The sequence below is a fragment of the Loxodonta africana genome, chromosome X, assembly GCF_030014295.1.
Source record: "Loxodonta africana isolate mLoxAfr1 chromosome X, mLoxAfr1.hap2, whole genome shotgun sequence".
Taxonomy (NCBI): Eukaryota; Metazoa; Chordata; class Mammalia; order Proboscidea; family Elephantidae; genus Loxodonta; species Loxodonta africana.
The window spans coordinates 92,915,409-93,203,766 of record NC_087369.1 but is presented as its reverse complement, the minus strand read 5'-3'; the positions used below and the strand labels follow the sequence as shown (position 1 = coordinate 93,203,766).

Genomic DNA, 288,358 nt, shown 5'->3' with positions numbered 1-288,358 from the left:
ATAACTCAAATCAGAAATGAGATAGGTGATACCAGAACAGACCCACCTGAAATTAAAAGAATCTCAAGAGAATACTAGGACAGCCTGATGGCATAGTGGTTAAGTGCTACGGCTGCTAACTAAAAGGCCAGCACTTTAAATCTACCAGGTGCTCCGTGGAAACTCTATGGGGCAGTTCTACTCTGTCCTATAGGGTCACTATTTGTCGTTGTTGTTGTTTTTCTAAGAGAATACTATGAAAAATTGTACTCCAGCAAATTTTAAAAACCTAGGGGAAATGGACAAATTTCAAAAAACACACTCTCTACCTAAATTAACATAAACCGAAGTAGAACAAATAAACAAAACTATAACAAAAGAAGAGATTGAAAAGGTAACTTAAAACCCACCCCCCCAAAAAAAAACCCTGGCCCTGACAGCTTCTCTGGAGAATTCTACCAAACGTTCAGAGAAGAGTTAACACCACTACTACTAAAGGTATTTCAGAGGATAGAAGAGGATGGAATACTCCCAAACTCATTTTATGAAGCCAGCATAACCCTGATACCAAAACCAGGTAAAGACACCACAAAAAATGAAAATTACAGACCAATATCCCCCATGAACATAGATGCAAAAAACCTCAACAAAACTCTAGCCAATAGAATTCAACAACATATCACAAAAATAATTCACCATGATCAACTGTGACTCATACCAGACATGCAGAGATGGTTCAACATTAGAAAAACAATCAATGTAATCCATTACATAAATAAAACAAAAGATAAGAACCACACGATCTAATCAATTGATGCAGAAAAGGCATTTGACAAAGTCCAACATCCATTCATGATAAAAACTCTCAGCAAAATAGGAATAGAAGGAAAATTCCTCACCATAATAAAGGGCATTTATCCAATGCCAACAGCCAAAGTCACCCTAGATGGAGAGAGTCTGAAAGCATTCCTCTTGAGAACAGGAACCAGACAAAGATGCCCTTTATCACCACTCTTATTCAACATTGTGCTGTAGGTCCTAGCCAGATCAATTAGGCAAGAAAAGGAAATAAAAGGCATCCAGATTGGTAAGGAAGAAGTAAAAGTATACCTATCTGCAGATGATATGATCTTATACACAGAAAACCCTGAAGAATCCACAAGGAAACTACTGGAACTAATAGAAGTTTTCAGCAAAGTATCAGGATACAAGATAAACATACAAAAAATCAGTTGGATTTCTCTACACCAACAAAGAGAACCTCAAAGAGGAAGTTGTCAAATCAATACCATTTACAATGGCTGTCAAGAAGATAAAATACTTAGCATTAAATCCAACCAGAGATGTAAAATATCTATACAAAGAAAACTACAAGACACTACTGCAAGAAAACAAAAGAGACCTACATAAGTGAAAAAACATACCTTGCTCATGGATAGGAAGGTTCGACACTGTGAAAATGTCAATTCTATCCAAATGGATCTACCCATAGAATGAAATTCTAATCCAAATTACAACAACATTTTTTAATGAGACGGAGAAACAAATCATCAACTTATTATGGAATGGGAAGAGGCCTCACATAAGTAAAGCATAACTGAGGGAGGAGAATTATACCTGATTTCAGAATTATACCACCAGGGTAGTGGAAACTGCCTGGTACTGAGACATCAGATACATAGACCAGTGGAACAGAATTGAGAATCCAGATGTATATTCAATCCACCTGTGAGCAGCTAATATTTGACAAAGGCCCAAAGTCCATTAAATGGGGAAAGGACAGTCTCTCTAACAAAGGGTGCTGACATAACTGTATACCCATCTGCAAAAAAATGAAACAAGACCCATACCTCACACCATGCACTGAAATTAACTCAAAATGGATCAAAGACCTAAATATAAAATCTAAAATGGTAAAGATCATTGAAGAAAAAATAGAGGCAACATTAGGGGCCATAAAACATGGCATAAACAGAATATAAAACATAACTAACAATGCACAAACACCAGAAGAGAAAGTAGATAACCAGAAGCTCCTAAAAATCAAACACTTATTCTCATCAAAAGACTTCACCAAAAGAATAAAAAGACAACCTACAGACTGAGAAAAAAATGTTTGGCTATGACATATCTGATCAGGGCCTAAACTCTAAAATGTACAAGATCCTGCAAAATCTCAACAACAAAAAGGCAAATAACCCAATTAAAAAATGGGCAAAGGAGATGAACAGACACTTCATCAAGGAAGACATTCAGGCAGCTAACAGATACATGAGGAAATGCTCATGATCATTAACCATTAGAAAAATGCAAATCAAAACCACAATGAGATATCATCTCCCCCCAACAAGGCAAGCATTAATCCAAAATACACAAAATAATAAATGTTGGAGAGGTTGTGGAGAGACGGGAACATTTATACACTGCTGGTGGGAATGTAAAATTGTACAACCATTTTGGAAATCAATTTGGCACTTCCTTAAAAAACTAGAAATAGAAGTACCACACCATCCAGTAATCCTACTCCTTGGAATATATCCTAGAGAAATAAGAGTCATCACACAAATATATACATGCACACCCATGTTCACCGCAACACTGTTCACAATAGTGAAAAGATGGAAACAACTTAGGTGTCCATTAACAGATGAATGGTTAAACAAATTATGGTATATTCACACAATGGAATACTACGCAATGATAAAGAACAATGATGAATTCGAGAAACTTCTTACAACATGGATGAATCTGGAAGGTATTATGCTGAGTGAAATCAGTCAGCTTCAAAAGAACAAATATTGTATTAGACCCCTATTATAAGAACTCAAGAAAAGGTTTAAAAACAGAAGAAAACATTCTTTGATGGTTACGAGGTGGGGAGGGAGAAAGGGGAATTCACTAACTAGAGAGTAGACAAGAATTATCTTAAGTGAAAGGAAGGACAACACACAATATAAGGGAAGTCAGCACAACTGGCCCAAAGCAAAACCCAGGAAGTTTCCTGAACACAACCAAACACTTCCAGGGACAGAGTAACAGGGGTGGGGTTCTTGGAACCATAGTTTTGGGGCACATCTAGGTCAATTGGCATAACAAGTGTATTAAGAAAATGTTCTGCATCCCACTTTGGATAGTGACATCTGGGGTCTTAAAAGCTTGCTAGTGGCTATCTAAGATACATCAAATTGTTCCATCCCACTTGGAGGGGAGGAGAACGAAGAATACCAAAGACACAAGGAAAATATTAGCCCAAAGGACTAAACAACCAAAGGAACCAGAGACTCCACCAGCCTGAGACTGGCAGAACTAGATGGTGCCCGGCTACCACCAATGACTGCCCTGACAGGGAACACAACAGAAAGTCTGGGACAGAGCAGGAAAAAAATGTAGAACAGAAATCCAATTCACAATAAAAAGACCAGAGTTCATGGTCTCACAGAGACTGGAGGAACCCGCAAAACTATGGTCCCTGGACTCTGTTAACCCAAACCTAAAACCAATCTCGAAGCCAACTCTTCAGACAAAGATTAGACAGGACTACGATTTTTATGAAACATAAATAATACTCGTGAAGAGTCTATGTCTTAGTTCAAGTAGATACATGAGACTAAATGGGCAGCTCCTTTTCGTAGGCAAGATGAGAAGGCAGAAAGGGATAGGAGCTGGCTGAATGGACACAGGAAACTTGGGGTGGAAAGGGAGAGTGTGCTGTCACATTATAGGGATTGCAACTAGGGTCACATAACAACGTGTGAACAAATTTTTGTATAAGAAATTAACTTCAGCTGTAAACTTTCACCTAAAGCACAATAAAAAAAAAATCAAAAACAGAATTTTGAGAGCAGCAAACGAGATAGGAGTCGTCACGTACAAGCAATCCACAAAAAGATTAACATCTATTTTTTATGAGAAATTATGGATGGCAGAAGAGGATGTGGAACGAAGAATATCATTGCTGATGTCAGATGTATCTTGGCTGAAAGCAGAGAATACCAGAAAGATATTTGCCTGTGTTTTATTGACTATGCAAAGGCATTTGACTGTGAGGAGCAAACCAAATTACGGATAACATTGAATAATGGAAATTCCAGAACACTTCATTGTGCTATGAGTCAGAATTGACTAGATGGCAACGGGTTTTTGGTTTTTTATAGATTATTTATTTTTATTGTGCTTTAGGTGAAAGTTTACAGCTCAAATTAATTTCTGATTCAAAAATTTATACACATACAGTTTTGTGACATTAGTTGCAATCCCCACAATGTGACAGCACACTCCCCGTTTCCATCCCAGATTCCCTGTGTCCATTCAACCAGTTCCTGTCCCTTCCTGCCTTCTTATACTGTTTTTGAACAGAAGCTGCCCATTTAGTCTCATATATCTGATTGAACTAAGAAGCACATTCTTCACATGTATTATTTTTTGTTTTATAGTCTGGTTTAATCCTTCTGAGAAGAGAGGGCTTCGGGAATGGTTTTAGTTCTGAGTTAACAGAGCATCAGGCCATAGTTACATGGGTTCCTCCAGCCTCTGTCAGACCACTAACTCTGGTCTCTTTTTTGTGAATTTGATTTCTATTCTACATTTTTCTCCTGCTCTGTCCAGGACTCCCTGTTGTGTTCCCTGTTAGGGCAGTCACTGGTGGTAGCCAGGCACCATCTAGTTCTTCCAGCCTCAGGCTGGTGGAATCTCTGGTTCCTTTGGGTGGTTAGTCCTTTGGGCTAATATTTTCCTCTTGCCTTTGGTTTTCTTCATTCTCCTTTACTCCAAGTGGGATGGGACCAATTGATGTATCTTAGATGGCCGCTAGCAAGCTTTTAATACCCCAGACACCAGTCACCAAAGTGGGATGCAGAACATTTTCTTAATAAACTTTGTTATGCCATCTGACGAAGATGTCACCTGAGACTATGTTCCCCAGGCCCCAGCCCCAGCTACTCTGTCCCTGAAAGTGTTTGGATGTGTCCAGGAAACTTCTTTGCTTTTGCTTTGGTCCATTTGTGCTGACTTTCCCTGTATTATGTGTTGTTCTTCCCTTCACCTGAAGTTGATACTTGTCTACTATCTAGTTAGTGATTTCCCCTCTCGCCTTCCTCCCCAATCTTGTAACCATCAAAGAATGCTTTTTTCTGTGTTTAAACCTTTTCTTGAGTCCTTATAATAGTGGTTTCATACAATATTTTTCCTTTTGTGACTGACTTATTTCATTTAGCTTAATGCCCTCCAGATTCATCCATATTGTGAGATGTTTTGAAAATTCATCATTGTTCTTTATCATTGCATAGTATTCCATTGTGTGTATGTACCATGATTTTTTTTATCCATTCATTTGTTGATAGACATTTAGGTTCTTTCTATCTTTCTGCTATTGAGAACAGTGCTGCAATGAACATGGGTGTGCGTATATCTATTTCTGTGATGGCTCTTATTTCTCTCAGGTATATTCCTAGGAGTGGGATTGCTGGATCGTATGGTATTTCTATTTCTAGCTTTTTAAGGAAGCACCAAATTGTTTTCCAAAGTGGTTGTGCCATTTTACATTCCCACCAGCAGTGCATAAGGTTCGGATCTCTCCATAATCTCTCCAACATTTGTTATTTTGTGTTTTGGATTATTACCAACCTTGTTGAGGGTGAGATAGTATCTTACTGTAGTTTCGATTTGCATTTCTCTGATGGCTAATGATCGTGAGCATTTCCTCATGTGTTTATCAGCCACCTGAATGTCTTCTTTGGTTAAGTGCCTGTTCATATCCTTTGCCCATTTTTTAATTGGATTATTTGTCTTTTTGTTGTTGAGGTATTGCAGAAATTGTAGATTTTAGAGATTAGATACTTATCAGATATGTCATAGCCAAAATTTTTTTTCCAGTCTGCATGTAGGTTCTCTACTAAGATATTAATTTTAATCCCCAGGATAACCACTAATAAAATAACTCCAATTTTTTTTCAAAAATCGATACAAAGTTACAGCAATCAAGACCATGTTGCACTGACAGATTTCTACCACACGCCTGATGTTCATACACTAGGGAAGAGCATCAGAGAAAAGCAGAGTCTGATTCTAGGTATGTTTTCTGAGAAGGAAATCTGAAGGCAGAATCTGTGAGAAATTGGAAAACTTGTGTCATTTTTCACAGTTAGAATCCTGGGAGACAGTAGCTTCCCGTAGTCCCCTGTAACAACAATATATTACCAGGGGTGGAGGGAAATTCTTATGGCCCAGAGTGACACAGGGGCAGTTCCATTTTCTCATACCACCAAGAAAGATGTTGAAGGACAGAAAGAGAGAAAGAATCCTCAAGGCCTGTGATTTTGATTTTGAGAAGCAGAAAGGGAATGGAGGTTGGGAATAAGTGTGGACAGTGCAAATAAGCCAAGCCCAATGCTGTCGAGTCGATTCCGACTCACAGCAACCCTATAGGACAGAGTAGAACTGCCCCCATAGAGTTTCCAAGGAGTGCCTGGTGGATTCGAACTGCCGACCCTTTGGTTAGCAGCCGTAGCACTTAACCACTACACCACCAGGGTTTCCAGTGCAAATAAAAGGTATAAATAACTGAAGCCATCTCAACAGGTGCTAACATAAAGGGGAAACATTAGCCAAGAACAGAGATTTGCACAATTAATGACTGTTGATATGGACAGGCACTAATGACCAAGTGCCTCCCCTAGATGCCATGATACTGTATCATATTAAATCATAGCAGCTAGAACCGTAAACGCAACCCAGGGGGAAGAGGACATGGTGATAAAGTCTTGAATAGAATGAATCGAATCTCAAAATAACTGAGAAAATCTAAAAGTGTCTTGAGCTCACTTAGAATTGACTAACAGAAAGCTTCTTCCACTAGGTGGAAACAAAACTCAAGGTTGAAATGAAATTTGCTTATAGAAAAATAGTGACTTTTTGGAAAACTCAAATAATGGCTTCTGAAAGCCATACTTGCTGCATAAAGTGTGTTAATATGATATGATAAAGCAAATGGGAAAGCTTTATTAAACTTACATGTATAATCAAACACTAATAATATATTTCCCTTCCGTGAATAATCTTTCTGCTCCTGCATGAAAATTGTATTTCCGGATAACAGAATTCAGAGTTTGATAGGACTTCAGAAAACAGCTGGTACCATGCACTCTCCTTAATTGTAAATAGCCCCTCCTTGAACATCTCCAGTGACAGAGAAATTCATACTCCACAGTAAACCTTATTAAATTTTGGACCATTCTAATTATAGGTATGAATTTTTTAGTGATCCAAAATCTATCTCTAATGCCTACAAACTGGTCTTAATTCTGGTTTCATTCATTTATTTATTCATTCAGTAAATACATGAGATGCCATGCTAGAGATTGAAGTTGAATCAGGGAACAAGACAGGCATAAATAGTGGGTAGGAGAGACGTTAAATATGGATCAAGCACTCTGACCTTTACCTGGCTTCTATGAAGCCAGTGGTTTATAAGTTACCTATTGCCATCGAGTCAATTCTGACTCCTAGCGGTCCTACAGCACAGAGTAGAACTGCCTCATAGTGTTTCCAAGGAGTGGCTGGTGGATTTGAACTGCCAACCATTTGGCTAGCAGCCAAGCTTTTAACCAAGTTAGGAGGAAGTAAATGTTACAAATCACTTTCCACAAGGAGTACCTATTTGGCAAGATAGTTATTAAAATAATGGCTCATGGAATCTAAGATGGAGGGGAAGGAATGTGAAAATAGGAGCTATTTATTAGATAGGAGAAAGTCAGAAGTATCAACAGACTAGTAGAAGTTAAAGAACAGTTATAGTGGGAGTGGCTGAACAAGCCATCTCGCAAGGTAGGAGACTGTGGTCCAAAAGTTGGATGCTTGGCAGGGACAAGGGATTAGAGCATTTTCTGATGATGACAAGGACCAAACGTGTCCATGAGAATGGATGGCTGAGGTAGAATAGCTACTGGACAAAAATTAGCCAAGGAACTAAAAAGCCAGGATATTGAATTAACTGTGCATGTGGCTATGAAAGTCACTCTGGATGATGGCAACGCTTTTGGTGGGAAGAAAGACTTTGGATTTTGTGTCATAGTCTTCTGTGACAGAAAAGAAGTAGCCAGGAGTCAGGAGAGAGTGGTATAGAAGAATAGCATGTGCTCAAAGGAGCAGGGGATTTTTGTAAGATAATGGGGACTACTGGGCTGGAACAAGAATTGAGGAACAAGTGAGGAATCAAAACTACCACAGGACCTGAAGAAGCAATGTTCTCAAGGGAGAGCCCAGACTCAGTTAAGACAAGGAAGTGACTGGGACATTTCCAGAAGAAGCTTAATATATGGGTCAACTTGCAAATTATGGATAGGAATTCCTGAGGGTAGAGTGGAAAAACATTGCATGAAAAGAAGCACTGAGATCAAAAGCAAGGAAATACAGAACAATATGAGTTTGATGATACCTTAGAAATCTGAATATCAAAGTAGGATCTGCACAACAGGGAAGGGAGGGGAGCACATTTACACAACACAATCCATTAAGGCCTGGGGAAGATATTAGTGCTCCTATTTATATTATTGATATTTGTTCTAATTTTAAAATGAGTTTGAAAACTTACCGCCATAGGGAATATCTGACTAGGCCTTATACTTTAAGTTCTGAATGATAAAAATAGAGCTCAGAGGCACAGAAAGTTACTCTGGACAGTCTCAGCAAGGAGTGTGGGCATTGAGCTTAATGTCAAAAATTCTGGTTTCCAAGTTTGGGATGATTGTAAGTTCAGCAATGGCAAAATGGTAGCTGCATAATCCATGGCTTGAGCCACGTACATCTACTGTCCTCCTATGCAATAGAATCCAGTAAGAAAAGAAAGCATTTTATTCGTTTTAAGAAATCTGGTATAGAAAATGGTGATTTATGATACATGTTCCAGACTTCTGGCTTCTTCTCAAACATATGAAGAGTTTGGAATTCATCACTTTCATTCTCGCCAGAAAAAAAAAGCTGAACAAACTGAAAATGAACAATTCTTCTTAGATCTGTCAGAGAATTGAGGACACAGGGCAAACTAAGACCCTGAAAACTGGGAAGACAAGTGAATAAAGACAACCAGAGCTTATTGTGAGAAGAAGCCACTGGAACAAGGAACTGGGAGAAAAACACATAGTAATTGACAAAGTTCTAGAGGCTGAGTGTGAATTAACTTGAAAGTTAAAATCTCTTGGGGGAAAGGTAACACCAAATGAAGGAGAAGTGTTCACAACTTGAAGAAGATAAGTAACGTCACTTAAAAGTACACAAGAAAAAAGAACCTGTTGGTGATTGCTATGGCATATATAATTTTTTTTTAATTAATTTTTATTAAGCTTCAAGTGAACATTTACCATTCCAATCAGTCTGTCACATGTAGGTTAACATACGTCTAACTCCCTTCTCCCACTTGCTCTCCCCCTATTGAGTCAGCCCTTTCAGTCTCTCCTTTCGTGCCAATTTTGCCATCTTCCCTCTCTCTCTATCTTCCCATCCCCCCTCCAGTCAAGAGTTGCCAACACACTCTCCCGTGTCCACCTGATTTAGTTAGCTCTCTCTTCATCGGCATCTCTCTCCCCTCCACTGACCAGTCCTTTTCATGCCTGATGATTTGTCTTCGGGGATGGTTCCTGTCCTGGGCCATCAGAAGTTCTGGGGAGCATTGTCTCTGGGATTCCTCTAGTCGCAGTCATACCATTAGGTATGGTCTTTTCGTGAGAATTTGGGGTCTGTATCCCATTGGCCTCCTGCTCCCTCAGGAGTTGTCTGTTGTGCTCCCTGACAGGGCAGACATCGATTGTGGCCGGGCACCAACTAGTTCTTCTGGTCTCAGGATAATGTAGGTCTCTGGTTCATGTGGCCCTTTCTGTCTCTTGGGATCTTAGTTGTCGTGTGACCTTGGTGTTCTTCCTTTGCCTTTGCTCCGGGTGGGTTGAGACCGATTGATGTATCTTAGATGGCCGCTTGTTGGCATTTAGGACCCCAGGCGCCACATTTCAACGTGGGATGCAGAATGTTTTCATAATAGAATTATTTTGCCCATTGACTTAGAAGTCCCCTCAAACCAAGTTCCCCAGACCCCAGCCCCTGCTCCGCTGACCTTTGAAGCTTTCATTTTATCCCGGAAACCTCTTTGCTTTTAGTCCAGTCCAATTAGGCTGACCTTCCTTGTATTGAGTGTTGTCTTTCCCTTCACCCAAAGCAGTTCTTATCTACAGATTGATCAATAAAAAGCCCTCTCCCTCCCTCCCTCCCTCCCTCCTTTGTAACCACAAAAGTATGTGTTCTTCTCCGTTTTTTCTATTTCTCAAGATCTTATAATAGTGGTCTTATACAATATTTGTCCTTTTGCAACTGACTCATTTCGCTCAGCATAATGCCTTCCAGATTCCTCCATGTTATGAAATGTTTCAGAGATTCATCACTGTTCTTTATCGATGCGTAGTATTCCATTGTGTGAATATACCACAATTTATTTAACCATTCATCCGTTGACGGACATCTTGGTTGCTTCCAGCTTTTTGCTATTGTAAACAGAGCTGCAATAAACATGGGTGTGCATATATCTGTTTGTGTGAAGGCTCTTGTATCTCTAGGGTATATTCCGAGGAGTAGGATTTCTGGGTTGTATGGTAGTTCTATTTCTAACTGTTTAAGATAACGCCAGATGGATTTCCAAAGTGGTTGTACCATTTTACAATCCCACCAGCAGTGTATGAGAGTTCCAAACTCTCCGCAGCCTCTCCAACATTTATTCTTTTGTGTTTTTTGGATTAATGCCAGTCTAGTTGGTGTCAGATGGAATCTCATCGTAGTTTTAATTTGCATTTCTCTAATGGCTAATGATCGGGAGCATTTTCTCATGTATCCGTTGGCTGCCTGAATATCTTCTTTAGTGAAATGTGTGTTCATATCCTTTGCCCACTTCTTGATTGGGTTGTTTGTCTTTTTGTGGTTGAGTTTTGACAGAATCATGTAGATTTTAGAGATCAGGTGCTGGTCTGAGATGTCATAGCTGAATATTCTTTCCCAGTCTGTAGGTGGTCTTTTTACTCTTTTGGTGAAGTCTTTAGATGAGCATAGGTGTTTGATTTTTAGGAGCTCCCAGTTATCTGGTTTCTCTTCATCATTTTTGGTAATGTTTTGTATTCTGTTTATGCCCTGTATTAGGGCTCCTAGGGTTGATCCTATTTTTTCTTCCATGATCTTTATTGTTTTAGTCTTTATGTTTAGGTCTTTGATCCACTTGGAGTTAGTTTTTGTGCATGGTGTGAGGTATGGGTCCTGTTTCATTCTTTTGCAAATGGATATCCAGTTATGCCAGCACCATTTGTTAAAAAGACTATCATTTCCCCAATTGACTGACACTGGTCCTTTGTCAAATATCAGCTGCCCGTACGTGGATGGATTTATATCTGGGTTCTCAATTCTGTTCCATTGCTCTATGTGCCTGTTGTTGTACCAGTACGAGGCTGTTTTGACTACTGTGGCTGTATAATAGGTTCTAAAAATCAGGGAGAGTGAGGCCTCCCACTTTCTTCTTCTTTTTCAGTAATGCTTTGCTTATCCGGGGCTTCTTTCCCTTCCATATGAAAGTAGTGATTTGTTTCTCTATCCCCTTAAAATGTGACATTGGTATTTGGATTGGAAGTGCGTTATACGTATAGATGGCTTTTGGTAGAATAGACATTTTTACTATGTTAAATCTTCCTATCCATGAGCAGGGTATGTTTTTCCACTTAAGTATGTCCTTTTGAATTTCTTGTAGCAGAGTTTTATAGTTTTCTTTGTATAGGTCTTTTACATCCTTGGTAAGATTTATTCCTAAGTATTTTATCTTCTTGGGGGCTACTGTGAATGGTATTGATTTGGTTATTTCCTCTTCGGTGTTCTTTTTGTTGATGTAGAGGAATCCAAGTGATTTTTGTATGTTTATTTTATAACCTGAGACTCTGCCAAACTCTTCTATTAGTTTCAGTAGTTTTCTGGAGGATTCCTTAGGGTTTTCCATGTATACGATCATGTCATCTGCAAATAGTGATAGGTTTACTTCCTCCTTACCAATCTGGATACCCTTTATTTCTTTGTCTAGCCTAATTGCCCTGGCTAGGACTTCAAGTACGATGTAGAATAAGAGCGGTGATAAAGGGCATCCTTGTCTGGTTCCCGTTCTCAAGGGAAATGCTTTCAGGTTCTCTCCATTTAGAGTGATATTGGCTGTTGGCTTTGCATAAAAAAAAAAAAATTGTTGGCTTTGCATAGATGCCCTTTATTATGTTGAGGAATTTTCCTTCAATTCCTATTTTGGTAAGAGTTTTTATCATAAATAGGTGTTGAACTTTGTCAAATGCCTTTTCTGCATCTATTGATAAGATCATGTGGTTTTTATCTTTTGTTTTATTTATGTGATGGATTACATTAATGGTTTTTCTGATATTAAACCAGCCTTGCATACCTGGTATAAATCCCACTTGATCCGGGTGAATTATTTTTTTGATGTGTTCTTGGATTCTATTGGCTAGAATTTTGTTGAGGATTTTTGCATCTATGTTCATGAGGGATATAGGTCTAAAATTTTCTTTTTTTGTAATGTCTTTACCTGGTTTTGGTATCAGGGAGATGGTAGTTTCATAGAATGAGTTGGGTAGTATTCCGTCTTTTTCTATGCTTTGAAATAGCTTCAACAGTAATGGTGTTAAGTCTTCTCTGAAGGTTTGGTAGAACTCTGCAGTGAAGCCGTCTGGGCCAGGACTTTTTTTTGTTGGAAGTTTTTTCATTACCGTTTCAATCTCTTTTTTTGTTATGGGTCTATTTAGTTGTTCTACTTCTGAATGTGTTAGTTTAGGTAGGTAGTAATTGTCCAAGAATTCATCCATTTCTTCTAGGTTTTCAAATTTGTTAGAGTACAATTTTACATAGTAATCTGAAATGATTCTTTTAATTTCATTTGGTTCTGTTGTGATGTGGTCCTTCTCGTTTCTTATTCGGGTTATTTGTTTCCTTTCCTGTTTTTCTTTAGTCAGTCTAGCCAATGGTTTATCAATTTTGTTAATTTTTTCAAAGAACCAGCTTTTGGCTTTGTTAATTCTTTCAATTGTTTTTCTGTTCTCTAATTCATTTAGTTCATTTAGTTCAGCTCTAATTTTTATTATTTGTTTTCTTCTGGTGCCTGATGGGTTCTTTTGTTGCTCACTTTCTATTTGTTCAAGTTGTCGGGACAGTTCTCTGATTTTGGCTCTTTCTTCTTTTTGTATGTGTGCATTTATCGATATAAATTGGCCTCTGAGCACTGCTTTTGCTGTGTCCCGGAGGTTTTGATAGGAAGTATTTTCATTCTCGTTGCTTTCTAAGAATTTCCTTATTCCCTCCTTGATGTCTTCTATAACCCAGTCTTTTTTCGGGAGGGTATTGTTCATTTTCCAAGTATTTGATTTCTTTTCCCTAGTTTTTCTGTTATTGATTTCTAGCTTCATTGCCTTGTGGTCTGAGAAGATGCTTTGTAATATTTCGATGTTTTGGATTCTGCAAAGATTTGTTTTATGACCTAATATGTGGTCTATTCTAGAGAATGTTCCATGTGCGCTAGAAAAAAAAGTATACTTTGCAGCAGTTGGGTGGAGAGTTCTGTATAAGTCAATGAGGTCAAGTTGGTTGATTGTTGTAAGTAGGTCTTCCGTGTCTCTATTGAGCTTCTTACTGAATGTCCTGTCCTTCTCCGAAAGTGGTGTGTTGAAGTCTCCTACTATAAATGTGGAGGTGTCTATCTCACTTTTCAATTCTGTTAAAATTTGATTTATGTATCTTGCAGCCCTGTCATTGGGTGCGTAAATATTTAATATGGTTATGTCTTCCTGATCAATTGTCCCTTTTATCATTATATAGTGTCCTTCTTTATCCTTTGTGGCGGATTTAAGTCTAAAGTCTATTTTGTCAGAAATTAATATTGCTACTCCTCTTCTTTTTTGCTTATTGTTTGCTTGATATATTTTTTTCCATCCTTTGAGTTTTAGTTTGTTTGTGTCTCTAAGTCTAAGGTGTGTCTCTTGTAGACAGCATATAGATGGATCGTGTTTCTTTATCCAGTCTGTGACTCTCTGTCTCTTTACTGGTGCATTTAGTCCATTTACATTCAGCATAATTATAGATAAATAAGTTTTTAGTGCTGTCATTTTGATGCCTTTTCATGTGTGTTGTTGACCATTTCATTTTTCCACATGCTTTTTTGTGCTTAGACGTTTTTCTTAGTAGATTGTGAGATCCTCATTTTCATAATGTTTAACTGTGTTTTTGTTGAGTCGTTACATTTTTCTTGGCTTTTTTCTTGAGTTATGGAATTGATATTCCTTTTTGTGGTTACCTTATTATTTACCCCTATTTTTCTAAGTAGAAACCTAACTTGTATCGTTCTATATTGCCTTGTATCACTCTCCATATGGCAGTTCAATGCCTCCTATATTTAGTCCCTCTTTTTGATTATTGTGATCATTTATCTATTGATTTCCATGATTTCCTGTTATGTGTATTATTTTGTTTATTTATTTATGTTTTAGAATTAGTCTTAATTTGTTTGTTTTTGTGCTTTCCCTATTTGAGTTGCGTTGATATCAGGACGTTCTGTTTTGTGACATTGTATTGTGCTGGTACCTGATATTATTGGTCATCAGGCCAAACAATCTCCTTTAGCATTTCTTGCAGTCTTGGTTTAGTTTTTGCAAATTCTCTAAACTCGTGTTTATCTGTATATATCTTAATTTCTCCTTCATATTTCAGAGAGAGTTTTGCTGGATATATGATCCTTGGTTGGCAGTTTTTCTCGTTCAGTGCTCTGTATACTTCGTCCCATTCCCTTCTTGCCTGCATGGTTTCTGCTGAGTAGTCTGAACTTATTCTTGTTGATTCTCCCTTGAAGGAAACTTTTCTTTTCTCGCTGGCTGCTTTTAAAATTTTCTGTTTGTCTTTGGTTTTGGCAAGTTTGATGATAATATGTCTTGGTGTTTTTCTTTTTGGATCAATCTTAAATGGGGTTCGATGAGCATCTTGGATAGATATCCTTTCGTCTTTCATGATGTCAAGGAAGTTTTGTGTCAGGAGTTCTTCAACTATTTTCTCTGTGTTTTCTGTCCCCCCTCCCTGTTCTGGGACTCCAATCACATGCAAGTTATCCTTCTTGATAGAGTCCCACATGATTCTTAGGGTTTCTTCATTTTTTTAAATTCTTTTATCTGATTTTTTTTCAGCTATGTTGGTGTTGATTCCCTGGTCCTCCAGATGTCCCAGTCTACATTCTAATTGCTCGAGTCTGCTCCTCTGACTTTCTATTGCATTGTCAAATTCTGTAATTTTATTGTTAATCTTTTGGATTTCTACATGCTGTCTCTCTATGGATTCTTTCAACTTATTAATTTTTCCACTATGTTCTTGAATAATCTTTTTGAGTTCTTCAACAGTTTTTTCAGTGTGTTCCTTGGCTTTTTCTGCATTTATCCTAATTTCATTTGTGATATCTTTAAGCATTCTGTAAATTAGTTTTTTATATTCTGTATCTGATAATTCCAGGATTGTATCTTCATTTGGGAAAGAATTTGATTCTTTTGTTTGGGGGGTTGTAGAAGCTGTCATGGTCTGTTTCTTTATGTGGTTTGATATGGACTGCTGTCTCCGAGCCATCACTGGGAAACTAGATTTTCCAGGTAATCAGCTAAAAAAATGCAGTCAGATCCCTATCTGAATTCTCCCTCTGGCTCCGGGTATTCGGATGTTAATAGAGCCGCCTGGGGAGGGTGGGGGAGGGATCAGAGAGCTAGGAGTGTAGCACCACAGAATATAGAGCTGATCACCACGTTCACGCTCCGCCCCCGTCCGCCAAAATCCGGGCGGGACGGCTCCCCGGTTGGGACGCTACTCTCCCCGCTCCGAGACCAGTCACTTCCTCCCGGGGACTTCTCCCTCCGGTACGCGGCACCGCTCTCGCAAACTGGGTGGGCATCTCCCACACGAATGGGTGGGCCCGCCCCCAGGGTCTATTCAGGAGAATATAATTGGACCCCACGCTCACGCCCTGCCCGCTTTCACCAAAATCCCAGCAGGACGCCTCCCCGGCTGGGATGCTACTCTCCCCGCTCTAAGACCTGTCACTTCCTCCCGGGGACTTCTCCCTCCGATGCGTCGCGCCACACGCGCGAACTGGGTGGGCATCCCCCCGCACGAACGTGTTGGCCCCGCCCCGGGGTCGCTTTAGGGAAATATAGCTGACGCCCCCCCGCTCGCGCCCTGCCCACTTCCCGCCAAACTCCCAGTGGGACGGCTCCCCGGCTGGGACGCTGCTCTCCCCGCTCCAAGATCAGTCACTGCCTCCCGGGTGCTTCTCCCTCCGGCTGTGCCGCTACGCCGCCCACGCCAACCAGCTAGACTCTCTCCTGGGATGGGTTTGGGGGGTAGGGCTGGGCCCCTTGTCTGTGCCGTCTGCCCCCCTGGGCTCTGCCCCAGATCTGGCTCCTAAGGTCACCTGCCCGGTACGCTGGCTCCTAGTTCTAAAAACGGTTGCTGTCTGACCGTATTTGTTCGTTTTCCGTCTCTAAGTCTGTGCTTGTTGTTCAGAGTTCGTAGATTGTTATGTATGTGATCGATTCACTTGTTTTTCCGAGTCTTTGTTGCAAGAGGGGTCCGCGGTAGCGTCCACCTAGTCCGCCATCTTGGCCCCGCCTCCGTCATATATAATTTTGAAACAACAGCAAAAGCAACCAAAAATACATATGCAGGTATATGTGTATGTAGTCATATATGCATATAGGTATGTATTATGTGTTTATGCATTGTGTATGCATATGTATATGCATCTATGTGACTGTATACTCATATATTCATATATATCATAAAGCACTTAGGGAGTACAGTTACGGATACTTCTTAGACACAATCAAACACCTCGTGGGATTGGATTTCTGGACGTGAAGGATCATGGTCATAGTCTCATGGGACATCTCAGTCAATTAGCATAATGTATTTCATAAAGTTATGTTCTACATTCTAGTATGATGAGCAGTGCCTGGGGTCTTAAAAGCTTGCAAGCAACCATCAAAGATACAACTATTGGTTTCTACTCCTCCTGAAAAAAAAAGAGAAAGAAGATAACCAAAGACTCAAGAAACTAGTCTACAGGACAAATAGTTTACATCAACCATTCCCTCCCTTATCCTGAGACAAGAAGAACTAGATGACTCCCTTCTCCCACTACCATCCATTCTAATCAGGGCCAAAATAGATGGACCTTGATAGAATGAAAGGAAAATTGTGGAACAGAACCTCAAATTCCTAAAAAAAAAAAAAAAAAAAGATCTACTGTACTACTTCAGACTAGAGAATTACCTGAGGTTATTGCCCTGAGATATTTTTCAAGTCTTGAACTGAAGCTAACCCCTGAAGTCACTTTGTAGCTAAATAACAAATTGGCTCAAAAAACAAAGAATATTACTGTGCTCCTTTAAAACAAAGAAGAAAATGCAAGGTGACAGGGAAACTAGATTAATGGAAGCAAAACAACCAAAACGGAAATAATTACAATGTCCATGCATTTTGTAAAGTGTAATCAACGTCACTGAACAACTTGTAGAAATTGATGAATGGGAACCTAAACTTCTGTGTAAATCTTCACCAAAAACAGTAAAATATTATTAGAAAAAAAATTCCTGGGGTACAGACTTAGGGGGCAAATTATTTTTGTGAGTTTTACCACCAGGAGTCCCACCGGGTTTTCAAAAATCCCCTTATGCTTTCAGAAGGAGAAGGGAAAAAGTAACCATTTTGAAATACATCCAAGTAAAAAGAAACCATTTTGAAATATGCCCAGAGCATTCTGTTTCTGTATGTTCTCAAGAGAAACTACCTTACCAGAGCATAACTGACATGGGGAAAAGGAAATACTCAACTCCACCACTCTCTAATATTCCTTTCTCACCTAAAGGGGGGAAAAAAAGCAGAAAAACAGGTCAAAGCCCAGGGACATAGGCTCACTATAACACTAGACCTAATCACAGGATTATAGAATACTTCCTTTACTCCCAAACCTTACCACCACATCAATATGGCTTCTGTATTATAACAGAGGATTACAGCTGAAAGAACTGCAAGCCTTAGACTCTATTTAAGAATTTTCTAGGGAAACCCAAAGACAACATGGGAGACAAAAACAAGGACACTAGATAAAACTGAAGCTTCAGACACCTACAGCTATAGCAAACAATAAGCACAGTGTAATTCTTAGATAAATTTTCACACTACAGGACTATTTCCCTCAGTTCCTATTACCCAATACATTATGGCTGGTTTTTAACAAAACATTGCAAGGCATGCTAAAAGGCAATACAAAACACAGTCTGAAGAGACAAAGCAAGCAACAGTACAAGACTCAGCTATGGCAATGATTTTGGAATTATCACACTGGTAATTTAAAATAATTATGATAAATATGCTAAGGAATCTAATGGAAAAATTGAGCAACATGTAAGACAGGTAATGTCAACAGAGAGATGGAAGTTCTAAGAAAGAATCAAAAGGAAATACTACAAATTGAAAACATTGTAGCAGAAATGAAGAATGGTTTCAGTGGGCTCATTCATAGACTGAACATGACTAAGGAATCAGTGATCTCGAAGATACGACAATAGAAACTTTCCAAACTAAAATACAAAGTGAAAAAAAGAATGAAATAAAGGAATATAATATCCAAGAAATGTGGGACAATAAGAAAAAGGTGTAACATATATGTAGTGGGAATACCAGAAAGAGAAGAGAGAAAGAAGGGGCGGAAAGAATATCTGAAGAAATAATGGATGAAAACATCCCAAATTTGATGAAAAGGACAAATTTACATTTCTAAGAAGCTCAACAAATTCCAAGTGGGATGAACTGAGATACACACTAAGAAACATTATAATCAAACTGTTGAAATCCAAAGACAAACAGAAAATCTTGAAATCATCAAGAGAGAAGCAAATTGTCACAGACAAGTAATCCTCAATAAGATTAAATGCTGATTTCTCCTCAGAAACCACGGAGGCCAGAAAGCAGTATAATCACATATTTAAAGTGCTAAAGGAAAAAAAATCAACCAAGAATTCTATATATGACAAAACTGTCCTTCAGAAATGAGGGAGAGAGTCCAACATTCCCACATAACAAGAACTGAAGGAGTTCATTATCACTAGACTTCCCTTACAAATATACTAAAGGGAGTCCTTCTGGTTGAAAGGAAAGAACACTAGACAGTGATTTGAAGTTGTATGAAAAAATAAAGTAAAGGTAATTTCATAGGAAAATATAAAAGCAAGTACTGTATTTTGACTTGTAACTCTACTTTTTATGAGCTATATAATTTAAAAGGAGCCCTAGCGGCACAGTGGTTAAGAATTTGACTGCTAACCAAAAGGTCAGCAGTTCGAATCTACCAGCCACTACTAGGAAACCCTATGGGGCGGTTGTACTCTGTCCTATGGGATCACTGTAAGTAGGAATCGACTTGATGGAAATTGGTATATAATTTAAAAAACAAATGTATAAGGGTAACTACAAATTTAAGTTATTGGGCACACAATGTGTAAACATTTAACCTGTTACAAGAACAACATAAAGGGGGCAGAACTTTATAGGAAAAGGTTTGCATGCTATTGAAGTGAAGTTGATATCAATTCAAACTAGATTGTTATAATAAATTTAGAATCTTAAATGTAATCCCCATGGTAACCATAAAGAAAATACATTTTTAAATATATGCAAAAGGAAATGAGAAAGGAATAAAAAAAATGATTCGCTACAAAAAATCAACTAAACACAAAAGAAGGCAATAACGGAGGGAATGAGGGACTAAAAAGGTACAAAACATACAGAAAACAATTGACAAAATGGCAGAAGTAAGCCTTTCCTTATCAGCAATTACGATAAATTTAAATGTTTTAAACTCTCAAATCAAAAGGCAGAGACTGGCACGGTGGATTGAGCGCGCACACACACACACACAAATAATAACATGCTGCAACCATACACTGTCTAAAAAGGACTTAATTTATATACAAACATACAAAGAGATTGAAAATGAAAGGATGGGCAAGCATTTCATGCACATAGTAACCAAAACAGATCTATGGTAACTATATTAATGTCATTTGAAATAGACTTTAAGTCAAAACTGTTACAAAAGATAAAGAAGTTCATTATAGAATGATAAAAGAGTCGATTTGTCAAAAAATATAGCAATTATAAATATATAGACACCAAACAGCAGAGATCTAAAATATATGAAGCAAACATTAACAGAATTGAAAGGATAAATATACAGTTCTACTATAATAGTTGGAGCCTGCAAAACACCAATTTCAGTAGCTGATAGAACATCTAAACAGAAGATCAATAAGGAAATAGAGGACTTAAGCAATACTATAAACCAACCAGACTTAACAGACATGTATAGAACACCCCAACCAACAGGAGCAGAATACACACTCTTCTCCAGTGCACATAAATCATTCTCCAGGATAGAATGCATGTTGGGTCACAAAACAAGTCTCAATAACTTTTAAAAGATTGAAATTATATCTTCTCCAACCACAATAGAATGAAACTAGAAATCAATAACAGAAGGACACTGGAAATTTCACAACTATAGGAAATTACCAACGCGTTATTAAGGAACAAATGGGTGGGTCAAAGAAGAAATCAAAAGGAACATTAGAAAATACTTAGACAAGTGAAAATGAAAGCATAACATACCAAAAGTTATGGGATGCAGTGAAAGCAGCGCTCACAGAAAAAAATTGTAGCTATAGATGCCTACATTAAATAAGAAGAAAGACCTCAAATCAATAACCTAACTTTATATGTTGAGAAATTAGAAAAAGAGGAGAAAACTTAATTCAAAGCTAGCAGATGGAAGGAAATAATAAAAATTAGAATGGAGATAAAATAGAGAATAGAAAAACTACAGAGAGCATCAATAAAACCAAAAGTTGGTTCTCTGAAAGGAAATAAAATCAACAAACATTTAACTAGTCTGTTGTTATTGTTGTTAGTTGCCTTTGAGTCTAATTCCAACTCATGGCAACCCCATGTGCACAGAGTAAAACTGCTCCATAGGATTTTCAAGGGCGTAACTTTTTAGAAGCAGATCACCAGGGCTATCTTCCAAGGCTCCTCTGAGTGGGTTTGAACCACCAACCTTTGCACTGGTAGTTGAGTGAACACTTAATGGTTTGTACCACCCAGAGACTCCGATTAGTCATTTAAAAAAAAAAAAACAACCTGTTTCCATCCAGTCGATTCCGACTCATAGCGACCCTATAGAACAGAGTAGAACTGTCCCATAGAGTTTCCAAGGAGCGCCTAGTGGATTCCAACTGCTGACCTTTTGGTTAACAGCCATAGCACTTAACCTCTACGCCACCGGGGTTTCCATTAGTCATTCCCGTTACCCGTTGCAGTTGAGTTGATTCCAACTCATAGCAACCCTACAGTTAGGGTAATGCGCATCAAAACCACAGTGAGATACCACTTCACCTCCACTAGGATGGCTATGAGGAAAAAAAACTGAAAATAACAAGTTTTGGTGACTATGTGGAGAAATTACAATCTTTGTGTATCGCTGGTGGGAATCTAAAGTGGTGCAGTCATTGGGGAAAACAGTTCGGCGGTTCCTCAAAAACTTAAACATAGAATTACCGTATAACCTAGCAATTCCACTCCTCAATAACTATTCAAAAAATTGAAGGAGGGACTCAGATGGATGTTGTTGTTGTTGTTGTTAGGTGCCATCCAGTGAGTTCCAACTCATTGTGACTCTATGTACAACAGAACGAAGCACTGCCAGGTCCTGCACCATCCTCACAATCCTTGCTATGTTTGAGCCCGTTGTTGCAAGAAAAAAGAATTGTTGCAGCCACTGTGTTAATCCATCTCACTGAGGATCTTCCTCTTTTTTGCTGACCCTTTACCTTACCAATTTTATTTCCTATTCAAAAAAGTGAAGCAGGGACTCAAATGGATACATGTACACAAATTTTCATTACAACATTATTCACATTAGACAAAATGTAGAAAAAACCCAAATGTCCATCAACAGATGAATGGATAAACAAAATATGGTATGTACATACAATGGAATATTATTCAGCCATAAGGGAAAATGAAGTTCTGATACATGATACAGCATGGATGAACCTTGAAAACATTATACTAAGTGCAATAAGTCAGACTCCAAAGGACAAATGTTGTATGATCCCGCTTATATGAAATATCTAAAAAGTAAATATATAGAGGCAAAAGCAGATTTAGTGATTACTAGAGGTTGCTATAAGTCAGAATCAACTTGATGGCAACAGGTTTGGTTTGATTTTACAGGCTCAGAGGAAGGAGGATGGGGAGTTATTATTTAAGGGGTATTGAGTTTCTGTTTGGGGTGATGAAAAAGTTTGGAAATAGACAGTGGTGATAGCTGCACAATGTTGTGAATGCAATTAATGTCACTGAATTCTACATTTTAAAATGATTAAAGTGGCAACATTTGTTACGCATATTTTATTACAATAAAGTTTTTTTTTTAAGTGAAGGAGAAATATAGACTTTCTCAGACTAACAAAAACTGAGGGCATTTGTACCCAGTAGATTTGCCTTGCAAGAAATATTTTTAAAAAAGTTTCTTCCAAGAGAAGGAAAATGATACAGGTCAGAAACACAGGCCTACATAAAGAAAGGAAGAGCGTTAGAGAAGAAGTAAATGAACATAAAATTAAACATTTCACTCTTCTTTTTCTTAATTAATGTAATAGATAACTTCGTTCAAAATTATAATAACAATATGTTAAAGGGTGATTACTGTTTATGGGTAAATGAAATGAACAACAGTGATATTTTAAGGCACAGGAGAGAGGATTGGTAATACTGTTATTAGTTACCTATACTATCTGTGAAGCAGCATAGTTTTATATGAAAGTGTGTTTATGTTAGTTGTAAATGTATATTGCAAACTCTAGGGAAATCATTAAAATATAATATCCATCAACAGATGAATGGATAAATAAAATGTGGCACAGATATGCAATAGATTATTACTCAGCGAGAAAGGGAAATGAAATCCTGAATACATGCTACAACATGGACGGAGCTTGAAACATTACGCTGAATGAAATAAGTTAATCACAAAAGGAAAAATATTGTGTGACCTTAACCCGGTGCTGTCACGTCAATTACAACTAATTGTGACCCTCTGGGACACAGAAAAACAGGCAAATTTATAGAGACCAAAGTTTATTAGTGGTTACCGGGGACAGGTAGGAAAGGGAAAGGGGGAAGATCTTGCTTATGGAGCACAGAGCTTCTGTTTATGATGATGGAAAATTTGCGTTGATTAAAAGTAATGGTTGCACAGGTGATTGGTATAATGGATGTCACTAAGCTGTACACCTGTAAAAAGTTGAATTGGCAAATGTGTGATATATATTTTTACAACAATAATAAAAAAAAGAAGAGTAGCTGCTGAGGCTGATTATGTAAAGCCAAACACCTCATGGGATTTGGTTTCTTGGTTTGGAGGCATAGGGTCATCGTTTCATGGGACATCCCAGTTAATTGGCCTAATATAGTTTTCAGTGCCTCTCTTCTACTTCCTAGTTTGTTGAGTAGTTCCTGGGGTCCTAAAAGCTTGCAAGCAACCATCCAAGGTACAACAATTGGTCTCTATTTATCTGGAACAACAAAAGAAGGAGAGTCAGGAATAAGAGGAAGGAATGGAATGTACGGCTAATTGCCTCCATGAACAGCTACCTCTTTTCCATGAGACCAGAGCTGGATGGTGTCCAGCTACTATTATTAAATATTTTGATCAAAGGTTCTATAAAAGAACCTGATCAAAATGGGGAAATGTGGAAAAAAATTTCAAATTCTCATGGAATCCAGACTTTCTAGAGCTATTGAGGCTGGATGATCTCCAAAACTATTGCCCTAAGATAATCTTTAAACTTTACTCTTAAGACAAAATTATCCCTTGAAGTCTTTTTTAAACCAAACGACAGTTAAGCTTAATTAGTAAAGTCTGCCTCCTCCTTCGCATACCTCTGTTAAAGACTTGTTTTGACCTAGTGTTAATGACTTTGTTCTTTGTTTGATCTGGTGCAAATAACTTTGTTTTATTCTGTCCAAACATGTGTGACTTACAACCCCCCACAGGAAAATCAGGGACCAGGTATCTGATATGTAAATCTTTAGTCTGATAAAGAGTCTGTTGTCACTATCCTGTAATGAACAATCCCTCTGGCCATGCCATCTGCTGACTACAAAGACACTTCTAACCTTGCCGTTAATACCAGAGAGGGAAGAAAAAGAAGGGGAGATAAAATAATAATAATAAATCCAATGCATAGAAAACAATTACAAATATGGTAGATATTAATCCAACTCTATTGGTAATTACTTGAAATGCGAATAGTCTAAATACACCAATTGAAAGACAAAGAGTGACAGAGTTGCAACTAAATGTTGCCTATAAGAAATCCATGTTCCAGAGTAAAAATAAGTAAATAATATTTATAGTAATGATCTGCTATATATTTTTCAACAAGAATGTATTTACTAATTACTAATAGAAAATTACCATTCTTTTGAAATCTACTGACAATTTTTCAGTTAACTCATCTCTGGGATTAGTCAGCACAGCAACTTGATCTAATATCTCCATTTCCAACTTAGTATCTGTCTTCTGGTCTACAGCAAAAAAAAAAAAAAGTACCTTCAAACATGATTTTCCCACTTTTTGAACAGTCATGAGTATTAAGTGAATTATTTCAGGTAAAACATGAATGTTGCCTGGAACACGATAAGAACTCAATAGATGTTACCTTTTATTATTATCATTACTTCAGTTATGGGAAAGGAGACTCACAAATTTAAGAGGGGAGGAGGGAAGGATCACTAGGGATACACTAGGGAAACTGCTAGAGCTGTTACTATGATCGACAATTGTTTGTTCTTTCCACCTATCAACGCTTTCTTTCTCTTTTTCTCCAGACATTTCCTGCAAAAAGAAAACCCTGCCTTGTTCTCAGAAAAACAGCACATATCACCTTCAGTCTTCCATTATCAAAGCCATTAAAATTGGGTAGGTTATTCGTCTCATGTGTTCTAAGTATAGTCAGTGTGCAATGCTCCTTGAGTCATTGAGTCTGAAATTTTATATTCTTTTACATTATATCTAATTAATGCTAAAGATGTAACTAGAAAATGACTTGCTTATTGTGGTCAAGCCTATAAAAGCCTTTTCAGAGGCATTCTGCATATTTATCCTCAGCGTAGAGAATTATAAACGCTCTATAAGGAAGAATTTCTTCATTATTTGATTGATAAATCACTCAAGAACTTTGGTGAACTTTAAAAATAATAATACAACGAAATAATTATTGTCTCAGATGGATAATTTGGACATTCACAGGCTTGAAAACAAGACACTGGAAAATCTTAGCTCCTAATATATTTTTAGTATAATTACTCTATGATGTAGCCCAAACATCAATAAGTAGCATGAATGCTCTCTATATAATATGCTTCATTGATATCTGTGCTCTCTAGACTCAGATGCTAGTACAAATGAACATTCATAATTGAAAAATTAAAGATTAAAGAAACAGCAGCAACCCAAATGACTAAAATGGAGCTCCCAGTGTAAGGCAGTCTGAAAATTGTGGTCATTCTCATTGTAATAAACTGAAATAGACTATATTCAAAGGATGAAAAGTATTAAATAAGCTTACCAATGCCACCTGAATTTCAGCATCACACTGTACTCAACAGATTCTGGTATTTCCCATGAAATATTGTGAGTGTGACCCCAATACCCCCTAACATGTTTTCTCCTTTTTCAAAATGGACAGCTGAGAGCTTAACATAACTAAGGCTGTGATAAACCTATAAGTTGCTCTTCCTCTGCCTGCCTCCTTCACATACCTAAGGACCGAGCCCCTGGGATGGACCCGGGAGGAGAGAAGGTGCACCTCTCCCTGAACTGTGTAGGTCGCTCAACCTGTGGTGGTCCAGAGGTCTGGCAATGGGGTGGAACTCCACGGCAGCGAGCTCCAGACAGAGGGAGAAAGTTTCTGTTGGCCGAGGTAGGTAACGAGTGGTAAATCCTCTGGGAAAGCCACAGGGGTGTCGGTCCTCATAGACTCCCTCCAAAAACGGGTGACTAGGTCCCGTGAGGTTGGACGAGAGACGGGTGAGGTTCCCTGTTGTTAGCGGGTACCCAGGAGGTAAGCTTCTGGCAGAGAGTCCACTAAGAACTGGACTTTTTAGGATGGGATTCCCTAACTAAGAGACGTCTTAATATTTTGCATAATCAAGCGTGGTCTGTAAATGGTTCTGGAGATTTTAGCACTATTATGAAGCTTGACCTGTTCTATACTTGAACTGACAAGTGAGAGGAAAAGCTGTATGTAAAATGTTTTATGACTTTATGGAACGGAAAAAGGGTAAAGCCTCTGTTTTAGCCCCTATTGTGCAGGCAAATGATGCTGACGAGATTAAGAGATGAAGAACTGGAGGATGTTCTCGTTCCCCCACCTCAAAAAATCCCATTCATGACCCCTCCCAAGTGGTAACAAAAGATGAGAATGGGAAGGTGCTGAAAGGGGGGGCGCTGGAGGAGGTGGGACAGATATGGTGTCCCCACCCCGTACTAGCAGTGGGGTACAATTCAGCTCAGTTCCCCCAGGTGAACTTTGCCCACTCCAGGAAGTGCCAGTCCCCCGCTGCAGAAGGGCCACCTCAGATAATGTCAATCCATAATCTCTTCCTGGCGCCTGAACACATTTAAGGTCTTTACCAACAGAGATCAGGTAAAAGAGGCTGAGAAAAAGAAAGGAAAAGACCAGGACATAAAGAAACAGGCCAATCTACTGGCCGCTGCTCTAAGATCTTCTGGAAGAAGATGAGGAGACCAAGGTAAGGAGGGGCCCTGACTAAAAGAAAAACCGAAGTGCATTTTGCAAAGACGAGGGACACTGAAAAAAAAATGAGCGCCCCGAAAAGAAGAATGGAAAAGGGCCAGGCAAGATTGAAAGGGTGGAGAGGCTTTTTCAAGGAATTATGAAAGAGCAGGAGGAGGATAGCCAGTAGACTTTTTGGTTGATACTGGAGCAGCCTTCTCATTACTCACCCAGAAGCCTAAAGGAACTGCCTCCACCAGCAGTACTCAAGTTGTGGGGTGACTGGAAAAGAAGTGACTAGATCTTTTTGCAGCCAATAGACTGAAAATAAGAGAAATTAAACTATCCTGTCAGTTTCTATACAGGCCCAAACGCTAGGTCCCCGTTTTTGAGACGGGATTTCCTAAGTAAAGCGCATGCTGAAATCTCTTTCAATGAAAAAGGCCTGTCCCTCTCTGACAGTACCGCCAGCAAACACCTGGAAAGTGCAAACAGCTCTCTTAGCATTCACCCAACCGGTACTATCCCCAGCGACCATCTCACCTGCAGTTCAAAGAGTGGTTGATGTCATGGCCCCGTGGGTTTGGGCCAGTGGCTGGCTAACACGAGCTTAGACTGTCTTCCCTGTGACTGTGAAGCTGTTACTCAATGTCATGCCTCCTCGGATTAAATAAATTGAGGCTCACCTGGGGCTGCCGGGACTGATCACTGGATACTTAGGGTGAGGACTTTGCAGGAGTGCCGATCCCCATTCAACACTCCCATCCTCCCGGTGAAGAATACATCCACCGGTGAGTACCGTTCTGTTCAAGATTTGCGGGCTGTTAACAAAATTGTGAAGACCTTAGACCCAGTGGTCCTAAATCTACATGCCCTACTATCCGCCCTTCCACCTAACAGTACTCATTTTACTGTTTTGGACTTAAAAGACTCTTTTGTATCCTTTTTTTTTTTTTTTTGGTATTCCATGGAAACCCTGGTGGCATAGTGGTTAAGTGCTACGGCTGTTAACCAAGAGGTCGGCAGTTCGAATCTGCCAGGCTCTCCTTGGAAACTCTATGGGGGCAGTTCTACTGTCCTATAGGGTGGCTATGAGTTGGAATGGACTCCACGGCAGTGGGTTTGGGTTTTTGGGTTTTTTTTTGTATCCCACCAACTGCGGAGAGCCAGGTAATCTTTGCTTTCGAATGGGAAGGGGAAAAAAGAAAGAAAAAGCTGTTAGACTGTGCTACCTCAAGGGTTTGAGAACTCCCCACTAATTTTGGAACAGCACTGGCCTGAGATCTAGAGCGATTACCTCCCTTCGACTGAAGAATATTCCTGCAATATATGGACCTTCTGGTAGGGAACAAGCTTGAGGAAGACTCTTAGAAATACTGTGACTGTCTTAAACTTTTTAGACCCAGTGTCTTTAAGTTACAAGCTAACCTCTATCAGGCTACCCAGGGGGCAGAGAGAGATCCTTTCAAATGGACTCCTGAGTGTCAACGAGCCTTTTGTGATTTAAAGTCCCGGTAAAGGAAAGCCCCAGCCCTGGGGCGGCCAGGTTATCAAAAATCCTTTGATCATATAGATGAAAGAAGAGGAGTAACTGTTGGTGTATTAACCCAGGTGTCGGGACCTTGAAGATGCCCTGTCACCTATTTCTCCAAAAAGATCAAAAAGCTGGCTGATCTGCCCCCGAGTAGTTGCCGCAGCTAACATTATCATTAAAGAGGCTAAAAAATTTACTTTGTGACATGATACTATGGCGTTTGTCCCTCACTCAGTGACTGTATATTGGGACAAAAAATGACATTTGTGGCTCACCTCCAGTTGACTAACACTATGTCAAACCCAGCTTTTAAGAGAAATGAAATTTAACTTTTCTGAAGTGTTCAAAACTAAACACTGGATATTACTTGTGTGTATAGATTCTTTTTCAGGATGGGTAGAGACAGTTCTCTGCCAGACTGAGACGGTTAGAGAGAGGTACAACAGGTTTCAACTGCTTTAAGAATAAAGTGAAAACTCCACACAACACGGAGACCTCCATCTATCAGAAAAGCATGAAAGAATGAATCAGATCATAAAACGTCATCTTAGTAAACTGTGCCCTAGACAAATAGATAGAAGCTCTGCCACTGGTCCTCCTCTGAATCCGTATTGCACCCCGGGGAAAACTTAAAATCAGTCCTTTTGAGATACTTTGTGGGAAATCATATTGTCTCAACCAACTCTCCCCGCAATCCTCCACCCAGCCCCTAATGTAACGATGTCTAAATATTTGCTTTCTCTAATCAAAATTCTTTCCCAGTGACATCGGGCAGTGCAGCCTGGTAACCAGGTGCTTCTCCAAAAGTAAAAGGACCTCTCATTACAGCCTAAGTGGACTGGACCCTTCACCGCACCACTCAGCACCGACACAGTCGTAAAGCTTGCAGAAGTCAAACCCTGGATCCATCATTCCCTCCTCAAGCCCTGCCCGGTCTACAGTGACAAACAGGTGTAGAAAGTTCAACCCATCGATGGCCTGAAGTTAAGACTCTCTAGGGTTAAAAAGCAAAAATATTTTTGCTAACTTAGATGGGACTACTATTAGGGGCCAGAGAGACATTTGCCCAGGAATCTTTGTCCCTGAGATAAACATCCCCCAACCCCTTGTTAGAAGATAAAAATTTTAAGATCTATATCACTAAAAAAAAAGAGAAGTGTTAAACATTACTGATTTCTGTCTGCCCTGTCTGGACAGAGGGTTGCATGCCTAACTCAGCCCTCAAGACCTGTCTCATCAAGGTTTGTACTCTTGTACACAGAGTTAATATTCTGATATTTATAGCTGGGACCTGTTACAAGATTCATGAAAGATTTGATTTTTCTTGACTGACCTCTTGACTGCCAGATTTTACCTGGCTAAAAACCTAATTTATTAGTGAAATTAGATTGGTTATTATAGGTCTCTTAATCTGCTACTGTCTCCAATTTATGCTTATATGTGGGATGACATTCTCTGTCCTGAGTCGAACTATCCAACAGATGGCTCAAACCTGTCACAGGCAGAAGGCCCAATCCTGTTGCCTAAAATACTCTGATCTATAAAGAATAGGTTGAAACTTGGGCTAGGTGTATATGGTCACTCAAGTTTCAAAGGGGGGAATATGTGAACCCAATACCCCCAGGATGTTTTCTCCTTTTTCAAAATGGGCAACTGAGAGCTTAACATAACTAAGGCCATGCTAAACCTATAAGTTATTCTTCCTCTGCCTGCCTCCTTCACATACTTCTGTTAATGATTTTGTGTTGACCAAATGTTAATAACTTTGTTCTTTGTTTTAAACTTATGCAAATAACCTTTTGTTCTGTCCAGACTAGCTGTGGCTTACAACCCCTACAGGAAAATCGGAACCCAGGTATCTGATATGTATAATTTAGCCTAATAAAGAGATGTCTGGCAGTTATTTTTTGTTGCTAAACCAAAAAACCAAACCCAGTGCCATCGATTCCATTCCGACTCATAGCCACCCTATAGGACGGGTAGAACTGCCCCATAGTGGTTCCAAGTAGTGCCTGGGGAATTCAAACTGCGGACCCTTTGGTTAGCAGCCATAGCTCTTAACCACTACACCACCAGTGTTTCCTCTTTAGTCACTAAATATTAGTCACTATCCTGTAATAAATAACTCCTCTCTACCATACCTCCGGCCAAGTAACTACGAAGACACTTCTAACCCTTATAAGATTCCGTATAAGCTCTAATGTTAAATTGCTCTTTGGGATTCCATAGAGACAGCCTGTGTTGCTGCTGGGTCCCCGGGGATGTATACATCTCCTTAACAAACTTTCTCACTTTTTCTGACTTGGAGTATGTTTCATTGGCTCGACTGCTCCAGGGCATGGACCCTAATCAGGTAACATGAGTATGACATATTCTGCAAAGCACAGATGGATGACACAGTATGTGTCTATATCCTTCAATATTGGGACTCCCAATATCTCACCTAGGCCCTCAACCGAATGAAAAAAAAACTAAGCCATCTTGAATTGTTTTCTACTTGTTCAATGTGCTTTAATCTTGTTTTCCTACTGAGATTATAACCATCTCTGGGATGAGGGTACCCTTCTGTATCACATGCTTCCTTTTTCCCCCAGCATAACTCAGTACAGCCACGGCATGCATTTTATCTTTGTTTTTCAGGCGCTATCATCTTTTATCTGGACTACTGAAAAAGTCTCCTGTGTTATGCCTCTGTCCCTTCCCACTCCTGTCCTTGTCAACATAGAAGCTAGAGTGGTCTCCAAAAACAAAACAAACTGAGGGACTTCTGGTTTGTGTAGTGAATTAAATATCTGCATTTGTTTATGCTCCTTCCAGAACCCTACTGAATTAATAGTAAAAGGCTTTTTAAAGCTTAAATCCACAAGAAAAAAAGAAAAGAAGATAAAAGTAACAGTATTTTTGAAGCAGAAAATCAAAAGGACAATGAATTAGCAAATTGGAGACAATTAAATACTGAGCCAACAAAAGAGAAAGGTGAAAAGCAAACTGATTTGCACTGTGGAGCCCCTAAACACTCAGGATTGATAGCACTAAGTGTATCTAAAAGTGCGGGTGAAGGTGATGCTGAAAATAACAGAATTAGTTGCAAATCTGTTTAAGTAGCAATTAGGACCCCCCCACCCCCACCAAATACCGTCCTTCTACCATGCAGACAGGTGACAGTCCTTCCTTCCCATCTTGGCAGAATACTAGGTGAATTTATTCTTTGGAGATAGCAAGAAGTTTTCCAGACAAGAGAATGCTAGAGGATGGCAGGCAAAGTTGAAGGAGGACATGCTAGACTGAAAACAGAGGAATCAAGTGAAAGTTTTTCTACCAAATTAATATAGAGAGCCTCACACTTCTTCCTGCACTTAGATTTCAGAACATTGATAACCAAGCTATACCCTCTAGGCAAAAGATAGGAAGATTCCACCTTGGAGTTCAAACCTGCTCAAAAAGAAAGACCTAAAGATACTGACTGAGGGAGCTCTCCAGTGCAACAGTTCAGATAGATCATCCTGAAATGAAACCCACACTCTTTAAACCAGCCTCTTTTTGTGTCCCATTCTTAACTGTGAAAAGATAACAAAAGATCAATAAATACATAAGGAAAGCCTCTAACATAAAAATCAGAGAACAAGCACACAGGAAAAAAAAAACAAAAAACCTTTGGAGGAAACAGAGACTATGCAGGATAATGAAAAAAATTTAACCTATCGTTAATGTCCTCAAAAAGATAATAGAAGGTATTACATTCATGAAAAAAAGTTCATGGTGCTTTAAATAAGATTTCAAGAATAAAAAAAGATCTTAGAAATTAAAACACGATGGAAGAAACAGAAAAAAAAATCTGACAGAGCTCACAATAGAGGGTCCCAGACAGAGTGGGACAAAAATGTAGAACAAAATTCAAATTCACACACACACACAAAAAGACCAGGCTTGGTGTTCTGACAGAGACTGGAGAAACCCTAAAAGTATGGCCCCTGGACACCCTTTTAATTCAGTACTGAGGTTTGCCCTGCAACCAAAGATTACCCACCCAATGAAACCCAATGCCATCGAGTCGATTCTGACCCATAGCAAAGATTAGACAGGTCTATAGGGCCAACAACAACATGTGGGAGGGATCTGCTTCCTAGTCCAATCACGTATATGAGACTAATGAGCACACCGGCCCAAAAGCAAAGACGAGAAGGCAGGAAAACTGGACAAATGGAAACAGGGAACCTGGAGTGGAAAAGGGGAGAGTGTTGACACCTGGTGGAGTTGGCAACCAATGTCACAAAACAATTTGTATATTAACTGTTTAATGAGAAACTCATTTGCTCTGAAAACTTTCACCTAAATCACAATAAAAAAATATTTCTGTGGAAGAGTTGGAATACAAGCTTAAGAAAATCTCATAAAAATAAAAGGAGAAAACAAAGAAATGAAAAACAGGAACAGTCAGTGCAAAAAACCCAACATCTGAGTAATAGGAGTTCCAGAAATAAAGAATGGAGAAAATGGATTAATTGAATAATCAAATAAATAATACAAAATACCAAAACTGAAGACTATTATGAGTTTCTAGATCAAGACTTTCGATAGCAATGCTGAAAGTTAGAAGATAATGAAACAGTGTCTTTAAAATTATTAGAGGAAAATTATTTTCAAACTAAAATTCTATTCCTGGCCCCATTGTCAGTTAAGAGTGAAGGTAAAGATATCTTCACATATGCAAGTTCTCAAAAAATTTGCCTTGATGCACCCTTTATCAGAAAGATGTTAGAGGAAACAAGTCACCAAATAAGAGAGTAAACCAAGAATGGGGAAGATGCAGGATAGAGACTATTATTCAAATAATAAAATAAATATCCAGGAGTCCATACTGCTACAAATAAATGGTTGAATAAATAAATGGGGAAGAAGCAGCAAATCTTCCTTACAGAAAAGTTCCAATTAAATGTAGAAGGAATGAGGGAAATAGAAAATCATCATTAGAAAAACAGTAATAACTACTCCAGGCAAGATCCAGTAACGAATCCTAAAATTAGTGGGCAAAACTTTAAGGAGAAACAGGATATTTACATAGCTTCAAACTATCTAACCACCTGCAAAAAAAGTTATTACTGTGGTAGTTTGAACACATATCCACAAACTCTTTAATATTCCTCCTCCTGGGAGGGGGAGGTTAATTCCACTCCCCTTGAGTATGGGCTGGACTTAGTGACCCACTTCTAATAAATAGTATATGACACAGGAACTTTAAAGTGAATATATCTGTCAAACACCACCTTAATCCGGAGATTAGTGTTAAAGCATCAGTAATACGTCATGTTGATGTCATATATCCCCTAATATAATATTTTGAGAAGAGCACATGTCTGTGGTATTTTTCAAAAAAAAATCCATAAATTCAGTCTAATGGAAAACATCAAACAAACTAAAATTGAGGGAAATATACAAAATATCTGACCGCTACTCTTCGGAAGTGTCAAGGTCATAAAAGACATGGAAAGATCAAGAAACTATCATATATTGGAGAAGACCAAGGAAACATGGCAACTAAATGCAATATGGATCCTGAATTAGATCCTGGAACAGTAAAAAGGGCAACAGTGGAAAAAAAGAGAGAAGTCTGCATAAAATCTGCAGTTTATTTAATTGATTTAATAGTATTATAACAATGCTAATTTCTTAGCTTTGATAAATGCATCATGGTTATGTAAATGTTAGCATTAAGGGAAGCTGGATGTTCTATCTTTGCAATTTTTCTGTAAAACAAAAATTATTTGACAATTCAAAGTTTAGGGAAAAAACAGAATTGTTCATGGATATAGGTGAAAAGAAAATAAAGTGTGGTCTTGGGCAAGACACCATTTCTGACCATGTTTTCCTATCTATGCACATGCCAGGTTCAAAAATGGGCTGTAAGAAGCGTACTGTTCTACAAACATATAATTTCTCTGTAGACCTCATGAAAATCTTTTCCAGCCCTTTTTGGGATCTTCTTTCACCTAGGGTTCTTCATACTTGCTAGTTCAACAATTGCTCTACATCAGCCAGCTATCAGTTCTTACTATCTGGTCCCTCCAGATCCTTAAATATAAGAAGTAGTGAAATGTATCTTGTCCTCTTTTGTCTGGACAATATTAGCACTACTAAAGAGAGTGTCCCATATATACTTATATATAAACAGCAGTTTTAATTATCTTAAGTGGAAGAAATAATAAAGCAAATACATTTAGCTGCCCATTCAAATAATGGTGGTTAGATTAATTTTTAATAGATTTGCTTTCCTACGTTCTGCACTTGCTGCATTTTTATATCCTTTCTACTTTATGGCCTTTCCTTTACTCACTTGATTATTTCCTCACCACTGCTCAGTCCGTAAAACTAAACCAGTGGGAAAATCATCGCTGAATTTTCCATTAGTCATCTAACGCTGTTACTTCCCTTTGAGAAGTTACAAAAATAAGTAAGTCTATAAAATATATGGTGTATCAACCCATATTCTTAATGAATCTGAGGGTCGGTGTGAGAAATGATAAATTACTCCCGGTGATTGTCTGACAGCTGACCTCTCTGAGTGGAGTACAACAGAAGCAGCTACGCCAAGAAACGGAAGGAGGATTAAGAAGCAACGATAAGACTTCACCCACTATATGAGAGCATACATGCCACTTCTGACATTAGTATCACAGTTTAGAAGTTCCTACAGACACTGGTGATGATAAGATTTTGGTACATACAGTAATAGAGAAGAAACGTGGGCCTGTGAAATCATCGTATTGCTAGCATTAAAAAGTCTGGTACTTTGACAGATTTAAGATGAAAGCAAACTGGAATGGCTGGGAATCAGAAGACCTAGATACCAGTGCCACTTGGTCATTCACTAGCTGCTTGGACAAGTTCTTTTACTCTCTTTGGTCATCAGTTTTTTTTTGTTTTTTGTTTTTCCAACTGTACAGTAATAGTGATGAATTAGATCAATAATTTTCAAACCATTATCAGGAGTTTCACCAAGGGCTGCCTAAATGTAGGGAGGGGGGTAGAATTTTCATTCTCCCTCTTTCGATCAGAACGATGCTCTGATTTTCTGTTTTGCATATTGAGCTACTGCATAAACTTGCGTGTGCGTGTGTGTGCGTGTGCGTGTGAATGAGAGACTTAATTCCCTGGATTTTTTTTAAGGGTGAAAATCTCCAGTCTAGATGATCTCTACGAGATTTTTCATCTATGATGTCCTGGAACTCTACAATACCTAAGGTTAGAAAGCAGAGATCTCCTAAGAGTTCATGAAAAGTACCTCCTTTCTTTTTCCTCTATCAGACCTTCTACCATTGTCATATACTTCTGGAAGCTATCTACCCCCAAACCTCCCTAAGCCTCAAATATTGAGACCGTATCTAAGGAAAAAGCATTAGCTCCTATTTTGTAAAATTGTTATGGCCTCATTGTCTCCACTGACTGACTTTATACCTAAGCAGATTCAGGGATGCCTAGGGCCCAAAATTTCCATTATATGGAGTGGCTGAAGCCCGAACTCCTTTTCCCAGAGAATACAATGTGTTGTTCCACCCTGGGAATTTAGGCTTATAATGCAGACCCTTTTGGAAAAAAAAAACCTGTTGCCGTCAAGTCAATTCTGACTCATAGCAACCCTATAGGACAGAGTAGAACTGCCCCACAGGGTTTCCAAGGAGTTCCTGGTTGATGTGAACTGCCGATCTTTTGGTTAGCAGCTGAACTATTTAACCAACCACTGCACCACCAGGGTTTCCTCCTGGCAGAAGGAACACTAACATATTCATATTCAATTAGAAATGACTCTTATCTTAGAGTGGTTTTTTATTGGAGACGAAAAGAACTAAGTACCTGAAGTCACAGGATGGAAGAAATCTGTTTGCTCATGTTTAAAGTGAGAATAATGAGATCCAAATAAAAATAACAACAATGACACCGGTCATTCATTGAGTATTTAATATGAACCAAGCATTGTACCAGATACTTGATATACACTATCATACTTCATCCTTACGACAACCTTATAAAGCAGGTAAAATATCTATTACCACAGTAGGGCCTCTATTATTTATAACTGATATTATTAAAAGGTCTGGAGTGGGAAGACTAGAGATGCTAGAGATGCTAGGAACAGATTTCACCAATTGCACAGTCCTCATGTCATACTTTTTTGACAGAATAGAGTCACCTCTCTCAAGTGGTGTCTTAAACTCTGCCAATATTACATTCACTTAGAAAAACAAACTACTACAGCTACAGAATTTGCTGCTGAAATATACCACCCCTTCAGTGACTCTTGGAAACCCTGGTGGTGTAGTGAATAAGAGCTACGGCTGCTAACCAAAAGGCCAGTAGTTCAAATCCACCACGGGCTCCTTTGAAATCCTATGGGGCAATTCTACTCTGTCCTATAGGGTCGCTATGAGTTGGAATCCACTCGACAGCAACGGGTTTGGTTTTTTTAATCTTTTTTCAGTGACTCTCAGCACAGAGGTTCTCATTGGCCTCACTACACTTCAATGAAATAGGAGCTATTGTGCATTAATCTTAAAAAGTTTTTGTTTCTCTCATCTAGTGTTTACAATTTTATTTCCCTTCAAGAAATAAATTTCCCTCTCTATAAAAAATATAACTTTAAATCAGAATGTTATAGAGTTTCTCAAGCATTTGGGAAAAATCGGGCAAATCTATTTATTCATATAACATTATCTTAGTGGAACATAAAAGTGGCTTCTCCCAGTAGTAAACACTAGCAGCATGTGCAGACACCCAGCTGTTATTTTACATTCAGGTGTTCCTGTGATCAGAAAGGGCTTATTACAAGTATTAATTAAGTTGGAAAAAAAAGGAAATATTTCCCCTACCCCAATCTTGAACATGGTGATTCATTTATTTGTTATAATTTTTAAGGCCTTATATCTGCATAATCCTTTACAGTTTACTAAGTCTTTCCACTTCCCTCTTAATCCTCATAACAGTACTGTGACATAATTGTAGCAAATGTTGCTACCCTTTTTTTTCTAGATAAGAACATTGAGACTTGGGGAAGCAAAGTGCCTTGTCAGGCAGTTAGTGAGTGGCTGAGTTGGAAATTCACTAAAACCCAAATCTTCTCATTCCAAATCCTTTGTTCTTTCTAGCTATCTCCTCCTACCTGTTTCTCTGAATGCTTTACTCATGCAACAGGATTGAAACAGGGGTGTCACTACACACCTAACAGAAGAAAAGCTCTGCTAGGATATAGAGTTCCTAGGAGAAGAACCTTTCTCCCCAGCTCTCCTTCAGGGTAACTAACCACTGGGTAAGGACACTACAAAATAATATCTTTGATCTTCGGCTCTGTATTTCTTATTCTTTTGTCCTGTTGTTGTGTCCCTCAATTCTCTGCTTCCATATTCTGCCCCACTTTTCCTTCTCCACATTTGATGTTCTCTCTGCTTTGTGTATCACTCTGGAAAAAAGTATAAGGTAGGGTTAAAAAACAAACAAACAAACAAACATTGCTGTCAAGTTAAATTTGAATTTCAGGTAAACAACAAATATTTTTTAAGTATGTCCCAATATATATCCTAAATATTGCATGGGGACATACTTATACTAAAAAAAAAAAAAAGGTTGTTTACCTGAAATTCAAATTTAACTGGTGTCCTGTCTTTTTATTTGCTAAATCTTGTAGCCCTAGGTTAATGGCACAGATTCTGACCTCAGACTGAGTTCATATGAATGTCAACTCTGACTAGCTGTATGACCTTGGGCAAGATTTTTTAACTTCTCTATACTTTTATTTCCTTGTATATTTGCTAATGATATTACCAATAAGGTTGTTGGAAGAATTAAATAGGATAATGTAAGTAAAGCTCTTAGTAGAATGCCTATCATATAATAGATACTAAAAACAGTACAATTACTATTACTGAGTGGCAATGACTAATAATAGGATGCTCCCTATTAGGTACTCAGTCATTTTAACAAGTAACAAAGTTTTAAGTTACATGGCTAAAGCTCTATCACAGAAATTTAGGAAACTTCACATAGACAGGTGGTCTTCTCAGGGCCTGGACCCTTTCTACATTTAAACTTTAAAGTGTGTAACTCCTCAGTGTCTGAAACAGAACTGACTGTTTTGTTATGAAGCACAACGCACTATCAGTAATTTTGGGATCTGATATGATATATAAAGCAGGAATAATATAAAGTAAAATGTTCAGGGTAATCAATGTCCAACACTTCTCTTTAGAGTCTCAGATCACTAATTTGATGGCAACCAATAATTGAGAAGTCAGCCTGCATCTGGATCGTATCGCCGGAAGCAAGTGCCCTTAAGGAACACAAAGAAATAAATATACTGAACAAGGCAAGAGAAAATTAAGGAAAGTGACTAACAGGGCATGAGGTCCAGTTAAAGGTCTGAGCTTCAAGAACAGGTTTTCATGACACAGAAGGAGTGGCAAGATAAAGCAGATTTTTGGAACAGAAATCTTAATACAGAAGTGGATACAAGCAGAAGTGAGAGTCAAAACATTGAACGACTCATATGGACAGCACAGGTAGTATTGGAGTTGGGTTCTAGAGGCCCTTTGTATGTCTGGGGTCATGAAGAAATGTAAGGGTCTAGAGGAAGGGACCAATGTGTTCAGGGTGGTCATAGTGGGAGAGCTTGGACAGGAAAATATTTCAACATGTTTAACTACCAGTACAGCCACACTGGTGAGTATCAGCTAAATATCAGTCCTAGATACAAGATTCAGGCTAGATTATAAACAGCCCAAGCAGGCAGAACTACCAGCATAGTTTATCTCCCGTGCATGCATGTGCCTTTTACGGCCCTAAAGTTGGATTGCGATGATTTATTAACTGCTCTCTGATCCTACATCAGCCAGACTGGAAGCTCAGTAAAACACAGGAACTGCATCAGTTTTGCTAACCATGTATCCCTATCACCTAGTACAGTGTGCGGTAAATATTTGTTTAGTGAATTAACAAAGACTCCAACAGTTTTTCCTAGACCTGAAGGTGTCCTGAGAAAATTTCTAACCAGAGGAAAAAGTGCTCCATGCACTGATTCTGGTCATGATCTGGCTTTGGAGGTCTGCTCCAGGCTCTAGTTGGTCCCCTATCATTAGAATGCTTAGATATCAATTCCTGAGTTTCTCCTAAGGAGAAGCATACTAGAATGTTCTACAATTATATGGCCTGTCCAAAGCATAGGTGAATACTTAAAGGACAGGGACAGAACCATAAAAATCCCTGTGTTCCTGAGTTTTCCTTAAACTTTTATAATTCTACTCAAAGTACACTTAGAAATGGGTCCTGCTTTCAGTCGTAGAGAGGAACAAATTTCAGGAAATTGCCTACCTATTTCAGTCACTCTCATACAAGACCAAGATCTTATGACAAGTTATGTTTCTCATGATAAAATGTCTCTATTCATTTGGGGAAGTAAAAAACAGAACTATATTGCAATTTTGCAAGCTACAAATTTCTCAGCTTTAGTTAAAATAGCAGAACTTTCAAAAAGTAACTGCCCGTAGCAATGATTCAGTATTTTTTTTAATTGAAGTTAATACACCTTAATTTGGTTCTCATAATTTTTATAGAAACATTCTCAAATATAGTCATCTAAAGGCTATTTCTTGAAACAGCAAAAAGTGATGCTGTGCATTCATACTCTAATAAAAACTAAACCAACAAATGGCCTTATAATAAGGCCAATTTTAAACATTTCTACTAGGCTTTGAGGAAAAGAAAACATCATTAGGGATGAAAAGTCCTAAATTGCCTCAAGGCATTTTTCACCAAAAGAACAGTTATATATGCCTATTATATTATATATATAAAAAAAAAAAACTTTTTTTTTTATATATATTATATTAGGCATTTTAACATCATGAAAACATTTTTGCCATCTTTTTTTTCCTTGCCCTTAAATATTATTTTTATGGATTTTCACACATATCATATATAGCTAATTTGCTAATTTTCTGCACACATGACCAGTCACGAAAACATTAAGTCATTTTTAATTTGACTTAATGGTTATTTGTTGATTTAATTCATTGATTTCGTTCCTTCTAGTACTAACTGAAAACAAATGTCCACTTAACTGTGCAATTATTTCACCTACTAATCCTCATCAAGCCACTCCTCCACACCTCATCCAAGCAAATATTATGTATTAAGGCTATATTAGCCACATTTACTACCTAAAAAGGAAAATAAACTCATTGCATTTGAAGATAAATATATACATATAAAAATCAACTCCCTGCTCCCAAAGCAGCCCCACAGAGGGAAATCGCATGTGAAAAATGACCCCTAGAAAGCTATTAACTTTGTTTCTCCACTTCCTAAAACCAGTTTTATAAGACCCAAATATTAAGGTAATATGGAAAAAGCCAGAACATCTGTTACCATCTTTAATGGACTGGCTCAGTGTTATCTCCAGTCGCAAGAGCCTCAGGGAGACTGGCTTCTTTTGGGGACGAATCCATGAGTCAAATTAAGCCTAAAAAATCCTAGGAGTGTAATATAGACTCTTATCTCTTGAATTGCTTTCCATTTGTCAAGGACACTCCTGACAGAAAGTTACCAGAGACAGGATCGAACCCACCCTGGTCCCTCCAATAGGGACCTGAAACCTGAAGATGTGATATACATTGGACTGACCCATGCAGATGGGGGAGCAGCACTGTGCTGGACATCGTTCTTAACCAGCTCAACTTCTTCCTCCCTGCCAAGCAATGCGATGATCATCCCCAACTGCTGAATCGCTAATACTCTCCATTTTCATAGAAGCACAAAACTATTACTTGCAACTCCTGAAAAAGTGGGACATAATGAAATTTGTTATTCCTTTTACATTTCAAATAACATTTTAAAAGAGTATTATTAGTCACATAAGTGATACACATGATGAAAAATGGAATGAAGATTAACTACTTAAGGACAAAATATACTAAATCACAATCTCATATTCCTGTCTTATTCAAAGCGTTGAAGTCAGCAGGTATGAGGTCAAGTTTTAAAAAGGAATCTTAATTCATCACCTTTCCTTATATAAACATTGGATTAAATTATAAAGCCATTTTAACCTTAAGTGAATATCTTTAGATAATAAGGGCTTTGATGACATGAACAAGAAGAACAAATGAAATCTGAGAGTACCATCAAATGTATTTCTAAATTTGATACTAGCTAAATACTTCAGCGTTTTATATAATGCTATGCAGTCATCACATTATTTATGAATATTTCTGCTTCATAAATAATTGATACATATTTATGAAGCAGAAATAGTATACCCAAGAAAACTATTCACAGCAGTAAAGTTGCCCAATGACATTTAATTCACTTTAGAAAAGATAGTTTAGCATCTATATTTTATCATTTTAGTAACTATTGTATTGAAAATGTACAAATTTAACAATCTAAAAGACAACATACAAACAACTGTTTGTCAGTATCCACAAGACACTAAGCCAGTTTTTCCAAAACCCTTACCCATTGTTCAGCATTAAAATTCTGAATGACGGAAGTGAATTGGGAGTGTTATAGGAGAGGATGGTGGGGAAAGAAGTGATGAAGAAAACAGAAAATAAATCTGGAATACTTACTATTAGATCATAGAAATTTGAGGAGGGTAAAATTAAACTAAGAATTGTTATGATCAACAAGAATAAGCTGTGAGAACATGGAGATGCCTTGTTTATAAAATTTAGTCAAGACCAAACAGATCATTGGAGGGAAATACGTGACTACTAATGCACAAATCTTATCAATATATAACACAATCATAACAGAAATTCATACCATTTTATTTTACATGTAAAAGTACATGTCAGTCATTTTATGATTTCCAGGAAAAGTGTGAGCTGCTAACTGTAGGGTCTTATGTCCAAATCTGCAATAAACCATACCATTCTTTTAGCAATGTTTTGTTGATGCATTTCATTTATATTCCAAAATTTCCATAGTATCCTGCTGACTTTTATCCTAAACCAGAATCATGATTAAGGATAATCTGAGAAGTATTCCAAGTTGCCAAGAGAGTCTCTTCATTTCTACATGATGGTTCTATATGCACTTTGTTCACTTTATCTGTATATTTTTCTTCCTCCCATCCCTGAAATAACCCCAGAATAACAAAAAAAAAAAAAAAAGTGATGTAAAAAAGCTGATACGTGTCCCAGGAGAGTTCAAAAACATCAAATTTCAACGCAAATGGCACTGGCTAAGTATCCACTTTTCCTTTAGCCCCTCTCCACATTTTTTAAAAACACTTATATCCAGCTTTTGTTTAAGGTATTCCCTTGGATATGCTCTCACGCCCATTCTTGAAACATAATGAGTTGCCATAGGCTATCCTGATTGTCAGTGTAGAAGATCCTGTATGTTGTAAATAAAAAGAAACTACTTAAGCAAAAGGAGGTCTGATGTAACACAATAAGCCAGAGAAGGTCAGCCCTAACCAAAAATTGGTTCCTACTGTAGATATGACACAAGTTTTCTACTTGTCTGGTTTGAGATTTGTAAATTAGGAGTGCTGAATTCAGAACTGTTTTCATGGGAAACGTTACGTAGATTACATACAGCTAAAGAATGCAGAAGAGTTTCCCGAACTTTCAATGGGTCTATATTCTGCTCTTGAGAGATTTGAAGGCTAATTTGATTTACATTATTCATTAACAAACTGCAAGCCATAAGACTGGTTATAGAGTGGCACCGCGTGAGATTTTCTTCCAAAAATTGTTTGTAGAGTTCATCCACCTTTTTTTCCATATAACTATTAAGCATAGAATTAGAGAGGGGTAACTTATGAGACACCATGCTTTTTTCTCGGATTTCATCCCCATCCGTGAGCTTTGAGGCAGGTTGTTTGTCTAGAGATTCAGTGATAGGAGAACGACCCAATGGTATATCCACCGAAAGTAAAAAAGGACCATTAAAAGCATGGTCATGTGTGTGTTCCACAAAGCAGCCTGAATCATACATGTTTCCCACGTGGTCACCTCCAATTTGTAGGTCAGGATAATTCTGGCAAATACTTGTACACGACCAGGACCGATACAGATCCAATTGTCTTTCATCATTTCCTTCTCTCTTTGGAATAGGCAATGCAACTGACCCATTTCCTGAAAGAAGTACACATTTACATTTCTCTACAGTTTTCTCATCCGCAGATTTTATTGTATTTGTATCATTATGTTTCTCTGTTAAACTTTCTTGCATAACATTTTCTTGATATTCCATTTTAGCAGGGGAAAGTGAATAGTCTTTTTTATCTAAAAGCTGCTTTTTCCATGTTTCCTTTTTATCATTTGAGGTCTTCTTACATGTAAGTGGTTTGCAGAATTTTGTATATTTCTGTTCTTTGTATGAGAGTTCAATTAGGAAGGCTTCTGCTAGCATTTTATTAGACAAAGTTGCTAAACAGAAGAATGCAGTATATTCCTGTAAAATAAAAGAAGTCATGAAGGCAAAGTACATTAAAATGCCAAATAAGGATTTATCTCGTACATGAAACAAAATTTATTTAGAGAAGCAATGTTGATCAAAGGATAAAAGTAGGACCAGAAGTAAGAAGACTCGGTTTCTGGTTCAATGCCACTGTTTTACATCAGGGAATTTATTTAATCATCTCTGGGTCTCAATTTTTCATCAATTAAATGGTAATAACAATGCATCCCTATCTTCTTCACAGAGCTATTGTCCAACCTCGTTACCCTGTTGCTGTTTAGTTGATTCCAATTCATAGCGACCATATAGGACAGAATAGAACTGTCCCAGAGGGTTTCCAAGGAGCAGCTGGTGGATTCGAATTGCTGACCTTTTGGTTAGCAGCTGTAGCTCTTAACCACTGTGCCGCCAGGCTCTGAGCTATTGTCAGGATAAAATTATATGGTATGCATGCAAGTGTTTTAAAAAGCACAAACTTATACAGATGTATAAGGATTTACTTTAAAATTGTTAGTGAAAGTGCCTAACATTTTCTTTATCTTCAAAGGGCCTGCTTAAAATCAAGCCTTTCAAGGAGATGGTTTTAAACAGAAACAATTTTAATTATGCTTCTAATTAATATGTCATTTGAGTCACTCACTGAAAAAATACTATTATCTTAGAATGTATATAAAATATGAACATTTATATACAGTTTGGACTCATACAAACTTTCTGATTTAAACCATAAATGTACCTACTTTTCTCAATAATGAAAATAGAAATAGATTGTCAAATTTACTATCGTCCTTTCTTCTTTTTCTTTTGTTCCTCCCTTCCCTTCTTCCTTCCTTTCTTTGTTTCTTTTGACTTAAATCTTACTTCCCAAAGCACTTATTTTATTTTTTTGCATGGTTCTTTAGAGCAATTTTAAGAATTCCAATTTTATGTATAAACTCAGTGAAGGTGTGAAAGGAAAAACCGCAGACTTGACTCAGACGTAAAATTTTCCTCTTACAGGCCTATAAAAAGATGGCTATATATGTTTACAGACTATTTCTTAAATTCATATTTTAAAGTTTCCTGGAAGAAAATAAAACAATATAAACTAAATATGTAAGAATTTAAACTTACCTTTTTGAAATGTCAAGATGCCCTAAAGGTTCTGTCTCCTGAGATTCCAAGAGTCCCAAAATGAGACAAATCACTTTTGACTCCTTTGTTTCTCAGCTTTTGCTTATGCCTCAGAAATACAGGTTTAACCACACAAAATAGTTCTGCTTTCCATTCATACCCTAAGAATGAATCAAACTAATAGGAAAATGATGTGGGTTGATCACATGTATGGTAGTAATCACATACCAAAAGAGGATCTTGAAAGTGGTTATTCGAGTTTCAAATGACAATGAGCGTGAGAAAATATTAACAGCTAGAGCTTTCTTCGTGCAAGTGAAGGTAGAGACAGGGCTTTAAAAAATTTTAAGTAGAAAAAATTAGTATGGTAACCAGCATTTTTATAACAAAAAGTAATTAGAAATAACCCAATTCACCATCAACAGGAGAGTGGTTAAATGAATTACGGTACATCTATAACACAAAATATTGAACATTTTTAATGATACAATGATAAAAAGCATATATTGAATAACTACTACACTACAGTCATTCTAAACGTTCTACATATATTATTTAACTTAATGCTTCTAACAATACTAGGAAGCAGGGGCTATTATCCCCATTTTATAAGGGAGGAAATAAAGACAGAGAAAAACTGTATACTAACCTTTCCCAAAGTTAGAAAATGGTAGAACTAAGAATTTGCATCAGGCAGTTGGATTCAGAACCCAACTGGATTCAGAATGACACTATATTGCTGTGACCCTAATACTCACCAGCATGTTTTTTCCTTCTCAAAATGGGCAACTGAGAGCTTGACATAACTAAGGCCATGAGGAACCTGTCAGTTCTCCTTCCTCTGCCTGCCTCCTCCTTCCCATGCCTTTGCTAATGACTTTGTTTTGACCTGATGCTAATGACTTTGTTCTTTGATCTGATGCACTGAGAACTCAGAACCCAGATGTCCAACACGTATATATCTTTAGCCTGATAAGGAGATGTCAGGCACGTATCTCTTTACTCTGATAAAGAGTCTCTTGTCACTATCTTGGAATGAATAACTCGTCAGGCCAGTGCCATCTGCAGACTACAAAGACACTTCTAACCCTTGTAAAAATTCAATATAAACTCTAATGTAAAATTGCTTTTGGGGACTCCATAGAGACAGTCGGCCCCCGGTGGTATATACATATCCTAAATGAACTTTCTCACTCTTTCTGACTTGGAGTAGGTTTCATTGGCTCGACTGCTCCAGGGCATGGACCCTAATCGGGCAACATTTCCTCTATGTGTTCTGACAATATATACAGTTTGATTCATCATTTATTGAGTGCTTACCATGTGCTAGATACTGTTCTAAATATTTTAAAAATACGCATTTCATCCTCATATCATCTCTATGAAACTGATGTTATTAGCCCCATTTTACTGATGAGGAAAATGAGGCTCGGAGAAGTTAGATAACGTGCCCAACGTCACGCAGCTGTAAATGGTAGAGTCTAGGTTTGAACCAAGGTAACCTGGCTTAATAGCCTGTGAGCTTAACTTCCCTGCTATAGTGACTTTTTCCCCCCTTTTAGTTGGCTTTACGGACAGGATACAAATCAAACTGTTAATGGTTTCCTCTGCAGGGAAGAATATCAGGAAGTAGGTGAATTTTGACTCCCTCTTGGATTATTTTACAGTGAGCATGTATACATGTATTATTTGCATGATTGAAAAAATTAATTCATGCACATAAAAGGACAAAAAAAAAACACTACCTTCTTCAGAATTCCTTTTCCCAATCTCACAATAATCTTGCTCAGTCTTTAGAATGATTCTAAACCCAAATACAAACTACCTAAGTAGACTGTGAAGCATAAACAAACAAACAAAAAACTCCTACATAATTGATACTTTTGGTCACAATTACCAATGCAGCTTTTTTCTTTACAGCATTTTACCATTTAAAATAATTATCACAACCATCCTATAGAGTGAGCCAAACCTAACTTTGTATTCCACATCAACCAATTACCCTTAGGTTGTCAGAGGTATCCTTTTGTAAAAAATAGTGTATTAATCTAGCTTGGAGCCAAGGGAATTGCACACAGTGAAATGAGGAACTATGTCGCAGTCTCACATCAGAAAGATAATGAAAACAACGGTAAAAATAATTTTCTACCACTGCTACAACAAAAGAAAATAGAGATCTCAAATTTCTCTCAACCTAGAATCCTTCACTGACTAAATCTCATTTTCTTAGACATTTTTACCATCTCCTCTCCTAAATAGCTGTGACTTTCACTACTGTCATGGCCTTTTGTCTTGGATTGCTGCAGCTGCTTGCAATCTTGTCCCTTCCAATCCGCAGGCTCTGCTAGACTGATCTGCCTTTCACACAAACCTGCTAAATCCTTCAATGGCTTTTGATCATCCATGGGATTAATAGTAAGAATTGTTACAACTTATTGAGTGCCTCATAAATGAGAGATAACTCTTAGGCAACTTCTGCACTTAATTAATCATCACAGCAAATCTGCAAGGTTAATTATCCACATTTTTACAAAGCAGCCTCAAAAAGACTAAGAACCAAAATCTAACGTGAAATCTGAGGGCCTCTGTGACTTGCTCTGTTTACTTCCTCAGCCTCATCTATTTCTCCACTTGCTCACAAAGATCCAATTACCATGCTGTTTCATGACTGTACTTTCTTCCTAAAATTTCTTTACTTTCGTAATTTCCTGGAAACTGCACTTCCTTCAGGTTTCAGTTTAGCTCTCACTTCTTCAAGGATGCCTTCCTTGACCCCACTTAGCCTGATTGAGGTTTCTCTAAACGTCATCTTATTAGTAATCACTATGAGTTCCTTGACAGTAAATTCTTTGTCATATTCATCAATGTGTTCTCAAGCATCCTGCAAAGAGTCCAGCACTTATTGTCATCAATAATATTGCTATCATTTACTGAACTACCTAAAAACTACCTACAATATGTAAAAGTATATGTGCCAAATATTTTTACATACTTAGTTCATTTAATCCTCACAATAATGCCATTAATTAAGCATCATCATAATTCTTATAATAATAGATAAACTGACAGGTAGAAAGAAATAATTTGCCCAAGATCCAAAGTTATTAAGTGGTACAGTCATAGAATCCATATTTGTGTAACTCAAAAGCCCATGCTGTGGTTCCTTTGGCCCTTCACTCTCAATTTCTATTCTCCACATTTAGCAAACATGAAAAATCCTGTAAATATTTATTATTGCTATCTTCAACAACTGGAAAGTGTTAAAACACAAAAATAAAGGTTACAATAACAAGGGATGCTGGGGAATTTATTGTAGAAGCAGCAGGCTTTTAAGAGAGAGATCATCTTTCTACACATAGGAAAGAGAGAGGAAGTGTTAGAGGCAAAGACTGGGGCACTAGCTATTCCATATACCAGAAGGCCAACTCCCAGCAGGGGGCTGCCCACAAGGAGTGTCTTCAGAACATGAAGGGGGTGGGGAGGGAGGCCACCCTGCGAAAGAAATGCCTCCTGAGCTAGGAGAAGACATAGCAATAAAGGTTGTTACATGGTGGTCATGTCCCATCCCAGGTAAGTACCAGCACCTTTTGCTCTGTCCCTACAAATGCAGGCAACACAAGTTTTATTTGTTTCTTTTCTATACTCATCAGGTTATTGTGTTTTGGTCATTATTTCCTGCAGGTGTCTCCACCCCTCATAAATGGGCCACTGTTGCCAGCAATGAATCTAGTATTTATCTCCATGTCCAAGTAGGGAGGGGGAGAAGGGGAACCAGGACCTCAGAGACCACTTGCTATTCCTGCAACCCTCTCTTTTCCTCTCCTCCCCGACCTGTCCTGATCCTAGAAGACAGAGAGAAAAGGTCATAGCTGGAATTTAGCACCTAGGAGTCCAGTTCCTCCTCTCAGGCCCTTGGGGGCTCCAGGGTTCAAGTCGCCAGGCCTAAGTTCTCCCTGGAATGGGCGCTTGCCTGTGCCACAGGGGCAGCTGTTTCCCAGCCAATCCTGAGTGCACCATCTGCTAGCCCCTTAGCAAAGGCCATGGGAAAGGGCAGGGCCAGGTGTGGGAGTTTGTGAGCCCCAGCTGAGCCTGAACCCCCCTGAAGTGGTTGACTCTGAGTTACCTCTGCAAAGCAGTCTGGGAGTCGAAACAAGAAGCTCCATTAAAGTCTATTATACTAGTGTGTCAGGATCTAGGGAGGTAAGTGAAAAAAAAGAGGCCTCGGTGGGCAAAAAAGGACCAGAATAAAGAGATTCTTCTGGGGGACTTTAGGACTATTCTAAGACATGGTCATCCTCTTTCTGTCTTTCATTCTTCAACTCAACTCGCTACTCTCCTGGTTGACAGAGGTGGGGGGTACAGGGGAGACTAGAGAAGGTAGTTAATGCCTTCACCCATGTTGTGCTCTAAGAACTGACTGATCTGGAAGGTTCACCTTAACCATCTGAAGGACCTTTGCAGACGTCTCAAATGGAAGAGATAAAAGAAAATGGAGAAGCAATATGCCGGTGAGTGAATAGTCAAAATCTTCAGATAAGACTGGGGCAAACTACTGATTTTTAAGAAGCAGGTGTATTTGCATAGATCAGACATTTGTTGGAAGAATTAAAGCTGGTCCATAAGTAGTTTGATCAAGATATAGGAAGTATTATAGAACACTGCTTTCCAATAGGAATATAATATGAGCCACGTATATAATGTTAAATTTTCTAGTATCTACTTTTTTTAAACCCACGTATTTTTAAAAGAAACAAGTGAGATTAATTTTAATATACTTCATTTGCCAAAATACATCCAAAATGTTATCATTTCAAAATATAGTCAACATATAACATAGAGATATTATACATTGTTTTTATATACTAAGCCTTTAAATCCAGTATGCATTTTTGTGCTTATGCACATTTCATTTTGAACTAGCCACATTTCAAGTGCACAATTGTCACATGTGGTTAGTGGTTATCATATTAGATGGTGAGGTTATAGAAGGACAATTATGTCACTAAGAACTTCTTTCTGCAAAGTTTTTGGAGAAGCACGACAAAAGAAGGATTTGGAATTGATCATAAATGATTGACAAACATTCATCATGCTCCTGCTGTGTGTCAGACACTGTGATAGATGCAGGGAGGAAGGAGATCTGACCTTAACCTAGAAAGAGTTCACTGCTTTTGCATAATATCCAGTCAGGTAGATTAGTGACTTCACCTGGATACTAAGAAACAAACAATAATGATAAGTAGTTTAAAAATAAAAAAACTATGGGCCACTAGACTAGTTTTTTTTTTAGGCGTGATTTATGTTTTTGGATATGGTACAAAAAGAGCCTGTAGAAAGGAATGCTTTGGAATACATAAAGACTGCAATGGATGCAGCAGACTATTCATGCAACTTTCAGTCCATGATTCTCAAACTATAGCATGAAAGTCACCTGGAGGTCAAGAGATATCTAGCCCAACTAGTATAATATAGTTTATGAAGAAAATGTTTTACATCCTACTTTGGTGAGCAGCCTCTGGGGTCTTAAAAGCTTTTGAGCGGCCATCTAAGATACTCCACTTGTCCTGCCTCATCTGGAGCATGGGAGAATGAAGAAAACCATGTACACAAAGGAAAGATCAGCCCAAAGAACTAATGGACCACAACTACCACAGCCTCCACCAGACTGAGTCCAGTACAACCAGATGGTGCCCGGCTACCAACACTGACTGCTCTGACAGGGATCACAATAGAGGGGCCCAGACAGAGCTGGAGAAAAATGTAGAACAAAATTCTAACTCACAAAAAAAGACCAGGCTTACTGGTCTGACAGAGACCGGAGAAACCCCAAAGAGTATGGCCCCTGAACATCCTTTTAACTCACTTCTGAAGTCATTCCTGAGGTTCACCCTTCAGCCAAAGGTTAGACAGGCCCATAAAACAAACAATAATACAGGTCACTCAGCCACTTATAGGAGACTAAATGGGCACACCAGCCCAGGGGCAAGGACAAAAAGGCAGGAGGGGACAGGAAAGCTGGATGAATGTAAATGGGGAACCCAAGATAGAGAAGGGGAGAGTATTGACACTTTGTGGGGTTGGCAACCAATGTCACAAAACAATATGTGTAATAATTGTTTAATGAGAAACTAATTTGTTCTGTAAACCTTCATTTAAAGCACAATCAGAAAAAAAAAAAAAGTCACCCAGCGGGCTTGTTAAAACAGATTCCTGCCCCCACCTCCAGAAACTCTGATTCCATGGGATTTAGGTAAAGCTCGAGAATAAAAACTCTTAGGTAATGATGATGCTACTACGTAGTCTGTGAACCACGCTCAGTGTAGTACTGGTCTAGGCAACTCTTATTTCTCTGAAGAGCTTTCGAAAAACCACTACAAAGATATGACCTAAGTCACATGCACCACATTTTTGCAATTTTAAAAACTAACAAGACTTAAAAAGTAGAAATACTGCATTTTGTAATTTCAGAATTTCTCACCTGCCCATTGGAAATAGGCAGTACTTTCTAAGTATGAATGGATTACATTTTGAAGTATTCAAACAAAAAAACTTGGTACTAAGACAGTAGTCAATAGACAAGCACTTTCACAGAAATCCCACTTTAATAAACTGGGGTTTGCACTTGTCCAGTTGCTTTCACATGTATTTCTCATTCTAACATCAGAGGTTTTATAAAAGTTACAGAAATGCCCAGAGATCGTTACATGAAAAAGTAGAAACCTCAAACTTTACCTAAGATTTACGTTATGAAATAAAATAAAAGTTGCAGGTGTAAAATATATTTAAAAGATACACAACTACTACAGTTTTACTTTAGCAGTAGTGTGTGTTTCAGGGGAGAAAATAATGGGGAAAAATACAATCTATTAACAAATGATACAAATCTAACAGGTTCATATGAAAGGACATAGCAAGAACTGGTCATCTGTATTTGTAAATCGTAATCCCAGGTGTAGCTTTGTTTTAAATTCCAAAGACTTTACCTCTATACTTACACACAGGCCCTGATTTTGATTTGGAACTTGTGGTATGTTTCCTTCAAATTTAAAAATCTAGACTCATGTCTATTTCCTACAGAGAGCTACCATAGACATCAGCATAAATTAGTACAGTAATGAGTTCAAAAGCTTGCCTCAACTATTGGCAGAATGTTCTCACCAATTCATGTGCAGTATGAAATCAATTTGGTAAATGTTATATAACCCATTAAGGATTTTCATCCTCCTTTCATTGCCAGTTTACCTTTATTCTTTATGTTTATATAATACATATGTTTATTATGCATACTTATATATTACATATTATATATGCACACATATATTCCACAAGAAAAATATCAAGCTTTCTCTCCTCAGAGACTTCACACCACTGAAAGCTATTCCTCTTCCATAAAATAATGGACAGGGAAAATGGAAAAAAAAAACATAAAAATGTTGTGACCAGTTGATTAACATCTTTCTTTTCTATATCTCTATCTATCTAAGTGAAACAGGGAAAGTACCAGAATTTTAGACACTTATAAAATAAAGTATGAAATAATAGACAGTTCTGTCAGTTTGAAAGCACTTCCAGAAATAAGGATGAAGGTTTTCACCCTTAAGGCTCAAGCATCTCAGATATTCAGTGGCCGAGAATACTGTGGCCATTTTAATTTTAATTTTATTTTTTACCTTAAGGTCATATACGTGGGGAAATAATATATTTATGAAGTGTGATGGTCAGATTTCCCCATCTATAAAAAAAAATAAAATGATATAATTATGTTCCCGAAGACAAGGCATACTCGTACTTTATTATGAAAAGGTTATTATAAAAGGAAAATATATCATTCTGTTTGTTTGAAGATACTTATGCAGTATTTAGGGGATCCCCGGTGGTGCAGAAGCCCTGGTGGTGCAGTGGTTAAGAGCTACAGCTGCTAACCAAAAGTTCAGCAGTTCTAATCTACCAGGCGCTCCTTGAAAAATCTATGGGCCATTTCTACTCTGTCCAATAGGGTCGCTATGAGTCGGAATCGACTGACGGCAGTGGGTTTGGTTTTTTTTTTTTCGGTTCTAGTGGTGCAGTGGTTAAATGCTCAGCTGCTAACCAAAAGATCGGTGGTTCAAACCCATCAGCTGCTCTTCAGGAGAAAGATGTGGCAGTCTGCTTCCATAAAGATTTACAGCCTTGGAAACCCTATGGGGCAGTTCTACACTGTCCTATAGGGTCACTAAGGGGTGGAATCGACTCAACAGCAGTGGATTTTAGAGTATGCAGTATTTTTCATCATACTTCATAGTATAAAATGTCAGGTACTTTGTGGAAAATTCTCATCTAACTTAACTGGCAGAAGTTTGCAAAGGCCCAGGCAAGATAACTAGCAAACACACCTGGACACTCCAGTTTAATAGCTTCTTAATTAGGAATTATCAGCATTAATATTAATTTTACCTGCTTTTAGGATTTTGAAATGTTTCACAAGGCAAAGGAGAACAAAGAGATTCTGAAATTCCTGAAAATGGAATGAATGAGCACTTACGATACAAGCAATGTTTACTGAGATGGCTCCACATACACTTTCAGATACATTGGTTACTTTTAATTATAACAATAGAACTGTTTCATTAAAGTTAATTGCTACCTAGATTGAGTTGTAATCACTTTAAACAGTCATGCATAAAAATCATTTATTATACTGTGAACGTTTTATAAAGCTGTGTACAAAAACAAAACAAAACATTGTTAAATGTCCATCAACTTCAAACTTTTCTTCGAAGAGTCACCACTGTCTGTTTATTGGAGTAGAATAGATTTTTCATGAAATTTAAATTTGCTTTTAGTTTTCTTTTTTTAAAATGTTTCTCAATACATTTAACAAAGGCTTAAATATTATACCGAGGCTGTTTGTTTTAAAAAATAAAAGAGAAAAGCATATCACTGGGCCCCATTCCAAGTCCTTCTAAATGATAAAGGGGAGGGATAGGATTTTATATTCTTTATAAGCTCCCCGGGTGATTTTTTTGCACACTAAAGTCTGGAAACCAATGCTCCCCCACTCTGCTAACCAAACTTGTTTCTCCTCCTGTGGTTCCTATCTCATTGAATGGTAGCTGCATCTACTCAAAGCCCAACTCAGAAATGAAGGAGTCATTCTTAATATTGCCCACTTCCTCACCTCTATATGCAATTGTTACCAGAGAATGGCCTCGGTTCTTGTCTTCGGTGTAGGAAAGAATTCAAGCACTGAGACAAACAGTGCCAAGCAAGCAGAGGTTTATTAGCAAGCAGAGGGTTAGTAGTAAATGTACACTTGATTAGGAAGCGTCAAGCGGGCTACTCAGGGAGAGAAAGAATCAGAGTGCCCCTTAGTCATTTTCTTAGGGTTTTATACCCTTTGTCTCTTTGTCTGTCTCTATTAACATGTAAAGGCCAGGACAAGACCCCCCTACGAAGACTCTTTCCTTGGCTTAAGGTTTAATTACCAAGTTAGAGATCTTATCAAGGTAGGGACTTTATCAAGTTAAGGACTTTATCAAATCAAAGACCCCTGTAAAGATCATTTCCTTGGCTTAAAGTTTAACTATGTAGGGACCATCTTATTGAGGAATGTCACCACCCCCTTGCCTCTTCCTCTTCCCAAGTGGAAGCTCTCCCTCTCCCCCTTACACAATCTCCAAGCCCTAGATGACCTAGCCTTAATATCTCATCTACCCTCACTTCCCCAGCTCTCCAGCTACTGCGTTTGTTCTTGCCCTCATCACTATCGTCTCTACTACAATACTGCCTATATTACAACATCTTAATTAACTTCCTACTTCCAGTTTTACCACTCTAATATCTGTCCTCTACACTGCTTCTAGACCAGTACTTGTCAACCTTGGCTGAACATTGTAATCACCTGGGGAACTTTAAAAAAAACATAATGTTTGGCCGCACCCTCATTGATTCCACTGTGCAGCTAAGGTTGAGAATGATAGTCTTAAAGGAATCTTTCCAAAAACATAAATTTAATCAAATCTCCAGAGCCTGCAGCAAAAAGTTGCTCACAGTGTGGTGTAGGTAGACGACATTTCTCAGGCTCATCTGGAATGCTTATTAAATACACAGATTGCTGAACTCTCCCTCAAACCTCTAGGGCAGGGCACAGATATTTCAATTTTAAATAAGTAGCTCTAGGTGATTCTCAAATACACTAATTGTGGAGACATGTTGATCTATAGGTTAAAATCTAAACTCCACACCAGGTCCTCTAAATCAGGCTTCTGTAGCCCATTCTTTCCCCACCTCTCTCCCCTTTTAGCCCTACTTACCTGTTTGTACCTTCCTAAATGCATCAGTTTTGCATTCCCTTGCCTTTTTGCACACACTTGTAGGCCTGCATCCTCCTACCATCTGTTTGACAAGTAATTACTGATCTTTCAAGTACAATTCCTCTATGATGCTTTCTGGGACCCCTTCCTCCCTAAGAGAATGAAACTCCCTTTTTGTTCGTTTTGAAGCAAGTAGTACCCACAACCTACATTTATCACAGCATTAATATCATTTTAGAAATATTGCCTCACTTGAAAGTAACAATAGCCAACACTTCTTAAGCACTTACTACGTGCCAGGCATAATTCTAAAATGATTTGTATGACTTAACTTCATTTAATCCTTACAACTCTGTAAGGTAAAAAAAAAAAAAAAAAATTTTTCTGTAAGGTAGATACCATTTATTATCATGTCGACTCTGTGGATGAGAACACTGAGTCACTTAGTAGCAAAGTAATTTGCACAAGATTACACAGCTAATAAGCAACTAAGCCAGGACTCGAATTCATTATATAGAGGAGAAGCAAAAGCTCATTTCTAGTTTGGGGAGAGGATGATCTGAAATGAGAGAAGGCAGCAACAAAGCGAGCCTCTGTAAAAGAAGTCCCACATCCTGATCCCTCTTATGGTCAAAACCCCTGGGAGACTGGGGACTAGAATTGTTAAAAATCCCAGCTAGGTTTAAGGAGACCAGAGAGTATAAAGGATTAATGCCTCTTATTTCCATTGTCTAGCCAGAGAAGTCTGGAAACCACAATTACAGAGTTGCAACAGCTAAGTGAGAGTCTAGGATGATGGGCCCTAGTGCAGCCTTGCAGAGGTGTACTTCATTACAATGAGCGAGACAGCATTCCAAATTTTCTTATGCCCCCATTCCAAGAGAGGCTCAAAAGTGGTTGAGTGTGGACCAGCAGATATAGAGCCTTCAAATTCAGGAAAAGAATGATGAGCAGCCTTGTAAACTTGCTGACCAGTGAGTAAAGGGATATAGGCACATTAGCCACAGTTTATAATCAGTTTCTCCTTTAGAACAGAGACAATACCTACCATGTGCAAATGGATTTTTTTTCCTTTTAACACCTTATTCCTTCAGGGATCAGGCACAGACAAAGAGAACTGAAGTAGACTGCCACACTGTATAATAATACTCCCTTGAAGCTGACAATAGGACTGTTAATCTGGATAGCATGAAGGTCTAATTATTTTGCAGATACAACACCCTGAGAGCTATCCACTAAGAAGGCCTTTGTCTTATCTCCCCTCCTCAACCCCCTACACTAATTGAATGGAGGCTGCCAAAAAGATATGTCCACATCTTAATCCCCAGAACCTGTGAATTTTACTTTATTTTGAAAACAGTTTTCTCAGATGTAATTAAATTAGGAATTTTGAGATGAGATCATCCTGTGTTATCCAAGTGTGCCCTAAATCCAATGACAAATGTCCTCATAATAGTGAAGCAAAGGGAAATTAGTGGGTTATAAAATTTTTTTTATAACCCATTTCCCCAGACCTTTTAACCCATTTCCCCTGACCATTTTTCATTAATTCCTGACACTTTACGAGCCACCACATCTACTGATGTGGGATGAGTTTTTTCAGTATAATATGTTAAAGTTGAGGAAGATACTCTAAGCCTTTAGTGAGGCTCCCTCAATACACCCTTAAAGGAGAAGACAGAGAGGCATTTATCTCCTATTATTTAGGACTTCCTTTCTAAGGTTTAATTGTTCTCTGCACCAGCTCTTGTAACACATCTGTGTTGCTTGTTAAGAAATCTGATAACAGAGGCTGGAGGTTTGTACAGGATTTAAGGGCTATTAACTCCATTATTATACCTAGATTTCCAGTAGCCCCAAATCCTCACTTATTGCATTCTAATGTTCCACTGGATGCTACACACTTTACTGTAATTATTCTTTGTAGTTATTTTTTTTCTGTATTATTGTCCATCCTGAGAGCCAATATTTGTTTGCCTTCACCTGGGAAAATCTACAATTTACCTGGATGGTGGCATAGTGGTTAAGAGTTAGGCTGCTAATCAAAAGGTCAGCAGTTTGAATCTACCAGGAACTCCTTGGAAACCCTATGGGACAGTACTACTCTCTCCTATAGGGTCACTATGAGTTGGAGTCAACTTGACCGCAACAGGTTCAGGTAAAGCCTCAGGGTTTTACTGAATCTCCCAGCTATTTCTTTCAAATTCTCCATGCTGATGTATAACCCTTGCAATTTAAAAAATGAATCTAAATTACTGCAATATGTTGATGATCTACTCATATACTCAGCAAGCCTGCATTGATGACAGCATAAACATACTAAAATATTTACCTACTGCATGGCATAAAGTTTCTAGAAAAAAACTACAATTGGCCCAGCATTCCGTTAAGTATTTAGGTCATTGAATTTCTGCAGAAGGCATTTCTATTGATCCTAAGTAGAAAGAAGCTGTTTTTGCTTTTCTTATCCCCCAAACTAAGAAATAATTATATGAGTTTCTGGGGATTACGACTACTGTAGAACTTGGATTCCTAATTTTTCCTTGTTAGCCCAACCCTTATATAAATATTTGAAAGCTTCCAAACCAGATCCTTTCCAAATTGCACTGAAAGATCAGGAAGCCATAATTAAAAGAAGCTCTAGCAAACACACCTGCACTAGGCTTTCCTAACGATCACCTAGAATTTTCTCTGTTTGTAAACGAAGCCTCTGGAAATGCTTTAGGCATTTTAACCCAGAAGCACGTAGAACATCAGAGGCCAGTAGGCTACTATGCCTGCAGCTTGACCCTGTAGCTAAGGGCTTCCCTCCCTGCCTCAGAGCTGTTGATACCACGGCAAAACAAATCAAAAGCACTCAGATATAAAAAAGTGCTGGGAAATTTTTTAAATGTTTGTGTTCTCCATGCACTATCTGCAATTATTAACTCACCTTTGATTCAACATCATTCCACCAGTTGACTCATTTCCTTTGAAGTTCCCCCCCTGGCAGCACCTAATATTAGACTATATTCTGTGGATTGTTTAAATCCCACCACTCTTCTTCCAGAAATTGACTGTAAGGATTACCCAACTCATGACTGCTTAAATTTAACTGAACAGCCTTTAAATCCCCCAAAAGATTTAAGAGAAACACCTTTGGCTAATCATGATTTAATTTTATTTGTTGATGGCTCCTGTCTTAGTTATCTAGTGCTGTTGAAACAGAAATACCACAAGTGGATGGCTCTAACAAAAAGAGATTTATTCTCTCACAGCCTAGGAGGCTAGAAGACTGAATTCATGGTGTCAGCTCCGGGGGAAGGTTTTCTGTCTTTGTTAACTCTGGGGGAAGGTCTTTGTCATCAATCTTTCCCTGGTCTAGGAGCTTTTCATGGCAGGGATCTCTGGTCCAAAGGACGCTCTGTGCTCCTGGCCCTGTTGTCTTGGTGGTAGGAGGTCACCCCACCTCTCTACTCACTTCTCTCTTTTATATCTCAAAGGAGATTGACTCAGCATACACCCAATCTTGTAGATTGAGTCCTGCCTCATTAACATAACTGCCTCTAATCTTGCCTCAGTAACATCATAAAGGCAGGATTTACAGCACATAAGGAAATCACATCAAATGACAAAATGGTGGACAATCACGCAATACTGGGAATCATGGCCCAGCCACGTTGACATACATTTTGTGGGGAGGTACAATTCAATTCCCAACTGTTCCTACTTGAAACCCTGCTCTTAGTAGCTCTCACTATCAGGCCTGGATCCCATCATAATCTCTACTGAGGTTCCTGAAAGTCAAGCCCTTCCCGAAGCTACTTCAGTCCAACAAGATGAATTAATTGCTCTTAATAAAAAATAATAAAAACTAACCTGTTGTGGTCAAGTTAATTCTGACTCATAGCAACCCTATGGGACAGAGTACAACCCATAGGGTTTCCAAAGAGCAGCTGGTGGGTTTGAACTGCCTACGTTTTGGTTAGCAACCAAGCACTTAACCACTGTGCAATCAGGGCTCTGTTGCTCTTACCAAAAATAAAACCAAAACCTGGTGCCCTTGAGTTGATTCTGACTCATAGCGACCCTATAGGACAGACTAGAACTGCTCCATAGAGTTTCCAAGGAGTGCCTGGTAGATTCGAACTGCCTTTAGCAGCCATAGCTCTTAACCATTATGCAACCAGGGTTTCCAATTGCTCTTATTAGAGCCTGCAAGTTTGCTAAAGGAAAATACATTTACATGGATTCTAAATATACCATCAGAATGACTCATGATTTTAGCATGTTATGGAGACAGAGAGGATTTCTAACCTCTTCTGGAATTGCCTTAAAAAAATGAAACTTTAGTAGCAGAACTTTTAAACACTTTACTACTCCCCTCTGAGATTGCTGTAATAAAAACACAGGCTCATCAACCTAAAGGAGTCCCTCATACTGCAGAGATCAGAAGGAATAACCTTGCTGATAAAGCAGCCAAACAAGCCGCCTCTCAAGTTACTTTATCCCTAAAGGAAACAAAGATTACCCTAATTATCTCATAAATTATTACAATTTTAATGAATTAACTTTAGAAAAATTAACAAAAAACAAAAATAAAAAAAAAACAATTAGCTAAAATTGAAAAACAGAGGAGAACAGAGTGTTCTCAGGATCCCATAACCAAATTATGATTGGGGCCTAATCAGAAAGCTTGTCTTTTCTAAATCATTTCATGTTCCTAAGTTGAAAGCTATCCATTAAGGATCCCATTTAGGATGAGATAAAATGATTGAAAATTTAAAGAAATACTGGTGGCGACAATTTTTTGAGGTGGCCACACATATTGCCTCTCATTGCTCCATTTGTTCTTGCTATAATCCAGGCAAACCTTTAAAGTTTCACCTGGAAGATACCCATTACCTTCAGGACCAGTGCTTGAATGGTAATTAAATTTTATCTAGCTCCCACCTTCACATGGTTACAAATATGTATTTATTAATGGTTTGCAGATTTTCACATTGGGTAGAGGCCTTTCCTAGCTACTGTGCCACTGCAACCTTTGTGGCTGAGGAACTTCTAGAAAACATAAGTCCCACTTGGGAAGCACCAACAATTCTTTGCAGTGACAGGAGAACCTGTTTTACTGGATAAGTAATTAACTTGTAATTAACTAACTCTTGTGCCACTAATTTACAGGGAATTAAAACCTGGATCCACCTATCCCAGATGAAGGAGCTAAAACACCTTCCTGGACTGTTCAACCTACTGAAGGACTTAAGCTAAAATTCAGACACCCCACTGCCAGAAGCAGACAACATCTGAGGCAGACATCTGAGACCCTGGACCAGGCCTGAAAATGCACCTCTTTATTTTTATTTATTTTACCTTTGCTATAGTTTTACTGTATTGGGCTGTATTGGGCAGATATTTATGCTCACCATTTTAAAAGGTTTAATTGTTGGATATGTGGTGCCCTCCCAACTTCAAGTCAGTATGGCCTTCCCTGGCGGATCTCTCCACTACAGGAATCTGATTGGGTTGCTCTTGATCTATGGATACAAGAACCACAACCACGGAGAAATAGTTAATTATTACAGGAAATCACTATCACTAGATTTTACATTGATAATGGTCTCTTTTCAGATCTGAACGAAACTCAGGCCATAACTCAACATTTATTTTACTGAATAAAGCCACTCAAAAAGGGTTAATTAAAGAATCTTCCAAACCCACAATCAGTACTCTTTGTATTGTAGGTCCATATCAACAACTGTTGGATGGATTCATCTGGCTAACCCCCCAAGCAGGGAGACTAAGTCAGACTGCTCCTCTTTGCTGGGAGCAATCTAACCACACCCACATGAATAACCCAGCCCTCCTTGGACTTATATTATGGCTTCCAATGTCTGAATGTGCATCAAATATAACTTTACAAGCTATTGGCTCCTTTTGGTCATACAGAACCAAACTTTGGCCTTAGCTACCACCAGGCTGCATTGGAAGATGCACTCGGGGCCTCAGCTGGACTCAAAGATGTATTTTAACTGAACTCTCTTTACCAGCTAATGCACCCACATTGAGGGCTGGGTGGTCTTGATCAGTATTTCATCGGTTATAGTGGCAGTATTTGCATCTCAAGTAGGACTTGAATGTTATGGCACGTGTAGAAGTATTAACTAAATATGTGCAAATTGCCCTAAATCGCAGTGCCCATGGACTTCAAGAGATCAGTACCAAAATAGCTATAATGAGAAAAGTAGTACTGCAAAAGAGAATGGCCCCAACATCCTAATTGTGGCCCAAGGAGGTAACCATGCCATAGTAAAATCTGATTGCTGTTTCTATATTCCTGACAATAATGCTAATATTACAATCTATGTGAATCATATGCAACATGTAGTATCTCATCTTAATGATCCTGTTCCCTCCTTAAATGAAATTAGGAGTAATTGGTTTTCCTCTTGGGTTGGATGGTGGGAAAAATTGCTACAGTATTTTGCAATCTTTATATTCCTCATCGTTTTTATTATTATAATTGCAAAACGCTGTTTTGGTTTAATTCAATGCATTTTATATAAGAAATGCTGTGTTTCAGATCAATTTAATCTTTCTAATAAAATTATGGTAGTTTGTTCTCAGGAAGAATGTGTCCATAACTAACTGAACTGGCTAGGGCCTCTCACTTAGGCTCTGATTCATTCCTTCCTGATGGAATAGCCCACCTTTACATTTCAAAGAACTTTAATCTGAAGCTAATCTGATCTACAATCAATCATTAATGCCCATATACAATTCCCCTTTTTCTTGATATTTTTAGTTGGCTACTGTGATGGTTAATCTTCTGTGTCAACTTGGGAGGGCCAAGATTCTAGTGGTTTGGCAGTTATGATGCAGTTTGGCAGTTATGTAATGATGTAATCACCTCCATGATGGGATCTGCTATGAGCAGCCAATCAGTTGAAAGGGAGTTTCCTTGGGGGTATGGCCTGCATCCAATATATATGGACTTTCTAGAAAAGCTCACTGCCTTTTGCTCTGCTCTGGATCCTGTATTCATCTCGTCATCATCTGAACTCTGGCTCTTGGGAGTTGAGCCAGCACCTTGCCATCTTACCTTCTGATCTTGGGTTCATCAACCTCCACAGCCCACAAGCTAGCAGCCTGTCATCTGACCTGCCAATCTGGGAGTCATCAGTCCCTGCAGCTATGTGAATCAGGAAAAATCTCCAGCCTGATGCTTGGCCCAGGGACTTGGGACTTTCCAACCTCTACAACCGAATGAGCCATTTCCTTGAAATAAATCTCTCTTTCTCTGTATATATATGTGTGTGTGTGTATATATACATACATGGAAGACTAAAGAAATGATGCCTTTGAATTATGGTATTGGTGAAGAATATTGAATATAACATGTACTGCCAGAAAAATGAACAAATCTGTCTTGGAAGAAGTACAGCCAGAATGCTCATTAGAAGTGAGAATAGAGAGACTACATCTCACATACTTCGGACATGTTGTCAGGAGGGACCAGTCCCTGGAGAAGGACATCATGCCCGGTAGAGGGCCAGTGAAAAAGAGGAAGATCCTCAACGAGATGGAATCCTCATGAAGTTATGCCCAATCTAGATCTCTTTGTGCCTTCAATAAACTCTTTGCTTTAATTTTAAGAGATGCTCCAGTTTGCTCTTTGACAACATAATTCCCAATAGGAGACAGAGGAACTGTGTAGAAATACCCTGAATGAAACAAGGTGAGCAGAACATGAACTGGATCTAAGGAGGGAAAGTATAAGGAGGAGGGTGAGGGCTCCAGGGATATTCCAATCCACAGGGCATGAAGGGAGCCAGGATCCAGAGACAGAACAATTCACCAGTAGTGGTCCCAGATCATTAGGGTGGGTGGTCCACACAGAGTAATAGATCCATAGAGTGTTCAGGAGGTTCCCCACCAGACCAGACTTTGGTAAGCTCTCGCCACTCCTCGCACTTGGTCAGGACCAGGTCCCAATTGCTGGCTGCAGCCAACAGGGAGCACCCAGGCACCCACACCCAGTGACCCTCCTCCCACCCTCCTGGTGATTGGCATCATGGACCCCCACACTTCTGATTCCCTGCCCACTCAGGGACCCTGGTATGAGCCCCCTCTGTCCCCCCAGCAAGCCCCACCCCACCAGCCAATCCCCCATCCACCCAGCAAGTGACAGTGATCACACCACCAGTTGCGCTATATACTCCCCTGCCCGCTGCTCCTCCCACCTGGTGGATGAGAGAGAGTCTCCACGTCCCCAGTCATCCACCACACTCCCCAACCCCCACTCAACCCACCTGGTGAGCAGCAATGAGCACAACCATGTTGTAGGTAACCTACCCCACCTGCCTGCCTATCAGACCCAAAACCTGCTGCTCCACTCACTGAGTAGAAGAAAGTGATATCATGCCCCTGGTCACCCTCCACACTCAGCTGCCCTATGCACAAGGTGAGCTATAGAGATCATGCCTGAGTTGTCAGTCCCCCATCACACTCTTCTGCCCATCACACCCACTTGCCTGCCACCCAGCACATCCAGTGAGCAGCAAATAGTGCTCCCACACTCCTGGTCACCCACCACACTCCCCCACCCACCACCCACCAACCCAGCAAGTGGCAGTGAGCACACCTGCCCTGATGATCACCCATCACAACTCTCTGCCCACTACACCCCCACGCCCACTTCCCAGTCCACCCAGCAAGCAGCAGAGAGCCCTCCCACACCCTGGTTGCCCTCCAAACCCCATCACCCTGCCCAACGGTGAGCAGCAGTGAGCATGCTTACTCCACTGGTCACTGACCACACCCCCTGCCACTCATCCTCAACCTGCTGCCTTTTTCACCAAATAGCAGCAATGAGAGCACCTGCCACACTGGTCACTTGCCAGCTGCCCCACACATCCAGTGAGCATTGCTGGTCTATAACAGAACTACTTGAGAAGGATTTCAGAATACTTATATTTAGGATCCTCAAAGAGCTCAAGGAAAACAGAAAAAAAAACTTAGAAGAATTCAGGAAAACAATCCAAGAACAAAATGACAGACTCAATGGACAATTAGAAACCATGTTGTTGTTGTTAGGTGCCATCGAGTTGGTTCTGACTCATAGCGACCCTATGCACAACAGAACGAAACACTGCCTGATCCTGAGCCATCCTTACAATCATTGTTATGCTTGAGCTCATTGTTCCAACCACTGTGTCAATACACCTCATTGAGGGTCTTCCTCTTTTCCACTGAGCCTGTACTCTGCCAACCATGATTTCCTTCTCCAGGGACTGATCCCTCCTGACAACATGTCCAAAGTATGTAAGATGCAGTCTTGCCATCCTTGCTTCTAAGGAGCATTCTGGTTGTACTTCTTCTATTAGAAACCATACAAAACAACAACTAGACATACAGAAGATTAACAATAAAATATCAGAAATAGATAACTCTATGGAAGGACACAGAAGTAAAATTGAATCAATAGAAGAAAGAATCAGTGAAATAGAGGAAAAACCCCTTGATACTAATTTGTTTGAGGCACAAACAGAAAAAAGAAAAGAATGAAAGAAATTAAGAAAGCCTAAGAGTTCTGTGGGCTGTCATCAAGAGCAATAATTTATGTGTAATTGGAATTCCAGAAAAGGAGCGGAAAAAAGTACAGAGAGAATTTCTGAAGCTATATAGGCTGAAAACTTCCCAAATATCATGAAAGATGAGAAGGTTACCATCCAAGAAGCTCACTTAACCCCATATAGGATAGACCTCCAAAAATTCACCAAGACGTATCATAATAAAACTTTCCAAAAACAAAGAAAAAGAAAGAATTCCTAAAGCAGCTCATGAAAAGCTAAATATCACTTAAAATGGGGCTTCAATAAGACTAAGTGCTAATTTCTCATCAGAAACCATGCAGGCAAGAAAGCAATGGGATGACATATATAAAATCCTGAAGGAAAAGAACTGCCAACCAAGAATCATGTATTCAGAAAAATTGTTTTTCAAAAATGATGGCAAAACTAAAACATTCTCAGATAAGCAGAAACTAAGGCAATATGAAAAAAACAGATGAGATTTGGATAGAGAATCAACAGCATCAGACAACAACCTGAGAAAAAGACACACAACAACATCATTCAGATACCAACCCAGATAAAGGCTTCACAAAAGCAAAATAAAGCTAAAAAACTAACTACAGGAAACCAGAGGAATTAACCTAAAATGACAACAACCTCAAAACGAAAATGGGGAATAAAAGATGTAATTATAGAACTTTTATATGGGGAGGAGGAAACCCTGGTGGCATAGTGGTTAAGTGCTACAGCTGCTAACCAAAGGGTCGGCAGTTTGAATCCTCCAGGCACTCCTTGGAAACTCTGTGGGTCAGTTCTACTCTGTCCTACAGGGTCGCTATGAGTCAGAATTGACTCGACAGCACTGGGTTTGGTTTGGTTTTTATATGGAGAGGAAGTCAAGGCGATTTCAAGATATAACAGACTATTTTAATTTTAAAAGGCTTAAGGTAAGCTTCAGGGAAAACACAAAGAAAAGTAATAAATCTCACCAAAATAAAGAAGAAAACAAAAAAGACTCAGTAAGCATAAAAACAACGATTGATAGGAAAAGAAAATCCCATTCTGATGAGAGTTTTTATCAGGACTGGATGTTAGACTTTATCAAATGCCTTTTCTGCATCAATTGAAATGATCATTTGATTCTTTTCCTTTGTTTTATTTATGTGGTGAATTTCATTAATTGATTTTCTAATGTTGAGCCACAGTTGCATCACTGGCATGAATCCCACCTGATCATGATGTATTATTTTTTTATATGCTGTTTTATTCTGTAGAAACCCTGGTGGTGTAGTGGTTCAGTGCTACGGCTGCTAACCAAGAGGTCAGCATTTCAAATCCTCCAGACGCTCCTTGGAAGCTCTATGGGGCAGTTCTACTCTGTTCTATAGGGTCGCTATGAGTCAGAATTGACTCGATGGCAGTGGGTTTGGTTTGGTGGTTTGATTTTATTCTGTTAGCTAGAATTTTGTTGAGAATTTTTATATCTATATTCATGAGAGATATTGGCCTGTAATTTTCTTTTTATTCTGGTGTCGTGTAGATTTTAGAGATTAGACTCTGATCAGATTTGTTGTAGCCAAAAAATTTTTCCCAGTCTGTAGGTTTTCTTTTTACTCTTTTGGTAAAGTCTTTTGATGAGCAGAAGTGTTTGCTTTTTAGGAGCTCCCAGTTATCTAGTTTCTCCTCTGGTGTTTGTGCATTGTTAGTAATGTTTTCTATACTGTTTATGCCATGTATTAGGGCTCCTAGCATTGTCTCTATTTTTTCTTTCATGATCTTTATCGTTTTAGATTTTATATGTAGGTCTTTGATCCATTTTGAGTTAGATTTTGTGCATGGTGTGAGATATGGGTCTTGTTTCATTTTTTTGCAGATGGATATCCAGTTATGCCAGGACAACTTATTAAAGAGACTGTCTTTTCCCCATTTAATGGACTTTGGGCCTTTTTCAAATATCAGCTGCTCATATGTGGATGAATTTATGTCTGGATTCTCAATTCTGTTCCACTGGTCTATGTGTCTGTTGTACCAGTACCAGGCTGTTTTGACTACCGTGGCAGTATAACAGGTTCTAAAATCAGGTAGTGTGAGGCCTCCCACTTTGTTCTTCTTCAGTAGTGCTTTACTTATCCGGGACCTCTTCCCTTTCCATATGAAGTAGGTGATTGGTTTCTCCATCTCATTAAAAAATGCCATTGGAGTCTGGATCAGGATTGCATTGTATCTGTAGATTGCTTTGGGTAGAATCGACATTTTCACAATGTTGAGTTTCCTATCCATGAGCAAGGTATATTTTTCCACTTACGTAGGTCTCTTTTGTTTTCTTGCAGTAGTGTCTTGTAGTTTTATTTGTATAGGTCTTTGACGTCTCTGGTTAGATTTATTCCAAAGTATTTTAATCTTCTTGGTGGCTATTGTAAATGGCATTGATTTGGTGATTCCTCCTCGAAGTTCTCTTTGTTGGTGTCGAGGAATCCAATTGATTTTTTGTATGTTTATCTTGTATCCTGATACTTTGCTGAAATCTTCTATTAGTTCCAGTAGTTTTCTTGTGGATTCTTTGGGGTTTTCAGCATATAAGATCATATCATCTGCAAATAGAGATACTTTTACTTCTTTCTTACCAATTTGGATGACCTTTATTTATTTTTCTAGCCTCCAGCACAACATTGAATAAGAGTGGTGATAAAGGGCATCCTTCTCTGATTCCCGTTCTTCAGGGGAATGCTTTCAGACTCTCTCCATTTAGGATGATGTTGGCCGTTGGCTTTGTATAAATGCCCTTTATTATGTTGAGAAATTTCCCTTCTATTCCTATTTTGCTGAGAGTTTTTATCATGAATGAGTGTTGGACTTTCTCTAATGCCCTTTCTGCATCAAATGATAAGATCATGTGGTTCTTGCTTTTTGTTTTATTTATGTGATGGATTACATTGATTGTTTTTCTAATGTTGAACCATCCCTGCATACCCGGTATGAATCCCACTTGGTCAAGGTGAATTTTTTTTTTTTTGATACGTGTTGAATTTTATTGGCTAGAATTTTATTGATGTTTGGGTCTATGTTCATGAGGGGTATTGGTCTGTAATTTTCTTTTTTGTGGTGTCTTTACCTGGTTTCGGTATCAAGGTTATGCTGGCTTCATAGAATGAGTTTTGGAATATTCCATCCTTTTTTATGCTCTGAAATACCTTTAGTAGTAGTGGTGTTAACTCTCCTCTAAAGTTTCGTAGAATTTTCCAGCGAAACCATCAGGTTCAGGGCTTTTTTTTTTTTTTAGGAGTTTTTTAATTATCTTTTCAATGCCTTCTTTTCTTATAGGTTTATTTAGTTGTTCTATCTCTATGTTAAGTTTTTGTAGGTAGACTGTTTCTAAAAATTTGTCCATTTCCTCTGGGTTTTCAATGTATTTATTATGGTTATGTCCTCCTGGTGTAAAAAAACCTTTTAATCATTTTATAGTGCCCTTCCTTATCCTTTTTGGTGGATTCTACCATAAAGTCTATTTTGTCAGAGATTAATATTGCCACTCCTGCTCTTTTTTGATTGCTGCTTGCTTGGTATATTTTTTTCTATCCTTTGAGTTTGTTTGTGTCTTTGAGCCTAAGGTGCGTCTCTTGTAGGCAGCATATAGATGGATCGTGTTTTTTTATCCATTCTTCCACTCTCTGTCTCTTAATTGGTGCATTTAGTCCATTTACATTCAATGTAATTATTGACATCTATGAGTTTAGTGCTGTCATTTTAATGTCTTCTTGTGTGTGTTGTTGACGGTTTCTTTGTTTCACTTAATTTTCTGTGCCAAGTGATTTTTCTTTATGTATTTTCTTTTCATCTTTTTCATTGTTGTTGATTTTGTATTTGCTAAGTCTTTATGTTTTTCTTGTTTTTTTTTATTTTGATGTGTAGGATTGTTAGTTTCCTTTGTGGTTACCTTAATATTTACCCCTATTTTTCTAAGTTTAAACCAATCTTTTATTTCTTTATATTGCCTTGACTTCCTCTCCATGTGCAAGATCTCTGAGTCCATTTTTAGTCTTTCTTTTTTGTTTTAATGTTTCGTCTTGTACATATTGACTTCTGTTTCCCTGTTTTCAGTGTTTTAGCTTTGATTTATTTTTGTGTCTTCCCTTTCTGGGTTGATATCTGATTGCTCTGTCCTGTGTTCTAGTCTTGGGTTGTTAGCTCATGTTATTGATTTTCTAACTGGAGGTATTCTGTTAGTATTTCTTGTACTTTTGGTTTGTTTTTTTTACAAATTTCCTAAACTTCTGTTTATCTGGAAATGCCCTAACTTCGCCAAGATATTTGAGAGACAGTTTTAACGTGGTATTAGATGCATGTAGTAGTCTTTTGCCAATTGAGCACCACTTTTCAGTGGTTCTGGAGGCCTGAGTAGACTCTCAACTGCTCAGTCTCTCCCAATGTGGATAACAAGTCCCGAATGCCACTGCTTGCCTCACCACCCACACCAGCCAATCTGGCCTGCAAGGTGTTGGTTCCCACAGGGTCAGGTCAGGCAACTCCTCTCAACTTCTGAACAGTCTCTCCCTCCCCCTGTCACTCAGTCTGATTCTTCAGCTTTGTCTTTGATGTTCAGGGCTCCTAGATTGTCATATATAATTGATTCACTTGTTTTTTCAAGCCTTTGTTGTAAGAGGGACCACAGTAAGTGTCCCACTACTCTGCCATCTTGGCCCCACCTCCAGATTGGAACTCTTGTATGCTGCTGATGTGATCGTAAAATGGTACAACCACAATGGAAAGCGGTATGGTGTTTCCTCAAAAGGCTAGAAATAGAAATGCCATAGGATCCAGCACTCCCACTCTTAGGTATATATCCTAGAGAATAAGAGCAGGGGCATAAATAGACATATGCACACCCATGTTTATTGTAGCATTATTCACTATAGCAAAAAGATGGAAACAACCTAAGTGTCCATCAATGGATGAATGGATAAAAAAATGTGGTGTATACATAAAGTGGAATATTACACATCGATAAAGAATAATGACAAGTCCATGAAACATTTTATAACACAGATAAATCTGGAGGACATTATGCTGAGTGAAATGAGTCAATAATATAAGGACAAATATTATATGTTACCACTTTTATAAAAAGTCAAGAATAGGCTTACTTACAGAAAGCAATGTTCTTTGATGTTCATCAAGGATGGGAGGGGAAGGGAGGGAGAAACACTTTCTAGACAGTAAACACGTGTTAATTCTGGTGCAGAGAAAATCAATACACAATATGGGGGAAGTCAGCACAGCATGACCAAGGTAAATGATGACTCTGAGAGGTATGGAAGAATAAAGGACAACTACAGTGAATGCTTTAACATATACAGTTTTGCAACAACAGTCATAGCAACCAAAAATTTGTGAGTGCTTTCATAGATAGATATGTATGTCTAATAGGCGTAGGAAGGCATATGGGAATACATGTGTGTGCATATATAGGTATAGTTGTGGGCATTTTTATATACCGTATTTGACGCAAATAATGGACACTTTCTACATTTGTTTGCCAACTGCTCCCTCCCCCCATAATGTATTTTCATAAGCGCCACTCTGCCAAATTTTTTACACATTGCTGTAAAAATGTTAGCATAGTACACTTACAAAAATACCTTGCAGGGGGAGGGAGTAGTTGACAAACAAACGTAGAAGGCATGTGTTATTTATGTTAAAATGTGGTATATATTTGTATGTGCTGTATATGCATTCACATGTATAATGTAGCACATAGGGGTCACAGTTAGGAAAATTTCCTAGACATATCCAAACACTTCGTGGGACTAAGTTACTGGGTTTGAAGGCTCAGGACTATAGTATCAGGGGACATCTAGGTCAATTGGCATAACATAGTTCATAGACATAATGTTCTGCATCCTAGTTTGGTGAATAGTGTCTGGTGTCTTAAAAGCTTGCTAGCAAGCATATAAAAAAAATATATAAGGTACAACTATTGTTCTCCTCCTGTCTGGAGCAAAGGAGAGTGAAGGAAAGCAAACATCCAAGGAAGTAATCAGTCTACAGGACTAATGGCTCACACAAACCACAGCCTCCTCTAGCTTGAGACAAGACGAACTAGATGATACCCAGCTACCACTACCGACTGGTCTCACCAGAAATGTAGTAGAAGGTACTGGTTAGAATGGGATAAAAATGTAGGACAAAACTCAAATTCATAAAAAAAAAGTCCAGACTTACTGGACAGATAGAGACTAAAGGAGCTCCTTAGACTATCGCTCTGACACCCTTTTAATCTGGAACAGTTCTGCAAAAGGACAAATCACTCACGGATGTCACCTTTCAGCCAAATAATAGATTGGCCTGTAAAATAAACAATAACACCCATGAGGAACGTACTCCTTAGAACAATCAACTACATGAGACCAAATGGGCAACATTTGCCCAAAAGCAAAGATGAGAAGGCAAGGAAGGACCGGGAAACGAGAGGGATGGAAACAGAAAAGGTAGGGTGGAAATAGGAAGAGTGCTGACACATTGCAGAGATAGCAGCTAATGTCATGGTACAATTTGTGTGTGAACTGTTGAATGGAAAACTAATTTGCTGTGTAAACTTTCACCTAAAACACAATAAAAATGTTCTCTAAAAAATGAAGTTAATATAATAGCATGCTACCAGCATTTTTGAAAAATGAAATAAAACAGTAGAAAATACTACAATATCTGGCACATATTATAAGTACTGCTTCATAAAATTTCCATTTATAAATACATAGAGATAGTAGATATGCATGATTAAGATAGATAAAGGGAAGGTGCACAAAGACAGCACATATACATAAGCTAAAATGGGGTAAAGCAAAGAAGCAATTACCATTAATTTACACGGGAAAAATCTTTTAGCGTTCCTGTTCCCAGATCCAAAAAATAACCTACCGAGTCATACCAAATAACACATAAAACCTGAAAGAACACTAACATATACTAAAAGCAGGAATGATATGATAAATACACAGCCTATATAAAGTGGAAATAATATACGTACAGTGTAGTTTCACTTACCATAATCGGGAACATAGTGAGCATACAGGAAGGCTGAGACGTGTTGGTGGTGATGATCGTAGCCCCAGTAGTTTAGCTATGGTGGCTTGATGCTGAGATGCTGGGTGCAGCTCCCAAGAAAGGAGCTTGGCCACATCACTCTCCCTGTTGTTGTGCTCTGCCTCTTCAACTGCTCGCTGCAAAAAAAAAAAAAAAAAAAAAAAAGACCACTATTTCCACTTTTCGCCTTTTTTCATAAAAGCAAAATTCCTCTTTGAATTTTGTTTGGCTAGCTAAAACAGGTACTAACATAAGTCTTTCATAAAAGCCAAATGGAGTAAAGCAGACTTTCGAAAAGCAGGGGATACCTATATTTATTTTACTTGGTCATAATTTAAAATGCATTTCTTATGGTGGATCATAACTGAAAAAATTTGAAAGCCACTATTCTATTGGGCTAAAATACATGACTCAAACCTAAAGTTAAGGGTCCTTTTGCATTGTTACAGATTGTGTGTGTGCGTGTGCGTGTGTGTGTGTGTGTGTGTGAGTAGCTAAAGAACATGTAAGCATTTGGTGTTCTGCCTCCCTCCCTTCCATGACAGGTATGTATTACTGAGGTTACACTGTATTGCAGGGTAGTTTTGAAAAGTAGAAGCACTGTGTGTAACATGCCCAACATAGAGTAAGTTTCTATAATGGAGACAGTTCAGCAAATAAGTAGCCAGGTATATTTCAGTAGTCTTATCCTACTTCTACAGAGGTCACCTACAGTAGCATTTGCCTGATTGCCAGTATGAAGTCAGCTTATTAAATCAAGTACATTATAAAAATGCTTAGTCCATTGGCATACTTTGGAGGGATAGATGATATATCAGTCTATGAGCCTTTGTGTTTAACAAGGAGATATGGTATCTGAGATGGGAAAATATTTTTTAAATATGGGTTATGTAATCAATAGTTCTTCAGACTCCTACTCCCCCAAATACAAACATATGCACACACACACACACCTACTTGAATCAGAGAAGCTCCACTTTCATCTGTCTTTCACACTGGGCTTCTAAATCAGATTTAGTTTGAAGAGTTCCACTGACTGAGTTTAACCATTACTTAGAGCTCGCTTCATAACCAGGAGTGAGTACTGCAAACAGAAATGCATGTTTTTGTTCTTGGTTTTGAATGTGAATTATGTACTTTAGAATGACTTTCTTGTCACTTCACAAAATTTATCTTTCAAGATGGCCTTAAAAGAGGTATACTGGAAATATTATTGGATTAGGTAAGAAGCCCCAGACTCACATTCTCCCTTGCAAGTTACCAGCTTTGTTTCCTGGGATAAGCCATTTGACTTCTCTGGATCTCAGTTTCCTTGTTGATAAAACGAGGTTGGTTTAGGCCAGATTGAGGTACCATGTAGGTTTTAACTCTTGTGCCAAGTCTGATGAGTTGGCAGGGTTTTCCTAAAACACTGTGTTTAGAAGGATTCTGAGGCTCAATGGAAAAGAGCACTGTGAACCTTTAATAATATCTACCACGGGCAAGGAAGGGGGTAGTGGAAGCATTTGGGCAACTTATTTGTTATGTCTGGATAAATAATGGTAAATACAAAGGATAATATACATACAAAAATACTAGGTTTGTGCTCTCCTCTCCTCCTCTCCTCTCATAGCTTCTTAAAAAGGCATACAACTATATAAAACAATAATTGCAACAGTGTACTAATGCATTTATAACATATATAGACCTAATATGTACAAAAATAATAACAGAGAAAGGAGGAAGATGGAGTATAAAGTTTCTGTATCTCATTGGAATTAAGTTAGTATGAATCCTTGAAAAAGAAATTTAAAGAATCAAAATTCTTTCCAGTTCTAAACAATCTAATGCACTGTTTTTAACAATTAAGGACTATATCAAATAAAATGTAAAGCATATGAATAAATGATAAAGTCCAATAAACTTCTGAGCTAAGAGACTGACAAAATGACTTGGACCACTCACCACAATAGCAGACAACCAAATAATAGCAAAGAAAAATTAATCAAAAGAAAAAATATATTAAAGACTTACCTGCTTCTCCAGCTTCATGTCTGATCTCAGTCACTACCACATTAGTAGTATATGTGTGCTGTCCACACACACTCTATACCCTACCGTACCCATACCCATTGCCAGTGAGTTGATTCTGACTCATAGCGACCCTATAGGACAGAGTAGAACTGCTCCAAAGGGTTTCTAAGGAGTGGCTGGTGGATTTGAACTGCCAACCATTTGGTTAGCTGCCATAGCTCTTAGCTACTGCACCACCAAGGCTGCATTCTATACCCTAAAAAAACCCCAAATTACCCTAGCCAGAGTGAATTATTTGTAGTTCTTTTTTAATGTTCCATGATGTTTCTTGCTTCTAGGCCTGGGCACATGCTGCTCCTGTCTCCTTGATTCTTCCCCTAGGAAACTTTCCTTGACCACCTTCTGCCTCCACTAACATCTAGTGTGATACCTCTCCTAAGTCTTCCTACAGCACTCATTTACTTACCTTAATGTATTAGAACTAGTGATTTGTCCATCATCCCCCACTAAACTATAAGCTTCTTGAATGCAGGGATAATGTCTTGTTCATAGTAGTATTCTCATCCCCTAACACAGTGGCTACTACATAGTATACAATAAAAAATATTGGTTGAATGAATAAATGATTAAAGTAATTATAATTACTGTTATCAGTAGCACTCTAAAAATTTAGACATTATAAAATGTAGAGAATACCATTTTTAAGACTGAGTTCCTTGATGACTGAGAATGTCATTTTCCTGTTTATATTTTCCCAGAGCATAGCATGGTGACATATACATTATAGGGAACAAAAAAATGTACAGTGTAGTTGAAAGGGCTATTCACCTTTAGAACTATCATTTACTAAGGTGTCTGTCACTATAACCAAAAAGACCAAACCAGTTGCCATCGAGTTGATTCCAACTCACTATACCAGGTGCTTAATTTGTGTTTTTCCCCACTTCAAGTTAGTTCTTGTAAATTTAATATCTATACTCTTGCCCAAATGTTCCACTTAATATAATTAGAAATAGTTAAAATCATATGTGATGTGTATATAGTGGTTTTATACAGTCCAGGAAAGGGAAAGGACATGCAATTTTCCATTTCTCCCAAAATCTTTATATGCACAAACCCTTTTGATTGTTTTGTCTGACTTGACCAGTTCAAGCCAGTCCATAAAAAGCTATAAATTCAAAAGCTCATTTCACATTTTTTCCTTGATTGAATTCATAAATTTAGCACAAGAATTAAAATGTTTTGTGAGTGAGAAGACTGCTTGAACACAGACATGCTAAATAATTGAGGTAAAATCTATACTGCCTCTTGTTCCTCCCTCCTACCACCATAGTAAGGTTTTTGTTTTTTTTTTTAATTGTTGGCACATAATTGTCTCAAAATTCATTTTCACAGTGCAGACTTTCTGCTGCCATAGCAACAGCAACATTCAGTAGGACCAATATATAATTTTTTAATTTAAATAAATAAAACAATAGTGTTTGAGTCTCAGAATTTGGCTTTATAGTCAATTTTTCAGAAATGTCTCTACATAATATATGGTCACCTAACGAGGGTCTCAGTCCTTGGATGGCACAAATGGTTTGCTCTCAGCTGCTAACTGAAAGTTTGGTGGTTTGAATCCAACCAGTGACATTGTGGAAGAAAGTTCTGGCTATCTGCTTCCATAGAGATTACAGCCAAGAAAACCCTGTGGAGCTCAGTTCTACTCTGCAACACATGGGGTCACCATGAGTCAGAATCAACTGTACTGCACAAGTTTTTTGTTGCTGTTGTTAAAGAGGGTCTAGGAGTGCAGAAGGGGCAGAAAATGATAGTTCCTTTCAGCCTAACTTTTACAGTTATGTAGTGAGTAAAAAAAGAAACACAGACTTCGGAATTACTCATACTTAGGTAACTGCCATTTCCCAGCTGTGTGACCCTGGGCAAGTTCCATAACTTCAGTTTCTGCACCACAAATATGGGGATAGCAATAACTACTTCTCAGAGCTGTTGTGAAGATCAAATAAAATAATGTAGGTAGAGCCCCTAACAGAGTGCCCAGAGTGAGTTCCCAGCATTTACCATACCTAGCCACAATTAACAACTGAGATTTGGGTGAAGAAAAAAATGTAGAAGTAAAAGATGATCTAAATGCCCTGAAGTCCTTTATGCTTTACTCAAAAGTGCAGGAGTGAAAATAAAGTTGCTTAAAACAAGTGCCCATTGCTTTCCTTTGGCCTCCTCCCCTGCATTATTCTGTTACCCACTGCCATCGAGTCGATTCCGACTCATAGCAACCCTGTAGGACATCTGTTAGTAATACAAATTAATAGCTCAAGTTTTTAAAGAATCCCAGTCAAATGGTTTGGCTGACCAATTTCTGAAATAGAGATCTTTTCTTTTCATTTTGGGATTCAGGTTAACCTTCTCAGTGTATGGTCATTTTAATATGAAATTTAGGAAAATCACCTACTTCTAAGGCTGGACCCACATGTTCATTTGTTGGCACTTTGGGAAATCTATTTTTCCCTATAAATCCCAAGGTATGATATGAAAAAAAAAATTTTTTTATATGATATGGTGGAGGGATTGACTGCATACTATAATTCCATGTACATTCCATGCATGTTAGGGCCAAAGAAAATAATATGTTAGAACTTTTAAATTTGTGGAGAAAATCTGATATGCTTCATTATAAAAGGTAATCATGTTGCACTTTTGGAATGGTGAAGTGACAAGCACTGCAGTCCTTATTCACCACCCCCCAAAACAACTATTTAAGTGGTGAAAATTATTTTAAAAATCATGTAAAATTTCTGAAAACCATCCTATGGGCACACAGGCTGGTGGTGGTAACTCAAATTCACAAGAAGAAATGAAGGTAACCAAAATAGAAAATAAGGTGGCTTATATACACAATGAAACTCTGTATTTGTGCTGTCCTCCCTTCTCAGAGTTTCTTTAAAAGACACAAGATTATATAAACTAATAATTATAGCAATGATGTACTGTTGGGTTTGTAACATATATAGACATAATATGTTTAACGATGATAACACAAAAATAAGGAAGAAAAAATAGAGCTATATAGGAGTAAAGTGTCTGTATCTCACTGGAATAAACTTAGAATGAATATCAAGGTGATTTTGATAAGTTAAGATGCGTATTTTAAACCCTAGGAAACCATGAGAAAATAATTCAAAAATATAATTAAAATATTATTAAAGGAACTAAAATATTACACTAGAAAATATCCCCCAGAAAGGAGCAAAGGGGGAACACAGGAACAAAAAAGACATGAAACGTAGAAAACAAAAAGCAAAATAAAGGTATGTATATTACCATTAAATGTGAATAGATTAAACAATCCAATCCAAAAACAGATTATATCAGGATGGATTAAAACACACACACACACACACACACACACACACAAGCTCCAACTTTATTTTGTCTACAGCAGACACACTTTAAATTCAAAGATAAAAATTGGTTGAAACTGAAAGGATAGAAAGATGTGGTATGCAAATAACAGCCATAAAAGAGCTAGAGTGACTATAAAAAAATAAAAAATAATTTTTTTTTTAGCAGATGAAAATAGGCTTTAAAACAAAAAATGTGGTTAAAGAAAAAGTGAGACATTTTATAATGATTAAATGGTCAATCCATGAGGAATATATAACAATGATAAGTATATATGCACCTAAAAAAAAACCCCCAAAATCCAAACCCATTGATGTCGAGTCAATTCTGACTCACAGTGACCCTACAGGACAGAGTAAAACCACCCCACAGGATTTCTAAGGAGTGGCTGGTGGATTTGAACTGCTGACATTTTGACTAGTAGCCAAGCTTTTTACCATTGTGCCATCAGGGGAGCCCCAAAATAAATGATGTAAAAACTGACAGAATTAAAGAAAGAAGTAGACAACTTAACAATAATAGTGGAAGACTTCAATAGCCTAGTGTCAATAATGGATAGAACAACTAGACAGAAGAAAACAAGAAAGAGAAGACAGAACAACACTTATAAAGTAACTACTCATAAGAGTCATCTATAGAAGATGGAGCCCTACACAAAATAGCACAAGAATACACATTATTCTCAAGTGTGCATGAAATTTTCCCCAAGGTAGACCAAATGTTAAGCCATAATACAGGGCTCAATAAATTTAAAAGGATGAGAGTCATACGATGTATGTTCTCCAATCAAAAGAGAATTAAATTAGAAATTAAGAACAGAAGGAAGTTTGGAAAATTCAAAAATATGTACAAATTAAAAAATCCACTTCTAAATAACGAATGAGTCAGAGAAAAAAATGCAAGGGAAACTATAAACTACCTTGAGATAAATAAAAATGAAAACACACACACCAAACCTTATGGGATACAGCCAAAACAGTGCTTAAAGGGAAATATACAGCTATAAATGCCTATATTTTTAAAAAGAATCCAAAATCAATATATAAACCTTCCACTTTAAGAAACTAAAGAAGTGCAAACTAAACTCAAAGGAAGAAAACAATAAAGATTAATGTAGAAAATAATGAAATAAGGTGTAGAAAAATAGAGAAAATCAACAAAATTAAAAGTTGCTTCTTTGAAAAGATCAACGAAATTCACAAGCATTTAGCTAAACTGACAAAAGAAAAGAGAGAACATTTAAATTATTAAAATCAGGCATGAAAAGGGGACACCGACTATACAGAAATTTTTAAAAAGGATTATAAGACAGCACTATGAACAACTGTGTGTCAAAAAATTAGGTAACCCATATTAAATGTAAAATTCCTAGAAATATCCAAACTACCAAAGCTGACTTAAAAAATAGACCTATAAGAAGTGAAGAGACAGAATTAGTAATTAAAAAAAAAATTCCCACAGAGAAAAGCCTAGCACCAGATGATGAATTTTACAAAACACTGAAAGAAAAGTTAATACCAATCCCTCAAAAAAAAAAAAAAAGAGCAGAAGAGCAAACATGTCACTACTCATTCTGTCATTGTCAGCATCATTCTAATACCAAAGCCAGTCAAAGGCATCACGAGAAAACTACAGACCAATATGCTTTACGAGTATAGATGCAAAAATCTTCAAATGCAAGTAAATCAAATCCAGTAGCATATTAGGAAGATTATATACCATAACCAAATTGAATTTATTCCAGGAATGCAAGGATGATTCAACACAATAAAGTCAAATCAATGTAATGCACCATATTAATAAGTTGAAGAGGGGAAAGACGACCACCTCAATTGGTGCAAGAGAGAATTTGACAAAATCCAATATCTTTCATGATTAAAACCACTCAACAAACTAGGAATAGTTTAAAATAGCATCAAAAAGAATAAATTTAACAAAAGAAGTACAAAATTTGTACTCTGAAAACTAAAAGACTTTCTTAAGAGAAATTAAAGAAGACCTAAATGAAAAGACACACGATGTTCATAGATCAGAAGACTTAATACCGTTAAGATATGAATACTCCCCAAATTGAACTACTGATTCAACAGAATTGCTATCAAAAGATCAGCTTTTTTGCAGAAAGTGATGAGCTGATCCTAAGATTCATATAGAGATTCAAGCGATTCAGAATAGCCAAAACAACCTTGAAAAAAACAAAGTTGGAGGACTCACACTTTGCAATTTCAAAACTGCTGTTGTTGGTGTTGTTGTTAGGTGCTGGTGAGTTTATTCTGACTCATTGCAACCCTATAGAAAAGAGTAGAACTGCCCCATAGGGTTTCCTATGCTGAAATCTTTATGGGAGCAGGTCACCAGATCTTTTCTCCTACAGAGTCACTGGATGGTTTAAACTATCAACTTTTTGGTTAGCAACCAAACACTTAACCATTGCACCATTAAAACCCATTATTAGGGCTCTTTTAAAACATGTTACAAAGCTACTATGACCAAGACAGTGTGATACTGGCATAAGGATAGCTGTAGAGATCAGTGGAATAGTATTGAGAGTCAAAAAATAAATCCTTATATTTATGGTCAACTGAATTTCCACAAGGATGCCAAGACAATTCAATGGGGAAAAGAAGGAACTTTTCAGCAAATGGTGCTGACACAAGATATCCACATGCAAACAAATGAAGTTAGACCCTTAACTCAGACCACATACACAAGCTAATTCAAAATGTGTCACATATTTAAATGTAAGAGCTAAAACTATATAAAACTCTTAGAAGAAAACATAGATATAAATATTTTTTGCCTTGGATTTCTTCAATATGACACCAAAAGCACAAGAAATCAATAGAAAAATGAAACTTCACCAAATTTAAAACATTTTGTTCTTCAAAGGACACCCTCAAGAAAGTGAAAAGACAACTCATGGAATGGGGTAGCATATTTGCAAATCACAAAACAGGGGACATGCATTCAGAACATATAAAGAACCCTTACAGATCAACAATAAAAAGTCAAACAATCCAATTTAAAAAATGGGCGAAGTTGAGGTAATATCATCAAGATGGTAGAGTAAGAAGCTCTATGCTCTGTCCTACAAAGAAACATCAAAAACAAGTAGGGGAGAATTCTGAGAAGGTAGTGATACAAACAGATCATCATTCCAACCCTCCTCCACAAAGACACCAAGAAACGCAAAAAGAAAAGAGTACCCAGCCTTCAGGAACTCTGAATCAAGGAGCAGAGGACAACAGCAGAGAAATGCAAGGGGGCAAGAATCAACGAGTTACATATGGTAGGAAAATTGCTTCTCCCACTGTCCCAGCCCTTTCCCCCTGCCTTGTGGGCCACCAGCTACTGAGAACTGGGGAAGTGTCCCTAGCAAAAGAGCCTGATTCCCTAACTACCACAATCCCTGTCTGTGCACAGAGACAGGACCCCAAGATTCTGCTTTAAATTAACAAGGCAAACCTCCCTGGGGGTCCGTTCAGAGCATGCCAGCACCTCCTCCACCCAGTAACTGTCTGCTGCCAGGCTGCTCCAAATTGCTACAGAAGACCATCTGCAATAGAAAGTGTACTCACAGCCAGCACTCTGCCTGCCTGCCTATGTATTCCATATCTCAGACTCAGAAATCAAGAGAAGAGATCTCCCTGGTGGTCAGTGCTGAAGATTGCTGACTAAGGCTGCTGTGTGCTAGGAAGACGTTACCTTGAGTGAAGCCTGCATCCGCTAGCAGCATACCAGTGGAGTTCTGGTAGTATAAGCCGGACCTCCCTGTGGATCCATACAGAGCATGCCAGCCCCTTTCCTACCCAGTAACTGTCAGCTGCTGGGCTGATATGAACTCCTAAAGAAAGTTCCCTGCATCAGGATTGGAGGAAGACTCATTGACAACCTGTGTTACGCTGATGACACAACCTTGCTTGCTGAAAATGAAGAGGACTTGAAGCATTTACTGACAAAGATCAAAGACTACAGCCTCCAGTATAGATCACACCTCAACATAAAGATAACAAAAATCCTCACAACTGGACCAACAAACAACATCATGATAAACAGAGGAAAGATTGAAGTTGTCGAGGATTTCATTTTACTTGGATCCACAATCAACACCCATGGAAGCAGCAGTCAAAAAATCAAAAGCTGCCTTGCGTTGGCAAATCTGCTGCAAAAGATCTCTTTAAAGTGTTGAAAAGCAAAAATGTCACCTTGAAGACTAAGGTATGCCTAACCCAAGCCATGGTGTTTTCAATTGCCTCATATGCATCTGAAAGCTGGACAATGAATAAGAAAGACTGAAGAAGAACTGATGCCTTTGAATTGTGGTGGTGGCGAAGAGTATTGACTATACCATGGATTGCCAAAAGAACAAACCAATCTGTCTTGAAAGAAGTACAACCATAATGCTCCTTAGAAGCAAGGATGGTGAGACTTCGTCTCTCATACTTTCGACTTGTTATCAGGAGGGATGAGTCTCCAGAGAAGGCCATCATGCTTGGTAAAGTAGAGGGTCAACGAAAAAGAGGAAGACCATCAATATGATGGATTGACACAGTGGCTGCAACAATGGGCTCAAGCATAACAACTATTATGAGGATGGCGCAGGACTGAGCAGTGTTTCATTCTGTTGTACATGGAGTTGCTATGAGCTGGAACTAACTTGACAGCACCTAATGACAAAAACAGAGTAGGAAAAGAAGCCTCAGGCAAAACCTGAGGGCAACACCCAGCTCCACAGGGGACTCACTGGCTGTGGGCTTTCCAACTGAATAGATGCTGCAGAAGGAGGGCAGGGGAGGGAGTGATAGAGACAGAGGACTATGCTTCTTGGTGGACAGATTGATTAGTGCGTGATACCTCACCTAAATGGCAGTGCCTTCTAGTGGACAGAGTGATCTCTGGTTTGTTTAGGAGATATTGAATGTCAAAAACCAAGATTTGAAACTTTGTAATTCTAATTGAATCAGAGAGGGAGAAGGTGCTGTCAAAGAGAGGGAGAGGAACCAGTAAGGAAGGGCTGAAGGTTCTATCTGTCTAAGAGTTTCATGCAGAAATTAGTGCAGGCAAAAACACTAAATACTGGGGAGAACTGAGAATGTTAACACTCTCAAAAATTCCAACACCCAACAAATAATAACAAGACACACAAAGATAAGAGAAGTGATAGATAATCCGAATGAACAAGATGGAAGGAGTGAATTTGGGTCTATAGAAGCCTGAATAATGAACAGCATGGAAGAATGTAATACAACACTTTTAAACATCATCAGAGAACTAGGGGAAAATGCAAAGATCTAAAGGAAATAAGGAAAGCAACTCATGAACAAAAAGAGGATTTAAAAAACACAGAAACCAAACAGAAGCATTAAAACTGAAAGAGATGATATTGAAACGAGAAAAACAATGGAAAGATTTAACAACAGATTTAATCAGGCAGAAGAAAGAATCAATGAATTGGAGGATAAGATAGTCGAAATTATGAAGGCTGAAGAGTAAGAAGAACAGAGGCTAAAGATTGCTAAGCACAGTTTCATGGAATTATGGGATAACATCAAGAGACCTAATATTTGCATCATGGGAATTCCAGGAGACAAGAGAAAGGAAGGTCAGAAATAATATTTGAAGAAATACTAATGGAATATTTCTTGGATTTGGTAAAGGACATGAATCTACAAATCCAAGAAGCTCAAATAACTCCAAGCAGGATAAACCCAGGAAGATCTACACCAAAATGTATCACACTTAGGCTCTCAAAAAGTAAAGATAAAGAGAGAATCCTGAATGCCGTGAGAGAAAAATAAACAGTCACATATAAAGGATCCTCAATAAGATTAAGTGCTTATTTCTAGTCAGAAACATTGAAGGCCAGAATGCAATGGAATGATACATTCGAAGTGATGAAAGAAAAAAACAAAAACTGTCAACCAAGAATACTACAAGCAGCAAAATTGTCCTTCAAGAATGAGAGTAAAATTAAAACATTCCCAAAGAGAAGCTGAAAGAGTTCATATCTACCAGATTGACCCAATAAAAAAAAAAAAAAAACACTAATGGGAGTCCTGCAGATGGGAAAGAAGACACTAGAAAGTAATTCAAAGCCATACATGAAAAGAAAGACCTCTAGTAAAGGTAATTGCATGGACAAGAATAAGGACTAGTAATAAAGTATTCATGCTTGATAACTCTAATTGTTTTGTCCTTCATGCTTTTTAATGACAAATGTATAAAAAGCAAGGTTAAAATTATGTCATAGGATGCATGAAATATGAAGATGTTATCAGTGATAACAACAGCAAAAAGGGAGGAGGTAATGGTATAGATATAGAATTTCTTGTATGTTACTGAAGTTAAGTTGGTATCAACTTACCCTAGGCTGTTATAAAATGCAACGTGTCAAATGTAATATTCTTTGAAACCACTAAGATAATATATTTGAAAACATGCACAAAAGGAAAAGAGAAGGGAACAAAAAAACGGCTCTCTACAATAAACCAACAAAACACAAAAGCAGACAGCATTAAAGGGAAAAGACAATGAAGGCTGAAGATACACAAAAAACAGATAACAATAAGTCCTTTCTTATCCTAACTACAGTGGATGTGAATGAACTAAATTCTCCCGTTGAAAGGTAGAATGACAGAATTGATAAAATCACACAATCCAACTGTATGCTGTTTACAAGAGACACACCTTAGACTCAAGAACACAAATAGGTTGAGAGTGAAAGGATAGAAAAAAATATTCCATGCAAGCAATAATCAAAAGTGTTTAGGTGGCATTCTTAATATCAGACAAAGTAGACTTTAAGACACCATCTGTTAGAAGAGATGAAGATGGAATTTATAGAGTGAAAAAGGGTCAATTCATCAAGATGATTTAACAATCATAAATATATATGCACCCAACATTGGATCACTTAAGTATAAAAAGCAAATATGGATAGAATTGAAGGAAGAAAAAGCAGTACCATAACAGTTTGAAACTTCAACACACCACTCTCAGTATTGGACAGAACATCTAGAAAGAAGATCAAAAAGGAAACAGGACCTGAATGACACTGTAAAACAGCTAGACTTAACAGACATAAATTGAACATTTCACCAAACAGCAGCACAATACGCATGCTACTCCAGTGCCCACGGATCATTCTCTAAGACAGACCGTATGTTAGGTCAAAAAACAAGCCTTGATAAATTTTAAAAGATGAAATCATACAAAGTATTTTCTCTGACCACAATGGAGTGAAGGTTGTTGCTGTTAGTTGCCATCTAGTCTATTCCAGCTCATAGCAACCCTATGTACAACAGAACAAAACACTGCCAGCTCCTGCATCATCCTCACAATCGTTATTATGCTTGAGTCGATTGTTGTAGCCACGGTGTCAATCCATCTTGTTGAGGGTCCTCCTTTTTTTCGCTGACCCTCTGCTTTACCAAGCATGATTTTCTTCTCCAGGGATTGGTCCTTCCCGATAACATGTCCAAAGTATGGAAGATGTAGTCTTGATATCCTTGTTTCTAAGAAGCATTTTGGCTGTTTTTCTTCCAAGACAGATTTGTTTGTTCCTTTGGCAGTTCATTCAATGTTCTTCACCAACACCATAATTCAAAGGAACCAATTCTTCTTCGGTCTTCCCTATTCATTGTCCAGCTTTTTAAGAGGAGATTGAAAACACCATGGCTTGAGTCAGACACATCTAAGTCTTCAAGGTGACATCTTTGCTTTTTAACAGTTTAAAGAGGTCTTTTGCAACAGATTTGCCCAAAGCAATGAGTCTTTTGATTTCTTGACTGCTGCTTCCATGGGTGTTGAATGTGGATCCAAGTAAAATGAAATCCCTGACAACTTCAATCTTTTCTCTGTTTATCATGATGTTGCTTATTGGTCCAGTTGTGAGGATTTTTGTTTTCTTTAGGTTGAGGTGTAATCCATACTGAAAGCTGTAGTCTTTGATCTTCATCAGTAAGTGCTTCAAATCCTCTCCACTTTTAGCAAGAAGTCTGTGTCATCTGCATATTGTAAGTTGTTAATGAGTCTTCTTCCAATCCTTATGCCCCGCTCTTCATATAATCCAGTTTCTCGGATTATTTGCTCAGCATACAGATGGAACAAATATAGTGGAAGGATACAACTCTGATGCACTCATTTCCTGACATTAAACCACACAGTATCCCCTTGTTCGATTCCAACGAATGCCTCTTAATCTATGTACAGGTTCCTCACGAGCACAATTAAGTGTTCTGGGATTCCTATTCTTCACAATGTTATACATAATTTGTTATGATCCACACAGTCGAATGCCTTTGCTTAGTCAATAAAACACAGGTTATCATCTTTCTGGTATTCTCTGCTTTCAGCCAAAATCCATCTGACATCAGCAATGATATACATTGTTCCATGTCCTCTTCTGAATCTGGCTTGAATTTCTGGCAGTTCCCTGTTGATGTACTGCTATTGCCGCTTTTGAATGATCTTCAGCAAAATTTTGTTTGTGGTGATATTAATGATATTGTTTGATAATTTCCACATTGTGTTGGTTCACATTTCTTTGGAATAGGAAAAAATATGAATCTCTTCCTGTTGGTTGGCATGAAGCTGTCTTCCAAATTTCTTGGCGTAGATGAGTAAGCACTTCCAGCGCTGCATCCATTTATTGAAACATCTCAATTGGTATTCTGTTAATTTCTGGACCCTTGTTTTTCACCAATGCCTTCAGTGCAGCTTGGACTTCTTCCTTCAGTACCATTGGTTCCTGATCATATACTAACTCCTGAAATTGCTGAACGTCGACCAATTCTTTTCGGTACTGTGACTCTGTGTATTCCTTCCATCTTCTGATGCTTACTGTGTCGTTTAATATTTTCCACGTAGAATCCTTCACTATTGCAACTCAAGGCTTGAATTTTTTCTTCAGGTCTTTCAGCTTGAGAAACACCAAGCGTGTTCTTCCCTTTTGGTTTTCTAACTTCAGGTCTTGCACATGTCATTATAATACTTTGTCTCTGGCGCCGCCCTTTGAAATCTTCTGTTCAGCTTTTTTTACTTTACCATTTCTTCTGTTTGCTTTAGCTACTTGATGTTCAAGGGCAAGTTTCAGAGTCTCTTCTGACATTCATTTTGGTCTTTTCTTTCTTTCCTTTCTTTTTAACGACCTCTTGCTTTCTTCATGCATGATGTCCTGGATGTCATTTCACAGCTCATCTGGTCTTTGGTCATCAGTGTTCAACACATCAAATCTATACATGAAATGATCTCCAAATTTTTTTTATTCTCAAGTTTGTACCTTGGCTCTCGTGAACTTGTTCAAATTTTCTTCATCTTTGACTTGAACTTGCATAGGAGCAATTGCATAGTCTGTTCTACAGTTGGTCCCTGGCCTTTTTTTGACTGATGATATTGAGCTTTCCCATTGTTTCTTTCCACAGATGTAGTCGATTTGATTCCTGTGTATGCCTTCTGGCAAGGTCTATGTGTACAGTCACTGTTTGTATTGTTTAAAAAAAGTATTTGGAATGAAGAAGTCATTGGTCTTGCAATATTCTATCATGCAATCTCCGGCATCATATCCATCACCAAGGCCATATTTTCCTACAACTGAGCCTTCTTTTTTTTCCAACTTTCATATTGCAATCACCAGTAATTATCAATGCATCCTGGTTGCATGTTTGATCAATTTCAGACTGCAGGAGCTGATAAAAATCTTCAACTTCTTCATCTTTGGCCTTAGTGGTTGGTGCATAAATTTGAATAATAATCATATTAACTAGTCTTTCTTGTAGGTGTATGGATATTATCTGTCACTGACAGAGTTGTACTTCAGGATAGATCTTGAAATGTTCTTTTTAGTGATGAATGCAACATCATTCCTCTTCAAGTTGTCATTCCTGGCATAGTAGACCATATGATTGTCCAATTCGAAATGGTCAATACCAGTCCATTTCACTAATGCCTAGGATATTGATGTTTATGCATTCCATTTCATTTTTGATGATTTCCAATTTTCCTAGATTCATACTTCATACACTCCATGTTCTGATTATTAATGGCTATATGCAGCTCTTTCTTCTCATTTTGAGTAGTGCCATATCAGCAAATGAAGGTCCCGAAAGCTTGACTCCATCCACATCATTAAGGTTGACTCTACTTTGAGGAGGCAGCTCTTCCCCAGTTGTCTTTTGAGTGTCTTCCAACCTGAGGGGTTCATCTTCCATCACTATATCAGACAATGTTCTTCTGCTATTCATAAGGTTTTCATTGGCTAATTCTTTTCAGAAGTAGACTGCCAGGTCCTTCTTTCTAGTCTGTCTTAGTCTGGAAGCTCAGCTGAAACCTGAGTCCCCATGGGTCTGTCAGTTTGTCATACTGTGGGGTCTTGTGTGTTGCTGGGAGCTATGCCATCAGTATTCAAATACCAGCAGGGTCACCTGTAGAGTGAAGGTAGAAACCAACAACAACAACAGCAACAAAATCCTGGAAAATACACAAACATATGGAAATTAAACAACACACTCTGAAACTTCCAATGGGTCAAAGAAAAAATAAAAAGAGAAATAAAAAATTACTTAGAGTCAAAAGAATATGAAAGCACAACATACCAAAACATATGGGATGCAGCACAGACAGTACTCAGAGGGAAACTTATAGCAATAAATTCCTACATTAAAAAAGAAGATCTCAAATCAATAGCCTAACTCTACAGCTTGAGGAACCAGAAAGAGAAGATCAAACTAGACTTAAAGCTACCAGAAGAAAGGAAATAACAAAGATCAGAGCAGAAATAAATGAAATCAAGAACAGAAAAACACTAGAGAATCAACAAAACCAGAAGTTGGTTCTTTAAAAAGATCAATAAAAATCGATAAACCTTCAGCTTGACTAACAAAAAAAAAAAAGATACAAATAAAAAAATGAGAAATGAAAGTAGAGACACTACAACTGACGTTATAGAGATAAAAGGAATTGTGACCAAATACTATGAACAACTGTATGCCAACAAGCTGGATAACCTAGATGAAATGGACAAATTCTTAGAAGCACACAACCCACCTAAACTGATGCAAGAGGAATTAGAAAATCTCAACAGACTCATGACAAATGAAGAGATCAAATCAGTAATCCAAAAAAAAAAAAAAAAAGCTGTAGACCAGATAGCTTCACTGAGAAATTCTACCAAACATTTAGAAAAAATTCGACATCAATCCTGTTTAAGCAAACAGAACCCTGATACCAAAGCAAGACAAAGACATCACAAGAAAACTATGGGCCAATATCTCTTATGAATATAGATGAAAAAATTCTCAGCAAAACACTAGTGGACCAAATCCAACAGCATATTGATAGTCATACATTACACCTACTCTTCACTTATCAACTGTCTCGTTATCTGACATTTGGCACTTACGACAATAGTAAAAAATCTACTATCCAACTCTTTCGCCCATTAAAGACATGTGTCTGACAGTAATGAAAGCAGAGGATGTGATGATCAAGATTATGTTTCATTGTGGCTGGGCCGTGATTCTCAGTGGTTTGGCAGTTATGTAATGATGTAATTTGGCAGTTAAGTAATGATGTAGTAATCTTCCATTATGTGATCTGATGTGGTCATCCTCCATTTTTGCTTATTGGCAATTCTTGTATAATGACCTGGTCTTTGGGACCTAACCATGTCAATAAGTGAGGCCTGGGTGTATGACCAGTTGGTATTTATTACAGGAATGAAAAGAAAATTCAATACTGGAAAATCAAATAATGTAATATGCTACATCAATAGAACAACGAAAAAAAAAAGAAATAGGTGATCATGTCTATGGATGAAGAAAAGGCATATGATAAAATCTAACACCAATTCTTGATGAAAACCCTCAACAAGATTGGAATAGAGGGGAATTTCTTCAATGTGATTAAGGGCATATATGAAAAACCAACGCCAACATTATACTTACTTGAAGAAAGATTGAAAACTTTTCAATTGAAATCAGGAACAAAACAAGAGTGCCCACCCTCATCACTCCTATTCAGTATTTTATAAGTCCTAGACAGAGCAGTAAGACAAGAAAAAGGAATAAAAATTATTCAAATTGGAAAAGAAGTAAAACTATTACTATTTGCAGATGATATGATCCTACACATAGACAATACAAAAGAATCCACAAGAAAGTTTCTAGAGCTAATAGAGGAGTTCAGCAAAGTTGCATGGTACGAGGTCAACAAACAAAAATCAGTTGGGTTTCTATGCTCCAGCAATGAGAAATCTGAAAGGGAAATTAGGGAAATGATTCCATTAACAGCATCTAAGAGAATAAAATACCTAGGAATAAATTTACCCAGGGATGTGAAAGACTTAAACAATGAAAATTATAAAACCCTGCTGAAAGAGATTAAAGAATACTTAAATAAATGGAAAGATGTTTTGTGTTCATGGATTGGAAGACTTAATATTATTAAGATGTCAATAGTACCCAACACAATCTATAGATTCAATGCAATCCTGATCAAAATTCCAACAGCCTTCTTTACAAAAATGTAAAACCCAATCCCCAACTTTATATGGAATGGCAAGAGGCCCCAAAGAGTTAAAGCAATGTTGAAAGAGAAAACAAAGTAGGAGGACTCACACTTCTTGATTTTAAAACATATTATACAGCTATAGTAATCAAAACAGCCTAGTATAAAAATAGACATGTAGACCAACGGGTTTCTGGGTAGGCCAATGGAATAGAACTGAGAGTCCAGAAATAAAACCACACATCTATGGTCAATTCATTTTTGACAAAGGTGCTAAGTCCATTCTATAGGGAAAGAAGAGTGTCTTCAATAAATGGTGTTTTGAAAATTGGATTTCCACCTGCAGAAAAATAAGACATGATCCATGCCTCATACCATACAAAAAGACAAATTCAAAATGAATTAACAATCTTAATGTGAAAACTACAACAATACAATTCTTAGAAAAAATACAAGGACAAGCTGTTGGCCCTACCTTTTAACAATGAATTATTTGATATAATAACAAAAACACAAACAGCAAAAGACAAAATAAATAAATGGGACCTCATAAAAATAAAAACTTTGGTTCTTCAAAAGACTTTACCAAAAAAATGAAGACAAGCTATTGATTGGGAGAATAGCTTCAGAAACCATATATCTGATGAGAATCTAATAACCAATACACATATAAAAGTTCAACAACTTAACAAAAAGACAATAATTCAACAAAAAATGGACAAAATATTTAAATAGACATTTCATTAAAGAGGAAATTCAAACACATGAAAAGATACTCAACGTCATTAGCCTTCAGAGAGATGCAAATCAAAACCACAATGAGGTACCATTTCACTACCACTAGAATGGCTAAGATTAAAAAAAGAAAAAAATATTAAACATTGGCGAGGATATGTGGACATATGAACACTTATCCATTGCTGGTGGGAATTCAAAATGGTACAAAAATTGTGGAATATAGTGTGGTGGTTCCTTGAAAAACTAAAAATGGAACTACCATAGTTCCCAGCAATTCCACTGCTAGAAATATACCCAAGGTACTTGAAATCAGTGATGCGAACAGACATATGTACACCAATGTTTCTTGCAGCACTATTTACAATAGCCAAAAGGTGGAAACAACCTAAATGCCCAACAACAGAAGAATGGATAAACAAAATGTGGTACATACATACAATGGAATACTACTGAGTCAGAAAGAGAAATGAAGTCTTGATACATGTGATACATGCTAAAACATGGATGGAGATTAAAGACATTATGCTGAGTGAAATAAGTCAATAACAATAGGATAGATATTGTCTACCCTCACATGTAAAAAGACAAAAATCTAGTGCCATAGAGTCTATTCTGACTCATAGCGACCCTGTAGGGCAGAGTAGAGCTGCCCCATAGGGTTTCTAAGGGGCAATTGGTGGATTTGAACTGCTGACCTTTTGGTTAGCAACCAAGCTCTTAACCACTGTGCCACCAGGGCCCCCCAAAAAGACAAGAACAGGCAAATGTATAGGGATAAAACTTTATTAGTGGGTTTTACCAGGGGCAGGAGGGAAGAGGAAAGCGGGGATTTATTGCTTATGGAGCACTGAGTTTCTGTTACTAAAAAAAAAAATTATTATTATTTTTTTATACAGTGATGGAAAATTCACATTGCTTAAGGGGAAGTGTTGCATAGCCAATTTATGTACTTGATGTTAATAAGTTTTTACCCCTGTATAAAATTGAAATGTTAAATGTTATGCGATACATATTTTTTCAATAACAAAAGGGAGGGGAGAAGAAACTACTTATTTACAACCAAACACCCCATGGGATTTGGTGTCTTGGTTTGGATTTTTAGGGTCATATTTTCATGAGACATACATCCCATGGCCTAATTATTTTTAATTAGTTAATTTAACCTGCCTAATATCATTTTTAGTGTTTCTGTTCTACCTCCTAATTAATTGAGTATTGTCTGGGGTCTTAAAATCTTGCAAGTGGTTATAAAAACAACAACTGGTCTTTATTCACCAGGAAAAACAGAGGACGAAAGAGAGACAGGAATATGAGGAGGAAATAGAATGCATGCCTAATTGCCTCCATGAACTGCCTCTTTCCCACAAGACTAGAACTGGATGTTGCCCAGCTACCATTACTGAATGTTTTGATTAGGTTCTATAGAATATCTTGATCAAAAGGGAGAAAATTTGGAAAAGAATTTCAAATTGTCATACAATCTAGACATTCTGGAGGCATTAAGGGTAGATGAACCCACAAAATTATTGCACTGAGATAATCTTTAAACCTTAAATCAAAAATATCCTCTGAAGTCTTTAAACCTAATAGTAAAAAATAGTAGTTTAGCTAAATCAGTAAAGAAACTCTACCCTGAGCATTGTGCTCAGTTAAAGAACTCTCTATATGGGATCCAATTGAAAACAACTTTAAAGGTTAGATAGGAAGCTCAGGGGACAGTGAGTTTGTGTCTGGGAGAGGAACAATTCAGAAAAGGAGGGTGAGAATGGTTGCACAATGTGAAGAATGTAATCAATAGTCACAGAATTGTGCATGTCGAAATAGCTGAATTGGTGTATGTTCTGTTGTGCATATTCTCAACAAAAACAACAAAAAATAAAATAATTATTTAAAAAATATCAAACATGCAAAAATAATTAGAAATAACCTTGTCAGTCACAGCAACTAAGGTAGCACTGAATCAAGAAACATGTAATGTCAAGAAAATGGTAGGAAAGTTTTGTGGCTTTTTGTTACTAGATTGTGTCCCTTCCTGTCCCAGTTCTGTAGCCAGTTTGAAGCGGGATCTTGGGCTTCCAGCTTAGGATTCTGGTCCTGGGTTCTGAAAGAAGACCATACCTTAAGCACAAATTACTGAATTTGTCTGTTTGAACCTGTTATATGCCTACCTAAATAGGTAAAACAAAGTGAACACCTCTGTTTTGTTCATCTTGTAGATAGTTAAGGAGCTGCAAGCATATTGAAAGACCTGTATCTACCTGGGGCATGAGAGGACAATTGAGACATGCAATAGAAATCTTACGGCTAAGTCCTAGAAGCCAAGAAGAGATTTTCTTTAGAAATTTGGGGTATTCAGAAGCACCCATGTATGCTAGATAATTTAGAAAGGCACATGTATGGCCAGGGCAAGACGCATGCCCATAAATACCTAAGAAAATCCTAAGCTTTCACCTCAGGTTGATCTCTACACTAATGTAAGCTAAGTGTTGAAGGAGTGCTCCAGCAAAGAGCCATTCTGTGAATACTACAAAAGGTGATTTTTTTCATTTCTCTGCTTGTTTTTATTTTTTCTTTCTTTCTTTTTTCGAACTCCCACAATTAGAGGAAATCTTTGTCAGAACAATTTCTGAATATGAGAGAAAACAACAGAGATTTCAGTGAACACACACATCAGGTAGTTCAGTCAGCAAAAATAGTTTGGAAAAATCACTAAACCTTCATGAAGGAAGGAAGGAAGGAAGGGAGGGGGGAGGGAGGGAGGGGGGAGGGAGGGAGGGGGGAGGGAGGGAGGGAGGGAGGGAGGGAGGAAGGAAGGAAGGAAGGAAGGAAGGAAGGAAGGAAGGAAGGAAGGAAGGAAGGAAGGAAGGAAGGAAGGAAGGAAGATCCAGCAAAAACCAAGGAAGGGGGGAATCTGATTTCCAGAGTCACCACGTTCTAATTAGTCAAATGTTCTATTTTCAACAAAAAATGACAAGGTATACAGACAAACAGAGAAGGATGGCCCATTCAAAGAAACAAAATAAAATGACAGAACCATTCCTGAGAAAGCTAAAATAAAAATATAGAAATTATAAAAAGGAACAAAAGATAAATTCCAGATCTGAAAAGAACAGTAACTGAAATTAAAAAAAAAATTACCAGAGCAGCTTAAAAACAGATTTGAGTTGGCAGAAGAATCAGTGAACTTGAAGATAGGACAATTGAAATGATCTAGTCTGAGAAACAGAAATAAATAAAAATAAACAAAGCCTAAGGAATATGTGGAACACTATCAAGCAGAGCAACATACACTTTGTGAGTCTCAGAAGGAGAAAAGAGAAAGTGTCAGAATATTTGAAGAAATAATAGCTGAAAACTCAAACCTGATGAAAGAAATGAATGCACACATCTAAGAAGCTCCATGAACTACAATGGAATTAACCTAAAATTCATTTATTCCAAGAAACATTATAATCAAGCTGTTGAAAACAAAGACAAAAAGAGAATCCTGAAAGCAGCAAGAGAACAGTGAATCATCACATACAAGAGATCCTCCATAAGATTGAATGCTTGTTTCTCCTCAGGACCTATTATGGCAGAAGGGAGTGGGATGACATAATTCGAGTGCTGAAAGAAAAGAACTACCAACCAAGAAACCAGCAAAATTGTCCTTCAAAAATGACAGCTAAATAAAGATATCCCCACCCCATAAATGGAGCCCTGGTGGCATAATAGTTAAGAGCTATGGCTGCTCATCAAAAAATCAGCAGTTCGAATCTACAAGCCACTCCTTGGAAACCCTATAGAGCAGTTCTACTCTGTCCTATAGGGTCGCTGTGAGTTGGAATCGACTCACGGCACCGAATTTGGTTTTGTTTGGTTTATTCCATAGAAAGTTGAGGGATTCTGTTACAATGAGACCGGCTTTACAAAAAATGCTAAAGAAAGTCCTGTAGGTTGAAAAGACACTAGACAGTAACTCAAAGTTATATGAAGATATAAATATCTCCAGTAAATGTAATTTCATGGGTAACTATAAAGGCCAGTTTTACTATACTTTTGGCTTGTAACTCTACTTGTTCTATCTTACATGATTTAGAAGACAAATAATAAAAAATTATAAATTTACGTTATTGGGCACACAGTGTATAAAGATGTAATTTGTGACAATAACAGAAATGGGTGGGTGGGGCCATATAAGAACATAATTTTTAATGCTATTGAAGTTAAGTTGGCATCAGTTCAAACTAGATTTCTATAAATTTAGGATATTAAGTGTAATCCCCAGGGTAACCATAATGAAAATATCTTTAAAATTTACACAAAAAGATATGAGAAGTTAAAAATGGTTCACTACAGAAAAACAACACAAAAGAAGGAAGTATGGACAAAAATGAGGGGCAAAAAAGGTATAAGACACACAGAAAACAAATAGCAAAATGGCAGAAGTCTCTCCTTATGAGCATTACTACACAAGCAAGAGAATATTATTCACTCGTAAAGAGAAATGAAGTTCTGATACATGCTACAACGTGAATGAACCTTAAAAACATTATGCTAAGTTAAATAAGTCAGACACAAAAGAACAAATATTACATATCACTTATTTGAAGATTTTAGAATAGGTAAATGCATAGAGATAAAAGTAGATCAGTTGTTACCAGGCCTGAGGGGAGGAAGGAATGGGGAATTATTGCTTAACAGATACTGAGTTTATGTTTTAGGTGATCAAGAAACTTTTGGAGGTAGATGAGGGTGGTGGTTGTGGAACAGGCTGCTCAACCATATCTTGAACAGTACCTGCACCATTTTTTCCCTTCCCTAGCCTGCCTCTGTCTCCAAGTATGATTTTGCTGTTAGACCCTCTAAAAGTTAAAAGTTAACCAATGTTTCCCCTAAGAGCTTGGAAAAACAAGTGATATTGGTCTAAGCCAGTCAAACAGGACGATGCTCACCAGAATGGCACCAGTCACCACCTGGGCTGATGGGACAACGGCAGGAAAAGATCAACATATTTGAGACGTGACCACCGAAACCACACAGAAAGAGAATGGACATTCCGCAAGTTCCTAAAACCCATGTCCTCTTTTTCTTAAAAACCCCAGCTGGCCTCCAGACAGTCAAGTTTAGGAGATCATTCCACTCTGTCTCCTATGTATCGATATATATAATAAAGCTCTTGCCACCCACCTCACCCCGTCTCATGAATTGGCTGTTTGCAGCAGGTGGCTCTAACCAGAGAATTTGCTGTTAACAAATTTGGTGGCCTGTATGGGGATCTCTAGCCATTTGAGACACGGTGGCCCCGGGGAGGGCCATGGCCCTGACCTACAGTTCTCCTATCAAGTGGCCACTGGGGACTGTTTGTCCCCAGAGGCTGTTGGCTGGACCCGGGCCTGCTGCAGTGCCACCAGTCCCCAACCACGCCAAAGAGGTGGGTAAAGGCAAGACTTAACCAGGATCCTGAGGTGAGTCGGTGACCCTCTCCCTGTTGTGCTCAGGGCCAGGGGAGATAGGGCAGGCCAGTGTGGTTTCCAGAACTGGACCTGGACCCTTGGTTTCTGAGGTGAGTGGCACCTTAAATGACTGTTCCTGTGAGTAGGATGGAAGCCCTGATGGCGTAGTGGTTAAGTGCTACGGCTGCTAACCAAAGGGTTGGCAGTTCGAATCTGCCAGGTGCTCCTCGGAAACTCTATGGGGCAGTTCTACTCTGTCCTATAGTATTGCTATGAGTCAGAATCGACTTGACGGCACTGGTTTTTTTTTTTTTTTTTTTAGTGAGTAGGATATCAAGGAGGGACTCTTGGTGACTCTAGAGTTTGGGTAGGTGGATGAGTGTACAGTGGCTGTTGTTTTTGTGTCTGGTTGTTGTCTGTCTCTGGTTGGTGCACCCTGGTTCTGGGGAATGGATGTAGGCATCTCTATCTGTTTAGATTGGGAGATTGAAGCCCCTCCGTCTGGTATTGGGGATAGGAGGTATCTGGAGGATTGACGTGGAGATTCAGACATTCCTAGAAATATGTTAGACCTCACTAAGATCATCCTCATTTCCCTTTCTGGCTTGTCTCATCTGAGTGCTCTCTGTTTGTCTGTTCATATTCTGTGTGACCAGGGCTGTCTGGGAAGTTGAGGTGGCCAAGATCACCTCCATTACCTGGCTGGCTGCCTGGGAGGTTGAAACTGCAAGATTATCTCCATCGCCTCTGTCTGGTCATCTTATGTGTAATTTATGTGTGATGCATAGAAATTGGAAACCCTGGTGGTGTAGGGTCGGCAGTTCGAATCCACCAGGCTCTCCTTGGAAACTTTATAGGGCAGCTCTACTCTGTCCTATACGGTCACTATGAGTCAAAATTGACTTGATGGCACTGTGTTTGGTTTTTTTTTTGGCATAGAAATTAATTGGTGAAAAGAAATTCAGGTCAGATTAGAACATACTTATAGAAACTTCTGAAAATTTATTGATTGGGCTGAAGAAAAGAAATGCACCGTTAGAACAGATTTTCAGTCTAGCCTGGGATTTGAATCGCACGACAGAGAACACTCCAGGCAGAGTGTTAAGATTTTAAAAAGAGGTTGTCTCTCAGAGCTGAGAAAACTCTTGGCTACAGCACGAGAGACAAATAAATTCCTATCGGACTAAAAGAAAAAGCTGGTGTTATCAACTACCCATAAAAATAAAAAGCTAGGTTCTTGGGAACAGTTAATTGGGCAAAATGGGAAATCAAGAGAACATACCAAGAGATTCATCCCCAGAGTGCATTATTAAACATTGGCAATTCTTTTCTTATGATCAGTTAAAGAAAAAGAAAACTTCAGAAAAAGGACGTATAGGGTTAAAAATCTCTCGAGGAGTAGAACTGGCCTGCCAAGTTTACTCTAACTGAGATAAGGAAAAAAAAGGTTACAGGCCAAAAATGTCAGGCAGCCTTCCTAACTGCCGCCTTGCAGGCTAAAGGCCACCCCCAAGAAAACAAAGAAAAGGAGACCAAGGCCACAGGTGCCAAGAAGGCCCCACATCCCTTTAGAAAGAGACCAGTGTAGCTGGTGTAAAGAAAAAGGACATTAAAGGTGAGAGTGTAAAAAATACCAAAAAACAACAACAAAAGAATAATTTTGTCTTAAGGTAAAAGTAACAGTTCCAGAACACTAAAAGGGAAAGAAAACAGTCATCTTTTGCCTTCAAAAACATCTAAGTCAACCTAAACATATGGAAATGAATGGAAATGACCTAACCTTGTCTTCTACCATAAGTTAAAAGGTAGGTAGGGTGGGGCAAGTTCAGACCTTCTCAGCCCCCAGTCCCTACTCTCTGGGGTCCTACAGCTCCAGGGAAGCTTTTGAAAGACTCTTTCCAACTAGGTGGAGACCCTTTTAAGACAAAAGAAAAAGAAAAATTCTATTTTACTGTAGTTATCAGAAATTGGGTGGATCTCAATCATTAAAAAAAAAAAAACTGTAAAAAACTTCTCTCTGTTGTAGGAGAACTTTAAGAAGCCAAAGAGAAAAAATGTATATATATATATATATATGTATTTGGGTCTGCTAATGAGTGCGTTCATTTTTGCCATTTAAAGGAATGTATACTATAAGAGATATGCAACAAAGAATGTTTAAGAAATTTATTAAAAAAATTTATTTGATAATGGTCACAAGTTCATCTGACTGAAGTTTAATGGTTTAATTTACGAGATTTTTAAGAGCTTTAATGTTAAATAACATAAAAAAATTGGGTTTCTCGCTGTTAAAATTTTCTTTGATTACTGAGTTGAAGAGTTATTCTGTTTTTTGTGTAATCTGCCTCGAAGACAAAGATTTGGCCTCTCATTAAAATAAGATTCCTGAGTCAGAAACCAGGCCACATGGCTTTAGGAAAAAAAAAAAAAAGCTAAGGTTTTTACTTTAAGATCTTTGGTTAAATAACTTAGTGTTATTTCACGGTAACTTATTATAAACTCCTGACAACCTTGAAACTTCATGGAAAGCCATAAAAAAAATTTATAAAGGAAAAGTGGTAAAAAGGTTTTTTTTAAAACATGTTATAAATTATATGGAAAGTGTCAAAATCAAGAAAAATGCCTGATTCTCATTGGGTTAAGATTTATATGTTAGCATTTTCTCTTGTGTTTTTGCCTACTATTAGACAGCAAATGCATAATATTATGCCACAATTTTATTATTTCTTAATTGCTAACTTGGTCACAACTTTTTTTTTTGAATCTAGCATCATCAAAGCAAATGGTCTGATTAGAGAATTCACATCATTTACCTATGAAATTTTTTTTTAAATTGCTATTCAGATATTTAGAGACTTGATAATCTTGGTATATTCTTAGTATATCTTGACTATATGGTATTATTTCTCAAGATTATTATGTCTCAAGATTACTTTGTGTTATATCTGAAGCTCTTTAAAAAACATGGTAAATGGTTATATTTAGAAATATTTTTATCCTTTAACTGATTTTATTTGACCTTTATGTTATGCTTGTAATTAATTTCTATCAGGTCTTTCACTATTAAGAGTTATGTTTATAAATTAATCATGGCTATTTTGTATATTAAGTTTTGTCATCTGAAGATAAGTTTTTACTTTGCTGATTTTCTGAAACCATATGAACAGAATATCGCAACCAAAAAAGATAGACTATATTGGACTTGCGAAAAGGACTGACTAAACTCAATCAAGATTTCCAGAACTGCTATGCAGAAGTTGATGACTTCCCAGACTGCAGTCAAGCCAGAATCACTTGGAACAGAAGTAAACAAAACAATACTATGGGTTTTATGTGAGATATTGTTGATGTTTTAAAGTCTTTCTTTCTGGAAATAAGAAATGCTTTAAGGTCCTACTTTCCGGATGTAAGAAACCATTTTCCTCTTTTCTCCTAAATTATCTAACTAGTGGGTTTAGATATTTTAACTCTTGAATTAGAAGTTCCGGTTGGTAAACTTAGCAAAGTTGTAAATATTATAATCAGAAAAGTGACTAAAATTTGAGCTATAATTTTACAAATTAAAATAGCATTAGTTTTCCTATTAGTTCTCTCAGAATAGTTTCGTGCCTCAGTAGATAACTGTTACTGTATTTATATTAATGCACACACTGAGGTTTTACAGAATATAGCTGCTGCTGAGGTGAATAAAAAGCAGTTACTGATGCTGCCTATGCATAAACAAACACCTCGTGAGATTTGTTTCCTTGGTTTGAAGACCTTAGTCATGGTTTCATTGGTTATTTCAGACAATTGGCCTAATATTATTGTGTTTCTATTCTACCTCCTGATTTGTGGCATGGTGCCTGGGAATTTAAAAACCAGATAGTGCCCAATTACCATTTATTGAACATTTTTGATCAAAGATTCTATAACAATATCACGATCCAAAGGAGGGAACCATAAAAAGAGTTGTAATTCTCCTGGAATCCAGATTTCTGGCTTTCATGGAGGTTGGGGCAACCCACACAGGCCATCGCCTTTGGGTGTCCCTATGAACCTCAAGCTCTGAGAAAAAACTGATTCCAGAAGCCACTTTGAGTCAAAAAATTGTCCAGATAAACTAGCAAGACCATTTTCCTCTGGGCATTGTGCTTTTTTAAAAAGAATTCAGTCTGTTTTGAAAAACTGACTCCAAAGACCAGTAAATAGAGTTATGTTTAGGGTCAATCAGTAATCAATTTAATCAGTGTTCAAGACAATGTTGTATGAAATACCCGTCTAACGCTTGTAATCAAACTCTCACCTTCCTGCTATACAAAAAATTATGTATCTTAAAGAAATCAGGTTCTCAGAAGAGATCTACCTCATGGCTCAGACTCCATTTTGTCTTAGATTTCACTTCTGCTTCTGAAAAAGTGACCCATGACTGTTAATAGGTAAACCAAAGAGGGGCAGCTTGCCCTTGGGAAGAACACTTAATATGTTTTAGACAGATTAACTGGAGACCTCCAACAGGAGAAGTCCACCCTGTATTATCTTGCTAATCATATATTAATAAAAACTTGTCACATGTAAATTTTTCTATACCACCTGTTTTCTGTAGACAAACTTTGTGTTCTTTTTATATGTTTTTTGTGTGGTAGATTCAACTAATTTAGATGATCCCTTTCCAACTGACAGGAACACTGGTGGCATAGTGGTTAAGTGCTAAAGCTGCTAACCAAAAGGTTGGCAGTTCAAATCCACCAGCCGTTCCTTGGAAACTCTATAGGACAGTTCCACTCTGTCCTATAGGGTCACTATGAGTCAGAATGAACTAGATTGCAATGGGTTTGGTTTGATTTTGGTTTTCCGACAGTGAATTTATGTGAGTAATTTCTTGTTTAGAGGCCTGATGAACACATGGGACAATGCACTTTGAGAACCTCAGGATTACCTCTAGATAGTCATGGTAATGATGCTAGTAAATATTAGAAACTGAATGTTAAATTGTTACCCACTGTAAAACAAGAGTTAGAAAAAAGCCCATTGGTCCAGCACACAGGGTGTGGTTGGTAGATATAATTCCTACTTATGGTATAGTTGAATTGGAGAAATCTTTAAGAAATTTATCAATCACTATGAGACAAATAACAGATGAAATTGCTACTGGGATAGAAACACAACACCCATCTCTGACCCCATTAAGCTGAGGTGACATGAGATAATGAAATAGACTTGAGGTCTTTTTTTTTTTTTTAATAATTTCATTGTGCTTTAAGTGAAAGCTTACAAATTAAGTCAGTCTCTCACACAAAACTTATATACACCTTGCTAAAAACACCTTGCTACCTACTCCCAATTACTCTCCCCCTAATGAGACAGCCCGCTCCCTCCCTCCACTCTCTCTTTTTGTATCCATTTCACCAGCTTCTAACTCCCTCGGCCCTCTCATCTCCCCTCCAGGCAGGAAATACCAACATAGTCAGACTTGAGATTTTTTTATTAGCCCAAGAAAGTATAGTCCGTGGATTTACTTGGTTGGTTCCCGTCAGGAATAAGTACATAAACTAGAATAGTACTTCAAGTTATAGTCCTGATAGTATTAGGCATATTAAAATTTATCATCTATTGTCTTACACATGTAAAACGCAAAAGGAAAAAAAAAGCCTTGGGCTAAAATGTTGATGTACATTGAGTCTGCAGTTGATGAGAACTTTGCTCTTACTTAAGACCCTGGTGAAGAACCAGATAGTATCCAGTGGAAAACCAGCACCATGAGTTTAAAGAGCCTACAGCGGCCGCGATTTCATTGAATAAGGTTTTGACTGGCTAATTCTTTTTAGAAGTAGACTGCCGGGTCCTTCTTCCTAGTCTGTCTTAGTCTGGAAACTCAGCTGAAACCTGTCCTCCATGTGTGACCCTCCTGGTATCTGAATACCGGTGGCATAGCTTCCAGCATCACAGCAACACAGAAGCCCCCACAGTACGATAAACTGACAGATACCTTATGAACAACAGTGGAGCACTGTCAGATATAGTGCCAAAAGATGAGCCCCCCAGGTTAGAAAGCACTCAAAAGACAACTGGGGAAGAGCTGCCTCCTCAAAGTAGAGTTGACCTTAATGACATGGAAGGAGTAAAGCTTTCAGGACCTTCATTTGCTTATGTAGCACAACTCAAAATAAGAAGAAACAGCTACAAACATCCACTAATAATCGGAACCTGGAATGTACACAGTATGAATCTAAGAAAATTGGAAATTATCAAAAATGAAATGGAATGCATAAACATCGATATCTGAGGCATTAGTGAGCTGAAATGGACTGGTATTGGCATTTTGAATCAATCATATAGTCTACTATGCTGGGAATGACAACTTGAAGAGGAATGGTGTTGCATTCATCATCAAAAAGAACATTTCAAGATCTATCCTGAAGTACAACTGTCAGTGATATATCCATATGCCTACAAGGGAGACCAGCTAATACAACTATTATTCAAATTTACGCACCAACCACTAAGGCCAAGGATGAAGAAATTGAAGGTTTTTATCAGCTTCTGCAGTCTGAAATTGATCAAACGTGCAACCAGGATGCGTTGATAATTACTGGTGATTGGAATGCGAAAGTTGGAAACAAAGGATTGATAGAAAATACGGCCTTGGTGATAGAAACAATGCAGGAGATTGAATGATAGACTTTTGCAAGACCAATGACTTCTTAATTGCAAATACCTTTTTTCACCAACAGAAATGGTAACTATAAACCCTGGTGGCATAGTGGTTAAGTGCTACTGCTGCTAGCCAAAAGGTCAGCAGTTCGAATCTGACAGGTGCTCCTTGGAAACTCTATGGGGCAGTTTTACTCTGCTCTATAGGGTCGCTATGAGTCAGAATCGAGTCAACAGCAGCAGGTTTGGTTTTTGGTTTTATACACATGTACCTCAGCAGATGGAACACACAGGAATCAACCTGACTATATCTGTGGACAGAGACAATGGAAAAGCTCAATATCATTAGTCGGAACAAGGCCAGGGGCCGACTGTGGAACAGACCATCAATTGCTCATATGCAAGTCCAAGCTGAAACTGTAGAAAATCAGAGCAAGTCCATGAGAGCCAAAATATGACCTTGATTATATCCCACTTGAATTTAGAGACCCTCTCAAGAAAAGATTTGAAGCGTTGAACACTAATGACAGAAGACCAGATGAGTTGTGGAAGGACATCATACATGAAGAAAGCAAGAGGTCATTGAAAATACAGGAAAGAAAGAAAAGACCAAGATGGATGTCAGAGAAGACTCTGAAACTTGCACTCAAAAGTCAAGCAGCTTAAGCAAAAGAAAAGAATGACGAAGTAAAAGAACTGAAGATTTCAAAGAGCAGCTTGAGAAGACAAAGTATTATAATGACATGCGCAGAGAGCTGGGGATAGAAAACCAAAAGGGGCGAACACGCACGATGTTTCTTAAACCAAAAAAGCTGAAGAGAAAAATTCAAGCCACAAGTTTCAATAGTGAAGGATTCTATGTGGAAAATATTAAACGATGCAGGAAACATCAAAAGAAGATAGAAGGAATATACAGAGTGATTATACAAAAGAATTAGTAGATGTTCAACCATTTCAAGAGGTAGCATATGATCAGGAACCGATGGTACTGAAGGAAGAAGTCCAAGCTGCACTGAAGGCATTGGTGAAAAACAAGGCTCCAGGAATTGACGGAATATCAATTGATATGTTTCAACAAATGGATGTAGTGCTGGAAGTGCTCACTTGTCTATGCCAAGAAATATGGAAGACAGCTTCCTGGCCAACTGACTGGAAGAGATCCATATTTATGCCTATACGCAAGAAAGATGATCCAACTGAATGCAGAAAACATTGAATATCATTAACATCACACCAAGCAAAATTTTGCTGAAGATCATTCAAAAGCAGCTGCAGCAGTATATCGACAGGGAACTGCCAGAAATTCAGGCTGGATTCAGAAGAGGACGTGGAACTGGGGATATCATTGCTGATGTCAGATGCATCCTGGCTGAAAGCAGAGAATACCAGAAAGGTGTTTTATTGATTATGCAAAGGCATTCGGCTGTGTGGGTAGTAACAAATTATGGATAACACTGTGAAGAAGGGGCATCCCAGAACACTTAATTGTGCTCATGAGGAAACTGTACATAGATCAAGAGGCAATTGTTTGGACAGAACAAGGGGATACTGAGTGATTTAAATTCAGGGAAGTTGTGCGTCAGGGTTGTATTCTTTCACCATACCTATTCAATTTGTATGCTGAACAAATAATACCAGAAGCTGGACTATATGATGAAGAACAGGGCATCAGGATTGGAGGAAGACTCATTAACAACCTATGATATGCTGATGACGCCACCTTGCTTGCTGAAAGTGAAGAGGACTTGAAGTACCTACTGATGAAGATCAAAGATTACAGCTTTCGGTATGGATTACACCTCAACCTAAAGAAAACAAAAATCCTCACAACTGGACCAATAAACATTATGATAAGTGGAGACAAGATTGAAGTTGTCAAGGATTTCATTTTACTTGGATCCACAATTGACACCCATGTAAGCAGCAGTCAAGAAATCAAACGACGCACTGCATTGGGCAAATCTGCTGCAAAGGACCTCTTTAAAGTGTTGAAAAGCAAAGATGTCACCCTGAAGACTAAAGTACACCTGACCCAAGTCATGGTATTTTCAGTTGCATCATATGCATGGGAAAGCTGGACAATGAATACGGAAGCCTAAAGAATTGACGCCTTTGAATTGTGGTGTTGGTGAAGAATACTGAATATACCAAAGACTGCCAAAAGAATGAACAAATCTTCCTTGGAAGAAGTACAACTGGAATGCTCCTTAGAAGCAAGGATGGTGAGACTGCGTCTTAGATACTTTGGACGTGTTGTCAGGAGTGATCAGTCCCTGGAGAAGGACATCATGCTTGGTAAAATACAGGGTCATTGGGAAAGAGGAAGACTCTCAACGAGGTGGACTGACACAGTGGCTGCAACAATGGGCTCAAGCATAAAAACGATTTTAAGGATGGCGCAGGACTGGGCAGTGTTTCGTTTTGTTGTGCATAGGGTCGCTATGAGTCAGAATTGCCTTGATGGCTCCTAACAACAACAACACAATGGCTGCCATCTAGGAGCTCAACTAAGTCCAGGTATTGATCATTGATGTGTTATAGCCAATCTCCGATCAAAAGGAGAAAATGATGTAAAAAATAGTATTAGAGTCATTGTTCCCTGTCCTTGAGCATCGAGGATGTGACCCAGTTGGGGCTGGGCTTACAAGGGCTCACAGTGGCTCACAAGGACAAATCGACTGAGCCCTGAGAGAAAGAAAATAGATGGGACAATCTTAGAAATTATCTTCTAGGGAAGAAAAATATCTTTTAGGGAACTTTTCACCTAAAGCCAGTCAGAACACAAAGGACTTTGTACTCTTATCCATTAACATTTAGTGAATAGGAAATTTTGTTAGACCAGTGAAGACCCTCCTGACTGTTGGTTACTGAAACCTGTACCACTGATTATTAATAAAGACAATTCAAAATGTAAGACCACAGTTTCTAGCGAATCTGTGAAAACATAAAGCTTTCAATGGTTTTGCTCATTTTGTATCCAATTTTTTTTAATATTCTTAGGACTTGGACAGAAATGGCTCTAGCTGCATGCTTGTCTGCTTCCCACTTTTGTCTTTTTAAATACATGAACCAGTTGAAAGACTTAGGTGGCTATTCAAGAAACAAAAAAAGACTGGTAAATCAGTATCATAAGTGCTGTAGAAGTATTAAGAATTTTTTTTGCCCTAGCCCTACTATTAATTTTATTTTAACCTTTACTTGCGTTGTTTCTCTTTCTAGACTAGCTTTTGTGTCTTAGAAGAGTTGGTGCCTTCTTCCCGAAGGGTAGGGTCATTTCAAGTGATTCAAAAGTTCCAGCTCCAAATGATGGTTGCTCAGGGATTTCAACTCATCCCCCATCAAAAACAAAGACAACAGCCCAATAAATGACCGATACAGACACAGAGAGATATAACAGTTTAACTCAGACATCACAAGAGTTCCACTCCTCTAACCTTTAGGTCTCTATGCCCCCATCCAGCAGGAAGCAGCTAGAGAGACAGGACGCCCTGTTTCCCAAGGTTGAGAAACCTACAACAAAAAGGCGGGATTGGAACGGGCTACTCAGCCACATCTTGAACAGTACCTGCACCATTTTTTCCCCTTCCCTAGCCTGCCTATGTCTTCAAGTATGATGTTGCTGTTAGACACTCTAAAAGTTAAAAAGTTAACCAATGTTTCCCCTATGACCGTGGAAAAACGAGTGATATCGATATAAGGCTGTCAAATAGGATGATGCTCACCAGGATGGCGCCAGTCACCCCCTGGGCTGATGCGACGACACAAAAAGATCAACATGTTTGAGACATGACCACCAAAACCACACAGAAAGAGAATGGACATTCCACAAGTTCCTAAAACCCTTGCCTACTTTTCCCTATAAAACCCTAGCTGGCCTCCAGTTCCTGGAGACAGGTTTAGGAGGGGATCATTCCCCTCTGTCTCCTAGGTATTGATACATATAATAAAGCTCTTGCCACTCACCTCACCCGTCTCAAGAATTGGCTGTTTGTGGAAGGTGGCTCTAATTCGAGAATTTGCAGGAACAGTTGCACAACACTGAATATAATTAATGTCACTGACTTGTACACTTAAACATCATTAGAGTAGAAAGTTTCATTTTATAGATATTTTACAACAATAAATTTAAAAAAATAGACAAAGGGTTTGAAGAGACTTTACTCCAAAGATACACAAATGACCAATAAGTACTTGAAAAGATGCTCAATGTCTTTAGCCATCTCAGAAATGGAAATCATAACCACAATGAGATACCACTTTATACCCACTAGATGGCTATAGTCAAAAAGATATATAATAACAAATGTTGGCAAGAATGTGGAGAAATTTGAACCCTCATACACTGTTGATGTTTATGAAAAATGGTGCAGCCATTTCGTAAAACAGTTTGGTTGTTCCTCATATTATTAAATGTGGAACTACCACATGACTGAGCGCTTCCACTCCTAGGTTATCTACCCAAGAGAAATGAAAAAAATATGTCCACACAAAAAACCTGTACATAAATGTTCATAACAGTATTATTCCTAATAGCCTAAAAGTGGAAACAACCCAACAACTAATGAATGGATAAACAAAATGTAGTTATATCCATACAACAGAATATTATATGGCAATAAGAAGGAATGAAGTACTGATGCATAAAAAGGAATGAAGTACATGGATGAACCTCAAAAACATTACGCCAAGTGAAAGAATCTAGTCACAAAAGACCACATATTATATGATTCCATTTATATAACATGTTCAGGAAAGGCAAATCCATAGCTATAGAAAATAGATTAGTGGTTGCCTAGGGCTAAGGGATGGAGGGATGGAGAATGACTGCTAACGGGTATGGGGTATATATTTGTTGGGTGGTGAAAATGTTCTAAACTTAGGTGCTGGTAATAGTCACAAAACCCTGACTATAATAAAAATCATGTAATTATGCACATTAATAGGTGAATTTATGGTGTATGAATTTTATTTCAATGAAGATATTTTAAAAAGGCAATCATGCTAAGAATCTAAAATAATATATTACGGTTATACCCTTTAGGTAGGAATTATAAATTTTATTTGCAACACAAAAGAAAGGAATATCTAATAATATTCAGAGGTGGAAGCAGCAGAAGGTTTAAATTAATAAAATGTGAATGTATCTTAATCAGTTTTATTGAATTCTTCAAAAGTAATATCTTTATTTTACATACTAAAGATGAGATAATGGTAATCCCTCTATATTTCTGACATCTACAATTGGGTAGTAAAACCCATGTGAACCATCCTTTTTCTTTTTGCTGAATGAATGGAATAAACTGCAGTGAAACCTGACTACAAAAATTCTCTTTTGACTCTTCCATACAAGTAATTAACAGTCTCGCCTTTAAAATTCTGGTTCCTCTATACTCAGATTCACAAAGAACTATTAACATTTAGCAATACAATCAACAATCACTTTGTATTGTTTGCTGAAAATAGAAATCTTCCTCAAGGCCAAATATTCTTGTTAAAGAAATTATCATCTCTAACAAATAACAATTTAGCAAGTCTGATTTACAAATTGAAACATGCCAAAAGAAATATAACAATTAGCACGCAAATAATCTGAAAGCTCTTTATAAAGCTCACCTTAATATTCAGAATTTCATTTGCTTTTCCTGTATCTACCAGGTACATAGTTCTCAGCTCATAAAATGGAAGACATCAGTTTAGGAAGAAATCAATCCAACCTTTTGTTTAAAAGTCTATAGGTTAATTGTATGGTATTGTCTAACAGATATAAAGGCCCCCCAAAAGTTATCTATTTTTGAAGAATGCTTGCTTTTAACAGCACTTATTTTATACTACAGTAAAGCAAAAATGCCCACCTAGAATATTGCAATTATCATCCTCAGCAGTTAAAGAAGCTCAGGGGAAATTATTGGCCAAAAATTTTTTATAGCATTTTCCAGAATCTATTACAAAAAACCCCATTTCTGCCAGATTTCTCCACAGCATTTTTTTCGATGTACAAATAAATGGAAGTTCTTCATTTGATTCCAGTGTGTACTGCAAAATTCAGAGCTCTAAAAAGAAAACTTAGAAATTCCATGCGAACTGTTTTCTTTGTTTTTTTTTTTTTATTTCTCTGCCCTCAGAAAGATATTACTCATCTAAAACTACTATTAAACACAAAAAACCACATAAATTATGTTTTTAAAAGTACCGAGTTTATTTTAAAGCATTGCATCAGGTTTGAATCTCAGTAAACAAAGTCATGTATTCATTATATGTTGATTTTGGCAGAGCATAGAGCTGTGTACATCAAATGGTATGATAAAGTAATTTAAAGCAAAAGGTGTTTGCTTTTAGTAATAAAGTAACATGGAACTAAAATATATATATATGCATCTGGGTAAGTGATTTAGGCCATAATGATGTTTCTTGTCTTTTTAGGAGTCTTGAGAATTATTGTTTTACAAGTTTCCCCTTTGTTTCCTGATACTTGCACTGACTATTTGCTGGGATAGTCATAGAAAAAATTCTCTCTGTTTAACGTACTCACACAAAATTTGCCTAACCTTAAAAAAAGTCAGATACATGAGAGATAGTAGCAATCATGGTCACAAGTTGCTTTAAATGGGGGGAAACAGGAAGATTTCTTTTAGCAAACAGGGTTCAATTCATCCTTGGAACTCCCTAAGGAATATCAATTTTGAGTAATGAGTGCCAGTCTATTTTATTATAGTTAAATAAAAGTCTGAACGGTTTGCCAGAGGATATCATTTTAAACTTACTTGCCATCTCACCTCCATGACATAGCATATGCATATTTCACTGAGACCAGCAACTTACCAACACGATTCCATCATAGTAAGTAGTTAAGCAAAGGACTTGTCAACTGAATGCATCTATTGCTTTCTTGTGAGAGGACATTTATTTTGATTGCTGAACTATGCAATGAAAGGCTACATATAAAAGCCTGAAAAACCTGTGGTTCAGTACACAGACGTTTCATCTATAAAAGAATGGGAATGTTAAAATTACCATAGAAAAGTACAACTGACACATCATAAACATCACCTGTAACTGTTTTTTAATCACAATTACATCACATCAAAAAGGTACATATTCTTGCTCACTAAAATTAATAAGGCAATTTGAGAAGAAGAGATTCTTTCTCTCCTATAATTCCTCATTGTCTAACAAATTGAGCTACAGATACAGTTAATCTTCAATAATAATACCAAACAAAGGGACGGGTGTTTGCTTTTTAAAATCACTGAAGTACGGCAGACAATACTATTCCATGACATCTACTTAAAATTTTATGTTGATCTCCCATTTTCCTCACATAACATTCACATTTTAATCGTGTATTCATTTTGATTATTTGTATTCAAAACATCAACTAATCTATTATTTTAATATTAAGCCCATTTTTTTGAAGCCAAGATAATTTTCCCATTTTATAAAAGCAATGGAGACTCCTTTTTCAGGAAGTTTAAGTCAGAATGCTCAAGGTTCGTCTTGCTCCTTTTGCTTTGCCTGGGCTTCTGCTTCCTGAAAGGAAAAACAAACAAATCAGGTAAATTTAAATTTCACAAAGCAGCCACCCATGTGTATTTTGGTTAGACCAAATTTGTTTAGCTCGAATTCTAAGAATATTCAAAAACAGAATCTTGGTCATCAGAAACAACTGCTTAAAAAAATTTAATAAAATATTATACAATAGAAATTTCTTCCTAGAAACTGATAAAGGACAGCCTAAGTTATTACTAATGGTTTTAAAACTTTTATAAAAGCAAGTAATTTAAAGTTAGATTTGATATCTTATTTAAAAGCATATTATGCACTACAAGTTTTAAACCAAGGTAGATGGATTTGTTTTTGGTATTAGCTGCCGTAGAGCCTATTCTGATTCATGGTGACCCCATGTGTTACAAAGTAGAACTGCTCCATAAGGCTTTCTTGGCTGTAATCTAGGCTGTAATGGAAGAAGACTTCCAGGCTTCTTCTGTGGTACTGCTGGGTGGGTTTCAGCAGTTGAGCACAAACCATTTGTGCCACCTAGGAACCTTCGCTAGGTGGATATATACTCTTAATTCTGCATAACTTAATTCTGCATACCTTTAAAAAATTACAATATCATTCCCCACGAAAGAATAAAATAAGACTAGCTCTTAACACTCATTTACAACAGTTTAAGACTATTTTAAAGTTATTTTCTGATTTTGTTTCCAGTCCTCAGAGGTCTCAGGATTATTATATCTAACAACTTAGGAGTTATCAATCCTTGATCTCTTTCTCTCTCACCATTTTTCCATAGCACCCTTCTCCTACTTAAATCATCAGCAAGTACTGTCAATTCTTCCTCTAAAATACCCAGAATCTGTTATTTTTTCTCTACCTCCACTGCTACCATCCTAGACCAAGCCACCATCACCTCACACCTGGACTTTTCCCCACTTCCATTCTTACCCCATTTCAACACATTCTCCATGAAACAACCTGAAAAATTATTTTAATAATTTTAAAATAGGTAATACATGCACCTGGTAAACACAGTGTTCAGAAATTAGCTTGAAAAAATCACTAGTCAACTGCAGCCTTCACTAAGTATCAACGGCAAACCCTGAGGAGTAGGAAAATAATTTTTTTTCATCCACAGTACAAGGAAATCTCCTTTGAAGCACTAGTTAAGCATGGGCTATGCAACACAGTACTCAGTGTCCATGCATGATTTGAAGGGCAGTATTTGTGAAAACATTTAAGGAGGTCACCGAGCAGATAAACTATTAGACTTCAATGATTTAAAAAAATGCAATCCCTGGGGGAAGGCAAAGAATCTGAGTTCTACAACTAAAAAAAAAAAAAAAAAAAACTACTACATTATAATTCTCAAATGTCCTAGCTAAGGCAGAAAACCATATGGCATACAAAGAAACATGAAAAGATGGCCCCAGTCGAAAGATCCAAAGGAAGAGACAAAAATAATCCCTAAGAAGGCAGGATAATGGGTTTAGAAGACTTTAAAAGACAATAGTAAATATGCTCAAAGAACTAAAGGAAAATGTGGATACTGAACTAATGGAAAACAGGGAAAAGATACAAGAACAAAACAAGAAATTAAATACAAAGACAGAAACTATAAAAAAAGAACCAAAAGACATACTGGAGCTGAAAAATATAATAACTAAAATAAAAAAAATTCACTAGAGGGACTTGACAGCAGATTTGAGCTGTCCAAAGAATCAGGAAACAATTGAAATTATTGAATTTGAAGGGCAACAAGAGAAAAGGATAAAGAAAACAAGTAAGCATAATGTAATTGTGGGATACCATCAAGCAAACTAATATATGCATCACAGAAATCCCAGAAGGATAAGAGAGAGGATAGAATAAATATTTGAAGAAATAATGGCAGAAAACTTTCCAGATTTGATGAAGGACATCAATCAAAAATCCAAGAAGCTCAATTAATTCCATGTAGGACAAACCCAAAGAGATTCACACCAAGACACATTATAATAAAAATTTCAAAAAAAGAGAGAAAATATAGAAAGCAGCAAGAGAAAGGCAAATGGTGATATGCAAGAGATCCTCATTAAGATTAAGTGCTGATACCTCCTCAGAAACTTTGGGGGCCAGAGAGAAATGGAAAGTCATATTAATAGTGCTGAAAGAAAACTGTCAACAAAGAATTCAATTGTCAGAAAAATTGTCAAAGCAAGGGTGAATTAAGAGACAGACTAAAGCTGAGGGAGTTCTTTATGACCAGACCTACACTACAAGAACTGATAAAAGGGGTTCTTCAGACTGAAAGAAAGAACACTAAACAGCAGCTTTAAGGCACAGAGTAACAGAATGGGTAAAACAAAACAAAACAAAACAGGATCCATCAATATGGTGTTTACAAGAGACACACCTCAGAAACAAAGAAAGAAATTTATTGAAAACCAAAGGATGGAAAAAATATATATCAAGGAAACAGCTATCAAAAAAGAGCAGGAGTGGCAATACTAATCTCAGGTAAAACAGACTGTAAAACAAAATCCACCATGAAAGACAATGAGGGGCACTAAACCCACACTACATAATGATTAAAGGGATGATCCATCATGAAGACATAATCATAATAAATATCTACACACCCAATGACAGGGCTCCAAAACACATAAAATAAACTCTAACAGCACTGAAAAGAGAAATTGACATTTCCACAATAATAGTAGGAGACTTCAACACACCACTCTCGGTAAAGGACAGAACATCTAGAAAGAAACTCAACAAAGATACAGAAGATCTAAAGACCACAATGAGCCAACTTGACATATATAGAACACTCTACCCAACAGCTGCAAAGTACACACTCTTTTCCAGTGCACGTGGAACATTCTCCAGAACAGATCACATCTTAGGCCACAAAGCAATCCTAAACAAAATCCAAAACAATGAAATAATACAAAGTATCTTCTCTGACCATAGCACCATCAAAGTAGAAATTAACAATAGGAAAAGCAATGAAAACGAAATCAGTTACATGGAAACTGAATAACACCCTGCTTAAAAATCACTAGGTAATAGAAGAAATCAGAAATAGAATCAAAATTTCGAGAATCAAACGAGAATGAAAACACATCATAGCAAAACCTTTGGGACACAGCAAAGGCAGTCCTCAGAGGTCAATTTATAAAAATAGATGCACACATCAAAAAAGAAGGAACAAAATCAAAATATTAGCTACACAACTTGAACAAACAGAAAGAGAACAGCAAAAGCAGCCCACAGCCACCAGAAGAAAGAAAATAATAAAGATCAGTGCATTAATAAATGAAATAGAGAGTAGAAAAACAATAGAAAGAACCAATGAAACCAAAAGTTGGTTCTCTGAAAGGATCAACAAAATTGATAAACCACTGGCCACACTGACAAAAAAAAAAAAAAGACACGACGCAAATAACACAATTAAGAAATGAAATGGGGGACATTACAACAGATTCAACTGAAATAAAAAGGATCATAACAGAGTACCATGAAAAACCATACTCCAGCAAAAATGAACACCTAGAGGAAATGGACAAATATTTAAAAACACACTACCTACCCAAACAAACATAAAATGATGTTGAAAATCTGAACAGACCCATAACGAGAAGAGATTGAAAAGGTAATAAAAATAATTCCCAACAAAAAAAACCCTGGCCCCGATGGCTTCACTGGACAATTCTACCAAACATTCAGAGAAGACCTTACACCAATACTACTCAAACTATTTCAGAACATAGAAAAGGAAGCGATATTTCCGAATTCATTCTATGAAGCCAGCATAACCCTGATACCAAGACAGGAAAAGACACCACAAAAAAAGAATATTACAGACTAATATCTCTCATGAAAACAGATGCAAAAATTCTCAACAAAATTCTAGCCAATAGAATTTAGCATCCTATCAGAAAAATAATACACCACAACCAAGTAGGATTCATACCAGGTATGCAAGGATGGTTTAACATTAGAAATCCTATCAACATAATCCACCACATAAATAAAGGGAATGAATTACATGATCATCTCAATTGACACAGAAAAGGCACTCAACAAAGTCTGACACTCATTCCTGATAAAAACTCTCAATAAAATAGGTATAGAGGGAAATTTATCAACATAATAAAGGGCTAAACCAACAGCCAACATCAATCTTAATGGAGAGAGGCCAAAAACATTCCCCTTGAGAACAGGAACAAGACAAAGATGCCCTTTATCACCACTCCTATTTAATATTATGCTGGAATCCTAGCTAGACCAATAAGGCAAGAAAAAGAAATAAAAGGCATCCAAATTGGTAATGAAGAAGTAAAACTATCCCTATTTGTGGATGATATGATACTATGCATAGAAAACCCAAAAGACTCCATGAGAAAACTATTGGAATAGAAAGATTCAGCAGAGTAGCAGGATACAAGACAGACATACAAAAATCAGTTGGATTCCTATACAACAATAAAGAGAACAATGAAAAAGAAATCAGGAAAACAATACCATATTTAACAGCCCCTAAAAAAATAAAATACTTAGGAATAAATCTAACCAGGGATATAAAAGACCTATACAAAGAAGACGACAAAGCACTACTGCAAGAAACCGTAAGAGAACTACATAAATGGAAAAACATACCATGCTCATAGATAGGTAGTCTCAACATTGTGAAAACAACAATTTTACCCAAAGCAATTTACAAATACAGTGCAATGATCAAAATACCAACAACATTCTTTAATGAGATGGAAAAAGTAATCATTAACTTTATATGAAAAGTGAAGGAGCCCCGGATAAGTAAAGCACTACTGAAGAAGAAGAATAAAATAGGAGGACTTGCACTACCTGATGTCAGAACCTACTATACAGCTATGGTAGTCAAAACACCCTGTACTGGTACAAGGACAAATACATTGACCAAAGGAGCAGAATTGAAAAACCTGATGTAGATCCATCCACCTACAGTCACCCGATCTTTGACAAAAGTCCCAAAGTCCATCAAATGGGGAAAAGACAGCCTTTTTTTTTTTTTTTAACAAACAGTGCTAGCAAAACTGGATGTCCATCTGCAAAAAAGTGAAAGAGGGCCCATACCTCACACCGTACACAAAGAATTAATTCAAAGACCTTAATATAAAGCCAAAAGCTATAAAGATCATAGAGGAAAAAATAGGATCAACGCTAGAGGCCCTAATACATGGGACCAACAGGATACAAGCCATAATTAACAACACACAAACTCCAAAAAATAAGCTAGATAACTGGGATCTTCTAAAATTTAAACACTTATGTTCATCAAAAGACTTCACCAAAAGAGTGAAAAGAGAACCTGCAGTCTGGGGAAAAAAATATTGGCTATTACAAATCCGACAAAGTTCTAATCTCTAAAATCTACAGGAAAATCCAACACCTCTACAACAAAACAACAGATAAACCAAATTAAAAATGGGCAAAGGGGGGGGCGGAGCCAAGATGGCGGACTAGGCAGACGCTACCTCGGATCCCTCTTACAACAAAGACACGGAAAAACAAGTGAATCGATCACATACATAACAATCTACGAACCCTGAACAACAAACACAGATTTAGAGATGGAGAACGAACTAATAGGGGGAAGCAGCGATTGTTTCCAGAGCCTGGAGCCAGCGTACCAGTCACGTACGACACAAGCACAGAGAGCTGCTCCACCCCCTTGAACTAACCCCGGGAGGGGGACCAGCCGGTTCCACGGGCGGCGTGGGACGCAGCCGGTAGGAGAAGTCCCTGGGAGGCAGTGACTGGTCTTGGAGCAGAAAAAGCAGCGTCCGAGCTGGGGAACCGTCCCGCAGGGATTTGGACTGGACGCAGGTACGGCATAAACACGGAGAGTTGCTCCACCCCCCTGAACTAACCCCGGGAAGGGGACCAGCCGGGTTGCGCGGGCGGCGTGGGACACAGCCGGTAGGAGAAGTCCCTGGGAGGCAGCGGCTGGTATTGGAGCGGGGAGAACAGCGTCCCAGCCGGGACACTCGGTCACGGCACAAGCACGGGGACCTGCTCCACCCATCTGAACTAACCCCGGGAGGAGGCCCAACTGCTTCTCGGAGGTGGCACGGCCACGTGGCTGGAGGGACAAGAAGTCCCCGGGAGGCAGCGACTGATTTTGGAGTCGAGAGTGCACCGTCCCAGTAGGGGAGCCTCGACGCTGGGCGTGGGGCTGGAAGCAGAGGATCTGACCGTGACTCCGGCGGGCCAGACCCCCCGGGGGCAATCTCCACACAGCCAGCACACATAGGCGACGCGCCCCGCGGGAGTCTCAGATATAATAGTCATTCCAAGCAAGACAAGCAACTCTGGCTATATTCTGAGGTGCTACTCTCCTATCTCTCTGTTCCCTCCCCCACTCTCCCCAGGCGGCTTCATTAACATCTGAATAGCCTGAGCCAGAGGGAGAACTCTGATAGGGATCTGACTGCATTTTTTTTTAGCGGATTTTCTGGAAAAACTAGTTTGCCAGTGATGGCTCGGAGACAACAATCCATATCAAACCACTTAAAGAAGCAGACCATGACAGCTTCTCCAACCCCCCAAACAAAAGAATCAAAATCTTTCCCAAATGAAGATACAATCTTGGAATTATCAGATACAGAATATAAAAAACTAATTTACAGAATGCTTAATGATATCACAAATGAAATTAGGATAACTGCAGAAAAAGCCAAGGAACACACTGATAAAACTGTTGAAGAACTCAAAAAGATTACTCAAGAACATACTGGAAAAATTAATAAGTTGCAAGAATCCATAGAGAGACAACATGTAGAAATCCAAAAGATTAACAATAAAATAACAGAATTAGACAACGCACTAGGAAGTCAGAGGAGCAGACTCGAGCAATTAGAATGCAGACTGGGACATCTGGAGGACCAGGGAATCGACACCAACATAGCTGAAAAAAAATCAGATAAAAGAATTTAAAAAAATGAAGAAACCCTAAGAATTATGTGGGACTCTATCAAGAAGGATAACCTGCGGGTGATTGGAGTCCCAGAACAGGGAGGGGGGACAGAAAACACAGAGAAAATAGTTGAAGAACTCCTGACACAAAACTTCCCTGACATCACGAAAGACGAAAGGATATCTATCCAAGATGCTCATCGAACCCCATTTAAGATTGATCCAAAAAGAAAAACACCAAGACATATTATCATCAAACTCACCAAAACCAAAGATAAACAGAAAATTTTAAAAGCAGCCAGGGAGAAAAGAAAGGTTTCCTTCAAGGGAGAATCAGTAAGAATATGTTCTGACTACTCAGCAGAAACTATGCAGGCAAGAAGGGAATGGGACGACATATACAGAACACTGAAGGAGAAAAACTGCCAGCCTAGGATCACATATCCAGCAAAACTCTCTCTGAAATATGAAGGCGAAATTAAGATATTTACAGACAAACACAAGTTTAGAGAATTTGCAAAAACCAAACCAAAGCTACAAGAAATACTAAAGGATATTGTTTGGTCAGAGAACCAATAATATCAGATATCAGCACAACACAAGGTCACAAAACAGAACGTCCTGATATCAACTCAAATAGGGAAATCACAAAAACAAATTAAGATTAATTAAAAAAAAATACACATAACAGGGAATCATGGAAGTCAATAGGTAAAAGATCACAATAATCAAAAAGAGGGACTAAATACAGGAGGCATTGAACTGCCATATGGAGAGTGATACAAGGCGATATAGAACAATACAAGTTAGGTTTTTACTTAGAAAAATAGGGGTAAACAATAAGGTATTCAAAAAGGTATAACAACTGTATAACTCAAGATAAAAACCAAGAAAAACGTAACGACTCAAATAACATAAAGTCAAGCACTATGAAAATGAGGATCTCACAATTTACTAAGAAAAACGCCTCAGCACAAAAAAGTATGTGGAAAAATGAAATTGTCAACAACACACATAAAAAGGCATCAAAATGACAGCACTAAAAACTTACTTATCTATAATTACCCTGAATGTAAATGGACTAAATGCACCAATAAAGAGACAGAGAGTCTCGGACTGGATAAAGAAACACGATCCATCTATATGCTGCCTACAAGAGACACACCTTAGACTTAGAGACACAAACAAACTAAAACTCAAAGGATGGAAAAAAGTATATCAAGCAAACAATAAGCAAAAAAGAAGAGGAGTAGCAATATTAATTTCTGACAAAATAGACTTTAGACTTAAATCCACCACAAAGGATAAAGAAGGACACTATATAATGATAAAAGGGACAATTGATCAGGAAGACATAACCATATTAAATATTTATGCACCCAATGACAGGGCTGCAAGATACATAAATCAAATTTTAACAGAATTGAAAAGCGAGATAGATACCTCCACAATTATAGTAGAAGACTTCAACACACCACTTTCGGAGAAGGACAGGACATCCAGTAAGAAGCTCAACAGAGACACGGAAGATCTAATTACAACAATCAACCAACTTGACCTCATTGACTTATACAGAACTCTCCACCCAACTGCTGCAAAATATACTTTTTTTTCTAGCGCACATGGAACATTCTCTAGAATAGACCACATATTAGGTCATAAAACAAACCTTTGCAGAGTCCAAAACATCGAAATATTACAAAGCATCTTCTCAGACCACAAGGCAATAAAACTAGAGATCAATAACAGAAAAACTAGGGAAAAGAAATCAAATACTTGGAAAATGAACAACAGCCTTCTGAAAAAAGACTGGGTTATAGAAGACATTAAGGAGGGAATAAGGAAATTCATAGAAAGCAATGAGAATGAAAATACTTCCTATCAAAACCTCTGGGACACAGCAAAAGCAGTGCTCAGAGGCCAATTTATATCAATAAATGCACACATACAAAAAGAAGAAAAAGCCAAAATCAGAGAACTGTCCCTACAACTTGAACAAATAGAAACTGAGCAACAAAAGAATCCATCAGGCACCAGAAGAAAACAAATAATAAAAATTAGAGCTGAACTAAATGAATTAGAGAACAGAAAAACAATTGAAAGAATTTACAAAGCCAAAAGCTGGTTCTTTGAAAAAATTAACAAAATTGATAAACCATTGGCTAGACTGACTAAAGAAATACAGGAAAGGAAACAAATAACCCGAATAAGAAATGAGAAGGACCACATCACAACAGAACCAAATGAAATTAAAAGAATCATTTCAGATTATTATGAAAAATTGTACTCTAACAAATTTGAAAACCTAGAAGAAATGGATGAATTCCTGGAAAAACACTACCTACCTAAACTAACACATTCAGAAGTAGAACAACTAAATAGACCCATAACAAAAAAAGAGATTGAAACGGTAATCAAAAAACTCCCAACAAAAAAAAGCCCTGGCCCGGACGGCTTCACTGCAGAGTTCTACCAAACTTTCAGAGAAGAGTTAACACCACTACTACTAAAGGTATTCCAAAGCATAGAAAATGACGGAATACTACCCAACTCATTCTATGAAGCCACCATCTCCCTGATACCAAAACCAGGAAAAGACATTACAAAAAAAGAAAATTATAGACCTATATCCCTCATGAACATTGATGCAAAAATCCTCAACAAAATTCTAGCCAACAGAATCCAACAACACATCAAAAAAATAATTCACCATGATCAAGTGGGATTTATACCAGGTATGCAAGGCTGGTTTAATATCAGAAAAACCATTAATGTAATCCATCACATAAATAAAACAAAAGACAAAAACCACATGATCTTATCAATTGATGCAGAAAAGGCATTTGACAAAGTCCAACACCCATTTATGATAAAAACTCTTACCAAAATAGGAATTGAAGGAAAATTCCTCAACATAATAAAGGGCATCTATGCAAAGCCAACAGCCAATATCACTCTAAACGGAGAGAACCTGAAAGCATTTCCCTTGAGAACGGGAACCAGACAAGGATGCCCTTTATCACCGCTCTTATTCAACATCGTGTTGAAGTCTTAGCCAGGGCAATTAGGCTAGACAAAGAAATAAAAGGTATCCGGATTGGCAAGGAAGAAGTAAAGTTATCACTATTTGCAGATGACATGATTATATACACAGAAAACCCTAAGGAATCCTCCAGAAAACTACTGAAACTAATAGAAGAGTTTGGCAGAGTCTCAGGTTATAAAATAAACATACAAAAATCACTTGGATTCCTCTACATCAACAAAAAGAACACCGAAGAGGAAATAACCAAATCAATACCATTCACAGTAGCCCCCAAGAAGATAAGATACTTAGGAATAAATCTTACCAAGGATGTAAAAGACCTATACAAAGAAAACTACAAAGCTCTACTACAAGAAATTCAAAAGGACATTCTTAAGTGGAAAAACATACCCTGCTCATGGATAGGAAGACTTAACATAGTAAAAATGTCTATTCTACCAAAAGCCATCTATACATTTAACCCACTTCCGATCCAAATTCCAATGTCATATTTTAAGGGGATAGAGAAACAAATCACCAATTTCATATGGAAGGGAAAGAAGCCCCGGATAAGCAAAGCACTACTGAAAAAGAAGAAGAAAGTGGGAGGCCTCACCTTACCCGACTTCAGAACCTATTATACAGCCACAGTAGTCAAAACAGCCTGGTATTGGTACAACAACAGACACATAGACCAATGGAACAGAATTGAGAACCCAGACATAGATCCATCCACGTATGAGCAGCTGATATTTGACAAAGGACCAGTGTCAATTAACTGGGGAAAAGATAGCCTTTTTAACAAATGGTGCTGGCATAACTGGATATCCATTTGCAAAAAAATGAAGCAGGACCCATACCTCACACCATGCACAAAAACTAACTCCAAGTGGATCAAAGACCTAAACATAAAGACTAAAACAATAAAGATCATGGAAGAAAAAATTGGGACAACCCTAGGAGTCCTAATACAAGGTATAAACAGAATACAAAACATTACCAAAAATGATGAAGAGAAACCCGATAACTGGGAGCTCCTAAAAATCAAACACCTATGCTCATCTAAAGACTTCTCCAAAAGAGTAAAAAGACCACCTACAGACTGGGAAAGAATTTTCAGCTATGACATCTCCGACAAGCGCCTGATCTCTAAAATCTACATGATTCTGTCAAAACTCAACCACAAAAAGACAAACAACCCAATCAAGAAGTGGGCAAAGGATATGAATACACATTTCACTAAAGAAGATATTCAGGCAGCCAACAGATACATGAGAAAATGCTCTCGATCATTAGCCATTAGAGAAATGCAAATTAAAACTACGATGAGATTCCATCTCACAGCAGCAAGGCTGGCATTAATCCAAAAAACACAAAAGAATAAATGTTGGAGAGGCTGCGGAGAGATTGGAACTCTCATACACTGCTGGTGGGAATGTAAAATGGTACAACCACTTTGGAAATCTATCTGGCGTTTTCTTAAACAGTTAGAAATAGAACTACCATACAACCCAGAAATCCCACTCCTAGGAATATACCCTAGAGATACAAGAGCCTTCATACAAACAGATATATGCACACCCATGTTTATTGCAGCTCTGTTTACAATAGCAAAAAGTTGGAAGCAACCAAGGTGTCCATCAACGGATGAATGGGTAAATAAATTGTGGTATATTCACACAATGGAATACTACGCATCGATAAAGAACAGTGACGAATCTCTGAAACATTTCATAACATGGAGGAACCTGGAAGGCATTATGCTGAGCGAAATGAGTCAGAAGCAAAAGGACAAATATTGTATAAGACCACTATTATAAGATCTTGAGTAATAGTAAACCTGAGAAGAACACATACTTTTGTGGTTACGAGGGGGGGAGGGAGAGAGGGTGGGAGAGGGTTTTTTATTGATTAATCAGTAGACAAGAACTGCTTTAGGTGAAGGGAAAGACAACACTCAATACATGGAAGGTCAGCTCAATTGGACTGGACCAAAAGCAAAGAAGTTTCCGGGATAAAATGAATGCTTCAGAGGTCAGCGGCGCAAGCGCGGGGGTCTGGGGAACATGGTTTGCGGGGACTTCTAAGTCAATTGGCAAAATAATTCTATTATGAAATCATTCTGCATCCCACTTTGAAATGTGGCGTCTGGGGTCTTAAATGCTAACAAGCGGCCATCTAAGATGCATCAATTGGTCTCAACCCACCTGGAGCAAAGGACAATGAAGAACACCAAGGCCACACGACAACTAAGAGCCCAAGAGACAGAAAGGGCCACATGAACCAGAGACCTACATCATCCTGAGACCAGAAGAACTAGTTGGTGCCCGGCCACAATCGATGACTGCCCTGACAGGGAGCAGAACAGAGGACCCCTGAGGGAACAGGAGATCAGTGGGATACAGACCCCAAATTCTCATAAAAAGACCAAACTTAATGGTCTGACTGAGACTGGAGGAATCCCGGTGGCCATGCTCCCCAGACCTTCAGTTGACACAGGACAGGAACCATCCCCGAAGACAACTCATCAGAAATGAAAGGGACTGGTCAGCGGGTGGGAGAGAGACGCTGATGAAGAGTGAGCTAATTATATCAGGTGGACACTTGAGATTGTGTTGGCAACTCTTGTCTGGAGGGGGGATGGGAGGATAGAGAGAGAGGGAAGCCGGCAAAACTGTCAAGAAAGGAGAGACTGAAAGGGCTGACTCAAGAGGGGGAGAGCAAGTGGGAGTAGGGAGTGAGATGTATGTAAACTTATATGTGACAGACTGATTGGATTTGTAAACGTTCACTTGAAGCTTAATAAAAGTTATTAAAAAAAAAATGGGCAAAGGAATGAAAAGACACTTCACCAAAGAAGACATTCAAGCAGCCAACTGATACATGTGGAAAAACTCAGGATCACTAGCCATAAAAAAAAAAAGCCATTAGAGAAATGCAAATCAAAACCACAATGAGATACTATCTCACTTCAGCATTATTGGCATGAATCAATAAAACAGATAATAACAAATGAAGAAACTCTGAGAATGGTGTAGGATACAATCAAAAGCAAAAATTTGCAAGTGATAGGAGTTCCAGAACAGGGAGAGAAAACAGAAAACACAGAGAAGATCACTGAAGGTTGAAAAAGGAGTGTTAACATGTCATGGGGTTGTTAACCAATGTCATAAAACAATATGTGTACTGACTGTTAAATGAGAAACTAGTTTGTTCTGTAAACCTTCATCTAAAGTACAATAAAATAGATACACATTAGACCCAAAGACACAAATAGGCTGAAACTGAAAAGATGGAAAAAAAAAATTCCATGCAAATGTTAATCAAAAGAGAGCTGAGTGTAGAGCACTGGAAACAGAATGACCAGAATGCAACTAAAAAGAATATTGACACATCATGAATAATGTAACTAATGTCACTGAACACTCTGTATAGAAATTGTCAAATGGGAACCTAACTTGCTGTGTAAACTTTCACCGAAAACACAGTAAAATATTAAAAAAAAAAAGAGAGAGAGAGAGGGAAAGAGAGCTTGAGAGGTTATAGTCATATTAGACAAAATAGACTTTAAGTCAAAATCTGTTTCAAGAGACAAAGAAGGGCATTATATAATGATAAAAGGATCAATTCATCAGGAAGATATAACAATTATAAACAGATATGGACCCAATAAGACAGCCCAAAATATATGGGACACTGAACAGAACTGAAGGGAGAAATAGGCAGTTCTATTAGTTGGAGACTTTACTACACCCCTTTCACTAGCAGAAAAAACCTCTAGAAAAAATATCAGTAAAGAAATACAGGATTTGAACAACAGACATAACATATAAAATCACTCTACCCTACATCAGAACAATACATGTACTTCTTCAGGAACATGGATCATTCTCCAGAATAGACCACATGATAGGTAACAAAACACATTTCATTAATTTTTTAAAAAATTGAAATCATACAAACTGTCTTCTCCAACCAAACTGGAATAAAACTAAAAATTAATTACAGAAAGAAAGCTGGAAAATACTCAAATATGTAGAAATTAAACAACACACTACTAAACAACCAATGGGTCAAAGACGAAATCATAAGGGAAATTAGAAAATTCTTAGAGGAGAAAGAAAATGAAAGGGTAACACATCAAAATTTATCGGATGAATGGAGACTGCTCAAAAGGAAATTTATTCCTGTAAGTGCCTACGTTAAAAAGGAAGAAAGATCTCAAATCAATAAGCTAACTTTACAACTTGAGGAACTAAAAAGAGAAAAGCAAACTAAGCCCAAAGCTAACAGAAGGAAGGAATATAACAAAGATCAGAGTAGAAATAAATGAAATAGAGAATAGAAAAATAATAGAATCAATGAAGCCAGAAGTTGGTTCTCTGAAATGATCAATGAAATAAAAACCTTTGGCTATAAACCACCAAAAAAAAAAAAAAAACAAAACAAAACAAAACTTTTTTTTTTTTACTAACAAAAAAAAGCAAGAGAGAAGATGCAAATAACTAAAATCAGAAATAAAAAAATAAAAGTTTGGACATTACAACCAACTCTACAGAAATAAAAATTATTATAAAAGAATACTATGAATACACCAACAAATTAGATAACTTAGATGAAATGGAAAAATTCCTAGAAACACTTAAACTACCTAAATTGATTTAAGAAAAAAATAGAAAATATCAACAGATCCATAACAACTGAGGAGATTGAATCAAAAATCTCCCAACAAAAAATGTTCTGGACCAGATGGCTTCAAAAGGGAATTCTAGCAAACATTTAAAGAAGAATTGGCATGAATTCTTCTTAAACTCCTCCAAAAAATAAAAGAGGAGGGCACACTTCCTAATTCACTATATGAGGCCAGCATAACCCTGATACCAAATCCAGACAAAGACACTACAATAAAATTACAGACCAATATTCGTTATGAATATAGATACAAAAAAATCCTTAAAAAAAATCCTAGCATAACAAATTCAATACCATATTAAAAGTATTATACACCATGACCAAATGGTATTTATCCCAGGAATGCAAGGGTGGTTCAACATTAGAAAATCAATGTAATAAAACACATTAATAGAACAAAGGATAAGAACCACATGATCATCTCAATCAATGCAGAAAAGGCATTCGACAAAATCAGTCTTTCATGATTAAAAAAAAAAAAAAGTTTAGCAAGCTAGGAATAGACATGCATTTGTTTAAAAGGGGATTTATGAAGAACTTAAAGCTAACACCACACTCTATGGAGAAAGAGTTTTCTTGTGAGATCTTGCTCTCATCACTGCTATTTGATACTGTGCTGGATGTTTTAGTCAGAGCAATTAGGCAATAAAAAGAAAAAAAAAGAAGCATCCTAATAAAAATCAAGAAGTAAAACTATATTTCTAGAGTACATGATCCTATATATAAAATTTTTAAAAAATCCACAAGAAAGTTACTAGAGCTAATAAATAAATTCAACAAAGTTGCAGGGTACAAGGTCAACACACACACAAAAAGTTAGATTTCTATATACTGGCAATGAGCAATCTGAAAAGGAAATAAGAAATGAATTTCATTTACAATAGCATCTAAAAGAATAAGATACTTAGGAATAAATTAACCAGGGGTTAAAAGTCTTATAAACTAAAAACTATAAAACATTGCTGAAATAAATTAAATAAGTCCTAAATAACTGGAAACTCATTGCGTGTTCATGGATTGGAAGACTTAATATTGTTAAGATGTAAATATTATACAAAGTGACCTACAGATTCAACACATTCCTATCAAAATTCCAGCAGCCTTATTTGCAGAAATGGAAAAGTCTTCTTGCAGAAATCTATATGTAATTGTAAGCAAGGGGCCTCTAACAGCCAAAGCAATCTTGAAAAAAGAACAAAGTAGGAGGATTCACACTTCCTGATAACAAAATCTACTATAAAGCTACAGTAATAAATACAGACTTGTATGGGTATAATAAAGACACAGAGAAAAATGGAATAGAATTGGGAGTCCAACAAATAAACCCATATATCTATGGCCAACTGATTTTTGATAGGGGCGCTAAGATCATCCAATAGTGAAAGAATATTCTTTTCAACAAGTTATTCCGGAACAACTGGATCTCCATTTGTACAAGAATGAAGTTGGATCCATACCTCACACCGCAAATGGTCCCTTGGTATCTGCAGGGTATTGGTTCCAAGACCCACATATGAAAATCTGGGGATGTACAAATCCCTTATATAAAATGGTGTGGTATTATTATTATTTCTTAACGTAGTGCAGGAATGAACAGTGTTTCACTTTAAAGTGGAATAGCGATGGACGGGCCAGGATAGGGCGGACGCATGAGGCGTTGGGTCAAAGTAGGCACTTTTAAGGACAGCAGCATCCAGGCCCTCATGCCACAGCTTGCCCTCCGAGCCAGGGGTCCTTCAGATAGGAGGTCCTGGGTGAATTTGGACATTGGAACACACACCATGCAGACACTGGTAGGCCCTGGGCCTACCCAACTTTGTTCTCTCTTGCCGGACTCGAGACCTCTGCTGCAAACATGCTCTGCTAGGTCCTCGGTCAGGCCAAGAAACACCCGAGTGTACGCTCACAACCCCACTCCTAGTGTCCTCACTTGTCCAAACTGTGTCTCGGGGTGTGGCTGTCTCCGTCCACCTGGGAGCTTTTTCCTTCACAGCCACATACCTTTCCTCCAGTGAGAACCCTGTCTTGCTTGTGTTGCACTCCGTGTTGCCCCCAGGCCCTTGAGCTCTTTTTTCCCCTCCTGAATATTTTCTACCTGCGCTTGGCTGAATCCCCGATGCAGAACCCGTGGAGACGGAGGAGGACTCCATACGAAAATTATCTCAAAATGGATCAAACACCTAAACATAAGAACTAAAACCATTAAACTCTTAGTTTTTCACAATGGATTCTTAGATTTCACACCAAAAGCACAAGTGACAAAAGACAAAATTGATGAACTGGAGTTCGTTAAAATTAAAAACTTTTGTTCATCAAAGGACTTTATCAACAAAGTGATGAGGCAACTTACACAATGGAAACCCTACCCTATAAGCATTTAATACCCAGGATATAAAAAGAACTCCTCCAATTCAACAACAAAAAGACAACCCAATCTAAAAATGGACAAAGAACTTGGATAGATATTTCACCAAAAAAGATATACATATGTCCAATAAGCACATGTAAAGATGCTCAATGTCATTCATTAGTCATTAGGAAAATGCAAATCAAAACCACAATGAGATACCACTTCATATCCACTAGGGTGGCTATTATCAGAAAAACGGAAACTAACAAGTGCTGACAGGTATGTGGAGAAATTGGAACCCTCACACATTTGTAGTGGGAATGTAAAATGGTGCAGCCACTGTGGAAAACAATTTTGCCGTTCCTGAACAAGTTAAACACAGAATTACCATATGAGCTAGTAATTCCACTCCTAGGTATAACCCAAAAGAACTGAAAACAGGGATTCAAACAGATACTTGTTCAACAATGTTCACTGCAGCATTATTCACAATAGCCAAAAGGTGGAAACAACCCAAGTATCCATCAACAGATGAACAGATAAACAAAATGTGAATTAAACATACAGTGGAATATTATTCAACATAAAGAGAAATGTGTTCTGATACATGCTATGGAATGAATGAACCTTGAAACATGCTGAGTTAAGTCAGTCAGATGCAAAAGGACAAATATTGTATGATTCCAATTATAAGAAATATGTAGAATATGCAAATGCATAGAGACTGCAGTTTATTAGTGGTTAATAAAGGTGGGTGGGAAGGGCAAATGGGGTGATATTGCTTAAGGGGTACCGAATTTGTGTTAAGGGCAATGAAAAAAATCGGAAACAGATAATGGTGATGTTTGCACAACATGGTGAATGTAACTAATGTGACTGAATTTTACAAATAAAAATGGCTGAAATGGCAAATGTGTGCTATATATATTTCATCACTATATATATTTTTTTTAATTTGCAAAGAATAATATTTTTAAAAGTATCTTGTGTTGAGGAGGGCATGGGGACAAATAAGCACATCCTTGCATTGTTAATACTTATGTAGTATGATGCCATCTTTGTGAACGACAATTGCCAACACTTATCTAAATCTTAAGTAAAATATACCTTTAGAGCTATTAGTTTCACTTTTAGGAATTTATTCTACAGGTGTACAAGTGTGAAAACACACATGTAAAAGGAAAGTCATTATAACATTTTTTATAATAGCAAACAGTAATAATAACCAGAAAACAACCTACATATTATAACTCATAGGGGAAGTGTTAAAGCAGTGTATATCCAAAAAAGGAATACTAAATTGCCCTTAGAAAAAATGGGGAAATATATGTTGTTGTTGTTGCTGTAATCTGCCACTGAATCATCCCCCAATTCATGCACAATGAATGTTGTGATCCATAGGATTTTCACTGGCTAATTTTCAGAAGTAGATCACCAGGCCTTTCTTCCTAGTCTTCCTTAATCTGGAAGCTCCACCGAAACCTGTTCAGTATCATAGCAATGCACAAGCATCCACTGACAGACAGGGAGTGGTGACTCATAAGGCGCATCAGCTGATAATCAAACCAAGGTCTCTGGCACAGAAGGCAAAAATTCTACCATGGAACCACCGTTGCCCTCAGGAATTTATAAATACTGTTAAGATATACCAAGCAAAAAAAAAAAAGTCAAAAGTCACAACACTTAACAGTATGCATAGTATTATTCTATTTGTGTTAAAAACTTTAATTAAAAATAGAAAAATATATTCACATATATCCTTGTTTTCTTAGGTATGCAATTTCAGTAAACTGTATAAGAAATTGCAAACCCTTTACATTACTGTCCCTTTTTTTTTTACTGTGATAGCATCTATTTTTTTAATTAGTAAAAATAAAATTTTTAACAAGCTAGTGAAGTACAAAAAAAGGATTATTCTGTAAACTGCACCTCATTATTAGATCCAGTAAGAAAAGAGAAGGCTAAACTTAAAATAACTCAACAGCACTCAACTTTTTTTTTTAAATGTCAGCACAAAAGTTCACTCAGTGGATTCGGTATTTTTGTTAGCTCTAGTGCTGGGCATTCAACTTGTCTTCAATGTTTCAGAATTATACATAACATTTTGATTCAGATTTTTATCAATATAGTTCACTTACTGGATGAATTAGTTTGGTTGACACTATTGTTAGACATTTAACTTGTTTCCAAAGTTTTAGGATTATAAATAACATTTTGATTCATATTTTTATCCATGAAGCTTTTTCTATATATAAGATTATGTCTTTAGGCTATAATACCCATAGTGAAATTAATGGGTCAAGGAGTATAAACATTTTTGAAGTTATTGATACATATTTGCCATTCTGGTTTTCAAAATGGAATACCAAAGTCCAGAGTACTTAGAAGAAAACATAGGGCCAATGCTTCAGGACCTAGTTTTTAATGATAGATTCTTATATGTGACACCAAAAGCATGAGCAACAAAAGACAAAATAGATAAATGAGACTTCATCAAAATTAAAAACTTTTGTTCATCAAAGGACTGTATCATAAAAGTGATGACACAACCTACTGGCTGAGAAAAAAATCTGAGGCAACGATATGTCTGATAAGGATTTAATATCCAAAATACTATATATTTACTGCACCCTTCCCCCACAAGGTACCCTCTGAAGAGCCACCATGCTGATCCTCTTCCACAGGTTGCTGCAAAAAAAAAAAAAAAAAAACTAGCATAGCACCCTTACAGAAATACCTTGCAAGAGGGAGGGTGCAGCCAGCAAACAAACACAGGTGTGCATCTTTGTGTAAAAATATGGTATACATACTAAAAAAAAAAAAAAACCTGTAACTCAGTAAAAAACAACCCAATTAAAAAATGGGCAAAGGACTTGAATAGACATTTCACCAAAGAAAAACAAATGGCCAACAACCACATGAAAAGATGCTCAATGTCATTAATCATAAAGTAAATGCAAATCAAAACTACAGTGAGATATAATTCACCCCCACTAAAAATTTAACAAGGCTATGATTTAAAAAAATGGATAAAAAAACATGTTGGTAAGGATGTGGAGAAATTGGAACCCTCATTCATTGCTAGAGAGACTGTAAAGTGGTACAGCTACTGTGGAAAAGTTTGGCAGTTCCTAAAAAAGTTAAACATAGAATTCCCATACAATCCAGCAATTCCATTCCTAGGTGTATATCCAAAGAATTAAAGGCAGGAACACAGATACATCTATACCAGTGTTCACTGCAGCACTATTCACAACAGCTAAAAGGTGGAAACAACTGAAATGTCCATCATCAGATGAATGGAAAAACAAAATGTAGTATATACATATAATGGAGTATTACACTGCCATAAAGAAAAATGAAGTCCTGATACATGCTACAACATGGATGAACCTTGAAAATACTAAGCTGAGCAAAATAAGTCAGTCATAAAAGGAGAAATACTGTATAATCTCACATGAAATAAGCAAATATACAGAAATCGAGGATTATTAGTGGTTACCAGGGGTGGCAGGGAGGGCTAAAGAGGGAGTCATTGTTTAGGGGACAGTGAGCTTCTGTTAAGGGTGATGGAAAAATTTGGAAATGGGTAGTGATGACGGTTGCACAGCATGATGAATGTAATTAATACCACTGAATTGTAGATGTAAAAACATTGAAATAGCCAATGTTTTGTTATATACATACTTAACACAATAAAAAAAAGGGAGTTTACATTACCACCAGTAATATCTGAGTGCACCTGTCTCAGTGCACACTCCTCAGCACTGAGTATCCAAATTTTGTTGTTTCTTTTCTAATTTCAAAGATGAAAACCACATATTTTAATTACATTTTTATCAGTGCATTTTTCCAATATGGGTTAACTGGTTGTATTTCTTATTTTGTATACTACCTCTTCAGTGCTTTCTTGAAGGCTCATTGTCCTCTTCCATTAAAGGGAAAAAAGATCCCTGATAACTGAGCTGACAAATAGAAAATGTACCATTCTCACAATAAAAATGATTACTTTTAGTCTTGGAGAAACCTATTAAATATTAGGATTCCAAATACGCCTCTCACCAATATACTCTTCATCGCCACTGTCACTTCCAGACCTCTTTTTGTCATCCCAATCTACCAGATCCCTCTTGTCCATTCCTTGATAACATCTACTATTCTTTTACTCTATTCTTACTCCCAAGATTAAACAATTATGGAGAACACTCTATAACCAAACTCACAGGCTCCACTACGGGCTCATAAAATCTAAATTCACTCAGGCCCTCAATCTTTCACGACCAGTCTTCCATTCATTATCCCTGACTCTTCAGCCTATTTTCAACAAGGGAATCCTTTCAACTCTCCTCAAGGTTCTAATGTCCCAACTTTGCCCACACTCCTCACACTGAAGATAAGTCACTCTTCCATGTCAGCTTCCCGAACCTTCCCACATATTGTCTCTATTTTTGTGCATTTTCTCCTCAGTCCCTCCTGTCTCAGAAGACTGAGTGCCTCCTTTGCTTTCCAAGACTGAACCTTCCTTGGATCACTTGGGTTTTTTTTGTTTTTCCTGCCAACATGTTTCCTCCATAAAATTTGCTTCATTTCCTAGTCACCCAGGTTATAGGCCCCAGAGATAGCTTTAATCCCTCTCAATTTTTTTACATACACAAGCATCTCATTAGTTGCTAAATCTATCACACGTGATTCTTCTGCGTCACCTAAATCTATCTTTTCCTTTTCAAAGCTGCTATCCCACTTTAGGCCCTCTCGATCTCTTGTCTGAACTATCTCTTCTAGCCTATCTCTAGGTCCTCCTATCTCTAATATCTCATTTCTCCAATGTTCCACCATCCATACAACTGCCAAATTTATTTTCTTAAGACAGATCGAATCACATCCTAAAAGACAGAGATAATCACGTCACTGTCCCTTCCATGGCTTTTGGTTCCTGGAGGATAAAGCTGAAACTACTTAGAGCAGACAGCATTCATTATCTAACCCCAGGCTACCTAGCCAATCTTATCTCCCAATGCCAATACACCCCCTCCTTAACATACCCTATTCTGTAGCCATGCTGCACTACATTCCACTCTCTGAACATATCATCGTGAGCAACTACACCCCAATGCAGTGGTTCCTGTTGTTGCCTCTGCAAAAGATTCCTCGGTTTCACATCCATATTTCGGAATTCCCAACAGCTCAAATAACAGTCCCTCTGTGGAACCTCAATCTCCTTAGTAGGAATTTATGATTCTTTTCTTTGGACTTCCCCAGCACTTTATTCATACCATTCTTACAGAATTTACCATATGAAGTCTTGAGTTATAATTATCTGTACACATATTTGTTGTATAATTATATGTAGACATGTCCCTTGCTAGGTTATAAACACTTTGAACATAGGGATCATGCTTTATTCTCTGTATTCACCCTACCATCAATGTCACGTCAATGCTTGACACTTAATAAATACTTTATGAATGAATCAATGAATAAATGACACCTAATTTTAAATGAAAGGAGAGTCATCAGCCATAAAAAAAAAAAGACTATCCTTTCTTTCATACTTTCTCTAATCTGCACTGAACTGGCTAACTTCACTTGGGTCTTGCTAACTTATTTAAACAAAAACGCCTTACCTAACTTTTCTTAAAACTTAAATTATACAAAGCCTAAAATAAGACATTTTATCCACAGGAAAATAAGTTTGGCAAGGAAACAGAATTTCATAGTGATGCAGACAGAATGCTAGTAATGGTCTCTAGTGAAAGAATGGACAACAACCCAGACTGAAAATTGGAGAAGAAGCTGGAGTATAAAGAATCTATTTAACATAACATCAGTTGCTAAGAAAGAAACATAAAATGTTAGAGCAGGAGACATACATTCTGATTAAGCCAACCTGTACCGAGAAGACCTACTGTGAAAGGCAAAGATATATTTAAAGTCCGTAGCTTTGAGACATTTTATTAGATAAGGAATTTCATTTTTACTCCCTTTTGTTATTTGTTCTCCCCTGGGAACACTGCAGCTTGAAAAATTAATTTGTAGGTGGCAGAGAAAAAAAAGCCCCAAATTTAGCTAGCAATTTAGTGACCAGTTTTGCAACTCAAATGCTCTTAGTTAACTTGAACAGATGACTCTGCATTTGCTCTCACACAAAGACAATAAATGCTGCCAAGGAGATTACCATAAACTGAGATGCTTGCTGTGGACGTAGGACCATTCATGACAGCTGGAATAATGGATTCTTTGAAATTGTTAACCACTTATTTGTGAATGGGCCAATGAGAAATTTGCTGTCTCGGACAGTTTTATGAGGAAAGTCACTCTACCCTACGTCCTGTTCACATACTTTATGCATTTGATTATACACATCTGTCTGCCCAAGTGGAAACCCTGGTGGAGTAGTGGTTACATGTTTGGCTGCTAACCAAAAGGTCAGCAGTTCGAATCCACCAGGTACTCGTTGGAAACCCTATGGGGCAGTTCTACTCTGTCCCATGGGGTCCCTATGAGTCAGAATCGACTCGATGGCAGTGGGTTACAGGTCTGCCCAATTAGGGGTGTAGGGCATGCAGAGTAGGGGCTTTAACTTTTAGCTATGTTCTACTGTATCTGGCTTAATATGACTAATAAATAAAGGTAGAGATAATACTAACTTAAAAACTCTGCAGCAATAAAATAATAACCTATAGACCAGAAAACAAAAATGAAACATACCTTCGAACCAGGTGGTGCTGTCAATCCTAAGAAGGCATACACTGCATTATTTTCTCTTGCTTCAAAAAAGGCATCATAGTCCTTAGTGAAAAGAAGGCAAGAAGAATTAGCAATATGCAACCAACAAAAGAAAAAAGAGAGGGGATTTATTCAAAATGACCTGAATGGTCGATAAGATCAGCTACCCCCTTGGGTCAGACAGGATATCTTCCATTTATGCTTAAATTCTGGAAAGAGCAAAAAAGAGGCAAGGCTTCTGGGATCTCATTTAACAGGGGTTAGAAAGGATGCTGTTCTGTGGAGCAGAAAATGCAGAATGGCTTATTCCATATCACAAACAATTTAAATCTGCCAAGGGCAAGCAGCTTACCCCAACAGTCCAAAGCAGCCAGCTATTTTCCAGTAAGAGACTGCGCATTTCTGGTATGAGGTTGCTGCTCCAGTTCTCCATTATTTCTCTTCCATTATTCATTAAGGTAGAGATTTCCCTAGATCCTAAGTTAGACCAGATATTACCTAGATCTTCCCAAGGCCAGGAGAATAGTGAATGTGAACTTGGGCTGTGTTTGGAGGAAGGGAATGAGATGTTTATAAAATATGATCACAGCAACCAAACCACTAAGAGGTTTTAACTCAAGGATCCAAGATAAGCCTCACACAACTGAATTTGGTTCAGTTTCCCACTGTCATCCTCTGAGCCACTAAACAGTCTCAAAAATAAATAATAGACTTGCCCAAATTTGACTATGACATATAATCAACAGGATCGCTATGAGTCGGAATCGACTCGAACGGCACTGGGTTCTGGGTATATAATCAATACCAAACATACTTACAAAGCACAGCCATTGTCTACACCTATCCTGAATTTGCTTTATTTTAAACATACACAGATAATCTTGGCATTTTGGCTGATTTAAATTTTTTTTTTATTAGAGGTGGAAAGCACTCACAATTTGATGGCTTCTCTAGAGATGGTCTAACCAACAGATCATCAGTTACAGAGTTCTTTTCTAACACCTATAATTCCCAGCGCTTGGAGGATTAGGAGGTATAAAGTATTAATTACCATTTCATGGAAATGTGCTTTAGGTTTTCAAACATACAGCATAAGCTCTTTCAAAGCAAAGACTATATATATATGTATCTTGGACAGCAGAGCCTCAACTACGTAGGTAGGGTTTTTGTTTCAATCACTTTCTGGAAATGAGAACCTAAACCAAAGTTCAGTGGGGTTAATTCGGCCCTCCCCCTTTTTTTTTTTTCCTCTTCGGGGGACTTTTTGCCAATATCTAGAAACATTTTTGGTTGTCACAAGTAGGGGGTGCTACTGCCATCTAGTGGCAGAAGCCAGTGATGCTGCTAACCTCAACAATGCACAACAAAGAAATGTCAGGACAAAGATGTCAGTAACGTCCAGGTTAAGAAACCCTTAATTCTGAGGAACTAGTTTGGTCTGTAAACCTTCATCTAAAGTACAATAAAGAAAAAACTTGAAAAAAAGAAACCCTGAGTTCAATAAAGGAAACAACCTAGAGTACTCATCACAAAGGTTTGAGAAGAGCTGAAAGGAGATTGTGAGGCAACCCAGAGATTAGCAATAGCAGGAAGCTGTTACCACAGCTAGGGCTAAAGGGAAAAGTGGAGAAGGTGGTGTTACACATCCCAGGAGCTGAGGCACCTCGTAGAGCTGGTACCACAAAAAAGATGCAGCCTCTGTCATGGCCAACTCCAGACATAGGGAGATGGCGAATAACTTGGCTTTTCCTGTCCTCCAGTCTTCCAACTAGTGCCTCCCATTGGCCAAACCTCCAGCTGGCAATGGAGACTGGGAAATGTAGTTTGCAGAAGCCAGCCCCTTGCAATACAGAATGGAGCAAAGAAAGGATGAAGAATGGATCTTTGAGTAAACAGAATAATGAACAACACAGTAGTTTCAAAAGTGAAACTAACTAGGAGTTTAGCAGATCTAGGTGGTTTTTTTTAGGTTCATATCCCGGCCCTATCACTTACTAGTTATCAGTTAATCTCTTCTTGGTCTCAATTTCTTCATCGATAAAATGGAAATGACAGGATCTACCTCATGGAATTAGTGTGATGACTAATTAATGGAATACACAGAAAGTGCATTATTACAATGGCTGGCATATAAATTTTCAATGAATGGCTGCTATATACTTTTCTCCCTAAGAGTCTGTACAAGGAAAAATCTTAATTCTTATTGTTATTAAAGCACCCAGCTCAGTGCCTGACACAAAGCAAGCACACAATAGAAGTTAATTTCCTTTTCCATTAACATTTGATTTGTTGAGTCTCACCTCCTTGCCCCTTTATTTCCATCTTCCCATTTCTTAGTGACCGTTAACTTATTTTTGAAACATACTCTAGTTGCCTGCAATATGACTTCCAAGAGAGAAATAAAGCAGGTAAACATACTCATAAATGTACCCTTATAACCCAAAATGCATTTGTTTTCAAAGGTCAAACAACTGAAATTGGAAAAAGCAGAGGTTAAAACAACACGTGCTGGTTTAGATTACACCAGATGACCTCTGAGGCCTCTTCTAGCCCCCTAAGATTCAATAATTTGCAGAAATTTCAAACATACTGGCACTGAGGTTTCATTATCTAAAAGGATAGCCTAAGTCCCCTTTTCTTATCTGCAGAGTACATCTTTGCAAAATGGCCCTGTTTGCAGCAAGAGATTAAATCTGCAGACCCCTCCTCATAACTGACAAATTCACTAGCAGAGAAGATATTTTGGGCCAATAAACTTTCTCGTTTCTGTCATACACCTCCCCCAGATGCACTCAACTGGCACATGAAAGGATCTCCACCAAGAAGTGGCTTTTTTACTCCCATGTTTTTTATAAACATATAGCTAGAAGATCTGGATTTGTGGCTCTAAAACCACTGTTCCTTAGTCATGCTAAACTTGAGGACTTTGCAATGCAAACAATTCTTTACTCAGAATTCCTGTAGCTCTTACCCATGCTTTCTGTACCATTTCATCACATGGTTGTGTCTTCATAACTGCTATGTAATTGCTTCATGTTTGTATGGCTCCTCCCACATCCCACTCCTGACCAGCTCCTCAAGAGAAGAGACTGTATTCTTTACTTGTACCCCCATAGTGCCTAGAATGGCCATAAGCTACAGAAGTTACTTGAATATATAGCAAATGAAGAATGAAGGAAACTTTCCCATGGTGTAAATGATGATTAATCAAGATTATATATTTGAATATTGAATAATAATTAAAAAGAAAAAAAATCAGTTGCCGTGGAGTTGATTCCCACTCATGGTGACCTCATGTGTGTCGGAGTAGAACTGTATTTCATAGGGTTTTCAATGGCTGTGACCTTTCAGAAGTAGATCACTAGGACTTTCTTCTGAGGCACCTTTATGTAGGTTTGAACTTACAACCTTTCGGTTAGTAGCTGAGCCCTTAACCATTTGCATCACTCGGGGACTCCTTGAATATCGAATAAACCAAACCAAACCAAACCTGTTGCTATCCAGTCAATTCTGACTCATGGAAACTCCATGTGTTACAGAGTAGAACTGCTTCATAGGATTTTCTTGGCTGTAATCTTTACAAAGGCGCCCTGGTGGCATAGTGGTTAACGTGCTCCGCTGCTAACCGAAAGCTCACGGTTCAAACCCACCAGCCACTCTGCAGGAGAAGGACGTGGCAGTCTGCAGGACAAAGATGTGGCAATCTGCTCTCGTAAAGATTTACGGCCTTGGAAACCCTGTGGGGTGGTTCTACCCTGTCCTATAGGGTTGCTATGAGGTGGAACTGACTCAACAGCAATGGGTTTTGGTAATTTTCACAAAAGCAATTTGCCAGGCTTTTCTTCCACAGAGTGACTAGGTGAGTTTGAACCTCCAACTTTAGGTTAGCAGCTGATCTCAAACCACTTGGACCACCCAGGCTCCCTGAATAGCCAACTCAAAAATTTACAAAAAAACATTAATACCAAAATAAAATTATTACTACCTTCAAACAGAAAATAATATACTCCTCTTTTTGTTTTTAAGTGATTTTAATCTAAATAACTAAAGCAGCTGACTTATTTTCAGTGGCTTCTTCATGGACATACCAGAAACGAAACAATCATTCTTGTTGGAATTCAGATGAAATGTAAGGAAAACTACATGTTCAACGTCTGTATTTATAAATTTAAACGTAAATATTTTTGTGACTGACGGATTCGTCCTTCTGCCTCCTAGTAGAAAGCAAAATACTCTAGCTGCCTACAATAGACACTGAGGATAAACAAGAGAAATGACTGTATAGAGATTTTGTAGAGGACCTGTGAAGGAGATAGGACAGACTTGAGGCAATCCATTTCAATAAACAAGAATTTATATTGTTAAATTGTTTTCTTACCCCACGGTACTGGCTTTCATTAAAAATCTGAGGCGGCAAGGGGTACCCTGTAGCTGGTCGCCTGTTCTCAGGTACATTTTCTCTCATCCACTTTCGATTCTCTTCATTGACTGCAATGTCTTTTTCTTCAAATCCTATTTTGTTGGCTTCCAAGAAACCAAGCACATCTTGCTGTTTCTTCTTAATCTAGGACCCAAATGACAAGAGACTATCTTGTTGACCAAATAGCTTTGGTAGTTCATAGTTTTCAAATTCAACAAACATCAGTATTTCTTAATTAGCAGAAATGAATTCAGACATAGACAAAAATCTGTGGTTTCACAGAAGATACATGGTTTCCCCCTCTTTATTGTCTTGTTAATGATGTTTTATAAGTCGGTTGAAGAGTTTTCAGCCCACAGATTCTTTTGTTAACTTGACTTTTCCTTTTTTCCATTGAAAATCCCTACATTTAATCATGGGAGTGAGGCTAGCTGATGCATATCAATAGCCTAAAAAAGTGCAGTTAATTCAAAAGTGTGTGCACTGAGCAGCTGTAGTTTCTGATTAACTACAAGCTTCTTTTAGTCTCAGCCTTTGTTGAAAGTCTCCCTAAACAAACAAATTACTTTCTGTCTTAGCAACCATTGTATAGTGAATAGAAGTGAATCTTTCCTTGAAAATCTTACAAGGCCTTAGAGTCATTCTAAGCCTCAATTCTTACTGCTTCAAAGACAAGCTGAAGAAGATACAGGAGCTAAGCCTTCCAGAACACTAAGTTTGGAATACACTTATACCACTCATTAGCCCTTAACATGTGCTGTTAAGAAAGTCTTTTCCATGCATGTCTGTGCTGCTTCTTCAACTAGATTGACAGATAGGGATGGTACACTTATTTTCTCTTCTTATCATACAAAAGAGAGAGCTCTGAAAATAGTAAATTTAATGCTTCTTATTTATGTTTCCCCTCTGATATGCATTTCTTTTAGAACCCAAATTCACACATCTGTGCTAATTTATCCAGACTTAAAACCATTTCTTAACATTTCTGAGCACAAACAAAAAGCACATTTCTTCATGGAGTCACACTAAAAAGACACACGGGGAGAGCAACAACGACAAAAACAAATAAATAAAAAGAAGCAGTCCTGTCAATGCAAATGAAATGCAAAATGAAAAGCTCACATACGGTTAAATACCATCTGGATTTACATATACAAACACATACACACACACATACATACATACATGCACAGAGGTTTTTTTTTTAATTGTGGTAAATATATATATATAACAAAATGTCTGCTGTTTTAACCAAGTTTTAGTATATAATTCAGTGACATTAATTACATTTACCATGTTGTGCTACCATAACCACTATCCACTTCCAAAAGTTTTCCATCACCCCAAACAAAAACTCAGTACCCCTTCAGCAATAACTACCATACCCTCTTCCTCTCAGGCCCTGGTAACCACTAATAAACATTTGTCTCTATGCATTGTCTAATCTAGATATTTCATATAAGTGGTATCAAACAATATTTGTCCTTTTGTGTCTTCATTTTTCTCTCTGACTGAATAATACTCCACTGTATATGTACACCACATTTTGTTTGCTCATTCATCTGTTGATGGACATTTGGGTTGTTTTCACCTTTCAGCTATTGTGAGTAATGTTGCAACGAAATTCGTGTACAGGTATCTGTTTGAGTTCCACAGAGGTTGTACTTTTTATCTTTTAATTTGCTTGTGATTGTGGGTAAATAATCTTCTCTCATCACTTAACCCCAGGGGAAAAAAATTCTAAATTATCCCAATGGAAAATACAATTTCTACAGATGATTTAGATCAGAGTACAGAATCTCCTTCTTTAAAGATCACTTACAATCCTGTAAAATTTGCTATAAGGTAATTATTTTAAGGAAAATCTTATTTCCTCATTAACTTATAAAATCAGAATTTCATACCTAAATAAAACATATACCCACTTTTGAATTTTGAGGAAAATCAATGTTAAAGTCAATAAATAGTCAACAGCAGTATCTAGGAGACTCATAAACTAGGTGGAAGTTTTGATTAAATCATAGCTCTTAATCCCCATGATAGAGTAGAGGGATCCAGTTAGTGTGACGTGTGCCAAGTAACTTGTCGATCATTTGCAAATTTAATAAAAATTTAAGTAGATATGAAGATACACCATTAAAAATGTTACTTTCAGGCACTTGGCAATTTTTGAATGAGAGTGAAGAGATGAAGCCAACATGCTTAAAATTACACATAGCCCTGGGTGAATGTCATTTGTCGTGTTTGTATGACCAAACCAAAGGTGGAGGACCTTTAAGATAGATGGCTTTTTGAGGCCTTTCCCATCCTGAAAACATATTGAATGTTTACTATGCTGAGGACACTGTTCACTGTGTTGAGTTAAAATGGATGCCAGTGCTTTCACTGATATCTTTATTCTCCCTCTATCAGCTCTGGATTACAACTATTTCTCCTGCTCAGAGACTGCCTGAAGAAAAACAAACATGCCTCCTCGAGTATTCTGTATCTCCATAAGGCTGAACAGAATGGTCCATAATCACACTTTATTTCTAGGTCCTGGCATGTCAAATATGAACATTTGTTAGGCTTTGAAGTTGCAAGGAATGTACAAAGTAATCATTTCCCTACTTGACCATATCTATACTTCCAAAGTTTCACACATTGAGTTTATTTCCAGCAAGGGATATTTTATATTTAAAGAACTAATACCTTTCTTTTACGCACATAGCCGTGTGTTCACTACAACACATACTGAGAAGAGGGTATCCAATGCTGCTAATTTCCTATTTCCTTAATAGGACTTAGAAACACACAGGCATGCTGACCAGATGTGACTGAAACCCATACACTGACAGAACAATTAGAAAAGTATCACAAGGCTTCGCTAAGGAATAAAATTTAAATTTCCTACAGGAAAAAATGAGTTTGAAGTTAAGAGGTTATTGACATCCTATTCAGCACACAAATGTATTTGCAAGTGAACAATGGCAGTGCCCAGGAATATAAATCAACCTTTTACAAAGAGTAAACCATACCCTCACCCCCCACAACCCCCACCCAGAGAATACCAAGTCTGGGATTTGAGATTCAAGGTATCCTTCCCTTCAAAGGCACTCAGCAAGGCTATGGAACAATTGTTGCCTAGAGGAAACAGATGCTTTCCTGCAAGCTTCTGCAAGCCTCTTGTTTACCAAGCCAAGGGTCAAGTTTCTTTTAAAGGGAGGAACCTCACATGGGCTCAGAGATGACTGACAAAGTTTTTGCTTTAGAAGGTGTCAGTGTGAATGTTCCTAATACCAAAGGAAGAACAAAGCTTCACTAATGATACTTCAAATAAAAAAACAAGGAGATCTTTTTCATGAAAGGAAGTGCCAACCTACCATAAAACATTTAATCAAGATGGGGTTTTTGCCTTGTTTTATAATCAACCTCTGGTACATTTCCTGAACTGACAACACTGACAGAGGTTCCAACTCTGATGGGCTAAAACCTAAAATGATTGTTAGAAATTGTACTTAATAGTTATTCAATAATGTTTGCTGGATGCCTCTTAAGTGCATAAGAACTTTAATAGATTCTCTAAAACTTTTAAAGAAAATAGCAGAGACTCCCTCCCAAGATTACAATTTAGTGGGAGGGATAAAACATACATAAATAAAAAAAATTAAATTACAACATGGTCTTTAAAAAAGATAAGACAACAGTAAGAGGTGGTTAGGTGAGAGGGGCCAAGTCAATAAAAAAGTCAATGAGTATGAGAGCAACTGAGAAGAGCAAGAACTTATTACTGGTATCAATGCCATTTAGACTAAGCTTAGTAATGATAGCACAAATACTAGATTCTACATCCATCTATACTGCATGCAAACTATAGTTTCAATGAAAAGAAAATGTACTTAGTGAAATTCAACATAAAACTGGCTAGCTGTGAACAGAGCTCACAAAGGTTATAGCATATTTCACTAGAACAATGACGGTAGAATATTACAAAATAAACTTGGAAACATTATAAACAGATCATCACAATCTCTACTACTAAATCTTATACATATGCAATTCTATAAATGAATAACAATTGAGTGGATGTACATTTTTAGACAGGTTATAAATAGTGACATAGCCAAATTCCTCAAGGAGAAATTCAGATATATAGTCTACCCCTAACTGGTTCTATTTCTTTTCAAATACTGCCCTAGGAAGGGCGAACCTCTGCAGTTTAGGAGAATAATTGGCCTGTCTCTTCTGGGCCTGTGCCTTAAGATTTAACAGTAAGGAGAGGAGTGAACAAACAGCATTTAAAGCTGCCTTTTCAGTCTTTTGCTAATCCACTAACAAGATACACCTAAAAAGAAAATCAAATCTGAAATCCCAGTCAGTTTGTTTGGCACCGAACCAGTGCATTGTTGCCACTGTGCAGTCCTTAAGTAACCAGAGGGATTCCTATGCATTCTTAAATGAATACTGCCATGGGGCTTTAAGCCTCAGGCTTCCTTTTGCTCAATCTTTTTTTTTTTTTAATGGGCAAAGAGACACTTGTTTTCTAAAAAGAGACACTTGTTTTCAGCTTGCCTGTTTTGCAATATTTAAAAAAAAATGTTTTGGTCACAATGAGTCACGTAAAACTTGTAATTTATACCTCTTTATCAACAAGCAACAACTCTGGGTTAAGATGACTTAAGAATTTTCTCGTCCCCCTCCCACCTCTACTCCTAGCTCCCTAGAGTTCTTCTGACAGATGTTCTAAGATGTCGAAGCATGAGAGCATAATTTGGAGTTTGCTATTTTAATACTGAAAAAAAAAACTGCTGTTTTTGTTTTCTATTTTAGTTGCACTTCTACCACAGTCATGTCTGCAGAACAATTTCTAAAGAGATGTTAAGGCCAAAGTGGTTTAGAAAATAGGTTCCAGTGGAAAAAGACAAGAAAATAGGTATTTAAAGGTTGTTGTTGCTGTTGTTAGGTGCTGTCAAGTCGATTCCGACTCGTAGTGACCCTAAGTACAACAGAACAAAACTGTACCCAATCCTGCACCATCCTCGCAATTGTTGCTATGCTTGAGTCCGTTGTTGCAGCCACGCTGTCAATCCATATCCTTGAGGGTCTTCCTCTTTTTCATTGACCCTCTTTTTCACCAAGCTGATGTCCTTCTCCAGGGACTGATCCCTTCTGATAGCATGTACAAAGTATGTGAGATAGAGTCACCATCCTCGCTTCTAAGGAGCATTCTGGCTGTACTTCTTCCGAGACAGATTTGTTCATCCTTCTGGCAGTCCATGGTATATTCAATATTCTTCACCAATACCATAATTCGAAGGCATCATTTCTTCGCTCTTCCTTATTCATTGTCCAGCTTTCACACGTATATGAAATGATTGAAAACACCATGGCTTGGGTCAGGCACACCTTAGTCTACAAAGTGACATCTTTGCTTTTTAACACTTTAAAGAGGTCTTTTGCAGCAGATTTGCCCAATGCAATGAGTCCTTTGATTTCTTGACTGCTGCTTCCATGGGCATTAATTGCGGATCCAAGTAAAGTGAAATCCTTGACAATTCCAGCCTTTTCTCTGTTTATCATGATGTTGCTTATTGGTCCAGTTGTGAGGATTTTTGTTTTCTTTATGTTGAAGTGTAATACATACTGAAGGCTGTGGTCTTTGATCTTCATCAGTAAGTGCCTCAAGCCCTCTTCACTTTCAGCAAGCAAGGTTGTGTCATCTGCATATCGTAGGTTGTTAAGGAGTCTTCTTCCATTCCTGATGCCACATTCTTCTTGTATAGTCCAGCTTCTTGTAAGGCAGAATTACTTCAAATGTGTTTTACAGATTTGAATACTGAGACTCAGAGTGCAAAGTTAATGTAAAGTCACAAAGCTACAGGCGATAAACCTAGATCTCCCTAACTCCAAAGCTGAAGTTTTTTCCACTACATTTTCCTGCTCAGCTTCATGATATTTCGGATGGATTTTTTTCTTAAAGAAACTTTGAAAGTTACTCTTGAACACAGAGATGCTAAAGCGAAAGAAGAAATGATGAAGTAAAAGAGCTGAACAGAAGATTTCAAAGGGTGGCTCGAGAAGACGAAGTATTATAATGAAATGTGCGAAGACCTGGAGATAGAAAACCAAAAGGGAAGAACTCGCTCAGCATTTCTCAAGCTGAACGAACTGAAGAAAAAAAATTCAAGCCTCTAGCTGCAGTATTGAAGGATTCCACGGGGAAAATATTAAATAACACAGGAAGCATCAAAAGAAGATGGCAGGAATACACAGTCACTGTACCAAAAGAATTGGTCGCCATTCAACCATTTCAGGAGGCAGCAAATGGTCAAGAACCGACGGTACTGGAGGCAGAGGTCCAAGCTGCACTGAAAGCACAGATGAAAAACCAGGCTTCAGAAATTGATGGAATACCAATTGAGATGTTTCAACAAACGGATGCAGAGCTCACTCATCTATGCCAGGAAATTTGGAAGACAGTTACCTGGCTGACTGACTGCAAGAGATTCATATTTACACATATTCCAAAGAAAGGTGATCAAACAGAATGCGGAAATCTTGCTTCCTCTATCATTCAAATAAGTGTGTAGACAATTTACTCAAACTCCACATCATTATGAACAAAAAGTGACAGAAATATTCAATTCCATTAGTAGGATCCTATGCTGCAAAGGAAGGACAAGTGTTGGACCTCTGCCTAGGTAATGTTTAATCAGTTGTTGTAGAGTTGATACTGACTCATGGTGACCCCATGTGTGTCACAGTAGAACTGTGCTCCATAGGATTCTCAAAGGCTGATTTTTTGGAAGTAGATTGCCAGGACTTTCTTCCAAGGCACCTCTGGGTGGATCTGAATCTGCAACCTTTCAGTTAGCAGCTGAGCACCTTAACTGTTTATATCATCTGGGGACTTTGTACTGCAATAATTGTTCTGTCTTTCTAAGGTTTCTCGTAGAGAAATTTACAGTCTCTGAGCAGTCCTTCAGCCACTTGCTGGGGGTGCTAAAATGCCCATATCTTGTTACTCAAACTCTGTCTTAGTTTCCTATAGCTGCCATAACAAAATAACACAAATTACTACCTACTACCCATTGCCGTCGAGTCGATTCGGACTCATAGCAACCCTATAGGACACAGTAGAACTGTCTCATAGGGTTTCCAAGGAGCAGCTGGTAGATTCAAACTGTTGACCTTTTGGTTACCAGCATGAACTCCTAATGACTGTATCACCAGGGCTCAAACACAAATTAAAAAAAATTTTTTTTTTTTAGGTGGCTTTAAAGAACAAAAATCTGTTGTCTTAAGGCCAGAAGTCTAAATCATGGTGTCAGCTCTAGGAGAAGGTCCTTCTTTGTTCCTTTCAGCTTCTAGTAGCTTCCTGGAATCCTTGGTGCTCCTGGTTTGTAGATGCTTCTACTTTCATTGTCATATCGAATTTCCCCAGCATGTGTGTATGTCTGTGTCTGTGTCTGCCTATTCTGCTCTTTTTATAAGACAGCACTCTAAAGAGTGGACCCAACCAACACTGGTATGACTTCATAAACATAACAGAAACAAAACCTCTTATCGCCAAACAGGATCATATTCAAGGATTAGGATTTGAATATAATTTTTGGGGGAGGAAACAATGCAATCCGTAACAGAGCCTGTGATCTGAGAAGTCACAAGGCTTTATGAATGTGCAGGCATCAGCACAGCAATTTACAACCTACTTACTTTGTAGTGACTATCTTCATTACTACATTGCTTTATGTTGTTGTTGTGTGCCATCGAGTCAATTCTGACTCATAGAGACCCTATATGACAAAGTACAACTGCCCCATAGAGTTTCCTAGGTTGTAATCTTTACGGGAGCCGATTGCCAGGTCTTTTCTCCCTCAGAGCGGCTGGTGGATTCCAACGGCTGAACTTTTGGTTAGCAGCCAAGCTTTTCACCATTGTGCAACCAGCCTTACAGTAACTGATTTATAGTGACTACCTAGTACTGCACTGCTTGCTTTTAAACATCTCTTTATCATCCTCATGTGTAGTTTCTATTGATCTTGATAGCAGCTTAAGAAGTTTATATTGATGTGTGCAGATATAATTTTCTGTTTGATTCTAGAATATGGTTCTTCATCTACATACACTTACTATCATATTGCCCTAAGAAAAGCTGTCCTGTATTGTGGCTGATGCACAACCACATGTAATTGAGTGTTTTTAATACCTCGAGAGCAGGTGTTTTTTTTTCCCCCACAATTCTATATATATATATATATTTAAAATAGTAAAATAGTAAAAAAAAAAATTTTTTTTTAAGCTACCATTAATTGAGAGCTTACTTTCCTTTATTCATTAATTCATTACATATTTATAGAACACTTCCTATGTGTAAGACATGCTTCATATCTGGGCAACATGGTAAGCAAGATAGACAAGGTTCCAGCCACAAGAGAGTTTATAGTCTAGACTAAGACATTTATCATCTCTCAGTGTGGCAGGGAGTGTGATAGGCATATTGCTTCTCTTATATATAATTTTTTGTGGAACAATTCTGGAAGGTAAGTATTATCACTCTCAATTTATAGATGAGGAATTTGAAACTCACAGAGGTTCAAAAACTTATTCACAGTCACACAGACAAAAAGTGGAGGATCTGATACTCAAACCCAAGTCAGTCAGGCGCTGTATTAGTTTTTTATGCAACATAACAAATTATTACAAACCTACTGGCTTAAAAGAACACACATTTCTTTTATCACAGTTTCTAGAGATCAGGAGTCTTGGCACAGCTCAGCTGGGTTCAGTCTCTTACAAGACTGAAATCAAGGTGTTGACCAGGGTTGGGTTCTTATATAGAGGATCCACTAAAGGATCCACTTTGAAGCTCATGTAGTGTTGGCAGAATTCATTTCCTTGAGACTGTACTATTCATGGCAGTTTATTTCTTCATTGCCAGAAATGACTCTAGCTAAGTCGGCCAGCAAGACGGAGTCTTATATAACATAATGTAATCACTAGAGGGACATTCTATCACCTTTGCCTTACTCTATTGGTTAGAAGTCACAGGACCTACCCACACTTAAGGGGAGGAAGACTACACAAGGGAGTGAATATAAGGAGGTCAGGATCGTGGTGGTGGTGGGGCACAGCAGAGTGTGTCTGCCAAAGGTTCCATAGTCTGTAGTCTCTCTACTGTACCATGCTGTCTCTAGCAGGAGCTCAATATATATATGAATTGATTTTTTCAAATATGTTTTAAAATTATGTAAAGCAATATCACATCACTGGTAAATTTTTTGGGAGGAAATTCCCATAATCTCCGGATTCCAGTACAGTTTGATTGGTCCCTTGGGTAAGGTGCTAAGCACTCATTCCTGCTATTTTTAAACACTCATAATAACTGTATTTGAATTCTTGTTTAGAATTTTAAAAATATACTCATTTCTCCTTTTCACAGATGGAATCATAGTGAATATGTAATTCTCCAGACTTCCTTTATCACCCTTTATATCATAAACATTATCATTGTGGTTAAGAGCTAGGCTGCTAACCGAAAGGTCAGCGGTTCCAATCCACCAGTTGCTCCCTGGAAACCCTATAGGGCAGTTCTACTCTGTCCTATAGGGTCACTATGAGTTGGAATCGACTCAATGGCAATGGGTTTGGTGTTTTTTTGTTTCTGTTTTTTATATAATCCTATGGTGGTCAGTTTCATTGTGGTCACAGCATTCTTTCAATTGAATATACCACCGTACTTAGCCAAGTCCAAATGATGAATATTCAGGCAACTTCTAACCCTCCACTGTTTTAAAAGAAAAAAATCCACCAAAATGTTGCATAACTTCTTCAGGACCATAACTTCTACCCTCTTTTGGTTTACTCTACTTAAACTGGGAATCCAGAAATGAAATTACTGGATCAAGGAGTGTGAACATATTCATGGCTCTTGATACACACTATCAAAATGCTTCTGATTTTATTTGACTTTGAATTAACAGCGTTCATAATTGCAATTGCTAAAATTTTTTTTTTTATGATAGTGGTAATAAGCACTCTATGATCATTGGAAAGACAAACAATATCTTGAACTGCTCTTAAACCAGGGGCTTTGGTAGACAGAAGTAGGGGAAACTGTCTTTTCTTCATGGTCATGGGCCAACTCTCTGTGTCTTGTTCTACCCTAGAATTCAAGTGGAGGACACAGATCCCAATCCCCTCAGTAATTCTCCTTAAGTATCGTATGATGCCATTTTTCTGGTCACAGTGTAGGACAGTGCCTGTCCTACTAACGGGAAGAAGCTATTCTCTTCTGTACTGGGGCAGATTAGAATAATTTGTTTTCAAATGCAATATCCTGTTGTTGAATGTGTTCACTCTAGCAACACATTTCACAGTACCCTTTTCTGCAGTGGAAAAAGAAAAGGAAAAAAAGGCAGAGCTTAATGTAACGCACAGTAGGCTGGCTCATATTTGTTATCCAGTTAACACTAATAAGAACAGATTGCTTATAACTTTTTTGTGTGTGATTTAAGTACTGATACTAGTTTGGAGTTGGTGGTTACAGCTTTTTTTTTTCTCCCCCAAGGGTCTGTTGTGAGCTGGAGAATTTAGCTACCATATTTGGTTCTCATATGCCTGCCCTGTGACCTCACATCAGTCTGTTTCAGATTTGTGTGTTTTTGCTTATCCTTATATGGAAAGGCTGCCTGGAGAATCTGTCTGACCGGAATTAGAAGCCCTGTAGCATTCACAGGAACTGTGGCTTTTGGAGATGTGGTTTGTCCAATTAGATTTCCTTACTGTCAGAATTTGTTGCATAGAGAATATGGTAAACTGGAGAATATCTTTGCTGACTATAAAATCACCATCATTTTTATAGCCCTTTATGATCCTTATAAGTAATGAAATTCCCTTGATTCTATTATGATAAAGCTCTCCTAGAGAGGATTGAAATAAGAACAGGAACTCACTATATTGAGATGATAATCTGCCATGGTGATAAGTGATTTGCTGGAGGCTGGAATGAATTTGTTTATTTTTAAATTCTTAGAGCAACCTTAGTCTAAAGATTTTGAAACAGAAGACCCATATACGTTAGACTAGCACTTGTCACAAGTATTTAGTGTTGGTACTTGATTATATATAATCATTAGTGTGATTTGTTTCAAGGAACACTTTTACTTTACGGGCACCTCCAAAGCTTCCAGAACAGCCTAAAACACTTGTTATTTTATTTCCCTCTTAGAACTCATTTTCAGTAGTCACCGATAGTCACAAGTCACTGACACTGTTGTGGCCGCACTTTGGAATATTTATAACTTCACACTTTATTTGTCCAAATATATTAAAACAGTTTCAAATGGCAATATAGCTTTTTTTTTTCCTGTAAAGTCAATGAAATTGATATGAATCATTCATTGCTTCCTCACAGTAACCTTTTCTTAAAGTTCGAAGAGGCTTTTGTTGCTTCTGGCATGGTTCATTGTTTCATTATCACAGGCCCTCAAAGTGGGAAAGGATGGAAGGTATCACCTAGGAAAACCTTCTACCCTGTGTATAAAACTCAGATAATCAACAGTTTTCTTGCTCTTACATTAGGTCAAATGTTGGCGCTAAGAATTATACAAAAGAATTATGAGCCATATCTGCCCTCAAGGGACCTTCCTTAAGTTGATAGTCTAGTCAGCATGAGACGACAAGCATGAGTGTGTCCTATTTTGCTAGTCATTACGCTTAGTGTTTAAACAATGCTTTTTGATCTGACAAATCTTGGGCAAGTGTATGATTTGGAGGAAGTTCCTTAATCCATCTGAGTATTAATTTCCTCATCTGTGAATCTGGAATGAAAATAATAGCAGCTGTCTCATAATATAAGCACATAAAGGGTTTAGCACAGTGCCTGGCGTATAGGACGCACTTAATGAATAATTACTGTATTATACTTTAGAGTGAGATTACATTTGGTGAAATGCAGAGAGGGGCCTGGTACATAAAGAATTCTGTGGCCCATTGCGAACACATCTTAAAATGGGGTCTGTGTCCAATTGTTTCCCTTATTAGTACAGCCCAAATCCATCCACTTCCCTGCAACAGAAAGAGGCCAGACTATATTATTGGATTTATAATTCTATAATTATAATTTATAAGTTCCTTGAGAACATAAACAATAACTTGATTTTGCTTTATTATTTTTACTTGTATCAGGGTAAGGACAACAGCTTTGAGACCCATTGTATATTCAGGAACTACATTCTTGACTGAATGGTACCCTCTAACATCTCTGGCTGCTGCAATGGTTAAGCATTCAGCTGCTAACCAAAAAGTTGCTGGTTCAAGTCCACCCAGAGGTGCCTTAGAAGAAGGGCCTGGCAATCTACTTCTGAAAAATTAGCCATTAAGAACCCTATGGAGCACAGTTCTACTCTGCACACATGGGATGGCCATGAATCAGAACTGACTCAACAGCAACTAGTTTGGTTTTATTATTGCAGTACTGTAAAACTCCAAAAGTAGTGTGCTCAGAAAAAGTGTTGACCAAAGCAAGATATTATAGTTTGACAATGTCCCATATAAAGGTGCCTTCTAATATAACAGTGTCTAATAGAAAGTTGACTGACAGTTAAATATTGCCAAGCAATACATTTCTTTAGTCCTAGAGTCAATTTCCATTAAACAACTCTGCCATATTGTAAAAGTGCCCATTGATTAAACTGCTCTAAGTCTAAAAGAATTACCACTTCCAACTAATAGATAAGCCTGAAATTATAGAAAAAGTTTCAAAGTTAAGTCAATCTGAATCTATACTCACAACCCATTCAAGCACTTAGCTAGTGTTCACTGTAAAAATCAGCCGATATTTGCTTCTGAGAAAGAGGAAGGGCTGAAAATATTGTGAAACAATGAGGAGTAGGGAAATCATTGACAAACCTCTGAAAGTCTCTCAAGTCATTCTAAGTAGAAGACCAATAAAACACACACACGATACGTGCACATTCTCAGAAATGTAATTCCTAATGATTGTATGTTGAAAGAAAATTATTTCCCCACTTTCCTTTACTTTTTCAAAAGGAAAGGAAGCTGTTTTTTCATATGTCCTGCTGTATTTTCAACCCCAGAATTTGCTAGGGTTCAATACAATAAAAATATTTTAATGCATTGGCCTTTTTAAATTCTAAAGTGGTATAATGGTGGCAATAGTAGGAAAGGAAACATAATAGAGAGAAAGATTCAGGAAGTTCTGACCTACTGCAAATGTATCACTCAAGGAGAGAGTGACCCTTTTAACCAAACATCCACCCTAACACCTACCTTAAGCAACACGTTAAGTGCAGGAAAGAATCACAATTCTTTCACGTGCTGATCAAATTCATGGAAATGGCACAAAATGTCCCAATTCAACTTAATTCAATTTAACTTATTTACCCTTAGTAATTATTATTCTATTAAACTCCTGATAGCAACAAATATCAAATCTTCATATACATTATGTAATGGGCAATTTTCACAGAAAATTCTGTCAAATTTTTAGATCACAGGGTCAGTTTTCCAAACAATGAAAGCCTTGTCTAACTAAATATTCTTTCTTAACTTCATATAATGAGACAAATAGTCATGGCTTTTATTTTTTTGCACACTGAACAATTAAACATAGCCATCTAACTGAAAACTAACCCTCAGTTTCACTGTTCATTCAAGGTAAAGGATTTTATGAATGGCTTTACACAAACATATGATGACTACAATTTTTTATTTCTTTCTGGAATTTATAAGAATATTCATAATGAAATTTATATTCTTAAATGCTGCTTAACCACCTAAACTTTGTTTGTATCAATGTTTCTTCACAATTTTCCAGGCTCATTTGGTAGGCAATTCTTGGTCTGGGTACTTTCACACACAGAAAAACTACATGCCTCTGGTTACCCTCTTTAGATTCTTCTGGGGAAATAACTGCTAAGCACATCCAAACGATGGTGGTTCCATATCATAATCTTCACACCTAAAGAGCTTTCCATGACTGCAGAAACACACATACACACACACAACTACTGCCTTTTCAGACTACCTGAGCTGTAGTGATGGGCTATGAGTCAGAATCAGCTAGACGGCAACAAATTTGGGTTTGTTTGTTTGTTTGTTTTATCGTTGGTAATGAAACCCTTGGTGGCACAGTGGTTAAGAGTTTGTCTGCTAACCAGAAGGTCGGCAGTTCGAATCCACCAGTCGCTCCTTGGAAACCCTATTGGGGCAGTTCTACCCTGTCCTGTAGGGTCACTATGAGTCAGAACTGACTCAACGGCAATGGGTTTGGTTTTTTACAGTTGGTAAGGTGATAACATTTCATTACAAAGGAAATTAAACACTTTCCTTTCAAGGAAGCATGACAACTCAGAGAATTCTGTACTCTGGCCAAAACAAATTCATTTGCCATAAGAAAAAGAACCAGTCTGAAGCCCTAGCTGAGCAGTGTGCCCAGATGAACATTCCAGAGAACACTATGAATGGTATGAATGTACTCTCAGACTGAAGCCAACAAAGGATGTTCCAAAATGTCCAGCTGACAACAACTGCCATATATTGCTTAATTAGCTAAATAAGAACAGGATCAAATGGTCCAAGAAGTTAACCAACTAGTAAACAAAGGACACTAAAATAAAAGGGGCTTGGGTTATTTGGTTTTGTGAGTCCATCAGTGAGTTTCTGTGCAATCTGATTGCTACCATAGTTATTTGGGTCATGACTATCAAGAACAACAGCATGTCTAGATTTTATCCTATTTGAAAGTTAAGTTTCAAGGATGCTGGCAGAAAATACAAGACTCCCGGGTCACAGAAATAGCAGCAGCCACAGTATCAGCATTTTCTTACATTTGTTCCCTGATCTTCAGTTCTCACAAGGCAACACAGAGGGCCAGATGACAACTGCACACACAGTGAATTGCATTATAAGATATGAACCCTGAGCTTAGGGAACCAGAATCTTTTATAACAGGCAGTAAGCAAACCTGACATTTGCTCTCGAGGGAGACACTATCTCTGTCTTTCAAGGCTGTGTGCTATACAAATATCTTTGAAAGGATAGTTCAGAACAAAGGCAGTCAGTTTTTCTGCTTACAATATGCGCACAGATGCAAGAGAACTATAGAGAACTGTCTCCAACATCTTCTATCTACAACCTATTTTGGATATTATAGAGCTCCCAGCTCTTGTCCTACAGGTTTCTGAAGGGGGAGCTAATCTGAACATCAAATGTAGTGTTGGGTGATGAAAGCCTGTAATTTCCCCTCCTGGTTGAACAGAAAATTGTGGGAGTTAAGTTGTATAGCAATTCAATTAAAAATAGAATTCATGGATTCTTCAAGAACCCATCAAGCCAGACTGAACTCTTCTACCTCCAGGGATAATAACACATTCTTTCAGCAATTCCTCAAAAGTGGATTGTTCATATGTGAAATCAATCATTGTGACGAATGTTGCATCTTTAACTGCTCTCACTCTAAAATCAAATCTCCACGTATGTGCTAAAAGACAAAAAGTATCATGATCTCATTTTAAAGCCTAGACAAGCTACATGCTTTTTCCTTAAGCATTTTGATCCTAATTTCACGGGATGATTTGCTGAAATCTAATGCTATTCAAGTTTAAAATACTGATTATTTAAAAAAGAAAAATGGGCAGTTATCACTACAGAATCCTTAATATGAAAGCAATGTATGTGAAAGAAGGACTCTAATGTCTGGTGTTACCGCTAAAACATAATGTGAGCAGAATTGCTTTTAACTGTTTTATTAAGAGTAAGTATAAGTTATGTGGAATAAAATTACAGAAATTAAAATACTCATTTTACCTAATGACTTTGAAAAGTGTTCAATATCTTGCTGCAAATGTGGCCAAAACCTGTTCGGGATCGAAGGAGCATTCATAAAGTGAGGCTCAATTAGAGGCCAGTTACCATGGTGAGCCAGTAAGATTACATGTTCTCTTGTGATGATGTGCCCCCATACACAGGGAGAATGAATTATTGAAACTAAGGCATGACTTAGAGATGAGCGATTCCACAACAGATAGCCAAAACCCAAACTCATCGCCATCAAGTAGATTTCAACTCATAGTGACCCTCTAGGACAGAGCAGAACTGCACGACAGTTTCCAGGCTGTAATCTTTATTAAAGCAGACTGCCACATCTTTCTTCCACGGAACAGCTAGTGGATTCTAACCAACGACATTTTGGTTAGCAGTCAAATGCTTAACCACTGAGCCACCAAGGATCCTGCTATACTGTACTTAATTAAAATAGAAATTTTAAAAAGGATTAGGAATTTTTATTTTCTTCAGTCCATGCTTATATGAAATATCCTAGCAATGAAATTCAGCCCCCCTCGAAATCCTGTAGGTTACAACTTTGTTCCACGCCCAGCTTTTAAGTGAACAGAGAAGAGAAAATGCTATTTCTGTTTTAAAAGTTTAACATTTAATAGGACACTAAATTCAGTTTGCCACACTTTCGTAAAATACTTGTGGTAGTTATACATATTTTTAAATGCTTACATCATATGCTAGACATTACACTAAAAAGCAAACCAAACCAAACTCGTTGCCGTCGAGTCGATTCCGACTCATAGCAACCCTGTAGGCAGAGTAGAACTGCCCCATAGAGTTTCCAAGGAGCACCTGATGGATTTGAACTGCCAACCTTTTGATTAGCAGCTATAGCACTTAACCACTACACCACCACACTAGGTGCTCTATATACATTATCTCATTTTAATGGATGAGAAGAGTCCTTGGAGCAGTTAACTCTCTTGTGAAGGAAGACACAGCTAGAAAATGGTGGAACAGAGATTCAAACCCAAGCAGTTTGACTCCAAGTCAAAAACCAAACCCCTTGCCATGGACTCCAGAACCCATAATTTTTACCACTGCTCTATGCAAATGAAGGTTAAGTAGCTAAGTATAGCTGCAGCTAAGGAAATAATGTCAGTAATTTAAAAAACGATTAGGAAACTGTTCATCCTAAGGAATGAAAAGGAAGAGGGAGGCTAACCTTTAGTCAAGCCAATGAAAAGACCTGTAGCTTTAAAACTTATAAAAGGAAAGCTATAGGATGAAAACATAAAATTGCTTTCTTTTAAGATAAGGAAAACTATATTAAAAAAAGATAAGGAAAACTTACTTTGAACAGTTATTCTCATTTTAATACATATTTTTGTCTAATGCATTTTTCTAGCATTCCTTCCTTTTCAAGTCTCAAACTAAAATTAGAAGGGGATTTAAAGTGCTATTGCATAAAATCCACTAAAAAGCAAGTAATAATCATATAGTTTCTCAGATTTTCCAACTTAATTTATGATAATTAAGAGAGCATGATGTTCCTTGCTTCAGAGAAGTCAGGAAATTTTTTTAAATTATGCAGTATTCATTTAAAATCAGTAAGCATTTTTTTTCAAATATCAGAAATGGAGTAGAAGCTGTAAGTTAAAACAGTATTTTTTATTTTCTATTTTCCTAATAGTATGCCATTAATATATTTTCCTTGAGGCTGTACATTCATTTCCTAAATAAACACATAGCTGCTGAACAGTTCAGATAATGATTCTAAACACAATTTTTCATCATTATGATCTGTAGAGTACATCTACATGAAGGTGTGATTAGCAAAGGTCTGGAAATTCTGGTCTTTCTCACCACACCACTACGTGTTTAGTTTGATCAAAAGTTAAGGTTGGGATATTTCTTATAATTACTACATGTGCAGACACAGATGGAATTTATTTGCAACACTGAAGTTCTCTATTCAAAAACAGCTTTAACTATTTTGCCGTTTTCTATCAAGACGTCTGCTATGTTGAAATAATTTTCCAATCTAGCCTAGCAGAGACTAAGGGCCTCACCAACACCTCCCTTGGGGTTGATAATTCATTTCCTTGGAATGGACTGGTCTTGGAAGGAGATGTCCATGGTCTGTTTATCCATAAAAGCATCAGACGACAGAATGAAGCTTTCTGTCAAGCAGAGGAAACTGAGATGCGCCAGGTTAAACATGTTTGAATACATTTGATGCAAGCCTAATCTCAATAAGTCTATAGTACAATTTGAAAAACAACTCATACCTGTTTGTGAACAGTTTTTACTGAGAAAAAGAAAAGCTTAAACTAAAGTATAAATCCTGCAATTTTAATGCACATAAGGCTGCACTTATGAAGAACCAGGATTTGGCTCTGAAAACTTGTATTAGGAAGGAGAAAAAGGAGCAAAGCCAACATGATGTCCTAGGCAGACGCACGGCACCATCCCTCTGCAGCAAAGACACAAAAAACTAAATAAACCAAATACAGGTGTCAATCCTGGAACCCTGAGCATCAGATGAAGGGATAAAGAACTGGATCAAACACTGAATGGAAGAAGAAAGTGACGGAAAACGGAGAACGAGGAGAGATATGGAGTGAAGGTACCCTGCCAACTAACATGGCACTGCATGGCCACCTTGAAATGCAGCCAGCAAAGACCCCAAAAGGGAGTACAGGAAGAAAACCCAACAGGAGACAGAGTACCTAGTAACCTGAGAAACATGCTTTTTTTTTTTAACCCCTGTATGCTACCTCCCCCTCTTCCAGCCGGCCCCCATCATGTCACAATGGCTAGAGAGCCACCGGACCACTATCAAGCAGGTCACCACCCCAGGTACACCCTGCCCCAAACCACTGGATCTCACCATGCCACCATTTTTTTCTTTCTCCCTCTCATCTAGCTCTGTAAGCCACCTCCTCTACCTTCCCAATAGCCCCCAGGTCAGCTCCATCCCCACACACCAGGCCCCACAGCATCGTCATTGTTTTTCTTTCTCCCTCCCACCTAGCACCATATGCCACCTCCCCCACATACTCACAGGCCCCCAGGTGTGCCGCGCCCCGCCCCACCCGCCAGCTCACTGCCAGCTCCCAGTGCATTGCACTTTTCTCTTTCTCTCACTTTTCTAACAACCACCAATCCCTGTATGCCACCTCGTCCACTTCCCACTGGCCCCCAAGATGACACCATGGCTAGAGTGTCCCTGATGCTCCGGCCCACTGCAGCACTGACCTGCATTGTCCCTCCCTCCCCAACCACTCAAACAGCTGCTGAAATACTCCCCATCCAACACTCCCACCCATCTAGTGAGGGACTATGAATGTTCACACACTGTTGGACAAACATCAGGAGGCAAATGGCACCTGCCCAGTCTGCCTTCAGCCACCTCATCAAAACAGTGCACAGCAAAGTGGGCTCACACTGCCTGCTGCTGTCCTCCCCACCCAAATAAGGTGGTGAGAGCTGTGCCCACAGATGGGCAAGCATCAAAGCATGCCTAGCCCACCTGACGTGACATATCAAATAAAAACAAAACAAAAAATCAGAGCAAAACAAATGACCATTAAATCAATAAATAAAGAAAATAATACCTTAAAGTCTCAGAGACAGCAGACAAAATCAAAACACATAAAAAAGCAGGGTAAGATGGCTCCAGCAACTGACCAAAATAAAGAATCAGATAATCTTCCAGTATAAGAAAGCGCAACAGAACTACTTGATGTGGAATTCAAAAACTAATAGTTAGGGCTCTTCAAGAGATTAGAAGAGAGATCATGAAAAACACAGACAAAACCAATGAAATCATAGCCAAAATCAAAGAAAACACAGACAAAACAATAGAAGATTAAGGAACAACAAGAACAAAATGTCAAAATAAATACGCGAAGGCATTCGACTGTGTGGATCATAACAAATTATGGATAACACTGGGAAGAATGGAAATTTCTGAACACTTAATTATGCTCATGCAGAACCTACACAAAGACCAAGAGGCACTCATTCGAACAGCACAAGGGGATACTGCTTAGTTTCAAATCAGGAAAGGTATGAATCAGGGTTGTATCCTTTCACCATACTTATTCAATCTGTATGCTGAGCAAATAATCCGAGAAGCTGGACTATACGAAGAAGAAAGCAACATCAGGAATGGAGGAAGACTCATAAACAACCTGTGATATGCAGATGACACAATTTTGCTTACTGAAAGTAAAGAATACTTGAAGCACTTACTGATGAAGGTCAAAGACCACAGCCTGCAGTATGGATTATACTTCAACATAAAGAAAACGAAATCCTCACAACTAGACCAATAAGCAACATCACAATAAATGGAGAAAAGACTGAAGTTGTCAAGGATTTCATTTTACTTTGGTCCACAATCAACGCCCACAGAAGCAGCAGTCAAGAAATCAAACCACGTATTGCACTGGGCAAATCTGCTACAAAAGACCTCTTTAAAGTGTTGAAAAGTAAAGATGTCACTTTGAGGACTAAAAGGTGCACCTGACCCAGGCCACATTATTTTCAATCGTTTCATATGCATGCGAAAGCTTGACAACGTAAAAGGAAGACCGAAGAAGAATTGATATCTTCGAATTATGGTGTTGGCAAAGATTATTGAACATACCATCGACTGTCAAAGAAGATAACAAGTCTGTCTTGGAAGTACAGCCAGAGTGCTCCTTGGAAGTGAGGATGGCAAGACTTTGTCTTACAAACTTTGGACATGTTACCAAGGGGGACCAGTTCCTGGAGAACGCCATAGTTCTCACTAAAGTAGAAGGTCAGCAAAAAAGAGGAAGACCCTCAATGAGATGGAGTGACACAGCGGCTACAACAATGGGTTCGAACATAGCAATGACTGTGAGAATGGAGCAAGATGTTGTGGTGTTTCATACTGTTGTACACAGGGACACTATGAGTCGGAAAAACCTGATATCACCTAACAACAACAAACAGTAGTTATAGAACTTTCAAATGGAAAAGAAGGCAATATCAAATAAGAAAAAATTTCTTCAAACATAGGAAGATAAGGGTAAATCTTAAGGTAACCACAAGGAAAGTTAACAAACCTACTTATAAAAAGAAAACATGAAGACTCAGTAAACACAAAATCTATAATAATGAAAGAAAAGAAAATACACAAACAAATGGAACTTCACACAGGAAAGTAGGAAGAACAAAGAAAACATCAGTATCACAAAAAAAGCACAATATGACAGCCATAAACTCATACCTATTGTTAATCACGGAAATCCTACTGGCATAGCGGATAAGTGCTACAGCTGCTAACCAAAAGGTCAGCAGTTTGAATCCACCAGGTGTTCCTTGGAAACTCTACAGAGGGCAGTTTTACTCTGTCCTATAGGGTCTCTATGAGTTGGAATCAACTCAACGGCAATGGGTTTGGTTTTTTTTTTTTTGTATATCATTAATCACACTGAATGTAAATGGCTAAAATGTGCCCATAAAGAGAAAGAGAGTGGCAAAATGGATTTAAAAAATGACCCATCAATATGCTGTCTACAAAAGACACACCTCAGACACAAAGACATAAATATATTAAAAATCAAAGGATGGAAAAAATATATCAAGCAAACAGTAACCAAAAATGAGCAGGAGTGACAATACCAATCTCAGGTAAAATAGACTTTAAGGCAATATCTACCACAAAAGACAAGGAATGTCATTATATTATGATTAAAGGGACAATCCACCAAGAAGATATAACCTTAATAAACATCTAGACACCCAAGGACAGGGTTCCAAAATATATAAAACAATCTCTACCAGCACTGAAAAGAAAAATAGATAGTACGACAATAATAGTAGGAGACTTCAACACAGCATTCTTAGTAAAGACAGAATATCTAGAAAGAAACTCAACAAAGATACTGTCTTAGTCATCTAATGCTGCTATAACAGAAATAACCACAAATGAATGGCTTTAACAAAGAGAAATTTATTCTCATAGTCTAGGAGGCTAGGTGTCTAAATTCAGGGTGCCAGCTCCAGGGACAGGGTATCTCTCTGTTGACTCTGGAAGAATGTCCTTGTCATCAATCTTCTCTTGGTCTAGGAGCGTCTCCACGCAGGAATATCAGGTCCAAAGGACATGCTCTGCTCCCAGCACTGCTTTCTTGGTGGTATGATGTCCCTATGTCTCTCTGCTCACTTGCTTCTCTCTTTTATATCTCAAAAGAGATTGACTTAAAACACAATCTAATCTTGTAGATTAAGTCCTGCCTCATTAACATAACTGTCACTAATCCCATCTCACCAACATCATAAAGATAGGATTTAAAATACATAGGAAAATCACATCAGATGACAAAATGGTGGACAACCACACAATACTCAGAATCATGCCCCAGCCAAACCAACACACATACTTTTGGGGGACACGATTGAATCCATGACAGATACAGAAGGTCTAAAGCCCACATCAATCAACTTGACCTCACAGACATATATAGAACACTCCACTCAACAACAGCAAAGTGTACATTCTTTTTCAACACACTTGGAACATTCTCCAGAATAGAGCACATTTTAAGCCGCAAAGAAACCCTCAATAAAGGACAAAACATCCAAATAATACAATGCATTTTCTCTGATCACAAAGACATAAAAGTAGAAATAAATAACAGGAAGAGGAAGGAAAAAAAAGTTAAATATTGGAAACTGAATAATATCTTCCTTGTAAACAACTGGGTAATAGAAGAAAAAAAATCATAGAATCAAATGAGAATGGAAACACATCATACCAAAACCATTGATTGGGACACAGCAAAGACAGCGCTTAGACGTCGATTTGTAGCAATAAATGCACACATCAAAAAAGAAGAATGGGCCAGAATCAGGTCCCTACAACACAAACACATAGAAAGGGAACAGCAAAACAAGCCCACAGGCACCAGAAGAAAAGAAATAATAAAGATTAGAGCAGAAATAAATGAAATAAAGTACAGAAAGAATCAACAAGAAAAAAGTTGTTTCTTTGAAAAAATCAACAAAATTGACAAATTATTGGCTGGACCGAAAAAAGTAAAAGAGGAGAGGAAGCAAATAAATCAAACGAGAGATGAGATGGGGGACGTTACAACATACCCAACTGAAATCAAAAGGAATATAACAGAATACTATGAAAAATTGTACACAATAAATTTGAGAACCTAGAAGAAATGGACAAATTTCTAGAAACATACTACCTACCTAAACCAATGCAAGCTGAGATAGAAAATCTGAACATACCCATAACAGGAGAACAGATCAAAAAGGTAATTAAAAAGAAAAAACAGAAACTCCCACCACAAAAAGCCCTGGTCCAGACGGCTTCACTGAAAAATTCTACCAAACATTCAGAGAAGAGCTCACATCAGTACTACTCAAGCTACTTCAGATTGTAGAAAAGGAATACTCCCAAATTCATTCTATGAAGTAAACTCAGCCCTGATAACAGAGCCAGGCAAAGACACCACAAAAGGAGAAAATTACAGACCAATATTTCTCATGAATATAGATGCAAAAATTATCAACAAAATTCTAGCCAATAGAATCCAGCATCACATCAAAAAAATAGTACACCACGACCAAGCGGGATTCACAGGTATGCAAGGATGGTCCAACTTTAGAAAATCAATCAACGTAATCCACCACATAACTAGAACAAAAGAAAAGAATTACATGATCATCTGAGTCAAAGCAGAAAAGGCAACTGATAAAGTCTAACACCTACTCCTGATAAAAACTCTCAATAAAATAGAAATAGAAGGAAAATTCCTCAACATAATAAGAAAGAAGTAAAATTATCCCTATTCGCAGATAATATGATCCTATACATAAGAACCCCAAAGATTTCACAAGAAAACTACTGGAACGTATAGAAAGATTCAGCAGAGTAGCATGACACAAGATTAAAAAAAAAATCAGTTGGATTCCTATACAACAAAAAAGAGAACACTGGAAAGATAATCAGGAAAACAATACCATTTATAACAGCCCCTAAAAAGATAAAACATTTAGGAATAAATTTAACCAGGGACTTAAAAGACTTATACAAACAAAACTACAAAACACTGTTGCAAGAAACCAAAAGAGACCTACAAAAATGGAAAAACATACCATGCTCATGGATAGGAAGACTCAGCATTGTGAAAATGTCAATTTTACCCAAACCAATCTATAGATGTAATGCAATCCTGTTTCAGAAACCAACAGCATTCTTTAACGAGATGAAAAAACTAATTATCAACTATATATGGAAAGAGGCCCCAGAGAAGTAAAGCATTATTGAAGGAAAAGAACAAAGTAGTAGGCATCACACTACCTGATCTCAGTACCTATTATACAGCCAAGGTAGTAAACACAGCCTGTTACTGGTACAAGGAAAGACACATGGAGCAATGGAACAGAATTGACAACCCAGACATAAACCCATCCACCTATGGTCAGACCTGGTGGCCTAGTGGTTAAGTGCTATGGCTGCTAACCAAAAGACCGGCAGTTCAAATTCACCAGCCGCTCCTTGGAAACCCTGTGGGGCAGTTCTATCCTGTCCTATAGGGTCGCCATGAGTAGGAGTTGACTCGACAGCAATGGGTTTGTTTTTATTTTTGTTTTTTATGGTCAGCTGATCTTTGACAACGGACCAAAGTCCATTAAATGGAGAAAAGACAGTCTTTTTAACAAATGGTCCTGGCAAAACTGGATGTTCTCTGTAAAAAAATGAAACAGGACCAATACATCACAACATACACTAAAACTAACACAAAATGCATCAAAGACCAAAATATAAAACCTGAAGACATAAAGATCATGGAAAAAAAAAATAGGGACAACGTTAGGGGCCATGATACAAGCCATAACTAACAATGTACAAACACCAGAAGAGAAACTAGATAATTGGGAGCTCCTAAAAATTAAACTATGCTCATCAAAAGACTTCACCAAAAGAGTAAAAAGAGAACCTACAGACTGGGAAAAAATTTTTTGGCTACCACATATTCGACAAGGGTCTAATCTCTAAAATGTATGAAATACATCAACACCTCAACAACAAAAAGGCAAATAATCCAATTAAAAAATGGGCAAAGGATAGGAACAGACACTTCACCAAAGAAGACATTCAGGTGGCTAACACACACATGAGGAAATTCTTGCGATCATTAGCCATTAGAGAAATGCAAATCAAAACTACAATGAGATATCATCACACCAACATTACTGGCATGAATTAAAAAAAAAAAAAACAGAAAATAACAAATGTTGGAGAGGTTACGGGGAGACCGGAATGCTTATACGCTGCTGGTGGTAATATAAAATGGTAGAACCACTATAGAAAACAATGTAGTACCTGCTTAAAAAGCTAGAAATAGAAATACCTATAATTCAGCAATCCCACTCCTAGGAATATATTCTAGAGAAATAAGAGTCATCACACAAATAGACATATGCACATCCATGTTCACTGCAGCATTATTCACAACAGCAAAAGATGGAAACAACCTAAGTGCCCATCAACAGATGAATGGATAAACAAATTATGGTACATACACACAACAGAATAATATGCAACAATAAAGAACAATGACAAATCTGCGAAACATCTCAGAACATGGATGAATCTGGAGGGAATTATGGCTCAGTGAAATACGTCAACCACAAAAGGACAAATAATGTATGAGACCACTATTATAAAAATTCAAGTAAAGGTTTACACACAGAAAAAAACAATCTTTGATGGTTAGGAAGGAGGGTAGGAGTGGGAAGGGGAAATCACTAACTAGATAGTAGATAAGTGTTAACTTGTGTGAAGGGAAAAACAACACACAATAGGTAACACACAATATAGGGGAATTCAGCACAACCTGACCAAAGCAAAGTCATAGAAGCTTCCTAGACACATCCAAATACCTTGAGGGACCGAGTTACTAGGGCTGAGGGACAATGGTCTCAGGAGGCATCTAGGTCAATTGGCATAACATAGTTCATAAAGAAAATGTTCTACATCCTACTTTGGTGAGTAGCCTCTGTGGTCTTAAAAGCTTGTGAGCAGCCATCTAAAATGCACTTATTGGTCCCATCCTGTCCGTATCAAAAGAGAATGAAGAAAACCAAAGACACGAGGAAAATCTAAGTCCAAAGGACTAACGGAGCACATGAACCAGTGACTCCAGCAGCCTGAGCCCAGAAGAACTAGAGGGTGCTCTGACAGGGATCACAGTAGAGGATCCCCAACAGAGTGGGAGAAAAATGTAGAACAAAATTCAAATTCACAAAAAAGGACCAGACTTAGTGGTCTGACAGAGACTGAAGGAACCTCCTTGGACACCATGCTAACTCAGAAGTGAAGCCACTCAGAAGTGAAGCCACTCACAAAGTCCACCTTTCAGTCAAAGATCAGACAGACCTATAAAACAAACAATAACACACGTGAGGTACGTGCTTCTTAGTTCCATCAAGTATACAAGACCAATGGGCAACACCTACCCAAAAGCAAAAGCGAGAAGGCAGGATGGAACAGGAAATCTGGGTGAATAGAAAGGGGGAGAGCACTGACACCTTGTGGGGATTCCATCTAAATTTGCGTATAAATTTTTTTAATGAGAAACTAATTTGTGCTGTAAACTTTCACCTAAAGCACAAATTTTTTTTTAAATTAGAGAAAAAAATAGTTGATATTGGTAGAATTTATGTTTATTAGATTACTACATAACAATGAATGCATACTTCAACCAACTATTGTGGATAATTTATTTTAAACAAGAAGATATAGTGGTAAAGGAGGAGGAAAAAGATGAAGAGGATGGAGTACACCACCACTAAAGTTCAGTTATATTAAGGTATTAGGAAGAGAAGTACTCATCTATCATTATGGTTGATACTTTTTCAAGGAAAAAAACAAGTTCCTAACGCTAAGAAAATGGAAACCAGAATGCTGCTTAGTAGATTGAATAAAAAGAAACACAAAAATTAAAATCTTCATTAATTTAAATTTTTTTAATTTATGATTTAATTTACATACAGTAAAATTTACTCTTTTGGTGTACTTTTCTGTGAGTCTTGACAAATGCATGGCCCTTTCAAGACCCAATTATTTTCTCCTTTGAATTATTTGTTGATAGTATGTGTTTTCACTATAGAAGGCATGCCAATTAAAGGACCAATTCACAACTTTTGTTATGAGTTATGGATTTTGTTACCCATTATCTGGGATCACATGTGTCCCAGCAGCCTCTGGACAACATAAATCCTGTTGATATGAGTCAATGATAAATTTTTTTGTGTTTTTTTAAATTTTATTTCTTGAAAATTTGCAAAACATGAAGTAAAACATGAAGGCACCTGGCAATGACTGCACGAAAGCTTTATTCTAGTTTCCTTCTTCTTAGCCTTTTTACTATTTTCCATGAAACTTTCCAAAACATGGTCCAACGCATTCTTCTTTACTACAAAAGCTGTACTTATGGCCCGAATAAAAAAAACAAAGCCAATAAATAAACAAATCCAAGGGATTTTTTTTTATCTCAGGAAAGTTATCACTACAACACATTCTTCATTACTGCAAAAGCAATACTTAGAGGCAAAATAAATAAAGCTAAAGCAATCTGAATCTCAAGAAAATTACCACTATTATATATTCTTCATTATAACAAAAGCAGTTCTAACAGCTAGCAAGCAGAAACAGCTGCCCTGACATACTGCAGAATTGCTCACAGTGATGCATTCCACCTGCTCCACGTGGAGGCAATGATTGGGCCCCAAGATTGAATGCAGGGTAAAAATAACTTATAGAAGTTCCAATCTCTTGAAAAGTATCACTTCAATGCATTATTCCTTATTGGAAAGGCATTATTTACTGTTCAGAGGCTAGAAAAGAAGGGAGCCAGTAACACCTGGAAACAATGAATGGCATGAAGGAGAAAATGGCCACTGAATGAAGACTGGCAATAGTTTATTCTTGTGATAAGTATGTTCTCATGAGAACACAGTAAAAGGGAAACATAGTGAAGACATTTATCTCACAGAAATACAGACAAATGTATCAAAACCTGCCAAAATTTTAAGAAAATTCACACATCCAGAGGCATCACCTAAGACAATGCTCAATCTACAAAAAAATGAGGCTCCCATTCAGGGTTTTTGAGCTTCACGCATTTCAAAAGGCTCCCACCTTGAGACTAAATGTGTTAAAATCAGATTACCCCCTTTTCAAAGAACTCCAGAGGCATAAGAAGTGGGTGAGATATAGTATGTCCCATGGGTCTTGAAAGGGATAGAACTGTGCAACCACCTGCACAATCAAGATACAAAACAGTTTTTTCACTATTCCAAAAAAATTTCCTCATACTACAGCTTTGCATAATTAGCTTTTATGAGAAAAATTTCAGTTTGCAAATGTTCTTCTTAACTACTGTTGCATAGTTACTAGCTGATTTTCTTCAACCCCTTTGTTGAACAAGAGCTTAGCTTTTTCCTAAAAAAAGCATCTGTGTGTTAGGTCAGCAAGTGTTTATTAAGCACTTGCTCTGGGCCCAGCATTGAACTAAATGCTCTGGGGAATACAAGAGAATATAATAAAAATGTTATTGATGAAGCGAGGCCAGAGGCATGTGAAACTTCACAGCAATACAACACATATAATGGAATGCTTGACTGTGAGATTCACGTTATGAAAAGGGGTCTTAATTTAGAGCCTAGGAACCCCCCAAATATGTATGTGTATGTCTTTGGAAAGAGGGTTCAGAGCTTTCAGCAGATTCTCAGGCTGACTATAGCGGAAGATCTGTAGTATTTGCAGGAAGGAAATAAAAATGGAGATAGGGTGGAAATAATTGCTGGTGAATCCTATAATCCAACAGGCAACAGAAATACTTAATCTTTGTTGTTGTTGTTAGTTGCTGTCAAGTCAATTCCAACTCATGGCGAACCCATGTGTGCTGAGTAGAACTGCTCCGAAGGGTTTTCAAGGCTATGACCTTTCAGAAGCTGATTGCCAGGCCTGTATTCTGTGGGTTTGAGGGTTCAAGGGGTAGGTTCAAACCATCTATCTTTCTGCTAGTAGTCGAGGGCATAATCATGTACACCGCCCAGGGACTCCTACTTAACCTTTACACAGCACCTTATGCTTTCACATCCATTGCCTTCATTTGAACCAACAAACAATTGAAGAAGATTCTTAAGTAATAAAACAAGACAACAGAAACAGTGTTTGAGGAAAATTAGTAAGGCAGTAGTATGCAGGGTGAGTTGAAAACAGACTATAGGCAAGAAATTATTGTTTAATCTTAGTCTAAGGGGGGCAAATATCAAGTGGAAGGTGTGAGCTGTAAAAGTGCAGAGGAAGTAGAGAATCTAAATGCATTATGAAAGAAAAATTGATAGGACTTGCCGATACATTGGTTGGGAAAGATTAGGAATTATGATTTATTCAATAATCACTCATTTAAAACAAGTACTTACTGAGCTGAGTCTATTAGATGCCAGGCAGCTGTTCTAGGCATCGGAGATAGAGCAATAAACAAAATAGACAGGGAAGGCCCCTGCCCTCCGTCATCTTATCCTCTAATGAGGAGAAGCAGACGGTAAACAGTAAAACAAATCAATAGGCAAAATAATTTCAGAGATTGATTAACTGATAAGAATTACCTTGTTGGTGGTGTTTGGTGCTTTAGGAGAGGTCAAAAATGGCTTCCAGGGGAAAAGTGCAATGACACTAAATACAGTATGTGCTAATTAATGGACCAGGCATTTAAAGCATCTCATTAATTGAAAGATGATACTGACAATAACATGAAACTCCTGGCAAAAACAGGACTTTAGGAAGGTGAACCTTCTGTATATACATGTGTCGGGGTGCTGGTGTGTGGGTTTATCTAGGAAGGGAAGAATGGTGAATGAAAGGACAGGGGGTAAAGATGAGTTAAGTTTTAAATAAATTGAGTGAGAAGTACTCCGTTTTGAAAGAAATCAACCCATGAATCTGATAGCAGACTACTATCTGAGCAACAACAACAAAAAACTACTTGGACACAACAGAACAAGTAAATTCTATCTTTACAAGTAAAAAAGTTTTAGTCTCTAATAAATATACAATAATTATTCACGGTGAGGAATGAACAATAAACTAATACATTGTGCTTCTCTTGTGCTTTCCACTCTCATGGTTAACTGCTGATATGAGTGTTTTGTCTCTCTAGAGCTCTTATCACACAAAAGCAGGCTTTCTAAACCTAGCTCTTATGAGGAAAAGAAGAACTCCATGAAAAATATATACACACATTCACATACAAGTCTTGTTATCCCTACTAGATGCAGTCTTCTCAAGTGCGGGTGCCACATATGATTTAAGTTAGCATTCCTCTGAATACCAAACAGAATGACTTCTATGTTGTAGATACTCAATAAACATTTTAAAGAAAAGCCCATTCAAGGCAGAAGACCTTATTTAAACTACAATGCATCATTTTGATGGCTCTCCTCTCATGAGAATACTAACCAGATCTATTCTATTAGCACTGCAACCACTGTAAAATGAGTTACTAGCAGTATTTTCATCTTTCAGTTAGAAATTCTAGTTTGGTCCAATTCTAAATAAGAAGAAAATGAATGCAAGAAAAGAAGAATATGTAGACATTCAGACACAAGAACTAAAATAAAAGGCGGCAGGCGTAGGGGTGACATAGGGAAAAATGCTTTCCTAGTAGTATCCAGGAAACCCTGATGGCATAGTGGTAAAGTGCTATGGCTCTTAACCAAGGGGTCGGCAGTTCGAATCCACCAGGCGCTCCTTGGAAACTCTACGGGGCAGTTCTACTCTGTCTTATAAGGTCGCTATGAGTCGGAATCGACTCAATGGCAGTGGGTTTGGTTTGGTTAGGTTAGTAGTATCCAAGTCATGGTGTTTTCAATCACCTCATATGCATGAGAAAGCTGGACAATGAATAAAGAAGACCAAAGAAGAATTGATACCTTTGAATAATGGTGTTGCCAAAGAACATTGAATATACCACGGACTGCCAGAAGAATGAACAAACCTGTCTTGGAAGTATAGCCAGTTCGGTGCAGTAAATACTTAATACATGGTCTTGTGACTCCCACAAAATGACTGGATGGGACGATGCAAATAAGGTGCCTGTGGCTGACCAGCAGGATTGGACAGCCTGCAAATAATGCAAATAAGGTGTATGGAACCCTTGCAGGGGTGGGACTACGTATATAAAGTGTATGGAACCCTTGTAGAGGATTGATCAGTTCTGCCATCCTACTAGGCTTAAAATGAGCCAATCCCAAAGATGTGGACAGGGGACCTCACTGCCATCAAGAAGAAGAGCCTGGAGTGGAGCGTGTCTTTTTGACCCAGGGTCCCTGTGCTGAGAACCTCCTAGACCCAGGAGACAGAGAAAGCTGTAACACTGAAGACAGCGAGAGACGGCATGACAGCAGCGAGAAATGGTGGCAAGCACAACAGAGTTCAGTGGCAAAGAGAGAGCAGCACGAGAACCAGGAGACCAATACAAGACAGCTGCAGTGGCCTTCCTGGCCCACAGAGCAAAGCAGCTACAGTGGGCATGGAGTGAGAGAGCTGAGCGCCTTTGGGCAGGAGGCTTGCTGGTGGAGTGGGGTTGCCTCTGGGCACTTATCAGCTGAGCTAAAGAAAGAGCTGTAACACTTGTGCCAGCAGGACAGAGGCCAGGCCAAGGGCTGGGGCCAAGGGCTGAGGGCTGAGAGAGGGGCCTGCCTGCAGGCACAGCTGAGAAAAAGCTGTCCTAATCAAGGAACTGTATCCTGCATTGTTCTGCATCCTCAGTTGTAACCTGTTACTTCCCTAGTAAACCCCATAATCATGAGTATAGTCTGTTGAGTTCTGCATGGCCTCTGCAACAAATTATCAAACCCAGCAGAGAAACAGAGTGCCGTGGGAGGGACAGCTGGTGACAGAATTGGTCAAAAGGTTGGAGGGTGGAGGTATGTTTGACCTCCACCTCATAGGAGTCGGTTTTGGGCTGATGTTGATCTTGATTCTCCTCCCCCCCTTGTGAAGTAAGAGATCTCTAATGTCACGCCATTTTTACAGTCAGAATGCTCCTTAGAAGGGATATTATCGGGAGGAAACAATCCCTAGAGAAGGACATCATTCTTGGCAAAGTAGAGGGTCAGTGAAAAAGAGGAAGACCCTCAACAAGATGGACTGACATAGTGGTTGCAACAATGGGCTCAAACATAGTAACAATTGTGATGATGGCACAGGACTGGGCAACGTTTCATCCTGTTGTACATGGGAGTCGCTATGAGTCGGAGTCAACTCGACAACAACAATGTAAACAAGAATATAAGTTAGGATGTCTAGACCCAGGGATCTGCATTTTAAAAAACACCTCTCTAGGCAGTCTATAAATTAAACGTTGAGGAACAGCTTCTCGATGTTCACCTGAGGCACTACTTCTCAACGCATTCTAATTTTGTCAACTCCGGGAAGTTTCCACATCAGCCTTTCAGAGATACTGAACTACCAAGCAAGTTCAGACTTTAAAAAGAGAATTTTTTTTTTTTACCTCTTTCCTTTTTGCCCTACTCTTCCAAGTTCTGGGTTCTGGTTCTTATAACTAAAGACTCCCTTAAAACTTACCAAAAGACAAGGGCAACTAACTATTCAAGACAGCTTGGTAATTATCTCTGCAAGGAGTATTAAAGCCCAAACCCTCAAGCTTATAAACATACATTTTCTTAGCTAAAGTCAAACATAATAATGTTAGCCTTACATTTGACTGCCTACTATGTGCTAGGCACAGTGTAAAGCATATTATTTTTCAATCTTTGAAACACACTTGTAAGGTTGGTATTGTCTTTATTTGACAAATAAGGAAACAGGGTCCCTAGGATGGAAATGTTAACCTACTCAAAATAATCACCAGTAAACCACTCAGTAATCAAGATCAATAATATTTTAATGAAATATTTTTTTCAAAAATCAAAATTAATGCAAAAAATCTATAACGAACAAAGATCAAAATTTAAATACAGACAGAATCTGACAGGACTAGGATTCGGGTGAAGCAAGTGAAGTGAGTTTTTCCAGGGTAGGGTCAGATCGTGGTTCACAAACACATTGAGAATTTGACCATGCGTGTGTAAAAGGAAGGAAAGACTGGTCACTATTTCACAAAGCTGAAGAGTGTTCATTAAAATGTGCAGTTATGGAGGATAGAGCAAGTTGGCTGTGTAAACAGCTGCATGCTCTCGCCCTACCCCACCCGATCCTACCCCCAAACAAGCAGAAACTGTGAGAATCAATGATTTCAGAACTCTGGAAATCTGGAATCTGAACCCACACTGTTTGAATCCAAAGCATGAGCTCCTAACTGCCCAACTGTACAACCTGTGGAGACGTACATTTCTTATGACTACTTCCCAGCTCATAAATATACACAGTAACTACTGTCGTAAGCCAAAGACACCACCATAAAAATTTAAAAGGCAGGGAAAAGGGACATAGTCCAAGGCCCAGAATTATAATCCTTCATGATATTAAAACATGCCAGGAAAGTCAGAATTGACTCGATGGCAATGAGTTTATTTTGTTTGTTTTACTAGGCATATAAAGTCATGGTAAAGTATTCATGTGCCACAAGACACAGAGAGCTTTAATACTTTTAGAGGGAAAGAGAATTAAAAGGAAAGAATACGAATAATTCCAGTTAAACATTATCTTAGAACTTTGAAAATTCCATAGGTATCTTGCTATGTTAGATATCATATATCCTCTCACAATAAAAGAAAGTATCACGACTTTTCCCATGTTATAAGAAAAACCTCAACACAGAACATTTTGCTATAACATAAATCATAAAACTATGTAATTATCAACCACATCTAGTGACTGTATTTGGGTGCAAAATAATAACATGGAAAGAAAAGAATCATTAAAATCTTAAAAGGAAAGGTTGCACTCAAGTGTTCGTAAAGTTCATTTTGTAAAATTCATCATAGAAAACTAAAGAGAAAATGCAGAAAACCATTTCCTCATTGGTATTTTATTTACACATAATGAATAACTGATTTCTTAATGTTTGCCTTATTATTTTGAGCATATATGCCAAGTTTAGGTATTTCTGTTTTGGGACAACCTATTCGTAATGGGAACCTACTTCTTCAAGTGCAGTTTGAAGAATTTAGAAAGAGTCAACCAATGGATCACCTATATTTCTGTGACCTGCTTGAGATGGTCTATAAAAAAATAAATTATTCTGCAGCATGTGAAGAGTTAAATGTAGTAGAATTAAATGTTAATGGTAAAGTCAATAAAAAATGATACATTCTGTTGAATAATGTTCTAGAAACAACACAAGCTTTCTCAACAGGATATGCAAAAACACTGAGGAAATTAACATTTGCCAGTCAAATAAGGAAGTAGGAAAGCAAAAAACTGCTATAATTTCCATGGACTCCATGCTACTAGTTCAAATTCACACTTAATTTACCAGCATTAACAGTAGCAGAACTCTGCCCTTCTTATTAGAATAATGACAAAGTAAAATCAGGGGTATGGATTCTAGATCTGCTCATTTAAATGCTGAGACTCACTTTTCTTATATGTTAAATGTACATAATACATTTACTTCACAAAGTTGTAGGGACTAAATGTGAGGAGAAATACAAACTGCCTGGCTTTGAACCTGGCACCCAAAGGCATTCAAACCAAATCCAAAAACCCATTGCTACCGAGTTGATTCAGACTCATAGTGACCCTATAGGACAGAGTAGAAATGCCCCATAGAGTTTCTAAGAAGCGCCTGGTGGATTTGAACTGCCAACCTTTTGGTTAGCAGCCACAGCACTTAACCACTACGCCACCAGGGATTCCCAAAGGCATTCACTACATTGAAACTCTTTCCATATACATTTCCTCCTTTTCTCCTACTCATTTTTCAAACTCAAGCCAAAGTCCAACCTTCCCTAGAACATTTATTTACCCTATTTCAGGAACACTGATTTTCCTTATAGTATGGTTTCTAATCTGTGGGCCAGAGATCACTGGTGGGGAGGGAGAAGAGAGCAATAGAGTTGTTGGAAAGGGCCTGCAAAGCTGTACGTGTCCAAAGCATTCAATATATGCTGAATACATGAGTCTTGCACTTAGACATACAACTATGTTTCCAATTTGTAGATGCTATTGTGAAAACTGAAATGCAAATTCATTTCAAAGTGCTTCCAAATTCATAGTAGCTTTCTATGATTATTTTCCCAATCAATGCATAGTAAATATTTAACTACTATGAAATTGTGCCAGGGTAGGGGTCAGATCCTAATTCATAAAAACATTGAGAATTTTTTTTTTACTTAAAATTTCTAAATTGAGTGAAAAAATAAATTCACAGACCCATAAATCTCCATAAATTCTAAGCTGTTTACATACAAAGAAGTCATAATACGGTACATTGTAGCAAAGTATCTGAAAATCAAGGATAAAGAGAAAATCTTAAAAGCAGCCAGAGGGAAAACAAACGACATATTTCTTATAGGGAACAATGGTAGAATTACTATTGCCTTCTCATCAGAAAAAGCGCAAGCTGGAAAAACAGTGGAATGGCTTCTTTTTTTTTTTTAATTCTATTGTGGTATAAGTGAAAGTTTACAGTACAAATTAGTTTTTCTTTCACAAAAATATATACACAAATTGTTTTGTGACGTTGGTTGCAATGCTTCCAATGTCTCAGCACTCTCCCCCTTTTCACCCTGGGTTCTCAGTGTTCATTCATCCAGTTTTCCTGCCTTTGCATCTTTGCTTTGTTGCCCATTTGGTCTTACATACTTTACTGAACTAAGAAGCACCTTCCTCAGGTGTGTTACTGTTTGTTTTAAAGGCCTGGCTAATCTTTGGCTGAAAGGTGGGCTTCGTGAGTGGCTTCAGTTCTGAGTTAGTAGGGTGTCTGGGGCCACAGTCTCAGGGGTTCCTCCCGTCTCTGTCAGACCATTAAGTCTGGTCTTTTGTGTGTGTGTGGTGTGAATTTGAACTTTATTCTACATTTTTCTCCTGCTCTCTCAGGACCCTCTATTGTGCTCCCTGTCAGAGTTGTCAGTAGCGTCTCTGGTTCACGTGGTCTTCCAGTCCTTTGGGCTAATATTTTCCTTGTGTCATTGATTTTCTTCATTCTCCTTTGCTCCGGATGGGATGGGACCAAAAGATGTATCTTAGATGGTCATTCACAAGGTTTTAAGAACCCAGATGCTACTGGCCAAAGGAGGATGTAGAACATTTTTTTCTGAGCTATGTTATGCCAGTTTATCTAGATGTCCCCCGGGTATCCAGCCCTCAGCCCCAGTAAGTCGGTCCTTCGAGGTGTTTAGATGTGTCTAGGAAGCTCCTGGAAACCCTGGTGGCACAGTGGTTAAGTGCTACGGCTGCTAACCAAAGGGTCGGCAGATGGAATCCGCCAGGCGCTCCTTGGAAACTCTATGAGGCAGTTCTACTCTGTCCTATACGGTCACTATGAGTCGGAATTGACTCCACGGCACTGGGTTTGATTTTGGTTTCGGTTTTGGAGGGAGCTCCTATGACTTTGCCTTGGTCAAATTGTGCTGCCTTCCCCTATATTGTGTGTTGTCTTTCCCTTCGCCAAAGTTAACTTGTCTATTGTCTACTTAGTGATTTCCCCTCCCTTCCCTTGTAACCATCAAAGATTGTTTTTTTTTTCCTATGTGTAAGCCTTTTCTTGGGTTTTTATAATAGTGGTCTTATACGGTATTTGTCCTTTTGTGATTGACTTATTTTACTTAGCATAATGCCCTCCAGATTCATCCATGTTGTGAGACGTATGGCAGATTCATCATTGTTTTTTATCTTTGCATAGTATTCCATTGTGTGTATTTACCAAAATTTGGCCATTCATCTGCTGATGGGCACTTACATTATTTCCATCTTTTACTATTGTGAATAATGCTGCAGTGAACATGGGTGTACATATTATCTATTCTTGTGACGGATCTTATTTATCTAGGATATATTACTAGTAATGGGATCTCTGGATTATATGGTATTTCTATTTCTAGCTTTTTAAGGAGGTGCCATATCATCTTCCAAAATGGCTATACCATTTTACATTCCCAACAGCAGTGCATAAGAGTTCCAATCTCCTCATAACCTCCCCAAATGTGTTATTTTCTGGTTGTTTTTCTTTTTTTGATTCATGTCAGTAATGTTGCGGTGAGATGGTATCTCATTGTAGTTTTGATTTGCATTTCTCTAATGGTTAATGATCCTGAGCATTTCCTCATATGTCTGTTAGCCACCTGAATGTCTTCTGTGGTGAAGTGTCTGTTTCCATCCTTTGCCCATTTTTAATTGGATTATTTGTCTTTTTGTTGTTGAGGTGTTGAAGTATTTCATATATTTTAGAGATTAGACCTTTATCGGATATATGGTAGTCAAAAAATTTTTTTCCCAGTCTGTATGTTCTCTTTTTACTCTTTTGGTGAGCATAAGTGTTTAATTTTTAGGAGCTCCCAGTTATCTAGCTAACCTTTCTGGTGTTTGTGCATTGTTATGTATGGTTAGTATTGCATTTACAGGTTTTATTATGGCCCCTAGTGTTGTCCCTATTTTTTCTTCTATGATCTTTATCATTTCAGGTTTTACGTTTAGGTCTTCAATCTATCTTGAGTTAGCTTTTGTGTATGATGTGAGGTATAGGTCCTATTTCATTTTTTACAGACGGACATGCCAGGTGCCATTTGTTAAAAAGACCATCTTTTCCACATTTAATGAACTTTGTGCCTTTGTCAAAGATTAGCTGACCATAGATGGATGGTTTTGCTACTGGGTTTTTTATTTTCTTCCACTGGTCTACGTGTCTGTCGTTGTACCAGTAACAGGCTGTTCAGACTACTGTGGCTGCATAGACGGTTCGGAGATCAGATAGTGTGATGCTTCCTACTTTGTTGAGAATTTTTGAATCTATATTCATGAGAGATATTTATGGTAATTTTCTTTTTTTGTAATGTCTTTGTCTGGCTTTGGTATCAGGGTTATGCTGGCTTCATAGAATTAATTTGGGAGTATTCCTTTTCTATGCTCTGAAATAGTTTGAGTAGTACTGGTGTGAACTCCTCTCTGAGTATTTGGTAGAATTCTCCAGTGAAGCCGTCTGGGGCAGTGCTTTTTTTTTTGGGGGGGGGGCAGGCTTTTTAAAAATATCTCTTCAATCTCTTCTCTTATTTTGGTTCTATTCAGATTTTCTATTTCAGCTTATGTTAGTTTAGGTAGGTATTATGTTCCTAGAAATTCATCCATTTCTTCTAGGTTCTCAAATTTGTTGCAGTACAATTTTTCTTAGTATTCTGTTATAATCCTTTTGATTTCAGTTGAGTATCTTGTAATGTCCCCCATCTCATTTCTTATTTGGGTTATCTACATCCTCTCCTGTTTTTCTTTTGTCAGTTTGGCCAATGGTTTGTCAATTTTGCTGATCTCTTCAAAGAACCAACTCTTCTCTTGTTGATTCTTTCTATTGTTCTTCTGTTCTCTATTCCATTTATTTCTGCTCTAATCCTTAATATATCATTTCTTCCGGTGCCTGTGGGCTTGTTTTGCTGTTCTCTTTCTATTTGTTCAAGTTGTAGGGCTAAAGTTTTGATTTTGGTCCATTCTTCTTTTTTGATGTGTCCATTTATTGCTATAAATTGACTCTGAGCACTACCTTGCAGTATCCCAGAGGTTTGGGTATGATGTGTTTCCATTCTCACTTAAATCTAGGAATCTTTTTATTCCCTCTTTCTTCAATTATCCAGTTGTTTTTAAGGAAGGTGTTATTCAGTTTCCATGTATTTGATTGTTTTTTCCTTGTTCTTCCTGTTACTGATTTCTACTTTTATGGCATTGTGATCAGAGAGAATGTTTTCTATTATTTCAATGTTTTGGATTTTATTGAGGGTTGCTTTGTCACCTAAAATGTGGTCTATTCTGAAGAATGTTTCATGTGCACTGGAAAAGAATGTATACTTTGCTGCTGTTGGGTGGGGTGTTATATGTACCTATATGAGGTCAAGTTGGTTGATCTTGGCCTTTAGATCTTCCGTATCTTCGTTGAGTTTCTTTCTCAATGTTTTATCCTCTTCTGAGAGTGGTATGTTGAGGTATCCTAATATTATTGTGGAACTATTTCTCTCTTCAGTGCTGTTAGAGTTTGTTTTATGTATCTTGGATCCCTCACATTGGGTGCTTAAGTATTTATTAAGGTTACGCTTTCTTGGTGAACTGTCCCTTTAATCATCATATAATGTCCCTCCTTGTTGTTTTATGGTTGATCTTGCCTTTAAGTCCATTTTATCTGACATTAGTATTGCCACTCCTATTCTTTTTCAATTACGGGTTACTCTTTGCTTGATATATCTTTTCCATCCTTTGATTTTTAATGTATTTATGTCTTTGTGTCTAAGATGTGTCCCTTTTAGACAGCATATTGATGAGTCATGCTTTTTTATCCATTCTGCCACCCTCCCTTTAAAGGTACATTGAAGGCATTTACATTCAGTATGATTATCTATTTTAAAAAAAACCCAAACCCGTTGCTGTCCAGTCGATTCTGACTCACAGTGACCCTATAGGACAAAGTAGAACTGCCCCATAGCATTTCCAAGGAGCCCCTGGTGGATCTGAACTGCCAGCCTTTTGGTTAGCAGCCGTAGCACTTAACCGCTACGCCACCAGGGTTTCTGTGATTACCTGTAGGTATGAGTTATTGCTGTCATATTGTGCTTTTTTTGTGGGCTTACATTTTCTTTGTTCCTCTTACTTTCTTGTGCTGAGTTCGTTTTGCTTGTGGATTTTCTTTCATTATTATAAATTTTGTATTTATTGAGACTTTATATTTTTCTTCTTTTTTATTCTGATGAGTAGGTTTGTTAACTTTTTTTGTGGTTAGCTTGAAATTTGCCCTTATCTTCCTATGTTTGAACCTGTGTTTTCTTACTTGGTATCATCTTGACTTCTCCATTTGAAAGTTTTATACCTACACCATTTATTCCCCCTTTTATTGTTTTGATGTTGTCGTCATTTACAGATTGATGTCTCTAGTACACTGTTTTAAGATTTTTAGCTTTGTTTTATTATTGAGAGTTCTTTACCTAGGTTGGTATCTGGTTCTGTCCTAGACTCTGGTTGCTGTCTGATGATGCTCTCTAACCAAAGGACTCCCTTTAATATTTCTTGTAAGTTTGGGGTTTGGTTTTTATGAATTCCCTTAATTTCTGTTTATCTGGAAATGGCCTAATTTCACCATGATATTTGAGGGAGAGTTTTACAGGATGTATTATTCTTGGTTGACAGCTTTTTTTTTTTAAGGTTTTATATATGTCATCCCATTGATTTCTTGCCTGCATAGTTTCTGTACAGTACTGGAAACCCTGGTGGCGTAGTGGTTAAGTGCTATGGCTGCTAACCAAAATGTTGGCAGTTCAAATCCACCAGGTTCTCCTTGGAAACCCTATGGCCAGTTCTACTCTGTCCTATAGGGTCGCTATGAGTCAGAATTGACTCGACAGCAGCAAGTTTGATGTTGGTTTAATTAGAATTTAGTCTTGTTTCCCTCGTATAAGTGAATTTTTGTTTTTCTCAAGCTGTTCTCAAGATTCTTTCTTTGGTTTTGGCAAGTGTGATTATGAAGGGTCTTGGTGACTTTTTTGGGGGGGGGTCTATCCTGTATGGGGTTTTTTGAGCTTTTTGGATGGTCAGCGTTTGATCTTTCGTGATATTTGGGAAGTTTTCTGCCAGCAAATGTTCAAAATCATCTCTGTGTTTTCCATTTTCTAACCCCATTCTGGATCTTTGATCACATGCAAATTTTTGCTCTTGATTCTATCACACATAATTCTTAGGTTTTCTTTATTTTTCTTCATTCTTTTCTCTGACTTTCCCTCAAAGTGGTGTGTATGGGTTTGTATTCAGTTTTGCTGATTCTGTCTTCCATTGTCTCAAATTTGCTCCTAAAACCTTCTGTTGAGTTGTCCATTTCTGAAATTTTGTTGTTTGTCCTTTGGATTCCTAGTTTCTCTTTTTATATGATTTCAAATTGTTTATTTATTTTGAAGTTTTGTTCTTGTAGTATTTTCCTGAACTCTCCTATTGCTTTGTCTGTCTTTTCCTTGATGTTCCTACGTTTTCATTGGTTCTGTCCGTGTTTTCCATGGTTTTGTCTATTTTTTCCTTGGTTTTGCCTGTGTTTTCCTCGATTTCTTTCCTAATGTCTTGGAGAGCCCTAAATATTAGTGTTTTGAATTCCAATCAGATAATTCCACTGCCTTTTCTTCTTCTAGAAGGTCATCTGATTTTTTTATTTTTGTCACTTTCTAGAGTTATCTCGTCCTGCTTTTTAATGTTTTGATATCGTCTGCTGTCTCTGAGACATCAAGGTGTTATTTTCTTTATTTATTGATTGAATATTTGTTTCATCCTGCTTCTTTGTTTTGTTTTGATATGTCAGGTTGGGTAGGCCAGACATGCTTTGCTGCTTGCTCTTCTGTCAGCACGATAGCTCTCACCACCTTTTCCAAGTGGGTGTGGCAGCAACAGGCAGGGTGAGCCTGCTTCGCTGTACAGTGGTTTGGCAAGGTTTCTGAGGGCAGACCGGGCTGGTGCTATCTGGTTCCTGATGTTGGTCGAATGGTGTGGGAGCATTCACAGCTTCTTGCTAGATAGGTGGGGATGTCTGTTGGGGAGTGGTACAGGTTCAGTTCTCCCAGTTCAGCAGCTGGTTGAGTGGCAGAAGGCAAGGGGCACTGCAGGCCCAGTGCAGTGGCGAGCCTGATCTGAGGATGCTCTAACCATGGTTGAATGGTGAGTGTCGGTGGGAAGGGAGGGGTGGCATACGGGGCTATGTGGGGGCAAGAAGGAAAAGGGAAAAAATGGGTAGCTGGCAGGTGGGGCAGAGTGAACCTGAGTGCCAGCAGGAAGGGAGGAATGTGGCAGTACAGGGCTAGGAGAATAGCAGCGGGCCAGTGGCTCTGTAGCTGGGGTGGTGTGGCGTGTCCCAGCAGGAAGGGGGAAAGGTGGCACAAAGGGCTAGGTGGGAAAGAGAAAGGAAAGGAGGAAAAGGAAAAACAATTGTGCGGTGGGTGTGTGGGGGTGGGGCAGACCCAGGCAGGCAGCTGGCTGATGGTTCTCTACCCATGGTGGCACAGCATGGTTAGGTGGAAAGGGATAGAAGTGATGTACAGGGCTAGGTGGGGGAGGGGGTGGTAAGAAAAGGAAGAAGAAAAAAATGGCATGGTGGGGGCTGGTTGGTGGCAGTGGGGGGATCCACGCTGGCAGCAGGTTCTATGGCTGCCTAGACAAGGTGGTGTAGCACGGCCCAGTGGGAAGGGTTAGAGGTGGGAGGGATAAAGAAAAAGAAGGGAAAAGAAATGGAACAGTGAGAGCCAGCAGATGGGGCAAGGGGACCTGGGGTGGTGGCAGGCCGGTAGCTCTCTGCCAGTGGTGATACGGTGTGGCCTGGTAGGAAGGGGTAGGGTGAACAAAACTGAATAAAAGACAAGTGAACAAAACCTAAAGGATTTGAGGAACACATCAAGTAGACCAACATGTGCATTATGGGAATCCCTGAAGGAGAAGAGAGGGGAAAAAAGAGCAGAGAGAATATTTGAATAAATAATAGTCAAAAACTTTGCAAATTTGAAAAAAAAACATTGATACACATCTAGAATCTCAACAAACTCCAAGTAAGATAAGCCCAAAGAGATCCACACCAAGACGCATTATAATCCAACTCTTAAAACCCAAAGATAGAGACTACTGTAAGCAACAAGAGAGAAACAAATCATCACATACAAGTGATCCTCAATAATATTAAATACTGACTTCTATACAGAAACAACTGAGGCCATAAAGCAGTAGGAGTGTATATTTAATGCACAGAAAGAAAACAAAAGAACTGTCAAAGAAGAATTCTATACCTGGAAAAAATGTCCTTCAAAACTGAGGGTGAGAATTAAGACATTTTCAGACAAACAGAAGATGTAGGAATGTGTCATCACAAGACCTTCCCTGTAAGAAACGCTAAAGTGAGTTCTTCCTGCAAAATGAAGTGACACTACACAGTATTTTAAAGCCATATGAAGAAAAAAAAAATCTCCAGTAATTTCATATGTAAATATGACAAATATGATATACATAATTAATGTCACTGTATTTTACATGTGAAGAATACTGAAATGGCAAATCTTTTATTACATATATATTTATAACAATAAAAGGTCAGTTTTATGTATTTTTTGTTGTAACTCTACTTGTTATGTTCTACATGATTTAAAAGACAAATGCACTAAATATTTAAAAAATTGTTATTGGGCACACATTGTATAAATACATTATTTGTTGCAACAACATAAAGGGAGAGAAATGTCATAGGAATAGAGTTTTGTATGTTATTGGAGTTAAGCTGGTATCAATTTAAACTAGGTGGTTATAAATTTAGGATGTTAAATGCAATCCCCATGGTAATGACAAAGAAATATCTTTTAAAATATACAAAAAAGGAAATGAGAAGGGAATCAAAATGGTACACTACAAAAAGTCAAGTAAACACAAAAGCACTGGAAGAAATTACAGATAAAAAAGCTATAAAACACACAGAAACCAAACAGCAGAAGTATTTATTCTTATTGTTAATAACTAAACGAAAATGTATTAAACTCTCCAATCAAAAGGAAGAGATTAGCAGAATGGATAATAAAACATCTAGCCTATATGCTGTCTACAAAAGACCCACTTTAGAACCAAAGACACTTGTAAGTTGAAGGTAAAAGGATGGAAAAAAATACTCCAAGCAAATAGTGGCCAAAACAGATGAGGGATGTATTAAAATCAGACAAAGTAGACTTTAAGTCAGTATCTGTTACAAGAGACCAAGTAGGACACTTCGTAATGACAAAATGGTCTATTGTATCAATAAGATATAACAATCATAAATATATAAGCACCTAACAATGAAGTCCCATAGTATATGAAGCAAACATTAACAGAACTGAAGTGAAAAAAGAGATGGTTCTACAATAACAGTTGGAGACTTTAATATACCACTTTTAACAATGAATAGAATGCCAAACAGAGAATGAATAAGAAAATAGAGAACTTGAACAGCATTATAAAATAATTAGACCTCAAAGACATGTACAGAAAACTCCACCCCAAAAGAGAATACACATTCTTCTCATGGATCACTCTCCAGTGTACACAATATGTTATGTCACAAAAAATGTCTCAATAAATTTAAAAAGATTGGAATCCGACCACAATGGAATGAAACTAAAAACTAATCACAGAAAGCAAAGTGGGAAATAGCCAAATACGTGGAAATTAAACAACACACTACTAAAGAGCCAATGGGTCGAAGAAGAAATCAGAAGGGAAATAAGAAAATTCTTAGAGATGAAAGTGCAACATATCAAAACTTACAGGATGAGAGAAGCAGTGCTCAGAGGGAAATTTATACCTGTAAATGCCTACCAAAACCATGAGTCGGAATAGACTCAATGGCACTGGGTTTTGTTTTTTGGTTTTTTAAATGCCTACAGTAAAAAAGAAGGATCTCAAATCAATAAGCTAACTTTATAACTTAAGGAACTAGAAAAAGAACACGCTAATCCCAAACATGCCATAAGGATGGACATAATAAAGATCAGAGGAGAAATAAATGAAATAGAAAACCAATATCCATTGCTATAGCATCGATCAATGAAACCAGAAGTTAGTTCTTTGAAATGATTAATGAAATAACAAACTTTTAGTTAGACCAACAAAAAGAGAAATGCAAATAACTAAAATCAGAAATGAAAGTGAGAACTTACAACCAACCCTACAGAAATAAAATAGGATCTTAAGATAATACTATGAACAGTCACACACCAACAAATTAAATAACTGTTGAAGTGGACAAATTCCTAGAAACACTTGAACTACCTAAATTTACTCGAGAATAAATAGAACATCTCAACAGACCCATAACAAGTGATGAAACTGAATTAGTAATTTTAAAAAATGCCCTCCCCAAAAAAGAGTCCTAGACTAGATGGCTTCACTGGGGGAATTCTACTAAACATTTAAAGAGCTGACAGCAATCCTTCTTAAACTCTTCCAAAAAATAAAGGAGGAGGAAACACTGTGTAACTCATGCTATGAGGTCAGTATTACCCTAATACCAAAAACACCACAAAGAAATATGAATATAAATGGAAACATCCTCACCAAAATACTAGCAAAACAAATTCAAAAGCATACTAAAAAGATTATACACAATGATCACATGGGATTTATTGCAGGAAGGCAGGGGTGATTCAATATTAGAAAATCAACAATGTAATATACCACATTAATAGGACAAAGGAAAAGAACCATATGATCATCTCAGTTAATGCAGAAAAGGTATGTAACAACAGCCAATTCCCTTTCATGACAAAACACTCAATAAATTAGAAAAAGAAGGTAACTTCTTTAACATGATAAAATTTATTTATGAAAAACCCACAGAGAGCAAACATTAAAACTGAGAGTTTCCCCCTAAGGTCAGAAACAAGACAAGGCTTTTTGCTTTCACCACTGCTATTCAATACTAGAAGTTCTGGCCAAAGCAATTAGGCAATAAAAAGAAATAAAGAGTATTCAAATTGGAAAGGAAGAAGCAAATCTATCCCAATTTGCAGAAGACATGAGCCTATATTTAGAAAATCCCCAAAAAATAACAAGAAAGATACCAGAGCAAATAACAAATTAACAAAGTAACAGGGTACAAAATCAACACACAAAAATCAGTTTTGCTTTTATGGGCCAGCAATGAACAGTATGAAAAGGAAGTTAAGAAAACAATTCCATTTACAACAGCATATAAAACAATAAAATATGTAGGGATAAGTTCAATCAGACACGAGCGCTGAAAATTATAAAACAATGGTGAAAAAATTAAAGATCTAAATAAACGAAAAGATATAAACTGGAAAACTTAATATTGTTAAAATGTTAATGCTACTTTTTTTATGATATCTACAGATTCAATTCAATCCCTATCAAAATTCCAGCAGCCTTTATTGCAGAAATGGAAAAGCCAGTCCTCGAATTCATATGAAATTGCAAGGGGCTTTGAATAGCCAAAATAATCTTGAGAAAAAGAAAACAAAGTAGGAGGACTCACATTTTCTGGTTTCAAAACATACCGTAAAGCTACAGTAATCAAAACAGTGCGGTACAAGTATAAGGATAGACCAATAAATGGAATTGAGAGCCCAGAAATAAACTGCATACATCTACAGACAACTGATTTTCAAGACTGGTGGAAAGTCTCTTTGATGATGAAAGAATAATCTCTTCAACAAATGCTGCTGGAACAACAGGGTCTCTACATGCAAAAGAATGAAGTTGGACTCATACCTCACAACATATAGGAAAACTAGCTCAAAATGGATCGATGACCTAAACATAAGAGCCAAGACCATAAAGTTTAGAAGAAAGCACAAGAATAAAGCTTCAACACCTTGTTTTTGACAACAGATTCTTAGATACGACACCTAACGCACAAGCAACAAAGGAAAAAAAATAGATAAACTGGATTACACCAAAATTAAAGCTTTTGTGGATTAAAAGACTTAAGAAAGTGATAAAGAAATATTAAATGACACAGGAAGTATCAAAAGAAGATGGAATGAATATACACAGTCACTGTACCAAAAAGAACTGGCTGACATTCAACCATTTCAGGAGGCAGCATATGATCAAGAACTGATGGTACTGAAGGAACAGGTCCAAGCAGCAATGAAGGCATTGGTGGAAAAACAATGCTCCAGGAATTGACAGCATACCAAAAGAAATGTTTCAACAAATGGATGCGGCGCTGGAGGCACTCTCTTGTCTATGCCAAGAAATTTGGGAGACTGCTACCTGGCCAATCGACTGGAAGAGATCTATATTTGTACCCATTCCAAAGAAAAGTGATCCAACAGAATGCAGATATTACCGTACAATATCATTAGTATCACACACAGGTAAAATTTTGCTAAAGATCATTCAGAAGCGGTTGCAGCATTATATCGACAGGGAACTGCCAGAGATTCAAGCTGGATTCAGAAGAGGACTTGAACAAAGATATCATTGCTGATGTCAGATGGATCTGGGCTGAAGGCAGAGAATACCAGAAAGATGTTTACCTGTGTTTTATTGACTACGCGAAGGCACTAGACTGTGCAGATCATAACAAATTATGTACAACATTGTGAAGAATGGGAATTCCAGAACACTTAATTGAATGTTCACAAGGAACCTGTACATAGACCAAGAGGCAGCAGTTTGAAGAACAAAGGGATACTGCGTGGTTTAAAGTCAAAAAAGGTGTGTGTCAGGGTTGTATTCTTTCACCTTATGTATTCAATCTGTATGTTGAACAAATAATCCAAGAAGCTGGACTATACGAAGAAGAATGTGGCATCAGGAATGGAGGAAGACTCATTAACAACCTACGATATGATACAGCCTTGCTTGCTGAAAGTGAAGAGGACTTGAAGCACTTACTGATGAAGATCAAAGACCACAGCCTTCAGTATGGATTACACCTCAACATAAAGGAAACAAAAATCCTCAAAACAGGGCCAATAAGCAACATCATGATAAACAGAGAAAAGACTGAAGTTGTAACGGATTTCATTTTATTTGGATCTACAATCAACACCCATGGAACAGCAGTCAAGAAATCAAACGACACATTGCATTGGGCAAATTTACTGCAAAAGACCTCTTTAAAGTGTTAAAAAGTAAAGATGTCACTTTAAGGACAAAAGTGCGCCTGACCCAAGTCATGGTATTTTCAATTGCCTCATATGCATGTGAAAGCTGGGCAATGAATAAATAAGGAAGACCAAAGAAGAACTGATGCCTTTGAATTATGGCGTTGGTGAAGAATACTGAATATACCACGGACTGCGGAAGGAATGAACAAATCTATCTTGGAAGACGTATAGCCAGAACGCTCATTAGAAACAAGGATGGCAAGACTTCATCTCACATACTTTGGACATGTTACCAGGAGGTACCCAAAAAACCCATTGCCGTCGAGTCGATTCCGACTCATTGCGACCCTACAGGACAGAGCAGAACTGCCCCATAGAGTTTCCAAGGAGCACCTGGCGTATTCAAACTGCCAACTTTTTGGTTAGTAGCCATACCACTTAACCACTACGTGAACAGAGTTTCCTCAGGAGGGACCAGTCCCTGGTAAAAGGACATCATGCTTGGTGTCATGGATTGAATTACATCCCTCCAAAAATGTATCAACTTGGTTAGGCCATGATTTCCAGTATTGTGTGGTTGTCCTCCATTTTGTGACTGTAATTTTATGTTAAAAGGATTAGAGTGAGATTGTAAACCACCGTTACCCAGGTCACCACCCTGATCTAATGTAAAGGGAGTTTCCCTGGGGTGTGGCCTCCACCACCTTTTATCTCTTACGAGATAAAAAGAAAGAGAAGCAAGCAGAGAATTGGGGACCTCATACCACCAAGAAAGCAGCACCAGGACCAGAGCATGTCCTTTGGACCTGGGGTCCCTGTGCCTGAGAAGCTCCTCGACCATGGGAAGACTGAGGACAAGGACCTTCCTCCAGAGCCGACAGAGAGAAAAAGCCTTCCCTTGGAACTGATGCCTTGAATTTGGACTTTTAGCCTACTTTACTGTGAGGAAATAAATTTCTCTTAAAGCCATCCACTTGTGGTATTTCTGTTATAGCAGCACTAGATAACTAAGACACTTGGGAGAGGGTCAGCAAAAGAGAGGAAGACCCTCAATGAGATGGACTGACACTGTGGCTGCAACAATGGGCTCAAACATAACAACAATTCTGAGGATAGTGCAGGACCAGGCACTGTTTCATTCTGTTGTACACAGGGTTGCTATGAGTTGGAACCTACTGGACAACACCTAACAACAACAAGAAAGTGAAGAGAAAGCCTACAGAATGAGAGAAAGTATTTGGAAGCCATATCTCTGATAAAAAACCCGTTGCCATCGAGTCAGGGCTTAATATCAAGCATATATAACCGACTCCTCCAACTCAAAAACGAAAACACAACCCAATTAAAAAATGGGAAAAGGACACGAATAGACATTCCTCCAAAGAAGATATACAAATGACCAATAAGCACATGAAAAGATGCTCAATGTCATTAGTCATTCCAAACAACCAAACCTACTGCTGTCCTGTCGATTCAGACTGGTAGCAACCCCATAAGGTTTCCAAGGCTGTAAATCTTTACAGAAGTAGACTGCCATATCTTTCTCCCACGGAGCTGTTGGTGGTTTCAAACCGCCAACCCTTTGGTTAGCAGTTGAGCACTTAACCACTGTGCCACCAGGACTACTTCATTAGTCATTAAAAAAAAAGCCCACTGCCGTCGAATTGATTCTGATTCATAGCGACCCTATAGGACAGAGCAGAACTGCTGTACAGAGTTTCCAAGGAGTGGCTGGTGGATTCGAACTGCCGACCTTTGGTTAGCAGCAGAGCTCTTAACCACTGTGCCACCAGGGCTCCTCATTAGTCATTCCAAAAAAAACCAAACACAATGCCGTCAAGTCGATTCCGACTCATAGTGACCCTATAGGACAGGCAGAACTGCCCCATAGGGTTTCCAAATAGCGCCTGGCGGATTCAAACTGCCGACCTTTTGGTTAGCAGCCGTAGCACTTAACCACTACACCACCAGGGTTGCATTAGGGAAATACAAATCAAAATCACAATGAGATACCATTTCACACTCACAAGGATGGCTGTTAACAGCAAAACAGGAAACAAATGTTGGAGGGGATGTGGAGAACTTGGAATCTTCATGCATTACTGGTGGGAATGCAAAATGGTACCGTCATTGTGGAAAACAGTTTGCAGTTCCTCAAAAAGTTAAACATAGAATTGCCATATGACCCAACAATTCCACTCAGAGATATATACCCAAAAGAATTGAAAGCACTGACTCAAACAGATACTTGTACAGTAATGTTCATTACAGCATTATTTATAATCGCCAAAAGGTGGAAACAAGTGTTCATCAACAGATGAATATATCAACAAAATGTTGGTATAACCATACAATGAAACATTATAAAGCCATAAAGAGAAATGAAGTTCTGATGCGTGCTACAACATGGATAAACCTTGAAAGCTTTACGTTGAGTGAAATAAGTCAGATGCAAAATGACAAATATGAAATAAGTGGATAAGGCAAATGCATAGAGGTAAAAGTTTATTTGTGGTTACCAGGGGTTTGGGGGAGGGGGAGATGCGGAGTTATTGTGTAATAGGCACTGAGTTTTTGTTTGGGGTGATAAAAAACAGTTGAAAAGGATAGTGGTGATGGTTACACAACATGGTGAATGTAATTAATGTCACTAAATTGTACACTTAAAAATGGTTAAAATGGCAAATATTTTTTAATATAAAATTTTTATAAAAATGTATACCTGCATCTGCTAAAGAGTAAGCTAATCCATGACATGAATGCTTTAGCGCAGAGATAAACCTTTTACCATCGGAGACCAAGAGCGAGAACCAGAGCAAAAATGAGAGCAAGAACAAGAGCCAAGGCAAGAGAAAAGGCAGCTGGATATGCATGTTAAGCTCTGAATTTAGTAAAGGAAGAAACAATTCAGGTTGGCTATCAAGTAAGCAGAAAAAGTCCTGCTGCTCAGAAAGGCTGACAGCTATTCCAAATTTCTTTTCCAGAGGACAGGCAACATCATCTTCTTTATTATCATCATCATCACTACCATTTACTGAATACTTACTGTTGCTAAGCGCCACATTGAATATATCTTTAACATCATCGGAACAATTCTGTGACGTGTAAGTACTACTATTTACCCCCATTTTATTAACTGAGGTAACTTAGTTTTAGAGAAAATTAAATGACTCAAACAGTGCTGTACCTAGTAAAGGATTTTAGGGAACAATATGAATGTTTCAAGTATACCTATAATAATAATAATAACAAAAATGACAATATTGAATAACACTATTGAACAGTTACTGGTTTAAGCATTGTGCTAAGCATATTATGTCATTTAAACTTTAAAACATCCAGGTAACCACGTACTATGTCAGGGACTATGCTAGATGCTATGCACATTATCTCATATAATTTCATGTGCTAGTGCCCAGAGAATACTGCTTCCACAGCCTTGTACCCAAAGCTGCCACTTTTACAACTGGGGTCTTCTAACATTTTGGCGTTAGTCTGTATCTGACAGAGTTCTGTAGACTACACAGCTCTGAAGGATCCTCCTGGAGACATTACTGCTATAACCTACTGCTCCCATAGGCTACAAAAGCAGTGCCAAAGGCTCTTGGTAAACTACAGAAGGCTACAAAAGCAAAACTTAAGGAGACTCTTGGAATTTAAATAAAAAGTATGCACATCTTAATATCAAAATAACCTGACCAGCATGGTATTCTAAAACGTAAATGACAAGCCATTTTTTTTAATTGTTAGCAACTGGTTTTGCACAAGTTGGATACTCTGTTTTGAACGTGACGATACTCAGCTTTTTTTTGTTTGTTCATTTGGTCTGTTTTTTTTTTTTTTTAATAATAGTGGTTAAAGTGCTTGGCAGCTAACCTAAAGGGTGGTGGTTCAAACCCATCAGCCACTGCTCTGTCGTGGAAAGATGTGGCAGTCTGCTTCTGTAAAGATTTACAGCCTTGGAAACCCCATGGGGCAGTTCTACTCTGTCCCATAGGGTCACTATGAGTTGGAATCAACTCAATGTCAGTGAGTTTGGTTTGGTTTTTTTTTGGTCAGTGAGGCTTAAACAGTAGTTTAGGTTCCCATTCAACAATTTCTAGAAGAAGTTATTCAGTGACATTGGTTACATTCTTCACAACGTGTGAACATTCTCATTATTTCCATTCTGGTTGTTCCGTTTCCATTAATCTAGTGTCCTTGCTTCCTTACATTCTCATCTTTGTTTTAAAGTAATTGTGAGAGAGCATTTGGTCTCATGTAGGTGATTATTTAAAGGACAGTACTTACAGGTGATATTCATTATTTTTTGAGCCAATTTGTTATTTAGCTACAAGGTGACGTCTGGGGTTAGTTTCAGTTCAATGTTTGAAGAGTATCTCAGGGCAGCAGTCTCAGGGAGTCCTCCAACCTTATCCAGTCCAGTAGGTCTGTTTTTTTGGGGGGGGGAGTAAGGGGGAACTTGATGTTCTGTTCCACATTTTTCTCCCATTCTATCATGGCTCATCTATTGTGGCCCTGATTAGAATGGTCAGTAGTGGTAGCCAGGCACCTAGTTCTTCTGATCTCAGGGTAGATGAGGCCGTGGTTCATGTACACTGTTTGTCCTGTAGACTAGTTTCTTCTTTGAGTCTTTGGTTTCCTTCTTTTTCAGACAAGTAGAGACCAATAGTGTATCTTAGATGGCTGCTCACAAGGCTTTAAGACTAGACACTACTCACCAAACTAGGATGTAGAACTTAACTTTATGAACTATATTATGCTAATTGACCGAGATGTTCCAGGAGACTATGGTCCTAATCCTTTAAACTCAGAAATCCAATCCCATGAGGTGTTTGGTTATGCCTAAGAACTGCCCATAACTGTGCCCCCATGTGCTTTACTATGTATATATTTGGAGCCCTGCTTGCATAGTGGTTAAGAGCACAGCTGCTAACCAAAAGGCTAGCAGTTTAAATTCACCAGTCACTCTTTGGAAACTCTATGGGACAGTTCTACTGTGCCCTAGAGGGTCACTATGAGTCAAAACTGACTTGACGGCACCTAACAACAAGAAAATACATACATATATTTATATATATATATGTATACGCTTATGTGCATATAGTCACAACAATGCATATACATATACCTATACACACACACATATGTATACCTATACACATATATGCCTACATATATACATATATACCAGCACATATATTTTTTGTATACTTTGCTTTTCAGCAAAAATTAACTAGTTCATCACAAAGTTGATGACACAATCTCCATTTAACACACAGCAATTCAGTTAAATTAATAACTACAAGTAGTTGGACGACTCGACGGCAGTGGGTTTGGTTTGGTTTTGGTTTTAGTAGTTGGAAGAAGGAGCCCTGGTGTCGCAATGGTTAAGTGCTTAGCTGCTAACTGAAAGGCTGGGGGTTTGAACCCACCCAGCAGCTCCATGGGAGATAAGACCTGGCAATCTGCTACCTAAGATTACAGCCCAGAAAACTCCATGGGGCAGTTCTACTCTGTCACATGGGGTCGCTATGAGTTGGAATCGACTTGGGGACACCAAAGAACAGTAGTTGGAAAGAGTTAAGAATCTCCCTTTAATCAGCTATATCAACAAATCAGCTGCTTTCAAGCAGAGAATCGGCTTGAGGACACCAAAGAACAGTAGTTGGAAAGAGTTAAGAATCTCCCTTTAATCAGCTATATCAACAAATCAACTGCTTTCAAGCAGAGGAAATAATCCTATAATACAGTTTACTACTTAGTTTAGGTCCTAAGTTCAAATAGAATTGATTTTCAAAAAAAGAAAGTATCCAAGAAGATATTCTAATTTCTGTTTTAAAAGCAAGTGATACTGACAGCTTCAAAGGCTAAACCATAAGCTATATGAAATTCAACTCTCCTCACTAAAAAACAAAAACAAACATACAAAAAAAAAACAACATTGTGCTTCACAGCTGTTGAGTTAGGAGTGACGAGTATTCGTTTGACTCCAAGTTTACAAATTAACTACATCTATAATTCCATCTTTCTAAATATGTGTCTGGAGAAATCTGTCATTCTTATCAGCACGAAACTTTTCCTAAAAGCTTAAGAGTGAAGAAAGTTAGTGTTCACAGGCTTCTGTTTAAATAATCTTTAAGCCTATTTATTTAAAAAAAAGCCTATTACTACGTGAAAATTTTCCAATGGCAATCCAACATGGTTTTTCTGACTTTTCTCCCTAAAGAGCCACAGACCAAAAACTAGTGAACATACCTGCCTTATTTCAATATATGGTTGTTCTAAGAACACTGAACTGGGAATCCAGAGACCTGCAGTCTAGTCTCTGAGCTGCAGTTCTTTATGTATATGAGGTATTTGGAATAATTAATTTCTAAGGATACTTCCTACTCGGCCATGCTGTTGTTCCATGAAGTCTTCCACTTTGACAGCCAAATAAGCCAGAAAATGTAAATGATTGTGCAATTCTCCTGAATCTCTATCTCCACAAACAACCACTGATTCTCTATTCTTGTCCTTTCTGGACATTTCATACAAATAAAATCATATAGCATGTAGTCTTTGCAACTGACTTCTTTTACACAGCATAATGTTTTTGAGGTTCATGTATGTTATAGCATATATGAGTACTTCGTTCCTTTTTTTATGACCAAGTAAGGTTCCATCATACGGATAGACCACATCTTGTTTGTCCATTCATCAGTTGATGGACATTTTGGATTGTTTCCAGTTTGGGCTATTATGGTTAATGCCTATAGGAATATTTGTGTACAAGTCTTTGTGTGGGCATACATTTTCATTTCTCTTGGATATATGCCTAGGAGCAGAATTGCTGGGTTATATGGTAGGTGTTTCTTTAACTTTTTTAGAAACCGCCAGAACGTTTTCCAAAGTGACGGTACCATTTTACTTTCTCAACAGCAATATATGAGGATTCCAGTTTCACCACATCCTCGCTCACAATTGTTATTATCTGTCTTTTTTATTGCAGCTACTCTAGTGCGTGTACAGTGGTACCTCATTGTGATTTTAATTTGCATTTATTTAATGACAATGATGTGCTTATTAGCCATTCTTGTATCTTCTTTAGTGAAATATCTGTTCAAAATATTTTGCTAGCTTATCAATCAGTTTTTGTTCTTAGTAGTAAGTTGTGAGAGCTCTTTATATATACTCCAGATACAAGTCCTTTATTAGTTGTATGATTTGCAAATACTTTCTCCCAAACTAGTTCATCTTTTTATTTTCTTAATGGTTTCTTTGGAGGACAATGTTTTTGATTTTCATGAAGTTCATTTTATCAGTTTTTCATCTTATGAATTGTGCTTTTGGTGCTGTATTTGAGAACTTTTTGCCTAACCCAAGGCCATGAAGATTTTTTTCCTGGGTTCTTTTCTTGAAGTTTTATATTTTTAGCTCTTACATTTAAATTTATGAACTGTTTTGAATTAATTTCGTCTGTGAATTACAAGTCTAAAGTTTATTTCTTTTGCATGTGAATGAATATTAATCGTCTCAGCATCATTTGCTAATAAGACTATCGTCTTCTCATTGAATGGCCTTGGCTCCTTTATAGGAAATCAGTTGACAATAATTGTATGGGTTTATTTCTGGACTCCCAATTATGTTCCAATGATCTGTATGTTTATACTTGCATACCTCATTCTCTTGATCAGGAGTAAGCAAACTATATCCCTTTGGTCAAATCCAACTTGTGGCTTGTTTTTGTACAGCCTCTGAGCAAAGAATGATTTTTATATTTTTTAACTGTTAAGAAACAAAGAAAATATTACAGAGAATTTCATGGCTTACAAAGCCTAAAATATTTACCATCTGGTTTTTTACTGAAAAAGTTTGCTGACCCTTGGTCTTGATTACTGTGGCTTTATAGTAAATTTTGAAATCATGTAAGTGTCTAATTTTATTGTCCTTTTTCAAAAATATTTTGGTTAGTTTCTTCCATATAAATGTTAGGATCAGCTTGTCCATTTCTACAAAAACACCTGCTGGGATTTTGATAGGAATTGTCTTGAATCTGTAGATCATTCTGGGGACAACTGCTGTCTTACCAGTATTGAGTCTTCTAATCCATGAACATGAAATGTCTTTCCATTCACTTACATCATCTTTAATTTTTTCAGCTATGTTTTGTAGTCTCCTATGTACAGGTGTTGGATTTCTTTTGTTAAATTTATTACCTATTATTCATTATTTTTGCTGTTACTGTAAATGGAATTGTTTACTCAATTTCCTTTTCAGATTTTTGGTTGCTAGTTAATAGAAATATAAATGACCTTTCTATATTCTTATATCCTGTGAACTTATTAAAATTGTTTATTAGTTCTAGTAGTTATTTTTTTGTGTGTGTAGATTCCTTGGGATTTTCTATGTACAGGATAATGTCCTCTGTGAATAAAATTTTACTTCTTCCTCTCTAATCTGGATGCCTTTAATTTTTTTCTCTCTTTTCCCCCCTAGTTGCACTGGCTAGAACCTCCAGTACAATGTTGAAGTGGTGAAAGTAGACATGCTTCCTTGTTTCTGATATTAAAGGGGAAACATTCAGTTTCACCATTAAATATAACGTTAGCTGCGGGTATTTTTCTGGGTGGGTATTTTAGTTTGCCCTTCATCAGGTTGAGAAAGTTTTCCTCTATTCCTAGGTTGTTGTTTTCATGACTGTGTGTTGGATTTTGTGAAATGCTTTCTTCACATCTACTGAAATGACCATATGGTTTTCTTTCTTCTACATTTTGAATCTGCTGTTGAGCTCCTTTGGTGAATTTTTCATTTCCCTTATTCTCCTTTCCAATTCAGAATTTCCATTTGCTTCTTTTTAAAATAATTTCTCTCTCCTTATTGAAGTTCTCCTCTTTGTTGCTTCTTTTGTTGTCATACTTTCCTCTAAATCTTTAAACCTGAGTTCCTTTAGTTCTGTGATGATCATATTTATAGCTCTTGTGAACTCCTTGTGTACTAAGTCTGGAGCCCAGGTGGCACAGTGTTTAAGAGCTTGGCTGCTAACCAAAAGGTCAGCAGTTAGAATCCACTAGCTGCTCCTCAGAGACTCTATTGGGCAGTTCTACTCTGTCCTATAGGGTCACTATGAGTTGGAATTGGCTCGAAGGTTGGAATTGGCTCAAAGGCAGCGGGTTTCTTTTGTGTGTGTGTGCACTAGGTATAACATATGGGAACACTCAGAAACTCTATTGGCTGCTTTTTTTTTTTTTTTTTTTTTACCCCTAAAGATGCCCCACTTTTATGTTTCTTTTCCTGGCTTGTAATTTTTTTTGTTCAAAACTCACATTTTTAGATAATGTATTGTAGCAGCTCTGGATTTCGATGTCTTTTTCTTTCTTTATTAACTTGCCTGGGCTAAATATGTGAATTATGTAGCCCTTGTGGTAGCAACTGATGTCTGCTCCGTTTTTTTTTGTTGTTGTTGTTGTTAAGTCTTGTTTTTATTTTTAAGACTGGCTTCCTATGGCTGTTCCTCCATCTATGTAGCTGAATGAACAGAGGCTATGATCCAACATCTTTTGCCATAAGGCTACTATCCTTGGCTGATGGTTCTCTTTTTGGATAGAGTTGCTCATTCAAAGTTCAGGCAGTTTTCAAGTCTGCCCTGGCTTTTACTGTTCACTGACCCACCTTGTATCTTCTCTGTTATTTGTAAGTTTTAGTCATTGTTCATCATTGTAATTGCGTATCTTTTCCAAGTTTCACCAAAGCTTTGTTGCACCTCTTTAGCTCAAGACCTTATTTCCAGCTTCTTCAATCTTAGCAGATGACTGACTCTCCTTCTCACTTTCTAAAAAGATGTTGACCAGTCGGTGTAGATACCTGTGACTTCCCCATTTTATATCTTTTCTATTAGATGTAATTCATATGACATAAATTTTACACTTTTAAAGTGTACAATTGCGTGGTTTTCGGCGTATTCATAGAGTTGTGCTGCCATTACCACTATCTAATTCCAGGACATTTTATCGCCCCCGAAAGAATCCCTGTACCCATGAACAATCACTCCTCATTCTCCCTTCCCACCAGCCCCTGGAAACCACATGTTGTAGCATACATTAGAACTTCATTCCTTTTTATTGCCAAATAATAGTCCCTTGTATGGATACTGTCATGGATTCAATTGTGTCCCCCAAAAATGTGTGTCAACTTGGTTAGGCCATGATTCCCAGTGTTGTGTGGTTGTCCTCTATATTGTGATTGATGTGGTTTTCCTATGCCTTGTAAATCCTAATCTCTGCCTGTGGTTAATGAGGCAGGATTGGATTATGTTGAAGAGGATTAGGGTGGGATGCAACACCCTTGTTTAGGTCACATCCCTGATCCAACGTAAAGGGAGTTTCCCTGGGGTGTGGCCTGTACCACCTTTTATCTTACAAGAGATAAGAGGAAAGGGAAGTGAGCAGAAAGTTGGGGGACCTCATACTACCAAGAAAGCAGCGCCGGGAGTGAAGTGTGTCCTTTGGACCCAGGGTCCCTGCACTGAGAAGCTCCTCGATGGGAGCAGATTGACAACAAGGACCTTCCTCCAGAGCTGACAGAGAAAGCCTTCCCCTGGAGCTAAGACCCTGAATTTGGACTTGTAGCCTACTAGACTGTGAGAGAATAAATTTATCTTTGTTAAAGCCATCTACTTGTGATAGTTCTGTTACAGCAGCACTAGATAACTAAGACAGATAGACCACATTTTGTTTATCCATTCATCAGGTGAGATTGCTTCTACTTTTTGGCTATGGTGAATAATGCTGCTATGAACTTTTGTGTACAAAATTTTATGTAAACATACCTTTCCAATTCTTTTGGATATACACCTACCCACTTTATATGTTATAGTGATGCTTCCGCTCTTCCATCTAACTTACTTCTCATTGCTATAGAATTCTCTTCTGTGCCATGAAGAACCCTGATTCTTAACCTCATTCTCTATCACCACATTCAAGACCTTGCTCCAATAGTATTTCCCTTCCTACTGTCATTTTCTTCTTCTTCTCTCACTCCCTGCTGTCATTCTACGAACATGATGTGATGTGTCCTGATTCCAAACCTTCAGTCACCATTGCCCATTCTAACATTTGTTCATCTAATTTGTTTCCATGTATGACTGATTTTTTGTTTTCTTTTGTGGTTTAGGTGAAAGCTTACAGCTCAAGTTAGTTTCTCATACAAAAATTTATACACACATTGTTATGTGACCCTAATTGCCATCCCTAAAACGTGACAGCACACTCCCCCTTTTCACCCCGGATTTCCCATATACCATTTGACCAGCTGCTATCCCTTTCTGTCTTCTCATTTTGCCTCCAGACAGCAGCTGCCCATTTAGTCTTATGTATATACTTGAATTAAGAAGCAAATTCTTCACGAGTATCATTTTACGTCTTATAGTCCAGTCTAGTCTTTGTCTGAAGAGTTGGCTTCAGGAATGGTTTTTAGTTCTGGGTTAACAGAGAGTCTGGGGGCCATGTCTTCTGGGGTTCCTCTAGTCTCAGTCAGACCATTAAGCCTGGTATTTTTACCATAATTTGAGTTCTGCACTCCACTTTTCTCCTGCTCCGTCAGGGTGACTCTGTTGTCTTCCCTGTCAGGGCAGTCATTGGTGGTAGCCGGGTACCACCTAGTTCTTCCGGTCTCAGGCTGAGGGAGTCTCTGGTTGATGTGGTCCTTTCTGTCTCTTGGGCTCATACTTTCCTTGTGTCTTTGGTATTCTTCATTCTCCTTTGCTCCAGGTGGGTTGGAACCAATTGATGCATCTTAGATGGCCGCTTGCTAGCTTTTAAGACTCCAAACGCCACTCTCCAAAGTAGAATGCAGAACATTTTCTTAATAAACTTTGTTATGCCAGTTGACATAGATGTTCCCTCAAACCATGGTCCAAAGACCCACACTCCTGCTACTCCGTCCCTCGAAATGTTTGCTTGTATTCAGAAAACTTCTTAGCTTTTGGTTTAGTCCAGTTGTGCTGACTTCCCCTGTATTGTGTGTTGCCCTTCCCTTCACCTAAGATAATTCTTGTCTGCTATACTGGTTATACTGGTTAAGTGCTATGGCTGCTAACCAACAGGTTGGCAGTTCGAATCCACCAGGCACTCCTTGGAAGCTTTACAGGGCAGTTCTACTCTGTCCTATGGGGTTGCTATGAGTCTGAATCGACTTGACGCAACGGGTTTGGCTTTTTTTGGTTTTATCAAGTTATTGAATTCCCCTCTCCCTCCCTCCCTACTCTCGTAACCATCAAAGAATGTTTTTTCTGTTTAAACCTTTTCTTGAGTTCTTATAATAGTGATCTCATACAATGTTTGTCTTTTTTTGACTAATTGCTCTCAGCACAATGCCTTCCAGATTCATCCACGTTATGTTTTTCAGATTCATCATTGTTCTTTATCCTTGCGCAGTATTCCATTGTGTGAGTATACCATAATTTATTTAACCATTCATCCATTGATGGGCACCTACGATGTTTCCATCTTTTTGCTGTTGTGAACAATGCTGCAATGAACATGGGTGTGCATATATCTATTCGTGTGATGGCTTTTACTTTACTAGGATATATTCCAAGGATTGGGACTGGTAGATCGTATAGTAGTTCTATTTTTAGCCATTTCAGGACATGCCAAGTCGATTTCCAAAGTGGTTGTACCATTGTACATTTCCACCACCAGTGTATAAGTGTTCCAGTCTCTCCACAACCTCTCCATTTATTATTTTGTGTTTTTTGGACTAATGCTAGCCTTGTTGGGGTGAGATGATATCTCATTGTAGTTTTTATTTGCATTTCTTTAATGGCTAATGATCGTGAGCCTTTCCTCATGTATCTGTTAGCCGCCTGAATGTCTTCTTTGGTGAAGTGCCTGTTCATATCCTTTGCCCATTTTTTAATTGGGTTATTTGTCTTTTTGTTGTTGAGGTTTTGCAGTATCTTGTAGATTTTAGAGATTAGATGCTGATCGGATATGTCATAGTCAAAAATTTTTTCCATTCTGTAGGCTGTCTTTTTATTCTTTTGGTGAAGTCTTTGGATGAGCCTTAAGTGTTTGATTTTTAGGAGCTCCCAGTTATGTAGTTTCTCTTCTGGTGTTTGTGCATTGTTAGTAATGTTTTGTATTCTGTTCATGCCATGCATTAGGGCTCCTAGTGTTGTCCCTATTTTTCCTTCCATGATCTTTATCGTTTTATATTTTATATTTAGGTCTTCGTTCCATCTTGAATTAGTTTTTGTGCATGGAGTGAGGTATGGGTCTTGTTTCATTTTTTTGCAGATGGATATCCAGTTATGCCAGCACCATTTGTTGAAGAGACTGTCTTTTCCTCGTTTAACAGATTTTGGGCCTTTGTCAACATACGACTGATTTTATTTTTGAAATTTATTTTGCACCGTTCTCCAGCACTCCAGGACCAATTCTTTACAACTCCTCACCTAGATTCCTTAGTCCTTTCCCTGTGCCCAGATCAGACGTGCTCATTCTCTCCCCTGCAGCATTTTGTACTATTGTGATGGCACTTAGGGTCTATTCTGTGGAGTAGTTATTTGTGTCTTAGTTGTACTTTCTTTATAACCACCTGGAGACAAGAATGATTTCTTACTCATTCTTAGATCCTCAGAGCTGGCTGGAATGGGGTGAGATCATAGAGGTAGCACTCAGTGAATCAATACATCTGCATATTTGGGTTTGGTTTTGATTTTCAGAATTTATTCTCTCCCTCCCTCCCTCCATTCCTCTCCCTTCCTCCTTATCTCTCTTCTTGCCAATATGTTTAACTCGCTCTCTCTCTTTCATTCCCTTCCTCTGTCACTACCAACTTCATGTATAAAAATGATTCCTAGTTACATTCTTGACATGGGTTAGGTATTCAAAAAATTGTTGGTTAAATAGAAGCCATGTTGAATTGTCAACAGGTGTTCTCAGATGAGATTCCTCTCTCTAAACCTTTTTACCACCTTGATTTTAATTGGGGGGGGGAGTAGCAAGATGCAGAAGGAGAAAGGAGGGCATAAAGGTATCCTTAAGAGAGAAAGAAATTTATCAGTGAATAAATACTTAGTCAGAATTTCTGATGTAGTAGCAAATCTGGGAGACGTTTTGGTCAGCCTTGGAGTGTCCCAGCAGAGGCTGGGCACCAGTCACTTAGCAATCGTTTTGCAGAGGGACTCCTGTGTTAGGTGCCAGGTTGGAGTCAAGTGCCCTGAAATTGACTTCAGTGTGCCTTTTAGAGAGCCCTGATGGCACAGTGCTTAAGAGCTTGGCTGCTAGCCAAGAGGTCAGCAGTTCGAATTCACCAGACACTCCTTGGAAACACTGTGGGGCAGTTCTACTCTGTCCTGTACGGTCACTATGAGTCAGAACTGACTTGACAGCAATGGGTTTGGTTTTCTTTTTGTTGTTGTTGTTCAAATGGGCAAGGAGAAGCAGTGGAGAAGTGCCAGGAGAGCTGTAGTGAACCTTGTAGGTGCTCAGCTCCAAAGGAGGAGTAGAGAGTCTCATGGCCCCAGGTCTTTGTCTTCTCCTTTGACTGTCTCCCCATTACCCAGTGAGCTGCTACAGCACAAGGAGTGAATCTTCCACTTGTATTTCCAGTGTCCAGAACAGAACCTTATACTACGAAGACGTTCAATTGGTCAGTAGTGGATCAGAATAAATTGAAGACTGAATTGAACTCCAATCTCTAAGGTTCCTTCTAACCTGAAAATTTGGTTTTCTCTGGTTTCAACCATGACAGCTCTATCTAAGCCTCCCTGAGGGAAACCTTGTGCTTTCTTTGTTTTAACTCCCTCTTTGTGGTTGACTAGAATAGGTTTTCAATCAAGTCCTGGGAGGGTGTCAATTTCCTGTTGTACTTCCCAGGATGTGATAGGATTTCAAACAAGACTCAAAGAATACATTTCCTGGAGTTGAGATATAGCGCCACTTTCTGCACATTCAGAGCAAACATTCTTCTTTATGATGAACAGAATTTCTTCATGGGGTGGCTGTTAGGTGAGGGGGGGTGGTGGGTGGCGCATTTCAAACCTCAGTTTGCAGAACTCTAGTCACACGGTAGAATCCCTCTTGAGGTTAGTGCGTACAGTATCAGCTCCTTTGCAAGTGGTTTAAGCCAGGACCATGGAACTCATTATTCAGCTCAGGGAGAAGAGGTTGAAGGCCCTTGAAACTGTGGGTTTTGCATTCCAGCTTGCTAATTAAACATATATGTTAATTCCTTAAATGCTTATAATTAGTAATTCCTGATTTGTATTGGTTTTTGTCAAGCAATCTGCTTGGGGAACTTGAAACAACTGGGGCATTGCTGGCTTTGCTGAAGTTTATTTAATTTCTTTTTATGACATTCTTCACCTTGGAAATGGAGTTTTCAAATATTGCTTTCCCAGGCATCATTACTGATTTGCTGTTTTTTATTTCAGGGCTGGAACTGGCTCAGGGTGCCAGGGAAGCATTTTGTGTTGCTGTGTATTAAAGTTGTAATATCCAAGAAGATTGTCTGATTGTATGTGGTGTCTAGGAAGTGGTACCTTATTGAAAATGTTCCAGGTTTTGACAATGTGATAGGTTTAAAAACTCACCCAGGTTTATTATTCTTGATTTATATTCCCAATGATCTTATTTTCTTTAAATTAATATTTTATGCAATCTTCGAGATTCTCTTTAGCTTTCTAGTGTCATTTAGAAGCATTTCATTGGCATTTGCTATCATTCATTGTCTTCAGACATTAAAAACAAAACCATTCTTTGTGTAGTACAAAGTCTCTTTTTGTTTTAAAATTCACATTGTACAGGAATCAAACCAATTGCTACAACTTAGGTAGCAGCAGTAATTTTACAGCGGCTCATTATTTGGGGGAGTGCAACTTGCTAGATATTTTATATCTTATCTCTCAAGTCACCCTTTCGTTCCTTCTTCTTTTAAACATTTTTATTCTCTTGTAGTTAAGTCATGTAACTTCATCTTCTTCTGGATTTTCAGGGCCACCTCCTCCATGAAGCCTCTCCCCCCCACATATACCCCTGCAACTTTCGAAATTGATGACTTAGCTACTATTAGTACCATGGGCTTCACTAATGCCTTTCTTATGCTTTTTGCCTAGGTGTGGCTTTCTGTAGGACTCAATGAGTTCCTGGCCATTGCCCCCATTAGATGGAAGCAAGTATGCAGTTTGAATGTGATTCCCACAGTGTCTTGCACAGTGTCTGGTGCATTCGTGTTTACTGCGTGAACAACCTTCTCTATTATATTGAGCTGATCCTTTTGGGGAGGGTTGAGTCAAATGGCCAGTGTGAAATAGGCTCTGACCATAAGTAGACAGAGCAAAGAGGCTGAAGTAGGACTTTCAGTTACTTCACTTTTCTGTGTCTCAGTTTCCTCATTTTATATATTGAAGTAGTAACAATAGCCAAGTTACATAATTTTCAAAGGTGCTGTGAGGATCAGAAGAGTGTAAGTGCAAACACACAGTAGTTGGGTTCTACTTTTAGAGCCTCAGCTTTCCTCATCTGTAAAATTGAGTGTTAACACCTCCCTTCCTTTACTGGGTTATTATAAGGATTATGCAGCATATAAGTGGAAGTAAAGATCCCTGGGTAGAGCAAATTGTTGGCGCTCGTCTACTAACCCAGAGGTTGGCAGTTCAAACCCACCCAGTGGCACCATGGAAGAAAGGCCTGGCAATCTGCCTCCATAAAGATTACAGCCAAGAAAACCCTATGGAGCAGTTCTACTCTGTAACACATGGGGTCACTCTGAGTCTGAACTGATTCAACAGCAACAGTTTCTTTCTTCTTTCCCTTATTGGATTATTTTGAGGATTAAGTAGCATAACATATGTGGAAGTGCTTAACAAATAGTAGGTGCTCAGTATGTGTTGCCTGGACATGAATTCTCCTCTGTGGGCTGTTTTGTGGTGAGGCCTTCCTAGTCCTTGGGGGATGTCTGTGAAGTCAGGCAGCTTAAGCCTGGCAACACTTTTTTTTTTAAGCCTTGCTAGTTCCAACTTCCCAGCTATAAAATGCAAAATAATTAAACCTGCTAGTCAATGTTTCCAGGTCTTTGAATGTCAGCTAATAAAAAGGGCTAAATATTATCCTTTTAGAATTCACGTTCTTGATGTGGAGGAAATACCATATTTACTTACACATATTCCTGCCTTGGATTTTGAGAAAAAAAAACTCAACAAAAATGTTTTCCCCTCTGAATTTCCCACTTGAAGGTGTTATCTGTATTGAAACAGCAATAGCAGCTGCCAGCAAAGGAGCGTGAGTGTCGCTTGCCAAGGTACACCAAGGGTTAAAATCGAAGCATAATCGGGCCCCAGCTAGTGGGCTGAAAGAGGGTGAATTACTTAGCAGTCATTCATTCCTCTGCCCCCTCCGCTGCCTCTCACCTCCCGCCCACCTTAAAGGAGTAGGTGTTCAGGGCTGTGTGCTTGCCTCCCTCCCCCTACCCCGTGTTTTCCCACCGTACCAGAACCGCTCCACCTGTGACTGATCTTTATTTCATAGGACCAAAGGCAATTAAGCCTCAAAAGGAAAACTTGCCAGGAAAGGCAATCCTAAATGTAAATACCCCGCCCCATGTCAATTACTTGAAAATAAGCTCTGTTTTTCTGTCTCCACATCACAAATCACCTCACTTCAGGTTCTACCACCGAAAGAACTCTGGAAAGGTGAAAGGAAAGTGAGAGGATCCAGATTCTAACAAACTGATTAGCCCTGAAGGCTGTGTAACTGGGGAAGGGTCTCAGCACTTTAGTAAATGGGGACCGGTATCCCAAAGGTTAACGAAGTTTGCCTAAGGTGGCAGTAGATTAGGTTGACCATTCTCACATCAATTGCCCATCCTCCAGGCCCCTTTGTCTCCCTGACATTTTCTCCACAAAGGGCCATGGTATGCTCAGAGGATTACACAAGCAAGCCTGCATTTGTCAGGGGGACATGATCATAGACCTGCATTTGGAAAAAGAGAGGTATTTCAGGATTTTCTCATTACTGAAGCCCTGCATTGTGGGACCGTTGATGTTTTTAAATCCCCTACATTGAAATGACCAACCGGCCAAAACTTTTAAGTTACAGAATCTGCCCAAAAGAAGTTGAGCTTTTTCTTGTACTGATTCTCTCTTTGGATTTTTATTCCACATCCTCTTGGCTACCCAGAGGCAATATTTTCTTGGGCTAGCAGAAAACAGAATGCCTATGTAAAACTAAGTGTCCCCCACCTCACCTCCCATTCAAAGCTTTTGTGATCTTGAAAGTTTGCTGGATTTTAACATAAAACATCTACTTCTCATTCAGGCTTTGGCCTGTAGGCTTTGGCCTTGAGTGTGTTTTTCTACACAGTTGTTACATCCTTGTTTCTATCAGCTCAAGAAAATGAATTCATTCAAGGTCTCCTTTGTCATTCACCAAGGGCTGGGATGTGCGCCCCCAAGAGAGGAGCTTTCCAGAAAGGCCTGTGCTAATTGCAAGCTAATCAGAATGCTCAGGCATCTTGGGTGCTGCTGACACAGATGGAAAGCCATAAAGGAAGCAGCTGGCTGGGCTACTTGCTTTTTTTCCCCACACTCCAGCCAGCTAGCCTTTGCTGATCTCCCAACCTTATAAGAACAATCTTCATCCAGTAGACTCCTCCTGCAAATGGAGAGGGTTTTACTGAAGATGGGGCTGTGTTCAGTAGTGCCAGTGGGAAGACTTTTAAGACCACTCATTAGCTCTCAAACAGGACCGGGCTTTCAGGTACCAGGGCACCATATCCAGAGAGTAAGACTCTAATCCGGGGTCCTCAAACCACTTACATACTTGAACCTTGAACTGAAGGGAGTGTTAAATGTAAATCTCATGTTTAAAATCACTTTGACCTCTTCCCCACTCTTCTCCTAGGGATGTATCAGCACCCTGTGGTCCTACTATGACAGTAACATTGGCAATAAATGCCACATGCTGCGAACAGTCTCCAAACTGAGCTCCCACCCCAACCACCTCCCCCTGCCCTGGGCTTTCGCACCCCCTGCAGTTTTGTTGCTTTGCCTGTGATTCATGCTTCTTGTTAGAGAGTGGCCAATAGTTTTCTTGTCACTGGGAAGCAGATTTCATTTCCTCCTGTGTTAGACTTCTGCTCTGGGATCCATGGCCCTCTCTGAGATGGCAGAGGCACAGAGATCATCCCCAATTCTTTGCTGCCCATGTTCTTCCATGGACCCCCTTCCAGAGGGCGGGGTGGGGGAGAGCCTTTCCCACGTGCTGAAGCAGCCAGCCAAGTCCAGGGGGGCCTTTGGCAGTCACCTTGGCCCAGATATGGTACTGGGCCAAAGCTGAGCTGGGAGTTGGGTTTTCCATTCTCACAAAGCCAGTTTGAGGGGGTGGAAGCCCGCGTGGGGTCTGAGGACTCTCTTCCGAAGTATTTGATTTGAACCTTTAGAGAGTTTCCATCAGCACCTCTGGCATCCTGGGCTATATGTATGAAGGTCTTTACCAGGCAAGTCTCTTTAGCTTCCCTCATGCTCTAAGGAAGGTATTTCAAAAGAAATAAAGTTGCATTGTTGGTTCTGCTTATTGATTCAAATTCTCCCTTTATCTCTAGGAGAAATTCTTATTGCAAGTTTTTATGGATCACTTGTTTATCTAAAAGTACACACAGCTAATTCCCAAGGCCAGAGCAAGAGTGCTGGCCAAGTGCCCTCTCTGATCTAGGGCAAGTCTGAGCTTTAGGGTTATCAACAAATCTGGCAGAGGGCAGGCTACAAAGCCTCCGGCTGCTTGAGGAGAAAAGCGGTGTGTGGGCTGCTTTCAGGAAGTAGCAAGGAGTTGTAGAAGGCTGTCAGAGGCAGAAAAGAGATGTCTTATCACGTGAGGAGATGCTTTGTCTGCTGGTAGGACAGTGAAGCTTTGACTTCATTTCCCAGGAGCCCGCATTGAGCACTGCTCGCAATTTTACCCTAGGCCCTGGCCAGCCTTCTCCTTTTCAGGTCTCAGATCAAGTTCAGATTCCTGATCATTCAGTAGATTACACCCCTGTTGATGCTTTTCTTTTTTAACCAATTCATATATTTTTTTTTTATGTTAGCTTAACTGATGGCTGCTCATTAAGAGTCCCTGGGTGGTACAAACGGTTAAGCACTCCGGCTGCCAACCAAAGTCTGGCTGTTTGAATCCACCTACAGGGCATCTAGGAAGGAAGTCCTGGCGATCTACTTCTGAAATGTCACAGCCATTGAATACCCTACGGAGTGCAGTTCTACTCTGATACACATGGGGTCACCATGAGTCAGGGTCGACTGGATGGCAGCTTATTTGTTTGTTTGCTTTTGATTCATGTCTTTAAAGGCATTCATTTATTTACTTGTTCATTCAGCCATGGGTTTTGAAATCAAGTCTATGGGGGGATTCAGAGATAAATAAGACACAGATATACTAGATTGTGAGATTCTTACAATCAGGAAGTGCATATTTCCTTTATCACTGGTTTTTTTCACTGGGTTGGGTATACATACATAGTTTCCAGAAGAATGAATGGATGCTTCAGGCAAATGCAGTTTAATGAAATTTGCCACCATGGCTTCTATTTCTCAGGCCAGATGTTGATATTTTACTGTCTTTTCATACCCAGAGGTCTGAGGCAAGGTCACATTGCTGGGAAAGAGAGATCTGGACTAGCATGATACTACGATAGATGCATGAGTGAGGACCCAGAGTCTCTAATTATAGCCCATGGATTTAATTAGCTTCTTGTCTTCCCTAGGAGGAAGTAAAGAGGATGAGTGCGGATGGAAAGAGCAGTAGAAAGGGAGTGAGCTGGAGCATCCGGCCTGGATCCTGTGGTTTTGCAATAGCAGCAAGACAGCAAAACAGAGGAATTGGTACCCAAAGTCCCTCGGTAGCACAAACCGTTTATGCTTGGCAACTAACTGAAAGATCGACAGTTGAAATCCATTCAGCAGTGGAAGAAAGGCCTGGTGATCTACTTGTTAGATTATAGTCATGGAACGCCGTTTAGAGTGCAGTTCTACTCTGAAACACCTGGGGTTGCCATGAGTTGGAATCAACTCAACGGCAATGAGTTTTTTTTTTAATGGACTTGTCACCAAGTAGTCTCATCACAAAATGTCCATTTACATGTTTCAGTGCTTATCAATGCCAAAGATTCTCCCTTCCTTTTTTAAAAATTTTATTTTACTTTTTGTCTCTGGAATGTTTAATTGGTCTGAATGCAGTTTTTGGGAGACTGCAGGAGGTGATGGGCTGGCTTGGAAAATGGCTTGCCATTCATGTGGCCCAGTTCGTTGCCTTCACTCCCAAGGACTTGTGGAAGGAAGCTATGGGCCTTCACACAGCTTTGATTAGCTCATCTGGAAAGACAGCCGTTTATTGATTTATCATGAATGCCTTTCTTTTTATTGTTAAAAGTATGTACATTCTAAAGCCTCTTTATGTAATATAATTCTGAAACGATCTCACATGGATTTCTTTTTTTCCCCCCGTTTTCAAAAACACAGTAATCTTGGTCATTCCTTGATATTCCAAACGGACAGGGAGTCAGCTTCCAAATAAACTTTTTCTTGTTGTGAACATTAAATATATCAAATAATAGGCAAACCTACAGTTATGATTACATTAAGGCATACTGTTAAATTATAAGAGTTATTGTTATTTGTGCAAAATCCTACTGAAGCACTTGGTTTTGTTTTAGAAGCACTCCTGGGAATGAGTGCACGTGGGTATTAGTGACTGCCACTCATTTTGTAGCGTGACCTTGACAAAGTCGGTTGCCCTCTTTTCCCACTTCATGTCCTGATATGCTAATTGAGGGATCTCTTAGTCCCCTCTAGATTCCTCTGCAGCTTTAACATTCTAAGGTTGATAAAAGCTCATAGAAGACAAGCTATTCATTGTAATCTTTTACACGTACGTAATTTAAACAAATGGAAATTTTATTGAAAGCCTGACTTGCAAAAGCTGGTACAAGGACCTTATCTATATGGGCTTTTAAACGGATGTCTTGAATAAGACTATGATCAACTTTCAGTTTTATGAAACAATAAAGGACAATATATGTGGGTCATCTGAAGGTCTTTCCCACACCCATTTCCACCTCCAGTAGATCTAGGTTTACTGCCTCCAGGATAATACTGTAATGTGTTCATGGTTTTAACAGATACTAATAATCTTGGGAGGAGCTCTGGTGGCAAAATTGTTATGCTCTTGCCTGCTAACCAAAAGCTGGGTGGTTCAGATCTACCCAGCAGCTCCACGGAAGGAAAGACCTGGCAATCTACTTCCGTAAAGATTACAGCCAAAAAAAAACCCTATGGGACAGTTCTACTCTGTCACAAGGGATCACTTTGAGTCAAAACTAATTCGACATACACCCAACAAAATCAGTGATCTTGATGGGAAGTGGCCCAGAAAGTGTTGGGAGGTAAGTGAAGATGGTGGCCAGGGGTTAACACATTTATTGGCAAGAAGAGCATCTTGACATTGCTGACAATCCAAGGAACACTAAGGGATATTTACGCCCATTTCAATACTTAATTGTTTGCATACTGATGGATATTGACAGGAATAAACAAAAATGGATCTTTTTTTGTTGCTGACATGTTGCCTGTAAGGAGAGAACAGTACTTCAAGTAGGGTCTCATGGATAGGAAGTCCCTTGAAACCACCGAAGTTTTTTAACTTGCTAATCCCAGGATTCAGTTCTATCAGCTCACCCAGAATTTATCAACCTTTGGTGGAACGACTTTAACAACCACATTTATAATATGCTGATATACAACAAAGTACAGTAAACCCTGTAATAGCCAGAACCTATATAAGGCGGAAATCTGTCAGAGAAGAAAACTCAAATATTTTTCACTAAAACAAGTGATAGAAAAGTGGTAAGACTGCATCCTGTCAAAGGCAGAAAACTTGCAAGACCCGGAAAAACAAGGCACTCCTGTCGAGTTCTGGCTCTCACAGATTTCACTGTACGAGTTTTTTCATTTACTGTTTGCAATATCAACTGACACTGACTGCTCTGACCCTCAAGGTACCCCCAACAGTCTGGATCCCACTCAGGACAACCATGCTGTAGAACAATGAATGTTCCATGGAGAACAGAGTTGAAATATTTCCAGGCATGTTGTCTTTGAGAAAACCGGCTCTTCTCCACATACAGGTTGTTCTTCTGAGAATGCAAACCTCAATCCTGAAGAATCAGAGCACCTTTTTAACTGCTGAGGTCATCTTAGACTGGTACATTTCCTCAGCTTCTCCTGCCACTGATTAATAGTCTCTTACTATGTGGTGCAAATATGATTTCGTGATGTAGACCCTCTCCATCTTACTAATAGGTGCTTCCGTAGCCTCTCTTTGAAAACATCCATGGTTCACACTACTAGCTAGTTCACTATTTAAATAACTGTAGAAGTACAGCCAGAATGCTCTTTAGAAACGAGGATGGCGAGACTTTGGTTTACATACTTTGAAATTGTTATCAAGAGGAACGAGTCCCTGGAGAAGGACATCATGCTTGGGAAAGTAAAAAGTCAACAAAAAAGAGGAAGACCCTCAATGAGATGGACTGACACAGTGGCTGCAACAATGGGCTCAAGCATAACAGCAACCATGAGGATGGTGCAGGGCTGGACTCAACGGCAACTAACAACAACAAGAGTTTACTACTACAGCTAAGTTACCTTCAAGTGCTTACTGTGTGCCAGGTCACCTGCTACGTACTTTCCATGAAGTGTCTCATTTAATCATCACATCAATTCAGTGCAGGCCTGTCCCACAGAACTCCCTACAATGATGGCCATATTCTATAATACCAGCACTATCCAGTACTGGTAGCCACAAGCACATGTGAATATTGAGCACTTGAAATGTTTCTAGTGCAACTAAGGGACTGAAGTTTTAACATTGCTTAATTTTAATTAAATTTAAATAGCCAAACATGTGGCCAGTAGCTACCGTATTTGGCGATGCAGATATGAGTTATAAGTACTTTTAAAAAAAAAATTATTATGCTTTAAGTGAAAGTTTACAAATCAAGTCAGTCTCCCATGCAAAAATTTATATACACATTGCTATATATACTCCTAGTTGCTCTTCCCCTAATGACACAGCACACTCCTTCCCTCCGCTCTATTTTCGTGTACATTTGGCCACCTTCTGACCCCTTCTGCCCTCTCATCTCCTCTCTAGACAGGAGCTACCCACATAGTCTCATGTGTCTACTTGATCCAAGAAGCTAATTCTTCACCAGTATCATTTTCTATCCCATAGTCCAGTCCAATCCCTGTCTGAAGAGTTGGCTTTGGGAATGGTTCCTGTCCTGGGCTCACAGAAGGTCTGGAGACCATGACCTCTGGGGTCCTTCTAGTCTCTGTCAGACCATTACATCTGGTCTTTTTATGAGAATTTGGGGTCTGCAGCCCACTGCTCTCCTGCTCCATCAGGGGGGTTTTGTTGTGTTTCTTGTCAGGGCAGTCATCGGCTGTAGCTGGAAACCATCTAGTTCTTCTGGTCTTGGGCTGATGTAATCTCTGGTTTATGTGGCCCCTTCTGCCTCTTGGGCTCATAATTACCCTGTGTCTTTGGTGTTCTTCATTCTCCCTTGCTCAGAGTGGGTTGAGACCCATTGATGCATCTTAGATGGCCGCTTGCTACTGTTTAAGACCCCAGATGCCACTCTCCAAAGCGGGATGCAGAATATTTTAATATATTTTATTGTGCCAATTGACATAGATACCCCCTGAAACCATGGTCCCCAAACCCCTGCCCCTGCTACACTGGCCTTCGAAGCATTCAGTTTATTCAGGAAACTAAACTTCACTTAGTCCACTTGTGCTGACCTCTCCTGTATTATGCGTTGTCTTTCTCTTCACCTAAAATAATTCTTGTCTACTATCTAATTAGTGAATACCCTACTCCCTCCCTCCCTTCCCACTCTCGTAACCATCAAAGAATATTTTCTTCTCTATTTAAACTATTTCTCGAGTTCTTATAATAGTGGTCTCATACAGTATTTCTGCTTTTGCAACTGACTAATTTCACTCAGCATAATGCCTTCCAGAGTCCTCTACGTTATTATGAAATGTTTTACGGATTCATCATTGTTCTTTATTGATGCGTAGTATTCCATTGTGTGAATATACCATAATTTATTTATGCATTCATCCATTGATGGGCACCTTGGTTGCTTCCATCTTTTTGCTATTGTAAACAGTGCTGCAGTACACATGGGTGTGCATATATCTGTTCGCGTAAAGGCTCTTATTTCTCTAGGATATACTCCAAGGAGTGGGATTGCTGGATCGTATGGTAGTTCTATTTCTAGCTTTTTAAGGAAGCACCAAATCAATTTCCAAAGTGGTTGTACCATTTCACATTCCCACCAGCAGTGTGCAAGTGTTCCAGTCTCTCAACAACCTCTCCAACATCTATTCTTTTGTGTTTTTTGGATTAATGCCAGCCTTGTTGGAGTGAGATGGAATGTCATTGTAGTTTTTATTTGCATTTCTCTAATGGATAATGATCGTGAGCATTTCCTCATGTATCTGCTACCTACCTGAATGTCTTCTTTAGTGAAGTGTCTGTTCATATCCTCTGTCCATTTTTTAATTAGGTTATTTGTCTTTTAGTAGTTGAGTTTTTGTAGTATCATGTAGATTTTAGAGATCACGCGCTGATCAGAAATGTCATAGCTAAAAACTTTTTCCCAGTCTGTAGGTGACCTTTTTACTCTTTTGGTAAAGTCTTTGGATGAGCATAAAATCCCATGAGCATAGGTGTTTGATTTTTAGGAGCTCCCAGTTATCTAGTTTCTTTTCTAGTGTTTGTGCATTGTTAGTAATATTTTGTATACTGTTTATGCCATGTATTAAGGTCAAGCATTGCCCCTATTTTTTCTTCCATAATCTTTAGAGTTTTAGATTTCATATTTAGGTCTTTGATTCACTTTGAGTTAATTTTTGTACATGGTGTGAGGTATGGGTCTTGTTTCATTTTTTTTGCGGATGGATATCCAGTTATGCCAGCACCATTTTTTAAAAAACTCTTTTACCCATTTAACTGATTTGGGGCCTTTGTCAAATATCAGCTGCTCATGTGTGGATGGATTTGTATCTGGATTCTCAATTCTGTTCCATTGGTCTATGTAACTGTTGTCGTACTACTACCAGGCTGTTTTGACTACTGTAGCGGTATAATAGGTTCTATAATCAGGTAATGTGAGGCCTCCCACTTTGTTCTTCTCTTTCAGTAATGCTTTATTTATCCGGGGCCTCTTTCCCTTCCATATGAAGTTGGTGATTTGTTTCTCCATCTCATTAAAAAATGTTGTTGGTATTTGGATTGGGATTGCATTGTATCTATAGATCGCTTTTGGTAAAATAGACATTTTTACAATGTTAAGTCTTCCTATCCATGAGCAAGGTAAGTTTTTCCACTTATGTAGGTCTTTTTTGGTTTCTTGCAGTACTGTCTTGTAGCTTTTTTTGTGTAGGTCTTTTACATCTCTGGTAAGATTTATTCCTAAGTATTTTATCTTCTTGGGGGCTACTGTAAATGGAATTAATTTGGTGATTTCCTCTTTGATATTCTTTTTGTTGGTGTAGAGGAATCCAACTGATTTTTGTATGTTTATCTTGTATCCTTGTACTCTGCTGAACTTTTCTATTAGTTTCAGAAGCTTTCTTGAGTATTCTTTAGGGTTTTCTGTGTATAAGATCATGTCATTTGCAAATAGAGATACGCTTAGTTCTTCCTTACCAATCTGGATGCCCCTTATTTCTTTATCTAGCCTAATTGCTCCAGCTAGGACTTCCAGCACAATGTTGAATAAGACTAGCAATAAAGGGCATGCTTCTCTGCTTCCCGATCTCAAGGGAAATGCTTTCAGACTCTCCCCATTTAGGATGATGTTGGCTGTTGGCTTTGTATAAATGCCCTTTATTATATTGAAGAATTTTCCTTCTATTCCTATTTTGCTGAGAGTTTTTATCAAGCATGGGTGTTGAACTTTTCCAAATGCCTTTTCTGCATCAGTTGATAACATCATGTGGTTCTTGTCTCTTGTTTTATTTATACGGTGGATTACATTAATTGTTTTTCTAACGTCGAACCATGCCTGCATGCCTCATATGAATCTAACTTGGTCATGGTGAATTATTTTTTTTTAATATGTTGTTGAATTCTATTGGCTCGAATTTTGTTGAGGATTTACATCTAAGTTCATGAGGGATATAGGTCTGTCTGTAATTTTCTTTTTTTTTTGTTGTGTCTTTACCTGGTTTTGGTATCAGGGATATGCTGGCTTCATAGAATGAGTTTGGGAGCATTCTGTCCTTTTCTATGCTCTGAAATACCTTTAGTAGTAGTGGTGTTAATTCCTCTCTGAAAGTTTGGTAGAACTCTGCAGTGAAGCCTTCCAGGCCAGGGCTTTTTTTGTGGGGAGTTTTTTGATCACCTTTTCAATCTCCTCTTTTGTTATGGGTCTATTTAGTTGTTCTACCTCTGTTTGTGTTAGTTTAGGTACGTACGTAATGTGTTTCTGGAAATTCTTCCATTTCTTCTAGGTTTTCAAATTTGTTAGAGTATAATTTTTCATAGTAACCTGATATGATTCTCTTAATTTCAGTTGAGTCTGCTGTGATATCGCCCATCTCATTTCTTATTCCGGTTATTTGCTTCCTCTCCTGCTTTTCTTCTGTCAGTTAGGCCAGTGGTTTATCAATTTTGTTGATTTTTTTTAAAAAAACCAGCTTTTGGTCTTGTTAATTCTTTCAATTGTTTTTCTGTTTTCTATTTCATTTAGTTCAACTCTTATTTTTATTATTTGTTTTTCTTTTTTTCTGGTGCCTGTGGGTTTCTTTTGTTGCTCTCTTTGTGTTTGTTCAAGTTGTAGGAATAATTCTTTGATTTTGGCCCTTTCTTCTTTTTGGATGTGTGCATTTATTGATATAAATTGGCCTCTGACTACTGCTTTTGCTCTGTCCCAAAGGTTCTGATAGGAAGTTATTTCATTCTCATCAGATTCTCTGAATTTCTTTATTCCATCCTTAATGTCTTCTATAATCCAGTCTTTTTTGAGCAGGGTATTGTTCAGTTTTCAAGTGCTTGATTTCTTTTCCCTGCTTTTCCTGTTATTGATTTCCACATTTATGGCCTTATGATCAGAGAAGATGCTTTGTAACATTTCAATGTTTTGGATTCTGCTAAGGCTTGCTTTATGACCTAATATGTGATCTATTCTAGAGAATGTTCCATGTGCACTGGAAAAGAAAGTATATCTGGCTGCTGTTGGGTGGAGTGTTCTGTATATGTCTATGAGGTCAAGTTGCTTGATTGCGACCTTTAGGTCTTCCGTGTCTTTTTTGAGCTTCCTTCTGGATGTCCTGTCCTTCATCGAAAGTGGTGTGTTGAAGTCTCCTACTATTATTGTGGAGCTGTCTATCTCACTTTTCAATGCTGGTAGAGCTAGTTTTATGTATCTTGCAGCCCTGTCATTGGGTGCATAAATATTTAATATGGTTATATCTTCTTGGTGTATTGTCCTTTAATCATTATATAGTGTCCTTCCTTGTCCTTTATGATGGATTTAACTTTAAAGTCTGTTTTGTCAGAAATTAATATTGCCACTCCTGCTCTTTTTTGATTGTTGTTTGCTTGATATATTTTTTTCCATCCTCAGAGTTTTAGTTTGTGTCTCTAAGCTGTGTCTCTTGTAGGCAGCATATAGAGAGATCTTGTTTTTTAATCCATTCTGCCACTCTCTGTCTCTTTATTGGTGCATTTAGTCCATTTACATTCAGGGTACTTATGGATAGGTATGAATTTAGTGCTGTCATTTTGATGTGTTTTTTTGTGTGTGTTGTTGACAGTTTCTTTTTCCCACTTGATTTTATGTGCTGAGTAGATTTTCTTTATATATTGTCCTTTCCTCATATTTGTTGTTGTTGATTTTGTTTCTGCTGAGTCTGTATTTTTCCCTTGTATTTTATTTTGATGAGTGGGACAGTTTGTCTTCTTTGTGATTACATTATTGACCCCCATTTTTCTAAATTTAAAACTAACTTTTATTTCTTTGTATCACGGTATCTTCCTCTCCATATGGAAGGTGTATGATTACATATCTTAAAAAAAAAAGTCCCTCTTTATTATTTTAATGTTGTCTTCTTTTATATAATAACGTCGCTGTTACCCTGTTTTGAGCTTTTTGTTTTGTCTTGTTTCTTATAATCTTGCTTTGTTTTTTTGGATTTCCGTGTCTGGGTTGACTTCTGGTTGCTCTGCCCAGTGTTCTAGTCTTGGGTCAATACCTGATATTATTGTTTTTCTAACCAAAGAACTCCCTTAAGTATTTCTTGTAGTTTTGGTTTGGTTTTTATGAATTCCCTAAAGTTGTGTTTATCTGGAAATGTCTTAATTTCACCTTCATATTTAAGAGACAGTTTTGATGGATATATGATTCCTAGCAGGCAATTTTTTTCCTTCAGTTTTTTAAATATGTCATCCCATTGCCTTCTTGCCTGGATGGTTTCTGCTGAGTAGTTCGAGTTTATTCTTATTGGCTCTCTTTTGTAGGTGACTTTTCGTTTATCCCTGGCTGCTCTTACAATTCTCTCTTTATCTTTGGTTTTGTCAAGTTTGATTATAATATATCTTGGTGACTTCCTTTTAAGATCTACCTTATGTGGAGTTTGATGAGCATCTTGGATAGATAACTTCTCATCTTTCAAAATATCAGAGAAGTTTTCTGCCAATAAATCTTCAACAATTCTCTCTGTATTTTCTGTTATCCCTCCCTGTTCTGGTATTCCAATCACTCGTAGGTTATTTCTCTTGATAGAGTCCCACATGATTCTTAAGGATTCTTCATTTTTTTTAATTCTTTTGTCTGATTTTTCTTTAAATATATTAGTGCCAAGTGATTTATCTTGGAGTTCAGAAATTCTAGCTTCTACTTGCTCAATTCTGCTCCTCTGACTTTCTATTGAGTTGTCTAATTCTGTAATTTTATTGTTAATCTTCTGAATTTCTGATTGCTCTCTGTCTATGGATTTTTCCAGCTTATTAAACTTTTCATCATGTTCCTGAATAATCTAATTTCTTCAATTGCTTTATCTGTGTGCTCCTTGGCTTTTTCTGCGTTTTGCCTCATTTCCTTCCTGATGTCTTAAATGGTTCTGTATATTAAACTTTCGTATTCTGGCTCTGGTAATTCCAGGAATGCACTTTCATCTAGAAGATCCCTGGATTCTTTGTTTTGAGAGCCTGTTGAGGTACTCATGGTCTGTTTATGTGTCTTGATATTGACTGTTGTCTCTGAGCCATTTATAAGTTATTGTATTAGTTTATGCTTGCTTACTATGTCGTAGCTGCTTGCTTTGTTTTGTTTTGGTATACCCCTATGGGTTGCTTGAGTGAGCTAGCTTGATTATTTTTGCCTTTGGAGCTCTGATGTCCTGTCCCCAACTGGCTAGAGCTGTTATCAGGTATATCAGTCTACGAGTCCATTCAGTTTTCTTGTATGAATTCAGCTCAGGTTTCCAGGTAGCTGATCATCAAGTGTGTAGTACAGGCTCTGTCCTACAGTCTTAGAGGGGCAGGGGTGATTGGTGTATATACCGGTATCTGATTGCAGCAGGGGGTCACGCTCTGAACAAGGCAGGGGGCTGAGAACCGACCCTGGAGTGTCTCTGCAAAAAACACGTCCCTGTTCCCTAGAGCGTGCAGGTGGGTGGGTTCTGAAGACAGACCATGGGCACGCAAAGTTTTTAATTGTAAGGGCTGGGAGGTACCAGTTATCTTTGGACCCCTGTCCCGGGTGGCTGGGTGACCTGAGTGGAGCTACCAGTCCTTAGGTCCCTGATGCGGGTAGGTGAGGACCTTGTTTAATAGGCCAAGCAATGCCAAACATCAAACACCCACCTCTCCACCGCACAGCTGAAATGGTTGGAGTTTGCCAACAAGGACCTATTCTCCCGAAATAGGCCCACACAGGTCTATGCAGAAGGGAAAGGTGCTCAGGGTCCACGGACGGTTTATACCTGGACAAGAGCTGCTTCTGTCTTGAACTCCCCTGGGTAATGGAGCCAGCAAATTATCTTTTCCCCCCAGTTGCAAATTTTTTCCTTCCCCAAGGCCGGGAGGATGGCTCTAGGTGCTCAACAGGGCCTATGTCAGGCCCAGGGATTCAGCCGCTGAAGCTGGCTTGGGGGTGGGAGGGCGTAGCAAAATATACCAAGTACTTAGCTTTTGCCGGGAGTGGTGTTCTTCTCAGGTTCCGGAGGTGTGAGTGGGCTGTGCGGGTGGATGCTTCTCCCTGAGGAAACTGCAGCCGAACGCTAGTACCAGGCCGCCGCCACTGCCGCCTCTCCGGGAATGGTGCCTGAGGTCTCCCCGCGATTCAGGTCCGGTAACTCCTCTCCACTTCTGAACGGTCTCTTCCTCCCCCTGCCCCTCAGTTCGTTGTCTAAGCTTGCCTTTGATGCTCAGGGCTCCCAGCTTGTCACAAATATACTCGTTTCACTTGTTTTTTCAGGTCTTTGTTGTAAAGAGGGCTCGCCGGAAGTGTCTGTCTATTCCACCATCTTGCCTCCGCCTGTACTTACTTCTTCCACTTGTGTCTTCCATTAGGTGGTAAGATAATAAGATTAGGAGCTGTGTCAGTCTTGTCCACTGCTGAATCCCCAGGGCCTAGAGACGCTCAAAATATACTTGTTGAATGAATAAATGTATTGACATATATTCACTCATTGTTTACAACAACCTCACAGAATAGGTAGAGCAAGTACCAGCATACTCATTTTCTACTTGAGGTCACCGAAGTTCAGAGAAACTAGTGGCCTATAACACAGCTATGAATGGTGGAGCTGAAACTCAACCTCTGAATTTTCTATTCCAGTGTTCTTCCCACTATATCACATGCCTAGAAATTCCCTAAGTACTTGTATCCCCATGTCATTTAATCATTGATAGCTGCTCCATAGCCTCTGGAAACAAATTTTAGGTGGCAGAGATAAATATAGATAAATATAGATCACAGCGTTCCCTAATAAATAGAACCACTCAAAAGAAGACAGCCAATTCATACACGCCACGCAGGCTTCCCAGACTTCAGCCATAGCTAATCATAAAACCTCTAGATCCTATGCGTAACTCACAAACTATAACTCAGATGTCACAGCTTTAAGGTATCTGTGGCACGGGGCCCTTAATGTCATTTTGCTGAGAAATGAAAATGTACACCCAAAACTTATAAACAATGTAACATGGTTTAACTATAGACCATTTGTTAAAAGGGACTACTCTTCTATGTAAACATATTAATATCAACCACCATGAGGAAATGCCTACACATATTTACATGCAATCACTGTACTCTGTACTCATATTTTATATAGTCCTAACTTCTAAAACTGCCTGCTTGATGTGATACAGAAAAGCAGGAAGCAACATGGTACCGGTTTACTTTGTGAGAACTTGTGTAAATTGCTAGAGTGTTGAAATTCAGTAAAGGAATGAGTTATGGTATGATCTGGATTAATATTCCAGTCATTAGTTCACTATTCATTGTATTCAGCCCACTCTTGGCTTAGGCTATTTAAAAGCATATCCAGTTTACAAAATATTTTTTAAAAATTCCATGAATTAAAGGGCATTTCCAAGTAAAAGATTATTATTATTACTTAAAGCTTAAAACATAAAGTGAAGTCATTGTGCCTTTTAGGGACTTATCCAGATAACAAGTAAAAGAGAAGTCATTTCTAAGGCAAAAGTAAATACATAAAATAACTGATTTCCTTTGGCTAAGAAGCTGTCAACCATCTCATCCGATAGTTTGTTCAAGAATTTTTGCACCTTCTTCACATAGACTCAAGCCCCCAAGGGTTTTTCAAGCAATGAGACAAGGTCTCTGTTCTGAAATAGACCCAGCAGTGTCAGGGCATACGTTGGTGGGAAATGTGCAGAAGAAAATATTTTAGTTGTATTTAAGTAGAAAAATGAAATGGAACTCTTAACAGGGAGACTGATTCCTTTAGCTGTGGCTCTCATGGTCTCCTCAGATCAAAATAAAATGTGGCAGTTTTAAATCCATGAAGTAACTGAAAAATATACCATGTTTCTAATTGGTGTGGGGGGTCTAACAATCAATTACTTAACATTTGGCCCTCCATTATCCACAACAATAATATTCTTTTGAGAAGCCCAAAGCATTAATTTCAGGTACAACTTTACAAAATTCCTCATGACAGTCTTGAGTATTCTGTAATATAGGCGATGTTAAACCCAACATTACTTAAGAGGAAAAAAAAAGCCATAATGGAGTTAAGTGAATTGCCCAAGGATACATGACTTACCAATGGCAGAGACCGAAATGCTGGAGTTTGAGTCCAGCCAGAGGTACCTCAAAAGAAAGAATTTGCAATCTACTTCCAAAAATCAGCTGCTGAAAACCTGACAGAGCACAGTTCTACTCTGACACACATAGGGTTGCCATAAGTTGGAAACAACTCAATAGCAACTTTTTTTTTAATGGGATTCTCACAAACGAAATCTGTCTTACTCAAATACACATTTTTAGCAGAAAATTAATGATGTGCTTTAAAATAAAGTGTTCTTTTGAAAGAAGTATTTGAATCAATTAACAACAGAGCAAAGCATTTTCTTGGTAAAAAGTTAAATTTCTGTTAAATTCTAACTTCAAAATGGTCATCAGTAGACTATGGGGTATAATAAAACCCAAAGCCAAGCCTATGTTTAAAAAAAAAAATGGAAAGGAGGGCTGGTAATTATACAGTGAGTTCAGATATTGCAAGTTAACAAAAAAAGATTATGCACATAAATTCTTATTCCTGCCCCACTCCATCCCACATCAAAAGTATCTTTTCCTCCATAAATAAACTGATTCTGAAAAGTTCCATCTGAATTATGAAGATTAGTTTTGACATCAACAATTTATGGAAACCTGCATACGTTCTCCCAGTAATGTCCATAGTGAGCTGTGTGACCTTGGGTAAATCCCTTCATCTCTCTGAGCCCCAGCTTCATGTGTGAAATGAGTTTAGGCAAGGTAACATTAAAAGCTCCTTCCATATCAAAAGTTATAACCACAAATGACATAAATCACCACCTAAGAATAGATTTTGTTATTACAGTGAAAGACAGTACAATCTAAAAGTACTCACTGAAACTATAAAAATTCTAATTTTCACACTGCTGCTACTTCTCAAAGAATGCCAGGGCTAGTCATTAATATCATCATAGTTTTCTGCCATTCATGATGCGTAACTAATCAAAACAAAACAAAGCAGCTGCCATCGATTCAATTCCAACTCTTAGTAACCCCACGTGTTTCAGATTAGAATTATGCTCCACAGGGTCTTCAAGAATGTGACCTTTCTGAAGTAGATCGCCAGGCCTTTCTTTTGAAGCATCTCTGAGTGCATTTAAACCTCCAACCTTTCAGGTAATAGTCAAACACCTACCTGTTTGCTCCACTTGCTGTTGCTGGATGTCGTAGAGTCAGTTATGACTCATGGCGACCCTATGTACAACAGAACAAAACACTGCCCAGTCCTGTGCCATCCTCACAATTGTTGTTATGCTTGAGCCCGTTGTTGCAGCCACTGTATCAGTCCATCTCCTTGAGGGTCTTCCTCTTTTTCGCTGACCCTCTACTTTACCAAGCACGATGTCCTTCTCCAGGGACTGAGCTCTCCTGATAACATGTCCAAAGTATGTGAGATGAAGTCTCCCTATCCTTGCCTCTAAGAAGCGTTCTGGTGGTACTTCTTCCAAGAAACATTTGTTCATTCTTCTGGCAGTCCATGGTATGGTCAATATTCTTTGCCAATACCATAATTCAGACGCATCAATTCCCATGTATATCAGGTGATTGAAAACACCATGGTTGCACCTTAGTTCTCAAAGTGACATTTTGGCTTTTTAACACTTTAATGAGGTCTTTCTCAGCAGATTTGCCCAAGGCAATGCATTGTTCGATTTCTCTTGGCTGCTGCTTCCATGGGTGTTAACTGTAGATCCAAATAAAGCGATATCCTTGACAACTTCAGTCTTTTCTCCGTTTATCATGATGTTGCTTATTGATCCAGTTGTGAGGACTTTTGTTTTATGTTGAGGTGTAATCCATACTGAAGGCTGTAGTCTATGATCTTCATCAATAAGTGCTTCAAGTTCTCTTCACTTTCAGCAAGCAAAGTTGTGTCATCTGCATAAAGCAGGTTGTTAATGAGTCTTCCTCCATTCCTGATGCCCCATTATTCTTCATATAATCCAGCTTCTCCGATTATTTGCTCAACATACAGACTAAGTATGGTGAAAGGATACAACCCTGAAGCACACCTTTCCTGTTTTAAACCACTCAGTATCCCCTTGTTCTGTTCGAACGACTGCCTCTTGGTCTATGTACAGGTTCCACATGAGCACAATTAAGAGTTCTAGAATCCCCCTTTGTAATGCCATCCATAATTTGTTATGATCCTTACAGTAGAATGCCTTTGCATAGTCAATAAAACACAGGTAAACATCTTTCTGGTATTCTCTGCTTTCAGCCAAGATCCATATGACATCAGTCAGCAATGATATCCTTGTTCAAAGTCCTCTTCTGAACCCAGCTTGAATTTCTGGCCGTTCCCTGTCAGTGTACTACTGCAGCCGCTTTTGAATGATCTTCAGAAAAATTTTACTTGTGTGTGGTATGAATGATATTGTTTGATAATTTCTGCATTCTATTGGATCACTTTTCTTTGGAATGGGCACAAATATGGATCTCCTCCAGTCGGCTGGCCAGGTAGCTGTCCTCCAAATTTCTTGGCATAGACAAGGGAGCGCTTCTAGTACTGCATCTGTTCGTTGAAACATCTCAATTGGTATGCTGTCAATACCTGGAGCTTTGTTTTTCACCAGTGCCTTCAGTGCAGCTTGGATTTCTTTCAGTATCATCAGCTCTTTATCACATGCTACACCCTGAAATGGCTGAACATCAACCAGTTCTTTTTGGTACAGTGGCTTGGTTTGTGCCACTACCTTTATGTAATTTACGTATTCCGTAGCTAATGTGTTTCATAAAGCTTTGAGAGGAACTAATAAAGCAATTATTACATGGCATGCTAACTGCCTAAGATATAACACTTTAGTTTATTTACAAAGATCTTAGGCATAGAAAAGCTGAGAGATTTTTCTTAAAGTCTCTCTTGAGGCAGGCAACCATTGAGTTTAGACTTCAAGACAAGCCTGTCTTCTGTTCCTTCTGCCAAGCTGTCTCTAAACCAGTTGCTGTGGAGTTGATTCTGACTCATGGAGACCCTGTGTGTCAGGGTAAAACTGTGTTCCATAAGGCTGTCATGGCTGTAATCTTTCAGAAGCAAATTGCCAGATTTTTCTTCTGAGGCACCCATGGGTAGTTTTGAACCCCCAACCTTTTGGTTAGTAGCCAAATGCTTAACCATTTGCGCCACCCAGGGACTCATAAACTGTCTCTACAACTATCTTCTATAGTCACAAAGTGTTGGTATGGGAATTAAGTTATAAAATACTGACTCTGCCCACAGTGATGTGTCTCCCTCAAAAATACTGGCAGACAGGCACAATTCCTATAATGTCTCATTAGATATTCCAGGGTTGTTCATAGCCACAGACAGGTGATTGCAAAATGAGAAGATCATTGGACAAACGCTCAACTGTTCCCTATAGGAATCTCACCCTGCTTCTTTGTCACTGGTAATATTCTAGAACCTCCTATTTTGAATTCTCTATACTATGTCAGAAGCCCTAGTGGCTCATTGGTTAAAAGCCCGGCTGCTAGCCAAAAGGTCGACAGTTTGAATCCACCAGCCGCTCCTTGGAAATCCTATCAGGCGGTTCTACTTTGTTCTATAGGATCACTACGAGTTGGAACAGATTTGATGGCAATGGGTTTTAAACTTTGTCAGGGGAAACTGAGACTATTAAATTGACCATTAGTGTATTAGTTCCCTATTGCTTCTGTAACGAATTAACACAAATTTAGTGGCTTAGAACAACACAAATTTTTTGTCTTATAACAAAGTTCTAGAGGTCAGAATTCCAGAATGAGTTTCTCTGGGCTAAAATCAAGGTGTCAGCAGGACTGCGTTCCTCTCTGGAGACTCTAGGTAGGGGAGAACTTACTCCCTTGTTATTTCCAGACTCTAAAGTGGAGGGCCAGAGAAAAAGAGGAAGATCCTCAACTAGATGGATTGACACAGTGGCTGCAACAGTGGGCTCAAGTGTAACAATGATTGTGAGGATGGCACAGGACCGGGCAGTGTTTCATTCTGTCGTACACAGTGTCACTATGGGTTGGAACTGACTCAACAGCACCTAACAACAACAGAGGCTGCCTGCATTCCTTGGCTCGTGGTCCCTTCCTCCACTGTCAAGCCAGCAATGGCCATTCAAGTCCTCCTCACATTGTATCCCTCTGACACTGACTCTTCTGTCTCCCTCTTTCACTTATAATGAGCCACATGATTACATTGGACTCACCCAGATAATCCAGGATAATCTCCTATCTCAAGATCCTTACTTTAATAACATTCACAAATTCCCCATTGACAGGTTGCAGGGGTTAGGATATGGACATTTTTGGCTGTCATTATTCTGCCCACCACAATTGACTCTAACACTAATAATTAATACACTGTGATTGTACACAGATATTCACCCATGTAAATTCACCCAGTGAATTCACCCAGTGAATCTAGCTACGGTAGTCCAATGATTGTAAGAAGGCCCTCCTTTTTTCACTTAACTCTAAAACAGAAGCACAGCTCTTACCTCCCTCACAGCATTTATCTCGGGTACCATCAGAGTGTCTCTCAGCCACAATGGCAATTGGAGGACACGGTCTTAGTATGCATGTTCTCAGAATTTTAAATACATACATGTACATATCTCAGACTACACTGAAGACGTATACAAAAAGTTTTAAGATTAAAAACTTTAAAAGTAATTAGTGAGGCTCGTATTAGAAGGTGGCAACCACAATGGTAAGGGACATAAAATACATGCATCATATGGAGTCAGTCTGGAGACAATTAAAACCCGTTTTCTGCAAACTATAGGGAGATGTGACAAGGGTTTTACTTTATGTGAAGGGCTCTAATATCAAGGAAAGGATTTACTTCAGAATACAAAGGTCGGCAGTTTGAATCCACCCAGAGGTGCCTCAGAAGAAAGGTCTGGCAATGTACTTCTGAAAAATTAACTACTGAAAACTCTATGGGGCACAGCTCTACTCTGAAACACATGGGTTTGACATGAGTTAGAATTGACTCCACAGCAATTGGTTTTGGCTTTATGTGTGACAACTCTACTTTGGAAATGTGAATTTCAAAAAGCAGTATATTAGAATATTTGCAGAGTTGCAGATCCTATTTAACCTTTTCTTAGTACCTTTTTCCTTGCTTATAACAGAACTGCTTTGGGGCACAAACTTTGTTAGTAAATGTCACGTTCAACTACCTGCAAATCACTGTGCCTTCTTACGGTAGCAAACGTCATGTTCAACTAACTACAAATCACTGTGTCTTCTTACAATGGCATAGAAAAGAACCATATCGAGAGAGAGAGAGAGTGCAAGAGCGAGAACATGAAGTCTACAACAATATTTCTCCTTAGGAGCAGAATTCACTTTCAGTGGAAAGGGAATAATAGGTAGGATTCTCTTCTGTGCCAATATTATGATTTCCAATCAAAACAAGGAGCTGGGATTCTCCTGAAACTTCACCTGGGACTATTAAAAGCAAATGCACAATTCCAATTATAAAAGAAAAAAGCTAACAGTTTTAACGAATCGTCATGGGCTACTAGTGGTACATACACACAGTGGGATACTACGCAATGAAAAAGAATAATGATGAATCCACGAAACATCTCACAACGTGGATGAATCTGGAGGACATTATGCTGAGTGAAGTAAGTCAACCACAAATGGACAAATATTGTATGAGACCACTATTATTAATAGTCAAAAAAAGGTTTAAACACAAAAACAGTTTTTGATGGTTACCAAGGATGGGAGGGGAGGGAGGGAAAATCACTGACTAGAGAGTAGAAACATGTTAACTTTGGTGAAGGGAAAGGCAGTATACGGTATGGGGGAAGTCAGCACAACATGACCAAGCCAAGGGAAGACACTGAGAGGTACGCAATAATAAAAGGCAATTACTGTAAATACTATAACATATACAATCCTTCAACAACAGTAATAACAAACGATAATTTGAGTGTATATACAGGTAAATATGTACGCTGAATAGGTGTGGAAGGGTTTATGGGAGTACAGTCACATGCATATATAGGTTTGGATGTGGATATTTCTACATACAGATTTATATGTGTTACATGTATATTCATATATAAAGTAGAGCACACAGCGGGCACAGTCATGGAAACATCCTAGACATAGCTAAACATGTCGTGGGACTGAGTTACTGGGCTTGCAGCCTGGGGAACATAGTCTTGGGGGACATCTAGGTCAAATGGCATAACATAGTTCATAAAAACAACATTCTACATCCTACTTTGGTGAGTAGCATCTGGGATCTTAAAAGCTTGCAAGTGGCCATCTAAGATACAACTATTAGTCTCTTTCCATTCGGAGCAAAGGAGAGTGAAGAAAACCAAAGACTCAAGGAAACAGCTAATCCAAAGGACCATAAGAACCACAGCATCCACTAGTCTGAAACCAGAACTAGATGGTGCCCAGCTACCACTACGGACTGTTCTGACCAGGGTAACAACAGAAGGTCCTGGTTAGAGGGGGAAAAATGCAGAACAAAACTCAAATTCATAAAAAAGACCAGATTTACTGGTCTGAGAGAGACTGGAGGAGTCCATTCTAAGGCCCTTAGACACTTTTCTAACTTGAAACTGAAGCCATTCCCGGAGATCACCTTTCAGCCAGGGATATAAAATAAACAGCAACACCTGTGAGGAAAGTGCCCCTTAGAACTGTCATCTGTATGAGACCAAAACGGCTAGATCTTTCCAAAGCAAAGCTGATAAGCCAGGAAGGGGCAAGAAAAGTGACAGATGGAAATGAGGAACTCAGAGGGGAAACAGGGAGAGTGCTGATACATTGCAGGAATTAGAACCAATGTCACGGAACAATTAGTGTACAAACTATCAAATGGGAAATGAATTTGTTCTGTAAACCTTCACCTAAAGCACAATAAATTTGAAAAAGTTCTTTCTTGCAAAGGAACTCAAAATACTTGCTATTAATCATATTTTTAAAAAATCTAACATTCCTGTGACATAGTGAAAAAGTCATTTTTTTTTTTGAGTGGAAAAAGGGACAGAGGTTAACCCATTTCCCTAAGGCCCTTTATTCCCCAATCCAGGGCTCCCTTGTTGATTAGTACACTGAGTATAGGAAGAATTCCAAACAAACTACCATTAAACAACATTAAAAAGTCACGGTCCTTAGTTTTAAGTTCTAAAACAGCTGTGTTCTACCATAGTAAACAGCAAAATTCATAATTTTGTTACAATTTTTTCCTCTGGAAATTGAACCTTTAAAAGGCATTCCATCAGGTCTTATATTAGCCAGGTTACGTGATTTTCTTCATCAATCACACCACTCAGTACCATAAAGAATGTCCGATACTTACGTAGGATTTAGAGAATCATTGATTAAAAACTATTTAAAACACTGATCTTGAAATTAGATTTAATAAACTGAAAGTCTCATGAAATAGCCAGTATTTCCTATGGCATGATCTCATAGTGTACTGACCCACAGGCATGACCAACTCCAAGAATGAAGAAGTACAGAAGAGAAGAGAAAAAGTTATCAAATCTATTTTAAGTTTTTCAAAGTAAGACTCTGAACTCTTTTTCCCCCTATAGAGTTGAGTATTGTATCAGCAGGTGTTGAGAAATATATGTTGAAACGATAACCGGTGAGATTCTACTTACCGTACAGTGCTTTTACTCCCTCTGTCCCCAGTTTCAAGAAATTGATCTCCTTCACCACACAAAAAAGAAGTAAAAATATCCTTCATTGATCACACAGGTTTCCACAACAGAAAGTAGTACTGCTGCATATAACCAAGAGAAGTTGTATATTTCCTTCTTTGGAGAGTTTGCTAAGATAAAACTGATTACCATCTTTCTGGGACAGTTCATAGTCAGTCCTTACATGGAAGGACCGGATGACCTCCCATGATCCCATGATCCCTTCTAGCCAGATGCTTCTAATACTTTATCTTCAGTATATGTTTGTTGCTGATAAACATGAAAGAGACAGAAAGCCAATTTCTATACAATGGAGAAGGGACTTCCAGTATTACACTCAAGGTTTCTTAGTAACAAGTTACATTTTTAACAATTAAAAAGATTAGTGTCTTAATCCATGCCCTTTATACCCAGATGTAGTTGTTTTAGTCCACTTAAATCCATTGCCGTCGATTTTGACTCATAGCGACCCTACAGGACAAAGCAGAACTGCCCTATAGGGTTTCCAAGGAGCAGCTGGTGGATGATTTGAACTGCTGACCTTTTGGTTTGCAGCCGAGCTTTTAATGACTATGCCACCAGGGCTCCTTTGTCCACTTAGAGTACCATTAATAAAAATTTGAAAGCCATAATGCTATTTCCAAAAAACAACCTTGGTAATAGGAGAACATTTACCCACCAGAACAGTGGGGATCAACTGGATTCTGATATTTAACTCTTGATAATAAAGACAACGTTTTTGACAGGTTCACATGTTTGTGGTGGGGAGAGTTAGGGATATTTTGGAACAGGGAGGGGAAAGGGAAAGAGGAACTAAAGTTATCTTTCTTTGCCTAATGATTTACTGGAAGCATAAGGAGAAATATCGATTTATTCCAGCCCTTAGCCTTTGTACCATATGCTTCGCCAAAGGAAAACATATGCAACAACCTCCCATCTCCCACTCCCCACACGCACTGGAAGGTCTGGCTCAAGAGATGACCTTTATCAAATTTAATTGTTAGCAGTGGTGTGAACTAAATCCAAAGTAAATGAAGCAAGCTGGCACACAAAACCCTGAGCCAATCATCAAATCAAATTCTTGAGAATCAGATAAGCCTTGGCAAAGAAAAGGAAAGATCCAAGGAGAGCAAGAAGGGAGAGACAAATATAAGATAGCTGGGGCACTGTAAAAAAAAAAAAAGTTAATGAATACACTTCAGAATTTTGTAAGGCATAACTGTTTACAAAATAAAGACCGAGGCCAAGGTAAGGGTTATAGAGAAGTCTGAAAGGTATTACCCAGATGATGAAAAAGAGGATTAGGATGCTTTGTTCCAGAATCCCAAGGTGACTGATAGAAATAGTTAGGCAATGATACCACAAATCTTCAACTTGTCATTACTACTATATTTAGCTTTAATCAGAACTGTATAATAGTCATGCCTCCACAAAATGTTCAGATATAAGAACAAAGTGCAAATTTTGCTTGGGACACACTTCCCACATCATTCTCCAGGGAAATGGCAGGAAAACCAGGTAAAGGTTGAACTGAAGCAATAAACTATCACTGTCTTCAGAATAGTTATTCCAAGAGGAGATTATTGTCAAGGTGACTTTGAAGGGGTAGGCAAAGGACATTTGGACATTTGTTGGGGAGTGGGGGACAGGAGCTTGCTGACTCCTGTGACACAATTTATTAACTTGCAGACATGTGGTTCCTGAAGTACCTCTGCCTTTGAGCCCCTCGTATACGCCTCCTTGTTTTCGGTCAATATACCCTAATCCCCCAAATCTACTTCCCCTCTCATTCTGGCTCAAGGGAGAGAATGAGACATCTTTATTCCTGGTCCTTTCTTGGCTTTGATAACTTAAGTCCAGAGTCTAGCCCAGTAGCTGGCAATAATTATTTTCTGAATGAACGAATGCATTTGGGAGTGAAAGGAAGAGAATCTCCAGCACAATCCATAGATCCTAAATTGGAAGGACCTGTCTACATAACCAAGTTAAATTGTCCATCTGGCACAAGGCTCTTCACATGAGCATCTCTGTCAAGTGCTCATATGGTGTGTGCATGTGTGAATGTTATTAAGTTAGTTCAATGTAGAAATATTGAACCAGGGATCCATAAAGTCTCTAATCTAGCATTTAATAATTTCATTTACGTGGAGTACCAAATGTCTAATTTAATTCTATTTATCTTTGTCTTCTTTCTTAAACTGCATTCACCAGATCCCAAATCAGCCCGAAAATCTTAATGTGGGTTCCCAAAAATCTTAATGGAGGTTATCTGCCTACCAACCCCCAAATCCTATGCTCCTTCCAGCCTTCTGGAAGCTGGATCTGATTGGTGGAAAGGGGATTTCAATGTAAAAGGCAGATTAAAAAAAAATGAAACAGATCAGATCCATTATACTTTCTTATGACTAAAATAACCCATCTCATAAAAAGAAGTTAGATCGCAGCGATCAATATTTTCTAAAGAGTCAAACTGGTCTTTACTGACATTTGGCAAATGGGGGTAATGGAAATTTTCCAGCTGTTCTTCATACTTTCCATAAGGACTTCAACTTTCCTGCCTATTTTTTTTATATAAGGGTAGTTTAAATTTGCCACTAAAAATACTTTTTGCTTCATGGTCAACACAGACTTTATATGATAACTGAAATGGGGAAAGCATCTATACTTACAGTACTTTCTGGAATAATTAAGATTTGTCTTGATAAAAATTATGCACTGGGCATTTTCAAATAGAAATAAAATAAATGGTTTTGATTTCATTGTTTGTACTACAAATATTCATCTTCTCTTATACCTGGAATTTTTCCCAAAATATTAATTTTTAAAATATTTCAACCACTAGTTACTGAGTTGAAGTTGATTCTATGGAGAAATAATCAACAATTATCTGATAATCTAGGCTGGGAAAACAGACAAATAGGATTTTTCAAGCAAAATTCTAGTTAATTCAGTTTTGTTCTTTTTTAATAGCTCTGGAATTAACATGATTTTAATTATTTTCAAGGATCTTCTTTATCCTTTCATTTCACTAACTATTCAAATATTAGTCTACATTCTCACCTCTTCCGCTTTATGTAAGTCTTCCTTAACCCTTCCCAGTTGGGCTGTTGTCCTTACCATTCCACTGAAAGTGCTATTTCCAAGGTCACTAATAGTTTCTTTATTTTTTAACTCAATGGACTTTTCTCAGATTTCACTATTCCTGTGTGGCACTAGCTTGATAACATTTCCTCCTCTATTTTCCATAACAAGATGCTACCCTCATATTTTCTAATGAGTCTTCCTGTTTCCTTCTGCTCCATAAATGTTAATGTCCACCAATGTCCTGTCCTTGTTCTTAGCCCTCTTCTCATCTCACTCTATAATTCCTCCGTCGGAGGGAGCTCATTCCTGCCCATGGTTTCAAGCATGACCTCTCTGTCAATGACTCCCACATCTACTCTGCAAACACCATCTCTCCTAAACTCTAGTCACACACTTCCACCTAGCAAGTGCGCATGTCTGCTAGGATGAGCTGTTTGCACTTTAATTTAATAATGTCATCCATTCATTCATCAACAAATATTTATTTAGAAACTCGCCAAGTGTAAGTATATTCTGGGCAATGAGAGGGTCCGCCTACTGGATGGAGTACATAATGTTGCTCATAACCGCTTGTTGAATTTTGAAATAGTACTATTCTAAAGTAGATATCTACAAAGTATCTTTAACTTTTAACAGGCCCATCAATACGTGAGGAAGAAAGTTAGGAATGAAACAGAAATCTATTCTGTTAGGTACAAAAATATGATTTATGTGTCTTCAAACAGTTGCTGTGCTGGAGGCAACCTCTACAGTTTAAGAATGTCTTCAGAATAAAAAGATTTAACACTAGTACATGCAACACGCCTGTGGTTTTTTTACCATATGCTTTTACATAGAAAAATGGCTCACCATTAATCATACGAAATGAACATTGCTATAAATTTTTACTAAAAAAAGGATGGAAATCAAGGCCCACCATTCCAACTTCAAATATTTCTGGGAAATCTCATAAGGACAACAAAAGGTGGTCATTTTTGCAAGTATAGTATAATTGGGTCACAATGATCTTATTCATTGGGAGATAATCTACTTTTTCTTATAATACTTGTTGCAGCAATCCATGTTTTGACAAATCAAAGGCTCAGATTTTGCTATTTTCTTTCCTCAGAATCTCTTAGCATGAGCTTTTGCACAGTATGGTATCTCATTTTTGTACCAACATACCCTTTTTAGGTGTTCTCCACATAGTCCAAGCAATATAATGTTTACGCACTATTTCCCTAGTTTTACACATTAACCTAAAAGCACAATTCTAAGAATTTCCTAAAAAAGAACCAATTGCCATGGAGTCAATTCTGACTCACAGCAACCCCATGTGTCAGAGTAGAACTGTGTTCCATAGGGTTCTCAATGGCTGATTTTTTGGAAATGGATTTCCAGGCCTTTCTTTGGAGGTGTCCCTGGATGAATTCAAATATCCAACCTTTTGGTTAGCAGCCAAGCGTGTTAACCATTTGCACCATGGAAGGATTCCAAGACTTCCCTACCCCAATCATATTATGCAGTGAAAAATATTCAAATACATATCTGTAAATGAGTGATTTTCAAAAAGTAATTAGATATTGATTTGTACTAAATCATTTGGACATTTAGACATAAGTTATTCAGTCAAGATTTTGTTAGATGCTTAGGATTTTAAAGTATCATACAGTGTATCATGTTTCATGAAATCCGGAGTGACTAACTTTTGAAAGTACAGACATGCAGTGTGGCTGGTGAGGCCTCTCCCAATCAGTCCCTGCCATTTGAGCAGCATAAAGATTCCCTGTAATATGTAGTTTTAGTTCTCCAGTTCAGCCTTTTGGTAGTAAAGTCAGATTAAAATCCCAAGTGAGGCCCATTCTTCTCTCTTAAGCCCCCCATAAGAGCCTACTCATAATCATACAATTTCTAAGTGGATACAAACACATGCCAAAAAAAAAATCATTCTTTAATTTCAGCTTGACTATCTAAGAACAGGAAACCCTGGTGGTGTAGTGGTTAAGAGCTACATCTGCTAACCAAGAGGTCGGCAGTTCAAATCCACCAATGGCTCCTTGGAAACCATATGGGGCAGTTCTACTCTATCCTATAGGGTCGCTATGAGTCAGAATGGACTCGGCGGCAACGGGTTTGGTTTTTGGTATCTAATAATAAATCCCAATCTAATTGGACTATAAGTAAAGGTTTAGTCACATTTTCTCATAAAATTTTTGGACTTGCCTTTCAACATCCTCTTTTTCCAAAACAAGGCAACCTGAATTTAAAGTTTGGTATAGAGCTGGCCTTATTCTGGATCTGGTCACACTTTGTACTTTTTTTAAAACTCACCAGGTATTTGTCTTGTTACCTGGACAACTCTCTATATCGACTACACGGCCCCCTCAAGTATCCCGTCAACAATGCTCAAAAGATTTAAATTTAACATCTTCATTCTTACAGATTTTTTAAGTAGAAATTCACACCAACTTGGGCTTTTTTGAAAAGCTCTAAATATTCAGCTTACGTAGAAGACCAATTATGTTTAAGTTTCTGAAAGAACGAGATCTGTTTCTGTAATTTTCAGTAGTGCATTCCCAATAACAGCACCGCAGAAGCTTTTTTCCATTATGATCTTGTGAGGATAACGGGAGACAAAGAAAGGTTTAGTGACCAACTCAAATGACACAAAACCAAAAAAAAAAAAAAAAAAAACTAAACCTGTGGCCGTTGAGTTTATTCCGACTCATAGCGACCCTATAGGACAGAGCAGAACTGCCCCATAGGGTTTCCAAAGAGTGGTTGGTGGATTCGGACTGCTGACCTTTTGGTTAGCCGCTGAATGCTTAATCACTGCACCACCAGGGTTTTTTCTTATCTACTTTTATTTAGATTATTTTACACAAGATAAATTTCTTACATTGGGACAAAGGTACATATTCTGCATTCTAATAGTATACTGAGCTATTAGGACTTCAGGTTACTGCTCTGAAGAATTCTTAGTTTTTTTTCTTGATGTAACAGGCCATCAGAATTGTTCTTGATACTTCTATACTCAATTAATTAAGAAGTACTTTCATGATTCTCCAAGCTTAGCAGAAATGCAGTATTGCAATTACTTATAAATTAGTTTCAGGGTCACGTTCCCAGTGAGTAATTAATAAACATCGATCAGTAGGCAGAATAGCACAGGGGTTAAGATCATGATAAACCTGGGGTGTCTTGCTAGCTCTTTCACCTCATTACCTCTCTGAGCCTGTTTCCGCTTCTAAAAAAATGAGGATAATAAGAAAACTGACTTAACTGATTTGTCACGAGAACTAAAGGGTATAATACATGTAAAGTTCTTACTGCTTATGCCTGGCACATTGTAACTGCTCAATGAATAGTAGTTCTTAATATTTTTATCAACTAAAACTTACAAGTTATTTGCATAAGAAATTAAAGTAAGATGACTCATCGTATTTTTAGCATATTAACTGCTGTGCTTGTTTCCTTCTAAATTAGCTTTGAAATATCACACTGGATAGAAAGGTTTCCATTATCATCCAGCTACTATAAAATATATATTTACAGTTATGATTTTATCATTGAGAAATATGATGAAACAACTGGCTGAGTGGTGGTGGTGATATAAACAGACAAAATTTTCTCATGTTGTAACCTCAGGTGAATATTCTCTAGTGTTTAAAAGGTAGAGTTCTATTTGTCTTGACTCACTGTTGGAGATTCCTCAAGCAGAAATGTATGGCTCCACTCAAACTCTGTGATAGGGTCTCATTTCCATAAGGCACTATGTCAAAGGAACAGAACTCAAAGACTAGAGTCCAAAACCAGAGCTTACAAGTTATAACAGTACTGTCTTCCTGATGAATTTATAAGATTTACAGAATCATAAAAAGCTACCTTTTAATTACATCTGTCTATAGCCAAAACCTTGAAATCTTTTTTTTTTTTTTTCACTCTGTGTGAATCAAAATATAGGACTGAATCATTTGGTGAGTTTCTCCATATATGTTGCCTGAAAGTCTTAACCTCAGGCAGTGGATTTTGCCTAAAGAGGAGAGTAGAACCTATTCATCAACAAAAGAATACAGAGACACATAAGAGAGCTGTTCCTTTCGAAGATCATTTTTACTCGGTGCTGATAAATCTAAGCCTTGCTTTTTACTAGGTGACTGATTTTTTCAATTCCTTGAATATTTGCAGAAGTAGAAAAATGTATCATATTTCTGAGTACCACTTGGCTGCATTTTCACAAGCTTATAGGAGTTCTATACGAAGCCCTTAATTTCAGTTTGAATTATTAAAACATCAAAAGACCTAGGTGAACCAATTCCATCTAAACCAGTCAACAATTTTATTTTTTCCTCATCTCATAACAAGAAAAAATTGAACTAGAGTGGCTATTAGAGGAGAAGACTTTAGATCTGACATTGTTGCAGGGCTCAGTTGTAGATTACATGACTCCCTAACGAGGGGAATCAGACAGTATCTTCAATTCTCCTCTTGATTTAATCACTTGATTTAGAACCCAGGATTGATCAGCTCAAGTCCATTATTAACCAATAAAAGTCATTGTTCATAAAAAGAGAAACACTGAAACTATTATTCTTCCAGTTACAGTTAATCCCCTCCAGGTATATTTATTGATCTTCTTAATTGAAAATATTTCTGCACATTAATTTCAAGCCAGGATATTGACATACCTACTGACTTAACCAACTCTTTATGGTTTTAACCAGCATTGTAAAAAAGCCTATTGGTTACATGTATATCTTTTTATACATATTTACTAAAATATTACTATACTCTATTTTCTATTTGCAGTGTAGTTTGGCACCTCTCCTCAGGCCTTCCTAAGTTTCCCTTTAGTCATGCCTTAGAATTTATTGTAGCTCACTGCTGGTCAGTCATCTAATTCACAAAGACGCTGGGGCAGCAAAGAACACGTTCTCCATTCAGCCAGCCCTGAAGTTCATTGACTAATATCTCTGACAGTCCTCATTAAATGGGAGCCTGGGCTCATTAGTACAGCCAGGTGAAATCCACATTACAAAAGCTTACTGGGTACATGAAAACAAACAGACAAAATTGTGAGAGCCCAGCCTGGCACTGCTTTCATAAAGCAGATTCAAATGTTCTCAAATTATGCAATTTTTTGCTATCAGCCTATGGGGCAAGTTCATAAATCATTGCTGGATCTGAACCAATGCTCTCTTGTATGACTATAACTAGTCAATCCAAAAGCAGTTAACTCTTCAGAACTTACTGGACTGTCTTCAAATGGCTTGATATAGGGAATAAGTCCCAAAACTTGGTTTAAACTGTTTATTTCTCATGTCTCATGAAGTTTCTATATGATAATGCTTGCCTAGATATGGTTACTAGTATGTTTGTTATATTTATTTTCATAAGAGGGGGATCTTGATGTTACTATTGTTTCTAAAGACTACTTACAATGCTGTCTCTTTAACATATTTTTGCCTTTGTTGTATGTATAGAGTTTGGGGGCATAAGGGTATTACATTTTCATTCTGGCTTTTACTAGACAGTGGTCCTCTAACATACTAAGTTGGTACCCTAGCCACATCCATAAAATATGAAATGCTTCTAAGACCTGAAGTAAAGGGAATATGCAGCTGTTAGTTACAGTACGTATGCGATGACAGAAGCATAGCTCTGAATGGCATGCGAGCACTATGAAACGATAAATACCATCAATATGCAGTCTCTTTACTGGACAAAATACATTCTTCGAGATATGAAATGAGAATCAGACTGAAGGAATCATGCAACTGAAAGATGATTTCCATAGGAATGAAAAGATGAAATATTAAAAGAAGATGGCTACTTTATTGTGAGGCCCATCGCTTTAACCTCAGATGTTCACAGTGCCTACCAAAAAGTGATATAAAATAGAGCAAAATATTGAAATTATAAATGGAATAAAACAGTGAAAATGTATATATTATTTCTTCAACAAATATTTCTAGGTGCTTTCGTGTGATTCTACTATAGTCATTAAAACCACTGCTTTATTATTGCACTGTCACTTTAAAACAATTACTTGATTTTGTCTTTGACTAATTTCACTATATTCTTATGTAATTAATTGATTATTTTAAAACTTACTTTGTACTCCTTCTAAAAAAAAAGATGCAGTAGTCTGCTTCTGTAAAGATTTATAGCTTTGGAAACCTTATGGGGCAGTTCTACTTTGTCCTATAGGGTTGCTGTGAGTCGGAATCACATCAACTGCAGCGCGTTTTGGGGTTTGGCTAGCCATACAGGAGCACTAATGGAACAGTGGTTAAATGCTTTGATAACCAAAAAGTTGGCAGTTTGAACCCACCAGTCACTCCACTGAAGAAAGATGTGGCAGTCTGCTTCCATGAAGATTACAGCCTTGGAAACCCTATGGGCAGTTGTACTCTGTCTTATAGGGTTGCTATGAGTTGGAATCAACTCTATGGCAATGGGTTTGGTTTGGGCAATGGGTTTGGTTTGGGTTTACAGCCATACAAAGACATAAAGACATTTTTCAAGGAAGAGAATCAAAGTTGTAAAAATTTAATATATAGCACAGGCCACCATAAGAAAGAATAAACAAATACCATAAAAAAATGTGTCCTTAGTTTTATTATATGAAATCATACAACAAAACTAAGTTGTGTAAGAATATGGTACTACTAACCACCAGGAGTTCATGCTTGAATTACTCCTTCCTGCCATCCCACCTGACCCCAAGTTATGAAAAAAGGACACAATTTGCCTCTTTAAGCTTTATCCAGTCTTAAATGCTAATTATAGATTCCAAATCACTTGGTATGACAAGATTTTAATATAGTATTTACATAATTTGTATTCAAAAACTATACAGAGAGGAGGTGTAAATAACAGTGTTTAAGCGTGGGTTCTGGAGTCAGATCAGCCTGGGTTCTAATCTCAACTATGCCATTTCTATCTCTTAGATCTTGAGCAACTTACCTAATGTTCCTGGGTCTTAGAGATGCCCCTCACCAATTACATAAAATGAGGCTAATAATGGTACTGACTTCATAGGGTTTTTTGAGGATGAAAATAAATGAAATAATGTACGTAAAGCACTGAGCACAGTGCCTGACTTGTATGATGCATAAATAGATGTTATTTTTTATTATTATTAGAGTCAAATCCTGGTCAGCCATGCTAATGAAAAGGTACTACAACAACAAAAATAAATCTAGCAGCACAATATACAGTTTTTGAATGTTATGCTACTTTAAAACTTGTATTTGCATTTTTCCTGATGTTCTGGCAATTTGCAACACTTCAAACAAACTATTACAGCCAAAATGTGATGGACTGGACTAGAAAACAATCTCCTTGCTTAGAATTCTTCTCTAGAGGTCGAGCATAAAGTCAGCTTTGCCGCTCAGATTAGTAAAAACTGATAGTGATGATGGTTACACAACATGATGAATGTAATTAATGTCACTGAATTGTACATGCAAAAAATGTTGAAATGGCAAATGTTTTGTCATATATATAGTACCACAATAAATAAATAAATAAGCCACCCCATCTCTCTAAATGTATTTTTATCTCTGCCTGGTTTGGAGGAAGCAATTAAATGCTTGGGTTTAAAAAAAGGCTTTCAGCAAAATAGAACTGAAAGCAAACAGATGGTCATAAACAGATTCTTAATCTCTTTAATTTTATCAATAAGAAATTAAATACAAAATTCCCCTTGGTAATTCAGTTAAAACAGAAAATATTCTGTAAACGATACATGGTTGATTGCACAATATACATTTTAGAAAAGATTCTAGAGATTAACTACAGAGAATTAGAACATTCAATCTGAATGTGTCTGGAGCTTCAATTTATGTTTTCCCAGGCCAACACAGGTGGAGGGTTGATCTTAAGGTTTCTTGATCAAAACCCTTCCTCACCAGAATAACTGATTCTAGTCAAAGAGCTGGAGATTAATCCATTTTATCTTCCTCTCCCACCAGATTTTACTAAACCTCCACAACACATGGTTTCCTACAATCATTTGACCTTTAAGCATCTTTTTAAATATCTCGAGAACTATCACCATTGATACCTGTGTTTTCCTAGCCTCTTTAAGTTGGGTCAAATTACTCCAATAGCATTGCCATTGTTAGGAAATTTAGAAAATCAGCCATCAAATTATTGGGTGCAAAGTTGCAAGCACAGACATTGAGTTCATGCATCTGCCATGTGACAGCTGCCATTCTCCACTGTTTATGGCATCAAAAAAACATGTCCATGACATTTTGTTTATCCATTCATCTGTTAATGGGCATTTAGGTTGTTTCTACCTTTTGACTACTGCAAATAGTGTTGCAATGAACACTGGTGTACAAGTCTCTGTTTGAGTCTCTGCTTTCAAGTCTTTTGGGTATATACCTAGGAGTGGAATTGCTGGGTCTTATGGTAGTTATATTTTTATTTTTTTGAGGGACTGGCACACTGTTTTCCACAATAGATGTGCCATTTTGCATTCCCACCAGCTATGGATAAGTGTTTCAATTTTCCCACATCCTCAAAAACATTTGTTATTTTCTGGGTTTTTTTTTTTTTTAATCTTAGCCATCCTGGTGGGAGGAAAAATGGTATTACATCATGGTTTGGATTTGCATCTCTCTGATGGCTAATGATGCTGAGCATCTTTTCATGGGCTTGGTGGCCACAAGCACATGTCTGTAGAAGAATACTGATGGAAAGGGAAAAATGCATAACAGAATTTCAAATTCCCATGGACTCCACTTTCTGGAGCCATGGGGGCTGGATAAACCCCTGAAACTATTGCACTGAGATAATCCTTAAAACTTAAGCCAAAAATATCCCCTGAAGTCTTCTTAAAACCAGAAAATAGTTTAGCTCAACTAATAAAAAAAAATGTTTGCCTTGAGCATTTTGCTCTTTTAAGAACTATCTACACGGAATCAAAGTGACAACAGCAACTGGAAAGATTAGGATAGGAACCTTAGAGGGCAGTGAGTTTATGTTAATGAGAGAGGAACAACTCAGAAAAGGAGAGTGAGAATGGCTGCACAACTTAAAAAATTAAACCAGTGTCACTGAATTGTACACGTAGAAACTCTTGAATTGGTGCATGTTTTGCTGTATATATTCTCCCAACAATGAAATTAAAAAACAAACAACGGTTTAGATTAAACTTCCTCGATTATTGTGCTCTTTCAAGATCTGTCTATGTAAGATCAAATTGACAACAACAACTCAAAAGATTAGGTAGGAGACTTAGTGGGCATTGAGTTTATGTTAATAGAGGAGGGGCAACTTGGAAAAGGGGGGTGAGAATGGTTCCACAACTCAAAGAATGTAATCAATGTCACTGAATTGCACATGTAGAAATTGTTGAATTGGTGTATGTTTTGCTCTGTATATTCTAAACAACAAAAATAAAATAAATAATATATAAAACAAAGTTCAAACAGTCATTTGGTGAACAGTTTCTGAGTCTGGTCTTGAGATTATTTATGAGCATCTTTAAATACCATTCAAAAAAACCTTGGCAGCTGTGACAAAGATCAAGCATACATCAAATCAGTGTTTGATTTATAAATACAGAGACATAACAGCAAAACACTCTGTCACCTAGGACAAATTACCTCAGTCAATCACACAGATGAACTGTGGCTTGCTGTTCTATATCCATTATTATCCAAATGAAGAAAATACTAGTCTTATTAGGCAATCACATGTGTTGGTCTTATTCATTTGTTTTTATAATTTGTGCCCTGAGTACCACCATAGATGAAAAATTATGTATACTGTATTTAATTTAATATAGGGACAATCCAAGTTACAACTAGCTTCTGTCCTAGAAGACATAAAAGAAATCATTTTACAAAAGTTACTCCATAAATAAAACCGTCAGAAACCACTCATCTACCGCAACCTTAAAATTTCTACACAAGGCACACCTAGAATGCACAGAGGCCATGAAATAGAGATCATTATTGATACAGGCGGAGAAGAATGGGAAAACACTACCAAACCAGTCAAAATTTCCCACACTATCATCACTCTGGCAATTCTGATCAATGGTCAATGTTGATGTTTGTTAAAAGTTACTGCAATCTAATGTTATATATGCAAAATATGGCATATAATACTATGTTACAGCAGGTCAAGACACACATGAACAATTGTGAACAGGCCGAAATTCTTTTTTTATTCTACTGTTCTTTATGTGAAAGATTATAGTGCAGATTAGTTTCTCATTCAAAAGTTCATACACAAATTATTTTGTGACATTGGTTGCAATCCCTGCAATGTGCAGGACTCTCCCCCTTTCCATTCCAGATTCCCCATGTCCATTTGTCTAGTTTTCCTGTCTTTTCCTGCCTTCTCATCTTTGCTTTTGGGCAGATGTTTCCCATTTGGTCTCATGTACTTGACTGAACTAAGAAACATGTGTTATTGTTTGTTTTATAGGCCTATCTAATCTTTGACTGAAAGGTGCACTTCGGGAGTGCCTTCAGTTCTGAGTTAGCATGGTGTCCAAGGGTCATAGCCTGGGGGGTTACTCCAGTCTCTGCCAGACTGGTAAATCTGCCCTTTTTTTGTGAATTGGAATTTTGTTCCACATTTTTCCCCCACTCTGTGCAGGTCCCTCTATTGTATCGCTGTCACAGTAGTTGGTGGTGGTAGCCAGGCACCATCTAGTTCTTCTGGGCTCAGGCTGGTGGAGGCGCTGGTTCATGTGGTCCACTAGTCCTTTGGACTAATATTTTCCTTGTGCCTTTGGTTTTCTTCATTCTCTTTTGCTCTCCAAATGTGATAGAACCAATAGATGTATCTTAGATGGTCTCTCTCAAGCTTTTAAGACCCCGACACAGGATGTAGAACATTTTCTTTATGAACTATGTTATGCCAATTGACCTAGATGTCCCCAGCCCTCAGCATTAGTAACTCGGGCCCTCAAGATGTTTGGATGTGTTCAGGAAGCTTCTATGACTTTGTCTTGGTCAAGCTGTGCTGACTCCCCCTATATTGTGTGTTGTCTTTCCCTTCACCAAACTTAACACTTGTTCTCTATTCAGTTAGTGATTTCCCTTCAGAAATTACTTCTCATAGACAGACAAGTTGGGAGCTGCATTCCTGTTAAACAGTTTCCATCAAGAGAAACACTACTTCCTTACCTGTAAAAGAACAGTTCAGGCTTTCCAAATGTGCACGACTTCTATACCCTCCTGGTCTTGGGTAAACAGTCATTTAACCTACCTACTGACATTCAACCTTTAAACATAATATCCCTCCCCAACATTAGTTCCTCATTTTTCTATTCCCCTATATGCACATGCCTAGGCAACTCTCTTCCACTTAGAGGACTTACTCCTTCCCGTATCTCTCACACCATGTCCACATTTATCTCCTCATGCCTACTAACTGTCATGTATCACTAGAAAAATGCATTTCTATTCTACTTGGATTCACAATCAATGTCCACGGAAGCAGCAGTCAGGAAATCAATCAACATATCACATGGGAAAATCTGCAGCAAAAGACCTGTTCCAAGTTTTAAAAGAGCAAAGATGTCACTTTGATGACTGTTATGGACTGAGCTGTGTCCCCCAAAAATATGTGTTGTATATCTTAACCTCTATGCCTGTGGTTATAATCCAATTTGGGAATGGATTGTCTTTGTTATGTTACTGAGACAGGATTAGTGTAGGATGTGTCTTAAATCAATTTCTTTTGAGATATAAGAGATTGAACAAGCAAGCAAAAGAAGCAGAGATGAGGAAAGAGAGACACCAAGGCACATGAAGACCACCCAGGAGCACAAGCTCAAAGAGACAAGGAGCTTCCTCTGAGCCAACAGAGAGAAAAAGCGTTCCCCCAAAGCCGGCACCCTGAATTCAGACTTCTAGCTTCCTAAACTGTGATAAAATAAATTTGTTTGTTCAAGCCACCCCTTGTGGTATTTCTGTTATAGCAGCACTAGATAACTAAGACAACGACTAAGGTGCATCTGACTCAAGCCACGGTATTTTCAATCACCTCATATGTGAAAGCCGGATAATGAAAAAAGGAAGACAAAAGAAGAATTGATGTATTCAAACCGTGATGTTGATGCAGAATATTGAATATACCATGAACTGCCAAAAGAACGGACAAATCAGTCTTAGAAGAAATATAACCAGAACGCTCCTTAGAAGTGAAGATAGCAAGACTGCATCTTGCTTACTTTGAGCACGTCATCAAGAAAAGATCAATCACTAGCTAAGGACATGATTGGAAAAGTAGACCATCAGTGTAAATGAGGGAAATCCTCAATGAGATGAATTGACACAATAGCCACAACAATGAATTCAAACATACCAATGATTATGAAGATGGCACCAAAACCAAAAACCAAACCCATTGCCGTCAAGTCGATTCCGACTCAGCGACCCTATACGACGGAGTAGAACTGCCCCATAGAGTTTCCAAGGAGTGCCTGGTGGGCTCGAACTGCTGACCTTTTGGTTAGCAGCCATAGCACTTAACCGCTACACCACCAGGGTTTCCGAAGATGGCACAGGACCAGGCAAATGTTTTGTTCTGTTATACATAAGGTCACCATGAGTCAGAGCCAACTCAATGGCAACTAACAACAACAACAAAATACATGTTCTCTGAATGAAAACAGCTTGCATTAGATACAAGGGCTGTAGCTTACTATTTGTGTAGCCCTGAGAAATCTATCGAACCTCGCTGAACCTGCATTTCCTTATCTGAAAAACAGAGATAATCATAGTATCTAACTCATAGGACTATTTTCCAAAAATATATATATTACTTGACACATTTCAGTGTTCCTACTCAAATGATCATTACTAAGGCTACTATCAGGAAAGTCATTGCAAAGACAAACATATTTGCTTTCATTTCTAAACTTTGAGAAGCAAATGTTACTCCTCCATTTAGGGCATGAAAACAAATATTTTTAATTGGGTTGTGAGTGACAGGAAGTCTTGGGATCAGGGACAAAATAAGTTAATATTGTCTTGCCAATTGTCACAGGTCCTCACATGCCTACTATAACAGCTAATATTGGCTATTTTTTATGACAACCAGTGTTGTCATTGCTGTTACTTGCCATCGAATCAATTCCGACTCATGACGACCCCATGTGTTACAGAGTAGAACTGCTCCACAGGGTTGTCTTGGCTATAATCCTAACTGAAGCAGATCACCAGGCCTTTTCTTCCGAGGTACCGCTGGGTGGGTCTGAACTGCCAACCTTTAGGTTAGCAGTCAAGCATAAACTATTTGCCCTACCTTGGTACCTTGACAGTTGGTAGGCACTCAGAAAACAGCCAGAAATTACCAATTCAAAGCCAAAAGATTTTAAATGTTTTTCAGACAACTGCACTTAGTCACTTTCTCACTTTGTGCAATTGTTGGGTTTCCGTCAGGATATTCCCCCCCCCCAATTTTTTTTTAATTCTATGTGTTTAAAACAACACAGCAGCAATCTTGGAGGAAAACATCAGTATTTCAAATTGAAGAGGCCTTTTCTGTAGTAAATAATCACCACCCTACTTATGTTATAAAAGAGTTCTTCCTGAAGTACATTCACTTTGTACTGTTTAAAAGTGCTATAAGATTATAATGAAATACAGGTTAATTTTGGCAATATACAGTAGAACTTTGATAACAGGTTTATAAAAACCGTAATTACTGCAACAACGGACAAATCAGGAAATTACTCACAGGAAAAAAATACCGATGAAACAAAATACAAATACCATAAACCTCTGCCATTTGCATAGTCTTCAATAAGAAGTCCAATAATGGAAATAATAAAAGACAGCAGTCATTTTTAAGGCTCTCAGAAACATAGGGCTTAACAAAGAGAGAAGTGCGGCTATTCTTACGAATAGAAATTCCGAAAGCAGTTTCTTCTGGAATCTGCTTTTGGGGGAGGAGTAGAATGAAAAAGTAAAGAATAAATAGCAGTATTAAATCTGCATGTCCCCCAGAGAGAAAATAACTGTTGGTATTTTTATTTTAATTAGGGGTTTGACTAAAGGCATTAAGCTGGTCTTTGAAACTTTACAATAATTATATTAGACTTGAGACTGAGTAACTCAAATTTTACTTCGAAATACCAGAAATAATATCTACGGGAAATAATAAGGCAAGAGGCTCATAAAGGGATGTGCAAAGGAAATATAAAGTTTTTTTTCCAACCAAAACTTGCCCCCCAAAAGGTAAGATTAAGCTTTATTCTATTTCAAAACTTTCTAAGCACACCCCAAACGGTGACCAGAGATACAAAGTTTGAGGTTCAAGATCTGTGATTTCACATAACCTTCAGTTCCACTCCAAATCCTCTTAGCGGTAAATAACCCAACAAACAAAAACAACAGAAACCTGGAATGGCTGCTGCTCTAAAGCCCAAGAAGAGAGACAGGGCTACTAAATCCTACATCCTAAATCCACACATCTGCTCTTGCCACTGTTGGGGTTGTGAAAAACAGAGGTACTTTCCTTTATTAGGGAAATACACTCAGCCTCCACCCCAGTGTATCCCACTGCTCCCCACAACTACTGATAAATTGTTATTCCAAATTAAGAGCAATTGGTTGGGGGGGGTTTCCTGTCATTAATGCAGCAGGAACTCAGTGTGTCACTACACAAGAAGCCATTTGTTAGTTTCTTTTCCAGTTCTCAATATATTCCAAGCACTGTTAGATGTAAAATCTTTTGAATGAGAAAAAAAAATCAAAATAAGGAAACAATGGGGGAAAAACTTGGGTCTCTTATCACATCAAGTTAAAAAAAAAAGTTTGCATCGTTGTCCCCAACTTCCCTTCCCATTCTGTCTAGTTCTAACAGGGCTTTAAGTTAAAGTTAAAACAGTCCTACACACTTTCTAAGTAACTCCCCTTACTACAGGAGTCTCACTCTCCCCAAATAATCACAATACCTCAGTAGGTCTCTACTGAATCACCATCAGGTACGGATGTTACCCCTGTCCTTTACAGATGTGCACTCCTTCCCCTGGTCTCAGTTCCTAGGGTACGTATGTCAAACGCAGCACTCTTGAAACTCACTGTGTGATTTTACTTACTTCTTCACCTAACCCTAAAGACTCTATACCACCATCTCCCATCTACCAAAACTCAGTAGTTTCTTCTTCCTTCAAAGCAGAAATGTGACCCTAACATCAGAAGGCAAACAAGGGTAAACTACAGGAAAAATGAAATCGATGCAACAAAGGGAAGAAAGGGAAGAGGGGGGTGGGGGCGAGAGATGCGTGTGTCTTCCGAAGGAAAAGCTGCCAGACAAACTTCTGCAATTTAACGGTTCTGGGGCAGGAGGGGATTGATGTGTAAGAAAACAAAAAAGGTGGGCTCTCCACCCTCCTTACCGCCGTGGAACCAGAGGAAGATGCAATATACACACGAATCACCATCCTGGGAACAGCGGCTTCGGGTGTTTGGCTCCTGGAAAGGCCGGCGAAGCAGCTGCGGCAGGGGCTAGAATCGAGCTAGGAGCCCAACAGAGGTCGGAAGAGGAAGGTGGGGGAAGGTGGAAAGGAAACTAGCCAGGGCCCCGCCTCCTACCCCAGCTCTTTTCACTGGCCTTGGAGCGCCGCAGTCTCAGCCCCAAACCCCGGAAGGCACAGGCTCGTTTGCATCATTTCTAACTTTTTTTTTTTAAATAGGGAATCTCGAATAGCACCGCGAGATCTGTTGAAACTTTTCTTTTTGTCTATTCGCTCCTCTACGGGAGGGAAAGAAGAAGAAAGAAAAGAAAAAGAAAGCACTGAATTGATTTAGATTGAAATAAAGCACCTTTTCCCAGGAGTGTTAAAGTTCTGCGCATAACTTCCTGGTCTGAGATGTATGCAAATAAGAGGACAGACTTTCCTTGAAAGAGGAGCTCTTTGTTGGATCCAGCTAAACCAAAAACAAACCCACTGCCATTGAGTCCATTCTGACTCACAGCGACCCTGTAGGACAGAGTAGAACTGCCCTATAGGGTTTCCAAGGCTGTAAATCTTTTTATGGAAGCAGACTGCCACATCTTTCTCCCTCCATGCGGCTGGGTTCTAACCGCGGACCTTTCGGTTAGCAGCCCAGCGCTTTAACCCACTGCAACACCGGGGCTCCTGGATCCAGCCACCTTATACATTTTAAAACCTTTTTTATGCTATAGTGATTTTTCTGATGTTAAAGGTGGTGGCAGGAACTGCGCATTGAAGGACGGAGAAATGCCGTGGGGGGGAGGGGGCGGTTGAAGAAAAGTTTCAGGTTTCCCTAAACCCAGAAATGGCAGGATTGCTTTTCTTTTTTAGGTTCGCTTTTTGTTAAGATAGAGAACCCTGCTTCTGTGAGAATTCACAGGAGGCCTCATGGACTGGCAAACTAAAAAAATAGAGCAGGAAATTGCAAACAAAACCTTGAAAATACAGAGTAAGAAAGTTGAGTGATTTTTGTTTTGTTTTTTAACTGACCGTGGAAAGGCAGTTTGGAACATATGTTGCAGGGAATATTGAAATAGTGAACAGAGAGGGTAGGTGGTTATTTGTAGCTCTAGGGAAATGAGCAAACAATAAAGTCCAGGGAGGGATTTTGTACTTGAAAATGTAGTTTCAAATTCCCAGATTGTCAAATGAACAGAAAAAAAAGGAACTCACAAGATGAATAAGAGTGGACGGAGGGGGTCAGTCACCTGTCCTGCTTCTTCACTTTTCCCTTGCACTTTGTCCTCCCTCTCTATTCTGGTTGCCTAGGTTCAATAACTGAAATAGTTTCCTGCCTCCAGGTTCTCCCTTCTCCAATCTATCCTAAACACTAATTCCAAATTAAACTGGTTTTATGTGATCCATACAACAACCTTGAGAGGTGGGTACTATTATATCCATTTTACAGATTAATTTGCTCAAAGTTATAGCTAGTAAATTCCATAGTCAGGACTTGACTTGAACGCAGGTCAGCCAACTTCAAAGGCCATGCTCTTAACCATCATTGTAACACATTGCCTGGAACAGGGAAAGTACTCAATAAATGTAAGATACTTTTCTTCCTAAAATATCACTTTCATATGTCACTACAGATAATATAGGCTGAAATACTTAAGATATCTCTCCATTAATTTTGAAGCCAAATCTAAATTCTATTTCTAAGGTGCCCCCACCATAATGTGATCCTGCAATACTATACAATCTTACTCGTTGCTCCTTCAAACTGACTTCCCTTCATAATCATTTTTACCCTCCATGCTTATTTCCACTTTTCATGCTTTTGCTCTTCCTGACCTTTCTTTCACCTTTCCCCAAAACCTCATAACCTCGTCTACCCTCTCCACTCATATACCCTCCTACCTTTTTTAGACTCAACTCAAAAACTTTATACCATTGATCTGACAGAAGTAAGTCAGGGTGATCTAGCCACCCTCATTGTCAGCATCAGGGTGACTGTTGTGCTTCATAGCCCATAGGACAGGAGTCTCTTTCCTCTAGTTTTGGTTTGGTAAAATGGACATATTTGTCTTCCCTAAAATAGTCCAATCTCCTTCTCCTCAGTGCTCAGCATGTATTCTATCTGGACCTATAGTCTCTTTGAACTGATGAAGATAAATAAATAAACCTTCTATTTATTCTATATACCCACATGACAAAATTAATTATCCTTAGAGAACGGAATGGTAGGATTAACAATGAGTTCCATGGGCCTTATCTGAAACCTTGAGGTTTGGGAAGATTATTCTTGATGTATATTCTTTTAAATGCAGATGTAATAATCTAAGTGAAAATTTGCCCAACAAATTGATTTATAAACAGAATTTGTTAATCCTTATTGATAGCACATGGGATATATTTGGGGACTTTTTTTAACCAATATTTCTACCCTAGAAATTGACATTATACATTAGCATCTTACTACATTCAACCATCCCTGGAATGTATATTTAGAATGATCATTTCTACTTCATTTTAGTTCTTTATAGAGCTGTCCCCAAAACCATTTGCTCATATAGTTTAACTGGAAAGGTTAAGATCTGATTGAAGTAAGATGGATCAAAAAGTTTTCAAACAGCATTGGTGACCTACTGCTATGGGAGATCTATTTATTAACCAAAGTTAATACTTTTCAAAAATTATCAAATAAATGTATGCTGTGTGTAGAAAACTTAGAAAACACTGAAAAGAAAAAATTCGCCCATCTTCCCAGTATCTGGAGGTTGTTGTTGTTGTTGTTAGGTGCCGTCCGGTCGGTTCTGACTCAAAACGACCCTATGCACAACAGAACGAAACACTTCCCAGTCCTGCGCCATCCTCATAATGATTGTTATGCTTGAGCCCATTGTTGCAGCCACTGTGTCAATTCATCTCGTTGAGGGTCTCCCTCTTTTCCACTGATCCTGTACTTCACCAAGCATGATGTCCTTCTCCAGGGACTGATCCCTCCTGACAACATGTCCAAAGCATGTAAAACGCAGTCTCACCATCCTCACTTCTAAGGAGCATTTTGGTTGTACTTCTAAGACAGATTTGTTCGTTCTTTTGGCAGCCTGTGGTATATTCAATATTCTTCGCCAACACCACAATTCAAAGGTGTCAATTCTTCTTCGGTCTTCCTTATTCATTGTCCAGCTTTCACATCCATATGATGCTATCAAAAATACCATGGCTTGGGTCAGGCGCACCTTAGCCTTCAGTGTGACATCTTTGCTCTTCAACACCTTAAAGAGGTCCTCTGCAGCATATTTGCCCAATGCAATGCATCTTTTGATTTCTCGACTGCTGCGTCCATGGGTGTTGACTGTGGATCCAAATAAAATGAAATCCTTGACAACTTCAATCTTTTCTCCATTTATCATGATGTTGCTCATTGGTCTAGTTGTGAGGATTTTCTTTTCCTTTATGTTGAGGTGCAATACATACTGAGGGCTGTGGTCTTTGATTTTCGTCAATAAGTGCTTCAAGTCTTCTTCACTTTCAGCAATCAAGGTTGTGTCATCTGCATAACGCCAATTGTTAATCTGGTTATCTGGAAGTAACTACTGTTAATATGTCAGTGTAAACTCTTCCAAGCCTATTCAGAAAGAGAGATAGATGAGGGTGTGAGTAAGGAATGGAGTGAAGTGGAAAAGCGGGCAGAGAGAGTGAATATATTTTTAAAGTGATATGTATCATAAGATACATACTATTTTGTAATCTACTTTTTTCACTTAGGAAATACATTTAAAAAAATTTTTGTCATGTCAGGAAATAAGATTCTACATGATTTTTAATGCCTTTACATTATTCCATTTTGTAAATGTACCACAAGTTATTTAAGTAATTCCCTATTATTGAATATATAGTTTCAAGTTATTGTATACTGTTTTTTTTTTTTTTTTTTGGTTAATGGCTGAAATGTATATCTATCAATAGATCCTTGCCCCATCTCTGATAATTTCTTCAGAATAAATACCTAGATGTGAAATCTCTGGCAAACTGGATAGGCACCGATCAGCTATAGCCTATAATTTGGGCCCACTGTTGCCCTGGTCTAGAGTGGAAAAGAGCTCTGATTTTACCAATGAACTAACTAGCTAATGTTACCCCAATGACAAGAGTTGGGTTATGAAGGTGTGTAAGGTTTCAGGTATGGGTCAAGTTTAACTTTTTACCCTAAATGATATCCAATAAAGGAAAGGGAAGCAAGCAGAGAGTGGGGGACCTCATACTACCAAGAAAGCAGCACCAGGAGCAGAGCGGGTCCTTTGGACCCGGGGTCCCTGTGTGTGAGAAGCTATTCGACCATGGAAAGTTTGAGAACAAGGACCTTTTTCGAGAGCCGACAGAGAGAGAAAGCCTTCCCCTGGAGCTGATGCCTTGAATTTGGACTTTTAGCCTACTTTACTGTGAGGAAAGAGATTTTTCTTTGTTAAAGCCATCCACTTGTGGTATTTCTGTTACGGCAGCACTAGATGACTAAGACATTTATCCTTGCACCAATACCTGTTGTTGTTAGTTGCTGTCAGCTGTCTAACATTCTGGCATGTCACTTGACCTCTTTACACCTCACTGTCCTAATTTGTATAATAAAAGTAATAAAAACCAACTCTATAGAGTTTTTGAGAAGATTAAATGAGCTAAGTTATGTGCTCATTCATTCCCTCAGTCAATACGTTTTTATTAAGTACTTACTAGGAGTCTCTGGGAGTCTCTGGGAGCCCTGGTGGCATAGTGGTTAAGGAGCTTGTCTGCTAACCAAAAGGTTGGCTGTTCGAAGCCACCAGCTGCTCCTTAGAAACCCTATGGGGCAGTTCTACTCTGTCCTATATGGTTGCTATGAGTCTGAATTGACTCGATGGCAATGGGTTGGGTTTAGGAGTCCCTGAGAGTGCAAACAGTTAAGCACCAGACTACTAGCTAAAAAGCTGAGGGTTCAAACCCACTCAGAGGCACCTTGGAAGACAGGCCTGGTTATCTGCTTTCAAAAGGTTCCCCCAAAAACCTGTTGAGGTCAAGTTGATTCCAACTCATAGCAACCCTACAGGAGTCCTGGTGGCACTGTGGTTAAATCCCTCAGCCTCTAACCCAAAGGTGAGTGGTTCAAACCCACCAGCCACTCCGAGGGACAAAGATGTGGCAGGCTGCTCCCTTAAAGATTATAGCCTTGGAAACCCTATGGGGCAGTTCTACTCTGTTCTACAGGGTTACTATGAGTCTAAAAGACCACAGCCTTGAAAACCTTATGGAGTAGTGCTACTCTGCGCACATGGAGTTGTCATGAGCACCAATACTACACTATCTTAATTGCTAATCTTTAAACATTTTGAAATCTTGTAAAGAATGTTCTCCTACTTTGGTCTTCTTCACCAAGTGTCCTGGCTATTCATGGACCTTTATATTTTCTTTTTAAAAAATTAGAATTAGCTTATTAAGTTCCACAAAAGAAGACCTATTGCGATTTTGTCTGGAATTGCATTGAATTTATAGATAAACTTTGAAATAACTGACATCTTTATGATAATGAGTCAGTAAATATATGAAGATGGTATATTTCTCCATCTACTTAAGTATTCTTCATGTCTTTTTATAGTATTTTTCCATAAGGTCTTGAATATTTTACTAGATTTATTTCTAGATATTTGACTTTACCATTTTGATGCAATTTTAAATGGCACCCTCCTTAAAATGTCATTTTCTAAATATTTGTTACTGCAATATAAAAATGGAATTGATTTTTCTATAGTGACTTATATCCAGCAACTTTTCTAAACTCACATATTAATATTAATAATTTATCTATACATCCTTTTTTCTCTTTACACAATTATATCATCCACAAAAAAAGAACAGTTCTCTTTCTCCCTTTCTAATTTATACCTTTTTAAATTTTTCATTTATTTATTTATTTCATTGCCTTATTGCACTAACTCCTCCAAAACACTCATTCCTCTTGCTACTGCTGTGTAACAAACGACTCCAATCTTGGTGGCATAAAACAGCCTTTTTATTACGTTCACGGGTTCTGTGGGTCAGGAATTCAGACAGGGCACAGTGGTGACTACTTATGTCTTCTCTACAATATCTAAAGCTTCTTCTGGGAAGTATTGAAATCAAAGGGTCACTTGATGGCTGGTGACTGAAATCATCTGGAGGCTCCTTTGTTCATATGTCTGGTGCCTGGGCTGAAATGGTTCAAATACTAAGCTCAGCTGCAAACGTTGACTAGAGTGCCTACGTGTGGCCTTACCCTGTGGTCTAGGTTTTGTTATGACATGGCAGCCTCTGGTAGTTCATCTTGTTACACTGTAGTTCAGAGCCCTGGCAAACAAGGCAGAAGCTTTGTTGCCTTTTATGACCTTACTTCAGAAGTCACATAACATCACTTCTCCAAAGAGCTATACTGCACAAATAAAGGGAACCAAAAATTGACCAGAATCCAAAGGAATGTTGGTTAAATTAACATAATCTGGGATTTCTAGTGACCCTACCACAACTGTTTTCTAAGAGCAAAAGTAATTCCTCTTTGGAATAATATAATGTCATCGAAAGCCTTATTATCTGCACAGTTTTTCATCTACAATATCTAGTACTCAGTCAAAAATAATCCTATTTAAAAAATAGTGGGGGAACAAAAAGCACTAGACCTACAGCAGTTCCAGATAATGGAGCTATCAAATAAATACAGACTTTAAATTACTATGCTTCATGTTAGTTCAAGTTGTCTCATTACATAAAAAACTTATGAAGTTCATAAACACTTGTAGAGATTGAACCAAGGGAATGAGAGAGAAGAGGGAGAGAGAATAAATAACCAATATCAGGAATCAAAAGGATATATCAAAACACACCCATTCTGATGATTCCTTCCACTGTAAGTTGGTTCTGATATAAGTGGAATACCTCATTTTTTTTTTTTTGCCTTTTATTATCAGTATCTTTTAAATACTATCTTTGTCTTTGGTGGTGGAAACATTATATATAAATTTTATACATAATACATATATAGTATATTTTATACTTTAATACATACGTACGTGCATAAGAAATATATACAAATCATAACAATTTACTCCGACGATGAAGAAGACTTGGATGACATTGGCATTTTGTCAGTTTCAGTAATAACTCCGCTTGTGGAAGGCTCTGGATCATCTGGGTTATCCATGGGAATAAGGATGGCATTTCTAATCAGAAAATTAGTGAGAGTTGTCTATATGGTTCTTCTCTTTTTTTCTTCGTATATTTCACAGTAACATCTCACTGCTTCCCGAATCCGCCTATCAACTTTAGCAAAGTGATCAGTGTTTGGGCTTATGTTTTCAAACAACTGAAGCACCTGATTTAGGTTAGAAAAAAAACTCCAGCTAATCCTTTCACTGTAAATTTTTTGACAACTTCTCTCCTTCCTCTTCCTAATTTTTCTTTCTTCTTCAGTATTTCTTTCCGTTTTAAAATCCATTAAGTCCTGATCTGTCAGTTCCACTTCTTCATGAACTATGAGCTGTTCCACATGAGAGCTATCAAGTTCTAAATTCAGTGTTCTTGTAATATGGACAATTTCTCCACTGATCTCTTCCATCATATTATCCTGATCAAATCCTTGGAGAGTGTTCACATAACTCAGCAATTTTTTTCCATATCCCCTGCATGTATTTCCCCATAACTTAACGCCAAAGAGATATATTAATGATAAATGTACAAAAAAAGATAATTGTAAGTGCGATTCATCGTAACTCCAATATATTTTAAGTCAGAGACTACCAGTATATATTTCAAATAATTTTATGCCAATAAATTAGATGAAATAGTCAAATTCTTAGGAACACAAAACTTACTAAACTGTACACATGATGCACTACAAAAACTTGTAGTAGTCCTATAACTATTAAGAAAATTGAATCTGTCATTAAAAATCTTCCCTCAGAGAACAAAGAAAATGTCAGCACCACAAAAAAAACACTACAAAATGACAACAATAAACTCACACCTATCAATAATTACACTGAATGTAAATGGCCTAATGTACCCATAAAAAGACAAAGAAAGACAGAATGAATTAAAAAAAACAGGATTCACCAATATGCTGTCTACAAAAGACACACCTTAGAAACAAAGATGTAAATTTATTAAAAATCAAAGGATGGAAAAATACATCAAGCAAACAGCAACAAAAAGAGCAGGAGTGGCAATATTAATCTCAGATAAAATAGACTTTACAACAAAATCCACCATCAAAGACGAAGAAGAGCACTATATAATGATTAGAGGGATGAACCATCATGAAGACTTAACCATAATAAACATCTACAAACCCAATGACAGGACTCCAAAATACATAAAACAAACTCTAACAGCACTGAAAAGACAAATTGACACTTCCACAATGATAGTAGGAGACATCAACACACCACTGTCGGTAAAGGAGAGGACATCTAGAAAGAAACTCAGGAAAGATACAGAACAGCTAAAGGCCATAATCAGCCAGCTTGACCTCATAGACATATATAGAACACTCCACTCAACAGCTACAAAGTACACATTCTTTTCCAATGCACATGGAATGTTCTCCAGAATACACCACATCTAGGCCAGAGAGCAACCCTCAACAAAACCCAAAACACTGAGATAATACAAAGTATTTTCTCTGAAAACAATGCCACCAAAGTAGAAATTAACAACAGGAAGAGTAAAGAAAAAAATCAGTTACATGGAAACAAAATAACACCCTGCTTAAAAACCAATGGGTAATAGAAGAAATCAGAGATGGAATCAAAAAATTCCCAGCATCAAACAAGAATGAAAACACATCATACCAAAATCTTTGGGGCACAGCAAAGGCAGCTCTCAGAGGTCAATTTATAGCAATAGATGCACACATCAAAAAGAAAGGGACAAAATCAAAGTATTAGCAACACAACTTGAACAAATAGAAAGAGAATGGCAAAAGAAGGCCACAGCCATCAGAAGAAAGGAAAACATAATGATCAGAGAAGAAATGAATGAAATAGAGAATAGAAAACAATAGAAAGAATCAACAAAACCAAAAGAGGGTTCTTTGAAAGAATCAACAAAATCTACAAACCAATGGCCAAATTGTCAAAAGAAAAACACAAGAGGACACAAATAAACCAAATAAGAAATTAAATGGGAGACATCACAACAGACCAAACTGAAATAAAAAGGATCCCAAGAGAGTAGTATGAAAAACTATACTCCAACTAATTTGAAAATCTAGAGGAAATGGACAAATTTCTAGAAACACACTACCTACCCAAACTAACACAAAATGATGTTGAAAATCTGAACAGACCCATAACAAGAGAAGACATCAAAAAGGTGATTTTTTAAAAAATCCCAACAAAAAAAAGCCCTGGCCCAGATGACTTTACTGGAGAATTCTACCAAACATTTAGAGAACTTACACCAGTACTACTCAAATTATTTCAGAACACAGAAAAGGAAGCAATACTTCCAAATTCATTCTATGAAGCCAGCATAACCCTGATACCAAAATGAGGCAAAGACACCACTAAAAAAGAAAATGACAGGCCACTAACTCTCATGAATAAAAATAGATGCAAAAATTCTCAACACATTCAAGCCAATAGAATTCAGCATCGTGTCAAAAAAATAATACACCACAGCCAAGTAGGATTCATACAAGGTATGCAAGGATGGTTCAACATTATAAAACCAATCAATGTAATCCACTACATAAATAAAAGGAAAGAATCACACAATCATCTCAATCTACACAGAAAAGGCATTGCTGATAAAAACTGTCAATAAAATAGGTATAGAAGGGAAATTTCTCAAGATAATAAAGGGCATCTATGCAAAACCAATGGCCAACATGATATTTTTTAAAATTTTTATTAGGCTTGAAGTGAAAGTTTACAAATCAAGTCAGTCTGTGTGTTTTTTGCTACATACTCCTAATTGCTCTCCCTCTAATGAGACAGCACACTGCTTCCCTCTACTCTCTATTTTCCTGTCCATTCAGCTAGCTTCTGACCCCCTCTGCCCTCTCATCTCCCCTCCAGACAGCTGCCCACATAGTCTTGTGTGCCTCCTTGATCCAAGAAGCTCACTCTTCACCAGTATCATTTTCTATCCCATAGTCCAGTCCAATCCCTGTCTGAAGAGCTGGCTTTGGGAATGGTTCTTGTCTTGGGCTAACAGAAGGTCTGGGGACCGTGACCTCCAGGGTCCTTCTAGTCTCAGTCTGACCATTAAGTCTGGTCTTTTTACGAGAATTTGGGGTTTGCATCCCACTACTCTCCTGCTCCTTCAGGGATTCTCTGTTGTGTTTCCTGTCAGGGCAGTCATCGGCTGTAACCAAGCACCATCTAGTTTTTCTGGTCTCAGGCTGATGTAGTATCTGGTTTATGTGGTCCTTTCTGTCTCTTGGGCTCCTAATTACCTTGTGTCTTTGGTGTTCTTCATTCTTCTTTGCTCCAGGTGGGTTGAGACCAAGTGATGCATCTAAGATGGCTGCTTGCTAGTGTTTAAGACCCCAGATGCCTCTCTCCAAAGTGGGATGTTTTCTTAATAGATTTTATTATGCCAGTTGACTTAGATGTCCCCTGAAGCCATGGACCCCAAAGCTACACTGGCCTTCGAAGGGTTCAGTTTATTCAGGAAACTTCTTTACTTTTAGTTTAGTCCACTTGTGCTGATCTCACCTGTATTGTGTTGTCCTTCCCTTCACCTAAAGTAGTTCTTATCTACTATCTAATTAGTGAAAACCCCTCTCCCTCCCTCACTCCCTCCCCCCTCTCGTAACCATCAAATAATATTTCCTTCTCTGTTTAAACTGTCTCTCGAGTACTTACAATAGAGGTCTTATAAAATATTTGTCTTTTGCAACTGACTAATTTCACTCAGCATAATGCCTTCCAGATTCCTCCATGTTATGAAATGTTTCACAGATTCATCATTGTATTTCATTGTGTGAATGTACAATAATTTATTTATCCATTCATCCATTGATGGGCGCCTTGGTTGCTTCCATCTTTTTGCTATTGTAAACAGTGCTGCAATGAACATGGGTGTACATATATCTGTTCATGTAAAGGCTCTTAAATCTCTAGGATATATTCCAAGGAGTGGGATTGCAGGATCGCGTGTTAATTCTATTTCTAGATATTTATGGAAGGCCAAATCGATTTCCAAAGCGGTTTTACCATTTTACATTCCCACCAGCACTGTATAAGTGTTCCAGTTTCTCCGCATCCTCTCCAACATTTATTATTTTGTGTTTTTTGGATTAATGCCAGCATTGTTGGAGTGAGATGGAATCTCATTGTAGTTTTGACTTGCATTTCTCTAATGGCTAACGATCCTGATCATTTCCTCATGTACCTGATAGCTACCTGAAGGTCTTCGTTAGGGAAGTGCCTGTTCATAGACTTAGCCCATTTTTTAACTGGGTTATTTGTCTTTTTTGTAGTTGTGTTTTTGCCGTATCGTGTAGATTTTAGAGATAACACGCCGATCACAAATGTAATAGCTAAGAAGTTTTTCCCAGTATGTAGGTAATCTTTTAATTCTTTTGATGAAGTCTTTGGATGAACATAGGTGTTTGATTTTTGAGAGCTCCCAGGTATCAAGTTTCTCACCTGCACTGTTAGTAATGTTTTGTATACTGTTTATGCCATGTAGTAGGGCTCCTAGCATTGCCCCTAATTTTTCTTCCATGATCTTTATTGTCTTAGATTTTATATTTAGGTCTTTGATCCATTTTGAGTTAGTTTTTGTGCGTGGAGTGAGATATGGGTCTTGTTTCATTTTTCTGCAGATGGATATCCAGTTATTTCAGCACCATTTGTTAAACAGACTACCTTTTCCCCATTTAACTGACACTGGGCCATTGTCAAATATCAGCTGCTCATATGTGGATGGATTTATGTCTGGATTCTCAATTCTGTTCCATTGGTCTATGTATCTGTTGTTGTACCAGTACCAGGCTGTTTTGACTACTGTGGTGGTGGTGTAATAGGTTCTAAAATCAGGTAGAGTGAGGCCTCCCACTTTCTTCTTCTTTTTCAGTAATGCTTTACTTATCCGGGGCCTCATTCCCTTCCGTATGAAGTTGGTGATTTGTTTCTCCATCTCACTAAAAAATGTCGTTGGAATTTGGATCGGAAGTGCATTGTATCTATAGATAGCTTTTGGTAGAATAGACATTTTTACAATGTTAAGTCTTCCTATCCATGAGCTAGGCACTTTTTTCCACTTACATAGATCTCTTTTGGTTTCTTGCAGTTTTTTCTTTGTATGGGTCTGTTACGTCCCTGGTAAGATTTATTTCTAAGCATTTTATCTTCTTGGTGGCTACTGTAAATGGTATTGATTTGGTGATTTCCTCTTCGATGTTCTTTTTGTTGGTGTAGAGGAATCCAACTGATTTTGTATGTTTATCTTGTATCCTGATGCTCTGCTGAACTCTTCTATTAGTTTCAGTAGTTTCCTTGAGGATTCTTTAGGGCTTTCTGTATTTAAGATCATGTGATCTGCAAATGGAGATACTTTTACTTCTTCCTTACCAATGTGTATGCCCTTTATTGCTTTATCTAGCCTAAATTGCTCTGGCTAGGACCTCCAGCACAATGTTAAACAAGAGTGGTGATAAGGGTCATCCTTGTCTGGTTCCCGACTTGAAGGTGAATGCTTTCAGACTCTCTCCGTGTAGGATGATGTTGGCTGTTGGCTTTGCATAAATGCCCTTTATTATGTTGAGGAATTTTCCTTCTATTCCTATATTCCTGAGAGTTTTTATCATGAATGGACGTTGAAGTTTGTCAAATGCCTTTTCCACATCAATTGATAAAATCATGTGGTTCTTGTCTTTTGTTTTATTTATATGATGGATTACATTAATTGTTTTTCTAATGTTGAACCATCCCTGTATACCTGGTATGATTAGTTCTTTTTTTGATATGTTATTTGATTCTATTGGCTAGAATTTTGTTGAGGATTTTCCCATCTAAGTTCATGAGGGATATAGGTCCGTAATTTTCTTTTTTTGTGGAGTCTTTACCTCATTTTGGTATCAGGGATATGCTGGCTTCATAGAATGTGTTTGGGAGTATGCCGTCCTTTTCTATGCTCTGAAATACCTTTAGTAGTAGTGGTGCTAAGTCTTCTCTGAAACTTTGGTAGAATTCAGCAGTAAAGCCATCAGGGCCAGGGCTTTTTTTTTTTTTTTTTTTTTTTGGTTGGAAGTGTTTTGATTACCTTTCACTCTCTTCTTCTGTTGTGGGTCTATTTAGTTGTTCTACTTCTGTTTGTGTCAGTTTAGGTAGGTAGTGTGTTTCTAGGAATTCATCCATTTCTTCTAGGTTTTCGAATTAGAGTACAATTTTTCGTAGTAACCTGATAGGATTCCTTTAATTTCAGTTGGATCTGTTGTAATATTGCCCATCTCATTTCCTATTCAGGTTATTTGCTTCCTCACCTGCTATTCTTTTGTCAGTTTTGCCAAAGGTTTATCAATTTTGTTCATTTTTTCAAAGAGCCATCTTTTGGTCTTGTTAACTCTTTCAATTATTTTTCTGTTTTCTATTTCTTTTAATTCTGCTCTAATTTCTATTATTTTCTTTCCTCTGGTGCCTGAGGGTTTCTTTTGTGGCTCTCTTTGTATTTGTTCATGTTGTAGGGATTATTCTTTGATTTTGGCCCCTCTTCTTCTATGCATGTGTTTATTGATATAAATAGACCTCTGAGCACTGCTTTCACTGTGTCCCAAAGGTTCTAATAGGAAGTGTTTTCATTCTTATTGGATTCTATGAATTTCTTTATTCCATCCTTAATGTCTTCTATGACCCAGTCTTTTTTGAGCAGAGTGTTGTTCATTTTTCAAGTGCTTGATTTCTTTTCCCTGCTTTTTCTGTTGTTGATTTGTACTTTTATGGTCTTAGGGTCAGAGAAGATGCTTTGTAATATTTCGATGTTTTGGATTCTTCTAAGGCTTGCTTTATGACCTAATATGTGGTTTATTCTAGAGAATGTTCCATGTGCATTGGAAAAGAAAGTATATTTGGCTGCTGTTGGGTGGAGTGTTCTGTATATGTCTATGAGGTCAGGTTGGTTGATCTGGGCATTTAGATCTTCCGTGTCTTTGTTGAGCTTCTTTCTGGATGTCCTGTCCTTTACCAAAAGTGGTTTGTTGAAGTCTTCTGTTATATCTCCCTTTTCAATGTATTAGAGTTTGTTTTATGTATCTGGCAGCCCTGTCATTGGGTGCATAAATATTTAATATGGTTATATCCTCCTGGTATATTGTCCCTTTGATCGTTATATAGTGTGTCCTTCCTCATCCTTTGCGGTGGATTTAACTTTAAAGTCTATTTTTTCAGAAATTAATACTGCCACTCCTGCTCTTTTTTGATTGTTGTTTGCTTGATATATTTTTTCCCATCCTTTGAGTTTTAGTTTGTTTGTGTCTCTAAGTCTAAGGTGTGTCTCTTGTAGGCAGCATATAGATGGATCGTGGTTTTTAATCCATTTTGCCACTCTATGTCTCTTTATTGTTGCGTTTAGTCCATTAACATTCAGCGTAATTTAAGATAAGTATGAGTTTAGTGCTGTCATTTTGATGTCTTTTTTTGTGTGTTGTTGACTGTTTCTTTTTCCCACTTAATTTTTTGTGTTGAGTAGTTTATATATTGTCTTTTCCTCTTATTTGTTGTTGTTGATTTTGTTTCTGCTGAGTCTGTATTTTTTCTTGTACTTTATTTTGATGAGTAGAATAGTTATTCTGCTTTTTGGGTACCTTAGTATTTACCCCTAATTTTCTAAGTTTAAACATAACTTTTATTTCTTTATATTGCCTTGTCTTTCTCTCCGTATGAAAGATCTATGATGACATTTTTAGTCCTTCTTCATTGTTTTAATGTTGTCTTCTTTTACATAATAAAATTGCCGTTTCCCTGTTTTGAGTGCTTTTTTATCTTGATTTATTTTTGTGATTTCCCTGTCTGGGTTGACATCTGATTGCTCTACCCAGTGTTCTTGTCTTGGGTTGATACCTGATGTTATTGATCTTCTAAGCAAAGAACTCCCTTTAGTATTTCTTTTAGTTTTGGTTTGGTATTTATGAATTCCCTAAACTTCTGTTTATCTGGAAATATCCTAAATTCACCTTCATATTTGAGAGACAGTTTTTCTGGACATAAGATTCTTGGCTGGCAATTTTTTCTCCTTCAACAGTTCATATAAGTCATCGCATTGCCCTCTTGCCTGCATGGTTTCTGTCAAGTAGTCTGAGCTTATTCTTATTGACTTTCCTTTGTAGGGGACTTTTCGTTTATCCTTCTCTGCTCTTAAAATTCTCTATCTTTGATTTTGGCAAGTTTGATTATCCTATGTTTTGGTGACTTTCTTTTAGAATCTACCTCATGTGGAGTTCGATGAGCATCTTAGACAGATATCTTCTCATCTTTCAAAATATCAGGGAAGTTTTCTGCCAACAAATCTTCAAAAATTCTTCTGTGTTTTCTGTTGTCCCTCCATGTTCTGGTACTACAATCACTTGTGAGTCATTTCTCTTGATAGAGTCCCACATGATTCTTAAAGTTTCTTCATTTTTTAAAAATTCTTTTATCTGATTTTTCTTCAAATATATTGGTGCCAAGTGCTTTATCTTCAAGCTCACCAATTCTGCCTTCTACTTGCTCAAATCTTCTCCTCTGACTTTCTTTTGAGTTGTCTAATTCTGTAATTTTGTTAATCTTCTGAATTTCTTATTGCTGTCTATCTATGAATTCTTGTAGCTTATTAAATTTTTCATTATGTTCTTGAATAACCTTTTTAATTTCTTCTACTACTTTTCCTCTGTTCCTTGGCTTGTTCTGATGTATTGCTTGATCTCCTTCCTAATTTTGTTCCTGAAGTCTTGAAGAGTTCTGCATATTAATCTTTTGAACTCTGCACCTGGTAATTCCGGGAAGACACTTTCATCCAGAAGGGCTGTTGATTCTTTGTTTTGAGAGCTTGTTGAGGTGGTCATGGTCTGTTTCTTTATGTGACTTGAATTGGCTATTGTCTCTGAGTCATCTATAAGTTATTTTATTAGTTTATTTTATGTTTGCTTACTGTGTCCTAACTTCTTGCTTTGTTTTGTTTTGATATGCCCAAAATGAGTTGCTTGAGTGAGCTAGCTTTACCATTTTTGCCTTTGAAGCTCTGATGTCCTGTCACCAGATGGCTAGAGCTGTTATCAGGCATATCAGTCTAGGAGCTCATTCACTTTTCTTGTATGAATTCAGCTCAGATGACCAGGTAGCTGATCGTCAAATGTGTGGTACAGGCTTTGTCCTACAGTCTTAGAGGGGCAGGGGTGATTGGCGTAGGTACCGGTATCTGGTTGCAGCAGGGGGTCACCCTCTGAAAAAGGCAGGGTGCTGAGAACCATCCCACAAATGTCTGTGAGGAAAGTGCATCCCTGTTCCCTAGAGTGTACAGGTAGGTGGGTTTTGCAGATGGACCATGGGCACCCAATGCTTTTGTTTGTAAGGGCTAGGAGGTACCAGTTATCCTTGGACCCCTGTCATGGGTGGCTGGGTGGCCTGAGTGGAGCCACCAGTCCTTAGGCCCCTGATGTCGGTAGGTGAGGATCCTATTTAATAGGCAAAGTGGTTTCAAATATCAAACACCCCCCTCTTCACCACACAGCTGAAACTTTTACAATATGGCAACAAAGGCCTATTCTCCTGGAATAGGCCCACACAGGTCCATGAAGGGGGGAAAAGTATTCAAAGTACACAGGCTGTTTATGCTTGGACAGGAGGCGCTTCTGACCTGAGCTCCCCCGGTTAGTGGAGGTGGCAAATTACCTTTTTCCCCAGTTGTGAATTTATTCCTACTCCAATGCTGGGAGGATGGCTCTGGGCACTCAACATGGCCTATCTCAGTCCCAGGGAAATCAACAGCCACTGAAGCCAGTTTGGGGGCTGGAGGCTCTGTAAAATATATGTAAGTACTTAGCTTTTGTCGAGAGTGTTGTTCTTCTCTGGTTATGGAGGTGTAAGTAGGCTGTGGGGCTGGCTGTTTCTCCCTGAGGACACCGTGGCTGAACGCTACCACCAGCCCACCACAGCCACTCCAGGGAATGATGCCTGAGGGATCCTGGCAATTCAGGTCTGGTAACTCCTCTCCACTTCTGAACTGTCTCTCCCTCCTCCTGCCGCTCAGTCAGTTTTCTAACTTTGCCTTTGATGTTCAAGGCTCCTAGTTTGTCATAAATATAATTGTTTCACTTGTTTTTTTTCGGGTCTTTGTTGTAAGAGGGATCACAGGGAGTGTCTGGTTATTTTGCCAACTGGGCCCTGCCTTTCAGCATCACTCTTAATGGAGGTAGGCTGAAAACATTCCCCTTGAGAACAGGAACAAGACAAGGATGCCCTTTATCACCAATCCTATTTAACATTGTACTGGAAGTCCTAGCTAGAGCAATAAGTCAAGAAAAAGAAATAAAGGAAATCCAAGTTGGTAATGAAGAAGTTAAACTGTCCCAATTTACGGATGATATGATACTCTACGTAGAAAACCCCTAAGATTCCATGAGGAAACTACTGGAAATAATAGGAAGAATCATCAGAGTAGCAGGATACAAGGTAAACATAAAAAATCAGTTGGATTCCTATATAGCAATAAAGAGAACATTGAAAAGGAAATTGGGAAAACAACACCATTTGTAATAGCCCCTAAAAAATAAATTACTTAGGAATAAATCTAACCAGGGATGTAAAGGACCTATATAAAGAAAGCTACAAAACACTACTGCAAGAAACCAAAAGAGATGTACATAAATGGACAAACATATCATGCTTATGGATAGGTAGACTCAACACTGTGAAAATGACAATTCTACCCAAAGCAATTTACAAATGCAATGCAATCCCAATCCAAATATCAACAACATTCTTTAATGAGATGGAAAAACTAATCATTAACTTTATATGTAAGGGGACAAAACCCCCAGATAAGTAAGGCACTATTGAAGAAGAGGATATAAAGTAGGAGGACTTGCACTATGTGACCTCAGAACCTACTGTACAGCTACAGTAGTTAGAACAGCCTGGTACTGGTACAACAATAGATACATTGACCAATGGAACAGAACTGAGAACCCAGATGTAAACCCAACCACCTATGGTCACCTGGATTTCAAGAAGGGCCCTAAGTCTATCAAATGGGGAAAATACGGTCTTTTTAACAAATGGTGCTGGAAAAACTGGATGTCCATCTGAAAAAAAAAAAAAAACGAAACAGAACCCATATCTCACACCATACACAAAATCTAATTCAAAATGGATCAAGACCTAAATATAAAGCCAAAAACTATGAAGTTCATAGAAGAAAAAATACGATCAATGTTAGAGACCCTAATACACAGCATTAACAGGATACAAACCACTACCAACAACACACAAACTCCAGAAGATAAGCTAGATAACAGGGATCTTCTAAAAATTAAACACTTATGCTCATCAAAAGACATCACCAAAAGAGTAAAAAAAGAACCTACAGACTGAGAAAAAATTTTTGGCTTTACAAATCAGACAGAGGTCTAATCTCTAAAATCTACAGGAAAATCCAACACCTCTACAACAAAAAGACAAATCATCTAGTTAAAAAATGGGCAAAGGAAATGAACAGACACTTCACCAAAGAAGGCATTCAAGCAGCCAACAGACACGTGAGAAAATGCTCAGGATCACTAGCCATTAGGGAAATGCAAATGAAAACAACAATGAAATACCATCTCACCCCGGCATTACTGACACGAATAAAAAAAAAAAAAACAGGAAATTGCAAATGTTGGAGAGGCTGCAGGGAGATAGGAACTCTTATGCACTGCTGGTGGAAATGCAAAATGATACAACCATTTTGGAAAATGATATGACCCTTCCTTAGAAAGGTAGAAATAGAAATACCATAGGATCCAGCAATCCCAATCCTAGGAATATATCCTAGAGAAATAAGAGTCATCACTCAAAGAGTCATATGCAAACCCATGTTCATTGCAGCATTGTTCACAATAGCAAAAAGATGGAAACAACCTAGATGCCCATCAACAGACGAATGGGTAAACAAACTGTGGTACATACACACGATGGAGTATTATGCAATGATAAAGAACAATGATGAATCTGTGAAGCATCTCATAACATGGATGAGTCTAGAGGGCATTATGCTGAGTGATATAAGTCCGTCACAAAAGGACAAATATTGTATAAAACCACTTCTCTAAATACTCATGAAAAGGTTTACACAAAAAGAAACATTCTTTGATCATTATAAGGGAGGAGAGGGGTGGGGATGGTAGAACACTAAATAGACAATAGATAAGAGGTGACTTTGGTGAAGGGTAAGACGGTACACAATATTGGGAAAGCCAGCACAACTTGTACAAGGCAAGGTCATGGAAGCTCCATAGACACATCCAAACTCCCTGAGGGATTGAATTGCTGGGCTTAGGGCTGTGGGGACCATGGTCTCAGGGAACATCTAGCTCAATTGGCATAACATGGTTTATAAAGAAAATGTTCTACATTCTTCTTAGGTGAGTAGTGTCTGGGGTCTTAAAAGTCTGTGAGCAGCCATCTAATATACTCCACTGGTCTCACCCCTTCGGGAGCAAGGAATAATGAAGAAAACTAAAGATACAAGGGGAAGATTAGTCCAAAGGAGTAATGGACGACATCTACCACGACCTCCACCAGACTGAGTCCAGTACAACTAGATGGTGCCCAGCTACTACCACTGACTTCTCTGACAGGGATCACAATAGAGGGTCCCAGACAGAGCCAGAGAAAAATGTGTAGAATAAAATTCTATCTCAAAAAGAAAGACCAGACTTGCTGGCCTGACAGAGACTGGAGAAACCCTGATAGTATGGCCCCCAGACACTCTTTCAGCTCAATAATGAAGTCACTCCTGAGGTTCACCCTTCAGGCAAAGATTGGACAGGCCAATAAAACAAACAAACAAAAAAAGACTAAAGGGGCACACCAGCCCAGAGGCAAGGACTAGAAGGCAGGAAGGAACAGGAAAGCTGGTAATAAGGGAACCCAAAGTTGAGAGAGTATTGACATGTCATAGGGTTTTTAACCAATGTCATAAAACAGTATGTGTATTAACTGCCTAATGATAAACTAGTTTGTTCTGTAAACCTTCATCTGAAGTATAATAAAATTTTTTTTAAAAAAATCTTCCCTCAGAGTACACTACAGGCCCAGAGAGCTTCATTAGCAAATTCTACCAAACATTTAATGAATAAATAATACCAGTTTTACTCATATTCTTCCAGATAATAGAAGGAAAGGAACTATTTTCCAGTTCTTTTCAAGGTTTTGCCACATGGCAGCCTGTTGTCATGACAAAGGCAAAGTTGCTAAACAAAATTTTATCAAACCAAATACCTAGAAATAAATATTTTTTCTTGAGATAGCTAGTGGTGACACAGGTGTGATGGTTAAGGTTGTTGTCATGGATTGAATCGTGCCCCCTCAAAATGTGTTGCAGTTTGGCTAGGTTGTGATTCCCAGTATTTTATGATTTTCCACCATTTTGTCATCTGATGTTATTTCCCTATGTGTTGTAAATCCCATCTCTATGATGTTGATGAGATGGGATTAGTGGCAGTTATGTAAACTCAATCTACAAGATTAATCTACAATTTAAGCCAATCTCTTTTGAGATATAAAAGAGAGAAGCAAGCAGAGAGACAGGGGACCTCATACCACCAAGAAAGCAGTGCCGTGAGCAGAGGGCACCCTTTGGACCTGGGGTCCCTGCACCTGAGAAGATCCTAGACCAGGGGACATTTGATGACAAGGACCTACCTCCAGAGCTGACAGAAAGAAAGCCTTCCCCTGGAGCTGATGCCCTGAATTTGGACTTCTAGCCTACTAGACTGTGAGAAAGGAAACTTCTGTTTGTTGGAGCCATCCACTTGTGGTATTTCTTTTATAGCAGCACTAGATGACTAAGGCAGCAGTTGTCTGTCATCTTGGCTGGGCCATGAGTCGCAGTGGTTTGGCAGTCATATGATATTGTGATCACCTCCATGATGGGACCTGCTATTAGTAGCCAATTAGTTGAAAAGGAGTTTCCTGGGGCTTGTGGCCTGCGTACAATATAAGTGGACATTCTGGCAAGGCTCAGGAAGCTTTTTGCTAGCACTGGATCCTGCAGCTGGCTCCTGTTCATCTGATCTCTGGTTCTTGAGACTTGAGCTAGCAGCTTACCTACAGCTTTGCCTGCCTATCTTGGGATTCATCAATCTTTGCAGCCTGTGAGCAAGAGCCCTGCTCTCTGACCTGTAGATCTTGGATTCACCAGCCCCTGTGGCTACGTGAATCAGGAGAAGTTTACTATCTTGACCCATGGACTTGGGAAGTTCCAGCCTCTACAACTGCATTAGACACTTCCTTGATATAAATCAATTTATATATATATTTATAGGCTTTACTGGTTTTGCTTCTCTAGAGAACCCAGCCTAAGACACTAGTGTGTTTACTTTGGGACAATTCATCAAGGCATATTACTTTATTCGTGTACCTTTCGTATAATATGTTTGCCTTGGTTAGCTAGTGCTGCTACAACAGAAATACCACAAGTGGATGGCTTTAACAAACAGAAATTTACTCTCTCACAGTCTAGGAGGCTAGAAGTCTGAATTCAGAGTGCCAGCTGGAGGGGTTATATGAAGAAGAACAAGGCATCAGGATTGGAGGAAGACTCACTAACAACTTGCAAAATCCAGGTGACACAACTTTGTTTGCTGAAAGAGGACTTGAAGCACTTACTGATGAAGATCAAAGGCCATAGCCTTCAATAAAACTAAACTATATATATTTTATATATAAAAATATATAATTTATATATATGTAATTTTAGCTGCTTTAACTTTATAAAAGTTGGAATACATTTAAATGCAATAAAGTTAAAAAAGTAAGCAAAGGAACAATAAACACAGGATTCAGAGTTGGTGACTTGGGAATGACATGTTGGGGGGAAAACTTGGTTAATGATGTTATTGTCAAGGCTTAGGGTTTGTTTTAGGTGTTGGGTTTGTAGGTGCTTATTACGTTATGAAAACCGATTTACTAAATAAATAACTAAAAGTAGTCCAAATATGAGACCAATGAAGAGAATATGTAATATAAAATGATTATGATGCCAGTTCTTTGCACCTGGATCCAAAATTTTTAAATACCAAAAAAATTAATTTATGATGAAAACTGTTTCACTTCAAGTTTAAAATGTATAAGGGTATATATAAACTTTCAAAATTCTTTTAGGATTCATGCAAGCAAAAATCTTTGAAGACCTTGATCTAGAAGACATGCTATGATCTTGCTTACATGAATAAAATGAAAAAGTTTTTTCAAATGTCTTATAAAAATTGAAATACATGTCTGCTCATTCTGCATTATACTATTCTAGGAACGGTATAAAGAAAGAAAATTAAATTGAAATGGAACAGCATTTTCAAAACCATATCTTGTAATGCATTAATTTGGATAATTGTTAATAAGTAACACACATGCATGCACACAATAGTTCTATGCTTGAATACATACATGGACGGGCAATAGTTCTAGGCTCAAATACATTTGAGAAAGGCTGGATACTATCTCACCTTATTGAAAATACATAATAAACTTTAGTGTATTAAAAAAGCTGAGAAGTCCTGCAGTAAGGACATATGAAGACATGTATTTAACTTTGCTCAATCTAAGGTTTCCGAAATTTAGAACTTTTTTTTTTCAGCAGCAACGGAATTCTATTAACATTCACTGTTTTGAGGGTCATGAGTTTTGGTAACTCTGGCCTAACATAGTATATTGTTAGTGAACCCATACTAACTTTAAGCGATCACAATTTCCTTTTCACTTAATTTCTTTAATTCAATTGTTTCATTCAAATAAAATAATAAAATATAGCATGATATTCTCACATCATTGATCTTTATGGATTCTTTTATACTATTGACTATTACTAATAATCATTAATCAATTCCATTCACTAATTATCTCACTATTCTAAGTTTTTCCCACATGCCTCAGGGACAAGAATGAATGTGTGAATTCCACACATTACTCTCTGTAAGTATTTAGAATAGGTTCTTATACTACAGTAAAGCAGATGGATGTTACTATTATGAAAAGAAACATGTTGGAGAAGAACACTTCTATTTCTAGACTGTGAGATTGAAATAAACACTTTTGGAGTTCTTAGCATGTGCCAGGAAACCCTGGTGGCCTAGTGGTTAAGTGCTACAGCTGCTAACCAAAGGGTCGGCAGTTGGAATTCACCAGGTGCTCCTTGGAAACTCTGTGGGGCAGTTCTACTCTGTCCTATAGGGTCGCTATGAGTCAGAATCGATTCGACGGCACTGGGTTAGTATGTGCCAAGCGCCATGTCCAACACTGTATGCACATTATTTCATTTAAGTCATCATAAATATTCTATGAAATAGCTATTATTATTGCTATTTGACAGAGAACAAAACTGAGGCACGTTGTTTATGTAACTTGCTCAAGGTCACATAACTAGTAAATAGAGAAGCAAGGTTTCAAAAATAATTTCAGAAATAATCCATGTGCTCTTAACCACTATACTATACTGCCTCCTTGAGGACAAATACCATATTTTATTTATCTCTTAATACTTCAGAGTGCGTAGCATAGTAGTTGCTCAAAAATATATTTGCTGAATGAATGAATGAATATATTATATTAATAAAGTAATAAATAAATACAATTACTAAAAATACATACCTTTCAGCTGGCTCAAGTGACTTCAAAGCATTCAAAGAATTTATGTGTTCTAGGAAATATCTCTATCAGCCTTGGAACTTTGATTCCTATTTACTAATGTTGTTCTACCTTTACCAGTCTATGGAAGTCAGTCTAAATACCATTAATGTCTTTCAAAATTAATCCTTGAAATTCTGAAAGCTAAACCAAAAGAAGGTTTTAAAAACAGCAGATTCAAGGACACCCTTGAATAAAAGATGATAAGATGGGTGAGGTTTCTGTGGATAAATACATCAGTGTAATGAACAAAGTTTGTTCTTTTTTAAAAAGCTTTGATTCTTATTTTCCTCTAATGAAACTCTATTATTTTACTAGAGAGTAAACGCCTTAGACACAATTTCATTGGCATAATTTTGTTACTGGGCGGAAACTCCAGGTTCTTGCTCAGTGTGACTCGTATTGGTCAATAAACTAGAGAACGAGGCGGGAGAACCGGAAAAGCATTTTTATTTCCTTGTACAAGGAAAAGTAGTCAGTCAGAGCTGCTGCTCCCAAGACTGCTCACCAAAGGCGGGCAGGCAAGTTACTTTTCAGAGGGTTTACAAGTAGGGAGTTCATACAAGTTATGTCAGCAACATTCTTAATGTACTACCCAGGTGCGATGGGGTTTACATATAACCTCCAAGCAAAAGCAGGATTCAAATGCAAAGCTAGGAGGGAGGAAGCGCACGAAAGGAAATAGGATTTTTCAACACAACACTGTGAGGGAAGAAGCCAGGCAAAGAAAACATGATTTTTAATACAGCACTGTGGGGGCTTTGTCTCAATTTGTTAACTTAGGAAGAAAACAGAAAAATTATTTCCAACTTTGCAAGATCTCTCAGATCACTGTCCTAATTAAATACCACTATATACCTCCACATCTTTTTTTATATTTTTTATATATCTCCAGGAAACCCTGGTGCCACAGTGGTTAAGAGCTACTGCTGCTAACCAAAAGGTCAGCAGTTCGAATCCACCAGGCGCTCCTTGGAAACTCTATGAGGCAGTTCTACTCTGTCCTATAGGGTTGCTATGAGTTGGAGGGCAACGGGTACAGGGTATATATCTCCAAAGAAGGAGCCCTGGTGGCACAGTGGTTAAGCGCTCAGCTGCTAAATGTGCAAGGTCAGTGGTTCGAACTCAGCACTCCAATCATGGGAGAAAGATGTGAGCTTTCGTAAAAGATCCCAGCCTTGGAAACCTATGGGGGCAATTTTACTCTGTACTATAGGGTCGTTACATTCAGAATAGACTCGAAGGCAAGGGGTTTGTTTTGGGTTCAGGTACAAAGAATTTGTACTCTTTTTTTGTGAACTGTGCATTCAGGTCCTTCCCCCACTTTTCTGTTGAATTGCTGATCTTCTTCTTATTAATTTCTATGACACCTTAATAAACTAGGAAAATGAGCTGTTGCCTGTGGTATCAGTTGCAAATATTTTCCAGTTCTCATTTTTCATTATTTTAATGATTTTTTTCATGCCTTTACCTTTTGCTGTCAATTCCAATTCATAACAACAATACAGGACAGAGTAAAACTGCCCCATAGGGTTTCCAAGGAAGAAAGAACAATAGTTGGAAATTATGGCCTTGGTGATAGAAACGACACTGGAGATCCCATGATAGAATTTTGCAAGACCAATGACTTCTTCATTGCAAATACCTTTTTCACCAACATAAACGGCAACTGTACACAGCTTGGTAGAGTGTCAGTGGAAAAGAGGAAGACCCTCTAAGAGGAGGATTGACACAGTGGCTGCAACAATGGGCTTAAGCATAACAATCACTGTGAGGATGGTAAAGGACTGGGCAGTGTTTCATTCTGTTGTACATAGGGTCGCTATGAGTCGGAACCTACACAATGGCGCCTAACAACAACAACATACATGTGGATCTCAAGAGATGAAATACTCAGGAATCAAATTGACTACATCTGTGGAAAGAGACAATGGAAAAGCTCAGTATCATCAGTCAGAACAAGGCCAGTGGCCAACTGTGGAACAGACCCTCAACTGCTCATAGGCAAGTTCAAGTTGAAGCTGAAGGAAATTAGAATAAGTCCATGAGAGCCAAAGCATGAGCTTTATTATATTCCACCCGAATTTAGAGACCATCTCAAGAAAAGATTTGACTCATTAATGAGTTGTGAAATGACATCAAGGACATCATACATGAAGAAAGCAAAATGTCTCTAAAACCACAGGAAAGAAAGAAAAGACCAAAATGGATGTCAGAAGAAACTCTGAAACTTGCTCTTGAACGACAAGTAGCTAAAGTGAAAGGAAGAAATGATGAAGTAAAAGGGTTGAACAGAAGATTTCAAAGGGTGGCTCAAGAAAACAAAGCAAAGTATTATAATGAAATGTGCAAAGACCTAGAGTTAGAAAACCAAAAGGGAAGAATATGCTTAACATTTCTCAAGCTGAAACAACTGAAGAAAAAATTCAAACATCTAGTTGCAGTATTGGATTCTACGGGAAAAATATTAAACCACAAAGGAAGCACCAAAAGAAGATGAAAGGAAGACACAGAGTACCTGTACCAAAAAGAACTGGTCGACCTTCAGCCATTTCAGGAGGTAGCATATGATCAGGAACCAACGGTACTGAAGGAAGAGGTTCAAGCTGCACTGAACTCACTGGCGAAAACAAAGCTCCAGGAATTGATGAAACACCAACTGAGGTGTTTCAACAAACAAATGCAGCGCTGGAAGCGCTCACTCCTCTATGCCAAGAAATTTGGAAAACAGCTACCTGGCCAATCACTGGAAGACATCTTTATTTGTGCCCATTCCAAAGACAGCTAATTCAACAGAAAGCAGAAATTATGGAACAGTATCATTAATATCACACACAAGCATAATTTTGCTGGAGATCTCTCAAAAGTGATTGCAGCAGTACACCGACAAGGAACTGCCAGAAATTCAAGCTGGATTCAGAAGAGTACGTGGAACGATGTATATCATTGCTGGTATCAGATGGATCCTGGTCTGAAAGCAGAGAATACCAGAAAGATGATTACATGTGTTTTATTGATTATGCAAAGGCATTCCACTGTGTGGATCGTAACAACTTACGAAGAATGGGAATTCTGGAACACTTAATTGTGCTCATGAGGAACCTGTACATAGACCAGGAGGCAGTCGTTCGAACAGAACAAGGGGATACTGCATGGTTTAAAATCAGGAAAGGTATGCAGCAGGGTTGTACGCTTTCATTTACTTATTCGATCTGTACGTTGAGCAAATAATCTGAGAAGCTGGACTGTATGAAGAATAACTGCATCAGGATTGGAGGAAGACTCGTTAACAACCTGCAATATGCAAATGACACAACCTGTGCTTGCTGAAAGTGAAGAGGACTTGAAGCACTTATTGATGAAGATCAAAGACCAAAGCCTTCAGTATGGATTACACCTCAACATAAAGAAAACAAAAATCCTCACAACTGGACCAATAAGCAACATCATGATAAAGAGAAAAGATTGAAGTTGTCAGGGATTTCATTTTACTTGGATTCACAACCAACACCCTTGGGAATAAAAAAAATGGGAATAGCAGTCAAGAAATCAAAGGATGCATTGCATTGGGCAAATCTGCTGCAAAAGGCCTCTTTAAAGTGTTAAAAATCAAATGTCACTTAGAGGGAGCCCTGGTGGCACAGTGGTTAAATGTTTGGATGCTAACCAAAAGTTCAGCAGTTCCAATCCACCAGCAGTTCCTTGGAAACCTTATGGGGAAGTTCTACTCTGTCTTATAGAATTGAAATGAGTCGGAATCTACTCAACGGCTATGGGTTTGGTTTGTTGGTTTGGCACTTTCAGGACCCAGATGAGCCTGACCCAAGCCATGGTGTTTTCAGTCACCTTATATGCATGTGAAAGCTGGACAGTGAATAAAGAAGATAAAAGAATTGATGCCTTGGAATTAAGGTTTTGTCAAAGAATAGTGAATATACCATGAACTGCCAGAAGAAAAAACAAATCTGTCTTGGAAGAAGTACATCCAGAATGCTCATTCGAAGCATTCGATGGTGAGACTTCATCTCATATACTTTGGACATGTTATCAGGAGAAGGACATCATGCTTTGTAAAGTAGAGGGTCAGTGAAAAAGAAAAAGACCCTCAAGGGGATGGATTGACTCAGTGGCTGCAACAGTGGGCTCGAGTATAACAACAATTGTGAGGACGGTGCAGTACTGGGCAATTTTTTGTTCTGTTGTACATGGGGTTGCCATGAGTCTGAGCTGACTGGATAGCATCTAACAACAACAACAATCTTTACAGAAGCCAACTGCCACACCTTTCTCCCAGGAGTGGCTGGTGAATTCAAACTGTTGACCCTTAGAAAGCAGCCAGGCACTTTAATTATTGGGCTACAGGTCTCCTCTTGCACTTTCGTTTGTATTTTAAGTAGTTGACATTATCAGTTTTTCTTTTTCGGTTTCTGGATTTTAAACTAGAGTTAAAATGGCCTGTACTGTTCCTAGATTATAAAGAAATTCATTCACGTTTTCTTGTAGTCCTTTTTTGGCTTCGTTTTTTATATTTGAAGTTTTTTTTCTGGTTGGGCACTGTTAGTTATGACCATCTCTTTTCATCTACTTATTCACTCTTTCTTTCCTGATATATTTTAAAGTAAATCCCAGACATCAAGTCAGTTTACCCCTAAATACGTCAGTATGCATATCTTACTGATTATGACTTATTTTTCCGTACAAACATGGTGCCATTACCATACCTAACAAATTTAACAATAATTCCTTGATGGACATATGCACTGCTTATACCAAAGATGTATTTTTACAACTGTTAATTTTTTTTTCTAATCGATATCCAAACAAGGTCCACACATCACATTTGGTTGTTATGTCTATTATATTTATTTTATTCCATATCCCCGTGGTTTTTCCCCTGTTAGGTACTTTAATTTAAAGGCCAGGCAGAGGAGAACCAGAAGAGTGCAATGTCGCTCTTTAAAGGTGACTTTGGAGCCTTCTCAGATTCTTTGGAGAAATAAATAGGATTTAAGCATAGAAATAACATTTAGCTTCTTATCAAGACCCATGATTCACAAAAACTAATTTGTTTTTGATAAATCTCAACTTTATTACATTAATCTAGGGTTCTTCAAATACTTCATTGTGAGAATAACCTTCAGTTCTCATTTTATAAGCTTGTTATATTTGAAATGTTTTCTAATAGGAGGATGAAATAATTTCAGTAATGTATCATAATTTGGGTACAGTATGTACGATGACCCTGAGCCAGTGTGGCTGGATTGTAGTCAACAAGAGATTAAGCGATTTGAGAAGAGGTGGTGAGAGAGAGGCAGATGCCAATCCAGGCCATTAATGAGTTTCGTTTTTATCCTGAGAATAATGTTTTAATTTTGAAGCTGCACAGCTTCCACTCAGGAAAATTATGAATATTTCTATGTGTGATTAACTAGTTCACATAAAAATACAAAAGGAAATAAGGAAATGTAAGCTGTTTGACTCTCATACAACATGAGTCGTAACTGATTGAATTACGTTGTTAAACCTGTGGATATGTGAACATTTCTGTTCACATTTCCATCAACTCTCAAAGTTTATGCAGATCTAAACTGATCTGTCACCTAACACATAAGAATTCAGGTTTCAAAAGTTTCCATTTGAAAAGAAAAAAATAAAATTCATACAGTCATATTTTCAGGTGTTATTTTAATGTCATTTTGCTTCCCACTTACCTATGATGCGTGTTTTCTCTGTGATGAAAGTGACAATTTCATCACCATTGGCTGGTCCATTTATAAAATCTCATTTTCTCATAAGCAGATCTCCGAAGTATATTTTATCAATCACTTAATATTTCCCAAATGAGACTCAATTTACTTGTAATACACAAACTGGATATTAAAATAAAAACAAACTCCTCGGAGTCATAATAACAACATGCAATTCTTGTGACAGCTGTATACATTTTTCTCTGTTCATTTCAGTTTCTCAAAATCGACCTACTTGGAATGCAGCATATTTTAGCAGACAGACCTTCAGGATTGAAGTCAATCAGAACACGGTCATAACACCAATTCCACCATTTATTTGTAGTATACTTTGGGCAAGTCACAGCCTTTTTAAGCCTCAGTTTTTTTCATCTATAGAATGGGAATAATAGCCCACAACTAGCAGAATTGTTGTGGGGATCCAGTGAGAGAGTCTACATAAAGTGTCTGGCACACACTAGATACTCAATATAATTAAGATATTTTCTGTTGTGGCAATAATACACTTTTTAAAAAATTTTATTGTGCTTTAGGTGGAAGTTTACAGCTCAAGTTAATTTTTCATTCAAAAATGTATACACATATTGTTTTGTGACATTGGTTGCAATCCCCATAATGTGATGGTACTCTCTCCCTTCCCACTCTGGGTTCCCTGTGTATATTTGTCCAGTTCCTGTCTCTTTCTGCCTTCTAATCTCACTTTTGGACAGGAGTTGCCCATTTGGTCTCCCATATTTGATTGAACCAAAAAACATCTTCCTCACACGCGTTATTTTTTTTGTTTTATACGCCTGTCTAATCTTTGTTCAAAAGTGGACATTGAGAACGGTTTCAGTTCTGAGTTAGCAGAGTGTCTGGGGACCATAGTCTCGGGGGTTCTTCCAGTCTCTGTCAGACCAGTAAGTCTGGTGTTTTTTGGTGAGTTTGAAGTCTGTTCTACACTTTTATCACATTCTGTCCAGGACTCTTTATTGTGATCCCTATCAGAGCATTGTGGTAACTGGGTACCGTCTAGTTCTTTTGGGCTCAGGCTGGTGGAGTCTCTGGGTCATGTGGTCCTTTAGTCCTTTGGGCTAATATTTTCCTTGTGTCTTTGGTTTTCTTTATTCTCCTTTGTTCAGGACAGGATGGGACCAATAGATGTGTCTTAGACGGCTGCTTGTAAGGTTTTAAGACCCCAGTTCATTTACAGGTAATAGATGATATTTGTGGAACCCCTTTATTAGATCCACTCCATTTTCTGCAAGCTGTTGTTGCACAAGCAGTGGTCTCAAACTTTGGCCCCACTGGATGGGGTGCACCTGTTCACTTGCCATTTATTTTATATTGGACAGTTAGGCCCAAACTCTGTAACAGTACTTGTCACCCATCTTGGAGTCTCTGGAATCACACTTGAGTTCTGTACTGAGAGTATAGCTGGGGGCCACAGTAGTGTTTCATGCAGGAATTCCCTGTAGTTTCTCACTTCATTTAAAAAAATTTTTTTTAAGCCACAGGTTAAATCAAGCTTATTGAATCTCCATTCATCAGGAATTCCCTGTAGTTTCTCACTTCATTTAAAAAAAATTTTTTTTAAGCCACAGGTTAAATCAAGCTTATTGAATCTCCATTCACAATAAAAAACTCTAAATTAGGAGTCTGTGGTTAGGGCTCTCACAAAACATCCAAAAAAGAAACATAAATAAAGTGGCGTTTTCCTTACAGACTTAATAGGCACATGCTAAGAATATCTATGCTGACTGCATTAACTCTTGCACTCAGCCCAGCACCCCCCCCACCACCATATCTCCTAGTATGTTCAGCAAAATCCAATCAAGTATTTTAGGTTATGAATCTCCTGAGACTCATGATGGTTCAGTTTTAAATTTTTGTGTACTGGTTACCTGGAATACTTTGTGTAAGAGCCAAAGAACAGTAATAATAATAAAATCAAGAAACATTTCTTCCATAAAATCTAAGTAATTGTGATTAAAGCCCTTTAGTCTTGGGTGTGATGGGTGAAATAATTCGTTTTCAGGAGTTTGCTACAGGAGTTTCCACAAGTTCTGCTATTTGGTTTCAAAAACAAGAAGTCTTTGTTCGTTAACTCTATGGGCTTGCCATTATGAATTGTTTCTAGATAGGCTGCCAAATTTGGAGAGTCTTTTGCCGTATGAAGAAATTTCACAGTGAATTCACTGTCTTTGGTCCTCCTCAGCAAACAAAACAAAGGAAAAGCAAGACCCAAATTTGTTCTGGGACGTTTTTCATTTTAATAATCATAGTCATTGCATATTAGTCTTATAAACATATGCTGATAACCTCTGATAAAAATAAGATGCTTAGAAAAGTCAGATGTTTCCATCACCCTTGCACAGACAAGTGCAAAACTTGATATAATACTTGATTTACTACTTCCAATTTATGTCATTTTTGAAGTAAAATTTTAGTCAATTTAGAGGAATATTTTTCAAACTGGAGATCACAACACATTAAGATATGAAATCAAATCAGTGGGTTGCAACAGCATTTTTATAAAATTAAATAGAATAGGATGAAATGATAAGTATAAGAATATACGGCACTTAATAACAATTAAATCCTAAATACCTTGTATTTGGCAATGGATTCTCAGATATGACACCAAAAACATGAGCAAGAGAAGAAAATATAAATTGGACTTCATCAAAATTAATTTTTTATGCATCAAAGAATATTATCAAGAAAGTGAAATGGTGACCTAGAGAATAGAAGAAAATACTTGGAAATTTTACAAATATGTATATATATACAACAAAAAGACAAAAAACCCAATTAAAAAATGGGCAAAGAACTTGAATAAATGTTTCTCCAGAGAAGATATAAAATGGCCAACAAGCACATGAAAAGATGCTCAACGTTATTAGACCTTAGGGAAATGCAAGTCAAAACCACAAGGAGATAAACACTTCACCCCCACTAGGATGGCTATTATTAGAAAAACTGAAACTAACAAGTGATGGTGGGGATGTGGAGAAATTGGATCTCTCATCCACTGTTGGTAGGTTTGTAAAATGGTGCAGTTACCATGAAAAACAGTTTTGCAGTTCCTCAAAAAATTTAACATAGAATTACCATAAAAAAACAAACCCGTTGCTTTCAAGTAGATTTATATTTAAGGTGACCCCATATGTTACAGAGTAGAACTGCACCGTAGAGTTTTCTTGGCTACAATCCTTGCAGAATCTGATTGCCAGGCCTGGCTACTGTGGTGCCACTGGATAGGTTTGAAGCACAAACTGCACCACCCAGGGGCCCTGGAATTACCATATGAATCAGCAATTCCACTCCTAGGTACATAGGAATATCAATTGCAAAGAATTGAAAGCACGAACTCAAAAAGACACTTGTACACCAATGTTCATTGCAGCATTATTCACAATAGGCAAAACCTGGAAAGAACCTAAATGTCCATCACAGAGGAATGGACAAACAAAATGTAGTACATACATACAATAGAATATTATTCAGTCATTAAAAGGAATGAGTTCCTGATGCATACTATAACGTGGATGAACCTTGAAAGCATTACGCTAAGTGAATAACCCAGAACCAAGAGGACATATATTACATGATCTCACTTATATGAAATATTTAGAAAGGGCAAATTCATAGAGACAGGAAGTAGGTTAGAGGTAGCCAGGGGCTGAGGGGGAGGGAGAATGAGGAGTTATTGCTTAATGGATTCAGAGTTCCCGTTTGGGGTTGTCTTATCTAGTGATGCTATAACAGAAACACCACAAGTGGTTGGCTTTAGCAAACAAAAATTTATTCTCTCACAGTTTGGGAGGCTAGAAGTCCGAATTCAGGGTGCCAGCTCCAGGTGAATCCTTTCTGTCTTTGTCGGCTCTAGGGGAAGGTCCTTGTCATCTGTCTTCCCCTGGTCTAGGAGCTTCTCAGTGCATGGACCCCAGGTCCAAAGGACACACTCCACTCCTGGCTCTTCTTTCTTGACGGTATTGAGGTCCCTCTCCTCTCTCTGCTTGTTTCTCTCTTTTATATCTCAAAAGAGATTAACTCAATATACAATCTGATCCTGTAGATTGTGTCCTGCCTCATTAACATAACTGCTTCTAATCCTGCGTCCTTAACATCATAGAGGTTAGAGTTTACAACACATAGGAAAATTATATCAGATCACAAAATGGAGGCCAACCACACAATACTGGGAATCACAGCCTAGATAAATTGACGCACATTTTGGGGGGACACAATTCAATCCATGTCAGGGGTGATGAAAAAGTTTTGGAAAAAAATAGTGGTGATGGTTGCATAACATTGTGAATATAATTAATGCCACTGAATTGTACACTTAAAGATGGTTACAATGGCAAGTTTTATGTTATATATATATTTTCCACAGTAAACAAAAAAACAAAAAATCTAGGAAAGGAATGATGTAAGATAGTGACAGAGAGTAAATTTATTATTGCTTAGGGCTGAAAGGGGTGTCAGGATTGGGAAGTAACTGCTAATGGGGAACAGGATTTCTTTTGAGGTGAGAAAAATTTGTTCTAAAATTCAATAGTGGTGATGGTTGCATCACTTTGTGAATATCCTAAATTGTATTGAATTATATGCTCTAAAAGGGTATATTTTATGTGAATTACATCTCAATAAAGTTGTTACAAAAAAAAGAAAAATCCCAAACCTTTGGGGAGTTTATAGTCTAATGAGTTTCTTTTAATGAAACAGGGTTCCAGAGGCCTTCCTTGTTATAAATCTTCTGGCTTTCTAAGAACCTCAATGCCCCCATCCTCAATATTAGAAGGAAATCCAATAAGCCATCTTATTCTCGTCCCTCGCCTCTCCTCAGCCTCTTTGTTCAGTGTTGTATGTGACTTTATCTTCTCTACAATTTGCCAGCTGCCTTGAAAAAGTGAAATAGATAATACAGCAATCCAGAAATTAGGGAGTCATTGGCCTTGGGTAAAAGGAAGGAGAAAGAATGTCTCAGAAAAATGAATGGGAAGCATTCAGAATGAAATAAAATACATTATATTATAAACACAAGTTAAGATAAATGGGCAAAAAAATCTTAGTTCCTAGATTAACAAAATATAAAAAAAGATTAGAAAATATAGCTACACAGTACTGGAAGAAGTAAGGGTAAAGGGGTGGTCCTGGGTTGAAAATGTCAGAATGTATTATTAGGAAAGGAAGAAATAGAGGGAAAGGACATAGAATCACATAATCACTTTTCTGATTCTGTATATTTGGTCTTGTTATCTTGGACTCAGTTTTCCTCCCATCAGGCAACAAATAGATAAATTGAACTAGTTTGGTGATAAAGCTTTAGACTCCCTTAGCACGTCTGAAAGAGCCCTGTTGTGTGGAGGGTGAATCACTAATGTAAAGCCCCAGTAAAATTTAATGCCATTTTTTCTGCTTCTTCTTAAAACAGTATTAACTGTGTGGGGCCTCTACCTGCTCTTGTGCATATCAGACATCTTATACCAACCTAAGGATCACTTTTTTTTTAAACGAATATGAAACTCCAGAGAATTATGTGACAACCTAAGGAACTTGTAAGATAATTTGAGTTCCTAATATTTTCTTTGTTCTTTGCAATGTCCCTGGCTGCTGAGAAATGGACACCTGCACAATATCCTGTCTCGGGCGATACTAGTGTATCAATCAGTAAATCTCAAATGCAGAGTCCATAAGAATCTCCAGGGATTGAAGGTTTTTTCAAACTACACATACCCTCTCCCTACCCTGTATAGATTAGGATACATACCTCCTACCTTTAGTCTGAAAGTCAATGCCGCCGTGAGTCGCTGTACATATGAGAGAGGGTTTTATCCCTCAGGTGTATTAGGTGGGAAGAAAGATTGAAGAGCCCTTAGCTGTTTGACGCCTTTAATATAATCCACAGATATATTTCTCTGAAATACTCCAATTCCAAGCAGTAATGAGTTTTCCATACCAGTATCATTTCCAGGCTAAAATGAAAAAAATGCATCTTCAAAAGTCTAGAGATGAATTTCCTAGGTCAGGTCCTGCCTGGCTGGAACATTCAACTACCTGTTTTGGGAATGAAGAGTACTTGCTATCAGGGCCTGTTACAATGACTAGTTCTGGGTAACAAAACACCCAAACTTAATGGCATAAAACAATTGATCATGCTGCAGATTCTGTGGGTTGGGAATTTGGAAGGGGCACAGAAGGAGTGGCTTGCCTCTGTTCCACAATGCCTGGGTCTCAGCTAAGAAGACTGAAAGGCTGGAGGTTAAAACCATCTGAAGACTCACTCACTCTCATGTCTGGTAGTTGATACTGGCTATCAGCTGGAACCTCAACTCGGCTGCCAATGGGGACACATACATGTGACCTCTTTCGTGTTGCTGCTTTGATTTCATCACAGCATGGTGCCTGGGTTTCAAGAGTGAGTGTCCGAAGAGTCATGAAGTAGAAGGAATATCACCTTTTATGCCCTAGTTTTGGAAGTCACACAGCATCACTTCTGACATAGTCGTAAACCCACTCAGATTGAAAGTGAGGGAACATAAAACCCACCTGTCAGTGGAAGAAGTTTCAAAGTCATATTTTAGAAGAGCATGTGGCATATGGAATGGGAGATAGCCGTCTTTGGAAAATACAATTTTCCACAGCCTGCTACTCACTGCAACAATTAATATCCCTCCTACTTGCAAAATACACTCATCTCTTCCTCCAGGACCCTCAAATCTAATCCCATTATGACAGCAATTCAATTATCAGATTTTATTATCTAAATTAGATCAGGCACAGATGAATTTCCTCAGGTTTGCTTCTTTGAATGCAACTCCTTGAGCAGTTCTTGACCTGAAGACATACAGACTAAAGGTACAAGTTACCTGCTCTACACAACCAACACACAATTGTGGGACAGGCCTAGGATAACTGTTATGAACACTCCCATTAAAAAAGGTAGGGGAGAATGAAAAGCATGTAACAGTAACTGTCCTATAATAATTCTGAAATTTAGTTGTGCACATGTTGCCAGTTCCTCACTGAGTCCTCTTGCCTGTGAGTTGTTTTGTAAAAAATAGCTCATATTTGTATCTGAGTAATTTTCTCAGCCTCTTTCTTACCTGGGAGTCCAAAGGACTCAATTTTATACCATCTCTATCCCTCTCACTCCAAGCTGACACAATTCCTTGAAAAACTTGTGGACTTTCTGTGTATCAATTTATAATTCATTCCTTTAGACAAAAGCCACAACCAAAGATATCTTCAGAATCTTGCTAATTTTCTCTGGCTTGGACTCCCTGTGAAACTGCTGTGGGACAACTCCCTTAAACTTCTTAGAAACCTTATTGTTTACCAGAAAGGATCTGTGATGTATGTCCTTAAGATCCGTAGAAGGCTTTTCGTCTGTCCGGAAGGCTTTAGGAGGCACTATCTTAGGAGTTTTTGAGATTTTACAAATTATCTTACAGTCCGAACCAGGTTTGATTCTTGGCTTGCTGCCCTTTTTAATTTGAGAATCATTTGCTGTCTGGAGAGGCTGGGAATGACAAGCAGCTTTTACTTTCAAAACCAGTAAAGTCCTAGAATCTTTATAGTGTTGTTTTTGTTTTTAGGTGCTGTTGAGTCAGTTCCAACTCATAGCGACCCTATGTACAACAGAACAAAGCACTGCCCAGTCCTGCACCATCCTCACAATCATTGCTATGTTTGAGCCTATTGTTGCAGACACTGTGTCAATCCATCTCTTCAAGGGTCTTCCTCTTTTCCTCTGACCCTCTGCTTTACCCAGCTTGATGTCCTTCTCCAGAGACTGGTTCCTCTTGATAACGTGTCCAAAGTACGGGAGAGAAAGTCTCGCCAACCTGACTTCCAAGGAGTAGTCTGCCTGTACTTCTTCCAAGACAGATTTGCTCCTTCTTCTGTTAGTCTAGGAAACCCTGGTGGCGTAGTGGTTAAGTGCTACGGCTGCTAACCAATGGTCACAGTTCGAATCTGCCAGGTGCTCCTTGGAAACTCTATCGGGCAGTTCTACTCAGAATTGACTCGATGGCAGTGGGTTTTCTGTCAGTCCATGGTATATTCTATCTTCCTCACCAACACCACAATTCAAAGGCATCGATTCTCCCTTGGTCTTCTTTATTCATCGTTCAGCTTTCACATGCATATAAGGCGATTGAAAACACCACGGCTTGGGTCGGGTGCACCTTAGTCTTCAAGGTGACATCTTTGGTTTTTAACCCTTTAAAGAGGTCTTTTGCAGCAGATTTGCCCAATACAATGCGTCCTTTGATTTCTTGACTGCTGCTTCCATGGGTGTTGACTGTAGGTTCAAGTAAAAGGAAATCTTTGACAACTTCAATCTTTTCTATGTTTATCATGATGTTGCTCGTTGGTCCAGCTGTGAGGATTTTTGTTTTCTTTATGTTGAGGTGCAATCCACACTGAAGGCTGTAGTCTTTGATTTTATAATAGGAATTAATTATTTGGCTTATCTCTCTTATTTCACATTTTATCATATGCAGCAGGAAGCCAGGTGGTGTTTTCAATATTTTGCCTGGATATCTCCATAGTTAGATCATTAAGTTCATTAGGTATATTTCCTATTTCCCATGTTACTACATAACAAGTGTTCCCTTTCCTACAATTTTCCTTACTTTCATTTAAACCCAGACCAATAGCTTCCTCAAGGCCCTGTAGACTTTTTTTTGTCTTCAAGGCCTGGTCCCAAAGCCAATGGTACACATTTTCATTTTTTGTTATAGCAGTACTCCACTTACAGTTACTAAATTTTATTCCAGTTAAGCAATAAATTTAAGCAATAAATCTCCCAAACTTAGAGGCACAAAATAATGACCATTTTATTATGCTCACAGATTCTATGGGTTGGAAAGGGCACAGCAGGGATGGCTTATCTCTATTACAAAATATCTATGACTGTCTTAGTAATCTAGTGCTGCTATAACAGAAATACCACAAGTGGATGGCTTTAACAAAGAGAAACTTATTTTCTCACAGTCTAGTAGGCTGTAAGTCCAAATTCAAGGTGCCAGCTCCAGGGAAAGGCTTTCTCTCTCTCTGTCGGCTCTGGAGTAAAGTCCTCCTTGTCAATCTTCCCCTGGACTAGGAGCTTCTCCACACCAGAACCCCGGGTAGAAAGGATGTGCTATGCTCCCGGTGCTTCCTTCTTGCTGGTATGAGGTCCCCACTATCTGTTCGCTTCCCTTTCATCTCTTGTAAGATAAAAGGTGGTGCAGGCCACATTCCAGGGAAACTCCCTTTACATTGGATCAGAGGTATGACCTGGTAAGGGTGTTATAATCCCACCCTAATCTTCTTTAGCATAAAATTATAGTCACAGAATGGAGGACAACCACACAATACTGGGAATCATGGCCCAGCCAAATCAGTGCACACACTTTTGGGGGGACATAATTCAGTCCATGACAAAGACCTTAGCTGGAAATACTCAAAGACTGAGGGATGGCACCATTTGAAGCCTCATTTATTAACATATCTGGCAGTTGATTTTGGCTGTTGGCTGGGACTTCAGCTGGGTCCGTTGGCCAGAACTTCTGCATGAACCTCTCCATGTGACTGGTCTTTTCATTTACAGTGAACAGCTTGAGGGTGTCCACCATCATATAGCCAAAGGGTCAGTCATCACAATCTGAAATGTGTAGAACAATCAGAAAGCATAGCTCATAGCTGAAGTAATGGGCACTGCTCTTGTAGCAATTGAAGTTCAAAACATGCATGCACTAGGTATTCAGAGCCTCTGTTTGGATACATTGTTATACAAGCCTGGACAATATAAGGTAGCATGGGCCACTTCACTCCCAGAGAAGTGTTATAGTGATCCATCAGCAGTTGAAAATAACTCATCAGATATGAACAACTGGTAGATGCCTACACACAACGTTCTGTGAGGCACTCTGGGGAAGACACCAAGGCTGTAGACTGGACTGGGAGCCCTTTCCACCAGAATAATTGGTTGAAGGTGTCACCACAAAAATTTTACACTCAAGTTTTTTGCCTCTGGACACTGCCATATGGTCCTTTTAAGTCACTGATAGTGAATTTTCTGGGATTTCTGTTGATCTTGTATCTGGAATGATGCCCTTCAATAAATCACAAATGTTACTGAATCAAGAACACCCAGCAGGGGGCTAAGATGAGTGAATAGACAGACACTTCCAGTGAGCCCTCTTACAACAAACACCCAAAAAACAAGTGAAACGAGTATATTTATACAAGCTAGGAGCCCTGAACATCGAAGGCACAGTTAGAAATGAACTGAGCGGCAGAGGAGGGAGAGACAGTTCAGAAGCGGAGAGGAGTTACCAGACCTGAATCGCTGGGAGCCCTCAGACACCATTCCTGGGAGCGGCTGCAGCAGGCTAATACTAGTGTTCGGCTGCAGTTTCCTCAGGGAGAAGCAGCCAGCCACACAGCCTACTCACACCTCCGGATCCAGAGAAGAAAAGAGCTCTCTGCAAAAGCTAAGTACTTACATACATTTTACTGAGCCGCCCACTTCCAAGCAGGCTTCAGCAGCTATTGATTTCCCTGGGCCTGAGATAGGTCCTGTTGAGCACATAGAGCCATCCTCCTGGTGTTGGAGAAGAAATACATTCGAAATACGGGGAAAAGATAATTTGCCAGCTCCACTAACTGGGGGAGCTCAGGTCAGAAGTGCCTCCTGCCCAGGCACAAATGGTCCATGGACATTGGATACCTTTCCCCCCTGCATGGACCTGTGTGGGTTTATTTCAGGAAAATAGGCCCTTGTTGGCAGACTGCAACCATTTCAGCTGTGCGGTGACAAGGTGGGTATTTGATATTTGACACCACTTTGCCTATTAAATAGGGTCCTCACCTACCCTAAGGACTGGTGGCTCCACTCAGGTCACTCAGCCACCCATGACAGGGTCCCAATGATAACTGGTACCTCTCAGTCCTTACAAACAAAAGCATTGGGTGCCCATGGTCCGTCTGCAGAACCCACACACCTGAACACTCTAGGGAACAGGGACATACTTTCCTCAGAGGCATTCTGGGGATGGTTCTCAGCCCCCTGCCTTGTTCAGAGGGTGACCCCCTGCTACAACCAGATACCAGTCCTTACACCGATCATTCCTGCCCCTTTAAGACTGTAGGACAGGGCCTGTATCACACACTTGATGATCAGCTACCTGGAAACCTGAGCTGAATTTGCACAAGAAAAGTGAATGGACTCCTAGATGGATGTACCTGATAATAGATCTAGCCATCTGGGGACAGGACATCAGAGCTCCAAAGGCGAAAATAATCAAGCTAGCTCACTCAAGTAACCCATTTGGGCATATCAAAACAAAACAAAGCAAGAAGCTACAATACCGTAAGCAAACATAAAATAGACTAATACAATAACTTATAGATGGCTCAGAGACAACAGTCAATATCAAGTCACATAAAGAAACAGACCATGATTGCCTCAACAAGCTCTCAAAACAAAGAATCAAGGGATCTTCTGGATGAAAGTGCCTTCCTGGAATTACTGGATGCAGAATATGAAAGATTAATATATGGAACACTTCAAGAGATCTGGAAGGAAATCAGGCAATATGCAGAAAAGCCAGGAAACACACAGATAAAGCAGTTGGAGAAATTAAAAAGGTTATTCAAGAACATAATGAAAAATTTAATAAGCTGGAAAAAACCATAGACAGCAATCAGGAATTCAGAAGATTAACAATAAAATTAAAGAAGTAGACACCTCAACAGAAAGTCAGAGGAGAAGACTTGAACAACCGGACGGCAGAATTTGTGAACTTGAAGACAAAGCACTTGGCACCAATATATTTTAAGAAAAATCAAATAAAAGAATTTAAAAAAATGAAGAAACCATAAGAATCATGTGGGGCTCTATCAAGAGAAAGAACCTACGAGTGATTGGAGTACCAGAACAGGGAGGGATAACAGAAAATACGGAGAGAATTGTTGAAGACTTGTTGGCAGAAAACTTCCCTGATTATCATGAAAGATGAGAAGATATCTATCCAATATGTTCATTGAACTCCACATAAGGTAGATTTTAAAAGAAAGTCACCAAGACATAATGAAACTTGCCAAAACCAAAGATAAAGAGAGAATTTTAAGAGCAGCTAGGGATAAATGATAAATCACCTACAAAGGAGAGTCAATAAGAATAAACTCAGACTACTCAGTAGAAGCCATGCAGACAAGAAGGCAATGGGGTGACTTATATAAAGCATTAATGGAAAAAATTTGCCAGCCAACAGCCATATATCCAGCAAAACTGTCTCACAAATATGAAGGTGAAATTAGGACATTTCCAGATAAACAGAAGTTTAGGGAATGTGTAAAAAACAAACCAAAACTACAAGAAATACTAAAGGGAGTTCCTTGGTTAGAAAATCAATAATATTAGTCATCAACCCAAGACTAGAACACTGGATAGACCAATCAGATGTCAACTCAGACAGGGAAATCACAAAAATAAAACAAGATAAAAAAACACTCAAAACAGGGAAACAATAAAGAGGGACTAAGCATTGTAGTCATAGATCTTTCATATGGAGAGGAAGACAAGGCAATACAAAGAAATAAAAGTTAGGTTTAAAATTAGAAAAATAGGGGTAAATACTAAGGTAACCACAAAGGAGACAAATTATCCTACACATCAAAATAAAATACAAGGAAAAAACAGAGACTCAGCAGAAACAAAATCAACAACAACAAATATGAGGAAAACACAATATATAAAGATAAACTACTCAGCACAAAAAATTGACTGAGGAAAAGAAACTGTCAACAGCACACAAAAAAAACACATCAAAATGACAGCACTAAATTCGTACCTATCCATAATTACCCTGAATGTAAATGGACTAAATGCACCAATAGAGACAGAGAGTGGCAGAATGGATTAAAAAACATGATCCGTCTATATGCTGCCTACAGGAGAAACATCTTAGACTTAGAGACACAAACTAAAACTCAAAGAATGGAAAAAATATATATCAAGCAAACAACAATCAAAAAGGAACAGGATTGGCAGTATTAATTTCTGACAAAATAGACTTAAAAGTTAAATCCATCAGAAAGGATAAGGAAGGACACTATAGAATGATTAAAGGGACCATATACCAGGAGGATATAACCATATTAAATATTTATGTACCCAAAGACAGAGCTGCAAGATACATAAAACAAACTCTATCACCATTGAAAAGTGTGATAGACAGCTCCACAATAATAGTAGGAGACTTCAACACACCACTTTCGGTGAAGGACAGGACATCCAGAAAGAAGCTCGATAAAGACACAGAAGACCTAAAGGCCACAATCAACCAACCTGACCGCATAGACATA

The 288,358-nt window shown here is 38.1% G+C and overlaps 2 protein-coding genes across 4 annotated transcripts; both read right to left on the bottom strand.

The window, feature by feature from the left end:
• Nucleotides 1–32,992: 32,992 nt before the first annotated feature.
• LOC104846129 (TLR adapter interacting with SLC15A4 on the lysosome-like) lies at nt 32,993–45,517 on the bottom strand. 3 transcript variants are annotated; one of them, XR_002786446.2, is made up of 4 exons: nt 45,034–45,517; nt 42,274–43,914; nt 41,131–41,282; nt 33,083–37,915 (listed from the first exon to the last, which is right to left on the bottom strand). XR_002786446.2 is itself a non-coding variant. In XM_064278612.1 (2 exons), exon 2 carries the CDS (start codon nt 43,870–43,872, stop codon nt 42,946–42,948), a length of 927 nt encoding a protein of 308 aa, XP_064134682.1. In that variant the 5' UTR covers nt 43,873–43,914; nt 45,034–45,517; the 3' UTR covers nt 32,993–42,945. The 3 variants fall into 3 exon arrangements, 1 of the variants encoding a protein (XP_064134682.1); XR_002786444.2 differs by having other exon boundaries at nt 33,072–37,915; nt 41,131–43,914; XM_064278612.1 differs by having other exon boundaries at nt 32,993–43,914.
• Nucleotides 45,518–108,766: 63,249 nt separating this feature from the next.
• Nucleotides 108,767–245,538, bottom strand: SH3BGRL (SH3 domain binding glutamate rich protein like). The gene is made up of 4 exons (XM_010592701.3): nt 245,353–245,538; nt 138,295–138,480; nt 133,899–133,979; nt 108,767–110,211 (listed from the first exon to the last, which is right to left on the bottom strand). The coding sequence occupies exons 1-4, from the start codon at nt 245,395–245,397 to the stop codon at nt 110,167–110,169; spliced, it is 357 nt and encodes a 118-aa protein (XP_010591003.1). The 5' UTR covers nt 245,398–245,538; the 3' UTR covers nt 108,767–110,166.
• Between the last annotated feature and the right edge of the window lie 42,820 nt (nt 245,539–288,358).

Bases quoted from the DNA above. Each gene is read 5' to 3' on its own strand.
- LOC104846129 (XM_064278612.1), bottom strand. From the start codon at position 43,872: ATGCTAGCAGAAGCCTTCCTAATTGAACTCTCATACAAAGAACAGAAA.
- SH3BGRL (XM_010592701.3), bottom strand. From the start codon at position 245,397: ATGGTGATTCGTGTGTATATTGCATCTTCCTCTGGTTCCACGGCG. The intron at 138,481-245,352 runs GTAAGGAGGGTG...TTTGGGTCCTAG, and splicing joins CTTCCTCTGGTTCCACGGCG to ATTAAGAAGAAACAGCAAGA. The intron at 133,980-138,294 runs GTAAGAAAACAA...CTTTTCACTAAG, and splicing joins ATGAAAGCCAGTACCGTGGG to GACTATGATGCCTTTTTTGA.